This window comes from Harpia harpyja, chromosome Z, assembly GCF_026419915.1.
Source record: "Harpia harpyja isolate bHarHar1 chromosome Z, bHarHar1 primary haplotype, whole genome shotgun sequence".
Classification (NCBI taxonomy): domain Eukaryota; kingdom Metazoa; phylum Chordata; class Aves; order Accipitriformes; family Accipitridae; genus Harpia; species Harpia harpyja.
Genome location: NC_068969.1, coordinates 80,954,320 through 81,183,111, shown reverse-complemented (window position 1 = coordinate 81,183,111; position 228,792 = coordinate 80,954,320). Strand labels below are relative to the sequence as shown.

Here is a 228,792-nt window from a genome sequence, read left to right as displayed (position 1 = left end):
TTCTGTGCACTACCCATCAATAATATTATTGTCTCTTAAATGACTTGTTCATCTTCTGGACAGCGTGTTCTCAAATAACCTGGTCATTTTTGGATGGTATATTTTCTAAGATTAACCCGGTCGTTTGTGGATTATGTACTTCCCTAGATAACCTGGTAATCTATGGACATCGTGATACATTTTTCCTCTTCAAGTGCAGACCAATGTTCTTTTAAGAGACTATCTTACTGATAGCTTTTCCAAGTGTGGTTCATGATAGCTTTAATACAATCTTGCTCATGCAAGAGGACCCAGATTTCTCATGGTCTGTGGAAATTCAGGTCACATATCAACAGTGAAAGAGCATGTATAAAAAGTACCTTTCAAAATACTTGTTACTCACATCTTAATGTGTATGTACTTACGATAATGTCAATGGTAGTTATTGAACATATTAATGTAAAATTGTTTTAATTCCCTTCAGCCTGTGACACACTTTCCAGAACAATACCATGTCCACGTCTCTAGGATACCGCAGGGAGGATTTTATTCAGCCTCTTGTGCTGCTGCTGTCTGACATCATATACGCTTGCATCTGGGGCTTGAAACCTCTCAGTGGAGATGTTCCATGAGAACCTTTCCATTTGTGCAGTGAGGCCAACAGAAGGGGAGTGGTAACCTTGTTACAGGTCTCCGCCACCGACCCCACTGCGATTTTGCCCCATGGTCTTTCAAAATCATTACCTGTTTGCATTTCTTGGTAATATGGGTGAAGAATGTGCCACCCCGCATTTGACGACATCCAAGCCTCAGCCTGGCGTTCACGTTAGTCAGTCGTTTTCATTTCCTGTACGCATATTCCCCATTATCTCCTTTTGGGGATTCGGTATCCCTAAAACATGGCTGGGGTTGCCCAGCTGCAAACATGCCCACATGCCAGCAGCTCTGGGAAGGAGGGCACGGCCACCCTCCCGTCCGGGAAGAGGGGTGTTTGGGGGCGACACCTGCGCTGCCAAGAACCGCCCGACGATGACGATGACGCTCGCTGGGGTGACAGCTCGGCGGGCCGAGGCCGGGGGCAACCGGCGTCGGCTGAGGAGACTCGCGCGCACCCTGAAGCCTCGGATGGCCCCGAAGCAACTCCTGGGCCGGACGAGGCGCAAGCCCTCGGGGAGAGAGGGCGGCAGAAACCGCGGGAGCGCCGGACCCCTCCGCCTGGCCTCCCCGGCGGCGCTCCCCGCTCCGCGCAGGCCGCCGCCGCGAGGGAGCGGGCATCGCGCCTCCTCTTGCCCAGAGGGCCGGAGCCGCGGCCGGGCGGCGCTCCCGCGCCCGGCCCGCCGGAGGGACCCGGAACGACCGCCGCCGGCCGCAGCTGCGCGCGCCGCCCCGCGCATGCGTGGCGCCCCGCCCGCGCCGAGCGGCGGCGTTGCCGGGGCTCTCGGCGGGCTCAGCCGCGCGCCGCCGCAGCCGGAAGTCGCCGTTGGGAAGGCCCGGCGCGCGGCGGGGCGGGGCCGCGTCCTTCCCTCCGGGCCCTAGCGACGGCGCGGCCCGCCGGCGGCCGCGGACAGGTGGGACAGAACTGGACTGGACCGGACCGGCGCCGGCGGTGGGGGGGCGGGGGACGGCGGTTTCGGCGGGACGGGCGCCTCACGCACGGCTCGGGGGTGCCGCGGCCGCGTCCGGCGCCTCCGGCAGCCGCCTGCCGCGGCGGTGCGGCACCGTTAGCCCTTCTGGCCGCCCGCCGGCGGCGGCACGCTGCCTGGTGCGCAGGCAGGGCGGCGGGAGGGCCGCGTGGCCGTTCCGCCCGGCACCGGCAGGCCGTCGGCGGTCGGTGGACGGAGTGCCCGGCCGTGGCGACGGAGCTTCGTGCTCACTTCTCGCTGGCGGCGGTCTTTGGGCGGCTGCCGCCCTGCCCTGAGCTGCCGCCCTGCCCTGAGCTGCCGCCCAGCCCGAGGCTCCCGCCGGCCCTTTCCCGTCAGCCGCCGGCACGCTGCACGTCACTTCGGCCTGCCAGGTACACCGGCGGAGCCACTGGTACAGAGTGCGCTTAAACCAGTGACGTCTTTGGTGTAAGCGTAGTGAAGTGATGCTGTTGCTTTGATTTTTAGCTTGCATAAGATTTTTGGTCTACATTAATGAAAATCTAGTGCTTCTTTCGGCTGAAACAACTGCTGGTGAGTTTTTTAGGTCCCAGCGCAGATACCTTAGTTATACCTGGCTTTGTATGATCTAAAGTAGTACATCTTGAGATCATAGTTAGATTTATTTTGAGTAGTCTCAACCACAGAATGGTTTGTGTTGGTCCTTCAAAAATCATCTCGTTCCAGCCCCCCTGCCATGGGCAGGGACACCTTCCACTAGACCAGGTTGCTCAAAGCCCCATCCAGTCTGGCCTTGAACAATTCCAGGGATGGGGCATCCACAACCTCTCTGGGCAACCTCTTCCAGTGGCTCACCACCCTCCCAGTGAAGAATTTTTTCCTAGTATCTATTCTAAATTAATGGCCTTGCTGAAGTTAGTTAAGTGTATTCAGAAGTTCATGAGGTGAATATGATACGAGTTTTGTAGGGAGCATCTGTCAAACATATTAAGTCCTCAAACAAACACTTATACTTAGGGGGCTCCTATGAGCCATTCCATGCCACTTGAATGCTTTTTTTTTTGGTAGGTGAAATAGCATGCTTTTGGAATGCATTCATTTGTGTGCTAATAAACTAGCTATTGATATATATTTTAACAGAGGAATGTTGCATATTCAAAACTACTACCATTCCCAGAAAACGTTCTTTAGATTTTTTTTTTTCTTCCCCCTCTATGTGACTTAAGAGCAATTTCGGGAAGTTTTAAAACTGCAGAATGATGTGGATGTGACAGTACATTTTGATTATGTTTTGAGACTAACATTTTTTTCTACTGTTCATTATGAGATTTTTGGTGTAGGTTGCAGTAAAGCTTAAAAGTGTGGTATGAAAAACTAGTTTGTCAGTGTTCAGACCTACATCTTAGTGTGAAAATTTGGCACAATTGATAGAGGTATAGTTTCTCATACCCTGATACCACAAATTTTTTTATTCAAGTAATTGATCTTTGTTGAGTACAATACTACAGATACTCTGTCAGGATTGTTCTTCTCTCATGTAAAGTTGGAGTTTTTAGTTTGCAAGTTACTAATAATTTAATGGGCCTTAACATGTGCCTAGCAATTGTGCCACAGACTTGTCTATACTTTGAAAATGAGGTCTTTGACTATTTTCTCAGTTGAGACGGAAAGAAAGCTGTGTTACTTTCTCTAGGAGTGTGAGTGACAGTTGTATGGTAGTTATGTGTTTTGAGGCTTAGGAACACATGTGCCAAGGTGAATTCTGATGGGTAGATCTTAAAAATCACAAATGATACATCTAAATATTCTTTGTTAACAAACCGAAGCAAACTTAACCTTCATTGTACTTTTCTTCCCATATTACTCCACTTGATTTTGAAGATACTTTGGAGTAACTGCGTGTTTGAATATAAAGCAGTATCATAACCCCGGGCACCAGTTGTTATGCTTTTCTGTAAAAAAAAAAAAAAAAGTTTTTAGAAATAATAGGTTTATTCTTGCTGCATGTTTTGTTAAAATTACAGTTTGAAGCAGAAATGCGTTTTTTCTTCTTCAGATTTCTAGATTATTAGCTACTGGAACAAACAAGATCAGCTTATGTTTAATGTATTACATCAAGTACTTCTGTGTTCAGTCCAATGGAAATAGATTGTGGCAAACATGTGGCTGCAAGCCAGAGATGATAAAGATGGAGTCCAGGCTAGTTTCTTGGTTTGGACTTTAGTGTGGATGTCCATCTGCTGTGGAGTTCAAAAGCAAACCTTCATAGCTCATTAATCTTCACTGTTGAATACAGCTTATTCTTTATATTACCTTGCTTTAATTAATGGAAAGAACTCATAAAAGAGTTTGCTATTCAACTTGAAGGGGTTTTTTTAAGGTCGATGTTATAAATATGTTATCTGTATTGATTTCTTTTTATGAGTAACACTAAATTAGTGAGCTTCTTCTAAAGGTGAGCTGAGTAATAGTTTAATTTAGTATTCCTCCTGTATACCCCTAAATATTGCTGATACATCTAATACAATAAAAATACATTCAAGTAGAAGGTTCCAGGTTTATGAAGCAGTTGGAAGACTTGCTATGTTAAAGACTGCTATTAGACAGCAAACCTTGGATATTGACCTGCTACAAAAATCATGGTACATGCATTTATCTCCCTTAGAATTATTTTGAAGAGAGATGGAGTTTGTCATCCTCTCAGGAGAATAGAGAATGTAGGGAAACAATCTGTGCAAACTTAACATTATGTATTGACATCCTTCTGAAAACCCTGGCAGTGGATATTCTACAATTTTTTTAATTTTTTTTTTGTCTACGATATTCAAGTTTAGTTGACTAGCAGGACAATCCTCTTTGTTGACTAAAACTGATGTCACATTACAGTTGGTGATAATTGTTCACATGACATAGTAGTAACACTGTTTGGTGAGTGTTCATGAGTGTTAACAAATGATTCTTCTATTATGTTGCCAAATAAACTAAAGCATTTGTTACAGGTTTTGTTACAGGTTTTAATGTTTTTGCGATATGGAAAAGAATAATCTTTGAAACTTGTCAAGTAGAAGTATATATGGTCAAAGAAGATGTTCATTCTCCAGAGTTTATAGACTTAAAAAGCTGCATATTGGACATCATGAGTTTGTCATCTCCAGTCAGCTACGCTGTCACAGAAGCTAAATGGTGAGCTCCACTTCTGTATTTTTAAGTCTAGTAATATGGTTCATGTTTTTGTGGTTTATTTTCTAGATCCCTGAAATTATGTAATTCAGACTGAAGAAGAACCAGATATGGTGTGGTACGTGCAAGCTGTGCCATGTCAATATAGTCACTACATGAAAAGGTTTACTTGAAGGCATGCGTACTGGCCATCTGATGTGCAAGAATTCTCACACGACTGTAGGAATCATGACTTAGAGATAGAGGGAGTTCCAGTCTGCAGTTAGGATCGGTGATCTGGAGTTACAGAATGCTTTTCTGCATTAGCTGAGGTGGTAGAGGTCGGCCTTAAGTCTTGCACGTGGCTCTTATTTTTATAACCTGATATGTCTTTGATCTTTGGCACAATTAAAGTAAGCTTTAATTCATTCTGTTTGTCGTGGCTGTGAGAGCTATTTGGCACTATTTGAAGTCTGATAATACAAACCTGCCAATTATGTAGGAACAGCAAAATTCCACAAATATGATCTTTGGTTAGGAAATCAGACTGCAGACTACTCCTTCAGCTGGGAAAGTTTAGCAAAATTCCACTGCTGTGTAATAAATGAAAGAAAATTTCTCTCTGTTAAAAAATGACTCTACGTTTTCTGCTAGATGTGGAAGAAAAGCTAGTGAAAAACTTTTTCTGCAATGTGCTATGTTCACTGTAACTAGCTGACTTTTGAAGTGCATGTGAGTTTAAAGTTTTTGAGTTACAAAAAGTCATTCTGCAATGTAGGACTCAAAAGCTATTTCACCTGCTTATATGCTTTCTTGAAGAATCTTAAAGTACTAATAAAAACGGTGTCTTAGATAAAAGCTGTAGGTAAAATACGTGTTTTAGTTCAAAACCAATGATCGATGAACTATTAATATATAAAAATGGAAGTACAAAGCATTCTCTGAATTCCTGTTAGACTGCAAATCATACGTGCTGTGAAACTTTCCAGCGATTTTTTTTTTTTTGTGGATTTGTCTTTGATTTAAGCTTCTGAGAGCTATATGCTTTTAGCACTTCTACTTGTAATATGAATATGGAAGGAAGAATCTCTTACAACAGGTATTACGAAGCTTTCATAAAGTACTGTGTGTGCTGGTGATGCTGTGATGATGAAATATCACAGAAATAAGAATTCTTATGGACAATCACTATTTTATTTGAAAACGTTTAAGTAGACAAAATAATGAAGTGGTTAACATAGTAATGTTCCCTTGTTTTATTTTGTTTTTTTTTAAAGTGGCTGATTCAATTTGGTTCTATACTAAGAACAAAAATAGGGTTTTCTGCTTTATGTATTTGATTTTTAAGTAATGGCATTGTGAGTTTAGAAGCTGTGCAGAAAATGCTATTTTAAAAAGGTGTTTAATGCTTTTTTTCCCAGTAGTTACTGTTGTGCCTTAGTGCTTTTACGCACTTTTCATTTCTATGATGTCCCTAATTTGCTATTACTTGTGATGTTCTGTAACTTGTTTGTGGTTGGTTTTTTTTTTTCCACTGGTCCAGTTAAGCAGAACAGTTAATCACATAGTTAAATTTTCTTCTGAGTAAGTTTTATTGTGTAGATCTCTATTGTGCTCTTTTTTTTTTTTTCCTGGATAATTAATAAAGGAGTTGGAATGAACAGTTTTCATGAAAGCTGATTGCCATACAAACCAATGTCATTTGCTTAAGAGATTTAAAGGTGGTTTTTTATTTACTCTACAAAAAGTACTCATTCCCTTGTTTACATTCAGTGTGCTCTCCATGCAAGAAGTATTAAATATCACCAGGTTTAAAGAAGCAAGACGACCTCCCTGCTGCCCGCAAACTAACAAAATCATTACCCTTTCCATAACCCTTGTTTCTTTGCCCTAGTCCTCCCCAGTTTTCAGTCTGGGTTCTGTTTTAACCTGTGCCTTGCTAACTTTGGTGCTGCCTGGCCTTTAGCTATCTGTAGTTGAGATTGATACTTCTTGCATCATCTCTGAATAAGTTGACTTGCCTTTCTTTCATCTGTGTTTTTCCCAGCCACGGAAAAATAAAGGTCTCCCAAACCTATTATCTGATGCCCACAAACAAGCTTTTATACAGTTTACAGGTACTCTGGCTGTTCATATCCTTCTTTCCTGCTTGACTTACCACTATATCTTCTTATTGCAGTGGCTAGGAGTTGCATAAAATAATGATACGTGATTTTACTTACCTTGTTTCTGACCTGTTGCCCTTTCAGTTATGTTGGTTCCTTTGGGTATGGCTCCCATAGTAAACATTGAAAGCTAATAATGTGCCTGTGGTTTTCTTGCAGTACATGCAGGTTTTAATGGTCCTTATCTCCTACATTTATTAAATACATAAAACGTGTTAAGCACATGGCACCCTGTGGTACAATTACAGAAGATGTACAATTACAGATGTCATACAATTACACTGATCTCATAGATGAAGTCCATCTTGTTTTTAAAAGGAAGTAGACTTAGTATTTATGAAATTATAAAATATTTATAGGCTGCAGCTAAAAACCTGCAATTTCATCCTTTGTTATTAGTAATGTCTTTAAAGGCAACACTTAATCTAAATTACTGTTCCCCTTGTTGATGATGTTTGTGCCTTTTTTGCTAGTCAGCTTCTGTGAGAAAACATGTATTTCATCAAGTAGAGTTCTCAGTCATGGAAAATCTTAATGGTGCACAAGCCTAGGAGTAAAGTCGTCATTTTTTTATTTAGAAAGAACAAATAATTAAATCCTGGTAGACTGTCATTTCTGTAACTAATACTTAAGACTTCATGTAGACAAAGGTAAGCTATTTTAATATTTTCAGTTCTGTATGAAATGATGCCAAATTTGTTGTTAATTTAATCATGTTTCTTTTTACAATATATTTTATACTTAGTGGTCCTGACGACTTGTGCTTTTGTGTGGAGCAACTAATTATTGCAGCCAGTCTTATATATATAAAAGAATGTGAAAGCTGACATATATAAAATAATGTGAAAACTGATTTTTAACTCCTGAAATCATTCAAATGTTGCCCGGTTTGAAGTTACAATAATTGCACATAAGATTATTAAACTAGTTCATTTTAATTAAATATGTGTTTTTATACTGATTTTTCATTCTACATATAAAAGCTTGTTTTGATTATTTTAATATTGCTTGTGATGCTCAGGGGCTGATCCTGCTAACTGCCACGTAGATTTTCTTTTAACTGAAGTAGTGGAAATGAAGATAGAGGTTATTTTAGAGGACTAGACCTTTAATTTGTACTGTGTTTGCTTGTGTGTAGTTTAAATGTATATATCTTTGAATAAAAAATGTGGAAAAGTGATTTTTGTTCCACATATGTGCATTTGTTTCATGACAGAGGTGGTTTTGAGACGGTAATGCATGTTAAAAAATGAGCCTTACTGCAGGATGCAAACAAAACTTGCTAGTCATTTTAAGTGATTGGAATGATGTTTTTTAAACATCCTGAAAGTTTATTGAATCAGTAATAAAGATAATGAAAAATAATAAAAAACATGTTATGCTTAAATCAACTTTAGGAAATCCGAAGTGCATATCTGTTTTAAGTTTCTGCTGCTACATCTCTTATATCTTGCACAATAAGCAATTCTGTATAACCCTCTTTTCAAACAGCAATAGTGTGATGACAATTGCATGGTGTAGTTTTACTTAAGTGAATGTTTAGAACTTTGGGCTCACAATATGATCATTGAAATAAGGGAACATTAAAACTTAAAAGGTATACTTACTTTTTTGAAAACATTCATATTTTGCAGCTTACATAATGCCAAGTGTGAGTCACAGTTACTACAAAATAGCAATGAATCAGAATTGGATGCTGCTGAAGATCTGAGAAGGAAACTCTATCAAGCTAAAAAAGAAAAATTAGATTTAACCATTAAACACAATCAAGAAGTAAGGACTTTTTTGTTTGCTTTATTTAACTCCTGGAATAAATGCAATCTTGTTTCGTTAAAACAATACTCTTGTGTGGTGTATCAAAAGCACAGTCATTAGCTGAAAAATAACAAGGTGGCACTGTACAGACCTCTCATACCTGTTCATAGGAGCTCTTAGCACCTCTGCTGGCATTGTTAATAGTTAAAGTTGCACCAAGCAGAGTGCAAATTTTCTTCAGGGAAAGGAGTCACTGCCACTACCAGTAGTTTGTTAGATAAAATTGCCTGGTGACACAATACATAAAGGCCACAGCTTGAATCTAGTCTCATAAAAAGATCTTATTTAGTTCTTATTTATATTTTTTTGCAGGGTATTAAAGTGTCATTTTAATTCTGCAGAAATCATTTGCAATTCATAAACCTAGTACAGTATTTTTGTGTGTGTGTACAGCAAATCTAGCTGGGATAACCTTTGGTGGTCTTGCAATGTCTCAGCTTGTGCAAATTTGCAGTTTTCAGTAACTATAACAATGTATAACGTACAAATGTAGTGATGTGTTTGTCAATAACTTCAGACATGTTAATGAGAACTTCATTCGTAGGGAAATAGTTTACCTGCATTACAGAGGTTTTCCCTGATGCTGTTGTAGCGAATTAGTATTGAAATGAAATAGTAGTAAGAAAATACTTAATCTTTTCTTTAGCTTGAATATCAGCTTTCGCACTAGTATATATAAGAAAAGGTGGGCACTGAGTACAGCAGTAGTTGGAATCGGCTTCAGATTTGTTGCTACTAGGAACACTTCCCACACTTGCTAATGCCAATCTGGCAGTTGATATCCTGGTTTAAACTGCTGGTGCAGAAGGATTGTTACTACTATAGGTAACAATTCTGCCCTTAGCAGTTTGCTAGGGGCAGTTGATGTGGGTGCTCATTCATCTGTTTTGCACTAAATCCAGCCAATAAACCAAGTTTGTTGTTCCATATCCATTTATTTATTGGGGTGTATACCCAAATTAAGACATTCCTGCTTTTCCCACAATGACTTGCTCTTGTGCTGCAGTTAATTTGTTATTTTCTCATTGCCCCATCAACTGTGGGGTGATTGATTGTTTAAAAATGGATCCCTGGTATTAATCTGGATTTTAAAAAAACCCAAGCAAACCACCTCTTACATTGAGAATTTGAAAGCTGGAGGTCCACAAGGATCTTCTGCACCATTTTGCTGTTGTGGTTTGCACCACAAAATCAGATTGCATTTTAAGTAGATAAACTACTTGAGAGACTGTTTTTTTTTTTCCCCTGTCCATTTATTGTATAGTTACAGATAATGAAAGTGTGCAAGTTACCTACATGCATTACCTATTACTGAAGTCAAGGGACTACTTTATAGATGTTCTGAAGAAATACATATTTTACTTTCCACCTTCTGGTGTTGAAATAGCTTGAACTTAATTTTCTGGACCCAGTTTTTGGCAGCAAGGAATAGACTATGTTTCCTAATCTGGATAAGATCACTTTTTGAAGCATTTTCTATTCTTTGTTGTCTGTTAAATTTAATAGCATTCTGTTTGACTACTGAACATTATTGGACTGAATTTTATGTTCATATGTATACTTGTGAGTTACTACATGTCTGATAGTCTAGCATCCTAACATGACTGTTTCTCCAAGTGTTAAATTTAAAGAAAGTTACCAGAAAATTGCCTATGGAATACAATGTTTCTGTTGCTGCAGATTTTCCTTTGGAGCAAAGGAACATAACAGTATGATGACTTTTATTTCCTTAAGATAGTGTGTTTTTGGAAGAATAGAGGGGTATGTTTAAGGTACATGAAAGTTATCCAGGAATGTCCTGGTGTTGGCTGGGATAGAGTTAATTTTGTTTCCAGTAGTTGGTATAGTGTTATGTTTTGGATTTAGTATGAGAATAATGTTGATAACACACTGATGTTTTCAGTTGTTGCTGAGCAGTGTTTATACTAAGTCAAGGATTTTTCAGCTTCTGATGCCCAGCCAGCAAGAAGGCTGGAGGGGCACAAGAAGTTGGGAGGTGTCGTGGTTTAAGCCCAGCCAGCAACAAAGCACCAGGAGGCCGCTCACTCGCTGCTTCCCCCCGCCCCCCCCCTCCCCCCCCCTCCCCCCCCCCCCCCTTGGGATGGGGAGGAGAAAATATAAAGAAAAGCTTGTGGTTTGAGACAAGGACAGGGAGGGATCACTCACTAGTTATGGTCACGGGCAAAAACCAGACTAAACTTGCTGAAAAAAGCAAAATCAGTGTGGTGCCAATCAAATCAAAGCAGGATAATGAGAAATAAAACCAAACATTAGAGCACCTTCCCCCCCACCCCTGCCTCCTTCCTGGTCTCAACTGCAATCCCAGTTTTCTCTACTGCCTCCTCCCAGCAGTGCAGGGGGACGGGGAATGGGGGTTGGGTCAGTTCATCACACTGTTGTCTCTGCTGCTCCTTCCTCCTCAGGGGCAGGACTCCTCACTCTTCCCCTGCGCCAGCGTGGGGTCCCTCCCACGGGAGACGGTGCTCCATGAACTTCTCTAACGTGAGCCCTTCCCACGGGCTGCAGTTCTTCATGAACTGCTCCAGCATGGGTCCCTTTCTGTGTGCTGCAGTCCTTCAGTCACAGACTGCTCCAATGCGGGCTTTCCCGTGGAGTCACAGCCATCTTGGGGGGCATGCCCCTGCTCTGGCGTGGGCTCCTCCCCGGGCTGCAGGTGGGCATCTGCTCCCCCGCTCCCCTCCATGGGCTGGGGGCGACAGCCTGCCGTCTCACCACGGGCTGCAGGGGCATCCCCTCCTCCAGCGCTCCTCCTCCCCTCCTTCTGCACTGACCTCGGTGTCTGCAGAGGGGTTCCTCTCACATTCTAATCCCCCTACTCACTGCAGGTTCCCCGTCTTAAATCTGTTCTCCCAGAGGCGCTACCACTGTCGCTGATGGGCTCGGCCTGGGCCAGAGGCGGGTCTGACATGGAGCCAGGGAAGCTTCTAGCAAATTCTCACAGGAGCCACCCCTGTAGCCCTCTCCCCTGCTACCAAAAGCCTGCCACACAAACCCAAAACAGGAAGGGACACAGCCAGGACAGCTGACCCAAACTGGCCAAAGGGGTATTCCATACCATGTGATGTCATGCCTAGTAGAGAAACCAGGGGGATGGCGGGGGGAGTTGCCTGGGGCTGGGGTGGGCAGATTGCTGCTCGGGAACTAACTGGGCATTGATTGGCAAGTGGTGAGCAATTGCATTGTGCATCACTTGTCTTGTATATTCCAATTCTTTTGTTATTATTGTCACTTTTTTATTATTATCATCACTATTATTATTTTCTTCCTTTCTGTCCTATTAAACTGTCTTTATCTCAACCCATGAGTTTTACTTTTTTTTTTCCCACTGATTGGGGGGTGAGCGAGCATTTATGTGGTGCTTAGTTGCAGGCTGGGGTTAAACCACAACAAGGAATAGGAACAGTTTGCATAGAAAACAGTAGAAGTACTTAAAATCTGCATAAATGTGCATTTCCAAGACTATATTTCAAATTCAAGTGGAATAAGAAGGCAGCTGTAAATGCAATTCAAAATATCTTTTAAAAATATTCTGTAGGTATATTTCTGTAACGTGCATTTTTTCAGAGGACCATTGTTGCCAGTTTTCTGAAACAATTTGTTTTCTAGCTGTCCAACTGTGAAAGCCAGATAGTCAAATTACGGTCGGAAATTGAGAAAGGAGAGGCTCTTCGACAAAGTCTGGAGTATGAACTGGCAATTGCCAGAAAAGATGCTCGTCTGAAAACATATGCTGCAGAAGAGGAGTTAAGTGATGCAAAAAACAAACTTGCGGAACTGCAAGGTAAGTTTCAAAAAAAGCAAACATGGAACAAAGGCTAAGTCAGTTCCAAGTCAGGAAGACAAGTGAGAAGCAGTGACTTAATTAAATTTTCTAGTTATTGCTGTTTTTCTTGGATCGCTCTTATCTTTCCTGTCTCTTATCCATCTGCTTTTGTAAACTCATAGGAGTTTACAAAACTCCTGCTGTTGCATGTGTGAATTAAAACTAACCTGCTAAACCTATCAATGCTCTTTCCTCTTGCCTTTTACCTTCTGTTGTTCCCTGTTTCACTGCTGTCCTTGGACAGAATTTTAATTGTGGTGGCTGTCTGCACATCCTGGTTGTCACTATGTCCAGCAGTTCTTTTCCATTTCAGGGAAAAAAAGAGAAAGTCCATTCCTGTTCATTTGTTTGCACTATTTCCAAGAAGTTTTTTCCAGAGGTTCTCATCATGCTGCTTCTTTCTTTCATCTTTTCAAAGGTTTCAATTGTTGTCATTGCTCATGTCTGGTTGCTATTCTTCTTATCATCCTTGTTTCTCTTTTTTTAGGTAATGGAACATGTATGTTATGACAGTAGTATGTGGAAGGGAAGGTTTTTACCTAGACATTTTTTCCCTACTAGTTTTGTATTCAGAAACTCAGATTTCCTTGTTCTTCCTCAACAGAGAGAGATTTCTCATTCTTTCAAGTAAGTGAGGTGCATTTTTAATTACTTAAGTAAGTATGGTACTTTTTTAGTCTAGTGTAGGAGATGTATTTGTGAGTGTGCTGAACCATTAATGTTCCATGAAGACTGCTCGTTCTGGAGATTTTATCCGTTGAAGAATGAAAGGAGACTTGGAAACTTACAAATACTTAAAGTACCAGGTGTTTTTTAAGATAATTAGAAAGCTGAACTTTTCACTCATTTGGAGAACACATAAGATTTTTGTTTTTTGGTTTTTTTTGTTTTTTTTTTTTTTTTTTGGATTGCAAACTGGGAGAAGGCATTTTTTTCCCCTTTGGAAATTCTGTGATTGCAAGCTGAAGACTTGAACTGCTAGTTTCTCACTTAGAGGAAAGCTATGTTTCATTCTGTGTATGCTCACTTTACTGCTAGTTTGCTTGCCAATTTAGGAACAGTGTGTGTGTGTATTTTAAAATACTTTAATTTTCATTTTGTGATTCACTTTATTATTCAGAAAACTCATTGGCTGCTGTATTGGGCCCAGCTGGCAGGTGTCATTGGTACATGTGGGTCTGCAGGGCAACCTGTGTGGGAGCAAAGAGGTCTGGGCCTGCCCAGAGCTGGTCCCGGCCAGCTCCACAGCGGGCAAACCCGCCCAGCGCTGCGCACCAAACCGCCCACTGGAGAGTGTGTGGTGCATCTACCAAAATGTGTTTCAGAAAGGGTGGTAAATGCCAAGAGGAAGAGAAAAAGAAGAAGAGAAACAGCAGGAGAGACAGGAGCAGAGCAGCAGTCTGAGGAGGGGCTGGGCCGAAGTAGTGACTGCCCATGCAGGCACCAGGAGGCAGGACGCGGAAGGGACTGTTGCTGATGGAGGACCCACAGCACAGTGAGCCCAGTCTGCTGTGCTGCCTGTCACCTTCATGAAGGGACTGGGCTACCATGTGGTGATGGGACTGGAGAACGAAAAGGGGATAGGATAGGTTTTGCAGTGGGATGTTTTCCTAAATGTGTGTGTGTGTCTGTGTGTGTTAGTTTCTTTCAATAGCAGAATCAGGAATTAGAAGTCTGTTAACTGTTACATTGGTTGAAATTTCTTAAACTGTTGGTTTTTTTTTTTTCCTGTGACAGGTGCCAAAGAAGTCAAATAGTCATGGTGTTGCTTCTCAATTATTTTGCTGTTTATAACTTACTGCTTGTTTTCCCATGTCACTTGGAGCCTTCCTCACCTCATTTGGTGCTTTGATGTGACCCTGACTTAGCTCCTTGGTCAGAAGGCCTTATTTGTAGCTTGGCCTGTTCAGTATTTCCTCCAAATTGTTTTTCTGCTGTTCTCACTGAGGCTTAACTTTCTGCTGTCTGACAGTCCTCTCCCATCATTGCGTCCACTGATTTATGTCATCTTAATGTGCCTCTTCTGTTATTTTTATCCTTCTCAAACAGGGAAGAAACTTCAGAAAACTGGGATGAATTTGAAATAAAAATCTGTTAGAAAGTGGTTATCACTTAAATGCCAATGTAGGTAGTTGTACTCAGCAAAATGAAAAGCCGATATAAAGTACTTTCATCTGAAAGCCAGTTTGTAAAATAAAGCAAAGTTACTGGTCAAACTGCTTAAATAAATAGGCGTAAGTAACAAAGCTTTCTGCAGCATTTAAGCTTTCACAGAAGAGTATATACAGTGTTCCCCTATCTCAAGGCATTTAGTGTGCTGAAGATTTAAATCTCTTGAGCAGCAGTAAATTTCCTTGGAAAAGTTAAGTCTTTGCTCAGTAGCCCAACCTGCCTTATGTTTTCCTATAGTCCCTTTCATGGGGCAGGTGCCTATCTTTACTGTCACTTAAACTAAGCTCAAAATTAATTGATACAGACTAATACCTACATCAAATAAACATTGGCAAATAAGCTGGGCAAATGTTGTAGAAATCTGAAATTAAGTCCTCCATGCTATAGAGACCTCACATGAAAGAGTTACCTCAAGTTTTTATTCTTTTCCCAGAGGAGAAGAGTTTTAATTTATAAAAATCTCTAAAGCATTCCTATGTCTTTGTGTGAAAGGTGCTATAAGACCACAATATTTAATTGTTTCTTTGTAGTGAAGGTCGTGCTTTCTGGTGCTGGAAGTGTTACTGTTGCAATGTTCCACAAGATATCACAATACACAGAAAAATTGACAATCATTACACCTTTTTTTTCCGAACATGCTTTGCAGTGCTACATGTCTTCTTCCTCTTTTTCTATACACAGTATTGAATGAAAAACTTCAGCAGAAAGTGGCAGAGAGTGAGAAAATGTTTCATATTGCTCAGCAGAAGTGGAAAGAACAACAACAAAGGCTTGCAAGTGAGAAGGATGATATCCGCAGAACTTGCAACAGTGAATATGAATTGCTTCTTAAGGAAAGAACCAAACTAGAAAGTGTTTTGCAGGTATGATATTTTAATAGTTGAAAAGTTGCATAAGATGATGGCTGGAACTTTTCTGGTGCAAAGTGTGTGGTGGGTTGGGGTTGTTCTGGTTTAGGGAAAAAAATCCCCCAAATACCTAAACACTGCAGAATACTTCTGAAGAATATAGCTTTATAAAGTTACACTTACTGTGTCACAGTATTTCTTGCTTTGATGGAATATGTTGTGGCTGATTTTCATGGTAAACACCTAAACCAAGTTACCAGTGCACAGTGGTAGTGAGGCCCATTTGCACTGTTGTGCAAAGCTGAGTTAGTAAAATTGGGGGCACCCAACACCTAGCTTCTGACTCCATTTGCCTCTTATCTCCCCCAGTCTGACATCTAATAGCCTGTAAACACGAAAATCATTTGTATAATACAGACACTGCACACTGTCAGGGAGCTCAAACAGTGGTGATGGCATTTCCAGCTGTGCATTGTACATTATGAAATGTACACATTGAAAAATGTGTACACATATGAAAAATGACCATTGTTGGAAATTTTGCCATTCAGTTAGGAAAAAATCATCTAATACTAAGAGTTGGCCTTATCTGTTTTAGACTGAGGGGTTTTATTCTTCAGATAACTAATTTCATTGTATTTCATGATATAAGTAATTTTCAAAGTTGAGTTGCACTGGTATGCATAAATCCCTTAGGTGTTAAATGTGTAGAAAGTAATAAAAATACAAAATTCTTTTTACACTTTTTTATACAGTCAAGCTATTCAAAACTGAATTATGTTTCAAAGAAATCTAGTAGTATTATGGTGTGGAAGTGCTGAGTTAACATACTCAATTTTTACCGGCTCCACAGGGCACAGACAATTACACAACTATAATTTAATAATTTTAAACTTTTTAATTGACAACGGAATTACCTTATATCTTAGCAATGTAATAATACCATCTGAGGAAAATCAAGAATGTATTAAGCTATAGTTATCCTTTATGCTTTTAAAGAAGTGTAGTGCAGAGGCTCTGTTAAGGCTGATAGCCATTTAGTCGTATGCATGATGTACGCAGAGAACAGAGTGGTACTAAGAGATTGACTCTCTTCTATTCAGCGAGACTTTTTTTTTTTTAATATTGCTATTTTCTTCTTTTATAGCTCCCCTTCAGATGTGGCAGACTTGTCTCAGTTGGTCTGGGCATTGGTTAAGCAGTAGAAAATTAGCCCTACTTTCTTCCTGCCTGGTCAACTCCAAGCCTGGGACAGGCCGAGACAGTGCCAAGCAGTCTTCCCAAATGACAGAAAACAGTGCTTACCTGGCAGTTTGATAGCCAACCTACCTGTTGTACTACATCATGGTGCTGTTGGTCAGATGCTATACGGCACTTGTCGGAGCAGCTCCTAAAAAAACAGGGTAGAGAGAATCCCTTAATTACATGTATTCCAAAAGTACTCTGTACTGACTCTTCAGCTGTTTGTTTGAAGGCAAGAGCTGGAAAGAGAGGTGCAATAATGAGACCCGAAGTAGAAATCAGGTAGTGTGTGGATATGTAGTGTTTCTGTGCATGGGCTGCAAAAGGAGTTGCACTCTGTTGTTACCTTAATGACCAGTAGCCCTGATGGTGGAGAAGGATCCCACTGAACTGGATCTTCTCTGAAAGGACAAAAAGTAAGTTCCCTCCTCTCCCCTCTCCCCAGTAATTTTGTGGATACATTGAACAGTGCTTTGAAGGAACAGATAGGAGAACTGTAAAGGAATAGTTAAACAAAAAAAAAAAAAAAAAGAAAAAGAGAAAGCCAGGGAAGGAGAAGGCTTCAGAGAAAAACATATGAGTTGATGGACAGGTGACACCCTAAGGTCCTCAAACCTACAGAAACATGATGCAGTTTTCATTCAAAGTTGATGCTTAAAAAAGTAGGGTTAGGTATAGGCTATGAAGAAAGCTTTTTTTTTTAAGTTGCCAGGTAAAGTAGGCTAAGAGTGCAGCTTTGGCTCTGAGTTCTGGCTAATAGTAGGCTGAGTTAGGTTGAGGAGGCTTTGGAATGGACTCATCTTCTGTTCTATACAGTGTTTTGTAGAAGCCACATTCAGTGAGTTTAATACTGTATAAAAAAAAGCAATGTTGGAGAGTTACACTCTCTCAAGTCATGTTTGGCCTCAGATTGAAGGAGCAGTGGATTACTTGGGACATAGTGTTCTCTGTCAATGGATGCGTGTTCGGAAGTAAAGGTGCAGAGGCAGGTGTTTGGTTGGTAAATTAAAGCTAGAAAATTGTCCACTCTTAAGGGAAACATGATTCACTACTAGGTGTCAACTCCTAACCTGCTTTCAGTAGTAAAAACGTTCCATTTTCCCACTTTGCTTTTGTAGCTGTTTCCCTGCCCATCACTCTAGTTATAGGTTTTATCTATAGTTATGAAATTCCAGCAAATTAAAAATACATACAAAAATGTTAAATATGGACTTTTCCAGCAAATTAAGAAAACCCATAAATAAATGTTAAATATGGACTCGACTGCCTTAGTTGTTGCTTGAAAACTTAATTGATTTAATCTTGGAATAAATATCAGAAGAATCTGGGTTTATAAATTATGACTTCAAATGTGTTCCAGTCTTCTGCATTGTGTATTTACACACCTGTTTTAAATACTTTTATAGTTATTTTGAGTTATGAAATGAAAGCTAGATAAAGTGAATTCAATTTTGGCCTTAATATGTACATAGAAATGAGATTCTAAGTGTGTATGCAAATCCTCATTGGAAAAGCTGCACTTCATGAACTGTAGTTCTGATCTTGGCTATGAAAATGCTGAGGTAGGCGTGGAAATGAAGTCAGCTTAACCTGTTGAAACGTGTTTCTAAGATAAGGAGAGAAAGTAATCCTCTGCTTTCTAACAGGTTTGCAGTGTGCTCTATTGGGTGTGCTTAGCATGCCATCCACTTCATAATAAAATATGTAGAGTTCAATAGTAAGTGCAATAGCATCACCTTGTGGTTAGTCAGAATATAATATTTCTTCACAGAATCACTCTGTTTTTCCTTAGACTACTTGTGAAATCGTGTTGTTTATACACACTTTTTAAAAAAAATCAGCCATGTTTTTCATAAGCAGATATATAGAGAGAGTAAGCATGTATATGACATGCAGGTATACATGTGTGTATATATATATTTTTTTTTTTTTTACATGGTGAAGTAGGTTTCTCTTTGAACCTTCTAAGTCCAGGTGACTGCTGGGATAGTCTTGCCCAGTTCCATACCAAGTCTGAAAAGTTTGGAGGCTTCTTTAAGATTCTGAAATCCATCCTACAACTCATATTGACTTGTGTAACAAGCTTGATGTATTCATGTCAATTTTAGTCTGATTAATGTTAACTACTATTCCAGTATCAAATGTGTTTAAGTCTTGATGTAGTATTTTCCAGCAAACTATGTATTACTGATTTCATCTGCCCTTTTCCCAGCTCACTTTTGTTAATACCTGGAAGATATACCTGGCGAGATAAATATCTCTGTATCTTTCCAGTGTGGAGAGAGTGGGAGTAATTGTGTATTTATATAAAAATGGTTAAAAATTTTTTTTAGCATGCTGATGGGAAGAAACCTGTGCATTGGCTTTATATTACAGGCAAAGTTAGAGGATTAGCTTAAATTTGGTCCATATCCAGGTATACTATTTTTGCAATACATTGATTTACTGAGGTTCCCATTTTTTTCTTCACATTTGTTTCACATACATGCTCCTTGTTATCTTTTCAGAAGATGCCAAAAAATCAAGCGATAGTGCCTGCGCATGAAAGAAAAGAGAAAATAAACTTAATTTTTCAGTTACTAATTGGTAATACTTAGCACTGTAGAAGAGCCGTAATTCCCTTAGTGTAATGTCTGAGTGGCCAAAACTTTCTACCTTAAATCTGGAGGAACTTCTAAAATTTGTTTTCCAAACTTTGGAAAAGACTAGTATTTCTTTGATCTTAATGTATAAACGTGGCTCTGTCAGACTTCAGTCTTCTGAAGAATCATTCTATATGAATAATTCATTTTCTTTTCCTCCCTGCTCTGCAGATGCCTTATGATTAGTAATTCCTAGAAATAAGATTATGTGATGTCAAAATAATAGCAGAATTGCAGACCAGCTGGTTTATTTTCATAAAATGTCTCTTGCCATGATATTGAAAAGGAGTAAATGAACAGGAGGACTTATTGTAATCTTTCTGTATTTTACACAGAAAGTAATTTTAACAAATTGGGTCTCCAAAGGTCCTCCAACTAAATCACTGGATTTATAGCTTGTTTCTGATGCTAGTTACGGAAAAGCTTATTCCTGTCCACTAGACCAAAGCTTTTCTTTTTGAAACTTCTGGGATCTCCAGCTTAACTATACACTAGACTACTGGGGGTTCATTATTTGGCTACTTTCCTCCGAGCCTGGCGTGGTGTGAATGTGGATTTTTGTAGCAGTGACTCCACAGAGCTGCTGAGTCCTGTAGTGTTAGTAATTATCCCAGCCTGTAGCTTGGTTCAACTTCTGCATGCAGAAATTGAAGTGGGGAGCAGCTTGATTATTTTATTCTACTGAGAACTTCAGAGTTCATGTAGATATTTTAAAAGTAATTAAGTTTCTAGATGGAAGAAAGTCTTTCTCAGAATAGCAGAAATGGACATTATTTAGTCTATGGGAGTAACTATTTCTAAAAATGTCAGATTCAATTTCAAGTTCTAACAATTTGTCGTGGTTTAACCCCAGCCAGCAACTAAACACCACGCAGCCGCTCACTCACTCCCCCCCACCCAGTGGGACGGGGGAGAAAATCGGGAAAAGAAGCAAAACCCATGGGTTGAGGTAAAAATGGTTTAATAGAACAGAAAAGAAGAAACTAATAATGATAATGATAAGACTAATAAAATGACAACAGCAATAATGAAAGGATTGGAATGTACAAATGATGCGCAGTGCAATTGCTCACCACCCGCCGACCGACACCCAGCCAGTCCCTGAGTGGCGATTCCCCGCCCCCACTTCCCGGTTCCTATACTAGATGGGTCGTCACATGGTATGGAATACACCGTTGGCCAGTTTGGGTCAGGTGCCCTGGCTGTGTCCTGTACCAACTGCTTGTGCCCCTCCAGCTTTCTTGCTGGCTGGGCATGAGAAGCTGAAAACTCCTTGACTTTAGTCTAAACACTACTGAGCAACGACTGAAAACATCAGTGTTATCAACATTCTTCGCATACTGAACTCAAAACATAGCACTGTACCAGCTACTAGGAAGACAGTTAACTCTGTCCCAGCTGAAACCAGGACACAATTAAAACCAGAACAAAATAGAGCAACTGTCCCTATGTTATCATTTCGTCAAATGCACTTAACTGTTTACCCCTCCATCATTCCTGTTGAGCTGGGAGAGAGAAGAGATTGGAAGAGCAGCCTTGTACTCTTTAGAGGGTAAGATTTCCTGTGGGGAATTGGCTCTGATTAGTATTACCGCAGAAGGTCATGTTCATAGTGATTTTTGAACCAACACATTTTACCTGGTGGTGAATGAAGAGCACGTCTGCTGTTGGGTAAATTGTTCTGTTGACATGTGCTAACACATTGGATTTTAATAACCTGTTCTGATGCAGACTCCATTCACAAAATATTCCTCTTTTGAACTTTTTACTATAATTCTTTATCTTAGTAAAAGCATCTTCTAATGCTTTATTATTTTTAGGAGCAGAATAACGCATTGCAAAATATGTGCAAGAAAATGAAAGATATGGAGGTGGAACACAATGATTGTACTGAGCTCCTGAGGCGCCAGGCCAATGAGCTTGAATATAGTGCTGAACGAGAGGAGCGACTTAAAAAAGAACTTGAAGTAAGGTTTTTTGATTATTGCTATTAGTCTCAACAAGCACTGACACTCTGAGCAATTTCATTTTTGAGGGATGGAATTAGGCTGTGAATTCTGTATACTGGATTAACAAAATGTTGAACATCTGTTTCGCAGAAGAGGCTGAATGGATGAATGCCACTTAGACTGTGTGCCTGACTTGAGACTGGTGTTTGAACAGCAGATGGGAAAAGGTTTATGTAAGCGTGAAGACAAGGCTAACTTTACTTTAGGAACTATGTACATTTTCCCTAACCTCTTAATTTGTCTATCTTCCTATCTTTTTTGCTTAAGAACAGATTTTGAGAATTAGTGATTTTGCAATGGAGAATCTACTGGAGCTGAGAAAGTCACCAGATGGTGTGCTAGGTAGAAAGAATAGCATACTGGAAGATCACAGTGGTGTTATGGCACCCTCTTCCTATCTAGACTTAAATGCCACAGATAGTTTTAGTTTGCCTGTCTGTTGAGTGACACCCATTGCTGAGAAGTCTCAAGTCTTTAATATCTTGTAAATGTGTCCTTTTATTAAACGGCTAGTTCTCCCCTAAATTTCAATGTTCTGTTTGTTCAGTGATAGGCTTTGTATTAACTATGTTATCTGTATGTATGGTCTGGACCAAGACTTTCTTGGTAGAACATTTGTCACTGCAGAAGAGCATGGTGACCAGATGATTCTTTATCCTGGTGTAAGTTTTCCACCAAAGGCATCTTTAAATATTTTCTACACTGAATTCTAAAGAATTGGCACTTGCGGATATTGGGAGCGCTTAAAGGAATAAGTGACATGCAGTTTTCAGTCATGCTTGTTCTCTGTTATTTTTCCCCTAAAGGCAAAAGAAGTGTTTAAAGCATTGATTGCTAGGTAGGTAGAGTGCTGCATTAAAGACAAAGTACAAAAGAAAATTCCTTCAGGGAAGAACAAAGCTCATCAACTAAAAACACTGACTTATTGACCAACAAGGTAGACTTTTGTGCCCTCAAAGAGATCTACAGGAAATCTATTGTCAGGTATTGTGAGCTGCACATATTGGCCTAGGCAGAATCACCTTCGGTTGGAAAGTGCTGCGTACTGTGAAGTTCCAATAGACCTTTTAAAAACAAAGATTTTTGCTTCCAAGAGCTTGAACAAGGGATTTTTTTGTGGCTTCATGGCTTTTAACATATTGACATAGGAATCATGAGCTGAAAGGAGGAGGAGATTTGTCTTTATAAATATTGTAATTGGGTGTACTCACTATCTGTATATTTGAAAAGGAAGCTTTTAGTTCCTAGAAAATGTGTAACTGCTATGCCATGGAGATGATTTTTATCAGGGAATGCTATCTATTAACCACAATCAGCTAAGATACTTTCATTGCTGTTTAATTTTTATTAAATTCTTTTAACTTACTGAATCTTTTAATAATGTTGTGAGAAAATGTATGTGAGATGTTCAGACTACAGAAAAATCAGTCTTGTGGTACTTTTTGTAAGTATAGCTATTTGAGCAGTGATTAAGGGAAGTATGTGATGAAACCTCTTGCATTTGAAAGCTTAAGCAAATTAGCAGAGAACCCTGTGAATAAAAAAAAAAGTCTAAGTTAGACAGCAATGTGTATGCTTTAGTCAGCTTGCATCTCACTTCACTATCTCAAAAGTAACTGCATGTGTGTATGTCTGAAAGGGTCTACAGCAATAACTTACCCATTCTATAGTTGAAGTCAAGGAGAGATTAACCAATGAGCATCTCTGAAAATACCTTTATTCTTTAAGAAGCAAAAGCACTAGATATTTTAAGCTTTCAACACTGATTACTGTAGGCAGCATTGATTACTGTAGACTTCGTACTGGATAGTGGACTCAAACTCCAGAGTTTGCGACAACAGCATCATCTACATCTTACAGGGTACCAGTACTCTGCATCGCCGTTTGTGGAGCAAAATTTGTTCTGCCTTTTCTGTGGTCATGAAAGGCTGCAGGGACTCTGAAGTTCAAAATTCAGGTTAATAAAATCTATTTTAAGTTGGTCTCTCACCCCTAATCTCTCTGAAAAATATTATATATAGAGGAACAGTTTAGTATTAACAGAGTTTGAAATCTAGTTGCAACCTTTCTTTGATATATAAATTTGTCATTCCTTTTCCTCTCTTAACTTTCTGGAGCTCAATAAGGCAGAGGCATTATCTGTCATTCACGCTGAAACAGAGTGGAAAGACCTCAACCAAAGGGACCGGATGAGCTGCTCTTCACCTCTATAGCTCACTTATTGGAACTTTGGTCTTGGAGGCTGTAAGGGAAGGAAATGGGGGAGTGTTCAAGAACAGGCATTGCACAAAGGAGGGGAAATGAGCACAATCTTCCCTTCTAATTGTGTTTGAAAGAAAGGACTATGCCCTTTTAAAAGGGCATGCTGCATTCCCAAGTAGAAAGAAGTGCTTCTGTGAAGCCTGGAGATTGTTGGGGATTTAAACATATTGCTGTCAGTAGAATTTCCTCCTTTCTCCCTTAACAGCTGCCTCACTAGCATGCTAGGTTCTGTGGATCACATTCTTAGTTGCCAGATTCTTCCCATACATTGTGGAAGAGGCATTAAAGAGCGGCACTAAAGTCTGGGCGGTAGTTTTCACTGTGTGCCAACGTGCCAAATTCTCCTTGTGTTTCTGCCCACCTGGTATTACTCTCACACAGTTCTGTGGTGTTCTAGCTGTCAATTTAAAACTCCTCAGTGTATGAAAATAAGTATTACCCACGTTAGAAACATGGATAAAGTTCTGATAACCAGTCCTGTACTTCCAGCTGTGGTTAAATACAACTCTTATTTTTGCCTATGATGTCAGTATTTGAGATGGCTCTCTACTCAGATATAGAAACCTTAAAGTAGTACACCCCAGACAGGATGGTTTACATTTTTTCATGAAGTAGCCCTGTATTTCTTTATCTGTCTTCATGGAATTTTTAGCTTATAGATTGAAATTCGGCTTTTGTGGGAAGAGGAACACAGGAGATGTCTTATTTAAATTTGCGTGCAGAGTACCTTGTGTTAATGGGCATTTAGTTAGAAAATGTGTACTTAAGTTTTTGATGGCAGTGAACTTCTTAAGGTGATTTGCATGAAGAGTAGTGTAATTCTAATTAAAAGGCAATCTTACAATCTTCTGTTACACACTACTTCTTGATGTGCAATGAGGATGAACTTTTTTTGGAGTTCACAAAGCTGTGCCTTTACTACCCTCTGCTGGACATAAGGGAGAAGACCATAGGAAAATACTTGTGTTGCTGTAATGAAAGGAAATGGTAAATTTAGAATCTTTTTCTTTTTGTACAATGGCACTCTTATGAAGAATTATATCTAATAGACTGTACTAGTGAAAAGAAGGTGAAAAAGGTCTCCCCCCCCCTTTTTTTTTTAAATTTTTTTAAATATTAGTCTGGTTTTATCCTTCAGTCATTATTCTGAATGTGATCTAAAAGAGGACATTTCTAGTTTCTGGAATTAGAAATGAAGAGGAAGAATAATGGCAAGTTTCTGTGGACTCTTCATTGAAAGATAACTGTTGGTACAGTGTCTAGCTTGCTAGTTTTCCAGTTTGCAGTGACACCAATGTGGTGTACCATTGCACGGACGTGGAGTCCTTCTGAAGTAGAACACATACTTACTGTACCAGAAAAATTTAGATTGGGAACCCTATTATCATTCTGCCTTTTTAGTCTAAGATTCAGTAGTTGAACAAATTCTTGATGTATTTGTATTGAACTCATGAAGAAACTACTGTTTATGAGTCAGTTTCCTGGAACCAGCATCTTTTATTTTAGCCTTTAGCTCCATTGCTCTGGAAAGATGATTTCTTGGGAAATATAGAGCAATTTGTATATAAAAATAGTGTTTCTTGTGATGTGTCTAGCTGCCAAAAAGCTGGGTGGGAAAGCTGTTTGACAAACAGTGGAGGAAAGGGGAATGTGGATTTTACCATGAGAAACAGAATTATTAGTTCATAAATTTCAAACTCTTTGTCTTGTGCACAGAAGTGTAGTGATTTTGTATTGTTTGTTTTATGTGTTTGAGGCTGCCAACTCTTAGTAAGCTGGAGCTCAAGGTCTCTCAAGTTTTTAAGCCTTTCTCATGAGGCCTGAAAAATGTCCTATAACTTGGTCCATTTTATTTCTGAGACTGAGTAGGTTGCCGTTTTTCTAAGAGTTTGAGTTACCATTTAAAGACCATTCCCTTAGCTTTCACATTGCCTTTCCTGCTCCCTGCCTGTAAGTATATTGACCTTTTCATGTCCTGCTAAATGTGTCATCTTGTATTAGCTTGGTAATGCTGCTGTGTTGGGGAGATGACTGCAAAGACGACTTGAGTGATGGTCTGTCTCTGTATTTGCAGAAGGTATATGTACATGCAATAGTTTAAGGCTGTGGGTGTATTAAATTTCTTACTGTATCTAAGTCAGTGAAACATGAAATTTAGGTCCCAGCTAAAAACAAAACAAATCCCCCCAAACCCACAGACCTGCTTTTTTTTCTCCTTGTTATTAATTTTACCATGAACTGCAGTATTATGTAAGCTATAGTTCTCATAAAAAGACTTGAAAAAACTCCAAGCAGCGCGAGAGAGAACACATTCCTCAGCCACTTAACAGTGCTACTGGTTAAACTTTAAACTACTTTTTGTCTAGTGTGACTACATACTTCTTGACGTCGTACCCCTACTTAATCCTCTGCTTTCTAGTGTCTCCACAATGCACAACTGGCATGTAGGAATTCTAGCTACTGTGACTGTCTTGTATATCCTCTTAGCACTGCAATTTTCGTAACAGTATCTCTGTGGTGGCTCCAAAGTTCATGTTTCTCCAGTGAGAATCTCACTGACTTAATAGACTTTCTCTCTGAGAGGAGCTTCCTCTTTATTACGTCCTCTGTCATCGAATTATTCAAGTCCAGTTTGAAGGCTGTTCACTGTTACCTCACTATCAGACTGAAGTTGTTTGAATACTGTTTTATGTAGCCCTCACCAGGAGTTAGTAACAAGTCACACGTTAATCTTGTCTATGTGTGTGTATAAATTAATGGTGTCAGTTCATGTACTGTTAAGGGCTTTACCAGCTACTGAGCATGAGAACCAAAAGGGACATCTTTTTCCCCTCAAGGTACTGTAGAAAGGGAGAGCAGTTCAGATGGGTTTGCCAACTGCAACTCAGATGCAGATTGGAATGATCTTGGACTTTATCCAAAGGCAACCAAACTGTATCAGTTTAGCAGTCCTAGTTGGTTTTACCTTTCTTTGTTTTTTATAACCTGAAGCCAAGCGTATGGCTTATCTTGTAGTCCTCATGCCAGTGTAGTTGTTTTTCTGGTGTTGTGCAGGTCAAGTATAGCTCCTCTGTTAATGAGATGTGTTACTCTAGACTTCATATACAGGAAATGTTTATAGTGAGAGTTGACTGCATTCCGTCAGGCTGAAAGAACATTTACTTCAGTGGTTAAGAATTGGTTGTAGTTAAGTAACTTTATAGTTACTAAAAGGTTGTTTATTATCCGGACAGGAGATGGCTCCACCTTACCGTGATCAAGAGGCATCAGCATTTCTAACACTAGGTGGAAGTGGTCAGCACATCTCCCAAAGATGTGTTTAGACCTGACCTCCTGATCTGAGTCATAGGGAAGTGTTTTTAAGTAGGAAAAAGTAAGATCTTAATCTGAATATGGAAGCACACAAACAGAGTGGGTGGATGATGATCCAGATATGAGGTACATGTGTATCCTCTTCACTTAAAACTTTATCTTGGCTGAGTATTTCACATAGGGATTGGACCTTAGCCATGGGGAAGTGTAAGTATCCTGACAACTTGTTAGTAAAATGAAACTGAAAAATCTTGCAGAAGTGGTCTAAATAGAAGCAGAGAAGAGAAAAATTACTTCTGTTACTGTATCTAAACTTAGTAACTGTTGTAAATGTACTTTTCTCTTTTTTCCTATTGTTTTCTTTGTTACTTATCTGATAAAGGGTATTTTGATGTAAATGCAAATGTCAAGCGATTACATTTTCATGGCTATGGCATTGCACAAATGTAGGATTCTGATACTCTTTCAGTACGGAGTGCCCCAGTATTCACAAATATTGCAGTACTTAGAGCAAGTGTAAGGGGCTGAGAAAAGTGGAAGCCACAAAGGCCAGTTTGGAAAATGGTATTGCAAACTGTTAGCATGCAGAAAATGTCTCCTAGAAACCACATTAGCATTGACATGCAACAGGACACTGGAAGAAGTGACTGAACCATAAGGGATTAGAGTAAACATACAGCACGGTTGCCCACAAGTTCTAAGGCTGGCATTGAAGTTTTCTTAGTCATTTTTATTTGCTCTTTCTCGAAAGTCACAATTCTGCGTGTACTATCATGGAAACAGATCCCAGATACCTTTGTTCTTTAAATTAAGACTGAAATTGACTCAGCTTGAATATCCAAGGAAACTTCGGAGGTTCTGAGTTTGTGTGTGGTATCTTACTTAAGATGCCTGCTTTCATATACCCTGTTAGGTGCACATGGAAGTAATGAACGACTGAATCTTGTTGAATAACCAATGTTTTCCATGTTGGATAAGAAAACGCTTTGTAACCGCTGGAGAACCCACTTTTTGGATCCATCCTTGAGATCAGTCTCTGTGACTTGGACCTGACAAGAAGCTTACCAAGCTAAACCAGAAAGTATTGCCATTTGACTCCGAGTTGAGAGACTGTGGTCTGGATGTCTGTGGCCTGCAACCTTTCTCTATAACTTGTTTTCACACAGCTTCTTCTTCCTTTTAGACAGGCATTGTGTAAAGTTTTTGGACACATATGGTTCAGTAAGGATACTGATTCTCACCTTTCGTCTAATTCAAAGAGGTTTGCCTGGCTAACATGATTCTGGTACCAGTGTCTTTCTGTTTGTCAGACAGGAACACGAAACTCCTCTCCTCATCCCATTCTTCTTTTTGGAATTCTTAATGTGGTGTTACAGGTTAGACTCATCCCTGACATTTCTTTCTTTCCCTCACATAGTGCGTAACGGATCATTCTCGCTGGCAGAGCATGCAGCTTCTCACTGTGAAGGGAAGCTCATATATGAAGTATCACTAGAGCCTATTTGAACTTTTACTAGCAAAATAGACAAGATTTTCTGTGTAGTGGTTTTTTGCAGCTGTGTTCTTCCCAAATAAAACTTCAGACTCAGCTTGGAATCCAGGTGCAGCTTCTGTGGCTGATGTGCACTTAGATAAACAGCGATTCAAAGATTCTTTTCCTTAGATCAGTCTGAGAAAATCCGAATTTATTTAATAACTCTGTATTGCTTTGCAAGGCTTATGTGCTAATGACTGGTTAGATATCTCTCATGAAATTTTCGTTTTCCCACTGATTTCCCACTGATTTGCCGGTATCTGACTGGTTAAATTTGCTAGATATATGGTGAACCATAAGCTTCAGCAATCAAATCATAGAATCCAGGAAAAAGAATATTCATTGCTCCACTGGACACAGACAGCATCTATATGACTTCCTCAATTTACATATGTAATTTTCCTGCAAGCTCTTTTAAGCATCTGAATCTCTTTTGGGTAAGACACCTGCTTATACTAGTAAGCTAAGATTAAGGTTTACTGGAGTAATCTTCTGAGACTTTTGAAGATAATATAGTTCACTCTTCATCTTTGGCTTCTAGCAATACAAGAAATTAGTGGTAGTTCCTGTCAGGTCCCTGACGGTGCCTTGTCTTGAATGAAATAAATTTTATTTCTCTCCTTGAGTCTTTGTTTTCTGAAGGTCTGGTGAACTAATTTAAACAGGGTTTTAAAAATCAAAATTGTAACAAACTGCTGCTATGAGGCAAAGCTTTAAAGAATCAAACTCTAGAAGAACATGAGCTTTAAAAGCAAGAATAGGGTGTTAAGATTCCTGACTTTGTGAAGAAATTGTGGTTTTAAACAAGTCAATTTTCCCATGCCTTTATATGGGGATATGATCTGTAAGATGATACTTATCTGTCAAACAGATACTTTGATTTCTAGTTTCTAATTTAATTTTCCTGTGTGTACTGTCTTGAATCTCTTCAAATACTTCCCATTGGGTACCTGTCAGGTACATCTAGCTCTTCTTTGGTCAGTGCCTAGGGTTCATACCTCTTTTACAGTAGGATAGAGACACTGTCCTGCTTGCAATTAGGAGCCTGTTTCTCACATTCCAGAGATCATCAGGAATGTCTGTAGCTGAAACATCAGTTTTCCCAATGCTTCTCTTTTTTATAGGCATGCTAATTCTACAAGTTAAGTCTTCAGTGACTTGTGACAATTCAAGCAAATGAACCATCTGCAAATATGTCTGGTTTTAAATGGAATTGCTCTTACTTCAGACAGGAAAAGAGTGTTATGTTGGCACTTCTTACAGGTGTCTGCTTGCTCCTGCCTCTCTTCCCTCATTGTCCCAGGATTTTCTTAGGACTGAAGTTTCTATATTTCTGGGAGTTTGTGTTTCCTTTGGACCATGTCTCTTGTCCCAGCAGTTAGTGTCCATCATGTCGGCTCAAGGAGATAGACTCTACTTTTAAAGAACTATATCAAGAACTGATACCTATATGTTCTGTTTGGGAGAATGTGGTTGCTCCAGTTTTTTATTCTCGCAGATGCCCTCACTCAAGCTGTTATTTATTCTTTCTGTTTTTATTTTTTTTCTTGGAACTGTTGAAATCTAACAGTTCTAGGGGGCTCCATTTGAGAGTGTCTTGCATCTCAGGTTTCAGCTGAAGAGAGGCTGAGATGAAGGCATAGTTCTACTTTGGACTCAGATGCTCAGGAAATAACATAAGACTTAGAAGTCAAATGCAGTACAGAGCTTGTGAATTAGTAAGTTATGCCTGAAAACTTCACTTGCAAAATCAGTTTTTTTCTTTTTCCAGTTCAGTGTTTGCTATGAGAATAGACACTTGAACAAACCAGCCAAAGACAGAAAAGGCATTTTTGCTCTTGAGGGTATGCAGTGAAATATTCTCAGTGAAGTTTCTATTTCTTCATTTTATTTTTTAAAAATTACATTTCCCACTCTAAATGTTGTGATAAGTACTTTTCTCACTGTTTCCTTTATTCTTATCCTCAGACTTAAAATAGAATTATTTTCAAGCTGACTTCTTAAATGTTATTAAAAAAGAAATGAAATCCGCATCACTTGTATTTATTGTTCACTGACTACTTTTACTAGGCTGGCAGTATTCTTGTGTAAAACCATCCTGTTGACAGATGTTGACCTGTTGGAGGATGCTAAGGAGTCCTTCCAAACTGAAGCAGGAGGTAGTCTGCTAATCCTCCATTAAGGGCAGACGGGAGTAAGACCTGATGTTTGGAAGGAATAATACTGTTAAGAGTCTAAATCAAGCTATTTTTTAGAATAATCTTAGCAATATGGAAGTACAGTAGGAGTGTTTGTGCAGGATTTGTGAAATTTTTTTATCAGGTATGTTAAGCAGATAAAACTCCTGGAGGAGGCAAAGTTTAAGCCTTTTGACAGACCTTACTGTGGAGCAGGTTTGGTAAGGTCTGTGCTGCTGCTGCTTTTCTTTTTAGTAGGCCTTCCATGGACATCAGTTTCAAAAGTCTTTCCTTTTGTGTGTGTGTGTGATTATATAAACAAAGGTTAAATTTATTGCCAAGAGCTTTTATTTTAACATCTGTTAATGTTCTCTCTCTTCTTTCAAATATTCAGAATCAAGATGCAGTCTCACATACTTGCTACTTTGTTTTACTTTTCTAAAATCGGTAACTTTGGTTGTATTTATGTAACCTTAAATGTGCTTATGTTAAATGACTTTTTAGTATTAATTCCTTTTTCTTGATCTCCCTGATTTAACTTGAAACTAATAGACATTTTTGCATGAATTTCTATTCAATTCAGTTAACAAAGTGAAAAGCTTTTATTGATAGAAAACAGTGTAATTAAAATTGCATGCGTATTTCCATTATAGCAGGTCTTTAGTTACTGCTTTTGGTAAAAGTATTTTTCCAGGTGAAATTCTGTGTCCAGGCCTTTATGTGGACATACATATCTGGTGATTGCTTTTGTGTTTATTGTAACTTGAAAGAAATTTTTTTCAGCTTGGATCACTTAAAAAAAAAAAGTTTAGTAAAAATATAGACGACTACTTGAACTTTTTGTAGGCAATCCAAATTTCCAAGTAGATTCTTAGCATAGTCATTTGCATTGTGGTGCTTTTTGAAATGTTATAAGAATGGATAAGAAAGATGCAACAGTTTAATTCAGAGAATCCCACTTTGCTTAAACTATGCATGCATGTACAGGTGTTCTTCTGTGTAATGAGATGTAGTAACTAACTAAAGTAGTCTGGATGTTTGTTCAAAGAGATCGTGAACATCCTGATAATTGCTAGACAAAACCAGAACAGAACAGTTACAGGTCAAGGAACACAGCAGTAAAAAAAAATACTAGGTTAGTATTTTAAAGCATTGCGGAGTTTACAGATTTTTATTGTAGGGAAACTATGACTAGTCTAGGGCTGCAAAACAATTTGTTTTGGGCACCATAATTGGAAATTAGGTGCTAAAGCCAACATATTTTTTAGGAATTCTGTATCTTCTCTGTGCTTCATCTGTCGTCACTGAAATTGTAGATAGTCTATTGATACATATTGGAACATACAGGGTGTGGTTATGTTGTCTCAGGTGACAACCTTGGTGAAAAAGCAAATAGTGACAGAATAGGTAGAATATTTAACTTGGTCTTTCTGCTTTCTGTCTCCAGCTGCAGTTTTCTTGATTGTAAAAAATGCAACAGTAACATAATGCTACATAAATTTCTTTAACTAAATAGAAAATAAAAATATTCTAGGTATGTAAAATTTTTTATATGTATTTCTTGGTATGAGTTCTCACAGTTCCAAAGTACAAGTAGGTCAGATACATCAGGTTGGTGTATGGAGTCCTAATAGACTGAATGAATAGAATAGTCCTTGTGTCATGTTTACTGTCTCTCTGAACTTAAATTTCTTCAAAATGTACTCTTAGGCAGCTACAGTGAGAATAAAGAAACTGGAAGAAAACATTGAAGCAGAGAGAGCAGCACATTTGGAATCCAAATTCAATTCAGAGATCATCCAGGTAAACTTTTTGTTAAGTATTTTGTAGAAATATACAGTAAAACAGTTAATGAAGTTGTAAAGATACAATCTTCCAAAAATGTTAAGACCACTTACTTGCTTCAGTGAAAACACTGAATCGTTTTTTTGCAATGTGTCAAAATTGTAATAGCTAATACATAAAAGGAAAGAATAGAAAAATATCTGCTTTTCAGGCAACATTAAAGTTATTAGAATAAATAATGAAATAAAATGTCACATTTGTAAGTTTGAGAATTCCACTAGCATTTAAACAGTGAGGGGAAAGGAAATGTTTCAAAATAGTTGAACACTATACTACTGTTCATCATCATCATCACAGGGCAATACCACGATGCAATGCCTGGGTGGCATTGGATGAGCATCTCTGTGGAATGGACACACGATGAATATAGTCATTATGGTTTCAGCACTTGGGCTTGAACAAAGCCAGAGTCAAAGACAGAAAATAATGGTTATAGTTCTGACACCTTCCTTTAAATTATGAGGGAGGGTCGCCATCCCTGGAGGTATTCAAAAAGCGTGTACGCAAGGCACTTCAGGACATGGTTTAGTGGACATGGTTGATGGTTGGACTCGATGATCTTAAAGGTCTTTTCCAACCTAAATGATTCTGTGATTCTATGATTCTATGACTCTTATGTTTAAATATCCCTCCCTGTATCTTTTGAATGGGCACTTACAGTTATTTGGTGATACAGTGCATACATCCAACTTCTCTAGGAGTGAGAGCTTAATGCATCCTGAAACTGCAGTTCCAAATATAATTACTCAGAGTACATTTCAGCTTCAAACAAAGTTATGATATCTGCAGTTACCAGTAAAAATTGATTATATGAAAAAATGTACTATGTATACTTGAATATTAAATCTTTATATTACTGAACTTTATCACAGGGGTTTGACCCTACTGGCAATTATGGTTTATTTTAAAAAGCAAGCGAGAAAAAGCTAAATGATGATTGCTTAGTAATCTCATACTAACAAGCCCTTCACACTGGACTTTTGAAAAACTAAGAAAGAAAAGAAAAAAAAAAAAAGGAATTTTGGTACCTTTTTTTTCTTTCTTATTTTCTGAGTAACAAAAATAAGTACTGCCATTCTTCTGTCAGTTATTTTCTTATTCTCATGATCTTCTCTATGTACAAGCACTTAAATTTCTAAAGTGACAATTAAACTAGTAAAAAGGAAAGATTTAGTTTTCTTAATTTCCTCTCCCTATTTTTACAACATACAAAGAAACTGGGAGGGTAACATTCCTTAAAGTTAGAGGCTTATCTTTTATGGGTGAATGGCTGGTAAGGTTTTCTTCCTTGTTTATATACATGAACAAGCTTCAAGTGTGCTTTGTGCTGAGTGGAATTGTAGCCTTTACTGTTAATCCCATACTTTTCTGAGTCTACTGAAAAAATAGGATTCCACTGGAAAACCTTAGTAATAACTGAAAAAGGAAAAATCCAGACACCATCAAAGGCCAATAAAAGGTGCTTTTGGTCAGGGTATCTATTTCTCTCCATTTTGAACTGTATGTATTCATACATTTTTACCTGTGTTCAATGCTTTCTCTGTATATACTTCCATATAGAATTAATAGAATATAGTTACCTGTAAAGCAGAACAGAACATAGAACAGCCTTAAAGATCATGATAGTTTTTCCTAACTTGCTTTAATTGCTTTCTTATCACTTGGTAGTTAAGAATTCGAGACCTTGAAGGAGCTTTGCAGGTGGAAAAAGCCAGCCAAGCAGAAGCTCTTTCGGATTTAGAAATGATCAAGAAAGAGTTCAAAGAGGTGGAATATGCATATGAGAGAGAAAAACACAATGCCCAAGAGAACTTGGAAAAACTCAATGTGTAAGTTACCTTTTAAATTCATTGTAAAATGGCAGTAGGCAGCTTGAGTACTGCTTATAATTTACATTCTCTATAGTTTTCAGTTACTAGAAAACAACACAATCTGATGCAATTTGTCAAGCCAAGCCAAGGTTCAGAACCTGGCATTCCATTAATAAGAGGTCCATATCAGTAACCATACATATTATGGGTAGGTAGAAAAAACAACTGATCTGTTATAGATTATTTGCCGAAGCAAAAATGTTGAAAATAATAGTTATGTTATAGCTATGGTCCTGTTTCCAGTAGTGTTTGGGAGGAGTGTAGGAAAACATATGTGGCAGGTTTATAACAGATTTTTTTTTTCTGTACCCACTTACATTATTATGAAAACATTACTTTTCACTTCAGTGAGCTAGATGAATCTTTAAGAGTTCTGTCTAGAGCTTTTGTATAATTTATAGTGGATAATCTTTATTTTCAGCTTTTGAATAATTGTGGAAAGTTTTAACTTGGTAATGAAAAGTAGAAAAAGGGGTGAAGTGTGTGAGAGCAGACAAAATTACTTGGGATTCGTCTCCTGCTCAGCACAATTTGCTGTGTCTGTAGTAACAGACGGTTTTTGGAAGAACGGCTTTGTTATATTCCCCAGGCAGATATATAGGATGCATAGTACCGAGTCGTCTTCCCTGGCCGACTCAAGTATATATTGGGGTGAGAAAACGTCAGGAAGAAAAATGTGTGGAAAGACAGAGAACTGAGGAGTAGGTGAAATAAAGGGTAGTAGTAGGCGAAGTTTAGGGAAAGGAGGTTTAAGAAGACTTAAAGTGGGTGGTCCACAGTGGGGGTGTGGGAAGAGACTTAAGCTAGTAGAATGGGTTGCAAAAAGACAGAGGTGGCATCTCTTTCAGTCTAGGATTATATGGGTCTGTACACATAGGTGTTTATGTTGACTTAATCACACAAGCAATAGTGGAGAGCAAAAGGAACTGGTTTTCTTATAAGTAAGGAGGTTTGTGGGCCTGAGAGAGTCTTTCTGTATGCATGGTTACAGAGGTGTTTTTAGTAACATAGGTGAAGCCTGTGCTGTAGTACAAACACCTTAGAGCTATTCATTAAAATAAGGCCAAAAGAAGTCTGAATGTAAGATTGTGCATTTAGGTAAACCAGAGTCATATTAAAAAAATAAAAGCTTTTTTTCTAAAGGAAAAAGAAATAATATTTATGTTAAAATTTGTGAAATTATGTGAAATACATTATGATAGTAATCTAATGTGGTGCTTCAGGAACACTGCAGTCTTCACAGCTGGGAAACTATAAGTACTTCAAGATTCTCTATGGTCCTAGAATAACATCAGTTTATTAAACTGTAATCTCATCCTGCCTGGTTGTTTTTGCTTTGAGTGTAATTTCTATGGCAGCAACATACATAGCACTAAACTAATACCAAATTCTGTGCCTTTCCTTGAACTGGAGAAGGCCTGTACCATTGATTTGACATTTTATTTGTTCTTTATTGTCTTGTTTTAAAAAAGCTCCTTTCTGTTTAAAACAGCCTTGTTCAGAGGAATGGCTGTTGGATCACTAGTTTTATGTAACAAGCTACTTCACACTGTATGAGTTTTTCTGGTATGTAACTTCTTATTCTTACAGAGAATATGGTTCTTTTTTTTTTCCTTTCTGGTAGGTTTCCATATTCGAGTTGTCCAGAAAATACAGAAAGTTCATGTTACAGATAAAATCTTTCTCTTCCCTTCAGACTTAGAAGTTTTCTTGAACTACTTACTGTTCTTCCAGTGCTTGTTCTTGAACCATTTCTTCAGTCCTTCCAAGGTCTAATATTCCAAGGTCCATCTTTGTATTTGAGGTTAGACCAGCCAAATGCACCATCCTCAAGTGAAACACAGGGCTTTTTTAGTTTTTCTGGCTAATGCCTGTTAAGCTGGAGTAGTTTTCAGTCTAGAAAAATATTTCCTGTCTTGTCAACATGGCTACCATAGCATGGCTTTCTGTAATCAGTCAGGGACCTGTTAACCTTCCAAGAATCTCTAGATACCATTTACTCCTTCCTTCTGGAAGTTTCAGGAATTTTTCTCCTGTTGCTTCTGTCTAAGCTCAAAAAGTAGCCCTTGAATTGTACAAGCAGCTCATGTCTGTCCTCACATCTGTTAGTATATCTCTTGCATTCTTAGAGAAAACAAGTGCGTCTGACCTGTAGCTTTTGCCTCTGAAGTTCAAGGTAATGAGATTAATCAACCACAGATACTGTCAAATTTAAGGGTGCAGTCAGTCCATCTGAGGAGTTAGTAGACTTGTAGAAACCATAACTATGATTTTTGAAAGTACTAACTTTTGAAATGTAGAACTGCACTGCTTTTTATCTTTATAGCTCTTCAGAAAATGAGTGTGTCTGAACACATAGGTCATGTTCAGCTTTGATGTAGTCACAAATGAAGGGTTAAAATTACAGAAGAGTGCCTGTTCTGATTTTATTATTTGATGTGAAATAAATGTGGAGTCATGAATTCTGCATAAATTAATTTTAAAAATACAATAACATATTTAAGTGCTACACATAAACCAAAAATGTAAACACATCATGCATAGGTCTTGAAAGGAGTGTTAATGCTTTACACTGGGAGTTACATATTGGTAAAACAATTTGATTCTCAGGGTTTCTAGTATGTTTGGCATTTTAATGCTTTTATTTGTCTATCTTCAGTTGTTCTTATTAACTTTTCATCACAACTGTTCTCTCAGGTACTCCTCTCTATTTTAGCAAATTCTTATTTTCATGTTGCTACAAGATGTTTTATCTTAGATATCTGTGCTCAGTAATAATTTTCAGTACAGGATCCTCTCTTGAAGATTCCTTTTGGCCCCACAGAAAGTTCATAAAATATATGAGTTCCTTACCTACGTTTTTTGGAACAATTTTGGTTGTTTGATTTCATCACGCTAGACCCCAGTCCCCTGAAGTGGTACACCTGTGCACTTAAGTTTCCTTAACAAACAGAGTTTGTCAGAGCATTTCATGCTGTGAATTATATTAGTTTCTCAGATGAGCAGAGACCTTTTATCTCAAGGAGTAGTCTTAAGTGGAGTACTGCCTGCACGTGGAGTAATGCTGTCCAGTTGTTACCATGTGGAACTCAGCTATCACTTTAGGTTTTGAACCTGAGCACTCTTTCAGCAGCTGTATTTTTTCTAAACACTTCGAAATTGCAAATTACATTCCACTAAGTTAGTGACAGAAATATGAGTCTCTAAGGCCTGAATTATTCTATTATTAGTATTAATATGTTTTGAGAATCAAGAGATGATAATAGAGATAAAATATAAGCTAATTAGAAGCATTTTTGATGGTAGCTTAAACAACTGTTTAGAAATTGTCCAAACCATTGAATTTTACGAGTTTTACCACAAGATCTGCTTTTTAAATTTAAATTAGTAATGTTAGTTAAAAATTGTGAAAATCTGTAAGTAGTAATTTCCCAACTAAGTTGTTGAGAGACTCTTAAAGATACTTTTCTTTATTAGATTATTCAGACCAGTATAAGGATAATGGTTAAATATTGAATTACATTGCTGCATTCAATAATGTTTTGTTCTTTGTGAGAATCTTTTATCTAGACGTATGAAGCCATTTGTTTGAGAATTGAAGGGTTTTGTGTTTAGAGTCCATGAAAATTACATTTTGGAAAAATGGGAAGAACTCTTAAACGAAAACCTTATCCTTGTTTTTTATGGACTATATTTTTTTTGTCTGGAACTGCTGTAGGAAATACCTGAATATATGTATTTGTTGTGGCTAAGCCTAGGAAATACAGTTCTTACAGTTATGGTACCAGTTGCATTAGGAACTTCAGTATTAGTGCTTACAGAGAAGTAAGTACTTATGATACTAAAATGCAACAAGAACCTTAAACAGCCTTCCTCTTTTCCTCTAAACTGGATAATTCTGTTCAACACTTCCTTCCCAGGAAAGCAGATTTGCCCTATTTTGGGGCAGGGGGAGGGGGGATGTGTGTACAAAAAAGAATTTGTGCCTACTTAAAGCATGTGTTCTGTGCATTAATTGGATATCAGAATAAACTTTGTCTAATATCCAAACAGTACTTTGCACTACTTGCAATCATCTGTTGATTCAGGCAATTACTCCTAGCAGCTTCTGCCAACTGAGTTTTTTGAAAACAAATTATCTTCTGTGATTTCAGGGAATGCATGGAAACCTTTCCATGAAAGTTAACACAAACAGTTGGTGGCTTTGTTAATATAGCTTGAAGAAACAGAAAGAGCTTATCCTTACCATTTTGTTAGTCCAGACACCTAATTTTCCAGAGCTCCATAAAGATAGGTAGTGAAGGTCAAGCTTTATCTGAGATGGACATCTGTATACTCAGTTCCCTTGAGGTAGTTACATGGGGTGGGCATGTACTGCCTCGTCTGTTTCCTGTGCCTCTTTTATTCTTTGAAGCGTACAAGTATCAGTAACAATGGTGAATATCAGTGACTGCTTTCACGGGATGCCTTCAGAGAGAATACAAGAGCCTTTGATCTACTTACCTTTGAAGGCTGAGGTCCTTGGACTCCATACAATGTCAGGAGCTTGGCTTTTTCTTTTAAGCCATGATTTGGCTTTCTAACTTGTTTTCCCTTTTTCTGGAGGAGTCCCATGAGTTTGTCTTTGAGCCTTAGTCTTTGGAAAGTCTTGGAGACTTTCATCTGTTGTGCTAGAACACTTATATGTCTTTTAGCTGGACTTGATGTAGCGTAAATGATACCAAAGTTGGAAGCCATACAAATCTGTAAGAATTTATTTTCTCAGAAAAAGATGGTTGTAATAACTGAAACCAAGCAAACAGGCTTTTCTGGGTTGCATAATTTATTAATTAGCTCTGAACCCAGTAGCACTATGTAAACTGAAAGCAACATGGGATTGGGGTCTCCATGTGAATTTACTTTTCTTGAAGATTGAGAACACGACATAGAATACATTGGAACTGCTTTTGCTGTGTTTCTGAAAGCTGTGGGAGTAGAAGCTACTTTGGGGAACTGAAACAGGCAAGTTCTTTCTCAAAGAGTAAGAAGTAACCATCCACAGCTGAAAGAAAAAAAATCAACCAGGCTGAAGCTGAAGCACATAGGTATTTGGAGGACTGATAAAGTAGTCCTCCAGCTAAAAAGATACATTGATCTTTAAGAAGTAAGTCAAAGTCAGGGAGTGACAATATTGATTCAAAAATTTCACAGCTGGAAGAACTTTGAGCACTTTGCATTACTTTTAATTCTAGTAAGACAGAAGTGATAGGAGAAGAGACAAAGAAATGAGAGACACCTGGATGTTCCCACTGCTAAGAGTTACATCAAAGAATAGTTCAGGTTAAAAGGAATTGCAGGAGATCTGTAGTCCAACCTTCTGCTCAAATCGGCTATGAGATTGGGTTGCTCAGGGCTTCATCCAGTTCGGTCTTGAAAACCTCCAAGAATGGAGATGGCACAACCCCTTTGGGAGCCTGTTCCACTGTTTGACTGTCATTAAGGTGGAAAAAGTTTCCCCTTGTCTCAACCTCTTTGGATTCAATTTGTGACTGTTGTCTCTTATCCTCTAGCCATACATTGCTGTGAAGTGACTGGCTGCATCTTCTTGATAACCTCCTTTTAGATACTGGGGGGCCTGTTGTACACTCTGAAGTTATCTGTTCTCCAGCCTGAACATACCAAGTTCCCTCAGTTCTTATATGTACTTCAGCCCCTGACAATGTTGGTGTCCTTCCCTTGAGCTCGCTCCAACTTTTTTCCTGTCTTACGTGGGAGGTGTGTGCTTAAAACTGGTCATTATACTAGATGTGTTGTAATGAGTGTCAAATAAAAGGTGATTAATCACATCCCTTGATCTTCTGGCTATCCTACTACTAATACAGCCCAGGATGCCGTTAGCTATCATCTCTGCTTGTATGCCATGCTGCTGATTTGTGGCTAGCCTGCTATCTACCAAGATTACCAGGTCCTTTTTGGGCACAGCTGCTCCCCAGCCAGTTACCAGCCATATCGCTTCAGGGGGCTCTTACTTCCTAAATTCAGATCTTTGCATGTGTCACTGTTGAATCTCAGAAGGTTCATGTTGGCCTGTTCCTCCTCCCTGTCTAGGTTCTATGAAACAGCAGCCGTTCTCTTGAGTGTATCAGTTGTGTTGTGTCATCACCTACTCCCACCCCGTTCAGTGTTACCTGCAAACTTGGTGAGATTGCACTCCTGGCCTAATCCAGGTGATGGATAAAGATGTTAAATTCTAATACAGACTCCTACTCCTACTCCACTTGTTACCAGCCACTACCATCTCAGCTTTACCATCAAACTGTTTTTATCAATGTTGTAGTTCACATATCTAGACTGACGTACTAACTTGGCTATAAAAATACTGTGTGAAACAGTGCCAAAAGCCTTGCTAAAGTTGAGTTATATTTAATCTACTTGCTCTTTTTTTGTCCACAGCTCTGGTCATTTTGTCATGGAATGTAACTGGGTCGGCCAGAAATGGTTTAGCCTTGGTAAATCCTCACTGACTGTTCCCAATCACCTTTTTCTCTTTCATGAGCCCAGAAATTTGTTCCAAGAGGACTTGTTTCATGACCTTCGTGGGACTGAAATGAAGTTAACTGGTCTACAGTTCCTTGGCTTGTCCTTTTGCCCTTTTCTGAATATAGGTGTGATATTTGCCTCTCTCCATGTGCCAGGGACTTCCCCCAGTCTCTGTGACCTTTCAAAGGTGGTAGTGAGCAGCCTCACTGTGACATTGGCCAGCTTTGTCAGAACCTTTGAGTGTAGGCAAGCTGGCCTCTTCAATTTCTATGGCTTGAGTTCTTACAAGTAATCCCGGACTGAATCCTCACCTGCTGCTAGCAATTGTTCTCCTCTTTGAGTCCTTTTACTGATCATAGAGGCTTGGGAGACCTTGTCAGGGAAGACCAAAGCAAAAAAGGCGTAGTGTGGTGACCCTCTCTGTGTCCAGTGTTAATAAATTATCTGGTCTGTGTAGAAGCAGGTCTGTGTTGTCTTTTCTAACTTACTGTAGTGGTGAAATCTCTTGTTGTTGTCTTTGTCATCCCTTGCAAACATCAATTCTAGGTGAGCTTTTGGCTTTCCTGACACCATGCCTACATACTCAGGATTCCTGCCCCTGCTTGTGTCTCCCGTATGCTGTTGTTTGGCCTTGTAGGTTTCTCATGAGTTGCCTGTTCAGCCATCCAGGCTCTATCAGGAAAACTGATATAGTAAAAGAACTGTTTAAAACTTTGGGAACAGTCTGCTGGTGGCAAAATTTGAAGTCATGCCATTCTGAGTAGAATATAGTCAAGTTTGTAGAAACTTTGAGAGCAAGCATTGTACTTGAAATCAGGGTTGATTACACCAGATGTGAGGTCTTTCTGAAGAGAGCTACTGTGTTAATTAAAATATGACGAATTGTGTTTACTATATGTAATTTGGAGTCCATATCCAAATGACCAAATGAATGTATGACTGGAAGCCTAACACAAGCGTTGGTAACTGAAAAGAACATAACCACTTCTTGAAAAGCCTTTCTTAAAAGGAATATATAACTTTCTTCAGTAAAAAAAAAAAAAACCCACAAAACTTTAGAAGCCATATGATGTGCTAACATGATATGTGCTATATCCATTGATTATCTCTAAAAGTATATAATATACTGGACAGAACTATTTTTGATAAAAATGTTCTAATGCTGAAACTTTCCAGATTAGAAAGAGAGTGTTTCTCCACAAACAAGCAAATGAATGAGAAGATTGAAGAAAAGAAGAAGGTAATTAAAGACCTCTCTGAGAGACTAGGGAATAATGAAAAAACCTGCAGAGAATTACAGGAGGAACTTGCAAAGGTAAGACAAAAGGCCTGTGGCACTGTTTTTTTAGGGTTTTTGAAATGTACTGTGAACATAATCTGCATTTGCTGAGCTGTGGAAGAACTCTGCCATTGTGTTACTCTGATTTTACTTATATTAAGTATTTCTTTTTGTAAAACATGAGTAAATATAGCTTTTTTGTAAAACATGAGTAAATATAGCTAATACCCTGGAGAAGCTAATTTGAAAATGTATTTTAAGTTATACACCATATATTTAACTGAAGAGTTATTTGCAGAAAAAAATTGTTTTGTAAGTGTGGCTATGACTAAAGAGTAACTTGTGTTTGCATTCCTAGCAAAGAAGGCAATTTGTAGATACAGATTATGATTCCTTGTGGAGAATGTTCTGTCTTTCTACCCAAGCTTTTTTCTTCTCCAAGCTTTGTTAGCTACCATTGTAGGCTTGTTTATTTCTATTTCACATAACATTTTGGTTTTAGTGCAAGCATTTGACTGTAAAAATTGCTTGAAAATTGCTTGTTTGAAGGTGACAAAGCAGAGGGAATTTTTTTTTTTCTGTTTTGGTGTGGATTTGGCATGTTGGATGTATTTTACTGGATTATTTCCTGAAACCTTTCTCCTTTGATATGACCCGTTGAAGCCTTTCCACTGTATCTACCCACCTCAACTTTGAATAACAATTTTGCCATCCTGTTACATGGCAGCAGGTACAAAGCAAAGTTCTTCAGATATCTAGAAAACCTTCTCTCCTTCCATTGTGTAGTAGCATTTGCAGTATTTTTATATTTAGCTGATGTAAACTTTTTTTGATACTGGCTTGCAAATGTCTTTCTCTCCCTTGGAGCTGTGAGTATGGAAGGTAAATGCAGTCTGTTCCCTGCTGCTCACAGGTATTGCACTAATCAGTGAGCAGGAGCAGAGACCTGCATCGGAGGACCTTCAGACTTGTTGGTGTCTTCTGTTCAGTTGTTGGAGTTACTCCGTATGTTGTCTTAGTGTTAGCCACTTCCCAGACACATTGGTAATTGATAAATTGAAGAAAACAAAATCAAACCCCCTCTTCCTTCTGGGAGAATCACAGCTTCTTCCTTGCAAGCATTAATGTATTAAAAAGCATTTGCTGGCCTTATTAACCTGAAATAGTCATCTTATCAGGCACAAAAGGAATACAAAGAGACAAAAGCAACTGTCTCACCTGACTACAGTCAGTAATGATTGCTATTTATTAATATAAAATACAATTCCAAGCTGAAAAATTTCTACGAGGAACCTTGAGCGCTTGCTAACTGTCATGGTGATATGAATTTTCCTTTTTGTTTTGTGTTCCTTAGTAAAACGTATGTTATACCTGACAAGAATTCAGGACAAAATTCTGTTCATGATCAAGGTTTCTGGTAATGGCAACAGTATTAAAGGGTGTACTCAGAACATTACATTACTGAAAGGTAAAAAGCAGATAGACTGTCTCAGTTAAAAGAACTGTCTTATTCATCGAGCTGGTTGTTTTAATTGTTTTACTGGAATGATTTCAAACCACAAGACTGTCTTGAACAGGTAATAAAAATACTCATTTTCTGAGGAGTTGTACTAGTGGTCCCCTATGGGATTACATTTTTATCACCTTGGATGGCTTTGGTTTTTTTCTGAAGACTTTTGTATTTGTTTGGGAAGCAGGAGTGCCTGTGTGTGGTCTTGTTTACTCAGTCTGGACAGCCTTTTGTTATTTTTCTGCCTAAAATGAAAAAGCAGAAGACTCTAGCAGAAACTAAGTACAGTTCATGTACTGTTGCTAGGCTTCCCTATACCCATACTAAAATTGTGTGAAAATGTCAGTGTGTTCTCTTCCTTTCATTTCTCCCTCCTGCTTTCTTGATCTATTCATTACTTTCTTGTATTTTATATTATTGTTAGGCATCCTGAATATGTCCTTTTCACTCCAGTCTGATAATCTTATATTGGTTTCTCACTGTACTGCGATAATAGGAGTTAATGTTTTTGTTTGTAAAATACTTGGGAAATACAACCAAATCAGTGAAGGCTCTTTGTTTTTAGAGAAGCAGACTTATGCAGGAATGAAATACATTCTTTGGGAACTTTATATGAAAAAGAACTTTTTTTTTTTTTTTTAATGGCTCAGTTGAATGTATAGTAAAGTAGTTATGCTGCTTTTAATTTTAAATATCAGCATGTGGCAGAAGTTTGCCAGAAATTTGCATGGATCAAATGTGATAGGATCTGTTGGTATCAAACAAAACTGCTTATGAATGTTCAGCATGAGCAGGGTCCCAAGATTTCCATTATGTTTTTCTGAGGAAATTGGTCTCAAGCTTGTCATTATTTCCAGCTAGGGTTTTTAGAAATTTTTAGCTTGAAGAATAGGAATTTGGAAGAATGGCCATTGTGATTCACAACTTGTTTTAAATTGAAACAGCCCCAGCTGTATTCCTGCCCCATGGAAAGAATAAGAGGTGTCTTTAGTAGTTTTAAAAGTTACTCCGGATATTTACATTTCTGGCACCTAGTAGTGGATGATCTTTAATTCTTAGTACCAGACAAGCGGGAGACGTTGAACCTTTATTTTATGAGAAATGCCTATTGAAATTTGGGGAACTTGCCAGTTCACCAGAATGCATATTTAGAAATTGAAGTCATTAAAAATATTTTATTTTAGTATAAATTCCTTTAATTTGGAAGAACTGTGTATTCATTTCCTCCCTTTTGTATAGATACTATCAGGAGTAGCATAATTAGAGTATAAGTAGTGTAACAGATTACACCCAGAGCCTGTCTTTTTCTGTGTGGCATATAAATCTTTTTCTTACAGCCATGCATGCAGTCATGTGCTGTATAATCTCGGCTGTCTGTAATGGCCTTGTAGGTTTTCGTAAGCTGAAAGTCAGAACGGAAGTGTTTGAGAATCTAGTTCCTGGAAACAGGCATTAACCATTGTTTGTTAATGTAAGTGTCATAAGTATTGACTGAACAGACAATGAAACACCCTGAAGATTGTGATTCTGTTCTGCAAATTCTATGGAGCAGAATCTGGTATTTAATAGCAAAGATGTAAATCTCATCTAGATGATTTATCGTGAAAGGAGCTTTTTCTTTCAGTTTAAAAAAACTGAGATGCAGTCTTCATTAATTTTGTGCTAATGGTTTTTAAATGTTGCATTACCTTGATTCTTGTTTTGCTTCCCTTAACTCAGGGGTGGAGTGTTTCTACCCAGATGCTACTTCTGTTATAGTCCTAATTTAAGACGACCAGTCAGTCTAAAGCATATGCTTAAATGATCTTCTACAGAGAAACCAATTTTGTAATTTATTCTGGAATTGGAGAGGTCACTCAAGCTGTGATATCCCAGTGTTTGAAGACAGGCATCTAAAAAATGCTTTTAAAGTTGCCAGTTCTCAAAAAATTTTCTCTGACTAAAAAAAAAACAACCCAAAACCCAAAGAGATACTTTGTAACATTCTATCCACCAAAAGGTTATTACAAATCTCTCTTTAGGAGACTAGAATAGTTCCATATAAAACTTGAGCATTTTTGATCAATTTTATTTCAGGTGATTAAAACTGAGACTCTAAATTTCTTGAGAAATTGTATTTGATTTACACACGGCTAGACACTTTTTAAAGAACTCTCTACAGACTTTGGAAAAATCTAGCTAATATAAGAAAATAAAGAAACTCTGTTCAGTATTCAATAGTTAGATAACATGAGCAAAAATAAATAGTAGCCTAAGGAGGGATCCTGTCAGTGAGGGTTTTGTTTTGTTTTTTATACTGCAATTTATGCTTGGTTGCTTAAAATTTGTGCCTCTATTCTGCTATACAGAACATCACTCAAGTAAAACCCATTTTTTGTTAACTGTGGAGCAGTCATTTGGAGCCTATTTCTATAAATGCTTTGATTTGGTTTCCCCAAGGTCATACCTGTAAACATTCTAATGCTTTTACAAACAATTTACCCAAATGGTTTTCAAGGAGTGTCTGAACATGCTGCTTTTTTGTGGCTGTGTGGATAGTTCTGGCTTTGGCACTTGCTCTGCCATCACCAGATAGGATTTGTACTACAGACCGACTGGGTGAAGTAGTCCATGTGCAAGAGAGCCACACAGGAACATCCCTGTAATGCAAACAAAGTAGAGAAAATTCCTCTTGGAATAATGGCACTTCGTTGCAGGACTGGACCTCTGTTCCCTGCATGATACTACTGGGGTTTTGATAAGTTAAGTTTGAAAAAGCCTCAAACTCCTGCCTACATGTTTATTTTTTAAACGTTATTGAACTTGAGATACACATGCACATTTGCAGCATCAGGTCATGTGGGCTATTCTGGAAGAGTGCTTAGAGTTTGCATTTATTTTATTCAACAGTGGCTTTTGGAAAATGCTGAAAAATCAATGGGACTTCATTTCTGTCCTGGAACAGGTGATGGAATGATACCAAAATTGAATACTGGTGGTTAAGGAAAATATCTTGCAACCAACGTAGTAGAGAATTGCCTAGATAAATGCAAATACCCTGCTTCTGGAAGATTAGCATAATTCTGACAGTGGGTGGAATAACTTTTATTAGTAATGTGTTTTCTTAATAATTCTGGTTATCTTTACAGATAAGGATACACATTTGGAAAAAAGATTTTCTCCTGGTTGGAGCCTACAGTACTTGTAACGAAAAATAATTGGCTTCTATTTAATTTCCTTAAAAGGGTGGTTGTGTTTTAAAATTGATGGTTAACTAAATATGTTGCCAAACACATTTTTCTACCAAAAATTCTTTTGTCCTTAAGGGATGTTTTGTGATAATCGGAGCCTTCTTAAGGATATGAAGCTTGACATGGGGAAGCATTGTATATGCTACAATTCAGCATACATTCTGAGTTCATAAAGTATGACTTGTCTCCAATATTGTTTGGTTTCTAGCCTCCTATTCTGAATATTTTGTGAGGGAGGGAATTGTGTTTGGGGAGTATAGGAAATGCTTCTAATATATTTCAAGAATTTTAAATTCTCATGTGGTCGTGCAAACTTCACAAGGAGTCTTTACCACTCATCTCAGGGACCTGGGATTCCTGAAGGCAGGTTCTACTGGTAAAGGCTGAGGTGAAAAAGGCATTGAAAAGGCCTTTTCTGTGTTCTAGTCACCAGATCCCCTGCCCCATTCAGCAGCAAGCCCACGTTTTGCCTAGTCTTCCTTTTGCTGGTGATATACTTTAGGAAGCCTTTCCTGTTGCCCTTCATGTCCCTTGCCAGATTCAACTTCAGGTGGATTTTGGCTTTCCTAAGCATATCCTTCCATGCTTGGATAGCTTCTCTATGTTTATTCCAGGTCACCTATGCCTGCTTCCACCTCCTTTATGCTTCCTATTAATATATGAATTTAGTCAGGAGCTCCTTGTGCACCCATACAGGCCTCCTGCTGCCTTTGATTTTCAAGGTCATTTTCAAATATCACCTCCAAGGTCAAGAATGGTCCATCCTGATGTGCAGGAAGTCAGGCAAAGTCAGCAGAAGGCTTACCTTACGAGTCTTTCACCTGTTTCTAGTAATGTGATCTGGGAAGCAAGCTTTCTTTAAGTAAAGGCTTTAGCACTTTGTCATCTGATTTCCCCTTTGAAGTAATCTAGGGAACACTCACACCAGTACCTTTCCAGTAGTTCTACAGGAATGGCATCCCCTAACACAAATATGATGATGAATGGAGTTGCTAAGAGGAAAGTAATCTCATCTCCTGGAATAGTTGGATCTGGCAGAAGATACCTTTCAGCAGCTGCAATTGATTGTGTTTGACTTCTACACTTCTGGACTCCATTTTCCTTTCAAAGTAAAGAGTTATGTATACTTGCTGTGTTTGTTCAGACTGAAGAAAAGAAAACTAAGGGAGTTACCGCTACTGTCATCAACTGTCAAATGGGTGCTTATGGAGAAGACAGAGCTACACTCTTAGAACTGTGCAGTGAAAATATGAGAGAAAACAGAAGTTTGAGAAGGGGAAATTATAATTACCTGTAAGGGCAAAAAAACCCTTCACAGTGAGGATTGTGAGACTTGGAGCAGGTTGCCTGAAGGGGTTGTTGAAACCCCATCCTTAGGGATACTCAAAACTTGACTGGACAAGGCTCTGGGCAACCTAACCTGACTTCTAGCGTGGCTCTGCTTTGAATGGGGAGTGGGACCTGATGACCTCCAGGTTAAATTATTCCATGATTTTATGACTCGACACATTCTTACTAGATAACTGTCAGTGAGACAAGAAATTAGATCTTTATGTTTGGACTTTTAACCTGTGCCTGGATTTCCAGCACTTCAGTTTACAGTATCTTTCTTCAATTTCTGATAATGGGGACAGTCACTGAAAATGGGAATTAGAAAGGAAAGATACTAAATACTTTGCAGCTGAAGTGTAGAGAAACGAGCTAGTCTAAGGAATTCCCTTTTGATCTTTATTGCTGTTGAAAAGGAGACTGAAATTGGCTTAGGGAGTGTAGATGCAGTTAGCAAATAAAGCACAGAGAAGTGGTAAAGGCTGAATAGACTGGAATATACTGACTAAATTGTGGTAAATTAACTAAACCAAATGAAAAAATTGGATGAGGAGACTGAAAAAAATTCTCACATTTGACTTTTCCATGGTAAAAGATTTTTCTGGGAAGATTTAGTCTGACCTTCTCTGTGCTGGAGTGGTTTATGTAAAAAGAGTATTTATTTTATTGTTGTGCTGATCATATTGTTATATTTTCTTATTTCTAACACGTGAGGTCTTTGAGATGGTATCAGTACATGAGAGTAAATTATTTTAATGTGTTTGCATCCCATAAAATATTTTTACTGGAGCTCAGCAATTACAAGTTCTATTTATATAATTTTATGGAGTAAGAATTAAAACTTAGTTACTGTTGAATATATAGAAGAGGTTTGGAAATTCTTTATGAAGTGTAGTACAAACTCTCACAGAAGGAAAGTTGTGTAAATGCTACAGGGGACCTAACACTGAAATACACATATGAATAATATATTCATTGATATACAGTACATATAATTAAAATTGAAAGAGTAAAGCAAATTTATAAAATATTTAAACTGAATAATGAAGAACACTGCAGAGAATTAAATGCATTTCTTGGTTTTTTAGCCTGACAGTTATATGCTACCAGTAGTAGCAGTGTTCCTTGGGAGGAAGTTTCCCACACTTGAGAAATTGACTGGATCCTTACACATGCAATGAAGCATAACTAAAGCAATAGTTTATAGATATGATAGAAAACAGTAGGATTTTTCTCAATACAAAAAGGGTAACCTTCCATCACCAAGTAGAAAGGGAAATTACTCAAATAGGTGTTAGAATTTAGAAGAAAAATAAATTGAGTAATTAAAGGTATTGAGACATCTTTGAGCATAATATTTGTCATAAGAAAATCCTGAAGTCCTTTAAATCTAGTTTCCTCTTGATTTGGGGGGGGAGGGGTTGTTTGAGTGGGTGGTTTTTTCTGTTTGTTTTCTAAAATGCTGAGATGTATTACTTTTTGTCAGTGAGCTGCTAAAATCGTACATTTCTTTGAGAAGTCACAACTGTATATGTCCAAGAGGACCTTGGTCTTGTCTGGAATTACAGATGCATATCTTTGAAAACTGCAGGTTTTAATATCAGATATAAATTGAAGGAATGATTTGATATATTCTTTCTATTGTGGTGATTAAAAAATCTGTGGTAAATAGCTTTCTGCCCTCAGAATAAAGCCACTGTCTTGATTTGAACAACAGGCTGCACTTAGTGAACAGCTTTCTTTAAGAGAAGTCAGTTATAGGAGCTGAAGGACTCTGCTGCTTTATATTCCATGCATAAGGAGGAGTTTTTGATGTTGAAGAAATCACTATCAAGCATGGAAGATACTAACAATTAAAGTAGGCAGGTTTGCAATGAGAATAGGTGTGGGATTTGACTGAATGCCAAATCATGAATTTCTAGCCTGTCTGCCAGTAGTTTGGTGTCTTTCTGGATGCCCTTGCAGGGTATAACAATAGATTTCATTGCTTGCATAGATGGGCAGCAGTTAATTAATGTTCATTAAGATATTTTTGAAGCAGAAGAAGATCAAGACTAGGTTTTAGTGCAAACATTTTTTCTTTTTCTTTTGACTACCTGAAGCCTTTAGTTCTATTTTAAGTGTGTTTCAGGGTTCTGTGTTACTTATTTGCAATGTCTTGCTAGGTCATTTGGCTCAAGAAAAGGAGTAATAAGAAATACAGCAGGAATTTTAAATTTAAGGAGGAACAAAAATACCATTGTCATCTGTATTTCTTTTGTTTACTATTTTAATGGGTTTCTTTTTTTCCTTTCTTGTCTTGTCTGTATCTCCTGTCAAATAAAGGCCAAGAAACACCAGGTCTTTCTAACAGAGACGTATGAAAACAACATGAGAGAGCTGGAGTTACTCTTGGACAGCTTTGCTATGTCAGGCCAGCGGACAGCAGGTTAGTTGAAGGTATAAAATGACAGATGCATCTGTCAATGTTCCAAAGTCACTACATTGTGGGAATTCTGCAGATGCCTCTTGCGTTCCCTCTTCTCAACATGCTTTGATTTGATGACATGATAAGAGCAGTTCTCACAGCAGTCAAATGGCCTTGCTAGCTGAGAAAGGGTGACGGAATGTGGACCTGCTGTTGTCAGCCCAGAGCTTGATTTACAAATGCTGGGGTGTATATGATCGGTCAGAAAAGGGCTCACTTGCTGTGCTCTAAATCCAACTGAGAAAAAAGTCCTTACAGTATACCTGCAAAGGGAACAGATGTTTTGCCTGAACTGAGCCAAATTCTGAGGCAACCTTCAGCAACTTAAAGGTCATATATGCAAAAAGGTTGTGTAGGACACATGATATAACACAGTACTTTTTACTGTTGATTGTGTACTAGTACTATATTGCTCTATTCATTTGATCTAGTACAGAATAAATATTTCTTTGTTTTCATTAAAATTAATTATAAGTCAGTGGATGTCACTCTGCTACCTGGTTTTTATGTATAATTATTGTATCGAACTCAACAAAATGCTGCCTGCTTAAACATTTGAAATAGTGGCTAACGTAGACAAGCTGAACTTTAACATCAAAGCTGGTAATTTTTTTAAAGGTGAAAATAGTACACTTTTAAAAATCTTCAATTAAAACTATCTATAAAAGTTTTCTCTGTGTGGTTCCTGTTAGAAAATCACAGACTAGAAACAAAATGCTTCCAACTTACAGTACAAGTAAACTGGAAGAAAACAGGTGAAATGTTGCTGAAAGAGCAAATGGGTTTATTTTATATAAATTGTGATGATACATTTCTGCACTTTTTAACAATGCTAGACATTAATGGGTCGTATAACACCTTTAAATGAAGATGCATTTTTTTTGTATCTTCACAAAAAGATTTTTTTTAAGGCCTGGTACTGTTAAAATTGAATAAAGGACCTTCTTGAGATTTCTGTTGTCCTTAAAAGCCTAGCCTTGAACCTGTGATGCATTGATTGCCTCGCATGGGCTGTATGATTTTTTTATTTGGGAACCGGTATCAGTTTTATTCTGTAATTATAAATGTAATTCCTGTGGGTAATACCTGTATGATTACTGTAGATATGTCAGACTGAAAAGCTCTTCAAAACTGTATGTTTTCCCCGATCTTGCAAAGTTCCACATGCCCAGAGGGGCTTCAGGAATTCTAGGGGGAGCTGGATGCTGCTGCCAAAGTATACTTTCCAAAGCAGTAATTGTCTTTTGGGTAGGCTTTCTGTTCTCCCTAGTGGTAAACCTTGCAGAGAACAGCTTTGACCTGTTTCTATAATATCAGGGATTCAGTAAAAGTAACTTCAGTATTAATTTGCTTTGTTAAAGGTAAACTTTGAAAGATCTTATTTAAAGAGATCTTTTTTTTAAGCTTCAGCATCTCTGTAGAGGCTCAGTTGAGGCAGAAAGTGAAATTAGCTCTGCTATGGATTGAGTCTTTATGGCTAATATTAAAATGGACATTGACTAAGACATTTGTTCTACGTATTTACTACACTTCTAAGTGTGAAACTTAAATTTTTAATGCTATTGCCTTACTGTTGTACTTAGGAATTTATTACGTAACAGTATTTCTTTCAATTTTTAAAATAATTTCTTATGTAGTCATATTTGAAATTCAAATGCCTAGGTGCCAATAAAAGTAAAAATCTTAAATAAATCTTTGTAGTCTAATTAGCAGGTGAGGGACTACATGAGCCACAGCTGGCTGGGCAGTCTTTCTTGTTTGTGTTTTTAACTTTCAACGCAAGTGGTTGAGAGATCTACTTAAAAATCTGTCAATATTAAAGGTCCAGCCCCTTCATTTAAGTGCTGATTGGGCTGTGATTATTGGGCTATACAAGAAAAAGAACACTTTATATTTTTAAAGATTAAAAACCTGAAGTATTATAAAAAGTTATTTTTTTCTTTATACATTCCGAATTAACAAGCATAAATCCACGTCTTCTCCTTTTTAAGTGACCTTTATAAATTTCCACAGCATTGTTATTCTTATTGGGCATTTTGCATGATTTCAGTTTGTCCTGTTCAGTTTATCATATTTTACAGTTATTCAGCAAACTCAGGGAAGTTTGTCTTCATTTCAGGAAAAAAAAAATTGTGGTTCTAGCAATCTGAAAAAAAAGTGAACTGCGTATGAAGTGCTAAGAGTGTTAGCTGCTTTGAGTTAGTGTTACTGTTTAATGCAGGCCACCAGTACTGTTTTGTTCAAAAATCTAAAACACAGCACCATATGAGCTGCTATGAAGAAAATTAACTCTATCCTAGCCAAGCCCAGTACCGTTAGTAGAAAGTCTGAAGCAGCAGATTTAAGAGTTTACTCACTTGTATACCTCCTGTCAGACTCCTATTGAGCCTGGCATTTTCCCAAAAATCTTCCCTCAAACTCTTAGGTGATACTGGGCAAATGCGTCAAGTACTGGGGTTTTTTTTCCTCATTGCTGAAGTAGGGCCTCTCCAGCAAGAAAGTGCCGTTTGCATTAGGTTGCATGTCTCCTGCATAGTTGTTTGAAGACAGACAACATTTTGCCAGTATTAAAGCCATAGGCTTGTTTTCAGCTAGTGCAGGAAGGTAGAATCTGGTATTTCTGTTGGCAGACTGCGCTGCCTAGAAAATAGGGTTGCAGCAAAGGCAAGGAAAGCCAGTGTGGGAAGTTTACTGGCAAAAGTCTGGTTTTGGCAAACTTGATGTAAATTAAGATAGTTCAGAGGCATGTTTCAGTGACAACATTGGGACTGAGTTTGGGACTTTAAAAATTAAGATACATTATTTAGACAGCTTGTTGAAAACTGTGGGATGGAAGACAACCCCTAGACTGACTGAATAGGTATTATTTTAAACTGAGAATTGTGAGTTACAACTTCTCTAGAGCTGGAAGTATGGAAGAATAGTACTTTCTTTTTTCTGTGCAACAAAATCACTGCAAAATGTTCCTACAATGAGTAGTAGTGAGAAGTCACTCTTGTAATTGAGAAGACAGGACTGGAGCCCTGTGCATCCTTACCTATAGCTGTGGTTAAGTGATAGAAATGCTAGTAAGGTGTTACTATTCTCTTTCTTAAATGTGAAATATAAACTTCTCACAAAAGGTCAGATTTTATGAATTCTTCTTAGGTTGATTCTAAGTGTCACCTTGCTATTTGGGACATCTCTAGGACTCGGAGGTTTGGTTAAGGGCACTGGAGTCTCATTAAGATTTTGCTTTTCCCTGATTCTGTAGACCTTTAGAAACTGTGGTAAATAGGTGTCCACTGGAGTGGCTGATAGGACAGACCAGAAGTCTGTCACTGGGACGTGCATTCTTCTTAAATTTACTTGCGTGCTGTAGAGCAGATCTCGCTCCTGTTACTGAAAGCGATCTTGCAAACCTGCATTGGTTTGACTAGGTGTGACTTTGGCAGTAACAGTTGGCTGGCAAGTCAAAGTGAAAAGTTAGTGTCCAATCTGAATAGTACTCTATGCTTTCTGGTATTATCAAAGGGTTGGGAGAGAAGAGGCTGATTGAAAAAAAATGCTGAACAGCTTTCTGACTTGTGCATATGAGTAAGTTTTCCACTGACTACCATTGGTGCATTATGTATAGCCTACAGGACAAATCTATCATTTTTGTATAATGCTTTGAGTAGAATATCATGCTTACAGTGCTAACCATACGATTCTTAAAAAAAACCAACCTGCAAGTCTGTTAGTGCACCTCCTCTAGCTGACTAAGTTTTATGGAGAGCCAAAGAAAAGGCTTAGAGTTTAGTATCTGACTTGACTTTATGAGCCACCCTAGGTAAATTGCTTAGTGACACTCATCTTTCAGAGGTGATAAACACCTGTATCATCATTTAGTTCTGCTGGGAGTTCTGATTGTTTGGCCTCTGGAGTTCAAATGCCACTGATTTTTTCACTTCTTTTGCAAAATAAGGATGCTATTAGCGTTGGTAAAGTTAGTTTTGCTTATAGAACGTATTAAGACTCATGAAAATGATGAAGTATAATTTGTTACAAAACAAGTTTATAAATGCTGCATACTAATATAAATAATACTGAGCAGAAGAATCTGTCAATAAACTGGTATTTTGCTGTAAGGCCAGAAAAAAATTAATAGTTTGTTCTTGGAAATTTAATATCAGCTGACATCTTGTGACCTCTTGATCAATACAGTGGTGTTTTGCCTTCTTAGCACATTGTACTATGGGCTTTGGAATGCTCAAGCTTGTTCATGTGTCCCTAATTAAGGCAACCAGATCAGAAGTCTCAGTCTAAAGGTTTAATAAATAAGTGTAGTGTGTACATAATGGATATATCAGCTTTAAGATTTATAATTGAAACATTATGTAGAAGTCTGCAGACAGATAATAAATTTTTTTTATTATTTCCTTTGGAATGAAATTAAAGATCATTTAAAAGGTTTTTAAGATCTCTCCAAGCATAACATAGTCATGTGATCTTTGGCTTGGTCAAGCTTTGAGTAAATGAAGTACTGCATTATAATATGCATGCTTAGTCACAACAGCAAAATAATGTCAGGAAAAGTGTAACATACTTAACTTTCAGGCAACATGTTTTTCGAAGTGTGTTATTGTGTGGTTTTAAAGTTGGCTGGTCTGACCACAGTAGAAATTATATGTGAGACTGCATACCAAATACATTAGGTAGAAATGTAATCCAGAATTTACAGTTCTGTATCTTGTATTAAAGCTTTTATACAAATGTCTTTCAGCTGCATTTGCTGTGAAAGTATGCCTATTCAGCTGCATCTCTTGTGGCAAACAAGGCTGCTATTCAGTGTTTTGTATTGTCACTGAAGCCCTAACTAATTTTAATACCTCTCATCCAGAGTGAGTAGTTTTCTCTCTGTGGCTTTAAGGCTTAATTTTCATTCTGTATTTTTCTTCAGGTGCTTGTGAGGACAAAGATAAACCTCCAAGCCTCTCTGTCCTTGAGACTTTGAGGTGTACCTTGACAGCTTACCAGAACAAGCTGGAAGATATGTCTAATGAGGTAACACTTGCACTGTTTGGCTTTATACGTATCGCCTTCGGCCTGCAGCAGTACATACGCTTTGCTTGTAAAAAAGGTCAGAAGAGTGGGAATGTTGAGTTGACAGCTTCACGTATACCCAAAGAAATAATCTCTGTCACTACTATTTCTCTAAGCTTGCCCTACAGTGAAGTTTCACTTACATTTGGGGGCACAGGGAGAAGAGGTTTTTTCTTTTTTTCTTTTTAGTTTAATTTGGTTTTGTTTTCTTATTAAACCTGTTGGGGTTATTATTTTCAATAAACATTCAGGAAAATGAGCCATTCCTATCTAGGATTTCAGTTAAAAGGCGATGATTTCAGAGTTGGGCAGTGTATATCACAATATTCCTAAATATGCAACACTTGAGCCTGAACAGTCGTTGGTATCAGTTATGTAAATGTGCATGCCCTTGCACATTTTAAAAGTGGCATAATTTTCTGACATGAGTGTGTTCACTCTTCTGGTGATATTTCGAGGTCTTTTCAAGTAAAATAGGACCGTGAAAATACTTTCTTTAAGTTATCTAAGACAATAATGGAAATATTTAATTTTGGAAGTCTTATCCTTGAGAAAAATCAAATGTTTTCCATGCAGTCCTACTGGCCTTTTATTCCACTGACTGAAAAGTCACAATCTTGCATTTATTTTCTCATTTGTATTGCTAATGCGATTAAATTAATCCTCTTGGGTGTAAATGTTTTATGAATTTGTGGCTTTAAAGGTTGTAGAGAGAAGTTAGCTGCACTGTTAAAGTTTTCTGTACAAACTTGTAATTAGCTTAACTTTGGATAAAATTGGCAAATGCAGAAAGGCAAGGTGTGATAAGATTGTAAAAATGCCAGTACTGTTTTTTCATTTCTAGGTTTTGTCTTTTGTTTTGACAAATGCATGGTCTAGCTAGTCACTCACAACGTTTCAAAAAAAAAAGAAAAAAAATACAGAGGAAAAGTATATCAGCTTTTCCCCTTTTATTGGGGAAAGAATGGTCTCCCACAAGACCTTTGAGTTTGTTCAACGGGTGCAAAAATAAGTGACCATGGAAACAATTATACTTTTGTAAACAGCAAGCACTGTTAGGTCTCTCCCAGTGAGATAAGAGAACCAATGTGTATAGTCATTATGAAACTCTTCTGAGACCCAAGTCTGGAAGCTGCAGAGTAACTAGGAACATATTACCCACAGCGAATTGTTATTTGGGAGGAGGAGTGTCACGTGATAGGCAGCACAGTTGAAAAGTCGACTCAGCAGGCTTTGGCTTAGTGATGTGCTTTGTTGTGAAACTGTGCCAGAGACAGCAGTGGGGAGACCAAGGGGGTGACTGCTAAGAAAGCAAAGAGAGTATTCTGACAGAAAGAAGAATGAACTGTCAAGGAAAATAAATCGCAAGCAGAGCAGGACCAACAGATGACCTGCCACAAGACTTCCCAGTAGGACTGCGTGTGACTGACCCTGAAGTTGTCATATGGAGCCAGAGATCACCGAGCACCTTCATGGTGCACAGAAAGGGCAGTGCTCTGTCCTTCTTGATTACCCCCACCCCCATAGATAATGCTGCTTTTGGCTTTTTATATATTAGATACGTTTAGTAATAAAACTTTTTAATAATACAATAATGCACAAAGGGACTATGAAGGGCACTGTGCAATAAAACCAGGATGTTTTAATACACAGCAGTAAGGGTTTAGTTTTGAGTAATTATGTAGTGGTTCTTTTTATAGAGAGATTTTCAACAAGACCCTGCATATTGATGGAGATATTAATATATGCGTACACCTGTATGTATACGTGAAATATGCTGGTAAACTTGTCATGTGTCACCTTTAACCTACTGTGTTAAACATTAGATTAAACAATCTTGTTCATGTATGTAACTGAAAGGTGTATAAGTGTTTTGGTTTTGACAGACAACAAGCTTTTGACTTTTTGTATAGTACAGAGGCTAGAATATGTTTGGGGAGAGAGAGAAGGCTAGTAAACCAACAAAAGGATTGGAAATATTCCAGTAGCATTTTGTAATTTACTGTAATTATTTCTAAGGGTTCTGCCAGGTCTCCTGATTTGAGATCAAACAAAAATATGATTTGCAAAATAATTTGTAAATTTTGTAAATGGGATATTTTAGTTCTGAGTTGCTCCTTAATGCTCAAGTGCTGGCAGTAACCTGCACTATAATACATTTCTATTCGATGCTTTCTTTCAGACATTTATATTGCTAATCTCATCATCAGGTAATGAAAGATACAGATTATAATGATGTGTTGTTATCTTTTCTGAAAGTGCAAAGTGAAGCTAATACACATTATGGCCATGAGCTACCTCTGAGGTGGTTGCTTGTAACACCACAAGCAGTTCAGTAGTCACCATGCCTCCCAGGAACATTACTGCTTTTTATGGGTATGTGAGTACTATTCAGTGCTCAGTAAAAAGTAGAGACCATGCTCGTAGCTGGACAATTTCTGCAAATGGCCACTGACTTTGAAAACTTCTTTTCTCAAACCACTCCCCAGATCATAATCTGAATTTATTACATTTTTACATGCATTTCAAAGTCTGTGTTTTTGTCAGATATTTTGGGAATTAATGGAAAAGTTAATAGTGGACTCAGTTTGGGATTCTGCCACTGCTAGTTATCTTAAATGATTATAAAAGAGTTATTTAGTGCTTTTGTAATGGTACATTATTTAGATTGTATGGAGTATAAATATTGTCAGAGGAATTGAAAACTATTTTTTTTTTGCATTTATATACAAAATTCTTCCTTTATATTGAAGTGATTATGTAGCCTTTCTGTTAAAGCCTGTTTCACCTCTGTATTTTTCACAGCTTGGGAAAATGAGGCCTTTGTGTGAAAAGATGACAAAAGAACTTGAGATATCCAAAGAGAAAATGTTTGCTTTAAGTCAAGACCTTAAGGTATGGTTTCATGAACTTAACATAAAATTTGAAAGTTCTGCAAAAAGTGTCTTTCTGGATTTAAGGTATCTTTTTTCTTATCAGAATAAGTCTCTGTATCATTGTGTTCTGTTGAGCAGACTAGTTATGTTGCAAGGTTGTGTGAAGCCATGCCGCTTTATTCTAGTTACCACCTTAGACTACATAACTGATCATTTCAATGATTGCACTTCTGAAATAATTTGAAATAGTTTTACCAATTTGCAAAGTATTGTTTTATATTGAAATCAGCATCAGCAATTTTTTCTCTTAACTCTTTTCTCAAGAAAAGGAGAAGATAATTTAATTACCTCTGTTCATCTGTAAGCACATTTTATTAAAGATGTCCTTTCCTTTGTTAATTTTTTTGTTTATTTATCAGACAAGTTAATGCATGTATGAAGCGTCAGGTCATCCTTGACAGTTGGACAATGTGCATGCAGCCCAAAATTTCTTAGAGCAAAATCTACCTCAGAGCTGATAAAAACACTTGAGAACTCTTTTTCTTTAGTTTCTGAACAAGAAATTTTTTTTGTCTCTGTTTTTGGCTGACACGCCACTTTTGTAATGTCCTGTCTGGTTACATCAGTGGCCAAGGGAGTGAGGAAGTCCTGAGGTCATGGTTATACTTAATCTCCCAACTGGCAGTGTATTATATTACTGCCAAAATACAATGTCTCTACTCCCAGCGTTTCTCAGATTTTTTTGCTGGGGATATGCTGCTTTGTCACTTCAGTTTAGTCACAGATCCTTCTGCAACACTCATTGAATCTTCATATTAATTGATATTTGCACATGATCTCCTGTCATCTCATCTGAACTTTATTTACTAATTTATATTCAAATGACTTAAAACTTCTGCTTCTGTTGCAGCACATTTGTAAGGCACCTAAAAATTTTGCAACCCCTTGCAACAGATACTTGTATTCTTCATGCAAAAACCAAATTTGCTACACACAGAGGGTGCTGGTTTTTATGCAGTACACCAGTTTCTGATCTCTTTAAATTTTTGGTAATAAAATTGTATACATGAGTGAAAACTAGATCCAGTCTGAAAATGTTTCTGTTAGAAATTTAACATTGCTTTAATCTTTTAATATTTTCATTAAGAAGAATAAAAATTGACATTGTCTGATAAATTTGGGAGTATCTTTCCTATTCTGTTTCTTACATAAGCAGCTATGATTTTATGAAAAACAAACAATGCTTTCAGTTTGACCTTTAGCAAACTTCAGCAGTGCTGGAAGTCCAGTGCTTGTAGGAGAGGAAAGCATGTGTACCTGTCCACTCCATCTGAGCAATCTTTTGGCTGAAAAGGGGTAGTGTATTAAATTCTTTGTTTACCGTGTGAGATTTGGTACTGGTAACATAATGATTGTATTTATGACCATTTCTGATTATTAGTTTCTTCCCATGGTCAAACCTCCAAAGAGAGTTCTCACATCTTTTTATCATGCATTTTTACCAAATTTTTTCATCTTTATTAAAGAATACAGTGGGTAACAACAGCTGTCTGTGTTGCCTACTGACTCTGCTGTAGTGGATCAGAGATTTACTTATGCAAATAATGTATCATTTCACTAGCTCTGAGAGCTTCTCACTCTGTAGAGGATAACTTGGGTTCATGCATTCTGCATCTCAGTTTTGGGGGTAGAGGGGATTCTGAAGGTCACTGCATCATGGAGCTTTTAACTCAGAGATGGATTTCTGATGCTGTCTACTTACAAGCTGTGGAGAAGGACTATTGTCAATTTTGAAATTCTGTTGTTGACAAGATACAGTCAGCTTAGCCTGGAGTCTTCTGAAAACATGTCTCTGGCTAAATGACCGTTCACTTCCTCAGATGCTGAGCACTGGACTAAGGTAACATTTTATAGAGTAAAATTCTTACCAGCTTTTCTGTTCCATGCCTCTGTTCTACAGGAAGCTCAGGATAACCTGGCTGATGCCAATAAAGAGTTAAATCATTTGCACACTGAGTGTGCTTACAGAGAGACTTTAATGGGAGCTTTAAAAATGGAACTACAGAATGTACGGCAATGCTGGGAGAAGGAGAAAGTACATGCCACAGAATCTGAAAATGAAATCCAGAAGCTTACCAGGGCTTACCAGAAGGATATGGAGGTATTACCAGAGACAAGATGACTGTCAAAAAGAGTCTTTATTTAATCTCAGCTTTATACATTTACATACATCAGATGGTTACTCTTAGTCTTTACAGATTTACCCCCAAATATGATTTTAAGATATGTATTTTGAAATATGTATTTAGTATCTACAAGATCTCAGGACATATTGGTTCTCCTTCCTTCTATATCAGAACTAATAGCTTATCCCTTCCAGTATTTTGAATTTTTGAACAACTGAGTTTATTTAAAGAGCTATACCTGGTGAATAATTACTTCCTTCTTTCAAATTGAATGTTAACAAAAATGTTTTACAATTGGAACATACAATAGTATCATCATCATGTGTTGTTAATTACTGATTCCCATGGCAGTTGATAGATAGCAAATAGCAAATGTGGAATTGAGGTAGTTTTGCCTGCATGCCACAAAACCTAGAAGTTCTTATTTGTGACCTGTTAGCTCATTGTGGTGTGCTATGTGTGGGAATTGCTTCACAAAGTCTTATTTCAGAACTATTATCTCTCTTCTTACATTTGTTTACAGATGTTAATTTTGTTGCTTTTTCCCCCCAAGAAAGCAGTTCTGTACTAGCAATGATATTCTTTATCATAGTTGTCGTGCATATTGAGCTCATTACTTCCACAAATTTGGACATGGATGCCAACTGAATAAAAAGGAAACATTCTTTCCACCTCTTTTACAGTCTGGTATTTAAATAGTGTCCACATGAAGCAGCTGGAATTGTTACACACATCCGATAATGATTAAAGTGAAGGAAACTAGAAGCCTGGCTATATTGTAAAGTCAGCATGTCTACAACACTGTGGTTGCATTCAACATGTGTGAATTGATTTTGAGTCTTGGGATCCCTTTTTTCACACCAAATGGATAATTATCATCCTTGGTTTATCATAGCTCAAGTAAAAATGTACTGATGGTGGCACACTGGATTTTCCTTGGGGAATTAAGAGATCTGCTAGAAACAAACTAAACTAAAATACAATTTTTTTATTGCCTAAACCACCAAGAAATAATGTGAGAAAATGCACCTAAGTATAATGGAAAGGGCTCAGAAAAAGCATAGTTCCCCATGTTGGTCATTCACAATTTCTTAATGTAAAGCCTCATCTAAGGTCCCCGGAAAACGATGGGAGCCTTTACAGTGGTTTACTGACTTTGAATAAAGGCTCTGTTTCTTGTGGCTTTTGAGGTGCAGCTTTCTATTGTTGTCTTAATCAAAGTTGCTATGTTGCATATATATACTGAAAGGATGAAGGCTGGAATTTCTGTTGCATGCTATTGTTGCCAAAGTTTATTTAAAACTGGCATCAATTTATTGTACTACTGACTAAAATCAGTGTAAATGAATGAGGCGTGGCTTGTGGAATTTAACTCATGAAGCTATAAGCCTATTTTGTCTAGCTATTTAGTCATACATAATCCATGTAAAAAGAATTTTTAAAAGACTTTAGAGTGATAGTTGTATAAACAGTGTGTTGTGCTGCTAAGCCAATTAGACAATTTTCTGCATGCTATGCAGATATTGGAGGTGGGTACAATATGAATGTATGTGAAAGTATTAACATGAATGGTTAAATTGCATCTACTGGTAGCACAGAAGTTTTTATCTGTATCAGGTCATGGTTGTGACTCCTGCAGGATTGGGTTTTCTTTATTTATATACTATGCCTAATTAGACAAATTTTGTAAAAAATGTTTTCTTCCTCTGGCTTTAATATGTATGACTGCAAATATTAACAAGGAACTAAGGAATTTTGAAAAGGTTTGAGAATGAGCTTTGTGGTTTTTTCTCAGCTGTGTGCAGCTCACTTTATTATACATATGATGCATCTCTTCGGATTCTAACACTGTTCAGATACAACAGTTTATTTTTTGTTCTGTCTCAGGACAAGCTAACCTTCCTCCATAGCTTATACCAGCATTTGGTAGCAGGCTGTGTGCTTATAAAACAACCAGAAGGCATCCTGGATAGATTCTCTTGGTCTGAGCTTTGTGCAGTCTTGCAGGAGAATGTTGATACCCTGATCTTAGACCTCAGCAGGGCTAATGAGAAGGTAAGTGTCCTTAGGCACCAGCTACCTCTATTAAATTCAGTGACATTTGTCCACATCACAGTATCATTAAAAAGGACTGACATTCATCTTATTTCAAAAAGAATTTGGACGTTAATAATTCAATACCATTAATTATGGCTTGTCTACAACTCAGTTTGATGCCATTGCTGTGGGCATGTAAATGTGACTGAAGTCTGTATGAAGTCTCTAAGCTCCACTTCCTGTGCAGGACATGCTAATAGTACTAGCCAATATTAGCCACAGGGACCTAATTAAAAGAAAATAAATTAATCTTAGTGATGAAGCAATTCAAAGAACTTAGTCATTTACACTAATAAAGCAAGTCTTTATTTTAGCATAAAACAGGAATGCAATGCACTTACTCCAGGAACATCATCTTTAAATTATATGTTTATGATTCAGAGGTACTATCTGAAAAATGCCAGTGTGCGTTTTTGTTTAATTGTAACTTTTGGATTATGAAATTTGTATTCAGAAATACAACAGAAAATACTTGTTTTTATAAAACATGTCAGTATTTGTTTAAGGGAGAAGCTGTACTTTTCTGAATTATTTTAATGTGAATAAGCTTATGTGGCCTTTCTCCCCAGAAATCCCGGTGTTTTTAGGAATGAAAAGACCTCTTTTTAAATAACTTAAACTGGTTCCACAGACTGACATATGCCACTCTTTAGGATTTCAGTTCATGTTCTGGCTCCATTGATCAGGCCAGTCCTACAATCTAGTACAGCAACTCCAGATCTTGGCTGCCCTGACACATTGTTCTTGAGGCACAGGAAGGGAAAAGCTCTTTTGGATGTTTGTCATCTGCTGGAATTGTGACCACTCTTCTGGCCCAAGTAAGGGACAGGACTGGTTACAGTCAATCGTTTTGTCTCAGCCCATCGTTTAGTAAATACCCCAGCAGTCAATGGAAATTACTAAAGAGGGATAGCATAAAATCTGGATTATGCAGATTGGACGTTCCTTTCTATTTTCCTTTTGAAGCAGAGGAGGAAAGGGAATGGAAGGGAGTGAACATTATTAGCAGTGTTTGGGGGGGTTGTGTCTTATTGTTTCTTGCTTTTTAGTTTAGTATGGTTATTAAGATTGACTGTGAGGTCTCTAGAGCTCTTTTCATGTACATACCAGCTTTTCAGGGATTTGGGGTGGTGGTGTTACTTGTGTTGTACCTGCTTTCTGAGAACAAAATTTTTCTCCTGCAGTTTTGTGTCATCTATTTGGAAGGTATCTTGCCAATGTTCTCTAGCAACAAAGTGTAGACATGTGTATTTAGAGGTCATTGTTAGCATGATTCATTCCTCCATTTAGTTTGCATGGGAGTTGCAAAGTTAAACCACAGAGTGAATCCCTTCATGCTTGTTGAAAATACATCATAAACTAATGATCTACTTGTGAGAAAAACATTCTGTATGCTAAAATTTTCTGAAATTATTTTAATACTTAATAATATATGAAATGTCTTGGCTTTCCAATAAAACAAAAAAAAAATGAAGGGCTGTTTTTTCATTATTACTTGCAATCCTTGGAAACTGCTGAAGCACTGGTATACTCAGATTACTAGTTTAGCAGCACAAGATTTAATGCATTTGTTTCAAAAAAAGGGAAGTGCCCAGTTCAGGTTTCCAACAAAGGCGGCAACAGATATCTGGAGGGCGGTATAAGGATGGCAAAACTGAAACCAGGGAAGATTCATTATTCCAAAATATGTCTTGGTTTTGTTGCAAGATTCAAGTAAGTAATCTGTTGTGAAAGGCTTTTACTTAGTTTTAATAAAAGCGTTGAAGAAATTACAATTTAGATTTTATGCTGGAATAGTTTGTGCTTAAATTAATATGTACAATTAAAGTAAAAAGGTGTTTTGAGAGGTAAAATAATTTCTTTTTAAATGCTTGTCACACAGATATCTCACTTAGAATATGTTTGTAAGAACAAGTCTGATACTATGAAGGAGCTTCAGCAGAACCAGGAAGATGCTTTTAGCAAAATGGCTGAACAGATGAAAGCACAGGAAAGCTGTTGGCAGAAACAAAAAAAGTATCTGGAACAGCAGTACTCAGGTCTCCTTGGGGAAGTTCATGCAAGGGCACAGGTATGGTGCTGTGAACTTCTGATTTTTTTTTGTTGTAAATCTTTAATGGATTATTTCAGTAGTTTAAGCTCCTAACCAATTTAAGGTTGTTTGGGAATTTTTAGTATACCTTTAAAATAAAAAACCCCAACAACGTGGTAGTGTTAACTTCACTTATAATAAGAAGTATATGACTTTGTTAAAACATTACAGAAATGTTAAAGCTGTAAGATTGAAAATGCTTATTTTAAGAATTATATAGGGCAGCAGTTACTTTTTCAGTGTCATGCTTTGAAAGATTCTGTAGAGTAACAGTAATATGGTGTCATCAGGGGATAAATTTAGGTATATACCTTCTGACCCTAAGAACCAATTAGCAGTTACAGTGGGAGATTTCAACAATATTAAAGGACTTTGTTATACAGATACTACAGTGAGCAGTGGTTCAAAAGTGTAAAACTGTCATCACTGATTGTTAGAAAAGTTATTTGCAATCTAAAATTTTCACTGTTATTCTAGAACCACAGTTCACTGTCTTTACAGTCACATTCCTTTACATGTGTTTCAGTTAAAAGTGTTGTGAAATAGAGGAACTAAGATATGCCTTGTTATTTGTGACTGCTATCTGAAACTTTCTTCATCAGAAGAATGCTGTATTTGACTCAGATTTTGGGCTTGGAAGTCTTTGCACTCCAAAAAATGTATTTGTGAATTATTCTTTGGACAGAGCAACTTATGGTAATTTCTTGGGAATGAGTTAAAATCTTGTATATATTTTTGGTTGATATTTACATTGGATATTGGCAATGCTAAAAACATCCCTATGAGTGGAATAAGTGGCATCCAGACTATACTAAGTTCCCCCAACATCCTGTAGTTTCATCTTATGAAATCATTGCCAGCAGAAAGAATGATGAAAGGAGAAAGCTTAATTTTAATTTAAAAAATTACTTTTCCTTCCTGAAGTGGAGTTACACATTTCAGATTTCTACCTCCTATGGATGCTGCACAAAAGTAAGGCCTGAGTCCTCTCTTACAGAACTCTAGTGTATTGTGGAGAATTGGTGCTGTGCAGTACTGCACCATTCTTCGGGATGGTGCTGAACCTCCCAGTCTTCCTAGCTGAATTGTGTAGACAGCAAGCAGAGCATGTACGGAAAACCTGGCTCTTTTTTGTGGAGCGTGCATTAGGCATGTCTTCTGGAAAAGACTTTTATCTGTCAACTTGCTGTACAGGACTACTGGCTTTCTAAAAGGGAAATGCTTTCCCTTAGAAACATTAGGCATGTTTTCTAACACAGGTTATGTAGTGTTGGAGTACAAGCTGGTAGTGCTGTAATCTAGGCAGCACAATGTCTGTATGCACTTTGATGATTCAACAAAACTTTGTCTCATCTTTTTTCCATCCCATGTTCCAGTTTGCCTTCCTTACCATTCAGTGTCAGTCTGGGAAGAAGACAGTCTAATTTCTTCTGGATTTCTAATTTGTGACTGACTTTGGACCTGCAAACACCAGATTAAGCCTTTCCCTTTCTGGGATCCATAGGGTCCATGGATGTCTGCTGCTAGGGCTATCCTAATCCTGATTGCTTGTTTTTTGAAGACTTGACTATCTTTTACCCCTTGCATGTTTGGAGAGTCAATGGAGCTTAAAATGCATATCCTTTTTCCTTGCCTTTTGTAGCAGGAGTGCCGTCCTCTTGATCTCATAGTGTGCCATTTTGAAAATGTTACTATGTCTGTTCCTTAGCCTCACACAAATTATTTATTCAGACTGTGCACAGTCTCATAGGAAATGTCCTCTGAATTTTAACTATCAGTTTTTGTTTATTATGTACACATTTATTAATCTGTCCCCATTTTTTGTGGCAACAACTTAAAATAGAAGGGTTTTGTTCTGATATGCAAAAACATGTTGTAAGAGAAAAATCCTGTAACTATGTTAAAAATGTTAATTTCAACAGAAAAATAAAAGGGCTGCTAAATAGGAAAGGGAAAAAGTTCTCTAGGGAGAAAAAAATGTCTTTTATTGCCTTTTTTTTTTGTTTGGAAGCCTTGCTTTTACAGCAAGGCAGGTGAATTAGCTAAAGGCTGTGGTATCTTGCAATTTTCTCAAAAGTCAGTGGAATCAATGCAAAAGGAGGAGAACTACACATAACTATACTGCTCCTGACCCACTGGCTGTCTTTGATAGACATGTCTGGCCCATGTACTTACAGGAAAGAAATGGAGGACAGCGTTGTTGAAGTTGTTTATTTAGATATACAGATGTATATATTTAGAAAAATAAAATGGCTGAAATACAGGAAAACCTTTTGAAGTCATAATGTCATTATATTTCTAGTTTCCAGTTCTGTTACCATGCCAGAATAAAGGGTAAGGATCCAGTAAGAAGTAGGATAAAATAGAGTTACTAGTAGCACCTGATTTTTTGTTAAGGATTCTTGGGAACCCACCAAGCTCTGCAGCCCAGTGAGGTGTCCCTCAAAGCTCAAACGCCGAAGGAAGCTGGCTTGCCAATGTTTAGGAAGAGAGTTCTATGTCCCTTGCAAAACCTGTGCTTTTAAGCTTCAAAGAAAACACTAGAAACAGTGCGGGGTAAGACAAAAGCAGTTATTAGCCGGTAAAATCAAGGTGTATTTTCTTACAAAACTTCTACGTTTCTGTAGTCAGAGATTGTCCTGTTCCCTTTTGCTTATTACCGTATAACCATAAGCATAAAAACACTAAGCTTTTTTAAAAAATAAGCTTTAATTAGCCAGAGCACTGAATGTTAGTATTGCTGCCCAACAGCCCCGTAGGGATCACACTTTGTTTACTCAGATACTGGCCTTTCACCTGTGATGGCCAGAAACCATAAGTTCTTTTCTAAATTCAGCTTACCTTTTCAGTTCCTTCCAGTCATGCTATCAGGGTTTTTTTCTATAAAAATCAAACACTGTAAATAATGCAGTAGCACTGAAAGTATTGTACATGTTCGTACTTAATTTTAGAGTAGTAAAGTGACATATGAGATGTGTAAATTGCATTTTGTAATTAAATCTTCTAGTTACCTACTCTATTTTTGTATCACGGAAAATATTTTAGTAACACTACAAATTCTTCCTCTTCCAAAAAAAATAATAAAATATTAATTTGGTCAAAGACATTCTGAAGTGACTAGGGTACATCTCTATAGAATTAATTTCCATTCTAGGGATAGCTGTTTTATTTTTTTGCCTGTTGTTCTTGCAGGATGGAGGAGGGACAAAAAGCTAGGGTGCCCCCCTCACCACTTGCTGGGGACCTGTACCAAACGGAACACATGGGAATGTGGCTGGATGACACCATTTTACTTCTCTTTTGGCCACTGCTAACAGGAATAACCTCACTCCATTTTTAAGAAAATTACTTATAGCTCTAAGAGGGGTAGCTGGAACTTAGCATAATTCACTCTTTTCTTCATAATATGGATTTGTCATGGCATTCATGTTTGCCTTTCTGAGTCCAGGTATTGTAACTGGAGCGTAAGCATTTAACTTGAGCTTGTGGGTTCTTTGTGAGTAGTGCCTAAAATTTGTTGTCTTCTTATACCACGGGATCCTGTTTAAATGTAGCCTCAAGTGGTTGTTCAAATCAGAGGACTCTCGGGCATCAAGAAGTCAGTCAGTCTCTGAGGACCCAGCGTAGTGTCTTGATTCCTGTACAAGAGCTGCATGTTATCAAAAGCAACCAGTCTGCATGGTCTAACCTTAGTCCTGGCATTCCCTGCCTTGTTAGTGTCTTCATTTTGCTGCACTGGTTTACTGTTTTAAATCTCCCTCTTTCCTTATTTCAGGGCATATAGAGGAAAAGAAAAAATGTTCTGCAAGTTGAAAACATCTGTAATGGCACTAGTCAAAATAAAAATATCTGTATTACACTGTTCTTTTCAAAAAACTCAATTCTGTATGAGACCTAATTAATCTGTGAATATATAAGTAGGGGGTTGATTACAAAGTAATTAAGAGATCACCTTTACTTCCCCTTTCCCAGCTGCTGCCAATCTGCCTAGGTTTATCTTCCAGTCTTCCTTCTTTTTTTCCTCTCTCTTACACTAACTTTCTTTTCTGCTTTGAAGAGCAATGTTCTTTCTGAAATTGGAGCGTGTAATTGCTTACTGTTAAGCCAGCTCATAAAACTGTATTGTGGACAACGAGGTATTGTTGGACTTTCTGTGGGCTATCGCAGTACTGGTGGATTATCGTCAGAAATCTGGAGTCCATTTGTAGTTGAAGATTGTGCAAATTTTTCTCGTACTATTGATTTGTTTTCATATACCTGGTTCTGTAACTGTTTGCTAGGAGAGATACTTCGACAGTCATTACTAATAATGTTTGTTCCTTTAATCTGTTATTTGAATCTGAAAAAAAATTAGTTTTCTTTTAGCTTTTGTCTAGGTAAAAATGATTTTGTTATTTTAAAAAATGTCTTCTAGTTAATATTTCTTCTGGTTTTGTTTGTTTTTTTCCCTTATCCCAGGAATACCAAGAAACAGCAGAGAAAAACAAGGAAAAAATTTATGTCCTTGAAAAAAGACAGGAGAAATTGGCCCTTGAAAATGTTTCCGTGAAAAATATGTTAACGCAGGTTCAGAAGGAGCATTCATCTCTCCTGGCAGCCTGTGCACTATTGGCAGGTGCCCTGTATCCTCTCTATAGCCGATCTTGTGCTATGTCTTCCCAAAGAGACCTTCTGCAGGATCAGGTCAACATTTATGAATTAGTGAACCAGGAGATTAGGACCCTAGTTCATGCTCTCTCTGATGTAGCAGAAAACAATCAAGATGAAGCAAAACTGAAGAAAAGAACATTCAAAGGCCTGATTCATGTATTCCGAAGAGGTGTGATTGCAGTTTTGGCAGCTAACAGACTTAAAGTTTTAGCCCAGTCTTCTAATTCCCTCTTCTCCTGGGTAAATGGCTTCAAAGAAGGCATTGGAATTCTCGTTTGTATAGGAGACTCCAAAGGCAAGCGTAATCTGTCAAGTAAGCTAATTGTTTTCTTCTTTGATAAGCGTTATGTCAAATTACATGGTTAGTGAATAACAAATAGTAATGCTATTATTAATAGAGTGTAAAGACAAATTTAATGACATTTTGACAAATGTAATTTCTGGATTTGTGACTTCTGGATTTCTTGACAAATGTAATTTCCCCTAAAAGGAAATGCTTAGTCTGTTAAGCATTAAAAAAAACTTACAACTACACACGTGAACTCAGACTTTTTGATATCCTTGACATTTGCGTTACAGATTTCAGAACTAGGTGCTACCGCATCTTCTCTGTGGTAAATATCTTGTAATGCTCCTAAGTGATTGACCATCAACTTATTTTTGGAAAGATACTTCCTCTGCTTTTATTAATCACTTTTAATATTTTTTTCCTACTAAAACTGCAAAAATTGCTTTCTGATTCAGGTAAAATATTAGGATAGGATTTCTAAATTTTTCTTTAGACATTATGTAGTCTTCCTGTCCCTTTCTGTTAACAGACCAGCTCATGCTTCCCCCTACAAGGTTAACTGGTACCAAAAATGTTTCCCAAACCAGAAGATCCTTCTACTTTTCTGGTTTAGTAGTTCTGGAAGCATATTTAATACAGTCTAAATTGTTCTGAAAGAAGAATTAGTTTGTGGCTTATATACTTAGTTTTGGTCAACTTCTGAAAGAGCTGGAGATAGTAGTGTGCCTTATCTAAGTAACTCAGTTTTATCTCTGGCTACAATTCTGTTTCACAGGTTGTGAAGAAGAACAAATTCGCTGTGTTGAAGCACTCAGCTGGTTTACTAGTTCTAACCTCCTTGCTGCAATAATCAGTTCTGTCACTGAATTACAGGATGTTGTTAACAAAACAGGTAATTTTAAAATTATATTATTGTAGTAGAAGATAAAAATAATCAGGGTGGTTACATCATCTCCATTTTTAGGATTTTATCTAAACTATTCTGGATAAAATATCTAGAGACCTGTATTGTTGGAACAGATTGATTTTCTTTAATTGGTGATATGATACTTTATCATTTTGGTATATAGAGTCATGGAAACAGAAGGCTGGAGAGTGCTTCTACAAAGCATATAAACAGGTTTGCCTGATTTCTTGTCAGCTAGGAAAAAACCCCACTACACCACGCCAATAGATATTTGGCTAACTTGTTCTTAAAAGCTTCCAATGAAGTAATATTTACAAGCTTCCTAGTTATCTTGTTCCACTGTTCTAATATTCTGAAAGTATTTTACTGAAGCTCAACCTAATTTTTTTCTATAGAGAAAATCTACATAATTTCTGTCTATTTGATCTGTGTATTTCTTAAATGCAGGCCCTAAAACTGGCACATATTCAAGCTGGGACATTACCGCTGCTGAGAGAAAATAATTTCCTGCTGTGTTTTATGTGATATGAATCTAGAATTTCCAAATCTGGAAAACAGTTCAATTTGATGGATACTATTTTCATCTGGTTTACTTGCTATCTTGTGGGTTTTGAGAGAGAAATAAAATGCTCTCAGCTTACACAATGTATAGCACTCCTTATTTTATGTATCTGCTGTGTTCCCTCTCTTAAGTATATGCTTAATTACATTTGTGTCTAGGCTCCCTAATTTTCTCAGTCTCTCTTCCTATAGAATTCTACTATGTGCCAGTCTCTGGAAATGTCACCTCTTGATTCCCAGCTGTTAACTATCTTCCTTAATTTCTTTGCAGTGAGGACTGATATAAGATCTCACTTGGTTCCTCTGCATTGCTGTCATCCTTAGTTCTTTCGTACCTGGTAGTTTCAAAGTCCCAGCAATTCTGTCGCAGAATAAAGGATATTAAAGGAAGGATAATTTATATGAATAAAGGGAAATAGCAGGACAGAGAGAAGGTGATCTATTTCCCAGAATCCTGAACAGTAAACTGGTACCAGAAGTCAACCATTGAATCACAAGTGTTTCAGTTCAGTTTCAGGTGGTCTCTTCTTTGATCATCCTGTTTTCTGTAACTTAAATTTACATCCTTACAAAACTGTTTGAACTGTGTTTCAGGGTACTTAGAGGGTTTATACTGCAAGTGTTCCTGTGTATACAGTGTTGAGTAAGAACAGCAAATTGAAAAAGAATCAAGAGAAACTTGACAGCAGCATCGATGTGCTGAAGTGACTGGTTGGAATACCCTAAACCTCATGATACTTTGCCAGTATTGAAGCACATGAAAATTCTGGTGGACTCTATTTACTTGCTATCTCTGCACTGAACACAGTTTTGATTTTGAGAATTAGGAAAAGCCATGCTAAGAATGTTATGGCCACAGTCAGTTTGGTGATTCTTTCATAGCTTATGTCTATTTAAGTTACTTTCACAAAACCTCAAGATCTAACTGCTCATGTATTACTTGGAATTCCATTGCTCATGAGATCAAAAGTCTTCCAAGAACCTTTGATTCAAAAAATAGTAATAAATAATTTAAAGTTTGACATGAAATTTCCAGAAGTATCGAAGTGATAAGGCTCTGAAGGAATATAATTGAAAGAGAGCTTGCATACTTAGGAAATTATTTTATGTTCTGTAAGTCCTATTTCAAATAGGATTTAAATTTTCAAACTGGCTTAAATTATTTTGAAAAAAAATTTTTAATGTAAATAGGCAATCTGAGAGGCATCTGCTCTCTTCAGATCTTGAAATAATGGCAGTTCCAGATTAGACCGCACATCACAGGAGAGAGTAGCACAAGAAAGCACTATCTGCATCTACAATATGGAATAGTTTGGTGCCTTAAAAATTGCTTTTAAAGATGGCTAGGTTCTGAGGAACCATTTGAGGCAGTTGAAAGAAACCAAATCCATATCACTCGGATAACACTGGAACTTTTGGACTTGTGCACTCTGGTGATTTGAGGCACATTTCTTAAGTTTTTAACTTTTAAAAAAGTGGTTTTGGTTTGGCATGCATGATCATTTCCCTTCACACTGTTCATTAGTTTGGTTCTCATTCCAGCATGTCTTGACGTGATCTCTTAGCTTCAGTTTGAATACAAGTTCATTAAAGTGTTGGGGTTTTTTGTTTTGGTTTCGTCTGTTTTTTTGTAAGGTGAGTTTTGTAGGTTTGTTTGAACAGAATCTGTACTGCGATAAACCAGAGAAAGTAAAGGTCAAGCTTTTTGAATACAAATATCATGAACTGTTACATACACAAGCTTTGAAGCTTAGCATGACAATTTTAGTCTTGTGTAGTATTACTAAGTTCGTCCTGCTGACTGTTATATTTCACCAAAACAGAGTAAACAAGAATTTTCTTCATCTGTCAGTGAAGTAAGATTTGTCACTTTTCATTGTCTTTTTCTTCATTTGTTTAATACAAGAATTAATTGCTCTGTGATATACCTTTATTTGTGTTAACAATTTCTTATACACATAGCAATGTATATAATTTAATGCTTTTATTGTAATTACTTGATCCTTTGTGGGCAGATACTTAAAATGTATATACTTAAACTGTATATTCTCTTCCCAATGATTATAGGTACTGTTCCTTGTGGAATTGCATTACTTTCTCATATCATCTTTCCAAGAAGTCAGTAACTTGCAACAAAGTATTTCTGTGTAGTTATTCCAAACTGCTCTTCATAAAAAAACCCCAACAGAGGCGATGATTTACTTTCTTATTCCCCATCCCAAGAAAGTGACTTAAGTTGTGGATGCTGGATGATAGGAATCCTGGTTGTGAAGTGGCATGATAATTTCAAAATGCTACAGCACAATTGCCTGAACTATTATTATTGATTTATTTTTAATACAGTTAAGCTGGAGGTTCTAGACATAGGGAAAGGGGCTGTCATCCTAGGTACTGCACATATGGAGAAATACTGTATTTTCTGGCACGCAAGCAATCTTGTGTAAAATGAGATACCAGGTGGAAATACTAGGAAAAATGAAGGAACAGTGATGCATTGGCAGTATCCTTGTTTTGATATTTACCAAAAATCATGGCAAGGGGGAGTTTTTTAGAAGGTTTTGGTGTCGTCTTACATGGAAGGCAGTACAAATGTTCTAGTTTTAATTTCAGGTTAATTTAACTAAACATTCAAACTAGTGAATGCATGATGACTGGAGAAAAGAGATGGTCTTTGAAACTGAAAGACAGGTAGGACAGGATAATCTGTGATAAGAGTTAAAATGATGAAGGTAGCTTATCTTTTATGTGATCGGTAATAGAGAGCTGACATAAGGAAAAGAGAGGAACCTTGGCCAAAGTAGGCAGAGCATTGCAATAGCAGTTTCTTCAGGGTATGAGGAGAATGCTGGGTAAGATTTTTAGCTTTAATCATGAATAGAAAGAGTGCTATCTTAGACGTGAAGAAAAAACAGATCTACTACTAGCTGGGGTTATAGAGAGCATGTACTCAAAAGTGGTACTCATTGGAATGGTGGTATTTTGAAACCAAGCAGGAGAATGCCTCTGAAAAAGGAATATTTGAGTTTATCATGTGGCTTTTTTTTTTCTTACAGATAAATTTTATCTCATATGTGTAAATGATAAATTCTTTATGATGAGAATTATAATCTGAAAACATCAATAATCATGTTTTGTTTGCTTTGAACCTTTGGCTTTATCCTCCCCATTTATAAAAAGAAATTCTTTAACTTAAAAAAGCTATTGTTCTTTTTTTCTGTTTATACTCTTAAGCAAATATTTTAATTCACTGCAGCAACAGGAGATCTGCTGTACTACTGAATGTAAATAAGCTCTTCCATGCTTGTCATCTTACACTGATAGTATCATAAGACAAGTAATGACAGATTAAGACCTGCCTAGCAGAGGGAAAACTAAATTACAAGACTTTTATTAAGGCATAAATAAACCTATTAACTGTTATCTGGAATACCAATTAGTGGAAGGAGCACTGACAATTTTATTTATCAACATTAAACACAATTATTAATTACAGACCTGACGAATCTAGCAGTAAGCAGGACATGTTGGGTGTGCTGGGGCCTTAAGTCCATTATATGAGAAGGATGATTACCAAAATCCTGTGGGGAAATAAGTAATTGTAGCTGTAAAATTTTAATTGCCTTGGAATAAGGTAAATTATATTCTCTTGTCTCAGAATATAAATAGTATGGCATTAAGGTACCAAGCCTCACTAATTTTCAACAGCAAATGATTTAGACATCTATAGAGGGGAGGGAAGAGGAGTCAGGAAACCCTCAGAAATTTGCATTGTAAATATTGCAATATAGTGATTTACCATGTGCTATCACATCTGACATACTTGACCTGGCTTGCATTTGCTTGCATCTGCCTTATATGTTTCCTGAATTACAAAATTAGAACACCCAAGAAAGACTTAAGAAAGTATAGTATTGGAGGAGAATATAAAAAAACCTGGAAAGTTATTCTTTGACAAACAAATCCTATTCTTTAGAATCCTATCTTACTCTTCCATCCAAAGATTGGTAGGAATAGAGTGTTCATTGCTAAATACAAAATGTGTACCAAGGTCTCTCTGAGATATTCCTGTGAGCTCAGTCTTCTACTCTTCAATGGTAATTTCCTACTGAGTATTTTAAAGGTGCTATTTGTTGTTGTTGCTTTTTTGCACTGAAAAAAAAAAAAAGAAACTAATAATCTACTTGATGTTTCTTTTTTGCTGTTGTTTCTGAAAGATCCAAAGCCCTGGCTTTCTGGACACGTCGTTGCAAGTGCAGCCAGGAACTCCTTTTCAAAACTTATGGACAAGCTGAATGTAATGATGGAGACTATTCCACTAGACAGCAGCAGGAGTATTACTCATCTGGAGAAAGACTCTTTGGTACAGAGGCTGGCTCATGGACTTCATAAAATAAATACCCAGGCCTTGGAAGCTGGATTGTGTGACAGACTGCCCGTTACGGTATGCATATTTATAGTGCCACTTCATGTAAACAGTAGGTTCACAGCATAAGTGTTACAGTGAAGCTCTCTTGATGGTACCATTAATTTTGTTTCAGATTCTTTATGAGTCTTTTACATTGAAGTCAACTATGTAGAGAATCAGAAGTTGATTTGCAACACCAAAATCGTTAGGGCGTGAATAGATCTTTTCTTCTATTGTCAAATAATTTTAAGAAGAGATTTGATGTATCCAAGAAAAAGACTTTTTAAAGTTCTATCAAAATTACATTTGCTTTATAAGAACAAACTTGCTTTTGGATTTAACAAAATGTTAAGGTGGTTCTTCTTTTTTTTTTTCCTTTCTTTTTTCTCCTGCTTAGTATTCTATCTTTCAGTAGACATAACCTTCTCCCCTTTAACCAAAATGGAAGGATAAACTATTTCTTACATAATTTGTCTTTTATTGTGGGCCTTACGTGAAAACAGGTATCTCCTTGAAAACAGAATTTTCAGTAACCCCCAACAGTAGCTGAAAGAGTTTCACATTTTTGCACTCATGTGTGTCTTTTACAGATGGAATACAAAATGACAGCTTTGTCTAATTTTCTTGGTTATTAAATGTGATTGGCTTTATTGCTAAAATAGTGCATTTTATAGCACATGAATTTATTTCTGTTTACTAACAGAAAAGCATAGCATCCTTGCAGAAGCAAATATTTGAATTTACACAAAGACTTCATACAGCAGAGGTGGAACGACGTTCACTGCGCCTAAAACTTGCAGAATTCAAGTGGAATTTCAGTGAGATGAAAAAAGAAGCTGACAAAGCACAGAGCCTGCAAGAGCAATTAAATATGTTTAAGCAGTCTGTAAGTACATTTGATTTAGAGGAGACTGCTTACAAGAGACCCTCGTTTTACACATTTTTTGATTTGTGTTCTTTTGAAAAACAAGTATAAAATCAATCTACTATAAACAGAATTTTCCAGAAGACTTGCCTTGTAAATGTCACTAAACTATAAGTCAGATGTATTTAGAAGTATCTCCTTTTCACAGGAGTTTCTCTTTGATTTGTAGAATGAGGTATTCTCTGTATATTACATGTTTGGTCTTCAGCAACCCAGGTTTTCTTCCCTATGTTGAAAATATTGGTGTGATTTATATACCCTAAAAGGATTTACAGATTTCACTTCAACAGAGTAAAGTCAGCTGGAATGAGGGCTGAGGGTATCCTATAAGTATGTTCATAAGAAGTTCATAATGTAGTATTTTAAACTCTGCATGGGTATTGCAGAATACTGTGATAGACATTTTACTGTATCTTTGAGTATGGATTATATCTTGAGCTAGTTAGTGCAAATTTTAGCGTGGCTGTTTCCTTGTAGGAGTAAGTTTATGGCAAGGAAAAAAAAAAGCCCTCTTCTGCATTCTCAGTAGCACATGTGCACCAAATTCCTCTGATGCTTTGCTGTCGCTGATTGATTTACTTAAACACTATGGGTTCGTTAAGCTGTAAATAGCACTGTGGCAGGAATGAGAAGAGACAACAAAATGGTTACTTAACGTAGTCACAGCAAGTAATGGACACAGTGTTTGAGGGATTGATGCCATTCTGTGGGTTGTTGGTTTGTTCTCTGTCATACTGACGGAACTGTGCCTTCAGTCCTTATTGGAGGGAAAGAAACTTGTCTTGCTTTATAGCATGCTGGAGGTTCACTTAGCACCCTTCCTCCTATGCTTATTTTCTATAGGTTGCATTCAGAATTGAGCTCACATTTGAGCTATCTGGGAAAGTGAATGGATAAGGATTCTTATAGATGCTTTAGAGGAGCACGGTATAACTGAAACAGTCATGTCCCAGCATGAGCAGTATTTTCTGTAGCTGTGTCCAATGTTGATTCTAAGGCCTAGTTGATAGACCTGTCAGTGTGTCCCAATCAAAACACTTCCAAGCAGAGAATATTTAATAGATGATTTCATATCCATTCCCCTTCCTGTTCCTACCTGGTAAAATGGATTTTTTTACACAAATGGACAAGGTTATATCTAATCATCTTCGGTTTTGTTCTTAATGGGTTTTACTTCCTTACAGTTCTGGGACAGTTAGATGAAATTGTCTCATTTTGGGTTGTCGTTCGGATGTAGATGATGATTTTCCCTGAAGAATTATTTCTTCTCTCTGGAACATTTTGGGGAGGGGAGAAGGAGTCCAGAAAGACATGTACAAGGGTTAATAAGATACACACTGAAATTTGGGACATTGATCTGCCTATTTCCTTCTAAATATTGATTCTTTACAACCTGGGGTGCTAATTTGAATAGAATAATGAATGCGTAGTGTTTACAGTACCCTGAATACTTTTAAAAAAAAAAATACAGTGAATAAAGTTGTCTGCTATTTTGTTGTTTGGTGATCTGTCTTCATGTTAAAAAACCTAAATATTTATCTTTAGCATGCTTTTGTTTTAGAATTTGATACGTTTGCAGGTGGAACTCTGAAAGTCAAGCATGTAAACAAGTGAATACAGTTACATAATCAAACACAATTTATTTCCCTTATCAGGAATTGATCACCCATGAGAGATTTGAAAGTGCATGTGAAGAATTAAATAATGCATTACATCGGGAGCATCAGGCACAAGTCCTTTTGAATGAACAGGCGCAACAGCTACAGGAGTTAAATAATAAACTAGAATTGCACTCCAGTGAAGAAGCAGAAAAAAACCAAGTCTTAAGTGAAACTGTAAAGGTAAGATTATCCTTCTGAAATAGGCACCAGAAATTTACCTTTTGGTGAATAAGCCAAATCTTGCAGTTCGTGTGCAAATAAATTTACAGGAGTAAATGCACACATACTACTTGGTCCATTGGAATTTTAGGGTACTCAGAAAACACTTTCAAGGTATTGAAAACAAGAAAACAGAAAACAAAATTCAAGGTATAACTTCCCTTTTTTGCTTTTGGGACTGGGCAGTATACACCAATATCTGTAACCTGTGAAGTGTCTGGATTTTACGTGATACATGAGAGACAGCAGTTCTAGCTATCATGAGGTGTTTGCAGATTATAGGAAAAATGAAGGAAGAAATACAGGAATACTTTGATTTTTTATAGAGATCATGAGAATATTTAAAAACATGGATTAGCTGTTTCCTGAATATAATCTTAAGGTAGAGAATGCATTTGTCAGTTTGGAATATGCTAGGTAAGAGTAGAGAAAGATCCTTTTTCATCAGGATTGAGAGTTTTCCTGATATAACGAGTAATGAGGGAAAAGATGTTATCAGAATCTCTGATAGCAAATCAAGGAGCAGAGACAGAATAAGAGGTTTGAAATCAGGTGGATATTTAACATGGGAAGAGAAGACAACTTGTGAAGGCAGGCTGGTACTGTGTGGTGACCTGAGCTCTGCAGCTTTTATTTATATTTTATTTAAAGCAAGCTTTGCTGCTTGTGTCTGCTCTTCAGCCCTACTACTGTCTTTCCACCTCCCAGTATTCTTCTGTGAATTGATAGCTGAGCAAAAGAGACTGCTTCACTGCTATTTTGAGAAGTAGAGGCACTTGTGATTCTGAGGAAGATTTAGGGAGGAAGTGATAAGAAATGTCAAGAGGCAGGAGGGGAATGAAAAAGATGCAAGCTACAAAACTAGTGGAAATGTCAGAAACCATTGTTGAAAATATAACAGTGAAAATGGATGTCAAGGAGGATGACTTGCAGCAGAGTTGAAGTTTGAAGTGATGTACAGTGGGGGAAGCTGATGGATGTTGTTAAATTTATTAAGGAGGGTTTTCATTAGCAGTATTATTTACTAAAAATGCCTTATATCACTAAGGGTGAAAGACAATGACATTTCCAATTTACCTGTTGGCTTTTATGTTTTTTTCTCCCTCCCAGTCCCCTACCTTTGGGTGTTTCATATCCATGTAAGAATAAACTTGTCTAATGTTTAAGTCAGATTGCTTGTTAATACTATTGCTTTTTTGTTTCAGATATAACTGCAGTATAGATAAGCCATTAGACTTGTGTTTGATTTCTTTGGGAACTATTTGATTCAAGATTTTAAAATGGATATTAGGATCATAATGAAAGGAGGGAATAGAAGACAGATTTTACTTGAAATCTTCATTAGCGTCTACTCTTTATACATTAATGCATGGTATTTCACCATGGTTTACTTTATAGGTAAAACATACCTTTACATTTGTTCAGAGGAAATGAAACAAAAAGTCAATTGTAGGCATTTAAAATGTAGGATGGAGTTTTAAACAAATCTATTACATGGGTTATTGGATACTGAATTAGATTTCACAGCTTCTGTTTTTTATTAATTAAAGGCTAGATACAAATTTTTTGAGACAGCAGTGATCCTAAAATGCATCCTAATTCTACAACCCCCTAGCAGTTGTTTGCTACTGGAACAACATGATTTACTGTAAAAAGCTTGATTATAGCTGAAAGCTGTAAAGATAAAATACAATGTAATAATATAGCTGTCATGATAGGGTGGAGGCTAAGAAATTGACAAAATAAGCCTCAGAGCTGAAACTCACAGTTACACTGATTTGGTTTTCTAAAGGTATTACTCTATAATTCTCAGTCCTTTTCATGGAGGAGTTTTGAACTAAATTTAAGTTGTAGACTTGTTGCCACGTACTGTCCCTAAACTTCTGTGTCAATACCAGAGGGTTGATTGATGTCTCTTAATTCCTTCATGATGTTTACTACAGTAGTTAGCACAAAATTGCATTGAGGTTGTAATGGCCTGTATCTGTGACTGTATCAAGGAAGGCAACAAGATCAGTTGTGGTAACATGGCAACACATACTCATGATCTAGCGTTTCTTGATTTTTTTTTTTAACCATGCATATATGATTTTATAATTATACTTCCTAAATCATCATCTCACCTTCTATATTTATCATTGTTTTTTACAGTTTCAGACCTGTGCTGAATAAGTACTTCCTAAATTCAACTAGCAGTCTAACACAAACTACTTTGATACCAAGGGGTAAAATGAATATTTTTATTTTGAGCTCTGCATGTTTGGGTATTTAAAATTTAAGAAAAATTCTTTAATAAGCTTTTTTTCCTCCCACAGTTTACCACAATCCCACTTTATTCATGGCTTTATTCATGACAGGCAGAAATGGTCTCTGCCTTCGCCCTGACATTTTAACTGACAGACCTTTTTCTCTTGGCTAATCAGTTTTTGTGACTTAAAATGGGTTTTCTTGTAGCTCTTGTTTTGCAGTACAGTGGAACAATCTCATCTCTGTAATAATCAACACTGACCTTGTAAAACAGTGTTCTTACAATTGCATAAGCTTTTAAACTCTTAAATGGTACAGGAGTATGGAAAAAAGAACCATTGCACTGAAAAAATGAATAGAAAAAGTATGCCTCCATCTTCATCTTAAGATACAAAATAATCTATCAGTCTAGACTAAGTATATAAAAAGTTGGAGAATGTGGTGGTGTACAAGTGATTTTGGATGGAGTAGAGTGTCGTGGGGTAAAAAAACTTGCTTTGAATTCTTTATTCATAGTTTTTAAGCAGATAAGGGGAAAAATAAAATGTTAGATCCGTTTACTTTCGATAACTTATTTTTAAACTTATTCACATTTCAGTAGCAATCAGTAAGGAGATATTTTGGTATTCACATACTTTCCTAAAGTAGGCTTATTAAAGGAGTAATACTTAATTTCTTAGCTTTATCGGTTCAGATTTTAATCCTGTATATTTTTATCTTCTTAATGGCATATACCATAGAGACATCCAAGGTAGCCAATTACATTCAAGGTCAGCTGGAACTAAGCAACTCTTTTACACCATTTTTTTTATTAGATGAGGTAAATCAGTAGCTCTGATTGCTCTGTCTTTGAAGAGAAACTTTTACACAAATGTTACACAGGCATCTATAGCAGACATAATTTTTACTCCTTATACAAGCATGTCTTAATTCCAGTAAAATACCTTTTCTTCCTATTGACAGGCTCTGTGTGTATATTTACTTCCTTTTAGGTATGTTAGTACCTGTAATAAAACCTGTATCTTTTTAGGGTTTAATTTATGGAGCATGTCCTATAAATTGTTAATGAATAACTCTGTGTGTATTTCAAATGCAATATATGTTAAATCATGTAACTTGCTACTGATCTGCCTCAAAATCGTCTTCAATACATGTTTTAGAAGAAGATACCCTAAATTTGGCATTTATTTACTGAGTTTAGTGAAGCTGCCATTGATTTACAACAGCATAAGTGAGAAAAGAATATTATCCAAGTGCTTTGATAGCACTCACAGAAAAATATTTTCTGATGGGAAGATTGGGAGTGTTTATTTTCACTAGCTATTTCATTTAAGTCATTATATGCATATTCTGTGACAGAAAGTGTAGTATCCTTTGCCAAACAGACACATCCAAATTAATTAGATTCTGATGGAGATTGGGATTTCTAGGTTTGTTAGAAGTGGATGTTTTCCCTGAGCAGGCTCTCTGTTCTTGGTGTGGATTTCAGGTGAAGGTGGTAGACAGTTTGCTGCTTTTTGTTGGTTTTCCTCTTCATACATTTATAGCCACATATTTTCCCTGAAAAATAATTTCATTTATACAGTTTCTTTAGTAATACCATTGCACCCACTTTTCAAGTCAGTTTTATAGTTCGCTGTTTCTGCAAATGATGCAGTATTTTAACTTACAGAAAGGTTAAAAGGCCTCACTTGTATGAGGAAGACCAGGTGATTTTCATGCTTCTCAAATACAACAGCAAAGATTACAGTCACTATAAGAACAGAAATAGGTTTTGGATTTTTTTTTTTTTAAACTCTCTGACATCTTAAGTTGGACAGACTGTTAGGATTTGGGTGCACTGAGGGATACTGTTGATTCCCCAAAACGTGTTTGTCCCTTTGTCAAGAAACAATATTTCTATGCATTGCCCAGTTAAATTAAAGGCTGTTTTTTAAAGAAAGCAGTATAGCTGATTACCATTATCTAACTTAATAGAGAATTTGTATTAATCAAGTTTACAAAGTTAAAGAGAAGCAAGCTCCCCTCTGAATAGGTTAGAAACTAAAATTTATAATTCAATAAGTAAGTGGGTTTTTTTAGTTTCCATACTCTATGTTCTGAACACCTAAATAATTTATAAAGTAGGTAAGAATGGATTAGCATTGCCATCTGCCCTATTCTTAGTCAAAAGAGGTCATATGTTTTCTCACTACAATAAATTACAGGTTGTCGTGGTTTAACCCCAGCCAGCAACTAAGCACCACGCAGCCGCTCACTCATTCCCCCCACCCCCTACCCAGTGGGATGGGGGAGAAAATCGGGAAAAGAAGTAAAACTCGTGGGTTGAAGTAAGAACGGTTTAATAGAACAGAAAAGAAACTAATAATGATAATGATAACACTAATAAAATGACAACAGCAATGATAAAAGGATTGGAATGTACAAATGATGCCCAGTGCAATTGCTCACCCCCTGCCGATTGACACCCAGTTAGTCCCCCAGCGGCGATCCCCCGCCCCCACTCCCCCCAGTTTATATATACTATATGTGATGTCACATGGTATGGAATACCCCATTGGCCAGTTTGGGTCAGGTGCCCTGGCTGTGTCCTGTGCCAACTTCTTGTGCCCCTCCAGCTTTCTCGCTGGCTGGGCATGAGAAGCTGAAAACTCCTTGACTTTAGTCTAAACACTACTGAGCAACAACTGAAAACATCAGTGTTATCAACATTCTTCGCATACTGAACTCAAAACTGTACCAGCTACTAGGAAGACGGTTAACTCTATCCCAGCTGAAACGAGGACACAGGTTAAACAGTTTTGTCATGTATTTCAGTTTGCGTTAACACTATTTGTAAAACAGGTAAGCTTGCTCATTCTCTTTCTCTGTTACATAACTTCCACTACTGATAACTTCTTAGATAGTTTTCAAAGAGTTATGTCAACTAAAGACTTGCACTGGAGCTGGTCCTTTGTGCTTTCTTGTTTAAAAGATTGCAAATGCATTGTACATGGAATTAAGGTATATGGGAGGGGGTAGTCTTCCCAGGCTTCCTTCTAGCAGCTGCTATCTTTACATAATAGGAGAGACACAACATGCTGTTGGGGACTGGACCTGAGAGCTTCCCCTCACAGAAGGAAAGAGAAGACAACAGTGAGGAAATCTGCATTCTGTTACTCAGTCTGCACTTCAGATATCTAAACTTACACTTTACCTTAAATTTCTCTCTTCTGTGGTTTGTCCATGAAGTTTCTTTTATTGTCTTACTGTCTACTTTTTTTAAAAATCACAAACTTGTGTATTAAATCTTCTCTTGGAGATAAATAATTATACACTATTCTGTTTAGCACTTTGAAGGCAGCTCTTTATGTTGTGGTTCACAGCTCTCCTTGCTTTGATTCTCTGGTTAGCCTCCAAGATTCAGAGTCCAAGGGTTGCCCTGTTCTTTTTCCACTTTAGAGATCATCACATTAGGAATCTTGATCCCTGCATTTACTTGCTGAACTAACTTATTTCCAGCCAGCTTGTTAGGTGTGTGTATTTCCTTTGTTCTGTGCCTAGAGCATTCATCAGTATCAGCATGAGTAGTCTGGGGGGACTGAGGTTAGTACATGGCCAGGCATGGTCAGTACTCAAAAAGTATTGTATTTCCTCCATAATCATCAATGAAGCAACCAAGCAACTAGCAGCCAAGTCGTTGAAGGTCTGCCTTAACTTTTCTGAGTCAGGCTTTCTAGAAAATACGTAAGTAATGAGCAGAATAGGAGAAAGAATAAAGTTAAAATCTGTTGTTATGAACTAGTTATGTGTTTGCATTAACATGAAGTTCAATACAACAATTCAAAATTTTGCACTATGAGTCACACAAACATAATTTAATTGGAAGCTCTTATTTTGAAAGTGTATTGGCATTACCACTGTGTTACTGTTTCATTCCTCTGCAATTCCTCTTTTGTCTAGTTTTGCAAGTTGAATGTCGGTAAAAGCTCATTGTAATTTGAGCAATGTTAGGATTTTATATTGGAATTTGAACACATATTCATACCAGGTGAACATTTTTTGTTACTTTTTAAATTATCCTACTACAAAATATTTTATTCATTAGTAGTAAGAGTATTATTCAGGCTGTTTTTGTCAGGCAAATTCTTTACTATCTTTGTATAGTAAGAAAATAATAAAATAATCTCCAAAATTGCTTCTACTTTACATCTACTTACATTGACAGAAGAGTGAAAGGAATTGTCAGTTTATTACATTTATGTTCAGTGTTCAACTAGTCAGGTGTAAACATTATTTATCTAATAAGAAAAGACATCCCTATGTTAGAAAAATTCATATTTACTTTTAACGTGTCAAAGAGTTTAAGATAACTGAGGAAGATGCTTTCACCATTATAACAATTCGCGTGTAACTGAGGCACTGAGAGAGAACACTGGAATAAGTCATGATTATATAACATCACTTTCGTTCGTCTTTGAAAGCTAATTATGACCATGAGTTAATTTCCAAGTAATAACAGGTTTTCCTTTCTATAGTTTGATCATGCTAGTCTGATTCAGTAATCTGATTTCAACAGTTATTTTACTAATCATGCACTTAAGTGCCCTTTTGGTAGTTTGCAGAGGAAGGGAAGTAGAATTGTGCCCAGGAATAATGAAACTAATGTGGAAACGAGTCAAGAATTTGGACTGCAAGTTACTTCTCAACAGATGGCTAAGACCTTGGGTTTTTTGGTCTAATATATTAATGACTGGCACACAGGAAAATCTAGAATGCGTTAGTTATATCTTTACAGTGTAGTAATGTTGCCTGTTTCAGAGAATGCTTTTTAGTTTGAGTCTGTTTGCAGCACTGTGCCATTCAAAAAAAAGAAATTCTGACACTCTGTCAAAGATTAAATAAAGAAAAAGGAAAACTTTAACAAAGTAATTGCATGAACCAGAGCATTTTTATAGTCTTTTAAAAGTAAATTCCAATGTTTTCTTGGTATTCCATTTGTAGGAACTATTTTTCTCCCTTGGGGGGAGGGGAGAGTAAATGGAACAATATTGGGATCTAAAAGCTTAATGGTTTTATTGCTGCATTGTAATTATACTAATAAACATCTCTGACCATGACCTTGGAATTTATAGTGTAGTGAGAAAGATTTATTGACATGTAATTTGGAAGAAAAATGGGATTATTGTGTAATTACAGTGTGTGGGTATTAAGCATATGTACTTACAAACCATTTATCCCTGTTATTTCAAGACCTTCAACTATGTTTCAGTTTTCACTCAAAAATACAGAAAGGCTTCTTGGTAAATCCAGTGCCTGGGAGATCTTTGTTATATTATTGGGTCAACTACAAAGTAACTTTGTTACCTTGAGATGTGCAGAGGGGATCAATAGATCTTTAAAACAGCATGTGATGTTTTTAAAGAAGTATTCTAAACCCTATTTTTCCTAGTAGTTTAGATATCAATGTGTAGGACTTTCTGCTATACAGGTTCTTGATATACAAGTCCTTTATATATAGATTTGCTTCTTGCTGCTGTTTATCTAGGGTATCTCTAGGGTCCCATCATTTTTTCACCTTAGGTTTTCCCGTGATCTCCCTTTCTATTTGTGTGAAGCTAACTCTGTAAAGATCTTTGTATCTTCTTGTGAAACTGTAAGTAACTCACTCTCAAACACCTCTTGGAATATAATTAAGCTATTGGAGTATGTATGTATTTAACTGGCATAAGGCTAAAGCAAGAAATGCATTCCTTTGCACTTTGGTCCCCTTTCTTGGCTACATACTATGACAGCAGCCATGCCTATCATGTAATTTGGTTTTTGAATTTAATTTGACACTCTATTTTCATTAGGTATTTGATGATTTTCAAGGGCAAGTTGTTTCAAAACTCATACCACTTTCAGCTTCCAAAGTCTATACTATGCTATCTTCTTTTAATCATGAAATGCATGAATGCTCTTCGAGATTGTAGCAGGGTAACAAACTCAAAACAAAAATTATTTTTTTATGTTGCCTAAATTTTTGTGTTGATTTTTACAATATGTATTTATGAAAAACCCACTGAAGTTCTTGTTGCTACATGAATCTTCTTACTGTCTCAGAAGTACTTTAAAAATCTTTTTAAAGCTTTCTGGCTAAAGTAAATGCACATTAATTGTTGTTTTGTTTTGTTTTTATCCTGTGGGCTATACAGTAAGTAATTAAATGATTTTAAAATTATGAATTTAAGATTCTCAATAATAAGTAACAGTCCTAAGATTTTATTTATAAATAGTACTTCGCGGTCATACAAGAAAATTCCTCAGGTGTGAGAATGAAGAAATAAGTGTTCTTAAAAAAAAAAAAAAAGTTAACGATAATTTACTAAAATAATTGTTTGTGTGGTATCACCCAATGTGTTTGATAATAAAGCATATTTATTACTGTTGCTTCTATAGGTGAGCGAAGCAGGTAATTTCCCAAGTTTTCTACCATCGTGGTGCCATTTTATCTTACACTTAGGAAACATACCAAAAGTGAAAAATATGAATAATAAGTCTCAGCTGGTACTTGGTATGAGACAAAGCATATCCAGAGGGAAGGGAGACACCTAATCAATATGCCTTTATAGCACTTTGATCTCCTTGCTGAATATTGGGATGTAATACATCTTTGATGCTTTTTCAACAGAATGATTTAGAAGTTGCCTTTTGTACAGTAAAACAAAATTTAACTAATATCTGTTTTTTTCTGCTTAGAAGACTACTCTCCAGTTTTTAATAAAGGGAGGGATGGGGGTGACCTGCATAAAAGAATAGACCTTTTAGTATGAAATTACATATTTATCAATTCATTCTTATTTTATTGAGGTTTAAAAACTAAAAGGGATAAGGAGAATCATGTATGTGTGTTTTCCTCCTGCAGATACTTCATGCAGCAGGATGTGGTTGACATAATATTAAAATAAAATGTGCATACAGTAAACAGTATTTGGGGCTGTCTCTGGAAACACATATACCTGAATACAAATGTACAGTTTGATCAGACCTCTTCTGAAGGAGAATGCAGTGTTTGAATGTAAACTGTATAAAGTGATAAATCTGCCAAAGCCTGCATTAATGTTAGTGCCATGTTAAAAAAAGATTTGTCCAATTCATTAATTAAAGAAAATGAAAAACTTGTGCTGAAGCAAGATCAAAACTTTAGGTAGCATAAAATTGACATACTTGGCATTGTCCATAACTGCTTAATGTGATGGCTCACACTAATGTGCTAGTGTCTGGTGGAATTGTGCAGCAGCCTCTTCCAAGAAAGTGCTGCTGAATGACCTATAGCACTAAACTTAACTGGGACCACCAGTATGTTGAGGTCACGGACAGTGTATTTTTGTACTCAGAACTGAGCCTTAAGTCCTATTTAGAAAATTTCTTGAAACTATTCTAAAGACTCTTCGGATTCCCTTTTTTTGAACCAGTGTCTGAAGAGAAGACATATAGCCAGTGTACCATAGTACTTGTTCCTTAAATTTAGTTCTGAAGCAGAATGCTGTGTGATTTAACCTGTCCCTGATGACTTTTTAGTCTGTGTCCAGATTCCCACTGACTTCAAATTGTATGCCTTTTAAAATAAACAGTGGGAATGAAGTTGTGGTTATTTAATTTGTAGGTAACATTTCATTGTCACTGTTAATAATTTTATTGCAGTTATTTCTCCTTCTTCCTGAATTATCTTAACTAACTGTTACGATTTAGAAATTTTCGAAACAAATTGAGGGATGCAGATCCAATGGAAGAATATTTTTTGAAAACTTAAAATAGTCTGTTCCTGGGCTTAGAAATGTCACTGGTAATGCAAGATCATTAAGGACATGATCAGAGACATGGTTTGAGCCCAGTTCACCTATAATGAAATGCAAGAAACTAGTGCGATATGTTGTGTCATCATAGATATCCAGCTAAATATTTCTGTGTATGTACATGTGATACAGCAGCACTTTTAAATCATAGTAAAGATAAAGTCTAAGTGCTGTTTGTATCTTTATCTTGCACATTGTGTGCTAATGTGCATTGTTGGATAATGTATAGCAAAATTAAGCAACAGTATTACAGATGCTTGTGTATAGCAGAGAGCAGTGTTACAGAGCAGCATCAGAATTTCCCTGTAAAGTTAGGTGCCTCACTTACATACAGGTACATGAGAGAGTTATGAAAAGTCCTCTTTTGCAGTACCAGGTATAAACCATCTTTTTGAAATCTTGACTCTTGGAACTGTAACAACCCTAAGGCTGGGGTTCTATCAGGGTTAAAAGTGTAACAGTGAAAAAAAATAGGATTACTTCTTTTCTGTGGCACTTAAGTAGCTGATATAAAGGCATGACACTGCCAAAGCACAGAAAAGCTGCTGCTTCTGCAGGGCTGGATCTTGTCTAGTCTGCGGTTACACAGGGTTAGGTATTATGGTGGGAAAGGAATTTACTTTTCTAGGGAGAAAAAAGAAACATCAGTCCTGAGGTAGCATGTCAGAGGTGAATGAGGAGTAAAAGATCGTGTACTCATGCCACCATGCATGTGATTCCAAAAATTTATTCTCACTTAACATCAAGGGTTTTTCTAATACACTTAAAACTCACAGTGATAAAGCCTGAGTTTTTCTAAAATTGTCTTTGTTCCATTAAGGTGGTATAATCCTTCTCTGCAGCATTCCAGTAATAGAACATAATTCACTTAGCTCAGAAGATGATAAAAATTTCTAGATTATCATGTGCATGAATTTTATTATGTACTTTAACATTTTCCAAAACATTGTTTAAAAGTAGGACTTAATTATTATCTCTGATTGGATTACTGTATGTCTGGAAAGCCTAGTGCATCTTGGTACTCAAAAGGGTGTCCCTCAACTTTTTCAACTTCTATTTCTCTTCAAATGCACCAGTGTACCTAGCTAACACATTTTAACATCGATGCTTCTGTTTGCTAATCCTAACAGTCCATGAGGATCTAGGCCATGTGTGGGCCGTTTATATGGTGTGGTTACTTCCTATAAAAACTTTTGAAGTTTTGTTTAGTTTTACTTACTTTGAAGCTGAGTGACATGCGAACGTAGGATGTCTTGTCTGGAAGAAGTGTTATGTAGAATTATTCAGGAGTAGCTACTGTGTTTAAATTAATAAGCTCTTTTAATTCACAATGACATTAAAGCATACACAGGTCAGTGACTTCATAAAGCATTTTCAGTCATGCTTTGCTAAACATTCTGAGCTAATGCAATTGAAAAATGCATTCTTTTCTTGTTGATCAGAGTAGATTTTCTATTGAGAAATAAGTCTGCATTGTAGCACAGAGATATTAAACCTAACTGTAAGTCTAAATCTAGCCTGAACCACTGCAGGTAAAATACTTGTGGTACCTTGACTTGCTTGGATGTCTGAGAGCTACGCTTCAGTCAATAAATGGACTGCTGTCTAGACATACATAGGTAATGCCATTTGCTTTCACAATGTGAATGCTTACTATTTCAAATTACTTTTATAAGAAAAATCTCTTGCAAATGAAAATGTATGCATTTTCCCCATCCAATCCATTGACTAACTCTCACATAAATTTTTATTGAAATGTTTCTTAATACTTAGGTTCTAGGTCTTGAAGAGTAACTGTATATCACAGCTGCTTTTTAAGCTACCAGCACAATCATTTTACTTACAATTGTCTTTAGATGATTGCTTGACTTTTTTGTGACACTGATTTGACTAAAGCTTTCTATATTAGCATAGTTTATGCTCCAATATTATGAGGGTCTCTTATATAAAACAATCCCAAGCAATTGTGTTTGACGTTGAGTCAGAAATGTGAACATATGTCTGCAAGTATCTCTTCATTCGCTGGTATTTTGTTATTTCGCTGGTATTGGTTATTTATTAAAATCGTTGTACTGGTTGGCATTACTGTTTTGCTTAGTAGACCGACTTGTGCTCAGTGACCTTATTACACAGGGCACTTTCTTAGACCTGAAGAGCCATTTTGCACCTTGTTAGATAAACTGTGATTTGTAAACTACGTTTAACTGCTTCCATGCTACATCACATACTTAGAGAAGAGTCATCAGGTACGTCCTTTCTCAGAATGCCAGCTTATGAAAAGACTGCTGCTGTCAGGATGAGGGTCCAGTAGCAAAGAGGTTAAAAAAAAAATCACTGTTTTTTCTGGAAAGCAGATACAGCTCATTCAAGTGTCCTTTTGAGTACTCATATTTCTTTTCCTAGCTAAGTTTAAAGGGCATGTGAAAGCATTTTTTACTGAAGGGATGTCATGGGTGGTCAGCCTCAGGTTAGCTCTGCTTTGCAAGAGCGGAACAGCCACATGGAGTTCATTTCAAACTGTTTTGAGACACTACTGCAGCCCCTATGAAACACACAGTGAATACAGATACAGTATGTTGATATTGCAGTTTGGTTTCCAGTTGAGAAGTGTAAATTCATCTTATTTGTTGACATAGGTCTAAATGTCTGTCTTAGATGTTCTTTTTTTTTCATGTATCGATGAGAAGTCTGTTATGAATTTTTTTTCTGCCACAGAACTTTTTTCTGTGAGGTTTTTAATCTGATATTTTGATAGAAGTTTCATTTTAAGTTGTTCTTGATAAGTAACAATTCTTTTCAGAAAACATCCTGTGGAAATTCAGCTGTATAGTTTGAGCTAATGTAATTTGGTTTGCATTGCAGTCATGCACACTAAAAATACAGTTGACATTAAATATTAATGTAACTTCTTGTACCTTTTGGATTTGGACCTCGTGAAGATGCAAGAGTTCTCTAGGTTATCTGTAGACTGTCTTTTGTGGGGCACTCAGAGATCATCCTGAAGATTATATTTGCCAACAGGGATAATGGGAAGTGTGTTTCAGCTGGTGGAGGAATGGATGCTGGCTAAACTTTGTATTTTTTTTTTCATTGTGGAATTTCATTAGTTATGTGTGTAGGACAATTTTCAGGATGTATTCAGTGTACAGGTCTTGTAAAAAGTAATGTTTTGGATCTAAATGGAAAATGTACATATAAAACTTCGTCCTGAAGACAAAATCTTTAATTTCACAAACTAGTTCATAATAAACATACTGCAGTATGTTTGCATATCTTGTAGTGCTGTGTTGTGTCTGTGTAATTTAAACTAATTTAGTAAGCAATTTGATCTAGCTTTAGTTGGTCTTGAAAAATATGCTCTCAGTATAAATGTCACACATGCTTTGCATGAATTTAAACTGTGACTGTCATGGTTCATCTAGAGTGATTGTCCATCTGTTATCTTGTGAACAGAGTGCTTTTTTGTGTGTAAAAAATGACAATGTTAAACTTTGATTTATTTTTGTAAGTGGTTTTGAAGAAAGGGATTCTTCACTGCAAAGCCTAAGCTTGTTAAAATTATTTGTGGAAGGACCCAGCCGACAGACATCCAATGAGATTTTTCATTCAGTGCTATCAGTTACTTGCTGTTCTCTCCAACAAATGGTTTTTCATACTCAGTTTATGTGGAAAAAAACCCTAAATCTAAAATACCTCTAAAGTGAACTCCTTCTAAGGATTCTGATGAAAACTCAACTGATCCATGAGCTTTTGGTGGACTGTAGAGGAAGGAGTGCAGTTATGTCTGAATTAGCAGCTGAATGCCTAAACATCTGAATTAAACAGATAACTGGTGTTTTATGGAGTGTCAGAAAATTGGGAGTTTGGCTTCTAAGTTGGTTCAGAATCACTTGTGCTTGAAAGTGAAAGCTCAGCATCTTCACAGAACTATGTGCAGACATAGTAGGTTTTTAAAACCTTCATTCTTCTTATCGTATTTAGCCTCAAATTCCTAACAATTGTAATTGTCCACAGAAAACATTTCAAGATAAATGCATTATCAGGTTTTGAAATTTTCTTATTTTTGTAAATACTAAGACCTGGGGGGGCAAAATAAGGGCTATATTGTGGATTAAGTGAAATATCTCAAGGCTGTGCTTTTCTGATAACTGAACCTGAAGTGACCTTTCTCAGACACAATTACAGAGCTGTATGTTTTTCCTTTAATTTCATCAGGGGTTTAATTAGTATACAAATAAAACTTCCCTTATCTTCCTTTCTACCTAATTGGCTTGTCTTCGCTTATATATGAAGAATGTGAAAATGGGCTGTAATTAGGGTGACCGTGTTAACCTTTTTTTCTCAAATGTACTGTTGCCTAAAGGCCTCAAGGCCTAAAAACAGTGCTTTGGATTATTGCTTTGCAATCACTATGGCTCTCCCATAGGTTTTCTCATGAGCAGAAGGGCTTTGGGTGCTGCAGGTTCCCACTGCTTAACGGGATCTTCATTCTTCTCCCCACTAAATGTTTATTGATTATCTCACTGCTCCACACTCAGCCTCCAACAACTTAATATCAGGTGACAGTCAGGAGAGTTCTCCAAGTAATTAGAGTGGAGCATTGAGGGAACAATTAGGAGCAGAGTTATTAAACTTGATTTATCCTATTCTCTCCTGAACACTTTCTTGGATATCAGAACATCACACTTTCACAATCTACCCTGGCTGAGAAATTAGTGGCTAACCTGCTGCTTATCATTGTTGCCTTGCTGCCTTGAGGCACACCCTCTTGGTTTCAGTCACTCAGCTGGAAATATTAGAGTCCATAAAGTTTATCAAGGGTTTTAATTAGATCAATCTGAAGAAGAAAAAAAGAGAGGCTTAGCAGCCATTACTTTAGAATACTCCACACTATATTTGAGCAATTTCCAAGGCTTGACTTTAACCCACAGTAGCAAGGAACTTCAAGTGAATGCTGAAACTGCTTTGAGAGAGCTAAAATCAGTTTACATTTTGCTTAGATATTGCAGTATTATTGATAGGTAAAGTCTGAATCCTTAGGAGATTTCTGTAAATAATGGTGAAAGCTTTGAATATAATAAAGCAGGTCTTCAGTGAGATATTTGATTTAAGCATTTCTATATTGCTTCGTCACCAGTTAGTGTGGATTGCTGCCCATGCCTCTCAAAGAATTAGGCTTCGTGCTTTCATCCCTGTTATTGCCTCATTAATAGGCCTGTGCTTGCAATTGGTAAGCAAGATTAGTTAGCAGCTCCCAGAAGATTTTGATACCTAGTGGGTCTCTTCACCATTTGTGGTCAGTGAGGAAAGCTTTATGTGGGAGCAGACAACTCTTCAGCCCCTGTAGAAGGATAGCTATCTAATAAAAATGAAATAAATACACATAATGTTCCTATTATCCTGTCTTTCTTCATTCATTTAGACTACTGGAATCTTGGGGCCAGACTCTATTCTAGCAGCCTCTACATCAAAAGTTGCTTGCATCAAAATATTAGCAGAATTACCTATTCTACATAGGCCAGAGCTCAGTCCTGTGACTACATCTTAAAAACAGATTTTTCAATCAGACGAGAAGGTTGGATGGACAAAGTGTTGGCACCAGAGACATTGTTCTCTGTTCAATAAATTTTGTTTGTTAAAAAGATGGGAATATGGGTGGAGAGGGTGGCTTGACTCGGTTTTCATATCTGTTTCCTCAGTGCTGACTTAGCCTAGAACAAACGAACGAACAGTAAACACAATAAATGGAGGAAGATAATGTTCATTGTTCTTAAATTAAAGACAGCTCCTTTTATCCTTGCTAATCCACATCTGGTTTCTTGGAAATAACTTTTCTGAAAATCTGACAGTTCACAAATTTAGTTGTTCAGACAGGGCTTTGGTAGCTGCTGGTGGCATTAGGGTAGAATTTCTGAAAGCAACACTTCTGGGTTTGGATATCTTTATCCTAATAATGCAGTCGAAGAATGAGATCTGTGTATTTATCTTTTCTTAGGTGAAAAATAGCATTCTCCATCAAAAATAATGACATAAGATGCAGAATAGAGTTATTCAACCCGCAGTAATTTGAGCAAAACTAATACTAACATTTCTGGGGTTTAGAATTTCTTAAATAAACTCCTGATTGGTTTTTTTCTTACAGCAGTGATTAATCTCAGCCTGGATTTTGTAAATTGCTGAACAGAGAGTTCAGGTGGAGGTGCTGTACCTTCCAAATACTCTGTTGAAATAACTGGTTGCTTTTTTGTCTTGAGAAATGTTTGAAGAAAACTTATGCCAATCCACAGATTTCAGTTTATTTTTCAGGATTATGCAGTTTTATGCTGTACTTTGTTATTTTATAGACATTTTCTCTAGCATATTGTTTTTTGAAGTGCCTTTGATGCTTGGCGAGGTCTGAACCTTTTTCAGATTAGTTGAGTTTTCAATGCCCTCCAGATTATTATCAGCTTTTGTATATACTGTTCTTAATACATATCCACAGCATAATACATATTATCCATGTTCCACAGTCCAGGTCAAGTAATCCTGAGTGCAAATTATGCAGAGCATTCTTAGAACTTAAGCAGAAAACATATCCGTCAATTTTGAAAACAAGATGCAAGAGCTCAGTCTTGCAGCTGTGCAGCCTTCGCTATCCTATATTGGTTAAGAATCTGTCAGGGAATTTGCATTTGGTAAAAGAATGTTTATAGTCACCTATTATAATCTCTTTCTAAAAAGGCAATTAACAGCTGTAAGTAAAATGTAACATTTAGCAAACTATGAAATCATGTTATTAATACTCCAGTCTATAAAAGTATTGATTTATCCCAGCAGAAAGGAGTAGCAACTAGCCAGGTTCTGTATTAATTAGTTCTGTGTGCTATTTGTCATCTGTTGGATTAATCTGAATTGATTTAAAGCATGTTGTGTTAATTCTAAGCCAGAGAGAAACATTAAAAAAATACACGTACTATTTTGCATATTGAAAAACTAATGTTAAAATAGTGAAAGCACCATAAAATAGTGGTTTATTCTTAGCAAGAATTACAGCAAAACTGTACTTAATGCACTAACAGAGAATATTAGATTCTTATTCTTTTTTAATCCTGAAATTTCTGAATAGTGCAGAATATTTAAATAAATGCTACTTTGTTTATTCCCTTTCTTTGTGAATCCTTTTCTTTAATGTTCATTATAAATTCAGTTTTGAGAATTTTCTGTTCTCTTTAATGCTGTACTCTTGATTATTTCCACTGTGTTTAAATCTGGTATTTGTAAATATAGTACCTGTAGCACAGTATATGTACCTGTTTGATAAACAAGTCACTTTATTTTATAAAACATATTTGTACACAGGCAATATACTAAAAATGGGGGGTTCTGAGTTAGTAATGGTTTTGCTAGAGAATTTGTAAAACCTTAGCATGTAATGGTCCAAATCTACTTCACAGTCAGTCTGTTTTCCACTTTGTTTAATAGCCTATGGCATAAATTGAAGTTAATTATTTGGGCTGACAAGTAACTCTGCCTTCTGTCTGCTTGCAGAGACTCTCTGAGGCAAAGATGGAGCTGAGAAGAAAAGATCAATCTCTGCGTCAGCTCAATAGACTTCTTACCCAGCTGGAGCAGGACAAGCGTGGACTGAAAGAGAGCATCCGTGATGCAGAGAGTGCCCTCTGCATGGCAGTGAAGTGAGCGCTGGGACCATGGGGAGATCACTTAAAACGGACAAAAGATCAATTCTTACTTTCATGCACAGGGTTTTAGCCCTGCCTAATGTAATGCTAGAAAACAAAAGTACATCTGTCTCTCTTTGAAATTCAGTGATAGTCTTCTACAAAGAAAACTGTTAGTTCAAGATACTAGATGGTATGTTTTCTGTAGTTATCCTGTAATAGTGCTCCAAATTCTGGGTCCTGAAATAGCATGGGCATTTTTATTCGCCAATTGTCGTACTGATTTGACAGCATCTCTTTGGCAGATCCTTAACACTCTGTTTATTTAAGAAACAATTGCTTGTTTTCTGTTTCCACATCATCTTTTTATAGAGAAATACAATTTATTTATAATAAATACACAAACATCAGCTAGGTGACAGGTCTTGGCTGCCAAAGGGGCTGAAACCCATTTTGGACCTGGTCTTGTCTGTGGAATAGGATAGATCTTTCAGCTGATTTCAGAGAGTTTGGGATTTAGACATAAAGCCCACGCCTTTTTATACCAAAACCTGGAGAGTGGAAGGAAATGTTCAGGGACCAATCTTGAAAAGGTTGGTAGTCAAAAGATGTTCCATTGACTTGAATAAGATTATTACTAACCTCTTACAGTCATATAGTCAGATAAAAAGATAAATCTTTGCAGACTCTCTTATCTAGTACTCTTATTGTAGTATGTACTTTCAATATTGTTGGTCCATGGCTGTTTTAAAAAAAGTTTAATTTAAAATTAAAATTTCTCATTATACCTGGGATATATTTGCTCTGAAGAACAGTTATCTCGGAAGCTTTTAAGGGTTTTATGCACAAGTGAAATAATGTAATTAATGTAGTTATCAGTGAAATGTTTAACAAGCTAATTAAAATGAAAAATGTTATTTGGTATGAGTATACTAAACCAGATGTGACCTGAAGAAGGATTTGCTCTGGAAAGCTTGCCCCTTTTTCACCCTGCCCCAGCCTATTTTATGCACTGTAGTAAAGATCATTCCCTGTGACCCTTCTTATATTCATAAAAAGTTATTTTAATGTGAAGTGGTTTTAAAATTGGTTTTATTTCAGTATATAGCAATTGAATATTGACAAAGGAAAAACCTATACCACTTGCTGTTCTACCAACTCTTCATAAAAAGTGTCTTTTTTTCCCTTTGGAACATACAAGCAAAGTAAGACTTTACTTTTGTCCAGAAAATCTTATTTTAATATCTCTTCCATAACCTGAGTGATTGTAAGCAATGCTGTATGGGTGTCTTCCAAGTTCTTTTCTAATCTTTTCTACAACTTTAAAGGATAGCAAGATGGCTGGCTCATTCTGAGAATGGCTATCTAGATTTTCTTGCAGTGGTGGCCAGCAGTTCTGTTCCACTTTCCTCCAAAGCAGGAAGCAATATTAATAAAAGTGCCTGATAGCATTGAACTTGACAGAAATTTAGTAGCCTTTTGGTCATTTCTCTGCTAGATAGAAACTCTCTATCAAACCTTCACCCCAGCTGTAGTGTAAAAGATGATGTAAAGCATGTTCCTCATTCCTGAACTACATTTCTGGATAATAATCCTAAAGAATAGTTCTATGATCCAGTTCCAATTTCCCTTACACCTGTAGGAATTGACAAATATGTGAAATAAAGACTGAATGAAATGTGGATCCTGGCATGTAGGGGTGCAACAGATTCATTTTTAAGAGTTTTTTTCCTAGGTGCTATAAACAAACATTACGAGACTTTTATTCTAAGATGTTATTTAAGATAATAAATCAACCACAGTCACGGCTTTCTGTTCACAAAAATAAAAACCTGGGGACCACCTATTAACTTGGATCCAAAATTCCATCTGCAGATACTTTCCTTTTTATGATGAACACCCAAGAATATGCAAGGAACAGACTGACTTCTATGTCAGTAACTAACTTAGAAATTAATGGTGTTGAAGTAGCTCTCTAGAACTGTCTTCACCCAGACAAACAGCAGTCACTACATAAATGAGGCCAACAGAGAAGGTGAACAGCATGTCCTTGTCAATCTAGTCCAAAGAAAGGCAGGATCCTGAAAAGAGAAAAATCTATATGACAGCTTCACTAGGAGTGTAAAAGCCAATCCTACGTTTCTGGCCACCTTCCTGTATTTGCTGTTAGGATAGTATGAATCAAAAAATGAGGAAGCAGTGGTCATTCAAGGCAGAAGAACGCCATGGTTTTGACTTCTGTTTTAGGAACTGTAAGAGCTCAAACAAAATATTCACATAGCTGACAAGGTAAAAGACAATCCTGGAATATTAAGGTGTATCAGCTTTTCTGGCATAGATTCCATTTGGTTTCCTATGGTGTTTTGTTGGTCACACTGTCCTGTTCTCCTTAGACATATGGTATTATGCAACTTTAATTCCATTTCTGTCAATGCATCAGATGAGACTAAGGTTTTTTATGGCAGCGTAACTGATCAAAGCTGTCTTTCTTACTGAAGCCCTAATTTACAAAAAGGCATGAGAGTAGTATTTTACTCTCCAAACTTCTGTTTCATAAAGGTAGGATCCTTGACTGGACTGCTTTTGGAAAAAGACCAGTGGAATGTTCAGGTTTAGAGAAGACAGGAAGACTTATATGCATATAAGTCCATAGTTGTTAGGCCCATATAATTGATGAAAAACATAGAATTTGTCAGTTTTTTCCAATACAAGAATGTAATCTCTTCCTGCTAGTGTCTGGACTCCATTCATCATGCCCTATTTATCCAAGACTGCAGATTTCTTCTCCAAGAACACGGTAGTTGTTCATTGATATGCCTATAAATATAACTAGTTTAATTGCTTATCCACAACAGAAGCATCTTTCAGATGGAGATGTGCCAAATAGTGGTCCATGAACTATTTTTTAGGGCTTGCATTGGAGATATAAAAAGGAGAGATACAAACATAACAGTTTGAGTTATCAACAATTATTTTTAAAGACATGATGCTTATCAAGTAGCAGAAAATGAATTTCTACATCAGTAGAGCATCAATTCTATTAACTACTCTGTTTTTTTTTTCTCTTGTAATAGAGACAAAGAATTGATTATTAGTCATATGAAATCTGTGGAAGCCACTCTTCATAAGGTAAGAATTTGAAGTGTTCCCTCTGTATTTGTATTTCCAAACACATTGAGGTTTTACCACCACTTATTCTCAGGGAAGGAGGGGAGTAGAAGTCTCCTTAGAGTTTAAGTTTCCACCTTCAGCTTCTTTCATCTCCAAAACCTATTCATATTTAGTGAAATAAAGTACAATTTTGTAGTACGCAGACTTCTTATTTTTAATATAAAACTTATTACAAAATTCACCTTCCTTCCCTCAATCACTGAGCACTATTTCTGGTTACCAAGTGAAGACTATTGATCATCCAAACAACTCATAATTGCTGCTGAGTTAACTCTCTCTGCTGAGTAAGGCGGAGGTCGTCTGGTGAGGTCACATGGTGGTGGCCATAAGCCATTTGGCTTTGTGCATGCTACTTTGATACATGATAAATAAAATAAGGAAAAGACCGTAAGTATTAACCTGTAATCAAAAACTTTCATGATATTTTTTTTAAAAACTTTTTTAAATTGAGTAATCATTTTAAGTTGTCTCTTTGACTTGTACTATTTTGCCTTGGTATAGTATTCTTAGAAGGTTCAACAAAGCTGTATATATTAATTATTTGGGAGAAAGGGCTGTTCTTAACTGTAGCTCTAGTGGCTGATTGTCTTTATAACTGTTTTTAGTCCAGAGCAACACAGAGCAAAAGAAGTGGGTTTATTACCTTGGAGTGTTCATTTCTCTTATCACATCTTGAATTCCCAGCAACATGGGAATCTATTCCTTATTTTAGTTTCTGTGTCCACCAAAACTGCTGTTAATTTAATGTTCAGATACCTTTTTCAAGTTTCCTTTAATGTTGTGCTGGTTTTGGCTGGGATAGAGTTAATTTTCTTCGTAGTAGCTAGTATAGGGCTATGTTTTGGATTTGTGCTGAAAACAGTGTTGATAATGCCAAGAACTTTTTGTTATTGGTGAGCAGTGCTTACACAGAGTCAAGGCCTTTTCTGCTTATCACCCTACCCCACCAGCGAGCAGGCTGGGGGTGCGCAAGAAGTTGGGAGGGGACACAGCTGGGACAGCTGACCCCAGCTGACCAAAGGGATATTCCACACCATATGATGTCAAGCTCAGCATATAAAGTTGGGGGAAGAAGAAAGAAGGGGGGGACGTTCGGAGTTACAGCGTTTGTCTTCCGAAGTCACCATTATGCAAGATGGGAGTCCTGCTTTCCTGGAGATGGCTGAACATCTGCCTGCCGATGGGAAGTGGTGAATGAATTCCTTGTTTTGCTTTGCTTACGTGTGCGGCTTTTGCTTTACCTATTAAACTGTCTTTATCTCAACCCACAAGTTTTCTCACTTTTACTCTTCCAAATCTCTTCCCCATCCCATGGCAGGGAGTGAGAGAGCGGCTGCATGGTGCTTAGTTTCCAGCTGGGGTTAAATCACGACAAACGTTCATAAAAAGTGACAGTACCTAAACCGTGTGTTTTAGCTGCAGCAGACTGTGCTGATAGGTAATGTCTTCCTTTGTGTCCCCATCTTCTTCACACTGGCTTCTTTTAAGCTTGGCAAATCTGTGTAATGCAGAAAGTGCTGTATTTTTACAGTAACATGTACGTGTAATGTGCTTAGCCTTGAGAATTTATTGTTCTGGATTGCAAGTTTACATTTTGATTCGGAAAGCAGTGCTGTATATGCATAAGGATTTAAATGTTTGGGGAAAGGTTATAGGGAAGGTCACATGCTTAGTACTGATTTTCCTGATGCAATGAATGAATCTAGAAACTGCCATCTTTCTTTGAGAATTTTAGTTACCACATATGCTTCTTAGTTCATCATGTACATAGTTGTTAGGCCCAAATAGCTTATTAATGAGTAGAAGAGTAATTTATCCTTTCTGGTTTGTCAACCTAAGGAATGAGGAAAACATAAGAATTAGAAATGTCAGAATGCTCCTTTCAGCAGGAACTAAAAAGAATTGATTGTAAATCATTCATAATTTGACATATCATTTCTCCTAGAAGAACAAAAGGAAATTATTGATCTTTGTTTGGGAAATATCGGAAATGTAAACCTTATATCATAATGGTAGTTAATTATCTAACATTAATGAACATGGCTTATGCATAAACTATCAAGTTTACACTGTTGTCCTTAAAGGTTTTCTCACACAGTAAAAAATCAGAACATGATGAAGTAGATGAAATACTAGTAAAGGAACCACAAGCCTGTCTTTTCCCCCATAGAAATTCTGGGAACTGCTTTTGTTTTCAAAAAAGAAATCAAAAGAAAATGGATAAAGTTCAGAATCATCTGGAGTTGAACAAGTATTACTCTTAGCTGCAGATATATTTATGGGAGTTTGAAATTGAACATTGTGTTATTTCTACGTTGATGTATTCATGAGCAAATATCCACAAAATTCCACTGCATCGCTTGCAGGATCTGTGTTATCAATGCATAATGCTAAATTTTTGCCTCTAGAGCTCAGAGGGATTTTACAGACATCCTTAGTAATCTTAGACTCAGGATAAGATGGTATGCACTGATGTCCATTAAAGCGACCTGATTCTTCTCTGTACTGTATCACTACAAGAATTCCAGAAGGCAGCAATGTAAGTACTAGATCATCTGCCTTTGGGTATACTTGGGTGTAATATTCAGCAAACAAAGCAAGAAGGAGCAGAGCTGAGGGTGACAATCTCTGTGCATGCTCCTAATACAACTCTAGACAAGGGATCATTTACAACACTGGCTGCTCCCCCTCTGACTGGATGGAAAATCTAGTATCATACATTTGGCTTTGTCAACAAGTGCTTGGGCATGCGCTTGTGCCCAAAATCATTCTTTTAAGACCATTTCAGACCCACCTTTTCAAATCATCATGAATATTTATGAAGCATAAATGTTGAAGAACTTGAGCCTATGCTATGCTGAGAGAGAAAATACTTTTCGCAGCTAGTTCCATATCCTTCATAACCTGCAAGATATTCTTCAGAAGGCTATTTTTCATGTTATCCTCGGTCTTGTCGTGTTAGCTATCTTCATCTGACTCCTGGAGCAGGATCATTGCACAAGAGTTCCTGATACCAGTAAAATAGGAGATTTTTCTTGGTTTTATACCATCTAAATATTGAAGAAAAATATCAAAGTGCAAAGTGAATGTTTTACCAAATTTTAAAAAAACCACCAAGGGCAAACAAAGGACCTCAAGAAGATTTTGGTTTGGTTCAGTTTTATTCTTACAATATTAAAGATGACCGAAAGGTAATAGCTGAATTTTTAAAAAATCTAGGTTCAGAAAGCAGATGCATTTTTCTTTTTCTTCCCTAGAATCTATTGGATAGCCTTAAACTGAAAAAGCTAGCAGAGTAGAACAGGTTTAAGCATTGGCTACTTGGAGAACTTGTGTCCATGACTTGACTGATTCCTTTAAAAAAAAAAAAAAAAAGCCCAATGTAAGATGTAAAATGGTGACAGAAATAAATTAATTTTTGCTGGAATAGTTCTTAGAAGAAATTCCATCTGCTTGAAGTTCAAACATAAAGAGTATTCTTAAAAAGTCTTTGCATCAAGAGAAAAAGCATTTAAGTAAATGTCTTATTTTAAAACCCATCTGCAGTCCTTTTTTAATGTATGAAAAATAAATTATTTCTCAAAATACTTTCATCTCAAAAATATGTTGTTTTAGTTACAAATACACCCTTGTTATACTTGTTGATAAACTGTATTTCATTATTAATTTCTTTTGTACTTCTTAATACCATGTTTGCATAAACAGAGACATTAAATCTGTTCATTTATACACCTAGATTTTTTTAACATGTGTAGTTAATGACTTACTAGTTATGGTAATCCCATCAGTGTAAGAAATCATTTTACGGTCTCTTTGCTAAAATCTTCAGCCTTACCTTTGTATTGCTTCTCAGTTTGAGTGCTTGTGGTGGGTTAGCCTTGGCCAGCAGCCAGATGCCCACCCAGCCGCTCTCTCACTCCCCCTCAATGGGATAGGGGGACAAAATAGGATGAGAAAGCTTGTGCACTGAGATATAGATGGGGAGATTGTGTACTAGGTACTGTCACAGGTAAAACAGAGTTGACTTGGGGAAAATTATTTTTATTTATTAAAATAGATTTGGATAGTGAGAAACAAAGACAAAAAATTACCATCCTCCTGCCTTTTAGGCTCAGCTTCACTCCTGACTCCTCTGCTCATGCCCCGAGGTGCGGGGGCAGATGAGGGGCAGGGGATTACAGTCAGTCCGTAACAGCTCCTCTCTGCCGCTCCTCCCTCCTCACGCTGTTTCCCTGCTCCAGTGTGGGCTGTCCATGTGGGCTGCAGTCCTTCAAGAATATCCGCTCCAGCATGGGCCCTCCATGGACTTCAGTTCCTTCAGGAACCATCCACCTGCTCCAGTGTGGGGTCCTCCATGGGCTGCAGTGTGGACATGTGCTCCAGCATGGTCCTCTCCGTGGGCTGCAGGGACATACCCAGTGCCTCAAGCGCTTCCCCCACCCGCCCACCCCCCGCTTCTTCTGTGACTTTGGTGTTCGCAGGGCTGTTTCTCACTCTTTTTCTTCCCTCTTCCTCTGCCTGTGTGGTGGGTTTTGCCCTTTCTTAAATACATTTTCACAGAGAGGCCACCAGCTTGTCTGCGGGGCTCAGCTGTGCCCTGCAGTGGGTCGGTTGGAGCCGGCTGGAACCAGCTGTGTCTGGCCCGGGGCAGCCCCGGCCTCTCCTCACAGAGGCTGCCCTGCAGCCCCCACTGCCAGCGCCTGGGCACTGCACCTGGTACAGTGCTGCAACTGCCTCAGCCTCCCTAAATCCCTGTTCTCTGAACTCTGCCTGTGCAAAACACCGCCATGGGAAGTCATCCCAGTGAGTCAGCCTGTACAGAGACAGAAAATTGTTTCTGTTTCCCCGTGTACTCTTAACTATTAAAGTCTTGACAAGCTTTATGAGCTGGCAGAGTTTTCAGCCTGTCCCAGCCCCGGCTGCATAGGATTTGGCGATTTTAACAGGTTAATAAAATACCTTGTCTTCACAAGCTTAGGCTGTTACCCACTACCCTGTGGCACTGACGAACTGTGATAATGAGTTAGTAAAAACAAAAAAAACCCCAAACTCCCTAAAAAAATCTTTTTCCCAATACTGGTTAGCAAACCACTCATTCTGACATTTCAGGACAGCTCGGGTCAAAGTACCTATCCAGTGTGCTCCTTGCCTTTTGGCACTCAGTCAAAAAAATTCTTCTTCATCCACTTCTGTAATGCACTTCATTTCTGCTGATGGAAAGGTTCATATGCCAGCTGGCAGAACAGCTTCCATGCAGACCCGTCAGCGGTTGTGCCTTGAAATCCTTCCACCATTGTTTCATTGCCTCACTTCTCCTCCCCTTCCACCCCTGTTGTCTTCTCCAAAATGTCCCTAAACTGGCTATGCATGAGATTGGGCCCCACAGTTCTATCAGCTGAAAAAAATCTGAACACTATGATCCATCCTGTTATATACTTGTAAAATACAAAGACAGAATTATCTTCATGATATTTATGATAATGATGTTTTTAATACAGGACAAAGAGACAGTTGGAGATGGGGTGGGACCATTGAAGACTTGAGAATGAGTAACATCATAGCATTAAATTGCTATTTCTGCTATGGTCCATAGCAATAAAATGCACTTCCTTATGGTGGTTGTTTCATGGCCTGTAAGAAATTTATTTACGATAGGTTTAAGTCCATATACAAGTGACTATATCAGTAAACACACTCAGTGTTAAGTAGCATTAATTGTTAGTTTCAGCAAGAAATGACAAATTGATCAGGCCTTGAAAAAACAGAACAGTTATGAGGTTTAAGTTAGCTGCCAAAATCAGATTTCAATACTTTTAGGTGTACTGATCAGCCACATTTCTCTGAGTTAACTGGGATCTGTAGTCTATCATATTATTTAGTTATCTCAGTAATGATTTAAAAGCTCTTGTTTTAGAGATCTCAACTTGAAAATTTTTCCCTAGTCTAATGTAACTCCCCAAGCTGGTTCTTCTGTATGTTTAGACATGTTAACAGAGTGAAGCCCGCTTGTGTGTGTGTGTGCTCAGGATCTGTTCATCTCTGTGGTCCTTAGTTGTTCTAAACCAGTCCTATCGCAAGCCTGTTGAAACAGTGGGTATGTGTACATGCAATAAAATCACAGAAAATCCAATTAGAATATTGAAATTCTAAATGACTGTTGTAAGAATTTTACAGTAGGAAACAAGCTATTGCTTCTCTGTGATAAAAAAAAAGGCAATAAAAAGATTACTTTTTCTTCTTCTCTATCTCAGATTGGCACCTCTTCATTTCAGTGTTTTATGAATGACTTTTGTTTCCCCCTCCAGTAATCTGACTTTCTTGATCCTTGTTCCTAAAGATCAGTTGTGCAGGACATACAGGTGTTAGCACAGCTGGCTTGCTGATGACAACTCTGTCCATATAGCTGTCTAGTGTGTCATCACTCATACTGTTCAGTGTCATTCTGACCTAGCCAAGCTAAAAATGGTACTCCAGCTCAAGAGGGATTTAAAAACCTTGACAAACTAAAGATAAGACATTGCCGAATGTCATAGCCATGTACTTAACTGTTTTCAGTTTAGATATATCTAAATAACTAATTTCAGGGTGCATTTATCTTCTTTGTCTTTTGGGTTTTTTGTTTTTTGTTTTTTAAAGCCTGAATACTTTTGTGCAGTTTGCCTTCAGTAAGGAAAAATCCTTGTTTGGAGAATTGTGGAATTACTGAATACATTAACTTATTTTCTTCAGACACAGGTTCATTTTCAGCCCAAGGTCACTGAAATCCATTCATAGGGGATGTATTATAGTGCACATCCTGCAACTAAAGCAAAGCTTAGGTGCAGTGGTCAATGCTGCAAAAAACAACTCTGGAGCAAATTAACATTTATTCAACAGAGTGTGTAGTGTGTGTGTGTAGTAATATGAGAAAGCATGAATTAAACTTACAGGTAAGCCTGGGATGGTATTCTACTCAGAAAATTAATTTCCAGAATCTTGACTAGTCTTTGAGAAAAAAAAAGAAGAAAAAGCCAAGCATACCCAAAACATCAGTTTTATGAGATACATGTCTCCTTACACAAATGCTGTTATGCAGTAATTAGTGTTCAAAAGAACATTCAAAACAACCTATGAAATGGCTTGTATTGTAATTAAATACAGATTTGCATGGCAGTAATCAAAAAGGATAGTTACTAAATCTGTATGCTGATACAGAAATTTTTAGTAGATTTGCAATTAAGTGAAATATTTAGTATACCTAATTACACTCGTGTATGGCAACCTACAGCACGGTATGTGGAAATGCTACTTAAAACATCCACTGTCAACACAAGTCAGACCCTTGGGTTTGAGGGTGTATTCCTTCTTTTAATGAAAAAGTATGCAACAATCTGCTGGCCTTTAATAGAGTACTTAAACCTAACTGTGATGGCTGTATAACAGCTATCCATTTAACTGTATCATGTAGCTCTTTTTCCCTTTCCCTCCTATGAGGCAGTATTTTGTCTAAGCAAGGTAAGTTGTGATTTGGTGTAGTTTGGTTTGGCCTTTGGGGGGGCGGGGTGGGGGTGGGGGGACAAGGGGAGTGCAGGAAGAGTTTGAGGGATTTTTTTGCAGTTCAGTTGACTGGTTGGTTCCCAACATCATTCCTCACCTGTTTTGATCTCTAATTCTGGCTATAGTTTTCTAGTTCTCAGCTGTTTGATTTAAAGTGCCTTCAGTTTAAACAATGTAATCTTGTCACAGGCAGTCTCTCTACTTCTGGAGTGATCCTTGATTGCTGAAGCATCTTGATGGAAAATATTGTCTCTGTGATTATATAGGCCCTCATTCAGTAAGATGAATGTGTGCTTTTTGAGTGGTTTCCTTATTTTCAGGACAGACTCAGACTCTGGTGTTTATGAGCAACTATTAACAGATTGTCTCTTGGATCCAACAGGGTGCTGCGGTATATAGTTCTTTGGGTCACATATGCCAAATCCTTCAGCAAATCTTTTGGGGTCTGTATTCCCTTAAAGGTCTAATACTTCAGGTGTGATCTTCTAGAGAGCCTGTACTCAGGAATGACAGTATATGGATTATATCTTTAGAAAGATCATCTGGATTGGCAACTTACGTGAAGAACTACTGTTATCAACACTATTCAGTACTATTGTTGGTGCAACCTCCTTCATGTATGTTCACTTGTATTTTTTAGTATAGACTAAGAGAACATCAACAATTCATAACTATACATTAAAAAATTAGGAAGTGTTCATGAAGGTTTAATTCTGTCCACCATTGTATATACTTTTTTTGTTATTCTCCTTAGTTCCGTGATCATTTGTGCCACTGTAACAAAGACTTGCCCATTCAAATAAGTTAGTATATAACTTATTTCTGTTAAAGTGCTTCTTATCAAAGAAGGCAAAGGACCACGTGCAGTAGATGTGCATGTCCTTGATTTGTGCAGTATGGCCTCCATTCTACATGCTGCTCTGGAGGTATGGACATTATGCAGCTAAAGCAGCCACATATTTACAAGACTGCGGTTAAGACTAAGATGCGGTTTGCATTCAAACTGCCTCCTTCTATTTTAAAAAGTTCTAAAAACATTTTTGTTAATTATATGTCACATGCAGAACACATAATGGTGTAGTAGAAACCATTTGCTTGCACTCTTTTAGAATGATTTGCATAACATATTTGTAGCTTCTGTTATCTCAGCAATATGGTCATCTCAAAGTCAAGCAGATTAAATCATTGTTTGCCATTCACTTATCACCAAATCACTGCATCATTGTGGGTTTTGTTCCACTGTTTAAATTGCAGATGATGTGCTATTAAAAATAGTAGTAGGAAATGAAAGTAAAATAAGCCCAAAGTCTTTTACTTTCCAGGTACTATTTTTTATGTAGAACTGGTAAACTTTGAACTTATAAAAGGTTCTCCTGTATAGCTTACATAGTGAAGTTTATATCCATAAATAATCTTATTTTCTTTCACCATAAGAAAGCATTGAATTAGGCCCAAAATAAGCAACTAAAATCTCAGGTTTGTTGTACCAGTCAGACAGTAACCAGGCAAAGAGCAAAGAATTATGGAGGGGGAAGCACATCTTAATACCATTTACAACTTGCTACCATTTAGTACCATGTCTCTGTTGGCGTAACTGGACATACCACCTCAAACTGTGCAGAGAGAAAACAAACAAGTAAGCACAGAAGTGGACTGTAAATAAAATTATCTCTGATCAGCTGAGAATTTTTAACATAATTTTTGGACATGTGGAATTAGCCCATCAAATTCTACACCTTGGTTCAGTCAATAACGTAACTTCAGTTTATTATTCAGTTTCAGCTTTGATCTGAATTCATCAGTACTTTATTGATTTTAAATTGAGTAGCTATAGGGTTGTCTTCTGTGTTGCTCTCTTAATTAATTAAAAAGTTAAACACTGTCATAAGTCACTGTGCTCCTTTGTTTTAAAATGTTTTGAGTGTTGTAGTAGAGTTGTGTTGATCTGTTTGTGATTTTGCCTGTTGTCAGCCAGTGTTTATGTAAGGCTAAACTGAAAAATCTAATGATCATACTTAGCAGCCCACTGTCACAGTACTTACTCTGCTCCATATAAAATCACTCTTGCAATTTTTCACGGTCTCAGCCAAAATTATGCTTACCGAAATCAGAAATAGCCAAAATCTTCACTAGCGTTGGCTATAGATACATCTATTTATTTTTTCTCCCTATTAATTTTTGAGTATAGGGAAGTGGAACTGGTTTCAGACATTTTTAATCATTGCAGTAAGCCTGATTAGCTGATTAGGTTTTTTCAATTATAGCATTAGGTCTCTAGCCTAAGGAGACCTCTCAGGTAGAATAGTCTTCCTTTAGATTTCATGTCGAGAAAAAAAAAGTGTCATTAAATACAAAAAAGCTCTGAAACTTGTATCATAAAGCTTAACTGCATAGGATGGTTTTCCTCTCTGTCAAGCTGCCAAAACAAAAAAAAAAAAAATTTTTTTTTTAATTAAAATTACCAGCTTTACCTTTGCCTGATATTTCTGTAATGTAAATGTATGTGAGTACTGTGCTTACTTCCTTAGAAGATGAGGAAATAATCACGGTCTCCAAACTCCTATCATTGTCTTTCTGGATCTGAAAAAGCAAATAGACAGGAAGTGATGAAATTAGTTCTTAACTAAGATTTCATATAGGCACGGCCTATTTAGCATGATTCCATGCAGGCATGGCCATTATAGCTTTCCATTCCTCGAATAGGTAGTCAGCTTGAAGACTGGTTTCACTTTTACTGAAAAAATGTAATGATATTTGTATAGTATATGCCCAGTCTTTTCTTCTTACAATTTTTCCCAAATCTCTGTGAGTAGGAAAACTCTAGCTTCATTTTCTGTTTCTCAGTATGCGTGTTGATAATGAGATTCACTCTTTACGATCTAAGTATTTACAAACACAAAAAGTTTTGGGTTTGTTTTTTTAGTTGTGAATTTTCATATTAAATATAGTCTTTAAGGCGCTAATATGTACTTTTCTGGTGCAGTGGTATTAATGGCATATGTTTACCACAATTCAGCCATTTTAAAAAATGGCTTTTATATTTAATTGTTCAGTGAGTATCAGGCCCCAATACTGAAATGGAGAGTTTGAAACTAATAGGGTTAAAAGGACTTCCACTGTCTGTATTGTGTGTGTATTATACCTACATTGCTTATACATTGTTTTTTTCCCCCTAGTATTAGCAATCTGCTTTTGTACTTTGACATAGGGATTTCCCTTGTGAATTTTGTCACAGAAAAAAGAGAATCATCAATATCGCAGTTAAACTTGACTTTCAAAGCTAATAGTATCTCATTTGGGGACTGAAATTTAATAAATTTTCTTTGATTCTGGGTGAGTTTTTAAACATCAAACAATGAATTGGCCAGGGTGCAGTAAAATATTTAGATCTATTGACTACGGTTCAGAAGGGTAGAAGGCAAAACACTGGTGGTTTGATGTTGATAAATTCTTAGTACCTTAATCCACATTAATGTTTTCTTTTATCTGTGTGCATATTGGCAGAAAAGACACTGAAAAGTTGGGGTATATAAGCTATAAAAATGTAAATCAAGTGTATGTATGTGTGTGTATGTGTGTGTGTATATATATATATATATATGTATATTTAAAGTAATGCATTTTGTTATATTCAGCAAGGTTAACATCTGACCGGAATTACACATGCTGACAGAACACTCTAGAGAGTATGTTTGTTCCACAGGACTGTATATCCTGAACCTAGTGCACTATGTGTGCAAAAAACGTGTAGAGGACCTTTCCTGTTATAAAAATTGCATCATAGTGCATATGTTTGGCAGCCACAGGTATTGACAGGAATTCTTTAGGTCAACTTGGGAAATGTAGGGCTCCCTATTCCCACAGAACAGAGCAACAAATAAAATCTTTTCTTCTTTGTATCAGTAGATTTACACATGCATACTTCTTTCAGTCAGAGCAGATTTCAAAGGCTGTGCTATTATTTGAAATATGTTCACTCATGATCAACATTTTACAAAAATTAATTTTGTAAGTGGTTACAAAAAAGTAACCTGGGATTTAAAATGAATGGACATGTTTTAATTCATGTTTGGTGAGTTCTTTTGGGCAAGGGAGGCTCTAAGAAAAACTGAAATTTATTTTAAAGAGTATTTAGTAAATGGTGTATCTATTGATTTATATGTATTTAGTATATATTTAGCATATGTTTTAGTATCAGACTGTTCATTGTTGTTAAAGACAGTAAATTATTTTTGCAGTACTAGCTATTGCTACTCAACAGACACAGTCTATGCCAAATGAATGTATTTCATCTATTCATTTGTAGTAACATATGTTTGTATGTGTGACTATCCATCTGTATTAGAATCTAACCTGACTACTGGGACCTCGTGGAGGTGGAAATGATAATTTTTGTATTAAATAGAATGAAAAATGGGTGTGCAACAGCACATGGTATCTGAATGTAGGTGATGTGTCCATGGAAGTTCTGTGTTAAATAGCTGTAATTTCACGGCCATCCTGATAGACTAATTACATGTTGTAATATGTGGAAAAATGTTGCATTTTAAATAATTATAACAATATTTGTCTCGTGTGCAACACTAGTAAGTCTGGCTGTGTTTAAAGACAAAAGCGTTAATCACTTTACATTGCTGGGAGTTTTACCTATGCGTTTGTACCACTCCGAAGGCACGCGAGTTTTTAAATTAAAACCAGTTTCTCGCTTAGTCAGCAGGTGGCACTGTGACACCAACGGCCTTTGGTGATGGTTGTGGCCGTATGTAGAAATGGCATTGCTACTGCTTGGGGGTTTTGTTTCATCCTTTCTTTTCAGACTGCCTGCAAAACTAACTAAATATCAAACTGTCTGTATTTTGTGCAAATTGTAGCATTTCCCACTCCAACTTGGCATAGTTAGAAACTGTATAAAAGTCGATTAATACCAGTTAGTGCATTATTTCTTACAGTGAGTCCACAATAAGAAATCTCATAGAAGGTTTGGGGTTTTTTTCTCCTTCTGTTAATTGCAGAGCTACAGGTTGGTTTATTTTGCTTTGTTTGAGGATTATTCATTTTAATCTGGGGTTTAACTGAATTGATATTAAATGAACCTTATTGTGGAGGACTGATATGATCTCCCTACAGTAGACAGAACTCTCATGCCAGCTTCTTGTTTGTATGATCACATGAACTTTTTAATTTCATAGCTGGTGTTTGTTTGAGTCAGAAGTACAATTACTATTTCTTTTCTTATGAGGTTTTTACAGAGGACAGACCTGTGAAATGTATATACCAGGTGGGCTTGTGAGCCCTTAGTGTCTCTTCTTTCCTTCTCATTTCAGACCAGGGGAAGATGCTTTTTCTTCTTAACATTCTCTCCCAGCACTCTGAATTAGAGATTTATTTGCAACGAAAAATCAATTAGTCCTAAATTTATTCATGGATTTCAGGTCCAGCGATCAATGCAAGTCCACTCAGTGGGCTCAAGGGGACCCAGTTCATCCCAGTTAATGTGTCTGAAGGGGAATTACCATTGATGCTGTTTTTTTCCCTTTAGGTCAGAGATCAGACCTTGCTGTCACGGACTGCGGCAACCAGGAATGACTTCACCCTGCAGCTACCCAAACTGCACCTAGAGACCTTTGCAGTGGAAAGGCTGAAGGGCAGGCCAGAGGTTGTAGCATTTCAGGTTAGAGTCTAAAATAATCCTGTTTCTTTTTTTCCTTTTTTGCATCTGAGATAGAACAAGAAGCTAGGCTGCTCTGAATGTGTGGAGAACAAAAAGCTTCAAAACTATTGCAGTCAAGAGTTGAAAAAGAAATAATTTCCATATATACTCTTGAATACAATATTTCAGAGATGATGTGAACTTTTAATTTTGCAGTTACAATGTTAAATAACTGATGGGAATATGACCATGAAAAAATGCGAATGTTATATTTGAAAATTAATATCACTCTATCCCACCCTTCCTCCCCCCCCCCCCTTAATTTAAGCAAGACAAATAAAATAGGAAAAAAAAAAAAAGACATGATTTTTATGCTGCTTCTTGGTCAGTATCAGATTTTTCCATATTACAGTTTTAGAAGTAATAGTTATTTTTGAGCATTCCTAATTTAAAAGAAACTGCTGTTTGGAATACTTAAATATAGAAGCTATTTGTTTGTGTAGGTTTAAAGACTTGTATGTTTCAAAATACTATTTTCATTAGGAGGAAACAATGGGGAAAAAAGAAAAATGAACTGAAAATGTACATATTTTGAACTCTGAAAATGGATTCTGTGCAATGCCTCCTTATTATTTTTAAGTTTGTTACATCTTTTTGTACACAAACTGTCCCTTAGTCTTTATAGCTGTGCAGGATGACTTCATTCTCATGATACATATTGCTAAAGGCAGAACATTTTGTTTTCGCAATGAGGGAACGAAAGGCAGAGTGAGTACATATACTTCTTTCATTGTGCTCTTCTGTGTGAATCAGAGAGAGGAAAGCTAGTCATGTAAAGTGCAAGGAAGACAGACAATACAAGTATTGCATAATGTGTGTACATTTCTGTAGTAATCCTTTTTAATTTATTGTAGATTTTCTGTTCTAGATGCAGTATATAGTTGCAGGAACAGGGTCACAAAACCAAACATTCGAGAAAGGCAGATTCTAAGCTGGACGTTTCTCACTGCGGCCCTCTTGCATGCATGCATGCGATTCAACATGATAAAGATTTAAATTATGTGTGTATTATTGTGTTTCCATAATAAAGTAGTAATGTGTAACGCCTTGAGATTCCCATGAACTTTAATTAACGCAGCTGTATGTCTATAGCAGAGGGTAGAGTTGCAGTTGTTTCCCCAGTACAGTGATGATCACTTTTAAGGCTGTGCAAAAGGTTCCACAGGTGGCATGTTTTCAAAGATGCTGTCATGGAAATCACCAGCTTTTAAATACTGCTCTTCTAAATTGGTGGCCCATTCAGTGATAGCTGCCTTTTTTTTTGTCCCATCCCAACTCCCATTCTTTTTTGCCCTAAGAACAATTGTAGAAGCATTTGCAAGACAGCCTATTCCTTCTTTCTTTCTAAGAAGATGAAGAGAAACAGAAGTATAACAAGTTGCATTTCATATTTGTACAGAGTGCTTGTGGTATAACTAACACATAGCAATGTATGCTCTGGGTAGCTTACTGGTGGTGCGGTATTGTAAACATACTTTTTGTTCACCTGACAGCTCCAGTCACACGTGGTTACTTTGTACGTACACAAACAGCATCAGTGATTCACAGTCCATCTCAGTGTGCAGTTCCTTTTTGCCTTTCCCTTCCCCTCTCCTCTCCTCTTCTCGTCTCTAGTTATATAGTGCCTGTTTGATAACTTTCTTAGTACATTACAGAAATTTTATTATAAAATTTCCATTTAATAGCTGGGAGTCAGCTAATTGATTTTAATTTCACAGTATGTGAAACTATATTAAGGACAATCCTGCAATCTTGAATGAGGTAAGCAGTTAGTAATCACTTTATGGACACTTCTTATTAAAACCAGTGGCACTGTTTGCATGCCTGGTCTCTATAACCACTACTACTACATGTATTTTATAGTTACTCTGTGACAAGTTCATTTCAGTTGAAGGCCTTATTATCTGCAACTGTTAGACATAAGGAGGTTTTTTCTAAGTCTGAATGTATTGATATTTGATGGTTTCTTTTAAAAAATTGCATAAAAATTAAGATCCTAAATTAGACAGTATTATAGGGACGAAACACTGGCTATCAGAACTGTTGAGTACTCACAGAAGATTGCATTATTTTATTTATATTATTCATGCACCCAGTTCATAGTAGGTGGCTGGAATCAGTATTTAATAATAATTTTATATCCATTGGTTCAGCGTGTATCACTTTTTCATCATATGAGAGAAAGCAAAAAGCTAGTATATTTGTATGTGTGTACACATCTGCATGGGTTATCTGTCTTCCAAATTTTTCGGAAAGCAAGTGGCTCTAAAAGGCATTTTGAATGAAATCTGCTATCCTTAATTTACCTGATGGGCTCAGCGGTGTTAGGGGTCTATATTCCTTGTCTTTGGGAATATGGGAAGTCTTGGAATTTTTAAATTGCTGTTATGTCTATATGAATGTTTCTTGGGAAAAACTTGCTTTCTTTATAGGATACAAGTGCAAAGAAGATTGGCATAATGAACCTAAGTTGCTTGACTGTGAACTAAGCTATCAGAGTTTTGCTTTTTTGTGGCATGCTTAGTTAATTATCTTGTAAAACCAGAAGGTTGTTTTTTCTAGTAAATGGATCCAGTGTTCCAAATACTATGAATGCTTACAGGGCTGATCAAACAAACACACAAATAAAACCTCTCTCATTCCCAAATGAAGTAATTGTTAAGCTGTACAAGAAGTGGTGTGCATCTTTTAAAGAATGCGTTGTACACTCTGGTGATAGACCTTTAGATAATGAAATGAAATATTTGGGACACAAAGTTCTATGTATCTTCTCCAAAGCCTGCACTTCATGTAATGGCTCTTAAATTACAAAATTATGTAATAGATTGAAATGTAAGTTATTCAACAAGAATGTCCTTGCTCTGAATGTCTTCTAAAGCCCCATGCAAGTAGTGAAAATATGACTTAATTTGTAGGCATTTGTTAAATTCTTGGAGACTGTAACAAAAATTACTACAATAGTTTGAAAATGTCACTTGAGATGGATAAGTAATGAAAAAAGTGCAGTACCTTGAAAAGTAAAATGATATGGTTGCTATAGCTTTGAAACACATTCACCTACTATTTAATTGCTGTGAAGGATGTTATGTCACAAAGTTGTGGTTTCTTACTTAGTTAAGTTTGAAAGTGGAAAATACAGTATTATTTTCAAGAACCTGAAACACATGAGAACAGGATTTAAGGTGTGCTGTTCTGGCTGTGCCTGAATGTTCCCACTGAAGACAAAAAGTGGAACTGTATGTGAAGCCTCCAATAAGTACAGGATATAGGGTGAAAAGGAGCATCTGAAATAACATGGGATTCCTAATTCTAGTAGTCTTGCTTGGCAGATGACTATTTAAGTTAACCAGTAAAGGTTATCAACTCCTCATAAAATACAAAATTGAGTTGTGCTACACCTTTAGGAAGAGGATAATGTTCTCTTAACTCTGTCTTCTGAAAAAGTTTATTGGCTCACAGAAAAAGTGGTCATTCAGAAGATTCCTTCTGAATTGTCTTCAGTACTTTTACATCAAATATGTAATTAATACTCATGGCAAGCAATTTGATCTAAAAACCAATGCATAAAGTCCCCCAATAAATCAGATAAGGTTTAAATGTTCATGTATAAAAAATTAAGCATTGGTATACTCTCACAATAAATTTCTTCTGTTTGGAGATGCAGAAGGGTAAGAACTGGTATGAAAGAAACTTCTTGAAGCAAATTTAGGTACCTCAGACTAGCTTTGCAATAGCAATAGGATGTGTAAGGTATACTTTGTGTAAAAGTGCTTGATTCCTGAACAGGGAAAGGCTAACAACATACAAATCAGTGGCTTTGCCTTGCATACCTAGGTGATGCTCTGTATCTACTGTTGCAGGTTGGTTTTACAGGAGGTACAGGAGCTGTTTAAACATAGCAGAGGAGCACTGACTTTATGGACAATGTCCCAGGTGTTCTTATACACAGAAGTAACAGATTTATTCAGGCAGTGTCAGTGAAAAAAAGTGGCAACAAGAAACTAGCTGTGGTTGTCAGAATCACATCCACTCTGTGTCCGAAAGACATGCATGCGGCTGTGTGATCAGCCAGCCACTGATGTTCACACGTAGTAGCTGCCTGCAGATGTACAGTTAGGGAAAGAGTAACCATTTTCTGTGTCATGGGAACTACCTTGACCTCTGTCTTCAAAGTCTCCATTTGCATATTTTATTAATTGGCCCTATTTTTGACTTTTGGTCAGTATTTGGCATGGTGGGCCTCTTCCTCCTCTAGTATCTGGTTGCTAAAGGGTGTGATGTTACATCTGGATGTTGGTTTGGAAGAGAACTGATATTCACAGATTAACTTGTGTTGCTGTTTTACAGGATTTATATGAATTAGGGAATCCAAATGGACAAGTTTTGTGAGTGACTTTAATGAGGATGTGCATATTTAATGCGTTTATGTAGTGTATGAAAAAGCAGGTGTGAGGATGAGACTATAGGCAGGCTTCTGCTGTAAAAGAGGTACACATACATGTATCTGTCAGTATTTATAGGTCTTAGGAGAATGCATTTCTTTGTGTGCTGCCCTTCACCTGATATGTAAGATTGACCTGACTGTTGGAAATCCCTTGCATATTAAGAAAATTTTAGTTTGTTATAACCAGGGACTTGAGTAGGTAAACCTATATTTTTCATTATTAAGCTCTTCCTTAATTTTGAAAGGTACTATACACTTGTGGTGTGCTTTTTCTTCTCCAGGTGGGTTTCAGATGGGTAAGTTTTCACTTTGTCTCATCTGTCTGTGTCTGTCTCCCTCTCATTTTGTCTCTCTGTGTGCCACACGCTCTTGTTCTCTGCTGCACGTTGTCTCTCCCTGTGTCCTGCGTGCACACTCTGCACTGCATGTGTACTCTCTGCCGCACACTTGCTTGCTGCTGTGTGCACACTGCTGCATGAGCACGCATTCTCTGCTGCTCTTGCTCTCCCTCTCCCTGCCATGCCTGCTCTCTCTGCTGTACGCTTGTGCTTTCTCTCGGTTCATCTCTGCCTGCCACTCTGCCTCGTTCTCTCTCTCTCAGTCTCTGCCCCTCTCTCCTGCTCCCTGTGCCTGTCTTTCCCACTCCGGTCTGTCTCGCTTGCTCTGTCTCTCTGTCCCCACTGTCCCTCTGCTTCTGCCCCTCTTCCTCTCTCTCTGCTTCTCCCTCTCCCCCCTCCACCTTGTGCTCCCTCTGTCCTGCTCTTCCTCTGTCTCTGTCTTCAGCATGTGTGCATCTGTTCATGCAGGTTTAGGAAGTCCACATGGGATTTATATGTACTTCTTTGTGTTTCTCAGGTGTTCTGAGGTAATTTGAAATGAAAAGTGCAGTTATAGCATAAAGGCTTATAGTGGTAATAGTAATACAGTCAAGTACTGACATATCTTCAGTGTTACCATATAATGATTATAAATTTTTGAAGGAGTAGGTTCTTACCATTTATTTTATGTAAATTATGTATTCATGTATGATTTAGTCATGCATTATCTGATTGTGTTGTAGGTCCACTTTTTCTAATTAATTGGGCAAACATATATGTAGTTTAAAGTGTTAGAAGCTTCTTAATTTGTGTTTATTTTCACTTGTTCATTAATTTTAGATTTATGCTTGATAGATTATAAGGTAAAAGATATGCATAATTCTGCTGATAATTTTTCTCAAAATAATAAACACTTTGTCACTCCTGTGTTTACTTGTCAATAACGATGTTCTTATCAAATTGAGGAAGCAAGTGATTTCAAATGTAACATTATAATTCTGTCATCAGATTTTATCCTCTGCATAGGGCAAGTCTTTCAAAACATAAATCACTTCTGGTATGAGGACTTAATGGGATGAACTAATAGTGGAGTAGCTGCTTGAAAACTGAATTATTAGTATTTCAAATCTTGTAGTTCTGTTTTGGAGCCTTTCGGTTTATTTTTTTAATGGCATGGCTGTTAAAAGAACATATAATTGTGGTTTTTTTCTCTTAATGCTTCAGAAAGCAGAAACCTTTTTAAGAGAGTCTTAATAGTGCATTTTATATATATACATGCACCCAACATGCACACACTTCTAGTGTTTTCTTTTCACTTCCACCATTTCACCCACAGAAGGAACTATCCATTTCATTACAGAGGCCAGAATACTGCCTTCTCTGGAATTGTACTGCTGCTTCTTGTTGGGTAAAACTGGGTCTCCAGGAGTTCAGCAGCTGCTATCAACAGCACCTGGGCTGCCCTCCCCCTCTTTTCTTCTCCTCTCCAAAAGGACTGATTTCCTAGCTAGTGTCGAAATGTGCTGCTTCTGGACTGACCACGATCCTGCCTTCCAATATACCTTTTAAAGACAGAAGCGATTATTAATCTAATGATACTTTGCACTTGCACCTTGAGTTGAAATGCTCATAAATAAGTAAGTGTTTTAAACTCATTAGAGAGGGATGATACCTCTTGCAACCCTGACCTTTTGCAAACTTCAATTTGTGAAAAATAAAGTTGGTGCAGGGCTTGAGAAACAATAATTAACAACTAAGTAAAATCTGAATAACCAGATTGAAGAGATGTAACATGAAGAACTCTAATTTAATCTCCTTGAATGTGTTCAGCTGGTATCTGGAGTCATATCTCCAGATCGGTTGTATCATGATGATAAATATTTAAAGACATTTTAGCATAATTTAACTATAATTCCCTTAAAACGTAACATTAATGTGTGTTAGCAAAACACAATTTAAAACATAAAAATTGAGGCATCTTCAAAATGCCAGTGATGCTGAAAATTTGCCTTGTGTAATTTGAATTTCACACCCTTTCTCCTTTCTGCAGGTTAACTGTGTTCCCAACTTCCTCTCCTTCTCACAGCATTTCTTTTAGCAGTCTTTTCCTCCCTGTCCTCTATGGGCTTTTTATTGCTCTCTCTCTTTTCCTCATTTCCCCCCTCCTTATCATTAGCCTCTTTCCCTCACTTTCTCAGCCACCCTTTCACTTTTTTGTTTCTTCCCTTGCCTTTCTTCATTCTAATAAATGAAGAGAGACTATATGAAGAACCCTTCTCAGAAGGCTTTGTAGTTAGCTGGTACACTGATTGCACCCTAACCCTGTTAAGTCTTTGGCACTGTGGGACCATAAATATCAAAGTCAGTATCTGTAATCACCAATTAATCAATTACTGAAAGCTGTCTCTTTATGCCTTCGAAACTACTAACTCTTGTCTAGCCTCTTTCATACGCATTGTTAGTTTTGTAAAAACTTTTCAGTTAAGATCTGCTGCTGATTATCTTGAATGCTGAAGTTAGTATATAATCATTTAACCTTTCAGTAACCTTTCTTAATGGAAAATTTTCTTTCTTGACCCTGTCAAGCAATCATGTAACTATCTGCCTTTGTTCACTTAGACTTTTTCATACATTTATAACTGTTACATGTGGGTAATCTCTTATAAATTACCTCTGCTGATACACAGGGAAGCTCTATAAGAACTGTGTAAAATATGATCTTAATTCACTAAATTTATTTATTTAGTTTTGCTTCTGCTTGTAATCCTGGGATGGGTTTTTCTTCCAGCTGGTTACCAGGTTGCTGCATCTTATAGCATAAGGACCCAACAAAGAAGCATCTTTATTGACTTCTAGTCACTATTCTTTCATGAGAAAAATTACTCTATAGAGACATGGTGATCTCAATATGTGCCCAAAGCTGCCTCAGTGAATAAGGACAGACTCCTAAAAGCTGTAACTACAAAAATAAAGCATTGTTCAATAACAGAAAATAACAAATACTGTTTTCGCAGCACCTTGTTTGTTAGGCAATTTTTCTTACTTCAGAAATCCTATCATTCAGAACTGCATGGGATTATCTGTGTGCAGTATCTTCAGAAAAGGAGTAATTTTACCAGATAACCACTGCGTAGCTTGGATGTGACTGTATTATTTGATATTGTCTGCAGTGTGTACTGTTGTAACACAGATAAACACATTCAGAAGCATAGCTGTTAAACTGTTGATAATCATGTGGGTTACAAAATGAATTCATGAAATGAATACCATGAAAGATTAGGAATTGTCTGGAGTCTTACTTCTTTTGTACTGGTTCTTTTAATTTCGAAAACTAAGAAGAAATGCTGAGCAAGTGAGTCTGAGCAATAGGATTTAATAAGGCAATAGACTTTATTTATTACACAAATATCTTAGTACCAGAAACAGAACCAAACTATTTTCTATTCTTAATTACATGTCAACTAAAAAAAGAAACTTCTTCAAATGCTGAATCTTTTGTTTAGTCTTTTTTCACTTAACTGCTTAGTATTCCATTATTATAAAACATACGTCTATCTGTTTGTTATTCTTATTGATAGCTTACAGAGCAAGAAAAAATTATTAAATAATGCAGTATATTAGTGCAAGAATTTTGTAATGGAATCAAGGGAGATATTTCTGCCCAGATACCGCATTTGGTAGGCCTTTTAGTTAAAGACCTGGAAGAGGAAGGGTTATCTATAACTTGAGTGAGTTTATTATGGCTTAGTGATTTGCTGATTGATTTCATTTGCTGTCAGTTAAGGCTCTCTTAATGTCAGCTTTCTTTGCATAATGCCTTGAAATAAAGACTGATGAAGTTTTTCAGATTGATGCCGCTTACATAAACTGACCCTGATTTGCCCTTCTGCATGACAATGTAAGTGACAGCAGTTAGACGAAAATATAGCAATGAATATGCAACTTAAGGATTAAGAAAAAACACAGTAAACCTTTCAGAATATAAAACTAGGCATAAAAAAACAGGCTGTTCTGTTAATTCCACAGTTGTCCTATACTGAAGAACTAGACCAGGATAGCATCCCAGCTGGTATACCACTGAAGTGAAATTCAAAGAGGACAAGTTTTGAAAGGATTAAAAGTTAACCTGTTTTTTACCAAATTCTACCAATTTGCCACTAATTAATTTGGGGTTTGGGGTTTTTTGGGGGTGGGGTTATAAATTGTGGCTCATAAATTCACATATGTTGTTAACCTGGGAATTTTCTTTTTTACATTGTTATCTTGCAGGAATCATAATGAACTACTTTGAAGCTGTTGTCTTGATTTTTCAGTTACCGAATTGATTGATGGTCTAGTGATAGGTGCACTAGAATCCTAAGGTCACAAGTTCCAACACTTCTATGGGACTGTGAAAAGCATAAATTCTTAAGATTGATAAGGTCTATTACTGTAGGTGTTCCAGGACAAATATGCTTGAAATAGGACACTAATTTTTAAGGAAGACTTGTCCACTGCAGTACCCAATTTCTTTATAGTCTTCTTTAACTCTCCCTTCATTATGGTATTTTCGCTCATTATGGTCTCTTCCCATTAGAAGCAAAAAAGGAATTAGGGGGTGGGGAGAAAATGGAGAGGGCTGGAGGGTGCTAAAGTAATGGAAAACGGGGGAATGTGGAACTGTTTTGTAAACCTGAATAATAGGGATACACAGCCTGCATGTTGGCAAGCATACCTGCAAAGGATTGAGTCTTTCATGGCTTTTAAAAGGATAATATCCATGGAAAGACCACCATTTGTTTATCCTGCTGGAATCTTGATAGAACTTAGATTCCTTTGGATTGCTTCCACATCATGACTTCATTGACAAAAGTGCAGTTCTAAAGTAAAGATCAGGAGGAAACAGCCACCCATTCTATCTGTGGGACAAACTTGCAATGCCCATTTAATGCCTGACGACTATATTTTAGTTCTCGCTTCTCTCTGTTCAGAGGCAGATTGTGTGTTCTTCTCCAGTACCAGAAGCCATTTGTAGGTCTCCCTTTTCCTGATAGTATCATAATTGACAAATATAAAGGGAGAGGTTAGAGAGCAAAGCATCGTGCCGTTGCTACTGCGTATAGTGCCAGATGTTATCTCCATCCAGTTTCCCATTCTTAAAGGAGTAACTTTTTTTATAGATTAATATTGCACAAGCTAAAGATTAAAAATTGAAGTTTAAATTCTGAAGTTTTTACAAATGCTTGCAAAGATCACAGGACTGAGTTCTGAGTTCTGAGCAGCAAATCTCCTACGTGTCAAAATGTGATGTTTGTCTGTACCTTGGCAAAGGTCACTATCCTAGATGCTTGATTTGTGCTGCATTTATTCCATATGAGACTTGCTGCAAATTTTACTCCTTTGGGAAGTAGACTGTGGGACTGAGTAAACATTTAATGCCTAGAGGGCACATAGAATAGCAGTAAATCTGTTTGTCCCTGCTTAAAAACAGGTTGGACAGGGGACAGTAAAAAAAAAGAAAAGAGTATAAGAAACAGGGCTAAAATGTCTCCAGAATATCTCACAGCCTCCACCATTTTAGTTCAAGGACCTCCTGAAACAAAATTCATATTTTTGTATTCAACAGCCATTTATTGTCCTGTTGCTTTTTGAACCCATGTAAAGTTAAGCATTCACATGACTTGTGGAAAGGGCTTTTTCAGCTTAAATACATGCTTTCTGAAAAACTATTTTCTATGTTTGTTTTGAAAATGGTTTCTGCTACTTCATTTAATGTTAATATGTTAATATTAATACACATTCTTAGTTTACCTTCTTTATACTAGTCATTCTTTGGCATTGTCTGTCAAAATCATCTCCCATTCTCTGCCATTCCATTGGTAGTTGTTTCTTTTCAGGTTACTTTCCTCATTTCTGAACTACAAGAAGGTGAAAAACAGTAGAAATCATCTATAGTTCTAGATCTGGTAAGCTCTGGAAGCGATTTCTCTGTGTTACCAACATCCATACACACAATTGCTCATAAATGACCTAATTGCAAGTAGTGGTCCAGCTCTGAAAAATGGATAAGGAAGTACTAACTGATTAACATTAGACGTAGTTTGGAAAATGCCATCTTCTACGGCGTTTATAAGTTAGGATAGCCTGGGATGCTTGGATAAGAACCAGATGCTTTTGTTGATGCAGCATTAAGGTCACCACACAAGCACATAATGTTGCGGTGCCTACAGTCATTACCAAATCCAGTAAAAAAGAAAGACTAAAACGGGCTTTCTTAATCTAATTAGGATACCCTATGATATGGGGTATTTTATTTCCGATCCTATTGTTGAAGAATACTTTATGCTGTCTAGGCAAACTCATCTCACCCGTGCCTATCCTCCTTAGTTTTCTCCTTTCAGTGTTGCTATAAGCATCCAGTTTTATAAACAGAATTCAGAAAGTTACTTTATCTCTTATGCTTCTAAGGAGTTAGATCTAATTGTTGACTGTTGGCTAGACAGGGGAATAGACCGTAACAGCCTGTTCCTTACTTGCCAGGTTCCCAACCTAATAATTCAAACCCTGTTTTGCAATCTGGTGATAAGTTTCCATTTAATGAAAAGACACTTGGTGCATTTGCTGAAGACAAAGCAGAAAATCAATGTCTTCCAAAATATTATCTAAAAAAGCTCATCAGGTAACAATACATCCTTGAATTGTTGGTCTGAATGAGGACAACCAGAGTTCTGCCAACAGAAAAGTTAGTCTCTTCTTCTCTTTGTTTTTCAAGCTGTTTCAGGTGAACAGCTTTCTCACTTAGCTTGTTGACCTCTTGCATAGAAGAGGCCCAGACTTCAGTGAAGTGGAGTCTCACTCATTCACCAGTTTTTAGCATGCGTTGATTGGGATTTATACCTTTCTGAGTTGAGGTAATCTGCCATCTATATAACAAATGGCAAAAAGATAGACAAACAGAATCAGTTTTTCCCAGCAAGGGTTTTCCTCAGCTGTACATCCATTGTTAGTAGAACTAGATATTCAGAGATGACAGGGATCATTTTATTCGTTCTTCTTTCTCAGATTATGATGGTTAAAAGCAAACTTTAGGAGGAAAATATTTTATTTATTTCATACTAAGCTTAAGGATAGCAAATTGTCAAGCTCAGTGTCAGTACCACTTTTGGCAGACGTTGCCAATATTCTCTGACTTTTGCTTTGGAAAGAGCGGTGCTAATGTCTATGCTCATTGGGCAGGTCAGTAGTAGGTATACTGTGGTCTTTAAATTTCCTTTGACTCTTCAGATTTTGGAACAAGAACTGTTGTCCCTGAAATTTCTAATAAATCGTTTTCGTGACATAAATCACGTCTTGAAGGCAAGTCTGATTGGAAATCTAGCCATTTGTATGTTGGGTTTTTTTAAATACAAATTTTGATAACATTCAAGAATGTATGAAGCAGACTAGTTATCTCACTAACATCTGAATTTAGGCGGAATGAAGTCAGAATACCTGTCCATCCTATATGTGGCAGTGGATATTAGATTAAGGGTGTGTCCATTTACCTGAGAATGCAGTTCAGTTTTTCTAGATAATTACTTTCTCTGTAGAGACTGACTGGTGCTTTTTCCTGTGCTGGCATCATGAATTTGTGCGCATAACTGATGTTCAGTGAGAAGCCAAAATGAAAAAATTGGGTTGCTATCCAACCTAGCAGGTATACTTCAGAGTTTCATTACAAAACTACAAAATGTTGCTTTATGTAGGATGAAATATTTATGTTGAATTAAAATGCAGTGCTACCATGAACACTTCATAAGAAAAGCAAAGGAAATGAAGTAACTATATTACAAAACTTTGTGCAGTTTTCTAGCCCCTGGGCTCCATTAGACTTGAGTATTCACCTAAAATCTGATACGAAGATTACGACTCAGTAATGATTGTTTATGGATAAGCCACATAATCGCAGTTGTCATATCGACTAAACCTGCCAGAAGGGAACTTTGTCACTCCTAATAAATGGCAACTACAATGTAGATTGTCTTCATCTTTTTGCACGGAAAATACAAAATGGACACATTTCCTCCTTCTAAGCATATGTAAAACATTTTATCTAATTCAGTTTGAAAATGTTTTAATCTAAAATTGAAAAGCTGCTTCTTATGGCCAGAAAGGAATAATCTATATCCCTTCATAGCTCTAGTCAAAATATTTAAGGAAATGTCTATAGTGAACCCAGATTTTGTGGGGTGATAATTTTCTTCTGTTGGAGTCAGTGGCAGACTTTTTCTACACAGGTTAAAATTAAATTGGTATTTTTTCATGAGTTTCTAAAAAGATTAATAGAAGTCTCAGTAGCATCTATGTGACTGTAAAGCATATTTCTTTACTAAAAGTAATTGAAATTGGTCTTAGTTAATAGGCTACTCTTTAAAACCAATGAAAAACTGTATTTTAATTTTCAGTAGATGTATTGTTTCTACTATGATGGCAAATAGTCGAGTTAAGTTACTTATGTTGGTTAATTTGTGGACAGCATTTCAGAAGAACAGAAGAGTTTTTCAGATCTCACATTTACCTTCCATGTGCAGTTGCTTCAGATTTTCCTACTTAGTAGCTTGATAGATTAATGTCTGCTCCTCTCTCCTCCCTAAATTGTTCTATTACACATACATCTATAATTAATCCATTAGATTTCAGACAGTTAAGACCTAATTAGTGTTTAGGTAACACCTATTCATAAAAATTGATTTGCTTATATAGGATATCCTATCCATATGTAGGAGTCCCTTGAAAATAAGAAAGAATATGCTTTTTAAAATTGATTTTACTTCTATGAATTTGATTGGGAAAATAGAATTCTTTGCTTCAGCTTTTGTACATCTTTTCTGGTTCCAAGGTGTCACTCCAATAGACCAAAAGCAACATCATCCAGATAAAGGCAACTTGTACTTTCACTTGACATTTCACCTGGGTTTTGTTGAGAAGTTTTACTCTCATTTCTCCTCAAGACTGAATGTGTGATGGGACACTGCCACTTTTTAAAATAAAACTGCATCCTGATTTTTCCGTTGTGGCTGCTGCTGTTTAGTTCCTCTCATCAGTGGCAATATATTGTGCTCACTCAAAGCAGATTTTCATGCTCACAGTTGAGGCACATTAACGTGGACTTTATATTCAGTGACTACCTGTCCCTCTTTCATTCATCCCTGTCTAGAATATACACTGCAAGGGAAAGTTGAAGGAAGGGTACCAGCCTGAAACTTCTTTCAGTTTCCATTTCTTCCTCACCAAAACCATTTACTTGAAAATTCTCTTCCTTCCTGACAGACTGAAATGTTCTGTTTGTATCAAGACTGTGTAAGAAGATGGGAAGGGGTGCAATGTATTGGTAGCATTTTCCCCATAGCTGTAGCTTGAAGTACAAGTTCTTCAAGGCAGCAATTGTTTTTTCTTTAATTTTCTTTAATTTTGTTAAGTGGCAATTTGCTTGCATGGTCCAGAGATATTTCTGAGTAGTCAAGGCTGCGGGTAGCTCCTTTGCTATAAAATTCTCAGGATGCTTTCTACTACTTGATCATACCAACAAACACATTGGTCTTAATTTATCAGTTTCTAGAAGATCAATGTTATTTTTGAAACTCTTACACTTTGTATTAATTTTCATGGCAATTGTTGTTATGCCCATCCACTGTGGTTTCCAGTAGAAGCACTTTCCCTTCAGTCTCTGTCAATTTCAATGCTCCCTTTTCAATTTTATTGTAGGAAGTCATGTCATTACCTCTTGCAGAGAATCTGGCCTTTTATTTAGAGCTTCATTCCCTTGGGCTATCCTCTGAGACCTACAGGGTAAAGTAATTGTTATTGAAGCGAAGGGGATAGAGTTAGGGCCAGTGTGTGGCACTGAGTCAGCTTTCATTGGGGAAAAAAAAAAAAGTTGTAACAGAACTGACCTGCTTTTTGGCACTTTTAAATTGTGCATGCCACGCTTGAGTGGAACCCAACAAAAAGTTTAGTGTCGAAATGAGATACAAGGAGAATAGATCATTAAAGAAGTGCCAAACAGCTGCAAAAGTGCAATTTTGCTGAATGCTGTTTCCCTTGAGGGTTTTCTTCTGATGCCTGAGAAGTTGCTCTATTTACATCCTCCGCTGATGCCACTAGACATTTTGGACTATGGGTCAAGGCGGCCAGAATGGGTTTATCAAATGCTAAAATGTATGGAGGAAATTAATTTTAATCCTTTTTTCCCCAAATATAGCTCTCAAATCTATAATAAGTATCCTGAGATCTTGCTTCTGAAAGCAAAAAGTAATTGATATATGCTTTGTTTTCTGGACTCATTTTAACTAATCTTATTTATGTCAGTTTGAAGCAAGGCATTCTATAGGTTATCCATTAAGTGTGCAGAACTCCACTCCATGGAGTTTTGTTTTCACACCAGTCGCTTTTGCCTGAACTGCACTTCAGCCAAATTCTGTACCATAAATGAAATTTTCAGTCTTTTCAGATTCTCATCTAAGCACTTTGTTATACTAGAGTTAATCTTTCATTCTTCTGAAGTCCCTTCATTATTCCATCTCTTGTTCTTTTTCATCTTTTTGTATATGTTGCCCTTAGGTAAATTTACTACCTGCTAACATTCTTTTTAGTTGAAGAATTTCCTGAAGGGAGAACCTAACAGTCAAATGTTAATTTTGATTTTTTTATACTTTTTTTTTTTTTTAAAGCACAGTGTGTAAAGTAGATGGTCTTGTTATTCTGGCTGCTGCACCTGATGTTACAAACTCAATGCTTATATTGCCAGGCTGTTAGTCTGTTTGATACCTTTTAATAAGCATCATTTCACATAAGGTCTCCTTCCTTTAGTTTTCTTCCTTCTAAACAGGAGATACAGTTCTATGATAATAGCAGGCCCAACAAGATCCTGAGTTAATGGTATAACACGGATATAAAGATAAACAAACTGATTCTTAATCACTGGTATTTTATTTGTAACTTCAGAATAGTCTAAAACTTTAAATGGAAACTTCCATTCACAATTATTTATAATTCATAATCCAAATAAAAATTATTTTGAACTGTGTTTGTTGTCATTAGTCAAGCACTGAGGGCAAGGGAGACAACATGTGCAGTGTTTTAATTTGGAATTAAAAATGCCAGTTTTATAATGTATAATAAATACATTAAAACTTTGATGAGAGGTCTTCTGCTAATTTGCATATGCTGATCTGTATATTTCTTGCCATATGTTTCTACTATAACTGAATTGCGAACAGCTGAATTTTGAGTAACCTTTGAATTTCATAAATTAATTTAAAAAAAAGGTTTATTTTCTTTTTGTGTTTCATATTCCTTAAAGATTGTTGTGTAAGTTGTTGGTATTACCCATTTTTCACTGAAGATTGGAGCCTTCTAGTCTTGTAAATATATAGCCAGTAATACATGCAAAAGCGGTTCCAAAGTGTCTATAGCACTGTGCACCTTAAAATCACTGGTTCTAGAAGTGGTGTACTAAACAAGGAAATGATTGGTTATTCAAAAGTACACAGAGGAAATATTAGAAAAAATTGTTTTTACATGTCCTTTGGAGGACTGTCTCTACTGTTAAGCGTTCTTAGTCCTTTTAAAGATTAATCTGGAGAAAGAAAGCACAGCTTAAATTCTGCTGTTTTGCTCTGCAGTTCACTGGTTTGTAGTTTATAAACAGTTTGTCTCATTTTTACTCTCAACTCAGGTTTCTCAGCTTCACCAACCTGTAGATTAAGCCAGAAACTTTTATTTGTAAAAGACGTAAATTTATTATTTCTGTACCCTTGTATTACAGATGAGACATCTTTGAACAGGTCATAAGGACCTTCTTCCTTATGGCTGCTTTGAAATAAACCTCATCAGTTAATTTAACTTAAAACAAAACATGTTTCCTTTTTGTTAAATTTTATATATGTTTTCTTTTATCTAATTGTGTGCTTATCTATGTATATTCAGGGTATCGGAGCATTGGTAAATGGCTATGCACATACATGGTTTTGCAATGCTCCTGTCTTCTGGCCCTGTTTTTACAAGCTGAGGAGGCAGGCAAAATGGCCAGGTAACCAATGCTCAGAATCTTCAGAGTCCCATTTTATAAATAAAAAAGGGTCTGAAATTTAAAATACTTTGTTCCTTTGTCATGTGAATAGCACTTAAGTGAATTTTTCAAAATTTTCTGATTTACTTTGAATTGATGGGGATACTGTTTTAAATGTATAAATACCCATTAAAAAAGATCCTTAAAAGTACTTTGGTTTAAAATAACTTGCCCACTGAAAGTTATATTTGAAAATGGGACTTGGGCACTCTTGCAAATTTTGTGCCTAGTCCAGCACCTTCCACATAAAAGCATCCTTTCTCCATGCCAACCTTACAAATATATTTTTAACCTGTGAGTTACAGCCAGTTATCTGGGAAAGTCATGCATCTGTTTTCACGAAGCTGCCTACATCTTGACTTAGTGTTGGAGCATGGGTCTTCTCTCACGTTGAAGACACTTTTGACATTGAAAACACCTACCATTATAGTTGATTCTGCTATATCAGTAGCACATGATGTAGAACTTTAAATAATAGTGAAATCCTTTATAAAATAAGGCATTGTGTGGAGTAAAAGGAAAAGGAAGAGGTCACTGAAAAAAGCCATTCAGCTATCTGATTAATTCCTCTTTTTCTTTGATTAATGCAGAGTAATTACTTACAATTTCTGCTCTTAAAATTGACAGTCCTGTGTAAATTTCAACCATTATTAACTTGCATCATGTTTCATCCTTAGGAGGACTTTGTAATCGCTGTATCACAGACTGGTTGAGGTTGGAAGGGACCTCTGGAGGTCATCTGGTCCAAGCCCCCTGCTCAAGCAGGGACATCTAGACCCAGTAACATTTAAAACTAGTATTCTTCAGCTCCGCTATTGCTGTGGCCTCCTTCGTTAAGTCTTCTCCCCACTAAGTTTCCTATAATACTCATCTGTCTGAAAAGGTTTTAACTTTTAAAGTGGTCTGAGCTGCAGTAATATTGGTTCCTGTAGTGTTCAGGGATCACTACATCTGGCCTTTCTCAACAGTAGTCATCTTCTGGTGTGTATTTTTAAAACATTTTTATTTGTAACAGAAGACAAATTTTTATTGTTTCATGTTCTGTTCTCAGTTTGCATGTCACAGTATTATCAGCACATTTAAAACCAAAATTGCTCACTTAAATGCAGATCCTGCAGATGTCTACGAATGCCAAATTTTATGCTATAAAAATTAATCAGAAGTGTTGCTGAAGTATCTTATTGCTATGTACACTTAAAAACTATGTATACATCTTATTGCTATGTGTACTTAAAAACAGAAGAAAACACTCCTTAGCAGGAGAGGAAAAAAGTTCTGCAGAACTAGATGTGCCTTCTCTGAAATTCTGTCAATAGACTTTGTTGATCATGAAGGAATTTCCAGATCTGCAGATATATTTGTAACATGCAAATAGGGATCTAAATTAAAGTTCTGAACTCCTTTAGAGATGTGTTTAATCATTATGTGACAGATCTTACAACACGCAAGTGACCAGGTTTTATGCCCATTCCTCGTGTATCAAACTTTCTACTAAGTGGAACTTTTGTATTATGGAAAACAGATCCATGACTCAATCTGTGACTGACATGAGTTAAATAAAATCATATGTAAATGAATGCCTTCCAACGGCACGTCTGAAAACCCAAAATATTTGTCTTTCTCCAGATGGCATTTAGAATAAATATTCTGCATACTCATTATCAAGGATTCCACATCACCTGGTGGAAGACACAAAAATATTGTTTTCCCTAACCTGGTCCTGAGTGAGAGAAATCTAAACTGACCCTGACTCTTTGCTAGGAAGTCGGGATATACTGAAATGAGTGTGTACCTACAAGTGCATAAATGCTACCTTCCACATCAATAATGAATCGTTAATAGCTGAGAAATGGTTTCTTTCTGGACTAAAAAAAAATCTAGGTATCTTAGAAAAAATATTGCCATGTCTGAAAATAAAAGACAGAAAATTTTGAAACTCATTAAACAAGACAACAAATGAAATAGCTGAGTTGAGCAGCGAGGAATCGATAACTGCTGTTTCAGATAACTGCATGGACTTAGAGTGGCTCTGGAGATGTAGGATGAAGCTGTGTAGGTTAGTGACTTCACCAGCTTTGTGGTAACAGAGGTAAAAGGAAGAAGGTAAGGAATTGTCTATGCATTCTAGTTCAGTGATACCTTTAAATATCATGTCGGAAGTAATCAAAGGAATACATAAGATTTTTTTTCCTGTGAGATTTGAGACACAGCTTGTTATGACGCATCAGTGTAATCTCTGTTTATGAGTCACAGGCCCAGCCCATAGACCTATTTCAACATATGTCAAATTTTTAACATGTGGGCAGTTGCCATATGAAGACTGTCAGGCAGTTTTTTATATGGGGTGTGAGATATATCCACATTCTTGTTTGGTATTGTTTGTGAAGAGCTGCAGCATTTTAGTCATGTTGAATGTGGACGAAAAATTTTAAAAGCAGGATCAGAGCTGACAGCAGCAGATTTACAGAGCTATGTGAATACACTTTTAGGACTAACACCATAGTATGTAAACCATTTTGGATATTCTTTCTGATGAGAAAAGACATGATGGTGTTAATTTGCCACTGCTGTTTTCTACATTTGGCTATGAAATAACTTGATTGATTTCAGCTATGTTAACTTTTATTCTGAAAAGCAGTAGTGTGTTTGAGAACAAAGAGAGGAAAACAGTAAAAATCTGTGTGAATGCCTGTTTGTGGTATTAAATTTATTTTTGCCTATACCACAGGCTTACATTCAAAAGGCCAATTTCATATTATCTGTAATACATTCTTACAGTAGAAACTCGCTAGAGGTCATTTCAGAAGGGAAAACTATAACTTATAAAATGTGATTAACCAGTTGTAAAGAAGACCAATAATCTCAACAGTGTTACACTATTTAGGGTACGTATAAAGTTACCAGTACTGCCAAATCATTTATACTCTCTTGTGCTGCTAACTTTATTATCAGTCTGATCAATATTACATGGTTGGGACATTCTTCCACAGTATACATGAAAACAATTATATTTTCCCAGCTATATTGTAATCAGATTATTTACCTTCAGAGGTCTGTACGTTTGCTGTGTTTCTTTTGTTTCTGCCAAATTAATTTTTTTTTTTTAAAGCAGAGTGGGAGGATTAGTAACTCAACTGATTTTGAAAGCATGAACATTTACCTGAAACTGTGTAGCGATTCTTTGTAAACAGAAATTGAACTTGCACCGAGTCTTGTATTTAAATACAATGAAAAATGGTATCAGCTGCTCAAGGCAGTACTGCATGTTTGAAAACAGCTCATCAAAACATCTTCTGATTAGGGCGCACAGTCTTTTGCTTTTCTTCAATGCTATTAAGATTTTTAGAAGGAATACAAAATCCCATGTGAGACCTTTTTAATGTTTAAGTCCTGAGACTGAAATTTTGCCTGGCTTCCAACCTTTGATTTCTCTGATTAATAAAAGTTGGGTCTTCTGTAACGAATTTGGATGTATGCTATTTGGCATTTAAGTATAGCCTGCCTGGCACTGATGATTTATTATATTTTTTAAAGGCCATGATTAAAAGTTTTATGGATATCTACCAACTTGCAAGTTCCAGAATTGACATGTTAGTGAGAGAAGCAGCATCTCATCAGCTTCATGGTGCAGCCCTAAAGTCCAAGCTCCAAACAGCTTGTCTTCATGAAAGTGAGAGCTTACAATTGGTAAGTCTGCTTTTCAAGTAATTTTTGTCATTTGGATGTGGTTTCCTAGCCAGCATCTCCCTTCATGCTGCATAGTTTCTGTAGGGAAATACAATAATATTTCATTATAAACATAATAGAACAATAAAACTAGTGTCAACAGAAACCTTCTGAGACTTTTTCAGAAGAGAAAAGGGGTGGTTAACACTAGGAGTAATTTTACTACTGTATCTTCTACAAGGAACTGTTCATTGTTGCTGTCGCTGGAAAAGTATACATTGTGATTTCTTTGGTTTTGGCAAACGGTTGAATTTTGGACCCGAAGAATTTACCCATCTGAAGATATAGCACCATGTTAAAACAGAATGTTATTAACTGTGCATGTAAACAAAATATTTATTAGGAGACATGATTTTTTTTTTAAGACAATTGTATTTATGAGTAATACTTCTCACTAAAGTTACAAGGTTAAAATCCAATTTCAGAAATCATTTCTTGTCTCAAATGTTGTTGCCCACAGAGATACTTGGACTTGTTTAAGGCTAAGAAGATGATTCTTCAGATCTGAGATCTCTCTCTAGGGGGATTACTGAATGCAGATATATTTGTGTCACACAGGCAGGAGGCCAGACATATAAACTGTCATAAATATGTAGTCAAGTATGTCTAGAATGAGACTGTGTAAGCTGTGCAACTTGCATACACTTGATGTATTTCTTCTCCATCTTTCTTTACTTTTCCACATAGGATAAAGGGGAAAGCTTTGGAGTTTGATGGGGTTTTTTTCTCCTCTCCTTCCTCCTTTCTCTTCTTTTATTCTTGTGAAGCAAAGGACCATAAAGAAAACGAGGATTCTTTGTCTTTCTTTTTGAAACAGAAAATCTGTAAGAAGAGAGGCATCACTAATGCAAATGACATAAACACATCAGCAAATGTATATTCAAAGGCTGTGGCTGTGGCTTTGGTTGTTTCCAATGGAATTACATTAATTTCTTATCCTGCTTCTAAATTGTATCAGCACAATGGGAAATTAGCACAAATAGGAAATACATTAATCAGTGCTGAATTTCAGTTTTAAGATCTTGAGATGATAATTGTTGAATGAAAGCTTTGTTTTATTTGTAACTGCACAACCTTTCTAAGAAACTAAATTAAATTGCTTCACTGAAGTTGCTTCTTTTCTCCTCCAACCAGGCTTTCCTTATGTTTTCTACTAGGTTTACATGTGTCCTGCTGAGCCTGTGCCTAGTGTAATTGGGTTGCTCCTTTGCCTGTTATGATTGTTTTTGTTGTTTAAATCAAGATCACCACTTGTGTACTAAGGATCGGGAAGTCTGCCAAACCTGCTGCAGCAAGGTTTGCTTTCATTTGGATTGAGAGAGCTTTTAGCAAAGATTATGCTAGTCCTGTCTATGAAGGGCTATGCAGTGGCTTGATACGTTACAGTGAAAACAAATGCCTTGCCCCCCAGCTCTCTGATGCCTGTGATTAAATGCAGTGGTTTTAAAGTAATTTGTGTCTGCCTACAGTATCAATGTAAAGATGATACTTTTTGCATTGTAGTAGGATCTACTGGCCCTTCTGTACAACTGTCTGGGGAGAATAATAGTTATTCCTTTAGATGCAGTTCAATTTTAACCGAAGCATAAGCATTACTAGAAAGTGTTTTAAAATTTTAATGTAAAGCCAAAAAATTTAGAATGATAGATTCTCACGTTTCCATGAAAAAGTGTAACTGTTTATGGTATATGTTGTAGTATTTGGGTTTTCTGTAAAGCTTGTCCCTAATATTTGCGAAAGTTGCATCAAGCATGACTTTTAATAACTTCAGGCACCACATCTTTCCGGAGTAACTTACATTTTAAAGTTTCAGCCGATACTGTTCTGTTCTGATTTTGAGGAAGAAGTTTTGCACTAAATTTCTTTCTGTATTAAAAAAAGTAGGACAGCGTTTTTTGCTTGATTATTTTAAATGAAAGGGAGTAATGACTTTTCTTGAACATCTATTTGGTTTCAGAATTGTACACATTTTGTTGGTTTCAATCCACTGTGTTTAATCACATATCCGATTCTAGTAATGTTGCAGGCAAAACTTATCATGTAGGAGACAAACACAGCACCTGGACTGTATTAATTGCAAGTCTTCATGTGATGTACGCTTGTGTTCCTACAACAGTGACCTGTTGATCAGTGCTGAAACACATTTTTGAAAAGACTTTCAGGTGTATACTATGTATGGACTCTTACCTTGTAAGATTGGGGTTTATCTCACTATGTTGTGGCTGTCTCTTGATGTCTTCTATGCTAGTTGCATAAGGTTCTTGCCCTCCCAGCTGTCCATTGGATCCAAGTTTGGGCCATTCATCAGTATTGATCTTTTCCATGTTCAGAAGGTATTGCTTTCCTAGTTGACCTTTTTGTACTGAAACTTACTAACTACATCACCTTTCTTTCTATTCACACCACTTTTTTCCTCTTCTTTTGCTTTGGGTTTTGCTGATAATTGTAAAAACAAAACTGATGCCATAAGGCAACATCAGTGATTCTGACTCCTCATCTTTATCTAAGACTCTGAATTGACATCTCCATCCTCCAGTCTACTTTAAGTCCAACCACTTTCCTTCTAGTCAATAGTGTTTAGATTCTGAGATTGCTATGTGTGCTCATGCTAATGCCAACAGAGAGGAACAGGAAGGGATATGATTATGATGGACAGAGGTGAGATGAATGCTGGAAACACAGCTTACAGAGAAGAGAATTATTATGTGGGGTGAAGGGGAGTCAATAGCAGAATGTCTCCCTATTCTTCATTAGCGTCCAGCTATCAGTCTGTCATACTCTTCTCTGATGATTCTTCCTCTGTGCAGAGAAAGGCCCTCTGCATTTTTCATTCTTGCAACTCTGTAAAATTGAGTATGGCTGAAATACAGATTATTGGTTTTCTACCTAAACCTTCTTTTTTTTTCCATTGTTCCCTATTCCTGTATCTCTTTTCTGGGTTTATTTTGTTGTTCTTTATTTAATTTCTCCTGGGTTTTTTTTCCTTTCACAAATGCTTCTGAAATTTCCCTTACATTTCTAAAATGTCTTTCTCTTTTATTTCTGTTATCAAACCATTAGCATTGTGTAATAGTCTTTCTTTGCAACCATAACCGTTTCACTTCTGTGCATTTCCTTGTTTTTTAAAATTTACTTTCACTGAAGTGCAAGTACCACAGTCACAATTCTGTCTTCCATAACTTGCTGCATCCCCACATTAAGGGTCATATCTATAATTGGTAGAACTAATAAGAGTTCAGCTAAGAAGGTGTCATTGATATGGCCATATGTAGTCTTTATTATAAGGATGTAGGTTGCCAGAGGAGGAACAGAGAAACCAGCAGTCAACCTCTAGCATGAAATAAGGTGGAGAATTATTTCACTGAGCACTGAACTCAGTACTGGACTGGCACTGCCATTTTCTCCATGAAATTTAAGAAACTCTTTTGTTTTCCTTTACATGTCTCTGCCTTTATGCCTTCTTATGATTTTCCTCAGAAAAGCTTAATGTGCTTAGAAGGTGGGTTTGGTGGAAGTACTTCACTGGTAGTAACTAACTGTACACATGATCTGTATGTAAGCAGAGAAGATATCAGCTAAAATGTTCTTGTGTTTCTTTTTTCCTGCCTATTTCTTGTTCAGCAATATCTAGGAATATAAACATCACAAACTGGACTGCGCTTCAAGGTTTCCTATTAAATGAACACTTGCCAGTTACTTTAACAGTAGTGGATTCTGCTGCTTTGATCCATTTTAATTCTTCTTCAGATACATTCATTTATTACTATACTTGCACTTTCATTCAGAGTTGCAGTAATAACTAGGCTTTGAACTGAGAACTTTTAAGTGCTGTACTGTGCAGTAGTGTAGTCATAAGCAATTACTTTGTGGGTGCTGTGCGGCAACATGTGGCATCATATTAGTCACATGGCAAGCATGTGAATCCATGGTGTCTGTACTGCCAGAGTTTGTTGCTGCAAGCAGAGTGTTGTGGGGAGTGGATGCAGTGACACTGTATTTTCCACTGTGACCTGACACATATGAGGAACTGACAGAATTCAATTTGTAATAAAATTTCTCCAGAAAGTGTTTTCATAGCTTTCAGCCCTGAGATTTTGTACCTGATGTCAGTACTGCTGTCAGAATTTTAAGAATTTAAAATATTCTGGTACCAGTTTTGGCAAACAAAAGGAGCCACTGTTACATTACAAGTGGTCAGATCTGATCCTGACTGTGCAGCTGATCTGGTGATATTCCCTCCTTTTTCTGCTTTCACTTCAGAATCAAAGGAGAGTAGAAAATGAAGGGGAAAATACAGTAATTTATAAAGATGATGAAGTGAGAAAAGTTTTGTGTGCACTGGAGAAATGGAAATTTAGGGAGCCAAAAGGATAACTTTAACTGAAAGGGGCAGAAGGTGAGTTTCAGATGGGTGAGAGCGGTGAAGTAAAGGTTTGTAAGAAGAGCAGAGTTCTCTGACTAACCATGAAAACAACTGTTGTCTTTGGATGCTTCTCCTAAATGGGGCTGAAAATGAAATCACTCATTGCTTTATGTGGCTTTGCATCATCTTTATTTTTTTTTTCCTCACAGTTGTGGCTGTGTCTGTCCTTTGTCTGAAAATGCCTAGTGATATCACTGAAAATACAGGAATTGTAGGTTTTGGTAAGGTGAGAGAAGCAAGTAGAATGATCTTATGTGTGAAAAATCCATATTTATTGTTGAGATGCTAGTAATTGACGTACGCTCTCATATTTTTGTCTTGAAGAATCGCATTAAGAAAAATGTACACTTTTCTTCCTACTCAGAGCAGTCAGCTCGCAGTTTTCATGATCTACTTGAACCCCGCTCATGGAGAGGAGAGAGAAAAGAAATATTTAGAATTCAAACTTAGTAGTTTACACCACTGACAGTTTCTTCCTACTTGGCCAGGCTGGTCAGGGCAGTGGGTTTACATGTCTTTCCCCCATATCCTTTGTTTCCTTGTCACCAGTTCAATCTGCGTTTCAAGGCTGAGACCTGCATCTAACAGGGATGCAGTGTCTTACATTTAGAATTATGAGGATAGAACTGGAGAGAAAGAAAAAAACCTCTTTGTCTTTTCACTTGCTGCGTAGGAGAAAGGCACTCACTCCATCGGTGTCGTGTTAAATGTCAAGAGAGTGTCTTTCAGGGGCCAGAGCCATATCTCTTGTGTTAGGACATGGAATGACTGATGTAGCTGGGGGAATTCTTCCCAGATGTTGCAAGAAGCAGATAGGTCCTGGATGAAAGCTTTGCTTGGCTTTTCCACTACTTCATGCTAGCCTGATGCACAGTTGAACTGAAAAGATTTTTTGCAAGATTTGGAATTGAACTGGTTTTGTGAAAGATTTGGAGATACTAGTTCTTAATTTGCTTTGCAAAAAATAATTAGACTTGTTATTTTTATTGTTACCCTCTGTCTTGCAGTGTTTTGTTGGAAATAGTCTAGGACAGAATTCACTAAGATATGGACCTCAAATAATTTACTGTGAAACATATGAATGTTCTTAAAGTGATAGTAAAAAAAAATCTGACAGGCCCACAAGGAGAATATCCCAACTGTTGAGATGATAATAGACATGAAAGAGTGGAAGTATCAGTATAGGCAAAAATAGAAAACTGTATTCGTAATATTTACTAAGCTTGAAGTCTTTTATCAGGCAGAGTCCACAAAGCAGTAATATCTTCCAGAAACTATTTTTTTACTGAAATACTTGCATTTCTTACCTGATTTTAAGCAATTTGGCGTCACTTGCCAACCATAATGCATAGCTAAGGAATGCAGGTATCCAAGTGCAAATGCTCACCTTGTCATGTGGTGTTGCTTACAGAAGTAATAGTTGTAACTAAATAGTATAAATCATGTAGTTTAAACTTTTTGCTTATTATGTAGTGCCAATAAAAAAAAATATGAAACCAATATTATAAATCACATTATGTAACTCAGGGCAAGGTGTTAAAAAACAGTTACAGTAATCCAACAACACATTTGCTATTTTGTAAAGAATACTTCCTTTTCTATGCAAAAATTTTTTGATACTCAATATTCTAGGTATGTGAACTTTTAACTTGTCGGACTATTGTGACATATTTGAAAATTGTAGTAATTTGATTAAAATGTTGCCTATAAGGCAAAAGGTTCAGTTAATAGAATCCGTATGTAATTAAAATGCAGAACTAAATGTAATCAGACCCCAGTGACTGGTGCCTTCATATTGATAGTTTTACAATGGCCTCTGGGGTTGAAAGTTTATGTTAAAGTTACTAATGTAGATGTGCTCCAGAAAAACAGCAAGGCAGTTTAGCTGTTTCAGATATGACAACGTTCTGAAGTGGTAGTCACACAACTAAACTAGTTGATAGTCTGAATTTTAGGGGTATCTTCCACTGGCAGGTGGTAGAAGCGCAAGACTGCTGGAGTGTACTAGTCAGAGAATTGCATTCAGCAGCAACACTGCTACATAAACATCCCCAAATGAAGGATCGTGCTGTGAGCAAGTAACGGTGTATTTTTTTAATAATATAGTTACTTAATTTGTGTGAATTCATGTTTGAATCATCTGAAAGTTATAGACACAACACTATGTACCAAGCCACAAAAGAAGTTTAAAAAAATTTCCTGAACTTAAAAAAAAAAAAAATTATTTTCTCTGGACAGTTTTAAGAGTCGACATCCTGTGTTAGAGTTCTCTAATCATCACCAGCACAATTTACAATCAGAACACACAGAGAGCCAGTTCAGACCAGCTCATCTGTTGACTTTGGCAGAAGCCCTTAATCTCACTGTGTGCAGCTGCCACTTGAGAGCTGGGGACTCGGCAGAGAGCCGAAGGAGGGTGGGATGCAGGGTTGGTCAAGGCATGAACACATAGGCCTGCTTCATTTCAACAGCCGTACACTGCTTTTTTATAGTCTTTTCATTTTACAGCCTTTTTTTTAAAAAAAAAACCCTGAAATTAAATGAGGACCTCTCATGAGCCACTGCGCTCCAGGCATAAGAAATTGTAATGTCTGGCTTCCAGAAACTGTCCCGTCAAAATGTGCTTCTGATTAGGTGGCTTAATTACAGCTGTGAAAACAATGTTGATTTAGGCCTCAAGATTCCAGTGCATGTCAGCCGTTATTAGCTAGCCTTGGACTGAAGCCACCATTTTAAAACTCTGTACCACTAAAGTCACACAGTGCCTGACAACTTTTTATTTAGGCAGAAATGTTGCCAGAAGCAACACTTTTTATGCAAAATATTTTTCATTGCGCAAATTTCAAATGTGACACTGTTGATGGACATAAAATGGGTAGTTACGGGTGAACTTCACCAAGTCCAAAACCTAACTTTCGCAAAAAAAAAAAACCCAAAACCACCAACATCCCCCCCCACCATTTCAAATAGTTTTTATAAAGTTTGACTGACATAATGCTTAATTTTAATTCCTTTAATTCAGTTTTATTCCAAATCCAGCATGTTGGTTTAACCACCCAATTTTATTGCATCTAAATTTTCCTGACAGTTTCATTTGCTGTTGGGAAATAAAATTGCTGTTTTTGCAACATGGGAAATAATGGCTAGTTTCAAAACCAATATGTTTGAAACTTCCTTTGCCTGAAGCAGGTTAAGGCACACACTCAATTTACTTTAGGGGAAAAAAGCTCATTAAATAGTTTTTAATATTTTAATATAATTTAAGTAACTGCTTTCACAGTGGGAAGGCTTATTAGGCCCATGTATTTACACCTGCAGAGAGGTAAATGTTTGGGTAATTAGGAGGTTTCCAATACTTCAGCTTTTCAGTGTAGTTGCGGAGTTAATGCTGTAAACACTGTAGATGGACACAATGCCTTCACTGCACATAAACATTACATTTCCACTTGTATTTTGCTTTCAGGTGCTTAAGAAAGAGGTTTAAGTGGGATGGTTTGTTGGGTTTTTTTTTGCTTTGTTTTGTCTGTTCTTAAAGTCTCTTTAATGACATGAATTGCCTTAGGAATGTGAGTGAATGTGTGTGGGTGTTAGCTCTCGGCAGAGGCCAGTGCTTTGGAAAAGCAAGATCTACATTCTCACTTCACAGTTGCCATGAAATTCCAAATGTCCATGCTGTGCCGTTTAATGGAAACCATGAAGTTCCTAAATGACCGCAGGTTTGTTCCGATGTTAAGCACAAAACAAATCTTTCAAGTCTTTGGCTGAGTCACAAAAAAGGAGGGTCATGTTTTCAGGAAGCTAATCTTTCCTTTTTTTCCTTCATGGTTTGCATTTCTATGGCATTAGAAATGTGTTTCTAGTGAGGTACTGGAACTACCAGCTCACAAACAAGGGTCCTCAGTTCCCAGGACTGAAAACAAGACACTTGGAACCTGAAGCTGCATTCATCTCTTATCCTAAATGCTCAGGCCAGTGCAACAATTGTACCTCCCAGAGCAACTAATTGGAAATTGACTTAGAGAAACTAATGATTTGGATAAGGAAACAAGTCTAAGGGGTAGGTTCAGGTTTGCCCTGTAAAAAATCATCATGCATTCATTCTCTGCCTGCAGCGGATTAACAGAGAAAAAGGAAGTGAATGCCTACACTTCATTTTGTTCACTTTTTGAAGGTGAAATACTGGAACGAGCTAGTCTCTTATTTTCTTTGCAAAATGCTACATGGGGTTTCTGAACCTGAATGTTTCAGAAGGGCCTCAGTTGCTGTGGAGGGCAACTGTGAGGCAGGAGACAGCCATGTGATGCCATATTCCTTATTAGATAGATGTCTTTGCAGTGGTCTTTCAAAATGTGTTTCATTGGTAATATGCAATGAGTTTGATTCACCAGCCGCATATGTTTACTTCCTGTTTTCTACACACCCCTGTTTCTTTTGCCTTCTTCCCACACCTCTCAAAGTGACATTTTCAGCACATCAAATTAAAAGAAACTTTTCTATATTATTACGTATACCACTAATACTGCAATAGAAATAAAAGTATTGGGCGTGCTAGACAGGCTGTTATTTTGAGAACTGGGTATTATAGACCAGGACATTTAACCCTGGGAAAAAGTTTTTACAAAAGAATAGAGCCGAGGACATAATTTTACTGGCTTTATAGAAGAAAAGGAATATTCTCTACAAAGGCAGACAAATTCACTTCTTTCCAGACTCAAGGACTTTTACTCAGGCCAGAAGGTGCTTCCTCCTCCCTTTTGAAGAAGTTATTTCAAGAAAGAGAGCTGGGAAGCTTCTATTATTCCCTCCTAAACTGTGGGTTAAACATAAAGGGAACGTCTGTTTGTTCTGAGACTCTGAATTCTCTGAGAAATTTTTAGAGGGGATTAAAGCATAGCTGTGCCTGAATGAGTCTAGCTCAGATATTTAAATGGCGAAGGAATCCATGCAATCCAGATTGTCATCTTCCTGATATTTTCTTGACATTTTAAATGTAGATCCTATAAGGTGTACTGTTGTGAATAATTATTTTCTTGTTCTGACACCTGTTTGGTTTTGTGTTTCAAGCTAAGTATGTAACACACTGTTTATAAGGAGAAAATTCAGTGCTGATCTTCAGGCATTAGCTTTGATAAATAGTTCAAGATGTATAGATGCTACATATGAGTTGCAATTCAATAGACTGGGATGATAGGTGGAAGGATTTTTGTTGTCTTTTGTGGTGTTTCATGTTTACTTTGTGCCACTAGCTTACTGTCCAGTTCTCAGGGAAAAAAGAGAATAAGACCTAGGGCAGTGTTTCCAGGAGTCTGCCTCTTTCTTAGCCAGCCTCAGAAATGCATATATGTGCAGCATGCCCCCACTTACAATGTAGCATGGACAATGCTACATGCACCCTTTTAAAAAAAAAAAGAAATTTGTGCTGACATTTAACTGGATTGGTGCTGGAGAATCTGTTTAAGCATAAAACTATATTTAAAAAAGTGGGGAAGTAAGTATTCCCCTCAAAAGATGTACTGTAAGTGTTTGTAAAACAAAATCTCATGTTTAGAGGTTTATGTTTCCCTCTGGATGGCAGGGAGACAACCGATGCCCCACCACCAGAGAATTCAGTGCCAGCTAGCCGGCAAACTTTCCTCCACAGGAGACAACTGTCTCTGATGCTGTATCTCCTCTTAGTCTCTGCTTCTGGTATGCTGACTGGAAGTAAGGTCATGGGAGCACAAGGCTGGGTATCATCTCCACCCCTGATCCCACAGCAGATTTCTCAGCTGTCAGACCTCACCTCGGTAGTCCAAGTGGAGGAGGAGTGGATCTTCCGCAGGCCAAAGGGAGATAATGAGAGCGATGAAGAGGGGTAGCTGTAAACCATAGCATACTTTGTGCCTTTCTGGAATTTATAAAATCAGATTGTTTTTCTATTGGTTTGCTCATTCCCCCTGCCTTCTCCTTCAATTGTGCATGTTTGCATCCTTTTCAACTGGGGAAAAAAGAACAAACCTTTGCATTCCTTTCTGTGACATTTTTGCAGTAGGGTGATGTGTTTTTGTAGAAATACATGTGTTTACCTAATTCCATTGCCTGATTGCTTACATTTTGTACTGTAAGCATAAAAGTTAATGCGAGAAATGAAAAAAAACCCCTTTAAAATATATTAGAGAGTATGACTTGCAGAGATAAAAAGACAGGAAATTCAAAGTTAGGGCATGAAGCATAACACTGTTCTTAACTCCTAATTTTATTCCTGTAATGTTGACATGATTTAAGGGCATGCAGTCAGCAAGTTACATCTTAATGTTTATTTTTATTGGGTTTTACATATTTAAGTCACACTGTTTAATATTTACGCAACATTTATTTATTTATTTATTGTTGTTGGTTTTAAGTTAGGTATAAAAACTTTTCGTGGAAGTCTGTGAAACCCACATTATGTAGTGAAGGCACAGTTTTTCCAGTTGATCATAGTAAGGACCTGTTTGCTCCAGAGACTGGGATCCCTGAAGCAGTTTGGCCTGTTGAATAAACTAGTACTTGAACAAGTTTTACAAAATTCATTGTTTACAATTTCACAAAGAAATGTGAAATGAGTACACAGTAGGGTAAAGAGATTGATTGTCAGCTAAAAGGAAGTTATCGTGATAATAATCTTGATTTTTCAAATAACTTCTGTTTTCTTCAGTTTGTGTGACAGTTCAGTTAAAGAAAGAGATTTAGAAACAAATGTGCTTCTTAAACTATGTCTTTCCCATTTTACAAGAATTTGGGTTTTTTGTTGACTTAAATGTTTCAGAAATGCTGCCTTTTGGAAAGGAAGGACCCTCTTTGTTAAGCAATCAATTGACTTTTTGGTTTTTTAATGGAAAGTAGGATACCTTTAAAATGCATAGTAAGTAATAAAATTTACTAAAAATATAGGCAAGAATAGTGTGGTTAATCACCAGCAGAGTTTCCCTGCCACATGTGATTATATTAGGAAAGCAAAGTGACATGCAATGATTCCATTTCATGCTTTTCAGATAGTTTAACAGATTCAATTCCTACAGCTTTTTAGAGAGGGACCCGTGGAACCTTTAAAGCCATGTTGCTTTAAGACACCACACTTTTGGATCTTTTGGATCAACTGAAATTGGCCCATAAACCCATAGTTCACTCAGTAAATGTCACTGCAAAGCTGACATTTCAATAATTGCCTCTCTTAAATTTGTATGTTCACCAATATTTTGAAAGCCTTTTGTCCTATCTAGGTGTTGCAGGTAATTTGACAAAGAAAGCCCTTGGAGGCCAGACCCACAATAATTAAATAATTCACTATTTTTTCAGCTTTTGTTGAGTACCAAGGGTCTCATTTGATCACAAAAGGATCAGCTCATGTGGTGGTTATACACTTATGGTCAGGGACCAGTTAGTCTTTCAGACTCAGTGTGACATCAAATTTTCTTTCACAGGGTCAAGTAAATGAATTGCACTCTTTTGGGAGCCTGAGCATGTATTATAACTTAACCAGGACTTTGCAAAGCTTCCTGACACTTAAAGTCATCCAGTTTCATTTTAATTTGTGCATGTCAAAACATGCCATTGCTTTAGGAATTTCTAGTTTAATTTAATAACTTACTGAAGTTTACTACACTTTAAGAGATTTTTTAGCATAATCTAATTGGGAGCTCTGAATAAAGGAATTTAAGGTATTATTCTGGAATGTACAAGGCACACCAAGTTACTGAAACCTCCCTGTGTAAAATGATTTTTTAAAGTTGTGTTACAGCTTTCTTGTTTTTCCAAAACCAAAAAGCTGAAGAAACCTCTCTCCAAGTCTCCTTCTATGTTCTTCTTGACTCTTCCGATAAAAATTTTACATGCCTGATGAAAGTTTGTAGTGTTGTATGTGGTGGTGGTTCTGGTTTTGGGGTTTTTGTTTGTTTGTTTTAACTCTTCTGTGCTTTCAGAACACACAAACACACAATTGGCATATATATATGAAAGGATTCACATAAAATATGATTGGTGTGCAGGAAATAACAGTTCCATTTGCCTAGTGGACTCACTTGAACTGCATGTTCAGCCTTACAGAAAGTAATGACCTAGTACCTGACCTAAGAGTAGTTCTTACAGGCAAATTGTGCTCAGAAATCTAGTAAGTATAAAAAGTTCTGCTGAAGTAATTATTAGATTTTTTTATTTAATTTCAGTCTGAAGTATAAATGTATATATAAATTTGGCCAAACCCAATAGAGACAGTAAACCTAGCTCACCCACACTCAAGTTGTTTATAACTGATAAGCTTGATTCCTTGCCCAGTTAGTGTAATTTGGATCTTGCATTTACAAAAGACCTACATGTTAGCCATCAACTGAAATTGAGCCTAAAATATTTTTTTTTAGGCTATTCAGATATCAACTGATATTTTATAAGCAATACTGCCGGAAAGCCAACTGTTTTCCATGACCATTACTGTTATAAAAATACCCTTTACAAATCTATTTAATATATACTGCTTCAGATATTGCATGCAATTTATGGGAGAAGGAGTAACTCCCTCCTGAAGTTACTTCAACTAAGTTTTACTGGGGGTGAATGAACATGCTTGGTTTGGATAAGCAAACAGAAGTTTGAAAACTATCCCAAACCTACAGGGAGCCAAATGTACCTCTTGTGAATCTTTCTCTAAGCTAATTTATGGGGGAGGGGGACAGAGCCTTTATCAGGATTTTGGCTGGGAGATAGCAGGCTACACATCTGCAGTGGACAGTCCAGAAAATGTACACTACACTGGCCAGTGCTAAAAGGGTGGAACCCTTTGTCCTTCTAATACTTTGATGATTTTAATAATTAACATTCATTTTGAGAAAATGAAGTTGACTAGTAAAAGTTCTATACCACTTCTAAGCATGTGGTATAAGTCAGTCATTTTTTGCGCTATAATTAGAGTATCTTTTTAAGAGGCTACTCAGTTTAATACACTTATTTAGATGAACTGATATTTAGACTAGCCTGTAGCCTAACGCAAATGCAGATGTTCTTATCAGCATGCAAGCATTTGTCTGTATTTTGGATAACAGATTACAATCAGTCTGTTTTTCAAATAGGTGCAGATAAGTTGCATAAACCATGTCTGTATCCAGTTTATGATCCTAATTCTGTTGTCTCCTAAGAGCTAACATCAATCTGCTGTTTGTTAGGGGATGCTAAAGGCTGTCAATTCATGATATCAGCATTTCCATTCGCACTTCAGGATTATGAACACCAGATTATATTCTCACAACCAAGTGGACTGAAATCACTTTTTGCTCACCTAAAGGTTTTTGGAGAGATCTGCAATAATATTCTCCACTAAGAGGCCTTGTGTGTCCGTGGCACTTCATTTTAAGTCTGAGTAATACCATTTTCCTTCTTGAAATCTGAGTGAGATGTTCGCTACATTTTTTTTCATTGCTGCAAAACTAGCCATTTTTGCATCAGCAACCTCTGCCAGAGGTGTGCGAGTTCCAAGTCCTTATGACTTGCTTCTTTTCACCACCTTTCATAAAGATAAGTTGGTTCTATGTCCTTGCCATAAATTCCTGTCGAGTGAGGTGTCTGCTTTACACCTCAATCAATATATTTCCTTTTTGTTTTTCTTCCTTCATGCTTATGGCTTCTTTTGAGCTTGCACTTTCCACAAACCGGATGTCTGCTTCTCTTTATGAAAATCAGATTTATTTTGTGAAAAAATGCCCTTTCAATGGTTTTTAGAGAGAACTTCAAGAGGACTTGTCCCTGTAGATACGCTGGGAAAGCATAACTTACCTGAACTTGTAACACACCAGAACCTGAAAAAGCTGGATAGTCTTTTGAGTCTTGCATTGCTGGAGTTCTGGTAGTTGAAACCCATAAGGTCGCCAGAAGGCATTTGCTACAGCGACTCCTAATTCCACTGTCCAGACACCAGTGCTCATCCAGACTGTTCCACCCTTGGTTAGCAGCATGCCTCTTCAGCAAAGAGTGCTTGAACATCATCAGTACTTATTGCATATTGGATTTTTAAGGACCTTTTCTGACCTACTCCACATATTTAATACAAATATACCTGAGAGAAGTAGTGAGCAAACTGGAGTATTCTCAAGGCATCTGTCTGCAAAGTAACAGTGAGTTCCATGTTTGTTCTCGTTTTTATATAAGCTGTCAGGACAATCCTAAAATGTTGATTTCCATTTTTTTAATAGTTCATTTGTTTTGTTAGCTACATAAATTTATATTTCTGAATATTATTCCTCAAAAATATTGCATATTTGGCAGAAATGCATAGCAAAAATTAATCTCCTGAATGCCTAAAGATTTTTTAATGCAAGAAAGCTGAATCATAAAAGACAATTTCATTGTTCCTAGAGCTTTCTCCTTTATGTTGTTAAATGTTACTGTTAGAAATAATTACTTTTTTCCTCTTTCCCCCTTGCATCCATATTGCTGATACAGGATATCTTTATTAATTATAAAGTGATTGAAGTATTTCACAGAATCTTTTTTTCCAAAATGTTCATGATGATTAGCTCTAGGATTCTGCATTAAAATCAGTCTTTGGTAAAAGATAGATTAACGCACCACTGGCAAAGGTCTGCTGTCCTTGTCCTGTGTAGTAGCAGAATGCCTAAATTGTAGTTGCACCGGTTCGGAGCAAACAGACAAAAGGAAAGGTAGCTAAGCATTTTGCTGTGCGTGAGCAGTTAGAGGGCAAGCAGACACCATGCACCTTGACCACCTATTATGAAGCTTTTTGCTGCAATGTCAAGTGAAAGCGAGTTAATTGGGTGAAGCTGTAGAGCATGTTAGGGGCATGGTAAAGGGTTGCTGTTTGACAGCTGAATGTCAGCAGAAGGTAGTGAAGTGTGGCTGAGAGACAGAGACCTGTCACAAAGTTCATGTGGACTATAGCACAGTTAGGGAGATGAAATGTGGTTCTGTCTCACTTTCTCCCTCATTGCATTCAAGCACCTTAAGATTTCACACTGTATGTGTCAACCCTTGTTCTCTAAGCTGTTTTCTCCTAACACTTCTGCATTCAAATGATTGGACAGAAGATGCTAATGTTTGGCAAAATGAATGTAAATACACTTTTTTCCTTTTTCTGCTAGAGCGGCAGTATACATGCAACTCAGACGGAACTTTGAAGGCTTACGTCAGACAGTCACACTGTCTAGGAATTCAGCTGATGACTGAATATATTTCTCAAGAGAATATGAAGTTTGACACTTTAACTAGTTGGGTAGGGACTGTTTTCCCACTAGCACTGGCAGAAGAAAAGGCTAAGTGGGGAGGACCACTTCATGAGCCGCTTGTGCATCAGCATGGTGTTGTGAGTGTTTTAGTCTCTGGTTGTAGTCACCTTCTCCTCTTCTTGCTAGAAAGAAGTGAAGAGCTGAGGGGGAACCAAGAGAGAGAGGAATACTGATCTGAGGCAATGAAAAGCTGTGGAAAAACTCACACAGCAGGAAAGGCTTTCTTGGAAGCAAGAGGAGCATCAGTTAAAGATAGCAACAATGTGATACACTGATGCGAAACACAGAGAGGTGTCACAACAGTTTAGTAAGAGCATAGTGTACCTTTCAATGATCTTTGCAACATGCAGCACAAGTTAAACCAATAGCCATTTGGGTTAGCTAATTGGATTAAAAATAAATAAATAAAAGTGGAAAGATGGTGGTAGGCAGCATGGGCAAAAAGTACTAAAGAATTTGGAAACCTGGATTGAAATCAGTACAGACTGCTCATTTCACCATGAGAATAGTGCACTGCATAGTTTGCCTAATATTTTGGTATTACTAGTGTAGTGCAGAGAATTTGACCTGAAAATGGGAGACTTCCGTGTGTATTCCAATGAAGCATCTGGAAGAGAAACTTACTATGTAGGCTGTATGGTGGATTTTGGCCAAAGTATTTAGAAATAATCAAAATTAGCAATGCAAAAACAAATTATTTGTCTTTAAGCCAAACATTGAAGATAAGGTGTTCATCTGATGTGATAATCCATCCAGTCCTGTGTGTTCTTCAAACATACCAGGTTTAAGTATGTTTGAATAAAACAAGAATACAGCCTCTAGATTGTGATTTCACTGAAGGCATTAATGCTAAGGCATTAGCAAAGCAGAAAAAAAAATTATTTCCAGATATTTCAGACTCATATGTCTGTTTAAAAACTCCTGAAAGTGGAAGAGGGAATTCTTTGATAATGAAAAAAGCCATTAGTATTGTTGGCTGCCAGCACCCAAAGTGTGTTGTGTGTCTACCTTTCTGACTTAATATGTAATGAGTTGGCAGCCCATTGAATTATTCGCTGATAGCAAATTGTTTGCAGAATCCAGGCAGGAGTGCTGACAATTAAAATTTATACCGAATGTTACCGTTTTCCTACTTTGTGTCAGAGCACCAATTTACTCCTACTGCCTAAGCATACAGAATTGCAAAATCATTGACATGGGAAGCAAACTTTGCAGTTTTGGCCATCTTACATTCCTGCTTTGAAGAAGTTTGTTAACTACCACTGTATTGCGCTGACACCCACTAGTAATACTTCCCATTTTAAGCACCAGCTTCTGATATTTTATTTATTTCACTGAGAGTGAGAAATGGCTCTTGGAGCTACTTTTAACAGCAAAAGAACGAGCAGCATACTCAAAGTCCATTGGCATTGTCTGGGAAAAGGCAACTCAGTTTTGGAAATAGCAGTCTACGAAGGAGGCTGTGAATGATCTGAAAACGTGCATCTTTCTCTATAGGGAAATAGGTTTTCCACATAAGTCCTGCAAAATGGTTATCAAATGCAGTGGTTGTTTCTTTAACTCTTACTGGAATTGCTGTTGCTACAGTGAAATGATGCAAGCTACAATGATAACATAGGTGGGAGAAGCTGAAAAGAACATTATTGGCCATTTGATTTGCTGTCTACTGGTATTACTGTGTATATGCATGTTCTAGAGTTGGGGTGAGAGGAATCAGTATTGGAAATCAATTGTGGAGAAATACATCGACTGTTTCCCACTTTCCCTCCATCACTCTCTGCATCTGTGCTCACCTTACGTTTCTTCCTACTCTTGAGGGACTGTGCTACAGGCTTTCCAGAGATTTTAGAGGTTGCTGGAATTCAGAAGAAACTACAGCTTGCTCCTCCCTCTGCGCTTCTGTTTGCTGTCAGGCACCCTCACACACCTAAGTGTCCTGTAATCTGGTGATTTCCAGATCACTCTTTGGCCTTGTAATTCAATGATTGTCTTTAATTTACCTTGAGATAAAACACTGAACTTATTATTTACTGCATCTGCATCATCACACAGGGAACACCGATAACTGAGTCTTTGTATTATGTTGTAACTTCAGTGTTATTATTCTTTCTGCCCTTTTATTTCATCCCTTACGCGGTCATTTTCTGTTCTGATTCTAGGCAGTTTCATTACTTTCTTACCTCAGTCAAAGCCATATATAAAAGCTTGTTATTCACAATGCAGAAGCCTTAACTGACAAAAGCCTTACCACTTTTTATTATTCTGATTTTTTAATAATATAGAATGTTACATGTAATAAGAAAGTGGAAGGGAAGTTTGGGCTACTGTGTTTTGAAATTGAGTATTTGAAAGCAGTTTAAAGTGACTAAAATTAGTGGTGGGAAATGCCAAAATTGGAAGGAGTTATTTTTGTAACATACAAATAGTAGAGGGCAACTGAAAAGTTGTAGTGTGGTATTACAGTGAAAATTGTGGTCCAGTAAAATTATCCTTATGTAGACTTTGAAGGCTGAAACCATTCTGACTGATTTGTAGCTTCAGCTCTGGTTATAGATTTTACTCCTACCATTGAAGATAAACAGTATACTTCTAACAATGAATTTCTTTATGTAGTTATCTGTTTGCACCACTGTCATAACACATGCACAGTCTTCTAATTCAAAGTGTCTCACTGTGCATATTATTCCACAGGTATTGATACATAAAAGCAAAATGGGGTGTCTTTGATCACAACATGATGCTTTTGAGTAGGCTGACATTGCCATAAAAGCAGATATAAGGATGTAATACATGATGATATTATAGTATTGCCTCACAATATCATAAATAATAAAGCAACCCACTATAAATCAGTTTTAACTTTGGTAAAACAGCTCATGTAACATGAGACAACCTGTAAACTAGATCCTAAATGTGATCATAGGTTAGTCACAGAAGAAAAGCTGTAGAGAAGAATTATTTTAGAAATCTTTTTCCGTGTCTAATACTAAAAAATTGCTTGAATTAACTATAGTTTAGAACACAATTAGTCCATAATGTAGACTAACCTTCCATGTTTTTGTCTTTGGGAAAACATGTTTTATAAAGTTAGGCTATCAAACTTTGAAAAATGACTGAAGGACATAACCAATTACTATACTACATAAATATTTTGAAAGCATATTTTTGCTAGATATATTGTGTCCTAAATATCTATTTACCTGATGAAGTGTAACAGTTTAGATGGAATCATTTACAGCTTATCGGGTAAAAAAAAGTGCTATGCTAAAGATTTACCTGAACAGACACCTTATTTAAGATACATAATTCCTCTTTTAAAAATTACCTAAATGCATATTTATATGATCGATTATCATCACATCTCTGGCACAGTCATTTGAGTTTGTCAATTTAAAACATGTTTTAGAAAGGTGTCTAAATACAATAATGTTGAAACAAGTCTGTTGGGGAAATTACAACTGCCTTTAAAATTCCTGCGTACAGGTATGTGTTCAAACAATGAGTGTTATAACAGTTCTGAGTATTTTTTCTTCTAACCTATAGAATCCTATTTTCTTATTCATCATGAGTGTATATAATGATATTGGATCAAAACAGTTCTTATGAGTAACAGCCAAGATTTTTTTTTTTACATCAATCACATTGCTATTAGATCTGATTTCCCTTCTATTCAATGAATAGTATTCTGTTCTTTGTAAGAAGTACAGCACAGGATTAACTAAAACAGAGCTTTTTTCCCCCAACAGTGAAGCTTTTACTGTAACATAGTCTATTGACTTGCTGCCAATCATTAAGTTTCAGACATTTTTTTTTTTCAACTCTCCAAGGAAATAGGATTTCTTATCTCCTTACTGGGATTTTGATGCCATATTCTTCAAAAAAACCCTCCCTACATCTGGAAAAGGAGTATTATGAGAGTGTAATTGTAGCATGTGATTTTTACTCATTGTGATATGCTGATTATTTGAGATGTTGAAAGCAGTACAAACTAATATGTTTAAATTTGTCTTCAATATTTGTTATCCAGAGTGAAACCTGTTTATAGCTTATATCTTACTGATTCCATTTCTTTACACACAGAATTGTTTTTAGAACATCACAAGTTATTTGCATATTTCAATATTGTCATAATATTTTTTTATGAATGACTCATTTTAGAGAGAATTTTGGCTATGTGGTCAGCTGATTAAAGTGTACAAATAACAGACTGTTAATTGGTGTAATAAGTGGATGCCTTCATTGAGATCTTGTTTCAGATGTGCTGGTACACATGCAGAAAACCTTGTTTGTGCTTTGGCTTTTTAGTGGTTCCCATTATGCATAGCATTTAGCCCAGAAGGACTGAAAAGCTAGAGTGTTACAGATCATACTTACCAGTTCTGCTGGTTATCTCATCCTCATCACCACCATAGTTTAGAAAAACTCAAGGCACTACCTCATTTTAACTATAAACTTGAAGTAGTCGTCTAAATTTGCTACTGTATGGGTTCTTAATGAAGGTCTAACATAACCTAGCTGTTTACAGTAGCTGCAATATGGCTTGTGGTGAATCAGGAAATCAAAAGAGTCCATATCAAAGGGAACTGTTGAAGTAGGTGTTAGAGGCAACCATCGATTTTTCTCCAGCGATAGTAACAGAGGAAAGGGGAATCTTTCATGAATGTGTCTTTATACATACAATTGAGTCTGGATTTGTTGAAATATGAATATACACACACTGTTCTGCCTCTGTCTGGATATCTTTGAGTATGTATATTGGAATCTGTGCCTCTGTATATATGCATTTCTGCCTCTGTGTGTGTGTGCTTATATATGCACATATACTCTTCCTGAAATGCCGAAGAGAGTGTTTAAAACCTTCAAATATACCGTAACAGTCTTTCAGTATCTTAACTTTTGTCTTTTCTGTAATTATACTTTGCATGTGAAGTTTTCACATATTTTATGACCTGATGAAATAATTGATTGTTATTTCCACAGCTATATAGTGCATTGGGTAAAATACCTTGGTAAAGGGCAGAAGAGCAATATGGCATTGTGTTTTCTTAAGTTTGTTTATTGTTATGGATATTTAAGAGAATACAGAGTGTCTTTGTTTAGCATTTTAAAAATTATTAATGCTGATACATTGATATTACCCATAATCTTTCAAAGTAGGATGCACAATGTTTTGGTGCTGGAAGTTATTTAATGTTGAATTTTAACTGGTCTAACCTTTATAACTGTTTGACTGAATGTCGAGACTCATTGAAATATGAATCATGTTGCCCATCAACATACATTCAGTGTAAATTCTCTGGCCATCTTCTAACAGGCTAACATTTGAAGAGTGTTAAGTGTTGGATTTCAATTGATGGTAAAATATGTTTAAAAATAATTGAATACCTTCCATGGTTAGCATGGCATAATTTTTCCTAATACAGTGACAGGGAGACTGTAGAGTAAGTTTGTTTACTTGATTAAAAAAACACACCCTAAAAATTATTATGAAGAGGGGTAAAAGTTTTCTGTAAGTATTTGTAGCACTTCAAATAAAGTAGGCTATTGTTTCCTAGCACTTACTCATGCAGAATACTCTAGCTAATGTCCTTTGTTCCTGCTTATTAAAGATTAATATGTATATTCAGGTACCATATATTTTAAATAAGTGATTGAAACAAGAAGCAAACACTTGCAAATACTTCATATGCATACTTTTGTGAAAGGCATAATGGAATTATTTTTCTTGCCTGTTTAACAGTAAATGTAGTTTCTTTTTTGTTTTGTTTTTTATTATTACTTTATTTTACTCCAGGAATCAAGAGGGAGTTCAAACATCACCATGGCTTCAAGCTAGGAATTCAGCCTGAGCAGAGCTGTATCCCAGATTTTTTGGCATTGCGAGATGAACCTGACACATCCTGCAGTTTTATGCACAATAGAGCCAGTTCTCAGTCTTCAGTCTATTCCTTCAGCCTGAATGTCACATCCAGTCCCAAAAGAACAATGGAAAATGGATTTTCAGGTTCTTTGTATCAATAATCTTTTAGAAGGAAAAAATTGCATTAATGTAAAATGATGCAATTAAAGTGCAATTTTGTTGCTACCTTTGAATTGTAGTTCAGCGTATGTATTTTTGACATTAATTTTACATTTTTATGAAAATGTGCATTCGTATGTTCACATCTCTGCACTTCTCATTCTTTGCATACCGAAAGAGTTATTTTTTTTAACTTTTATTTATTGCAGTTGTTCGTTTTTTATGTAGTATATTTTTAAATGTTAAAGAATGACACATTTTGGGTAATTTTCCTCAGTCTTAAAAAAAAAAAATCAATAAGCCATTTTAGTCTCTATCTATCAAAGTTGTTTCATACTTGTCTATTTTAAAGCAGGACTGCAATACTTTAATAGGATTGAGAGAGCTATTTGAAATGTATGCCAATGATTCCTGTCATTTCATGGCAGCCCTGCCATGGTTCACTGAGCCCCCTCTTTTCTCTTGTCAGCTCAACTGAAGACAAGCATTTAGTTGCAAACTTTAAGCAGGTTGTGCAAAACAGAAATGATGTGACTGCTTCTCTTCCTGCACAATAATGTCACTGCTGGTCAATGTGAGAAGGTCAGGTTGCTCCTTGTAAAGCTACATGATACCACTTGCCTATTTGAACAAGTTAAGTTAACTGCTGAATCTGGTCCCTGCAGGCGCTGAAAACTCACCCTTTTATCAAGTCTGCATTTCATAAGAAAGAAGAACAATTGTGCAGGGAGGTTTTCTGATGATATGTTTATGTACTTTATAAGGACAGTTCCCAAACCAGTGTTGCAGGTAATATATTTAGTTTAAGCTGAAAGACTTTAAAGTAATGGCTGTTTTGACCTTCAAATAGACTCCTTTTTTGTTGTTGTTGGTAGGACCCAAGAGTGACGCCCATCTTTGATGCTGACAGAATTTAAAGCAAGGCCATTGCCCTGCATTTTCTGCCTTGTAGCACACAAAAGTAAAATTGTATGTCAGGCCGAGATGTCGGGGAGCTGACAAGATGCCCCAGTGACATTTCAGCTGGAAAGAGCAAGTGTCTTGCAACCAAGTGGTCAAATATCAAATAATAGGTCAAGCAGGAAGGAGCTGAGTTCTAACCACAAAGAGGTTTCTGGTAACTTACTTGACAAGCTTTTGGGTGCTTTGTGGCTTGACAAAGTGATGTTCTGTTGGGTATCGCTAGACAGACTGTTCTTTATCGCCTTCAGAAGATCAGACATTGACATTGATTAAACTCTTTAACCCTTAAAGGTTAAATCCTAGCAGTTTCATCGTTGTGAATGAAGAACAAAAGAAAATTTGTAATATACCATTTGTTTTCATATTAATCACTGAACTCCCCAGTGCTATTAACTTTTGGTGTGCTATGTAGTTTTTGACAAAAAGATTGAATGCAAAATCTATATAATAGATTGTTTCTCATTATGGGCCAGTGATACATTAGAAAAATAATATTATGCATTATGGAATTTGTAATTTCTTCTAATATGTCAAATGTAGGATTTGATTTTAAAGCCTCACAACTACTACTGAAATTCCATTTTGGTCGGAAAACAATATTTGCATAGATAATACACCATTTACAATGACCAAAGTCTTCCAAATACCCTTGTTTTCAGGTACCAGAAAAACTAAAATAAATCTTAAATTTACAACAGAAAAACTTTAATCCAAGATAGCTTCAAGCTTTCAGGTATCCCCCTATTGTGCAAGTCCATTGCTCACAGCCATGCTGGGCATGTGTGTATGTATACTAATATGGAGCCATGTAAAAACAATAATAAATCCTGCAGAACTCTCACATGTAAGAGTTGGCTGATAGAGGAAGAACACTCCTTTTCTTTACGATGATGTATTTAGTCTTGAATACTGAAGAAAGAAGTTTAGTTTCCCTCCAAAAGTCTTGGCTCCCCTCTTTCCTGACAGTGACTGTTCCTGGTAAAGGCACTGCAAGTACTGTATTCTGCTCTCCCAAATAAAATGTCAAAGATCTGTTATATTTGTATGAAGAATGAAAGAATATATTCTACTGAGCATTTTTCTTTCAACTATGCATAAGAGCATGTATGCACTTTACTTTTTAGAATATATTCTCATGGTACTCTATAGTTTGAGAAAGTGCCTATTCTTTGCTACATGCCCTCAAACTACTGAAGAAACTTTGCAGCATATTTGTCCCTTTCCCACCTATGTGCATGTAGAAACGGAAGAATTCCCGTCTGAAATCTGTATCTTATTGAGACTAGGACTGATCTCCTCCAGTTCCTCCAGTCACTGCTTCAAGCATAGGTTCATGTGATTTCACAGGGGCCATAGCAATGGCAAACTGAGTGTAGTTAATAGGAATAATCTAATGAGCTATCATTTCTCACAAGAACTAGCTTGTATGTTTTCGTTGGAAGGAGGACATCTACCTCATTTACTCTGTTTAAATGTTGACCAACTGCAAGTTACAGACTATTTTTCTTAAACCCATCTACTTTGAAGAGACTTTGAAATATCTTTTGTTTGGATGTCAGATGTCCCATTTGTAAAGGAAAGCTCCTCTTTCTCATATTGTGAAGAAGTTGTTGAGTAGTAAACCAAATGGATCATCATTAGTCTAATATTCCTGTGTTGCTTTTCCAGGCATCTGATAAATTGAAATTTGTGACAAGCTCCAAATGAATAGAAGAAATCCAGCTGGCAAGATCCTGTGTTAGCGGTTTACAGATGATCCCACCAAAGCATTTCTTTCCCTTTTTGGGGGACACAATAAAAATAATGCTTGTGTAAAATGTGGCAACACATTTCAGTAACAGTAGCTGCCAAAAGAGCATCCTGACTGTTTTATACCATCTGCTCTCTCTGGCTTGCTTTGAAAATAGCAGAGCTTGAGACCTTGATCCTTACTTTCAGAGCTTTTCATGGTTTGGGCCTGGGATTTCAAGAGGACTGCTTCCACTTGGATAATCTCAGCTCCATCATCAGCACTGCTCCATGAGAACAACCAACCACTTTCCTTAGAAGAAAGCCCATGTTTGGTGGGGCTAGAATATTCCCCACATTTTTTGAATGTGGCACAACAAATAATTGGTCACAGATCTGCCTTTTGATCAGTCCCAAAGTTCATAATAATTTATTTTCCCACCAAGCAACTCATCTCTGAAAAGAAATTATGAAATATATGATTTCTTCCCTGCAAAGGGAAGTTTTACAGCTGTTAGTACAAATTGTGTGTGTGTCTGTGTGCAGATGTGTGTGTATACATCTCAGCAAAGCATGTGGTTATTGGGCTGACTGTATTATCACTCCACATACTGTAAGCAATTCCTACTGCACCAGTAGTACAGAAGGGCTTTTCGGCTCCCCCTGTCTCCCGCACGTGTTTGCAAATTCAGCACAAGCTTTACTGCCAGTAAAGTTTGAAATAGGATTATGGGAGTCTCTTCCATTGCTTGGATACCTTTACCAAATTAACCCAGGGCAGCTGAGGTTGGAAGGCACCTCTGGAGGCCATGTAGTCCAGCGCCCCTGCTCAGAACACAGTCAGCTGCAACAGGTTGCTGAGCATCACGTCCAGTTGGATTTGTATATCTGCAAGGATGGAGTCTCTCTTGACAGCCTGTTCCAGTGTTCAATCACACTCAGAGTAAAGGTGTTTTTTTTCTTATATTTAAATGGAATTCCATGTGTTTCAGTTTGTGCCCATTGCCTCTTGTCCTGTCACTAGGCTCCACAGGGAATAGTGTGGCTCCATCTTCTTTATTTTGCAGGTATTTACACACGATAAGATCTCTCTGAGCCTTGTCTTCTACAGGCTAAAAAATTCACAGCTCTCTCAGCCTCTCCTTGTGTGACAGATGCTCCAATCATTTTGTCAGTCATCCTTGTGGCCCTTCACTGGACTCAATCCAGTATGTCCTTGTCTCTCTTGTACTAGGGAGCTCAGGACTGGAGCCATGTGGTGGGTTGACCCTGGCTGGACACCAGGTGCCCACCAAAGCAGCTCTGTCACTCCCCCACCTCAGTTGGACAGAGGAGAGAAAATAAAAGGAAAAGTTCGTGGGTTGAGATAAGGACAGGGAGAGATCATGCACCAGTTACTGTCAAGGGCAAAACAGATTCGACTTGGGGAAATTAGTTTAGTTTACCACCAGTCAAATCAGACTAGGGTAATGAGAAATAAAACAAAATCTTAAAATACTTCTGCTCCCCCCCCCCCGCCTTCTTCCTGGGCTTAACTTTAGTCCAGATTTTTTCCACCTCCTCCCCCCTGAGTGGCACAGCGGGACAGGGAATGGGGGTTGCGTTCAGTTCATCATCACATGTTGTCTCTGCCGCTCCTTCTTCACGGGGAGGACTCCTCACTCTTCCCCTACTCCAGCGTGGGGTCCCTCCCATGGGAGACAGTCCTCCATGAACTTCTCCAGTGTGGGTCCTTCTCATGGGCTGCGGTTCTTCACGAACTGCTCCAGCATGGGTCCCTTCCATGGGGTGCAGTCCTTCAGGAACAGACTGCTCCAGTGTGGGTCCCCCACGGGGTCACAAGTCCTGCCAGAAAACCTACTCCGTGGGCTCCTCTCTCCACAGATCTGCAGGTCCTGCCAGGAACCTGCTCCAGTGTGGGCTTCCCACAGGGTCACAGCCTCCTTTGGGCATCCACCTGCTCTGGTGTGGAGTCCTCCATGGGCTGCAGGCGGATATCTGCTCCACCGTGGACCTCCATGGACTGCAGGGGGACAGCCTGCCTCACCATGGTCTTCCCCACGGGCTGCAGGGGAATCTCTGCTCCAGTGCCTGGAGCATCTCCTCCCCCTCCTTCTGCACTGACCTCGGTGCCTGCAGAGGGGTTCCTCTCACATTCCGATCCCCCTACTCACTGCAGGTTCCCCATCTTAAATCTGTTCTCCCAGAGGCACTACCACCGCCGCTGATGGGCTCGGCCTGGGCCAGAGGTGGGTCTGACTTGGAGCCGGGGAAGCTTCCAGCAGCTTCTTACAGGAGCCACCCCTGTAACACCTCCCCCACTACCAAAACCTTGCCACACAAACAGAGTACAAGCCAGTACTCCAGATACGTCATCGCCAGTGCTGAATAGAGGGGAAAGATCACCTCCTTCGACCTGCTGGCAGCTGTCTGCCTGATGCAGCCCGAGGAGGCATTTGGCCTGTTGGCCTGCTTTGCCGCAAGGGCACATTGCTGCCTTGCGGTCAACATGGAGCCTGTGAGCCCTCCAGGTACTTTTCTGCCAAGCTGCTCCTCAGCCAGTTGGTCCCCAGTCAGTCTTGGTCCCCCAGTCTGTCCTGGTGCATGAGGTTATTCCACCCCAGGCAGAGAGCTTTCTTTTCTCTTTTTGAACTTAATGAAGTTCCTGTCAGCCTATTTCTCTAGCCTGTCAAAGACCCGCTGGATGGCAGCAAACACTTCTGGTCTATCAACCACTTCTCCCTGCTTTGTATTATCAGCAAACTTGTGGAGTGTGCACTGGGTCCCATTGTCCAGGTCATTATTAAAAAGTATGGGCCCCAGTATTGACCCCTGGGGTACACCACTAGTGACTGGCCTCCAGGTGGACTTTGTGCCACTGATCACAACTCTTTGAGCCCACCAGTTCAGTTTTGAAACTGACTTACTGTCCGTGTATCTAGTCCATATTTCCTTACTCAACAGTGGGCCATTTTGCTGAGTAAAGGGCTCTCAAAATTCCCAAACACTGCTAAGTGAAATGCAGTATTTTATATATCCTGTTTGTCAGTTAGGTCAGTTTGATCATTTGATCACTTACAACAGCATCTGATCATATTGCTGTCATCCTATACTTGAAAGGTTTTCCAAGGCTTTAAATTTTCAATATATCTGCATGTTCAGTGGTATACCTTAGCTTCTAAAAATTATTTAAACTCTTTTGAAATAGAAAATTGCTTTAGTAGCATTTTTCTCCTGATGTTTTTTGTTGTTGTTTGGTTATTCTCTAGTGAATAAAACCCAAGAAGCCCTTGGCAGTGCCGCAGCTTGGAACAAGTCTTTATGTGAAGAGCACCTTTCTTCCATTGCTGGCAATGAACACCAAGCTTACTGAATGTTTCTCTTTCCATCCTTTTGTTGATTGGCCTTGAAATCCAAACTCACAAAATGAATCTTTTAGGAGATTCTTTCCTATCTTTTCAACTTTCATCTTGCCCAGCATGAACATACTAGATTTTGCCTAACTTGGCTTCATTTTGGTCTTCAAATCTGATCATTTTTGGACAATCATTTCACATCATGCTCTCTGTATGGCCCAAAAGTGTACCTCAGTATTTATTTGGAATGTATTCAAGTGTCTTCTTTCCTCTTTGCTGAATATTCACCTAATACAGTGAAATCTACAGTGATCCTTACATATATTAAAACTAAATTACTTAAGCCCTTTATGTACAGTGTTTGGGGATTAAAACTGATATAATTACATTCTCTGATAAGTTCTCTGCCTCTACTGTGACTTCAATTTTACAGATGTAAACTTGGTTTTCTGTTAGGTCTCTGCAAATTGTCCTCCAATATCAATGGAAGATGGAAGGTGACGTGCTCTTTGTCATGCTAATGTAGGTCTGATCACTGTCATGGTGAGCATCATGTAGGGATTTTGTGCAATTTATGTAATTTTATATATTGTAGTTTGATGCTAATGTTAAAAAAAAAAAAGGTTCTTACTTTACGAACCAGTTATTCAGCAATGCACATGAAACCGAACCTTTGTCTGCTGTTCCTGGTGTCCACTGACTGATGAATAAATTGACAAGGACAAATAAAATATGAGGAAGTGTCTGAAAACTAAATTGTTTCCAAGGAATGCTCAGCAGGAGGTAGGAAGATCCACTGAATAATTTTTCTTTAGTTCTTTGTTTACCACTTCTACTTTACCATACTTCCTGTCCCTTCATAAGCTAATAATCATTACTGGTATTAGATTGCCTTCTCATGGCTCTACTGTGCCTGATTAAAACTTCAGAAGTTGTTGGATTTTGTTTTGACTAATTCAATGAAAGTCATCAATTAAAAAATGAAGAACATTGGATTTACTTTAAGCACAAGTATTGTGATCATTTTTGTGTAAGTATCCTTTCTTTTTCATGATAAACAGACTTTTTAATCTCCCACTGCATAATGGTAGCAGGGAGCTTGTTCAAAATGAAAACAACAATGCTAATTATATTTAATATGTATTTACATTCCTTTTTGCGTGATACACAGCTAACCCGTATAGCAGCCCCACTAACTGTTGACTCATAGATACTTGAATGGTTTAGTTCACAGGAGTGATGTGGTCCTAAAAGTCCTGGCAACAATCATCATAGACTGTGTACTTGTGAACAGTAGTCTGTTAAGTAAGGCATACACCTTTTACGCTTTACAGGGAAAATGCTGTGAGGTGTAAGAATCTGGCACAGATGCATAGCAGCACTGGTCTAAGTGGTGGCAACTTTTGTATGAATCAGGCAAGAGTTTCAGTAAATTTGTATGCTGTGTTGATTTGCCAGACCATTGTGACTTCATACATAAAGTCTTTATAACGCATGGGACTCTTCTGGCACACATGGGGAGAGACCCAAAGCTATACTCCATCCTGTGATCTTCAGACGGCATTTGAGAATTTTACTGAAGAAAAATCTTTTTAAAATAATTTCCTCAGTTCACAAGGTAGATATCATCAAAAAATCCCAAGGGAATTAGGAATTAAATATGAAATCCTTTCCTACCTCTATGCCCTGTGAAGGTTGCTAAAATTTGTTCCCATAAACAATAGCATGGGAGAAATCTTGGTTGCAATGTTTGCAGTAGAAGATAAATCCTGGTTTCAGGCTTCATTCTCAATTGGCTTACCGATACAAGTTTATGTATGTCAGACGTTTAGGGTGGGAAGCTGTATATATTAAAGCACTGACCTTAACGAGAGTCATGCAGCTAAAATTCTGCACAGTTCTTTTAAAATGTCAGGGGTTAATGTTATTTAAATGCAGTATTTGGTGGTTTAATTGAGTCATGCTTCGTTGTCTTTTACTGCACATTAATGCCAATGAAACACTGATTGTTGACAGAAAGTTCTCTTCAGCAAAGTATGCATTGACATATTGTGCTGCTATAGAAAAAGTGTGCAAGACAGAGCAGTTGTACTCTGCTGGAGTAGGAATCCTATACTGTCTAAATGGTGGCAATATTCATTATACACCGAGGAAATGTGAACTAGGTTTTTTTTTTCTTGTATATGTTTTCAAACTGCCTCTTGAGAGGACTGATAAGACAGAATTTTTGTGTCTTTAGATAAATAAATTAATCTCAAGATTCTTTTGTCAGGTGTGTCACACATGATAGTAAATGTACCTTGAAAGTACAAAGCCAACTCCAGAAGGCAGACTTGTTAAAGAAGCACCTTCTGATAGCTTTTGTAAGCTTGCCTTAAGACACCCCTTTTCATCTTCTCTTTGTCTAAGTTTGGACAAAATAACTTCATGTTCTTTCTCTGAATACTTCTCAGTGTTAAGTCTCCATGCCAGTCTAAAACCCTCAAGAGGAAATAGATGCTGGCTTGGCAAGTGAGATATAGAAAATACTCTAAATTGTGGACTCAAACAAACAAAAGCTTTTGAAGAGGAATATGGGAAGCAATAAACACTGGTGAGCCTACAAGAGCTTGTGTGCACAATGGGTGGGGTATATTTCATATTGTGCTTTTGCACAGTAAAATAACTATTCCAAAATAATTGCCCGCATATGGACAGCTGTTATATACTTCCTTATTTTGGCTGAAGTAGTCTGCATGCTCTTTGTGTAGTCCCGTAGGGCTTTGTTATGCTTTTGGGCTCTGTGCTTTCCAGGATTTTTCTCATGACTGCAGGATGCTTTCTGGAAGTCATTAGAATTCTATGTCTTGGAAATGAGTTTGCAAATGCTCATGAGTTACAACTTTTTTTATTATTATTTTTTGCAAGCCAATGTAATTTTTCAAGTTGATGTCAGCCAGCCTGGTTGAAGCCTGCAATTGCAAATGGACCTAGCTTATACGAAATTTTGATGCATTGTGTGAACTTCCTGGTTCTTATACCGTCTTACTGGGTGACATCAGGACATCACACCTGGGCTCCTAAGGGAATAACTGAGTGTTTGAATCTTATGTGAGTGATAAATCACAAAGAGTTTCTGTAGAAAGTCATAATAGTCAGAGCTTCTTAGAAGCAGCAGCCCATTCAAGTACGTGCCTTTATGGGTTTAAGTAAATATATTTAGCTTCCTCCTAGGGTCTAAGATATCATTAAAGTGTTTGAAACCAGATTAACTACTTCACAGTAGGAATTACTGGTGAAGTTTGCAGATCTATGTCTTCTTCCAAGATCTACACTGAGTCTCTTGTATACTATGGAGAGCAGTATAGTTCACCAGGCAGGGCCTATAGAGCTCTGACCTGTGGGAACTCAATTCTCATGTCTGCCACTGGCTCAAGGGCAAAAAATAAATCATTTCAGCTTGCAGAAGCTCACAACTGTGCTGCAAAGAGCACTGAGCAATACAGAGGGGTGAATCCAAAAGGAGGCTTGTGGGAACCTGCTGTAGCTCAAAGTCTAATTGTCCATGCAATGTGTTTGTATATGAATATTTGAGTTGGGTGTTGGCTTTTTGAACATGTTAATGCTTTATCTTATTTAATGTATTCTTTAGCTCTCTGTGGTATATGTGCTCTTACACATATTGTGCCCATTGCGCTGAACTCATTTTACCCAGAAGCACTTAGAGCAATCACGTAGAATCAACTGTTGCTAGGTGAACTCTTGAGCACAAGAGTTAAGGCAGAATGTGTTAAATTATTAGCAAGAAAGAAGAGGAAACTTGATGATTACCAGTAAACTGGGAAGAATTTATTGTTTAGCATTGTAAATAAACCCCTTTTTAAAGGGGTGAGCCAAATATCACATTCTTAGGCTAACTGCAAAGCAGTGCTAGTCATTTGGTCAAAAAGCTCCAAGAAGAACAGCATGTAAAACTGACCAATTAGAAAAACTGTGCTAATATTTTCCTAATGGACAACCTAATTCAGGAAAATAATATATAAACGGGGAGAATAGCTAGAAACAGCTTTAGTTGTGAAGGACTGGAAAGAAAAGACCTGGGAATCTCTGGATAGCTTCAGGGGACATCAGGTAATTTGTAGCCTTCTTCAGTGGCAAAAGGCTCTGTTTATTTCTAAAGAAGGGGTTTACGTGATTTTAACAATGTTGGGATTTGGACACCAAGTTCTGGCTGTGGCTCCCTATAAGAAAAAGAGCAAAAACCTCTTTGTCTTTCATCTCAACTACTACTTAAAAAAAACCAAGAAAGAAACAAACAAAAAGATTCCCAGCTGACTCTTCAAGATGGAATCCTTTTGTCCAGGAGCCTGATTGTTAATTCTCATAAGTAAGAATTTCTACCCCTTTTTTTTCCAGGACTTTTAAAAAATGTTTTCATTCTCAGATGAAAAATGTTAATCTATCTGCAAAGTCCGTTCATTGTCATCTCTACTGTATTAATTTCCTGCAGTCTGTGAAAGTATCTTAATTTACTGAAAATGCAAATTTCCTCCAGTGTGAAACACCTTTACAACTGTAACTACATCAAAAGTCTTCATTAAGTATTTGTGGAATACTTGCTGTTTGTGTTGCACTTTTGTACCTTTATGATTGGCTGATCACTGCACGGGGAAAGGTAGGGAAATCAATAAATGTTACTACTGGGATATTGGATTTGCTAGAGTTTCAGACAAGTTGCTTAAAACCTAACAGAGAACATCCTGACTGAACTGACTCTGGAGTAACAGTAAATTTAAAAGGAAGTGATAAATAGGATCTTTTATGAATGGCTCAGACTTGTTTTCCTGTAAGCTAAACTTAGAAGCTGCTGGTTTTCTACATAAATAAAATTAAATACCTTTGTTAATGGATCTAGTGTCCATTTTCTTTTCAGGAGAAATTTGCCTACAGTGGTCCCCTGTGGTCACAGGTTGTGACCAAACCACAAAAGGATGAAGATTCACAAGCCATATAATTCCATTCTCTGCAAAGGAAAAGTAGATTCCTTCCCCTATGAGAAGCAGCTAGTTTTACAGTGGGCTGAGCAGAGCCGCATGATTCTTCCTATTTCAGCAAAAATGTTTCTGTCTCACGTACACACACAGCTTGACTTCCTGAAGGGTACAGATTAAACAGTTGGGGTTATTTGAAAAGTGTCTGAAGTCCTCTTCCTAGCCATAAAGAATTGCACTATAAAGATTTATAATTTGAAAGGGAGGAGATTCCTCTTTTTTGGTGCTACACAAAAAGACTTGGTTTCTTTTAATAACTGAAATGGTTTCTACCTCTGTCTGAGTCTACAAGAACCTCTTACAAAGTTCATAGAGTAGTTACAGTTCACCATGTGAGCTAGTCAAATACAAACTTATTTCTCTGAGCAGCTTCTAGTCATCTTTTCATTAAACCAGTTGTCTAATTCACATCCAATTTAGAGACAGGTCTGAGGATCTCAGAAAGATATAAATCTTAGAGACATGAAGATGAAATGTGGAGAGCTACTTGGGCTGACTTTAGACTGGAATCTGGGCTGTAGTCCTGAGGAAAGTGTTGTGATAGAAATTTCTGCATGGCTTCCACAAGCGTTTTTTTTCCAATTTCCAATTCTTAGTTTCTTGTATGTCTGCTTTGTTCCTCTTATTGTGTATGTACATGTATATTTATTTTCACAATCAAAATTCTGCCTTTTCCAGAATGAGGGAGTTCTCTGTGAGAATGAAGAAAGGAAGAAAATAGATCTGACTAGTGCAGCTTTGAGTGTTTCTAGAGTTGCCCCTATATTAGAGCAGAGCTTAAACATTCTGTCAGAAATACAGGGTCACTCAACTGGGTTTTAAACCTGATACTGCAGTTTTCTTGTTCTGACTACTAACGTAAGTCAATTCTAAGTGATATTTTAACACATTTTCAAATTATTCATATTGTGAGGGGTTTCACTAAAAAGAGGTGTCCTGTCCCCAAGGACAGCATTATTTTACCATTATTACACAAACTCACCTGCTTTTCTTAAAATAATAAAATAAATCATGTCATATACATGTTAACTAAATAAGTTTCAAGATGGGAACTTAGAGGACTGCAAATGTGATAGAAAAATGAAGGTCATTAAAATCAATCCATTCACTTGGCACATATATGAAAAAAATTGTGTGCAATGCACAATAATGATGAGACATACCAATACACAGGCATACAGCTATCAGACTAATAAAAGGTTGGAGGGGGAACTTCATAATTGTGAAACCTGAGGCTTGTGTCCACAGCAAATGAGAGGATGAGTATATCCTAAAATTCTGTTGTTCGTTCTCTCTGTCTTTAGCTTACAGTATGCAGGAGTGTTTCGGTTGTTAAGGAGCTGTTCCTGTTTTATGATGACTATTCATCTATTCCATGATGCCACCACACAAGTGATGTGATCATTCTCACTGGTCACAGAATGAAGTAATCAAATTCATAAATTGTTGCAGCAAATAACTGCAAGCAAGCCACTGGCTAACAAATCACAGAATCACAGAATGGCTGAGGTGGAAGGGATGTCTGAAGATCACCTAGTCTGACCCCCTGCTCAGAGCAGGGTCAGCTAAAGCAGGTTTTCCAGGACTGTGTCCAGATGGCTTCTGAATATCTCCAAGGATGGAGACTCCACAACCTCCCCTGGGCAACCTATGCCAGTCCTCTGTCACCCTCACAGTAAAAAAAAGTGTTTCCTGATGTTCAGAGGGAACCTCCTGTGTTTCACTTTGTGCCCATTGCCTCTGGTCCTGTCACTGGGCACCACAGGGCAGAGTCTGGCTCCCTCGTCTTCATTCCCTCCTGTCAGGTATTTATACACATGGATAAGATTCCCCTGAGCCTGCTTTTCTCCAGGCTAAACAGTTCCAGCTCTCTCAGCCTCTCCTCATACGAAAGGTGCTCCTGAATCTTGATCATCTTTGTTGCCCCGCACAGGAGTTGTTCCAGTATGTCCGTGTCTCTTTTGTACTGGGGAGCCCAGAACTGGGGACAGTACTCCACATGTGGCCTCACAAGTGCTAAGCAGAGTGAAAGGATCACCCTCCTCAACCTGCTGACCACTCTACCTAAAGCAGCCCATGATACTGTTGGCCTTTTATGCTGTGAGAATGCATTGCTGCCTCATGGTCAGCTTGTTGCCCATCAGAATCCCCAGATCTTTTTCTGCACAGCTGCTTTCCAGCTGGGGGCCCAGTGTGTACTGGTGCCTGGGGTTATTATTCGCCGGGTACAGGACTTTCCATTTCTCCTTGCTGAACTTCTGGAGTTTCCTCTCTGCCCAGTTCGCTAGCTTGTTGAAGTCCCTCTGAATGGTAGTAAAATGCTCTGGTGTAAGAGTGACACTTTGCAGTTTTGTGTCATCTGTGAACCTGCTGCAGATGTGCTCCATCCCATCCTCCAGGCCATTAATGAAGATGTTGAACAGCACTGGGTCTGATTATTCAGCCACTTTTTAATCCACTTCACTGTCCACTTACCTAACCTGTATTTTGTCAGCTTGTCTATGGTGATGTTACAGGAGACAATGTCAAAGACTTTGCTAAAGTTAAGATAAACACCATCCGCTGTTCTTCCTTCATCCACCAAGCTAGTCACCACTTTGTAGAAGGCAATGAGGTTGGTCAAGCATGATCTTCCCTTTGTAAATCCATGCTGACTATTCCCAGTCACCTTCTTATCATTCATGTGTCTGGAAATGGTTTCCAGGAGCAGTTGTTCATCATCTTCCGAGGGACTGAGGTGATGCTGAAGGGCCTGTAGTTCTCCAAATCTTCCTTTTTGCCATTCTTGAAGATTGAAGTGATATTTGCTCTGTACCAGTCTTCGGGAACCTCTTGCGGTTGCAATGACCATTCAAAGACAATTGAGAGTGGCCTCATAGTGCCACTAGCAGCTCCCTCAGCACTTTTGAGCTTATGTATAAAGACTTTGTTTATGTGCTCCCTAACCTGGTCCTTCTTCACTGAGGGTAAGTAACTATTCCTCGCTCCAGATTTTCCCTCTGGTCTCAGGGGCCTGGGATTCCTGAAAGCAGTTTTTACTGGTGATGACGGAGGCAAAGAAGGCATAGAGTACCCTCGTCATTTGTCACCAGTTTCCCAGCTCCATTCAGCAGTGGGCTCACATTGTCCTTCTGCTCTTCAGGTACTTGTAGAATACTTCCCTGTTGTCCTTCGCATTCCTTGCCAGATTCAACTCCAAGTGGGCCTTGGCTTTCCTAACCCTGTCCCTGCACGACTGGGCAGCAACACTATACCCCTCCTGGGTCGCTTGACCCTGCTCCCACCTCTCGTCCACTTCCCTTTCATGTCTGATTTAAACTGCAGAAATAAAATGGAAATGACAGGTCAGTGAGAACTGTTCTTCCATGCCTATGTGTAACTGTTTATTTTGTTGGTTAACAGAGGTGGGGACAAATATAAAGTCATATTAACTGCTACTATGTACTACATGTGACCAAAGATCAGCAGAAATAGGGCTGCTTGTTGGTAGGCTATGAACTGCCAGACCTTCAAACACTTTCATTTTGATGGACTTAATTGTCACCTAGAACTCCTTGGATTAAAAAGTTAGACTATATCCTAAAATAAACGGCTTAACTATATTTGTAGCAGGGAAAATTGCTATATTTTCCTCATCCATATTTTAAGTTTTGCAGATAGATGTGGAAGTATATCTGCAGCTGAAGTTTACTGTTAATCTGTTTTTCCATGTCAAAAGAGAAATTCTGAGAATAGTAAGGGAATTGTGTAAAAAAGTGATTTTGTGTTACTGGTTAATAGAAACTCTCTGCAGTTTTTAAAAAGAATACTTCAGGAACAAGTGGTGTATAAGAATGGATAATATAACACATGGATGAAAGTGGAATTTATAGAAACTGCTGATATTCAGAAAATGAAAGGGCTGGTAATAGCAATTAATGATTGTGAAGTCTGCTACTCTGTTCTATGAGATGTTAAAACCACGTCTGAAAAGGGGAGAAGATTAAAATACATATTGATTGGCTGATGGGCAAAAGGTAAGGTTTAAAAGCAAAGAATTGACTAATATGTATGGTATTAATTAAACTCTTCTCATCACTGTGAATAAACAAGGACTGATAACCCATATCTGTAAATTCCTGAATTGATTCCAGATTGAGTGTACTTCAAAGGTCTATGCCATGTAAACCAGAAATCACCTTCAGAAGGGTCTTTTCCTGCAACTCAGGGGAACTGCAAGACACGATGTTTTCTGCTGCATGATTTTCATTCTGAGTTTTCCTGCTGGTTTAATAGGCAACACATAGTGGGTGGATTGATAAGATAGGCCCTAAAGTGAACAAGTTTGCCAGAAATACCAAATATGCCTTCCATGAGGACAGACAACACAGAAAAGGCAAGTGTGTCAATTTAATCAGCTGTTGAAAACCAGATGTGACCAGTTGTAAAATATTAGGATTAAACCTGCAAACATGTAGACATCAGGGTCCTGTTGGGAAAGGGCAGTAAGCATGGTGCTTTGGAAGTAGGATTAATAAACCATACAGAGACTAAGGTGGGATACCTCCTGTGTCAAATCCTGACCCTATTGAAGTGACTTGGAATTTTGGCCTTTTACTCATCAAGACCTATATTACACCCAAGATGGATTATTTGCCTGCTAGCATGCTCAGTGCTTTAAGGAATGTTACTCAGACAACATGTGCTTCTCAGTGTTTCTCCTGCCTTGGGTGTAGATCTTCTCGCTAGGAGAAACAGTAACAATACTCAGCACTTCTTGTCTTTTGTCTGAGACTTTGAAAGCCTTTTATAAGGTGCCTTGAGCTCAATTTAAGACTGCTGCAACTACAGCCAGAAGTTTTAAAGGACTTGTCTAAGCTAAAACACTCCCTAATGTGAAAAAAATAGAGCCAAATATTCTACCTCCTTATCTTATATGGGTCCCATTTCCCTTATGTGTGGTTCTCTCAGATTTTGTTCTCTCATATTTCGATACTTAAAATAAAATTTAAAAATTAGAAGAATGAAACCTGGGCTACAAGAGTTCAGTGAAGAGGACAAAGTGTCTGCCTCATGACTACTTGGTGTCCCCAGCTTGTATTCAGGTTATATATACATTTTTTCCCCCATTTTCCTTTCTATGTCTTTTCTAGAAATATGTTTTATTGACATTAAAGATTATTCTGTCACGGAGTGTTGCATGACCAGGAAAGATCTGTAGCACAGACAGCAAAGAAATACAGTAGGAGAAATACAGTAGGCAGTCCTTGCCATCAGCTGAAAGCATAGAAGGATTTCTACAGTTTAGCAGAGTCCTTAAGTAAAAGATTTAATTGAAACTCAACTTGCATGAGTGAAGTTGACTCAGCTTTGTGTACTAACTAGTTTGGGTAGTTGTTTTTGAATTTAAACAAAAATTAGGCGTTCCAGAATGTCAGAAACTGAGCTGCAGCCTGGCAATCTCCACAGCACAGGTCCAGAGAAGGTAGCGGGGCTGCAACCTCACTCCACTGCCTTTGTTGGTGCACCAACCCACCTCAGCCAGAGAGCTGCCACCCTGACCACTGAGTGTTTCTGCAGTGGCCACTATAAGCACAGACTGGCATTGTGACAGCCATGCTCTTTGCCAAAATTATCCCTTCTTCATCCAGTCACTTTTCCAGCCAGGCCTTGATACATTTTTGCATTTGGAGATCTTTGCAGGTGGGAGGCTGTGGCTGTCTTGGCCAGCCGGTCACGTTCTCTGAAGTGCTGGCTCTCCCACACAGGGTCATATTGCTCTAGTATTGGTGAGGCCAAAATGGACTGACACCATTATGAACTGCGAGTCATTTCTTGCATGCCCATCACATATTCAGACAGCAATGCTATGTCATCTACAATCTTGTTCACCTGCTTTCCTTCAGTCGTATCTGATGCCCTTATTACAGGTTTCAATTGATTTCTGCTGCTGGATCACCCAGTCAACACTGCACAGTGCAAGGTTTAAACAAGAAAAAAATGCTGCCCTGGTTACTCCCTGGGTTGTCTATAAGAGGCTCAGGATTCCCTGCTGTTTGTTGTCACATAAGATTCAGTGTGTTTTCTGGCAAAGGCAATGATCTCAATATCAAAGTTGCAGTGGTAGCATCGCTATGGAGATGTCTCTCTGTTTCTCTTGTCCAAGCTCCTTGAAAAAGTGAGGAAGTTGATTATCACACTGTTTTCAGTACTTAGCACTGCTCCATATTATGTCAAGATGTATCAGGCAGGGGAGCTTCATACTGACAGTGCTCAGGCACGTGTTTCCAAAGGCATCAATTAGCAAATTAGCAACCCTACCTCATGAGACAATTGAGCAGGTTTACTGTATTTTTGCTATCATACCAACATGCATTACCTGCTGCTTTTCATCTAGAGAGCCTACTAGTGCATTAGAGCCAGTGGAATATTAAAATCTGTCAGTAGCAGAAGTAAGCTGAGGGACAGAGCAATTAAGTGATGGGCCTCAAATACTGGTCAAGAGTAAACTTTAACATAGATTTATGGGATCCAGGTTCTCAGCCCCCTTTCAAGACACCAAATTGCACTAGGGTTTTTGTGTTGGTGTTTCATGTGCTTTCTACTCTAAAAAAAATGCAAAAATTCAGCAGTAACCTATGGTTGAGATCTAAGAAAATAGAGGTCTAAGAAAATTCAGTATTTTCTTCCTAGTCTGTTTCAATTAAAATTGAATTGTAGCTGGCCTTAGAGATGAATCTTTCAACCAAGCAGCTAAATGAAAGGTGAAACATAGCCCTGGCAATCTGTTCATAAAAACAGTCCCTTTTCTTCAGTGGTTCAGAGAACCAGGTTCTTGGCAGAGCCTTGTTATAATTTGTAAAACATCTTAATTCTCCATTCTGGTTTTTTTAATGTAGTTGTATAAAGGAGGGAACTAGGATCATTCCTGTTGTGTCTTTCCTAGTGCATCAGTTTAATTAGTTTCTTGTGAAGAGCATCAGGAGGTATGGGTGGAAAACACATGTCTAATCTGACTTTTATAATAAACTACCTGAAAATGGTGACTGAATAAATATTTTTGAAAGCAAGAAAAGTGCATTTACTTGCCCTTTAAATCCACTTAAAAAATTGGCACCAGTTCTCCTTTTTGTTTGGTTTCCTTATTCTGTCATGTTAAGAAGTGGCCTGTGCTGCTAGTATCTGTCAAGCTCCCCCCTTGTACTGGAAACACACTGCAGCTTGACCCACTGGAGATGTTCAGGCATATTGTTTTCAAATCTTACTTTTGCTGAAGATATATACCTACAGTTTGTAAGGCTAATGCAAGGAATGATTAGGAGTAATTAGGATGAAATCTAGCAAATTACTAAAACCAGACAGGGGTTCTTGTTCTAAAAAAAATTAAAAATCTGTGTTCACAACTGATTTCTTTCTTTACTGGGCATCATGCATTTCAGAGGAAGAGACCCCTAGGACTAAATCATTGGTCTGGGGGAAGAGTAGAGAAAGAAGACATGCAGGAGTTGCTCATGGGTACTGTGTTTCCTTGCAAAGATGCCATACATCTAGTGATTGTCTGTCTGAAGATGTGACTCAAGGATCCAGGTCTATTTTTGCCTTTCAGTGCCAGGCCCTCAGTCCAGCATGTTCCCATCTTCTAAAGTTTGGAGAGGGCTTTTTCCTATCTGTTATGCCCACACAGGAACCAGTCATACTAGTGGGCAAACCTGAAAGGGCATTCAAAGTTTGTTGGTTTTGCATCAGGATGCCAGGACTGGCCACGTGGAGTGCAGGCTGAAGAAGACATACCAAAGGGAAACCTGGCACTAACCTGATACAAATGTTATCATTTAATGCAAGAATGAGGTGGTGCTGTGGCAGACAGTATTTTACTGCAAGAAAAAAGCAACAGCAATGAGTTTCTAAAATTGTGTTGAGCCAACTCAGCATGTCTTTTTGACCTGTGACAGTTGGATTTCTGTAGCACTGAACACAGCCCAACTATCTGTTTGCATACACAAGATGCTGACACCGACAGTGCCTGGCAGGATTTTGCTAACAGGGTTTTTATACCCGTTCCTTTTACAACAGAAAACACAGCAGAAGGTAACTACAACTTTTTTTTTCTCTTTTTCCCTTCTGGTCATGTACAACTAGGTCTCTGTTGCTGTAAATCCTCTTGTGCCTTTCAACTATCATGTAAGAAGTAGCCTGCTTAGCTGGGCTATTCATGCTTTCTACTTTGTCTCTGTTTTTGAGAAATATTCTGATTTAATATCTGTTCTTACATGGGCAGGGGAAGGAGAGCTACAAATGCTGTAAAAATACCCAAACATAATTATCAATTGAAAGAAGGGGTGAGAGATTGGAAAGTCACTAATCAGAAAAAAGAAAAAAAAGGCATAAAAGTATGAAACCAGATTTTCTTCCTCCATGTTACCTCCATAGTTGCTTCTTCTCCCTTAGGGGTGCCCAGGCTAGCAGCCACACTTCTAGTAACATAGGTTATTTTCAGACAACCCCGATTGCATCAGGAAGTGGAAGCCAAAGAATGAACCAAAATCTTGAGCTTCTCTCATGAGTACCTTTATTTCTCCAGAAATGCTTGAAAATGGCGTTCTGTGATAGTTACCCTTTCCCATCCCGGGGGAGGTGGATGTAACATCTCCAAGAGGCAGCAGAGCTGTTCCCAGCCTCCCCAGAAAGAGAGATCATTTTGCTGTGACAGAGCTGTTTGGAGCACTGTCAATCCCAGCTGTCTTTGAGAGGCAGATCCCCAAAATGCCGTTGTCACAGTCACCGTTTGGAGTGGAAACATGTTGCGACTTAGAGTTATTGTAGAAGTGTATGTGAGCCATGACAATTTAATGTTTCTACTACAGTAAATTTTAGGCAGGCTGACGTTGTCTCTATTAGTAACTCCACAGTATCTAGCTGATAATGCTGGCACCAAGGTTTTTACTATGCTTCAGGAGCTCAAGACTTTTTTGTCAGAATATTGCAAAACCCAAGATAAGTTAATTAGCAACTAAAAGCTGTAAAAAGGCTTCAAACTGCAAATATGGCATGGCACAGACCTTTCAAAAAATGTTTCAAGTAAAAGCCTTGGCATATCAATTCCTGTGAGCTATATAGGGCTTGAACATAGATTGAAGTGTAAGGTAAGTGGGAACACATCCCACATGCTAGGAAAATGCCACAGTGCAGTCGGGTAACCAAACCAACTTACAGGTGTTGCTGCAAACTCACATGCTGATGGGTACGAGTGGATCAGCTCAGAACACTGAACCAGGCCAATTTGGACACTGCCTCTGGGAAGAAGCTGCCATGACCACATGTCCATATTGGCAGGCTGTGATGTGCCGTCCGGGCAGGCAGAAGGTTTGTTTGGTCTGGGGAAGGAGCCGCGGGGCCCCAGTGGCTGGGTGCCCCATGCTGGGCTCTGCCTGAGGTCTCAGTGAAGCTCGGCATGGTGGGTCCTGTGGTCCTGCATAAACAGATATCCATGGGATGATTCACAAACCTTACATTACACACAATAGTGCAAATGTTTAATTAATCAGGTCTCATGTCCTTATTATCCCCTCAATGGGTTTCACTAATAATGACCCAGAGGAAAATTCTCCTGCTCTCTGTGAATTATATTTTATTTACAAGGGTTTAATTTCTTAGATGATTTTTCTCTCTCATTCCTGGGTAGCACTACCAACAAGAAAATAAAATTCTGATGTCTTTTACAAGTGAAACTTGTGACTGGCCTAAAATTCAAAATCAGGGAGGGCTTTGTGCTACCTCACATGGTTCCTTTAGCAGAATAAATTAGAATAACTTAGCACTTAATGCACCTCTTGCCTCACATTCACAGGATGCATAAATATTTGGCTGTAATCCTATCACTAAAGCTGAGAGAAAAAGAAAACAGGTCTTGAAGGAAAAGCCATTCTGGATCAGGAAAGAAAGCAGCCCCTTCCAAGTTGGTTTAAGGGTTATGAAGGGTTAAATTGCAGAAGGGTGGCTGGAGCCAAGAATGGAGTTCCAGCCTCCTTTGCTGACAATGCCTCTGCCACCCCCAAAAGCCAGCCACTGGAAAGAAAGTGTTAAAAAGGATATTGTTTGCATTAAGGGGCTGAATTTCCCACTGGGTAATCATCAGTGAAACCAGTGAAGGGCAAATGAGGATGGCAGGCCTGATTAATTAAACATGTGCTACGGTGCTAAGAGCAAGATTATGCTATTGGTTTTACAAGTCATTGATATTAATACTGCTAGTAGAAATTTTGAGCTGCTGTTTACTGTTTCAATTTTTCACTGCAAAACTGGTGTTAAAAGTATAAATGAGGGTTGTTGAGTATTGCTGTAACATCGTAATTTCGCTCTCTGAATGTTACTCCTGCTCTACAGAAGAGATCTTGCAGTGCTGCTATTAGATGCACTGTTGCACTATTTCCATTATAATCTCCAACACTGGAGGCTTTTAAACCTGATTACAAAAATTTACTTTGGGCTAAAATCCACTTTACAAAGATCTCCATCCAAGATACATAAGTTTGCTTATATATACATGAGTGCACTCCCATTGATACAGAATATTATATGGAACTTTCTGAAAAATGAAAAGAAAAATAACAGTGTATACATTTGTAAGTTATAAGAATGCAAATAGATATCTACCAGTGATCTGTGAAGCTGTACACATGGTGATGTGTGGCATTACATTCTGCTAAAGCCAAATGACATGGTCTGTTCGAGCCTGAAAGAGACAAGTGTCATTACAAAGCATGGAGTAGAACAAAATAACATTTCGGGGATAACAAGGGCTACTGTACATGGACACTTTCTCCTCTAAGCAAAAAGAGGCTTTTATAAAGCTGTTAAGTATTTTCATCACTTCCAGGTTGAGATGCAGCACATTCAGAAGTATCTATTTCATAATGTGTTAGTAGAATAGAAGCTGAACACCCTTGCACTGTAAACAGTGTTTCAGAAATGTGTTTATAAACAATCCTGCTTTTGTTCGTTAATATGCCACAGCAATCTGAAGTCTGGGGTGTGAATGTGTGTCTTGGGTGGAAGGGGGGGTTGTTTGTTGCAAATAAGCTTACTCACATCATGGAGAGCATGAACAGCAACCAACAAGGTCAGTGTCAGTTCAGCTTTTATTTTCCCGATAATGCACACTTGTATTTACTTTTCCCATTACACTAACATGGAATATTTTGTTGGAATGATGCCTCTTCCTCTGGGGTAATTTTCTTGCTTTCTTGACAAGAAACTCTCAGTAGTCATGTATAGCCCAGTAAAGTCTGTAGACTTTGCAGTAACTTTGCAAGGTCTCAGGACTGAGGCAAGCTTGCCAGGCTTTGTGTGGGGTCTCCTTGGCCTGCCTGGAGCTTTGTTTTAGTTAATTTAGCTGTAACAACAATTCTTCCAATGATCAGGTGACTGTTGCCTAATTTGTTTTACTTTTGCTTATCTTTGTACAATCATAGAATAGCCATAATTTCATACTTTACAGTATAAAATAATTTTAAACTTTAGTGATAATTTTATATTTTATAGTATAGTTACTCTGCACAGAATGCAAAATTTATGACCCTACCACAGTGATGTCATTATATGCAGGCCTGGTATGACAGCAGAGGCCTTGGGAATGGGGACACAGCATAGAGGTGTACAGGTGTGGGGTGATACGAGAGAGGGAACAGGCTGGCACTGGGGACCCCAGGGCTATAAACAACTTACCAGTGTCAGCTAAAGAGGCACGGACCAGGGACCTGAGCATAACTAACCACAGGAGCAACAAGCGACAAGTATTTATCTACCAAGTGTAAAATACACCATACAGAGTAAATTGGGATGTAACACCAGACCAATAAAGAGAGAGTAAAGTGTAGAAGTGTGTCACACAGGTGCTGCTGCCAGCCTGAGGACATGTAGGGGCTGTGGGAGGGTCAGTATAAAACTAGAGAAATGGAAAGATAGTAGGAGGTTTTGTATAATGATTTTTAAACCATATTACTTAATTAAACCATTTGTGTTTAATTAGATAATTTGGACAATGAGCACTAGCATTGTTCTAGCTGGACTACTCATTAGAACTACTTGTTGCTTCGTGACACTGTAGGATTTTAATTACACTAACAAGAAATTCTAGGCTTCCTTTATAAGGTGTGCTGCCCTTTTTGCCCCATAACAAGTTTTTGAGTGTAACATCAAAGTGCTCCTGGCAAATGAGAAATTGCTGTTTGTTTTGTTAAGCATACGTGTCTCACGAGGGATGATGCAGGATTCAAGTATTACAGCATAGATAGCGCCTACCTTGAAATAAGAAAAGAGTTAGGGTTTTCCTATAGCAATGCTTTTCCTATATTTATCTTCTTAAGGCAGATAGCAAGTGACAGGTTTGATGGAAAATTCATTATAATATATATTTTAAAATACTGAACAGGCTAATCCAGTAACCTCAGAGAAGTGTCTCCCTTGATCTAAACTGAGGAAGTTTATGGAGACCTCAGCAAAGACTGGATCTTCAGGCAAGCTCAGCAGCTCTAAGCACATGCCTGATACTGGGGCATCGTGAAGTTTCTGAAGTTATGGGTACCCAGCATCTCCACTGTTGATCTGGTAGCAAGTGCTGGCCCCTGCAGCCTCCTGGCTCCACAGCATCGTGCAGAGCTCAGTGCTGAGCAAAGGCTTGGTGGTGCTGCTGACTGGGTAACCTGTGATCATCCCATACTCACTGCTAGGGTCATGCCTTCATTTGTTATGTGAGCCATGTATGCTTTCTTGTCAACTCCCATGGGTACAGGATGCCTTGTGGTAAATGAAAAAATCACTTTGGGAGGAAGACTAGCCTGAAACCCAGCTTGGCAGCAATGCTAGCATACAAGAACTGTCTTACAGTGATGGCAGCTGGTTTTTGTGGCAGAAGAAATGAGGTGTATCAAAGCACCTGGTGAGTGCAGGCCTCTCCTGATGATAGTGCAGCTCTGCTGCACTGCAATGTATGCAGGAGGGATTTCATCTCCCTTGGATCTTGGGTCTGTCTGTCTGGGACTGCTGGGTCACTAATGAAGCTTTCCCTTCGTCATTTCCACTTATGAAACACAAAAGAAGTTTTGGAAAAGTGGTGACCTTGCCTGCCTGTAGATTAATGCAATGATTTTCATGCAGCAGGGATTCATTTTGCAGTTTGTATGGGTAGGCACGCCTGCCTGAAGTCTTGCATCTGTCAGTTCACCATTGACAGCACATCAGTGGATAGCAGATGAGTTCAAGTAGTGGGGAGACCTGTGTGAATTCATAATTCTTGTTGTGATGGGCTTAATTTCTTGAAAAGGATTTTTACAAATTAAGCTGCTCACTGCTGCAGAGCTGTTCTTTCAGGTGTATCGCCATCAGCCACTGGGAAATCCGTCACAGGTGTGAATTTGTTACCAGTGGCATGAGGACATGTTCTCTCTTCATCCACCCTGTTTAAGGTGGGCACCAAACATGCTACAAACTGACCACCTTGCTAAAAAGAAGGTACTAAGTAATGTTAAATTAGGTGACACTTTTCTGATGTGAAAAAAGGTTTTTGATTTTATGTGGCACATAAATAGGGACTGAAAAATTTACAGACTCAACCTGCAGTGTCAATTGCTATTCATCCCTCAAGGATCCAGTCCAGGTGTGATGTCAACTTTGTGTGGCACTGTGAGGAAGTAATTTAACCTCTCTGTATCTTGGTTTTCCTCATTTACTAAAAAAAAAAAAAAAAATCGTACATATTTTTCATATGGTTGTATGACTCCAACTAACAATTTGACAACAACTTTTATGTGTTCAAATGCGCTGTTTTAAAAGAGCCTTGCACATGGAACATTTTTTGAATGTTTTCTGAGTGGCTGAAGAGTGGTACATATATTTGCATCCTAGAGCAGATGAACAGGTTTGTTCAGGTGAATAATGCTGCTTGGTAGAACTTTCAAGAATATTTCAGTATCTACTGTCCCATTGAAAGACATTCCTTTGTGAAGTTGTTAATAAAATCTCATTCCTTTTCTAATTACATTTTATTATGTTTTGTTAGTTTTCCTTAATTTTTAAAGCTGTTGTTTTCTTCACTGTTCTTACCATGTTCTGCAGCTACCAGGCCACTGCCTAGACACCAGCTGATCTGTACACTGCCCTAGCAGCTGAAAATGCACTTAGTAGAGTAATCCGTAGTTTTTAATAGATGGATATCTTGTGTGGGACTTTTGGTCCAGGTGACACTTGCTGCCAATGTCCCACAGCCTGGTTTTGGAATTTCCAAAAATTGTACATACCAGTTTTGTAACTTATTGTGTGTTACATCCAAGTCCAGGGAGCTTTATGCCAGACTTCACCTTGAAAAAGAGAAGTTGATCTCTGAACTTACAATCAGTAGGTTTTAGATGTGAATTGTCTCTATCTGATTACATTTGTTATATGCAAACAGAATACAGTCTGAACCAGCAATATATGTACAAAAGGATGTTAAAGGGCCAGTTTTATAGACTTGAAAACAATTTTAAGTGAGATCATCTAGGAAAAAGAATCTTGTTGTTTGTTATAAACATTTCACTACCTGCCCAACAAATGCACAGTCTAAAGGGCTATTAGGGTTTAGGTTTTTGAAATTATTATTATTATTGTTGTTGTTATTATTATTATTTCTTAGAAGTTAGGCATAGAGGTGAAAATGAACTTTTTTTTTCCCCCAAAGTTATAAAAATTATTAGACAAACAGAAAATAGCGTTGGTGAATGTGAGTTAAAAGGCAGGAAAACCAGAAAATTGGTGAGGGAAGCAAAAGTTCACAAAGAGATGTCTATGGAGAAAGTTTACTGAGAAACGAGAGAAGTCTGCAATGACCATTGCTAGTTGGTACAGTTACTATTTATAGTGCAGAAGACATGGCAATTCAATAAATATCTTTGTTACAGACTTGATAAAAGCCCCTACTTCTGTCATGTAGCGTTAAACACTTCTCAGTTCCAGTGATAATGAAAGATGATGTTAAAGAACATCTTTGAGAATCAGATTGTTTAATCACCTACTGAAAAAACTTATACCAGCAAATTTTAAAGAAAATGACTGGGAACTCCTATGAGGCACTAACACTGACTTTTTTCCCTAACACATCTCATAACCGTTCCAAGAGAGTAAAGCAAATACTGGGCCAGAATACAAAGGGGCTACTCAGCCTGCTGACTTGGACATTGGTGCCACATAAAATAATGGAAAGTCAGCATAGGCCCTAAATAAAAGGATGATATTTCTGTTAACAGCAGTCAGCATGGCTTAAGAGAATAGGCCTGGGGAAATAACTGGTGTATCTGTGACATTTTAGAATACTGTTTGATAAAAGCAGCGTGTTGATCCAGTAAGCTAATCAATCTCTTACACATCTTATTAACATGCTATTTGGTTAAAAACCTAGAATGGTACCAAACCAACATTGCACACAGATAATGTACAAGAGGCAGGTCTCGAGAAGGTAATTACAAATGCCTCCTTTTCTCAGGCCACAAACATTTGACCTAGCTTTATGCTGTTTAACATTTCCCTGAGCAATGACTATAACTGTTGCTGTTAAATGGCCACTCATTCCACAGGAATGGGGGGACAGCAAATAGCGATATTGGATATTTCGTATAGCCAGGATGCAAGAAAACAGTATACATTTCCATGGCTCTTTCATTAAAGGTAGTCTTATAACTGAGGGACACTATCATGGAAAAAAACCTACAGTGGCTTGTGGTTGTCATGACCAAAGAGGGCTGTGCTCTGTTCAGCACCCATAAGCCTGGCACTGAGCCTGCTGCAATACGGCCCACCACTGGTCCCACAGTCCAAGAGGGAGCTGAGATATGGAGAGGGTTGAGGAAGAGGCCCCAGGTGATGCCGGGCCCTGAGGGCGAGCTGCAGTATGGAGTGGCATGCGGATTCCTCCGTAGGACCATTTTCTTTATTAGCCAAACTCATAACAAGGTTAAGAGATGGGAAATTGAAGTTAGACATATTCTGGCTAAAACGAAGACAGTTCTTCAAAGTAATGGTCACTGAAACAACAGGGGTCATGATTTATACCTGGGGGGAATTATTTTGGTCAAGATTTCTTCTTTTCTTTTCTTTTCTTTTTTTTTTTTTTTCTTTTCTAAAAAGTGCACTGTAGTTCAAGGGCATGCATTGGGCAGAAGCATGCATTTCTTAAGGGGAGTTTGTTGTCTTTTGTTATGATGAGTCCATTCTGACATTAAACCCTATTGATCTACTCATAGGGGCTAAAGTCAATATTTAGGCATATCAATAACAGGTCTGAGTTTTCAAAATTCTTCATTTGATTTCATTAACCTTAACTTCTGGTTGTTATTCTACTTCTCATTGATTACTTGTAAATATAAGAGAATGAGGATGCATTAGTGATTTTGACTACTGAAAAATTATTTTCTGTACCACTATCACAAGGAAATAAAATTTCATCTGGTCTTCATGTATATAACAGTATTGTATTTTTTCAGTTTTCTAACACAAGATGATGATACTGGTAGAGCGTCTTTCCTTCCTTTGATGAGTTACACCAGTAAATTTAACAACAGCTGTTTTGATATTCTAAGTATTGTTTATTTTTCCAGTGGAAGTGACAGGATAACATGGATTGCAAAAAGTTTCATTTACTGCTATGCTGAATTGACTTATATTATTGTTTGCATTTTAGACACAGGCTCGTAAAACCATCAGATCTCTGATGCTGTCTAAGACCTATTGAAATCTCACTTGGCTTAAAGTTTTCTGTCTGCCACAGTCAACTTGAAGTTTAAAAGTTGCCCATCTCCTGAAAACATTGAAAGGAACTTGGTTGTCCAGCTAAAATGCATCTTCACTTCTTCCATTCGGCCTCTCTGTCAGGAATGATGCTAAAACAGCAATTAAAAAGTCTGTAAGTTTTAAAAATGTGCTTTAAGTTAAGGAAGAGAGACAGGCTATGTTTCTAGCTCAAATATCACAATGTGATATGTGCCTGCCATACCATGCCAGGTATCCTCAGACGTTGCTAAAATTGATAATCAGCCTGCTCCAGGAGCAGGCGTATGAATGGCAGTCCTGCAGAGACCTGTGCCTGCAACTCTTCCTACTGAAGTCAATAGGACTACGCAAGCAGTTAAGAGTGTCCACATGCCTGTCTTGTAGACATTACTGTAAAGAGCAGACTTGGTGTTCACACAGTGGAGTTCTGGTTTAATTATATTTTCTGAATGCTTTTGTTAAATCACCCAGGTACCGGACTAACTTCACCGGAATAGGCAAGCTGCTTCAATCTCTAGTTTGACTCCAGCACAGCAGTAATTTGTAATTTAAAATTGCAAAGTATGTCTTATTTAAGACATAATGTATATGAAAGGGAAACTTTATGTCACCTGTCACAGTGAGGGATTTCCCCAAACAATGTACACTGGGTTGTTCCTTTTTAATTTGCTGCTCTTACACTTATGGGTCCTTTCTAATGGCATGACAACACTGACTGATAAAAAAGCACAGAAAATTGAAATCCAGAATGAAATATAAAGAATGAATATGTACTGATATTTAACAGAATTTTTTTTTTCTTAAGCAAGCTACTGGAGAAATTCTCTGCAAGTGATACTTCCTGCGGTGATAGGTACATGTAATCCCCTGACAATCCAACTTAAGACTTCTTGAAAAACAAGTTCAGAGACATTTAGTGATTTTGTCAATCATTTTGTTCACTGTTACATTCTAGAAGTCTCCGTGATGAACAGCATTCTTTATATTAGTAGAAAATAAGGCAAGATTTAGCCAGGCTGGGAAATGATTGCAATTTGGGGTTTAGAAGCCTATACCAGATACTGCATAGTAGTTTGCATCTTGGATATTAGCTCTGCTTATTAATCAGAAGAGCTTTGTCTTTTAAATTGACTCAGATCAGATGTGGCATGATGTCCTCACTAACAAATGCCATTCAATTCCAGGTAGCACTTCAATTTGGGCACATGGGTGAAGTTAGGTACCTAGTTAAGTACTACATTGCTCAAGGACAGATGCAATGAGCCTATTACCAAAACCCAGTGAAAGTCTCCCCTTCAGTCACAGAATATTTCCGCATGGGCTGAGAGCAAAAGATTCACTTCCCCTGGTCCCTCAATGTCATTGTGCAACCTCTGATATCACTGGTGTTGCTTCACAGCCAATGAGCTTGAATATCCACTACAAAGCACAGCCAGGGTTTCCCTTCCCAATGTAGTTTATATTATATAATACAGAAATTGAAGGATATTGCTGTCACTTAGGGTCAGACACAAGAAGCCCATGGATGATGATGTCATCAGTGTAAGGCACTCAGATTAGGAAGAAGCACCACAGGTTTTTCCTTTCAGCCAGTCAAGGTGGCCATATTGATCTCAACAAGCCTTTAGTTACTGCAGAGGAATCCAGTTGGAAATAAAGATGCAATAAGTCAAATTTTAAAAGTGTTACAGCCAATTCTGTTGTTCAGCATGCCGAGGTTTGCCTTGATCTTGGAACTTGCCTTGGTGCGACTGATGCCTTGGGGAAAATCTGAAGCATTTGAAGGCAGCTGTGCTCCATCAAGGCTGGATTCAGGAAAATTTTACAGTTTGCATAACTGGAGGAAATGGTCATCTGACATTAACCAACAATGACATAAAATGGTGTAAGAAAGATATATGTAATATCATACATATATTTATATATATAAAGAGTCAAAGTAGCCTACATGAAACATAACTTTCTTATCTGAATCTTAATATTTGAAGATGACCTAGAAGATGACCTAAAATATGACCAGTAAAAATTATTTCTTCACATAAGTCTGCTAAGACCAAGAAGATGCAACCACAGAGCAATCAAACCTTAGGGCCATTTGGCATTATTTAGGAGTGGGTATGAAGGGAGGCTTCCTACACAATTGAACATAGTCAGAGTCACCTGGGGAGGAAACAGGGAGCTAATGCTTTTTCTGAACTGGAGCTTTGCCACAGCCCTCTGTTGAACTGGAGGGTATGTTAGGTGAGGTTTTCCACAAATACTGCAAGTAGGTAAAATGAGAGCAGTTTTGGCATAGTTGTTTGCTAAAGGTAGGAAATAGGGTGTTAAAGGCAGTGAGCAGGATGTGCAGCCTCCTATGATGCTGTGCTTCATAAGAAAACTCAAGGAGAATAAAATTTCCTCTTTAGAGAGACTGAAGGGAAGCCTTCTATGCTGAGGAGGAATGGGCACCAGATTGAAGTGACAAGTCTGTAGACAAGACCACACTCCTCCATTTTAATGACACAGTCTGAAGCTTTTACAGACAACTCACGAGGGGTCAAGCTGAAAAAACCCAACCACAACAACAACAAAAATCCCAACAAAAAGCAAGCAAACAAACAAACAAAAACATCTGGAAAAGAAATCAATATCTATAAAGAAATAAAATGAGTAGCAGCAGAAACAACAGCGAGGAAAATTCAGTTAAAATAAGAGAAGGAATGAGCCAATGACCTTTTCTATGAACTGCAGTATTCAGGTTTTCTATAAACACCATCTAACTCATGCAAATATGTTGTGCCAAAAGCATTTTAGACAGAGAATAAATAAATAAATACCATATGGAGACCCAACTGGTCACGGTGCCAGAACTAACCTTTGAACCAAGCTATGGTTCTAAATATGGGAACGAGAAAGACAAAAAAAAAAAAACCAACACCAAACCCCAGAAAACAGAAAGAAGAAAAGACCTTTTGTTTTCTTTGTGGGAGGGAGGAAGCTCATTGCTCCAGGCAGTCTCAGGGAGCGTTCGCGGTTCCAGGACACTTTGTCATTGTGGTGGTGTTGCTGGGCTCCTGCTCTTTGTCATATTCCATTGCAGTCTGGGACTTAACTTGACAGCAGAAAAGGGTTTCTCTGAAACAGATTCTGTTAGCATTGTGTCCACCCACCCACATGCAAAAAGTCCCAAAGTGTCATCAGTCACAGATAGATTTCTGAAAAACACGAACTCCTTGACTCTCTCAGGAACCACGACAAAAAAATGCAGCTTTTTCAATGACTTAGTCAATGAAACTCTGTTTTTATCATGGCTATTTTATTGTTTTTTCCTTACCAGTCTGAAAACACAAAAGTATTCGAATGCTGTCTTGTCTGAAATGGAGTGGAAGTCAAATATTTCCCACAGTTTCGTATACATGTGCCACATGTAGGCATCCCTCCCTTTTTGACAAGAGAACTACGTAACAAAACGTAACCCACCACTCCCCCTTAGGACATGCTATCAGAAACTTTGTGTATGACAGAAAGATGGATGTGTCTGTTCTCTTGTCACAATAGATTTTGACTGATCTGTGTAACATCACGGTTGAACCCCCTGCTGTAGACCATTGCAACCACAAGAATTTCCAGTGACACTGATATTTATACTTTAATATTACTGGGCTTTATGAGAGTGTGGCAGTCTGTGCAAGTTTCCCCACTTGCTGATCGCATTATGGATATAACGGGAAACCTAACTCTACACATAATGTGATAAATGTAATGGGAAAGTCTTGCCCAGCTTTGTGGTCAGGGATGGGGGACAAGCTGTATTCCCTGTTTCTTGGCCAGAGTGAGCACTTGCAGGCAGTTAAAAAACAAAAAGCAAACTTCACCTCATTGTCCAATGGAAGTCTCAAGTCAGGTAGTTGCAATCACTGAAGTGTGTAGGTCATATGCATATATACATATATATGTGTGTGTATGTTAGTAGAGGAAATTTATTCTATATTCTCCTGTTGAGTACGAATATGTGAGAGAGAAAACTCTCCTGTTGTGACTGATATGTTTGTGTGGGCTAGAACCAACTGAGTAAAGACGTAAGAGGTGTGTGAAGAAGAGCGAGTGGGACTGAGAGAGAGAACTGAGGAGGGAGCGTCTGGGGATCTTCAGACAAGCCAATGATTTCAAGGGATATAACTTCACAGCATGTATTAAAATTAAAGAAAGAGAACAAGATGACTGATGGGGGGGGAAGCTTTAATGCTCATAAAATACAATGAAGTCATTTAAAGTGTCAGGGGATATGTGAGCGGACTGGCTCCAAAACAAACAACACTTTGTCTCCGTGTTTGGCAATTATTAACTTTTAGTATTATTAACTTTTGCTAACTCTTAGGTTGAGCAAGGTATACATCCTCCTCCTTAGCCGTGTTTATTTAAATTGGTTCTGGAGGAGAAAGTTGCTGGGATTTATTGTCATATTCTAATACCTGCTGAATACTTAATAATGAAAATATGTTTAGACATAAAGTTAAGCAACTCTCATTTAAGGGATGGACCTGAGGGGGCGGGTAGATTCTTGAAGTTCTCATTCATTTTCCCTTGATCAGATTTTGAACTTTCTGAATTCTACTGTTTATTCAAGTTAATCTAAAATGCACTGAAGAAGAGGTTGCTTTATATGGAATTTGGGTCAGGTGTTTAATAAACCTGTGTTTTGTTCAGCTTTGCACAAAAGGACCTGGGGATCCTGATGAACAACAAGCTGAACATAAAACAGCAACATGGCTTTACTGCAAAGAAGGTTAGTGGTATCCTGGGCTGCACTAGGAGGAGTGCTGCCAGCAGACTAAGGGAGGTGATCCTTCTCCCCGCCCTCAGCACTGGTGAGGCCACACCTGGAGTGCTGGGTCCATTTCCGGGCTGCCCGGTACAAGAGAGGCATGGACATACTGGAGAGTCCAGCAAAAGGTCACAAAGGCGACTGAGGGACTGGAGCACCTCTCCTATGATGGAAGGCTGTGAGAACTGGGACTGTTCAGCCTGGAGAAGAGCAGGCTCAAGGGGATCTTATCCTTGTGTATAAATACTTGAAGGGAGGGTACACAGAAGATGCAGCCGGGCTGTTTTCAGTGGTCCCCATTGACAGGACCAGAGGCAATGGGCACACACTGAAACTCAGGAGATTCCTTCTGAACATCAGGAAACACTTTTTTTTTATTGTGAGGGTGACTGAGCACTGGCGTGGGTTGCCCAGAAAGGTTGTGGATTCTCCATCCTTGGAGATATTCAAAAGCCATCTGGACGTGGTCCTGGTCGACTGCTTTTAGGTGGCCAGGGGATTGGACCAGATGACCTCTAGAGGCCCCTTCCAACCTCAATGATTCTGTGATTTTGCTACATGTGTGAGATTCCAGGATGGTTATTTATTTCCTGCACAATAGAAAATCTAGTTCAGCTGCCTTCAGATCATTTGCTGTCTTCATAAGAAAGATCAGTTGCATTGGAACTGATACTCTGTGATGGATTTCTGATCACAAAGTATTCCTTTTGCATTTTACAACATGGTTTCATTCCTAGATAGTTTATAAAGGGTTAATAAATGCTTACTAGAGGTCAAAAAGAGGTATACGCCTTGTAGTAATATGGAAGGTTATAAGCATGTCAAGAGGAGGTGTAATGCATGGTTTTTAATAATGGTTAGCAATCTATTGACTGACTGGATTTTAAAACAATTGATTATTTATTACAATATCTATTAATCATTTATTGTTATTAATCATTTAGTAACTTTCCATGTGCTGTTTTTTACAGAGCAACTTGATATAAAATTGTGCCTCCAATGAGAAAAAAGAAACCAAAGTAAATGCAGATCATTAGAATCTGATGTATGTTTGAAAAGATTGAGTTTTAATTGTTATTTTTTGTGCCTCAATCTTTCTGTATTAAGATCTGTAGGCCTGATTAATTTTGACTCATGTTAATATTTATTATGTGTACAAACACATTTCAGTCTGTCAATTAATAAAACTTAGATTGTCCCCAGAAATTGTTCAAGAACCCAATTTTATAAAGGAATTCAGGAATCCTCCCCAGGAACAAAAACTTGAGTAAAAGTCTGGGTTTTGATCCTTTTGTTTTAGATGCTAAGAGGAATTATTCTTGAGTCTGAGCAAAAATTTAGCAGATATGTTTCATTAGTATTCCAAGAGGAGGTGTTAACAAGCATACCATGAGTACAAGCTGAAGCTGGGCCTGAGTTGGGAAGCTGCTTTACAGTCCTTTTGTTAATTTCATACAAACATTTGTTAAGAAGGACATCTAGTGGGTCATCCAGTTCAGCAGCCACAGCATGGTTATTTGTGTTGAATTCCAGGTTGAAAGGTAGAAGGGTGGAAGGACAAAAGGCATAGTGTGGAGGCTGAACTGCTGCCCAGCACACCTCTTTCCTGTCCCCCAGCTCTGCCATTGTGGACTCAAAGGTTTGCCTGCAAACCTGTTTTCCTGAAGCTTTTCTCTGTCGAGAGTGTTTTGGGTGACATTGGTTCAGTCTGCTCAGAAGTAGTTTGCTTTCCATTTGGTGTTACTCGGGTAGCAACAGTACAAAGAGAAAATCCTTTAAGCCACTCTCCTTCCACATTAAAATGAGTGGAATCACAGAAAAATCTTCAGTGGACCAGGCTAAGGCCTGGATGAATATTTGGAGAAGGAGAAAGTCTCTTTCTTGCCATGGTCAGGAGTTGCCCTCCCATGGCAGGCGTTTGGCTCTGTGAGGTCATCAGCCTATATCCTGGCTACTCTGCTCTACTCTGGGATGTAGGAAAGGAGAAAAGGTCTATTCTGCCCTGAATGTCTCCAGCTGGCTCTTCTCTGGGACTTGGTTTTCAGGCCATGTAGGAAGGAGAGAAGGAACAGGCTATTTCTGCTCCTTGGCTGACTCCCTGCTGTGCTGGGCTTGCCCTTTCCCATGGGGATAAAGTGCAGCATGGGCTGGCTGTACTGATGTATGCGGGGAGACTTCTCCCCATTGCTGAGCCACCCCCCAGATCCTACTGCTCATAGGTTTTATGCCTTCCTCTGCCAACAGGCTGCTAGGACCCTCACCAGAGTTTGTAGGTATATGGGATATTTCTTTCCTACCTCTTGGCACTTAGCTGGAAGATGGGTGTGCACCCCACTGCCTGTGAGCCATCCTGCCACTGCTGGCTCCGACAAATGCCTCTACATCATGTCTTCTTTGACAGTAAATGCTGCAGTGTATATGCATGTTGCCCAACAGTCATGGTGCAGCTCATAGAAATCCCTCATTTTTTCACAGCTTCCTGACGTGTTCTCCCTGAACACAAACCCAAGCTTCATCCTGCTTTTCCACAACACCATCATGACTTTAAAAGTGTCTTGTTTCAATGGTTGGTATAAGGCCTCCTTCTAAGCCAAAGAAATTCCTGTATACCAAATCAGAAGATCTAGTTGAGTTGGCTATTTTTTGTAACAGCAGCAAAAGCAGCAGCTGTAGCATTGATAGGCAGAAATCCTACCACAACAACCACCATTTTAGTTTGATACAGAGATCCTGTACTTAGAAACATGTCTGGAGTCTTTCACTTTCCTTTCTGCTCTAAGTTCCAGTCACTTAAGACTCCAACTCCACCATTTTGCAGTGTCAAGAAGGAAGACTAATGTTGCTTTAATTAATACTGCCTCCAACATCATGTTTGCTGAAGAGACTATCCATGTAACAGATAGCTTGTATGTATGGTACTTTTAATCCAATACTGATCTTTGACCAGAAGGGAATTATTACCTTCAACATATACCAATTTCAACATGGTGGACCTAACCCTCTGTAAAGCTCGATCCACTGAGCACTCCTGAGGTGCAGAACGCTCTTAGCCCTCTTTACGTGATTTATGCCTGGTTGTGGTCTAAACTTTGCAGGGCTGGTCCTCTAACTTATGGGAGAATATGGTCTGCAGGCTCAGCGAGAGAAACTATTAAGTAACTTGATGAAAAATTGTGGCAAACAGAGGTGGCTTCCTGAAAAGGATGAGTCTGACAATTTAACAGAAAAACAAAACCCCACTGCTTCCACCCTTTTACTGGGATTATGGTTCAGCTGCTTTGGCCTTAGCGGTAGTCCACATGGAGCTCCCTGTCAGCTGCCACATCACATCTCATTCACTTCTGCATTGTGTCATTGGTCTCATGGAGAGAAGCATCAACTTGGAGAATTTTCCTTGCTGCTACCTGATATACCATTATTCACCTTTTAGCATTTTAGCAAAGCAGTTATGCTGCTGTCAGAGGTAATGGACACCATGCCACTAAGAAAATTGGCTGTAATTTATTTATCAATTGTTTCTACATACCACAAAAGAGACCATCTACTTTACGGCTGGGTTTAAGGTATCTGAGAGCCCTTGAAGTTCATGGTTTTCCGGTATTCTAAGTTCTACTTATGGCTTTTCCTGTATATGACACACAACACCACCCCTGTGGTCCTCAAGGCCGATTTCTTCTTTGCTTTCTTTAGTCACAAATCATTCTGAGGCATCCCTTAAGTGCATTTGTATTGTTAAGTGCACCGGCCTGATTTGGTGTTAATTCAATTTGAGTGCCCTTAATATCTTGCGGGAGTGAGGCAATGCATGCGAGCTGTACCTTGTAAAAACAGGTTCCAGGTCTGCCTGAGAGCAAAGCACCTTTCCCACAGCAATTTACCAAAGTTGCTGATAAAATTTTCATAAGGAAACCTTTTTAGTTTGACCCTATTGTGTTATTCTACCATTAAGAGTCAGGGAACTGAGACTGTATTCTGGTGACAGTTTATCACATTCTCCATTATTTTAGTGTATAGACAGCCTACTGATGGGTCACAGCCTATATCCCCTCCTTTTACAATGTGGAAACGGCTTTCAGAGCCAGAGCCCGGAGGCCTGAGTGTGCCAGTTGCAGCATGTGTGTGTCAATATAACTGAAGTGAACTCTAGATAAACCAGTCACCTCTAACCTTGAAATGATGGGAGATGGGACATTTTTGTGCATTTGGGGCCAAGTGAAGAGAGGGAAAAACAGAAATAAACCTAGGAATAGTTAGCCCTAAGGAATGTGTGGAAGAAACAATACCACATTTTAATAAGGAAAAGGTATTTGACTAACAATCAAAGATGAAAAGCCAGTTTTAAAGTAATTGGGGTAAGCAAATGCTATCTTCATACACAAAGACTAATTTTGCTCTCAAATGAGTGATTGTAAATCCTAAACAACTCCAATGTTAACGGAAAAAGTTTATCTTATCATGGTGAATCAGTGTATAATACCAAGAAAAGTGCCACCTGCCTGGCAGATTGCCTCTCTGCACTACTGTCACCCCCCAGACTTTGGAGCACAGGGAGCTGCAGCAAGGGAGTCGGAGTGAAGGGTCTAGCTGCTGTGCATGTGGTGTTCCAGAATCTCTATGTTCTGTCATGTTGTATGATATGAACACATTTTTTTGAGCTGTTAGAGAAAGCATAACCAAACTAGTCTGGATGCCATCTGAAGTTGCAGACTCATGTCTTCTGAATTGCTATCTAGCATTTTGAAGCAAAACTGAGAAGAACAAGTGTTATGAAAGAAACGAGGAAAGGAAGAGAGGAGAAGTGAAAGGGAGAGAGAGAGAAAATGGGGCAGGGGGAGAGAAATGGCAGAGCGAGAGGGAGATAGAAAGTAAAAGAGAAGGAATGAGGAAGAGGAAGAAAGATAAGCAAAGTTGAAGAAAGCTGAAGAAAGGAAAAGAAAAAAGAAAGAAAAAGGAAAAGAAAGAAAGGAAAAAAGAAGAAAAAGGAAGAAAAATACAAAGAGAATGGAAGAAAGGAAGGGAGAAAGAAAGGAAGAAAGAAAACAAGCAATAAAGGAAGGAAGGAAGGAAAAGAAAGAAAAAGAAGAAAGGAAGGAAGGTAGAGAAAGAGAAAAAGAAAAGATGGAAATGACCTCAAGGTTTTACACTGAATTTAACTGAGGCTAAAATGGAGGTTTGGGATCTTAGCCAGTGTGGCACAGCTATTCAGCACAGGTACCTAAATACTGAAGCTGGATGGTTTGATTATAAGGAGCATCTTCTGTAACCTAGCACACAATGGTAAATTTGTTGCACTCTAAATTGCCTTTGGGAGTCTTGCCCTCCCTACCAGCACGACTTACTGTCAGTTGCTAGTGGGCAAAAGCCTTGATCCTGTGTCCCATGGAAGTCAATGGGAGCACTGCCTTTGACATCAATGAGTGCTGGATCACACCCCAGGTGAAAAACAATAGCTTTGCTTCTAGTCGGGCCAAATTGATGAATAAATCAGAGCCTTGCATGTGTGGAGTCAGGGCTGGTTGTGAGTGCCTCTTGCAGAGGCATTTTACAGTCCAAGTACGTGTGATCAAGGCATTCTGATTAATTATTGGATAAAGCTTGAAGCAAGCACAGAGTTACAGATACTGGCCAGAGGACTGTGTTACAGAGGAATTTATAATACATTTGACTATCGGCCTCTTGATCTTCAGGGTTATTCAAGGAAGATGGAGATAAGGCAATTCTTTCTCTGTGTTTTCAATAGGGAGGAAAAAGAGACAGAAAATACTTATATCTGTTTCTCTCTCTGGCACTCAGTATTATGCTATAACATTGTGCTCTACTTCCAATTATTTTTGAAGATGTAAGTTCTCAGGAAAGAGAATTGAGTGCATTTAATGTTGTGTACATCTCCTCCACCAAATCACAAAGCTTGAACTGCAGCACTGTGTTATGTGTTTGCAGAGTAAACATCACCATAGGCCCATGGTATCTGTGGCCAGTCCTGATTTTTCTCCAGGCACCACTGAGGTCAGTGGCAAGGCTCGTACTGCAGGGTGCTGGGAAACACTGGGCCATCTGAGGAAAGTGCTTGCAACCTTGATTCAGCCTCTGCTGTTTTGTTCTAGTTTGGGTTTGTGTTGGCCCTTTGAGTGACCCAGGCTCCTCGCAGTTTTTCCTGAGTTCTGTATAATGCATTGTGACAAATTTTTGAGGGTGGAGGGAATATTGGCTGACATACCTTTCCTATTCAAAACACTGGGAAAATGGAAAATGTATCTTTTTTTCTCTCTCTCTCTTTTTTTTTTTTTTAAGTAACACTGAGGTGGGCACAGAGTGTTAGTGATTTCAGAAAGAGGAGCTCACCAGGATGCTCTGGATGACCTCCTGCCGGCTATGTCTGTTTGAACTCCAGTAAGCTGAAGGAGCTAGGAAGAGAGGGGTCGTGAAGGTAAAGGGGCAGGTGATGTGCCACAGCACAGCAGGGCCAAAAACACATGGACTTTCAAGATGCATAGGTAAATCCCATGATAGAATCTGCAGTAGCTGCCCCAGATACTGTGAGAGAGTGGGTTAGGAAGCCCTTTCTGATGGATCAGCCGTAGGTCAAAGAAAGGCATGGAGGAAGAGTCATAGTTTCACTCCCTTGCTCTCACACTAGAAGGCAATTTCAGGGGCTGAGAAAGTTATAGTTATTGCAATAGATTCTGGAGTTTTTAAGAATTAATGGGTGAAGGTTATTTGCAGTGAATTTCAGGGGAGGAAAGTCTATGTTGTCAGATTTGTGCTACCCTTCAAACAACAGAGAAGGAAGGCTATATGAGAGATGGGACACAGCACCGTGCTCTGGAGTCTTCCAGCATTGTTTTGCTTCCATCTAAGGATAAATACATGCCTCTGTGTCTGGTGCTTTGAGAGAGAAAACTCCAGTTCAATCAGGGAAATAGTCTTTGACTTCCTAATCCAGTGAGAAATGGAAATGCTCTTCTCTCTCCCTTCCTCTTCATTAGTTTGTGTACATCAGCTCTCATCATGTTTACCTGCGAAGAAGTGGTTTCAGTATGACTGCTATCTTTGTAGCTTTTTCTATAAACACTTCAAGCCCTGTTGTATAACTTAGATGGAAGCTAAATAAGCATTCAAATGAAACAAAAAACCTCAGGAGATCTTGATGCCAGGACATAAGCTGTGTAGTCAGGAGAAAAATAGCCGAAGTAAGAAGCTATGGGCCATGCCTCACGCTAACAGAGACACAGGTGTTTCCCTTGACTGTTTTGAAATAGGGCCTGAGCAAAGCCCTCTCCACATGGCTTCAAGTGAGAATGCATCTTATTGCTCAAGATGGTAAAAAATTTGAGTGATTTACACACTTCTTAAACCTACTCTGCACTTCCACCATTAATCAAACACAATCTGCAACAGTGTCACTCTCTTTGTGCACCATGATGGAAATACCTGTGTATTGTATATTCAAATTACATTGTGTGCTTGAGGGAGCTCATGATCCCCTGAAAACTTCAGTGGCAGCATGGTTTGCAGGCTCCACACACACTACCTGTGAACCATCTATTGTGTGTGTGACTGCAAGCTTGAATCCCTGCCTGGGATTATCTGAAAATTCTGGAACATGCCAGCAGGAAAATTTACAGCGAAACAATTATATTGTTGAAACTCTGACAAATCCACCCCAGTTTATGACTTTGAAAATAGGGCTAGGTGTGAGCAACTGAATATATTATACACCATAGCATGGCCTCCTGGGGGCTGCAATATAGAATCTGTTTACTTTGACTGACACTTTTCATTTTTCTTTTCTTCCAGACATTATTGCTACAAATGATATCTCTGCTCAATTTGGATTTGTTCCTCAAAAAACTGTTTAGATATTTGGACAAACATCTTCTGAACAAGTTCTTTCATTATTATGATGATTTTTGGAAGAAATCCAGCAACAATGCAACAGACAGGCAAGACAATGAGTAAAAGCAAGCAGACCTGCATTATGTTGGTACATCAGATTACATGGAGGTGGGATTTCCAGAACTTCTTTCCAACGTAAAGTAGTTCTAAAACCTCCAAATCTGGACACAAAGGAGAGCAGATTTTTTTTCTCCCCATCATTCTTCTGTAAACAGAAGTTTAAATCCCCTCAAATAAACTGGTGACTTCTTGCTAAGGGTGAAATTAATCTCACTCAAGCACAGAATGGAATTTGTTCTACTTAGACCCCCATAAGCAGGCAGAGATATTCTTGCAAAGTACAACTACTCAGAATAATGAAGATTTGTTGTTAAAGCCAATGACAGTACATCCAGATAGAATCAGCACTGGGTCATGCAGACTGGCAGCATTTTTTTTCCCTGATATATTGGTACCAGAAACTGGAAATTCACTACCATTTTCCAGTTCCTTCAGAAATTCCAGCATCTCTGATGTTGAATGCCTTAACAGGTGGCAATGACTGGTGACCCTGTTGTACACTGGTACATTAGCCTGAAAAGTGATTTTTTTTTTTTCCAGTTCTATAGGAGAAAAAGTAGAAGAGCAAAATTTCTTTTCCAGAGCATTCCCTAATTGACAAATAAATCATTCTTCATTTCATTCAGGCAGGACCAAAGAGCACCTTTTAAATAAAGAGATAGCTGAGACATGGCAGTTTTATCAACATGGGCTTGAGTTGTAAAACACAAAGTATACCTTTTAAGTATAATTTTTGTGAACAGAAAAAGTATATTTTGCTCTGATGCATGAATCTTTTATCTACCTTACTGCTGCCATTTGTGTTTCCTGCCACCTGGGAATATCCCAAACGGTCTCTGTTTCTCTCTTTGTTGTTTTATAGTTCCTTTTGTACAGCAGCCAATGCTAACGTTTCTTTCAGAGTGTGATAGTTGCTTATGGTTTTGATGTACCTGAACTGTACAGTACTTGCCAAGTACTCAGAGTGGACACTGCTTTCCGGGATCATTGAGAAGAAAATTCCATCTAGTTCATGCTGAGGAGGAATAATTTCTGTGTTGAATTCTTGCAGGACATGAGAAATGCAGAAGAGCTGCTGAAGTAACTTCAAAGCTCATATTTGGAGGGCCAGTGAATTCTCACAATAAACCTCAGTTTCTCTAGTGCCTTCATGACTACCAGTAATGCCCCTTGCTGTGCAGCACATGGGGAAACAGGAATACTGCACAGGGCATTGGGCTCCATCCAGACACTGCAAAACTTGCTATGATTGTTTCAGAAGATCCTCAGAGTGGATCTCAGAGAAGCCTTCGTTTCACCTGCTTAGTATGCTGTGGTGTAGCTCTTGGTCTGGTATGGAAAGCAGGGGTGACATAGGCTGATTTACTTTTCACTTGCCTTCCTGCTCTAGTTCCCTGTGTGCAGGCTCTGTCTGGCTGAGAACCAGCAGTGTGCTCTGATCTGAGAGGATGTAGCCATAGGGCTGAGGGCACTGCTCTATATGAGGACCTGGCACTCTGTTTCTGGACTAAGGGATGTTTCCAGTCCTGTGTTGTTATGCCCCTGTGGATCTTCTCCCGTTAGGAGGGAGTCCCAAGAAGTTAAATTAGGGCAGCACTGGTACAAATGCATCACATGCAAAAGCTCACATTTGTTTTTTCCCTGTATTTATGTTGTTTATTTATGTTTTGTGATGTAAATGGGACTAGAGGTTTAGGCAATAGATTGCATCTTGTAAATAAAAATATATAAGTGTGTCATGCACACATCACATTTCCACCTTTATTAGAGATCATAAAACCCTGGAAGAAGAGAACAAGGGGCAAGTCACTCAATGATCTTTTCATGCAGGGTCTTCAACATATTTATTGCTGCATCAGAATTTTCAAGGCTGGTCATGCATTCAGAGCTGTCCCTACCAGTGATCAGTTTGTGCTAAATCTGGCTGACGCTTTGCCGAGGACTGAAAAGAAAAAGACACTAAACAGTTCCTGTGGCAGAAGTGGCTTCCTATTTTGGGCTTAAAGCTTGAGTAAATTAAAGCACAGACTTTCCAGTAAAGGACTGTTTCACCTGAAAATATTCTACTGTCTCAGCAAGTACTCTGCACTCCAAGCAACATTGTAAGCACCATAGATAATTTACTTCATACTGGAAAAAAAGGTAAAGTTGTAGGGGAACTGAGTAAACTTGCCTGCTCAAGAGAAGTATATAGTTTGCTGGCTGACACTGATAGTCATTTACTTAGGGTTTTTTCCTGAAATTTTCAGGTTGGGGGAAAAAGTGAGGATACTCAGCTGAAAAAAGACACAAGTACCCTCTGTTATTCCTGACTTGCGACCACCTCAGATTCCCTACCATTCGTTCTTTTCCCAACTTCAGGCAGTAGAAGGAGGGAAGATGAAACTAGAGACGGTATGTAATTATCATTTATCCTGTCTGCATCTCCCACAACTCACAGAAGCTCAGGCTTCATGAGTGAGTAGAGTTAAAGAGGGGCCCAGTCATCACTGTCCAGTGGTTTTGAGTTTTGTATATGTAATTTATGGCAACAGCTAGCAGCAGACACGGTGTGGTGATTTGCTGAGGGTGTCTATGAATAGTGTCTTGTTTCCAATGTAATCCTGAGCAAGAGGCTATGGAGAATCTACCTAAGACCTAGACAGTATTTAAAACCTGCCATTCACCCCAGAAAGCCCCTCCTCACTTTGACATACCGTGTCAGCTCCTTAAATCAAACCCCTCAGACTCAGGAATGAAGTAAATAAATTATAAGCTTTATTGATTGTGTCTGCTGTGTGAACGTTCTTTAGCATTGACTAAGCCGTTCAAACCGTTGTCCCAACATGGATCAGGTTCCCCATAAAACCCAAAATGGCTACTCAAGAGGGAGCAGAAATGTTTTCTTTTGTTGATCCAAGGTTCTGTCGGGTGTGTGTGTGGGGTTGATCTTTACAACATCCATATGGTCAGGAATGAATTAGTTGGCTCCTTTCAGTGGGATACTGGATCAGAGTTTTAGATTGGACAGAAGCCCACTGTGATACATTCTTTTTTTTTTTTTTTCTTAAATTAATATCAGTGAATTTCTCATGATTTTTGGAACCATGGACTCAGTTTGTATCTCACTTGGTCTGCTCTCCCATCTGTATGACTCTGTTGACTTCAGCTAAATCACTGGTATAAATGCATCTTAGACTTCTCTTCCAACTAATGGAGATAGTGCTGGTGGTTGCTGCTTAGGGGTTATTTTGGGGGAAGGGATTGTTTTTGCTTCTGCTTTAAAGCAAGGAGGTGTGGTAAATCACAGGCATCTTTCTTGGGATGGAGATAATAAATCACTCTTCCCAGGTGAAATGTTTTATTTATGCCTTGGGATTCCATTTCATTGAGGAAAGGTATGTTCTTTTGGCTTCAGCTGGGCTGCGCTTTAGCAAGTGATTCAAATCAAGCTGACACTTATTAGTGAGCATGTTGAACACTTTGCTCTCAGGCACTTCACTGGGCTGCCACCATTCTCTGTTCTTCACAGATGTTTGTTCTCCTCAGGTTTCATCTGAAAGCAAAATCACTGCCTGCTCCTCATGTCAGTGGGAAGTCAACTGCAAAGGGCGGCTTGATTTTAGAGACAATGGATCACTCCCGCCAGTAAAAAAAATGAATAGACGGGGAGATGAAATAATAAACTCCCAGATCAGCTATAATACACTCCCAGATCAGCTTGAGCTCATTCTTCTGGTCTGAAAGTGACCAAGCAAACCTCATATTATCATTTATTAGGTGTTGAGCCCTGTCACCATGCTCAGTGTTGCACAGTACACATTCAATAGTAGTGGCTCCAAAGAGAGTATCAGCAATATCATACAGAAGGTAAATTATTTAATTGCAAAGCACCAACTGTTATTGCAAGCTGGTGTTTATTTTAAAAAAAACCCAACCAAACAAAATCAAATCTTGAACAAAAGAAAATAATTACACAGATAAGTAGTTCTAGATGCCGTCCTTTCTCTAGGAATATTCTAAATTAATCCCTACACACACCATTCTTAGATTTTCTTTGCACTGCATGCATTTGTGTACTACCCTGAGAAAGCATGATTCAGAGGTAAGAGCCTGCCACTAAGTCCTGCTGCCAGGTAAGAAGGAAGCAATGGCAGAAGCTCACTTACATAGCCTCTTGGTTAAATTTTGGTTTATTTGTATCTAGAAAGAGGTGTAACATCTCAACTCACCAGATCACAGATAAGTGTGATGTAGTTGCCACAGAATAAGAAATGGGCAGCAGACCTAGAGATCTGGTAAACTTCAGAACACATGTGGAGCTTCTGCCCAGATTGGAGTTTCTGGTGGTATAGGGCATCTGTGCATGCAGGCTACATGTCACAATGGAGGGGTGGCTGCTGCCAGGTATAACAACCTGCATGTGTCCAGGTGACCCTGTAAGACGTCTGGGAACTCTGAGCCCTTCTGGCAAAGGCAGGAGTGGGAGGTCATCTAAGCTCATATGGCAGGGACACATTGCACTGGCCATTTCTTTCTGCACAAAACCTAGCTTCCTGCTTGCTTTGTAACCTAGCATAAACAGTGGAAAGGAATTGCAGAAAAATGGAGGCTACCTATTACAAGACCTAACTATTTACTTAATTCACTTTACTTTGTGGCCGTCATGGGGCCCTTCCTACACTAAGTAGAGGAGGCAGCTTGTTGTTTCTAAAATGTAAACTTTGGCATCACTGTTGAAAACGGCATGCCTATAGTAAGGAAACAAACACTACTTGTAGCATAAGTTAGTGTGTGCTGGAGTTTGAAGTCTCAAGTCATATTTATACACAAAGAGGGACTATGCAAAATGCGTAACCTGGAAAGGTGACCCTGCCATTTAACCAGTTATGCATGGCTAATAAACAATGGAGGAAAAAAAAGTCCCCTTGAAAAAAACAGGTTTTCTCTTAATATTATAGTAATCATAAAAAGGAAACCAAACCTGCAAAGGCAAGGATAGTGTGTTTGTGTTTCTTCCTTTCCTTAAACATTTTACTGTATTGCAGTATATCCAATGTCTGTCTAATATGCCAAGTGTTTTAAGACATTAATACAGCTACAAAATTTGTATAAACCAGTAACTACTAAACCTTTCAAAATAAAATGTCCCTAACCTCCAGTGAGGGAGACAAAACAGCAAGGCTATGTTGCAGCAGAGAAAGAGCACTTTTCCCAGCTGAGAGTTTGCAGTGGAAGGTGTCAGCCACAAACTCTTTCCCCAGCAAAGCCACAGGTGAGCTAGCTGACTGCATGTGCAGTGATGTGAACCAGGAGGCTTGGGTTCATGGGAATCTTGTTAGTTAATTAATAGGAAGCTGAGCAATAGGGAATGCACTGTGGAGATAGTTGTAAACTGATCTGAGGACCTGCTAGGAATGGAGGAAAATGACTGACCAGTTTACATGCACTTCTGTAATGTGTTTCGGCATATAGCTGTAGGGAAAATGAGGCAGTCAATAACCTTTAAGAATGACTGAGGATTAGCTGCAAGGGCTAATATGAGCCAGAATATCTTTACAAATGCTAAAATCGGCTGCGACAAAAAAGTAAAATGATCCGGGGCAGTTTCAGTCTTGGCAATATATTGCTATGATGCTTACATGGAGGAAGCTTCTTTTTTTAATATAATATCTTTATGATCACGAGAGGTCCTCTACCTCTTTCCCAATTCTGTAACAATATATAAACTCATTTATTGTGGCTCTTTATTCTTATCTTCTTTGCTATCTTCAGACTGACAACATTCAGTTGAAATCAGTGAATATATGGCACCAGAATAAGTTGTATCCAAAGTGGTGGAAAATATTGCAAGTAGGATTCTATGAACTAGAAAAGAAAGTGCATGTTGTTATGATTATACTACTGAGAGGTCAGTTCCTCTAAATCTTGACATTTGTGGTTTTGTTCATGCTTTACCATTAATAGCAATGGCTGTCTATATGATTGTGTTGATAGCAGTATTATTCAAGAAGGAATTTTTACTACCAAATATAAATATAGCATGTGTTCATTTTTTTAATTACGTGTAACATTCAGTAAAGTGATACATTATTAGGAAAGGTCATTGATTGTTCCCAGGATGTGGCAGTAAAATATATAGTATGTGCTAAAATTAAAACTAGTTTTAGAGCAGTGTAGTGTGGAATAATGCAAAATAAAAAAAAGGTGCCAAAGTTAACAATAAATCTATGAATAGAAAAAGGAGCAAAAATGATGCCCTTTTACCTGATGATAGCTTAACTGGATTCAGAATTGGAGATGCAAACAGCTTTTATGAGGTTGTACTTGTTCTTGGTAAGATAAGAACACATCGGTAGCCTGCAAGACATTTTTAAGGTTTTCATGACTTGATGAGAAAAAGGATCACTGAGATTATGGACCTACAAAATTTAGTGAGTACCAGCTCCAATGAAAAATCATTGCTCTTAAACTGATTGTATTGTTTGGGAAATACTATATTTACTCTTTGAGATCCTGGCAAAAAAGTAGAAATAGACTTTTTTCCCCCTCAGATCAAGAACATCTGTCTGCTTCAAAAAGTCAGCTTTCAATATCTCCTCATCCTCCATGTCACATTAAAGTCCTGATCCCGCAACCCAAGTTTCAACAGGAGGTTGCACCCACTCAGCAGCATGTGTGATTGTGATGAGTTGACCCTGGCTGGACTCCAGGTGCCCACCAGAGCCATTCTATCACTCCCCCTCCTTCTCAGCTGGACAGGGGAGAGAAAATATAACAAAGAGCTTGTGGGTCGAGATAAGGACAGGAGAGATCACTCACCAATTACCGTCACGGGCAAAACAGACTCAGCTTGGGGAAAATTAACTCAATTTATTACAAATCAACCAGAGTAGGGTAATGAGAAATAAAACAAAATCTCAGAACACCTTCCCTCCACCCCTCCCTTCTTCCCGGGCACAGCTTCACTCCCGGATTCTCTACCAACCCCCCAGCGGCACAGGGGGACGGGGATGGGGTTTATGGTCAGTTCATCACACGTTATTTTCTGCCGCTTCATCCTCCTCAGGGGGAGGACTCATCACACTCTTCCCCTGCTCCAGCGTGGGGTCCCACCCACGGGAGACAGTCCTCCACGAACTTCTCCAATGTGGGTCCTTCCAACGGGCTGCAGTTCTTCACGAACTGCTCCAGCGTGGGTCCTTTCCACGGTGTGCAGTCCTTCAGGCACAGACTGCTCCAGCATGGGTCCCCCATGGGGTCACAAGTCCTGCCAGAAAACCTGCTCCGTGGGCTCCTCTCTCCACAGATCCGCAGGTCCTGCCAGGAACCTGCTCCAGCGCGGGCTTCCCACAGGGTCACAGCCCCCTTCGGGAACCCATCTGCTCCGGCATGGGGTCCTCCACGGGCTGCAGGTGGATATCTGCTCTACTGTGGACCTCCACAGGCTGCAGGGGGACAGCCTGCCTCACCATGGTCTTCCCCACAGGCTGCAGGGGAATCTCTGCTCTGGCGCCTGGAGCATCTCCTCCCCCTTCTTCTTCACTGACCTTGGTGTCTGCAGGGTTGTTTCTCTTACATGTTCTCACTCCTCTCTCCCGCTGCCGAATACCTCCGTTCCAACTTTTTTCCTTCTTAAAAATGTTATCACAGAGGCATTACCACTACCGCTGATTGGCTCGGCCTTGGCCGGCGGCGGGTCCGTCTTAGAGCCGGCTGGTATGGGCTCTCTTGAACACAGGGGAAGCTTCCAGCAGCTTCTTACAGAAGCCACCCCTGTAACCCCCCCCACTACCAAAACCTTGCCATGCAAAACCAATACAGTGATCACTATCATGAATTTGATGGGCCTAAGAATTTTTTGTGATGAGACAGCAATCAAGGGATACATGATATCAAAGTATTTCATAAGTCTTCCTAAACAGATATGATGGCTCTAAAATACTTTAAAAAATATTCAAAATAAATTCCTAGCAAATAAATGCTGAAAATTCTTTTAAAAGGCCCTACCCAGATTAGTAAACATTTAATGAAAACAAAAAGAAACACTCTCTTAGGTTTCCTTTTTTACTTGCACTTTTATTTCATATAATATGTTGAATGATTTTTTTTTTTTTAAATGGCAGATCACAGTTTAAATAGCATGTTTCATTGATTAGTTTCTTTTCTGTTCTTGAGCTGATAAGGTCCTTGCCACAGCTACAGCATTTGCTTACACGAGCAATGAGTATTCGGAAATGTACCTTTTGCTGTTTAACTCAACCAAGCAGCTAGAAGCCAGGAATTAAAGCAGTTCCGTGTGATCAGCGCGTTATCTGCAGAGTGTGTGGATAACACCTGCCAACTTACAGAAAAAGAAATCGTGTTGCAAAGAGCAGCAGAAGGCCGTGGCAGAGGCTACAAAGTAGCCCACAATGCAAGAACACAAGTGAAATCTTTAAAGTAAGGAATGGAGAAAGTAAATTGTCTGTTTCTATTTACTTTTTTCCTTAAAAAAAAGAGGATTTTTTAATGAAGCTGAAAAACAAGAGAGTGATGAAATAAACTGTTTATTTGGTGAAAGTTCTGATGGCAGTACTATATTGCTAACTTACTTCTTAATGACTGCTCTTATTTGTTCTGGCTGGTTTTGTTTCTTTTTCCCAAATAGGAGGACTTGAAAAAATTGTCCCCAAATTCACGGGCTATGCTGTGGTCCTGGGATTCCCAGAGAGACCTTCTGGCAGAGGGGAGCCAGCTGGCACTGCCACAGCCCTCCGCAGCCCTGGGGCTGGCTGGGGCCACCCCCACGGTGCCCAGGGCACCATGGGGCACGGCCAGGCTGTGAGCTAGCTTGGTGCCCCATAGGAAGGGCGGCGGGGGGGGGGGGGGGGAATGTCTGTGCCTGTGCCAGGCTGTGGGGAACACCTGGGCCCTGAGAAGCAGCTGGGGGGAGGAGTGAGGCTTAGGGGAGTTTCAGGGCTGTGCATAGGCCTGGAGAAAATGTCCTGTTGCAGGCTTTGTTCCTTTAATGTAGCATTTTTGGGTGGGTGTGGGGAAGTGGAATTCTTATTTCCACTCTGTAAAACACAAGAGCATGCATCCTTACATGGAAGGCTACCCAGCGCCTGGGCCAATGCAGTGTATCACCGAGATTAAGAGCATAATGAGCTCTATTAAAACATCAGACAGCACAGGGATAATTACAAGATCCATCGTTATTAGGCAAGAAAAACAAATGTGTCTTATAAACCCTAAAGCTCTACAGCAAAAATCACTCACTTATCGAGTGGGGGGCTAGGAGCAACCTTCTCTGGAGGTTAGGTTATTCTAGGTTAGTCCATTACACAGTTATTGCACCTTGCTCTGAAGCACAAGTACTCAGTGAGGTTTGTGCAGGATGAGATGGCAGATGTCCCTCCACCATAACCAGTGTTCCCACTTCATGCACCTGCACTGAGCCACAATATGGGCTCCTAGGCTTTACTGAATTCTGGTCTCACACTCGAAAAAAGCCCTTTCCTCTCTCTAATGGTAATTGGATTATTCCTCCCTACTCTTTCACCTTCTTCATCAGAGATGCCTTATGCCTGGAAATCATTCAAGTACTTGTGTGGAGCAAATATTTTGCCATAGTAATTGACTGGGTTGCATGAAATACTAGTTGCTTTGTGACAAATTAGCAGAGGGACAGTATTTCTGTGTTTCCCTTGAAGCCTACTGTGCTGTGCACTCACAATGGCATTCCTTGAGAATGTTGGAAATCTCTTTTCTTATGTGAAGAAACTAACAAATATAGTCTGTAATTCATCACCCCCTCTCAGTTTGTGCGGCTTGAACCGAAGGGCTTCATCATAATTTAGAGGTGAATACAAGGAGTGTCAGTGGAGTTTCAGGGGTGATGGAGGAACCTTTTAAAAAATGCTGGCATACAGCTGACTCGGTCTTGCAGTTCAGCCTTCCTCTTATCTTGGGGAGGCTAGCCAAAGAGGTGACCAGATGTAATTTGGCTTTGAAGAATTTTCTGTTGGTTTTAGATCAGTGATTGATAGAGGAATACAATAGGTTGTAGGAGTGGGATGTCTGACTTGTCTTTCAGATATGAAGTCAGATGTTGTGATCAGGTGGCTAGCTGACTCTGCCTGTCAATAGAAATGCTGCCTACAGGTCAGGTCTGCAGTCATGGAAGGGTCCAACTGCAGCTCCCAAGCACCTTAGCTTTGCCTGCACTGCACACTAAGAGGAAACCCTTCCAGTATCCCAGGGGACTGACATTGCTTTTGCTGTATCACCACATATAAGAAACAGTGATTTGTGTGGCTATGGAGCAGTAAAAGAAGGAGCAAGAGATCCCAGACAAGGAGGCAGATGATCCTCTCACCCCAGGGAGAGGTGTTGCTGCACTCTGTGGTCTGGGTCCCAGGAAGGAAGACCCACATCAGCCTGCATTGTGGCACTCTGCTAAGCAAGCAGCAGACATGCTGGGCTTCTGGAAGTCCTGGCTGTCCACACTGCCAGGTTCCCTGGCTCTCCACACCTCACTAGCATCACTGACAGTCTCTTTCTTTCCCCAATTGTGGGGTGACTGGTAACCTGCAGAACAGTATGCTACATTCTTAGCTTTGTATCAGCAGCTGACACTAGCCCTGGAAAGGATATCACATCCACTTCTGAAAGGGCCATTGTCTCCATCCAGAAGCTCCTGGTCAGCATAAAGGGTTCAGAGACTATCTTAAGCTAAACCTGCCTCCCTGCCCACTGAAAACCCGCCCCAGGACCAGACTGGAAGTTGTAACCCATTCACTTCTTAAACTTATATCTTCACCAAAGACCACATCCCACCATTTTCCTCTTTCCAGAATCTGGCTCAGAGGCACCTTCCTCTTGGGGTGGTCTTTCCCGCACAGCCCCAAATCTGCAACAGTTCCCACCCCACTGTGTAACACAGCACAGCAAAGTGCTGTTTGCACCTGTGGGTCAAGGAAAATAAGAAAGCAAGAGGGAGCACTGGACATCATGGCCTCTGCAGGGAGCATTGGGTAGAGGGAATTGACACATGTAAAACTAAGGTGCAAACCTACTTTATTAGTGTCCAGCTCACATATCCTTTCTGCATTCAAGTGCATACAGGCAACACTGGTCTCCTGGCAAAAGAGTTTCCTGGCAAAAGAGTTTCCTGGCAAGGCTAAGCCACCAAAGGCAACTCACACTTAGTGGCACCCCAGGATTGCCTGCTCATTTGGGACACTTCAGAAAATAAACAACAGCAGTCCAAAATAAGAGAGAACATGCACCTACAGGTCAGCCCTTCTTAATGAGGTCAGCTGAGATTAGGTGTGATTCTCTCACAAGACATGAAGCACCCCCTGCCCTTTGATGGATCCAGCTGGAGCGCCTCAGAGTTCATGCAGATTAAATGCAGATAGGCTATGGCCTGGGGCATACTATAAGGAATGTAAACTTACACCAAGTCTTGACCTTTGCAGGCACCTGAGAAAAAAGTATACCCCTGTAACACCAGATTGTGTTCACAGAAATTGAGCAAACAAAAAGAAGGGGCAATCCCAGGCCACAAATCCAGGCTCTGGGCTGCCCCTTCATGAATTTTCTTTTTTTTTTTTAAAAAGAGCCTGCTATGACCATCTCCATAAAGACACAAACAAAGTACCTCACCTTGTGGATGGTAAAATGAGGAGGGAAAGAGCCCACCTTCCAACCAGTGTGGAGACTTCTGGGGGACCCTGATGCCCATGAGCCCTGCCTGCTCATCTCCACAGCTGTCAGTTGCATGAGCTTAGCCCTCCAGGTGCTTGGGGCATTTGGCACCAGGGGGTGGGATGGTCACCATCATCTGGTGAGCAGACGGCTGCATTTCTCCTGCCTGATTTCCCCTGCCAGGAGCTCAGTGCAGCTAAGGCTCTTATCCCACATGCTTTACTGCTCTTCCTGGAGACATCTTCAAAATTGGAGGCTTCAGTGTTTTTCTTCTCTTTTCTGTTGTCTGTCAACCTTGCTGAGACACTCATGGGTCATGATGCCAGGAACATGCACTCCTAAAACAGGATTGCATTCCCACCCAGAACAGTTGTTCCAATCTTTGGCAGGGATAAATGCATGAATAAGCTTTCTTATTTTAGCACTTCACTGGTCTCCAGCTCACTGGTCCCCATGAACTTACAGTCCATAAGACTAGCTTGGACAACCTTTCAAAAATTTGTGAACCTGCTGCTACTAACTACGTGGAAAAGAGAGTGCAGGAGTTTTCCCTGGTCCTGTTGCCCCCTCACGAACATCCCTTAGACAATAGATAGCTTGAGCAAGTTTTGATGACACTGTGGTTCTAGGCAAAATGTTGCTTTCAAAGTTAGGTGTTGTGAGTGTTCAGGGAATTTGTTTCTAGAGCCCCTGTAGCCAGGTCTGTATGCAGAGAACACATATGCTGTGAAATTAAAGCTGAGGAAAAATGAAAATTCACAAACTGTTCCCTTGCAGCAATTGTAAATTCTACAGAAAGCCAGATAAAAGAGAGCAAGACTAGTGCTTAACACAAAGGACAGACAGGAGACTTGGCTTTCATGAGTGGCTTTGACTTGCAGCCTCCATGGGTGCTTTTGAAGAGAGCATGTCCTGCTGTTGAAATGGGCAAGGGACACTGGCTATAACCTGAAGGATTAGACATTAGCCCAGTATTTCCAATGCAGCAGGATAAGAAGAATAAGAGAATTTTAAGTACAGTTTTCTTCTCACAATTTCATGTGGTTCTGTACAGAGAAAAAAGTTATCCTGTTGTATTTTTGCAGGCAGGACTATAGGTTATTGCAACGCTACATGTATTTCCAATGTTTACATATACTGTGAGCTGAGAACAGGATCCAGTTCTCTGGAGGATTTTAGTGCTTGATGACATCTTCATTGTTATTATTACTCATTACAAACAGATTTCTGGGAGTGAGGTCATTCAATGGCAAATCCATCATAGCATTTCCCAAAAAGTGTGCCTGGGGAAACCTTTTGGTTGCAACCAGGTTTTGTGAACAAGAAATAAATAGAAGAAGCTGGTATTGTTTGTGGTTTGCAAAACCTAAAACTTTATCCTTCCCATTTTCTGCTGCATGTTTCACCCCTAAAATAATCAAACACAAACATCCCAAACCTCTATGAATTTCCTTTAAAAACAGCAAAGTATTTATCCAGAAGTAGGCCTCATCCTGAAAAAAACAAACTCTAGTTTGAAAATAACTCCTGATTTACCTTTCTCTAGGACTTAAAAGAAAATTCAGAGAATGCATCAGCCTGAAATGAACCAATAAACACCGAACACAAACAGCAGCATTTGTAGCTCTGTTCTGGACCCAGAAGCTGTGGTTTCCAAACTAGCCCTTAAATAACCCAGGTGAGCCGTACAGGCGAAAGGAGCCTTGTGCCAAACTTGCTCCCTGTTGATGTGGAGTTATTTTTCTCAAGTTATGTTGGCTAAACATGTTTCCAAACTGAGTCTCCTTGTGATATTTGCAGTCTATTTCTAACAGCTTAAAGGTTTGGCCTAGACCTCCCCAAACATAAAGAACATTTAATCATTCATTTCTGTTAAATGAGGTTCAAAGTTGACATGGCTTTGAATTTTTGTTCTGTTTTCAGCAAAGTTTAATGACTTCTCTTTTCTATTAATAGGATGGTTCAGATATGTTTTCCTAGATCACCCATGCAAGTGTAAATAAGGGAGGCTTTTGTATCAAACTTTGCAATGTCCCTTTTGGCATTTACTCCTGATACTGACTCTTGTCCAACATCAGCTATGTGACAATGAAGGTCAGCTTTTCTGATTAAAATAATACTTCAATTTCACAAGTATATGGCTGCTTTTGATTACAAAACAATGCAGCAATGTTATCAACTAACTTCATTATTTGAATGGGGGGCAGAAATCCATATCTGCTTTGCCACTTTGGTTTTGAGTGTTTTATTGTGCTTTATGTTGTCTCATACCTTCCTTGGCCTTGTTAAGGTGCTTTCCTTTCCTTGTCATCCCCCCCCCGTAAGAGGGAGAGTAGCACAGGAAAACCCATGACAGCAGTAGCCCTTTCCCACAAACCAGCCAAAAATTAAACCAAAGTGAGATACTAAACCAGGATGTAATTTGCAACAGATCGTATATATGCTTTGTCCAGTATGCAGTGATATTTGATACAGGTTGTCCCTATTCTTTCTCACATACTTTTTTCATTGGTGAAATAGTTAATAATAAAGACTTACAGAGATTCATCTGAAAACTTTGGACTTAAGGCTCAGTGAAGAAAATCTCTCGTTTAAAGAATCACGTCTTCCCAGGGGTGTTGCTTTGGGCTGTCTGCTGGCTTGAGAAGAGAAAATGGCATTGTTTTACAATTGAGTCACAAGCTGAAAGTTAACTCTGATCTTCTAGGAACTCGAGAGCTAGGCCAGTTTCTAGTAAAATAAATATTTAACTCCAGGCTACTGTAGTTAGTTTATATCAATTTCTCAACAACTGCATTTTAATTTTTAGATATAGACAGCAGCACAATCTCTGATTACCTTGCACAGGACTGTATGCATATGTCAGGATCTGCTTTATGATTAATAGGTCACAGAATTTGGTCCTTATTTGAGAGAAAAAGCACAAAAACCTGAGAACTGCTTGGGAAGACTGTGAAACCCACTGCAGTTTTAATAAGGAAACTAGTCTTTTTAGAGAGAAATTATTTAATGGAAGTGTTTTCTAACTGAAAGACCAGTTTACGTCTTGTAAAAAAACCCAAACCAAACCAAAACCAAAACCAAACAATTTCAGCCTCAGAATGCTCATGGTAGAGGATTTTATGGGGTTACATTGCTTGGCTATATTTTGCCTTTAGTTTCTCTCTACAGATGCATTTTCTGTCACTGTCAGTTTTAGCTCATCTCTTTGCTCTTGTTTTCGTCACCTCCCTGCAAACCCGGTGGTGTTGCCAGGCTCCACTTGCCCTTCTTTCCTTCTTTTGCATGTTCCAGAAAACCCCCATTTCCGTTACTCTCCCCCTCCAACCTGCATCCAACATTTTTATGGACTCTCTTAGTCTTATTGTATGCTTTCTTCCAGACAACTGGTGGAACGGCATGTTGGGGGCAGACGTTTTCTTCTTTGACATCTCCCTCACTGCTTCCATTCCTCACTGCAGACAATACTGCCATTATTTATGTGTTGTGGATGAAACTATGTCTGAATCTTCCCCTGTCTGCTTTGACTGCTTTTTACATATGACATAATGCAATAGCAATAAGATACAAAAGATATACTTTAATGAGCTGTTGGTCATGTTGGGAAACTGATTGCTTTACAGTGATTGGTAATATTACCTCTGTTTTTCACATGAATGCTGAAAAGCTAACTTCTGAGTTTCTGAAAGCCAAACCATGTTCTGAAATGGTAACCTATATCTTGCTCCTTGTTCATACTACCCAATTTCAGACACTTGTAGAGAAGCATCTAATTCAGGGGCTTCCTCACCACAGGTTGGCTCTGTTGTAGACAGTGGAAGGGTAGCTGAGCCTCTGTCAGGTCTGAATTGCCCTTTGAAAATTCCCAATTCTCTTCACCTATTTAAGATATATTTACTGATTTTTCTGAATTTTCTGAAAGTTAAATTGTTGACATCAGGGTCCAGATCCCTTGCTCTGGCCATCAGTATTGTTCAATGACCAATACACGTGAAGAAGGAACTACAAAAAGAAGGAAAGTGGAGGAGAAGGTCTGGCACTGACGTGTCATTCTCCTCCAGCCGACACTGAATGAGTTTGCTGAAAGAAAACTGGCTTGTGAGTAACTCTGGCTGTCATGTGAGCACTAACAAAGAATTGTCACACAATCCATTGTAATTTTTACATTTAAATAAGTTTGTCATTCCACAGAACCTGCAGTTAACACCAAACACTCTGTCAGCAAGGTAAAACTCACTTGCATTGCTTTGTGTCTTTGAAAGTATCACTGGAATTCTGCTTGGACAAATATGTGACAGTGAACTCATCCAATGGCAAACCTAAAAGGCATTTGTGCCAACACGAATTTTGCTGGTGAAGGCATTAGAAAATTAGCACTGTGATGAAAAGAAAAATAGAATAGACCACTTTTATGAAAAAAAGATGCTCTGTCTTGCTGTTGGTATCCTCTCAAAAAACAATCCCCAGCCTTTTGCTATGTAATACAGTTTTCATCCAGAGCCATGTTTACTCTGCTCTTTAGCATGGTGCATCTTCTGTGTGATAAGCCCCAGAAATCTTTTATGCCCTGAAAACAAGAAATACAAATTCTGGAGACTTACTGTGTATAGGCAATCCTCAGCTATTCCCCATGTTTTGTTATTAATTAAATCAGCAAAGCCATGGTGTCTGACCCACCATGATGTTGAGTTATACTTCATTTAAAATGAATGCTTTCTAGTACAGCAGGAAAGTATCTAAGCCGCTTGCTGTTATGGGAGGGTTGTTTTCTCATGGTCTTCACTTTCCATTTTAAACCTCTCATACAGGATTGCTCTGTGCCATTAAATAGTTGCCAAGTTATACCACAGGGGAGGCTGTATTTCAGTGTTGGATAAAACAATCCCTTTACACAAATATCTTAAGGAACCACTCAAGGGACCAGGAAATACATCAGTTGCTTGGACAAGGTAGTCTTCAGTATGGTTGAATGACTGGGGATGCTATAGAGTGATACCTATGAAGTAGTAGAACATTACCCACTCAAAGGCCTCAATCTTGCAGGGTGCTGAATGCTCTGTCTTTGGTGAATAAAAAATGAGGATTTTTTTGCAAGTGTCTCTTAAATACTTGACATGTTCCAGGACTGCTCTGAATGCAAGTTTCACTGTAGAGTTTGTTAATCCTTTGCTAATATTTGGGTATAGGTTTCAGCTGTGCTAGCAGTAATGGGGTGTTAGTGTGTGTGTGTAGTTTCCTGAGTTCAGTTCAGCAAAATGTTCCATCAGCGAAATTTCTCTCGGGTGGGGCGACTGCAGAAATGAATGTTTTCAACCCCTGCACTGCTGAGCTTCTGTGTGGATCCAGGGGAAGTCTGAAAATTGGCAATGCTCACGAGTCTGAAATACCTGGGAGTGCATATAACCTTCACTGGCTTGAAACTTTAGATCTTAACACCTTTCAGTTTGTAGAAATTAAACTTCTCTATGATCAAGAGACATGTGAAATGAATTCAACACAAGGTTGTTATTATCATGTAACCATCTGACAAGTCATAATAAACTGAGTCATCAATGACTGTTACCTCCAGACATTGGTTAGGCATGAAATAATTTTTTATTTTGCAAAGATAAAAGATGTCCAGTGAAAGTACCTTTTTTCTTTTTATGACAAGAAAAAAGTGGACAAATATTTAACTTACCTTGGTGGACCTGCATGGGACAGATCCCAGCTGCACTGAAGAAAGTTCATGGTGCTTTTCATCCAGTTTTCTGCTGATCTGTCTCCTGGAATCACACAATGTTGGATGGCTCACGTCATCTGAAACTGCCCCTCTTTGAAACGACTGTTAATCCAGATCTGCTGGAGTTTGGCATGCTCTGACTACTGCTGTTTTCAAATGTATTCAAAATCTCTAAGCAAATTCTAACTGAAGGATCTGAAGGTCTGTTCCTGAACCTCATATTAGATGTAGAAGCTGGTTTAAATTTGCTTAGAAATAAATCAAAATTCAAACTTTATGGATGAACCTCACTTCAGTGTTGAGCCTGGAACAAACCAGACCCTTTTTCAAATGTTATTGTCAGTAGATTTTTGTTCAGCTGTCCTTACAACCATGATATTATTTCTTTACATCAGGCACAGGACCCTTTGCATACACTAGGACATTCAATCCTGTCACCAACCTAAATGGCTGCTGCGAGTCTCATTTCAGCTGACGTGGCATTTGACAAACAACTTGTGACCTAGAGAAGTCTTTATGGTAATGCTGATATAGTATCCACTGGGTTATGCATTTTTGTCTGAGGAGTTTCCAAGAGTACAGTTCAGTTGTTTAGTGTTTACTAAACCTCCCCAAAAGAAGCAAGCCAGGCACAAAAGTGGTAAAATTGCTCCTATGCTGAAAGTTTCACTGTTGCCTCTGTGATAAACTTATTATTGCCTATTAGAGGCCACCTGTTTACAGTCCAGGACCAAATGAGGGTTGATGACACACGAGGCTTTTACAGTATTATATTATGTGAAAACTTTTTTGTTGTGTATAGTAAATCACAAATTAAATTATCCCTCTTGCAGATCAGTTATGTTTGTTGCCTCTGTAGTAAAAGCTCTGTATATGCCTCTTGGTTACATATATTTTACTACAGATTATGTTCCGCATGATCAGTTAGGAATGAAGTTTCTACTTCATGGAAAGCTAGAAACCAGCTCATTTTAAAGAGAGGAAGAGAAATGGAGGCTTGCTTTCTTTATCCAGACTATTCTAGGACTACCTGGAGTGGTAAATTTGATGCTTATTGTCAGCAAATAGGTGCTTGGAAAATTAGGTCCTGTGGTTTGGGTATTTTTATTTCTTCTTCTTCTTTTGAAGCAGTAATGGCTTCCAGCTTTCTGCGTCAGAAGGCAGTCTGCATTTGCTGTTGCTTCTCTAGTTCTGAATTCTGCACTGGATCCCCCCACTGTGGTTTTGGATAGCCATACTGCATAAAGCACAGGGGGTGCCTCAGCTACCTACCATAGCAATAGCGTTATGCAGAGAGTACCTTTTTCTCCTGGTAGTGGTAGGCCATGTCTGTTATAAAACTGGGCTAAGTTACGCTCCTGGCATATGCTCTCCATATTCCTTCACATTTCCTAGACAAAAAACTACTCCAAAATGTCTGAAGCATGAGAAAGAAATTCTGTCTTCTATAAAACTTCATAGACTAGTCAACTTTTTTTTCCCTCAGTTAATAATTTCATATGCTATCTAAGCAATCCAAACAAACCAATGTGGTGTCAAGACACCTTCCCTGTACCGTCTCAGTCCTGCTTGTGGTAGATGCTATGTAAATCCATAAAAGAAAGTAACCTATTCTGCAAGATTACATCTTAAGTGACAAGAGAAAGGACAGAAAGAAGGAATTCTTGTTATTCCAACTACACGTAGAGGGAACTGAGCAACATTCATTTAGTGACTTGCTTGTAGTAACTGTGACAAAGAAAATCAGAGCTTTACCTGCTACCATCCATATAGGACACCACATTGTATTAGTGGTTTTGCCTTTTCTTAGAGCAAGTCACTCATACTAGTTTTGCATTAATGCCTATGTATCACTGCTGTGCTTAGAAGAAATAATTGGAAACCATGTCCCGCTGGCTTCCAGAGTACAAACACAGAACAGAAAAGGTCCCTGTCACAGTGAGTTTGCAATCAAGCCCCCTGCTAAGCCTGAGGAATAACAATATTTTCTGGTGCTATCTAGAGTTCATTCTCGTGCCACTGAGAGTTCATTGAAAGCCTCAATTTTTATTCCAGTCAAAGATCCCTGGAAAGACAGCTTTATTCACTAAATTCACAGATCAATGCAGCAAGATTTGCATATAGGCAAGTATATAAATCCTGCTTTGCAGTATATTTTCCTTCTCTTGCACTGTGAATTTTTAGAGTTTTGTGTCAGGAAGAGGCAATAGTCTGACAGCACTAGAAAATGAACTCCTTTGTTTATCTGAAGAACAGGTATAGCCCATGCAGGAGCAGTATCAGCTTTCTCTGACTGTGTCCACCCATCTGTGAGCAAGCATTTCAGGAAAAGAGAAGACAACTCAGCCTGCATGTTTGTTCAGTCTTTGGCTGTCTTTCCAGGAATGCAGTGTTGCCAAACCTGGGTCCAAAAACCAGGATGCAGCCCTTCTCCTACCATTCTCCCAGCCTTTTTTAAAAATAAAAAAGGGATATGCTTACAATAATCTTCCGGTTTCCATGCTTTTGGAGTATATTTTAGTCACATTTGTAACCTTTCTGCAGCAATGAACATGAAAACTTTTTTTTTTTTAAATAAGGAATTTTTAAATGCTGTCCTATTTGCAACCTTAAAAAAAATAGGGCTTTATGAATAGCATCAAATGCACAAGAGAAATCTGTGAAGACTGTAACATTGTGCATGCCACTTCTGATTCAGCACTTTTTCTCGTGAACTTCACCTGAGAACAAATGTCTATTTTACATAGTTCATTGGAAAAAAGGAAACAATTTTTGGTCTCCACAACTAGGGTTGAATTTGAACTAGGAGCCACAGGGTCAGCACTGCACCATCCCACTGCTAGTTTCATAAGTGAGATATTTGCTGCTTTTTCCTTATCCATGAAGGCATATTTTCCTAAAGGACTTAAAGTCTCTCCATTTTGTTTTCCCCAATCTTGTATTGTGTTGCAGCTCACAAAGCCATCACTCTGTCCCTTTCTGAAGACTAGCAAAATCAGTTGTCTTGGTCAAAAATATATGCAGTTGCTCTCTCAGTGTAGCCTGGTCTGAAAAAGAGTCTGGTTAATTAACATTGATTACAATCCACTGGCTGCAAGTAAAAATTGATTGCCAAGGTTCCTAATTTGAATGCCTCTCTGTTCTGATTTCACAATTTCTGTGACTGTCCAATGAGAGAGACAAGGACAGAGAGTGAATCCACTTCTTAAAGGTCCCAATTATTTGTATGCTCCCCTGTGAAAGACATTGGCGATCCTTCTGGTCCTGCTTTATCACCCTGTGGGATGGTCATTTGTTAGCACAGCATCTAATTGCTGCAAATTGTCAGTGTGCACATTTGGACCCTGTTCAACATTCCATTTTTTATTGAGAGAGGAGCAATGGTATTGATTTTGGATAGCCAGGGAGAATGCCAGGGATATTAGTAAGGAGCTCAGAGAACACAACACATAAACTTTTATGACATGATGTCAAACTGGATTGCGCAGGCATAAATGAAAAGGACAACATCTTCTGTAATTACTGCAAACATATACCATACATCTATTAGAAAAAGGGTACATTCCAATGAAAAAGAGACCTTGCAAAAAGTGGCATCTCAGAAAATTTGTCTGGCCAAAACAGAAAGGGGGAAGGATTTTGAAGTGTGCCTCTGGAAATGACAGTGCATGAGCCAGGAGTTGTATTTTTGCTGCTGTTTCACTGTGACTAAAACCTACATTTGTGTAGACTGGTGACCCACTTCCAGCCCCCTTTGAGTTTGGATTTGTGTAACCCTATTCAAGGCATCAGCAGTCTCCCAGTGAAGCTGATGCCGGGGCAGGGTACAGCACAAGCTGCTGCCCAACTCCACTGAGTGAGCTTTGTCCTGGTCCTCCACACCAAAGGCAACTTCACTCCCATAAGGGTGAAATTACACCCCACCCCCCCCCCGAAAAGGATCCAGTAACCACCTGACCTGCCATAGCATACAGAGTTACTATTATGCTGAAGTTTAAAATAAATAGCAATTTAACCAGCTAAGCCCAGGCTTTCAGTGACCTTCAAGCACTTAAATCACAACCACAGGTGAGCTGGTGTGTGTTAGACCACGGCTTAACTCACTTATATCTGAGTCCCAGCTTTTCTGTAACGTAGTTACACAACAGTTTGCTGTAAATAATTTGTACAAATCAATGTTAGAGCCATTAATTCAGAAGTTTTGTCTCCTTGTGTCTGCTGCTCTCCCTGACTTCTCACTATTTCTGCATCGTGCATGATGAAAGTCAGTGTGAGTAGTTGTGTTTTATCTCACCCACAATTCCACCCATGAAATCTTGATAGCCCAAATTTAAGAAAACCAAGGATGCTATGAGCACAAACTGAAACACAGGTGGGTCTGTCTGAAAATCACAAAACACTTTTTCACTGTGAGGGTGACTGAGCACTGGCACAGGTTGCCCAGGGACATTGTGGAGTCTCCATCCTTGGAGATATTCAAAAGCTATGTGGTCATGGTCCTGGGCAACTGGCTCTAAGTGGCCCTGCTAGAGCAGGTTGGCTAGACCAGGTGACCTCCAGAGGCCCCTTCCAAATTCAGCCGCTCTGTGAGTTGTAATTCTATGAGGCAATACAAAGAGCATAAATATCTTTGCAGCTATTGTGTAATTCTGTTCTACTTATGAGTTTATTTACTTTTTTTTTATAAATTTATTTGAATTCTTAAAGTCTGGAATTCACCTAGTGAAAATTTTAAAGGTATGCATGGCTACTGGATTTCATTTTTGCATGGGATCAGTTGCTTCAGGCAACAGCAAAAGGTACAGGAGCTCCCAGAGGAATCCCCCCACTGATTGACCAGAACTTCTCCCATCTTTGAAATACAGCTTTAAACTCAGAACAGCAGTAGATGAATGGTGAAGAATGAAATGATGTCAACAATTTGTGTGGAGGCCAAAGAAAATACAAAGGGGGCCTCAATGGCTTCGTCTCTGAATTTGTTGCAATGCAGCTGTGAGTAATAAGCTTGCTTTCTTTTCAGGCACAGCACACTACATCTGAAATAGTTTCTGAACTTAGCACACAGTTTCCTGACCATCTATTATTTTCCTTGGGGATCAGGAGCCTTTCAAGCATTGCAGTGAAGAGTTTGATCTGAGCATATCGTGCAGCAGGGAGATGGGTGGTGGTCTGCTGGCCTGATCTCACAGGTTGCAGAGCTTGGGGAAAGTCACTATTTAGACATATTAATATCATTTTATTGCTGGCCCTATCATTTATTTTGACTCATCTGAACAGGGGCCAGTTTTGTACTATTTTAAGCATGTGTGCAGAGAAGTTATGCAAATACATAAGTTTTCTGTATGGGTGGGTTTAGAAAAAACTCAGTAGGAATAAGGAGCTAGATTAAATCTCTCTTCTACAATCTGTAGAAGGTCTGCATTCATAGTGGTGGCTGCCATTTTTAGGACATGAACATGGCCAGCAGAAAGGTGTCCCTTCATATATATATGAAAGGCTATTTTATAAAAAAAATAAATTAATGTATATTTTATTTCATGACCATGAAATCAGAGTGGTATTCTAAGCAGTAGCATTTATTTATCTTTGTATTTGGAGTTTTCATTAATTTCTTAACACATCCTGAAAATGACTAAGTAACTGAAATAACATCCCTTGATGTAGTCTGCATGAAGCAAATCTATAAAATAAAATCAAAAGCAAATAGCACTATGAAGCTGAGACAAAAAAAAGATACTATTTCTGCTTTGGATTCTGAGTTGTGCTGCTGCTCCTAGTGGCATCACACTCTCCCAGGAAAGTGCATGGCTGGACTCGTCTGGTTCATCACCTAACATGTTTAGAATCAAAGGACTTTTTTTTCCTATATCAAACTGAGAGGCACTTCTTCTCTCCTCCACCACTCATCTCTGGAGAAAGCAAGTGTAGCCCACAGCCTAAAAACTCTTGGGTGTTTTGTTCAGTTAATTGCCCACTACTGCCAAGACTTTGGGGTGTCTCTGATCCCTTCCATTTTCTTCCTGTGGCACTATATGGCTTTTGGTCCATTTGGTACCTTGGAAGTTTGCTGTGATGTGTTGTGGTATTTTGCTGCTGGTATGTGGAGCAGATGTTTTGAGGGCCTTTCAGGGCAAACCCTGTCTTGTTTGGATGTAGCAAACCAAGCTCAGTGAGTCAGGAGCTTCCTTCAAGACTTGCAAGCCCATGTTTCCTTCACCCTTTCTTCCAATAGCCCTTATTTCCCAGGAAAGCCCCTTGACTCAGCTCTGTATGAAGGAAATTACAGGCCTTTGCACACATTTAGTTCTAAATGCCTGTGGCGTAGGTACTGCAGGTTGCAAAATCTTGGGGGCAGAGATTTGTCTTTTTCACTTCTGATTTACCTAGCCCACAGCACGATAAGGCATTAGGTGAATAATATTGGTAACAACGATGCAGACAGATATGACTGATATTGCTCTGGAGATCAGAGAAAAATTCATTAATTTAAGTGAAATAGTGCAAGTAAAACACAGGTACATATATAAGATCCGAATGTGCCCCAGGATCTGCTTCTTTCTGTGTTGTCCATCAGTGTGGCGTCCATCACTATATTCTCTGACGACCTCTCCCACATATCTCTTCTCCTCCCATTTCTCTGGTGGTTCTCTCAACAGAAGTAAAGAGAGAAGAGAGAGGAATGGTGTCAGGTTAGCAACGGGTGGTTTGATGGTGACATCAATACTGAACAAACATTAAGGAGTTTTGCTGGGGGGGTGTGAGAAGGTGAAACAAGTTACCCGGCAGCTGCCAGATTTCCACTGAAGGGCGAAACTGGCCACAGCCACCGCACCATTTGTTCTTGCTAAACACCAGGAAGCAAAACATGACTTGAAATGAATGAGACGTTAACAATCATGGGTTTTAATTAGCATTGTTAAGTGGAAGCAAATTTGCTACCAGAACACAAAAAACATAATTCTACTCTGAGTCCTACTCATTTATCTGTAAACTAAAAATATTGGCTTCTTGTTTTTTTCTTTAGGTTTAAAATAGAATTACTAAATTTTTTGTTGTTGTTGTTATTGCATTAACAGCCAGGTGGCAGAAGAAGGGATTTCCCTGCCTTATGCTGGCTGTTAGTACAACTGCTAAATTAATCCAATGGCTGGGATGATTTAGTACTGATGAAGGATTGAAAGACTGTGAGGAAAAACAGTATTTTGGGGACAAAAATAAAAGGCTCATTGGGAATTTTGGTTAGTGAGAGAAACGAAGACTAAAACCACAGAGGCCAAGAGAAAACATCTGCAAAATTAGAAGATGACAAGACATATTGTCCCCTTCTGCCACTGTCAATGAGCTTGAAAAGGAAAGAAGCAATTCTGGCTAGGAGATTCAAATTGATTACTTCTCAGAGAAAAGGCATAATTCTGGGATCTACTCAGAGAAGAACAAGAAAACAAAAACAAAACCCCTGAGAAACTCTTGAGTGAGGTGAAGTGCAGAGAAGCATGATGAGTCAGGTGAAAGTCAAATGAGATCAGGGATAAAAGCTAGAGTTATGTGACATTCCCAAGATTTGGTTGGCAAGAATGTGGGTTGTTGACAGACTTGAGGTGCTTTGAATTCAAGGTTGTTTGATCCTGAAATCCTAAAAGCACAAATTGAAGTAATTTCTGCCAGGAATGAAAGCATTCATGTCAACCCTGTAGGTCTTCAGTTTCTGAATAGCTTCTACGATCTAGCCATTGTTTCCTGTCATGTGCTGCTGAGTGGCGCAATCCAGACTCCAGCCTGTTCTCACCAACTGGCTAGTCTGAATGTTTGCAATACAACTCCAGAGTGTTGTCTGTGAGAATAAATGCAGATCTGGCACAATCTCCACAGCAGCAGTAGGTTGACACCTTCACCACCTGGATCTTGGGCTTGCATGAAGTCTCGAAGTCCCAAGAATATCTCCTACATTTGGTTTACACTGAATTTGCTACAATCTAGATAGCTGAGGTGGATAATTAAGGAATCACATACATTTAATTGCAAGCAATATTTAATCAAAATATTAATAATAAATATTGGTACCTGCCCACAGAACATGTTGGATAACACAAATTGGTTAGCCTATTTTAAAAAGAAGTTTTAGTGAGTACGCATCACAGAAATCACTACCTTGTGAAAGCTGTGCTCTTGCATACATAATGAGCCTTTCAATAACTGTGCTTATGAATTTTACAGGATTATACTACTCTGTCATTTTTTAAATTTCTGTATTCACTGTGCATATAGAAAAAAAGAAAATAATGCTGCTATATGTGTTAAGAATTTCCTTTAGGAAGGTGTTATTTAGATTCAGGAGTGATTTTGAAGTCTAGATAACTGAAAAATAGAAGAATTTTTCTTATGTAGGTAAAAAACCCAACAGAACAAGGTCAGTGTCCTAGAACTGGGCAAGTCTTTTCCTAAAGCAACAGGAAAGAAGAAATTAAAAGTTTGTTACAATGATAACTGCAAGCGTGGAGTCTGTCAGCTGGAAAGACTATAGGCTCTGAAATATATTGAGGGATCAGGCCATAAGGGTTTTACACATTCGCTTTCAGCATTTTGTCAGCACATAATTTGACAATGTGGTTTTGTTAATGAATGTAAAGAATTTTATACGTTGTTCTATCCCTTGGATGCCAAAGTTCTGGGTCATTGGTACCTAAACAGATAGATAGCTGGCTCTGTATTCAAAAAAGTGGGCAATTTAAATAAAATGGAACATATATTTTGACATAATTTGAAGCAACTATTTCTTCTGCGATTTATGACATCTTCACACCAAAGAGAAAGACAAGTGTGAGTGAGCTGATTGCTAGGCAAACCGCATGTTCCTCTCTGGAGACTGCCCAACAGGAAATAGCTTCAGCTGGCACAGGAGCAGGTGGAAGCCAAGGCAAACTGATATAGCTCTCAGGTAACTCTCCTGTCAGGAAGATTTGGCAGATCATACTGAAAGTTTGATTCCTGACAGGGTAACCTGCCACCTGGCTGCTGCTGTTCCTCTGGCACTGTTATGCAGTCTGTCATTATTCTCCAGAGACAGTAGATATTGCTCCCAGGGATGGATTAGAAATGCACCTTTTGACCTAATGAGCCAAATGACTCCTTTGTCCTGCTTGTAAAGGTTGTGAACTGGCTGTCTGGACCTGCAGAAGGAAAGGGAGAAAGTCTGAGGAACACAATGAGCAGAGAGCAACATTTCAGAACAACTCTGGATTTAGGGAAGCCAAAGAAGAAAATTTGACCATCTTCTTCTGTATTTCTGTTAATTACTATGTGAGCAAACTCAGATTCCCTTGAAGGGCTGAGTTTGAACTCTACAGCTTTGTATGGACTGTGTTTAAAAGTGGGATGAGAATGAAACCTGTTCTAAGAACCATCACAAAAGCTTCTGGAAGTTTTATGGTCTTATAAGCTAAAGATTGAAAATTTTATGTAAGAAAATGCAGTTACCAATGTTCTGATCATTTGTAAAATTGCCCTCTTCTATAAGCTAAATACTACCTGTCTTCTCAGATTCTTTTCTTGTATCCACTATCAGACTTCCTCTCATTTTGCCTGGGCTTTCCCTTTATGTCATATATCATACCCTTTTCTATGTAGCAGCTCCTGCCCCTACTTGTTCTTTAATGACTACTTTGTGCTGTGTACACACAGTCCTTAGGGATTGCTCTAAACACCTTGTGCACCTCTAGGAAGAATTTCAAGACAGCTGTTTTCAAGAAGGAAACCTTAACAGGAAGAAACTGAACAGAGGCTTAGCTAGGTCTGTACAGCAGGTCTCTGCCCCTAGCTGGGGCTTCCCCCAGAGCAGGCAAGCATTAAAACAGAGCAGATCGGATAGTACCTCCAGCACCAGCTATTCACTTCTTCCCAGCAAATGACTTACTTGTTGGGATCCCAAGCTCAAACCTCAAATTAGTTAATTAATGTGACACCAAAGAAAATAAAACCAAGTTCAAATTTGGATGTCTGAAATACATATATTTAACATGCCTACATATACAAGGATGGGATTTAAAGATTTTAGACAAATATAAAGGTTCTCTACTTCCAACAGGTTTTGCTGCATTTCCAATAACTGTAAAGGCAAAAATTGCAATTTCATCTTCCATGATAGAATCAATGCATTTAATTAGACATCTCCACCTGGTGCAGTTGGTAGGGCAGAGAACCCATGAAACAAACAGTATAAGAAAAAATAAAGACTGGGATAACTAGCAAACTTTGCACTGATGCTTGTCAAGTCTGGAGTGTATATCTGCAACCAGAATGTTCTTTTGATAGCTTTCATATCAATTAGAAAATTGCATGTATGCAGACTGATCCATTTCACTATTTTCTTGCCAAAACTGCCACTTCATCTGACATTCTATGCAAAGGTGGAGTTGATAGGTTAAAAAAAAGGGCCTGGTTTTAAGGAAAAAAAGAAAGAGGAGGAAAAAAAAGATCCTCCCCACAGTCATCCAACTACTACAGGCTGTTGCTTCACTGCAAGTCAATCTGCTGAAATCTCTGGATGGTGTTTTTTCTTTCCACTAGGGTATTCTGGAAGATGGAAGTAAATCTTCATTGACTTCAGGTCCACTTTTCCCCATTTCAGCAGCACTTTTCCTTGGAAAGACTGGGTAGAAGCTGAATAAAGACTCCAGGATTTTTCATGTGTTAATGATGGCAGCTGTATTAGCCCAGCTACCTGTACCACCAGAAGCAGGTTGGCAGTAGCTCCCACCTAAAGCAGTCAGAAGAAAACAATAATGAGCTTCAGTCAAGGCAATTATTTTAAACAAACACATTCATTCACCACACAGGACTGGCTCCCAGATTTTGGCTGATGACAGCGACAGAGTAGGGTGTGATAACTGCACCTGACTTTCTCTCTGCCATTTCCTGCTCAGTGCCTGCTTTGATCTCTGTCTGTGAATGTAATTATGAAGCCTGAATCAGAACCAGGCTCTCATTTCTGCTGCCCCAACTTGCCCACCTCTCTAGTTCTTGAGGAAGACGCTGTGATTCTCAAATGCTTGCCTTTTATTTTTAGTCCAATAAAATGGACCACCTGCAAATTCAGGTTGCTTTTTTCTTTTTATTATGTGCTTTTATTATGTAGCCAACATACCCCAAAAGTACCCAGTAAATGCATATAAAACATAATTAATCTTCTAAAAGGAATATATCTTCTTTGCCTGAAATTGTTGTACCAAACCCTTAGGTGACATACACTGGCAGAGGTCCAGTGAAATCAGCCCAGCTGCCTTCATTTACAACACTCATATGTTTGGTCCAATCCTTTAGCTCTCAGTGATAAGCACATACTGAGCTGGATCTTCAAGACTAAAGGAATTGGTTACCAATGGGGTCCAATTAGCATAGCTCTGCTAACTGAAGTGAAACTATACTGATTTATAGCATCTAAGCATTTGCACCGCCTTCCTCCCTCTCCCCCGACCCAGCAGATATTGTTGCAATATTCAGCATTTAAAAACATACTTAATATGGAAAAATATATTTACGTGGCATAAATATTTTTCTAAGGCTTTGCACTGACCTCAGTAGGTTGGGACCTTGAGGTCCTTTGTCCTACATCCTGTGCTCTATGTAAGCAGTGTAGTAATCACTATTAGGTTACATCAGTTTATTTAATTATGGTAACTAGTTCCTGTTTGCTGGAAGGAGAGCAGACCTGAAGAATTACCAGCCAAAACCCAAAGGTGTTGTTTCTCTTACATGCAGTTCTTGACAAAGATATGACGTTGTTCATCACTGTAAAATTCTATTCAATCAGGACCAAGAATAATAAGCAATCTTATAGTAATCAGTTCATGTACATCTATACATGAGTACACATACATACATACATAAATACCACCTCTCAGACTGATCATCCTTCTTCTAAGTTTTTCACTTGCCTAAGTGCAGTGTAGAAGCAATGTAAGCAAGGACAGAATCATATATCATACCTCTAATTTTAGAGCTTTGGTTTTGTAAAAAGAATTGTCAAGTTTGCCCCAGACATGTTTGTTGACAAAGAGCTTGGTGTTTCATCCTTTATTAACCAGAATGTTTTACTGTAGGCGATTTCATGTTACCATCACAAATGGCACACATCAACTGCTTGTGCCTAGTGACTGTTATAAATTCTTCTGGGAGAGTTAAGGTTGTAAAACAAGGACATTAAGCACATGCACAAAAAGCACAAGCCAACTGTTTACAGCTCCTACATAAATGTCCTCCTTATGTTTCCTTAATTTTTTTACTAGAAGTGACAAGGCAAAGGTCAAGTACCCAGCAAATGCCCACTATTGCTGACTATTGAACCAGAGCAAACTAAGTTTAGCTAATTCTCAATCCTTTCTATTCTAGAGAAGGGCAAGGGCATGAAGGAGCAAATCAAACACCTATTTTTCTTCTGTAGTTTTAGGAAAATTCTTCAGATGCTGGAAGCCCAGGCTTAAATCTAGTGTCAGGCAGACCTACATAATCAGGGCCTTCAGAGGAGTTGCTCAAATTTCACAATGACACAAGTGATGAAAAGCTCAAGCTTGTCTTATTTATGGACAGATTGGATTATATTTGCAATATGACTGGAATAAACTTACTTATAAAATAGTCTTAAACATTTAAGGGCTGACTCTATCCTGTTATACTCGCTTTCTGCTGCTGTAGCTTCACTGACCTTTTAAAGACAGAACTCTTCATTAAACAGTTAAGCACAGAGTTAAAGGGAAAGCATTTCCCTGTCTTTTCTCTGAAGTGCCTGACTTTGAAGTTTTGAAGTGCAAAAGATACAGTTCAGACTGGAGTCAAATACTCACCACAGGAACTACTGTTCTTACAATAGCAGAGGGTGTGTTACAATGGAGATTTGCTGAATATACAGACTTTTTGAACGCAGTCAATACACGGTGTTCTGTTAACAAGTTGATCTCTTCCTGGAGTCATTCTTTAGATCCTTTATTACAGGAACTAGTGCAAAAGAGTTTCACTGAAACAGGGTAATTTCTTTGACACATGTGATAACAATAACTATATTTTCGTTCTTGATACATGTTTTTTGGTTTCACTTCACATATCTGTATTAAGGGATTTTTTGATGGGCATTTTATCCTACTACTAGATCTTAAGTTGGGATCATTTTGTAATCAGTAGCATTTCAACCTAACAGAAAAAGCAGAGAACAGCTGAGAAATAATAAGCCAGGCTTCTGCAGGCATTTCGCAGAAGTTTCTTCAAGTACTTAGTAACTGTTACAACAGTATGTAAAGCACACTGAAAGACTCCTAGTTTTCATGCTCCAAACTGTCTCTACAGAGCTGTTAAATTTTCCCAGTAAGGAGTGATACAGAGATGTTCTATGTTTCCATAGATATTTCCTTAAGGAAATGTTTCTATTCACCAAATCCATAGGGGGTATTTTAATAAGACAGACTCCCCCTCCAGCATGATCTATCAGTCAGTGACAGTGTGATGTTAGTGTTGTTTCTCACAACAAAGATGATTTGTATTTTCTGTAGAAAAGCAAATTCACATTCCTAACTTTCCTATAATCATCCTGTCCCTCCTCAAAAAACCCATGTCCACTTTTTAGCCATCTTTCCTGTCAAGTGCACTCTGCAGCCTATCTGCAGATGTTTCTCTCTTTCTTAAAAATATTTGGAAAAAACTACCCTCTATTTTTTCATACAGTGTTAGTAGTTCTTAACAGTTATAGCAATACATTGACTGTAATATATATAATATATGTGTCATTTCACTATTAGTTAGATAATTTCTATTGGTACAGGAATGAGTCTGAAATTTAGCAAACCAACTTAGTTTTACACACACACTCACTCCTCCATGTAGGTGTATATATCCACAGATATATCCTTTTTCCATTCAGAGTTCCCTAATGAAACTTAGAATATTTAAAGAGTCAAGATAGGACAGAATTACTGAGTCATAGGTAAGCCATGATGCTAAACAGCTCCATGGCTGGCCCAAGCTCATTCAGTGCATTCCAAGCTCTTTTGGACCAACCATCTGCATCACTTCAATTTTTTAAATTGAAAGTAAACACCTTCCTCTAGTTCTACTCTGCTAGGAGAGTCAGTTTCTTTTAGAAAACTAGTGCCAACAGCCACCAAAGAAAAGAGCAAACTACAGCTATTGAAAAGAAATTTTATCAGTGACAACCACCCCTTAAGAAAACACACAGTCGCACCCTTTAGTACAATGCAGAAAAGTTAGCTGTAACAGTGTAAAACCATTAAGTTGCTGCAAAAATAACACAAAATGGAAATAACACATACTTTCCATCCTTTACTATAGTAGCATTGGGATTCCCCCCCCCAAAAAAAAAGAAACAAACATGTTTAAGATCCAACACTCACAACACAGAGAGGTTTTACCATGGAATATTGAATTGCACTACTCCCTGCTTTGTACTACCACGAGTCATATACTTTCACATCAAAAAAATACAAAGAAATAGTCTGCCCATTTCTCTTTTTATCTTCTTTCTTTTCTTTTTTTTTTCTTCATCTCTTTTTAAGAAGCCTTCATTCCTGCCTCGGCTGTCACAGGCTATGACTGCTTCTATGCAAAGTAACTCTGCCATCTGCAAGGTTTCCTCCTAACACAACAGAAGCCAGTCACATGTGTCTATCCAGTAATAAATTATATTCTAGCTGCAGAAATCCACAGGATGATTCAGAAAAATACCTATAGGATATTACTATGAATTAATTATAGATCTGTAGCATTTTAGAAGAACACCTGTCTATATCCTAAACACTTATAGTACCCTGCAAGTTCTGTGATTATCTTCATTTTTGTGAAGGGGGGTATATAGATCTCACAACAGTGGCTCTGAAAGTGTGGGACCAAATTGTTTATCCCTTGCATGCCTCAAATACCTATTGAGCGGAAACTTGAACAGGAGTTTTTTTCTGATGGTGATGATGATGATGACAATTTAGCTTTTATTTTAATTTTATTTTAATGTCTCTAAAGAAAAGAGCCGTTATCTGTTCCCTCTCTGCTGCACTGCTCAACTCCTTAAAAATAATTCCTTGCAGAGAATTCAACTCTTCTTGTTTCTTCCTGTGAAATATACTTTCTTAGGCAAGAGTTCCCACCTCAAACTGTCATTAAATTTCCCCTCACTCTTCAATAAGCACTTTCATATGCACCCATTTTTGTTTGTGCTGGTAGAAAAAGTAAAGCTGAAGAGTCAAAGTCCATCAAGCAGTTTTGACAGAATCCAAGCACTATATAATTTTTCTATCTACATTTGTCTTCAAGACACGGTTCCCTGTATATTAACTGTGTATGTACACATACATACAGTTAAGGATATTTACTGTTTTGCTAAAATACAATATTGCATGATAACAAAGAAGAACACCTAACTTAACAGTCAAGAACCTGCTGATAACATTTTGATATAGATAGATACAGCCATGATCTTTCTCCTTTGGCAATATGAAAGAATGAAATACAAACTAGGAATGATCTTCAACCAATGGTGACTGCCAAAGATACTATTATTATCCCATCCTAGGTCATCATTTTGAAATGGATAGATTAGAAAAAATCACAGGACAATATTAGTCTAAATACTGATGTCCT

General features: G+C 38.1%; 1 protein-coding gene across 6 annotated transcripts; it reads left to right on the top strand.

Moving 5' to 3' along the window:
* The first annotated feature begins 1,742 nt into the window (after positions 1-1,742).
* CCDC171 (coiled-coil domain containing 171) lies at positions 1,743-157,148 on the top strand. 6 transcript variants are annotated; one of them, XM_052776450.1, is made up of 27 exons: positions 1,743-1,993; positions 4,580-4,763; positions 8,539-8,677; positions 12,347-12,521; positions 15,417-15,598; positions 21,288-21,434; positions 32,472-32,564; positions 34,275-34,435; positions 42,173-42,311; positions 50,670-50,772; positions 55,733-55,836; positions 58,681-58,770; positions 60,712-60,912; positions 62,825-62,992; positions 64,917-65,105; positions 69,585-70,089; positions 70,841-70,957; positions 75,748-75,974; positions 76,642-76,824; positions 78,519-78,704; positions 96,338-96,483; positions 99,543-99,597; positions 112,715-112,846; positions 117,611-117,625; positions 133,269-133,421; positions 137,721-137,856; positions 154,924-157,148. In XM_052776450.1, the coding sequence occupies exons 2-26, from the start codon at positions 4,654-4,656 to the stop codon at positions 137,832-137,834; spliced, it is 3,834 nt and encodes a 1,277-aa protein (XP_052632410.1). In that variant the 5' UTR covers positions 1,743-1,993; positions 4,580-4,653; the 3' UTR covers positions 137,835-137,856; positions 154,924-157,148. The 6 variants fall into 6 exon arrangements, with proteins under 6 accessions (XP_052632410.1, XP_052632411.1, XP_052632406.1 ...); XM_052776451.1 differs by lacking the exon at positions 117,611-117,625 and having other exon boundaries at positions 1,744-1,993; XM_052776446.1 differs by lacking the exon at positions 117,611-117,625 and having other exon boundaries at positions 1,901-2,153.
* Positions 157,149-228,792: the final 71,644 nt, after the last annotated feature.

Coding starts and splice junctions, on each gene's coding strand:
- CCDC171 (XM_052776450.1), top strand. CDS start 4,654: ATGGTCAAAGAAGATGTTCATTCTCCAGAGTTTATAGACTTAAAAAGC. Junction 78,705..96,337: donor TCTTAAGTGAAACTGTAAAG/GTAAGATTATCC, acceptor GTCTGCTTGCAG/AGACTCTCTGAGGCAAAGAT. Junction 133,422..137,720: donor AAAGTGAGAGCTTACAATTG/GTAAGTCTGCTT, acceptor CTTTCACTTCAG/AATCAAAGGAGAGTAGAAAA.